Below are 288,358 nucleotides of genomic sequence, written 5' to 3' on the forward strand. Positions count from 1 at the left end.
GCCCTGAATTTAATTATTCCAACCAATGTGGTAACTTAATATAATAATAAAAAAGAGGTTAATTAGAAATAGAAGAGAATCTGACTATTTGTTCATCTGGCTCAGTGGGGGCATTTCATGAAGTGTCAGTTTATGGATGGCAATGTTTTATAGAGTATGAATTTTCAGTTAGTGAGAAAATGAAAATGAGAGGCAGTAGATCATCAATGAGTGATTGTATCAGGAAATCACTAAAAAGCTAATCTGTAAAGTTCAGGGCATATTTTAATGTGACTTCATGATAATATAGGCAGTATTTTTCTCCCTAGGTTGAACATAAATCATGTTCTTTAGACACATTATGAGTAATTCCTTGTTTAGAGTTTTTATTCAGAGGTAAGACAGTCAAATATTTCCTACTTTTAAACAGAAATGAGTGCTAAAATAAAAAGGTGACCTTTCTTGCTTAGCTGTTACTTTCAATACAAACGGTCTGCTTTCTTAATATTTCTTAATGCTCAAGTTCTGCAACCTTAATGCTGAGTGCTGTGCAGTAGAATCAGACTTGGATCAAATCCTAGCTGGAAACTTGCTTTTGGTGTCAAGTTATTATTCTTATTGAGCCTCAGTCTTGTCATCTGTGAAATGAGGATAATGTTGTCTACATCCCTCGGGTTGCTGAGGATAAAGTGAGAGAATGTAGAGGATACTATACAGCCTGCCTGTTACATAATAGATGCTCTGCAAATGGTGGCTCCCTGTCCTCTGAATAAGTCACAAGCCTTCTTATAAATGACTAACAGGTGCTAATGTATTGTAACACCAAAGGTAAGGCCAAGTGTTCTGGCTTATCAACCAGGGCAGTGCTCCTTAAACTTGAAAGTACCAGTGATTCATTCACCTGGGGCTCTGGTTAAATGCAGATTCTACATTTCTAAGAAGCTCCCAGATGATGCTGATACTGCTGGTTGCGGACCACCACACTTAATAGCATGGAACCAGAACAGTGACTTCTGAATATCGAGCTGACTTTCAGGGACTGGGCTAAAATATTGGGAACTCTGAAGATGGTACAGGAAAAAAGTGTAAATAAACACATTTAAAAATTTGGGAAGTCAAATCCATTCTACACACTTTCATTTATTGTCTGGACAGATAAAGTACAAATAATTCAAACACAACAAGATTATGAAAAAAAAAAACATTTACAATACTTTCCCTTGGAAATCATCTAAACTAGCAAGATTAACATGAAGTCATTCATTAATAACTAAAGTATACAACTGCCTGGTCCTAAGATTTTTTTTCCTTTTTTTTTTCCCCCAAGATTGAACACATTATAGAGAAGATTTTGGCATGCCTTTCCCACTAATGCTTAGCAAATGCATCAAAACTTTGCCAGCAAACTGCGTTCATTCATAGCAGGTGACGTAAAAAGGTTTCCCTGAATGTTGAACGAGTGTTCTCTGAACTGAAATCTGGTGTTATATCCAAAACCGAAAAGAGGAAAAAAAAACAGAAAAAAAATTTAAAGGAGGAGTCTATGATGCAGCCTTGGTATTCGTAATCTGTCTACCACTACGACGACTACTACAAAGTTTGCCTCTTCAGTGTGAAAACAACAGTCCTGTCTACATGCACTTAGTGGGTTCAGCATGGGAAAAAATGCACAAAATAAGCACAAGTTATAAATAACCATAACGTTTTATTACCATTAAGACTAAACTTGTATTGAAAAGATTTTATATAACAAGACAAGAAAAGCAATAGCAAATTTAACTATCAACTAGATTATGCATAGCGAGTAACTGTTTCTATTACCCAGGGAAGAGCATGAACCCTTGTATTTTTTTGTTTTGTTTTTGTTTTAAATATATAACCGTACAAAGCACAAACATACTAAAATGATCAGTGCACTGGACGTGGGAGAGTGCTCCCTCAGTCATTTTGTTCCCTTAGCTCTGTTTGTTTTCCCCAATCTGAGTTACATTAAAATAAAGACTCAGTTGTTTTTATTTTTCTACTGTGCAGTAAGAAAAAATATTCACAACAAACATGACAATATATCAAACAATAGTTCTACACAAGTTACCTTGATACCTCTTTAACTGTCACTTAAATATCATAAGAAAACATTTTAAGACATATACAAACAAAACTAGCCAAGTGTTACAACTTATAATAAATTAACCCAAAGAAAAAATAACTTTATATATATATATTTATATTGTATATACACATACACACACAACAGAATGACACAATAATATGCTTCTTCCCATAGTTTAAGTAAACAAATAAGTAGTCTAGCCAATCTAGCTATATTTGATCTCGGCCATAGGCATCATCACATCGGCGATTAAATAAATAAATGTTTCAAGCAACATAAACAGTGTTTCAAATGTACCAACACAGCCCAATTCTATCAGCATGGGCTACAAAGTGAATTTCAAAATTTCTTAATGAATTTAAAGCAAATGTATCTTTTGTTTTCCTCTCCTAAACACATTACATTTAACTATGATACTAAGATATGTAAATAATTTCGTAGCACCTACTGCTCAAACTAAGGAAGTTTTAGATCAAAAGGAAAATTAATCTTTTTAATTTTTGTTCTGCTGACATCCCATACTGATGACTTAAAGAAAAACTGTCTTTCAACTCATCTCCTTGCTTTTGGGTTTTGACTGTGGGGAACTGTGGTACCCTGGGTAGAACGAACACTCCTTTCCCCTAGTAATTAATAATTGTTTTTTAATTATTATTACATGCTATGAAAAGATATGAAGATCATCTGTTTATAGCCCATCCTTCAAAAAACAGTCTACGAATCCAGTTTAAAACACACATCTTGATCTCTAAAAAGTTACCAGTGCAGTATGAACGCGACAAAGTTGTCAATTTCCCCTAAATTAGCCAGTCAAAATATTTTTTTCTCAAATCCAGATTCTCTTGTAAAAATTCTTTATATTTTATAAAAATAGATTTTTCTTGAAACCCATTTTCAGCAAAGAGACCACCTCTTTGGCAACAATGTTAATGTTATTAAATTGTTAATGTCATCAGGTATCCCCCTTGCCCCCATCCCCTAACAGAAGACTGTTTTAGTTCACATGATATAAAAGAAAAAAGGAAAAATAAAAAAATTTGCAAAAGTTTTTTTTTTTTATTTTTGCAATTTTTATTATTCCTCTTTAATTTGTGTGGGGGTTTTTACCAATCTGATTGAATCGACATTTTGACAAAAAAGAAAAATCTTTTTTTCCTTTCTTTGAATCCCATTACTTTGTAAAAATTGTTTTATTTTTATTATTTTTTTTGTTTTTTGTTTTTCTTCTTCAAATGAGCGAATGGTCATCTTAAAAAGATCCACCTTCAAGGAAGGTAGTAAAGTTAGCTGGCTGGGTAAAAATCCCTGCACATCGCTATCTATGTATATTATATTCAACAACGACAGCTATGAAAGAACATTCAATGCATCAAAGGTATTTTTTTGTTTTTTTGTTTTTCTTTTTTTCTAAGCATTATAAAATCCTTTCCTGGTACACCTCAGGATAATCCAATGTTTTAATACTTAGGCAACACTGGCTTATAAAGTCCATGGTTGAATATAAGCCTTGAAAAGTTTGTTTCTCTCTCTTTTGTGTATGTGTGTGTGTGCGCGCGTGTGTTTTGTTCGTATATATTTCTATATATATTTTAGTAAATAAGAATGGGAAATTCAGGACTTGTGGGCTTTGTTGGTTTTAAAGGAAACTTGCAACACTCTGTCTCCCAGGCGGTACCCGTTGAGGCTGGCGATGGCCATGGCCGCCTCATCATAGTTGGTCATGGTGACAAAGCCAAATCCCTTGCACTTGTTGGTGTTGAAGTCACGGATCACCTTGACGTTGTTCACTGCTCCAAAGGGGCCAAAGAGCTGCCAGAGGACACTCTCATCGGAATCAGGGGACAGGTTGTAGACAAAGATGCACCACCCAGTTCCTGTGTGACCAGGGATGTTCATTCCCACAAGGCTTGTCATTCCATCAATGGTAATTGGGGAGAACCTGGGGGGACAAGCAGAAGGGGGGACTGGTCCAGACATCAGTCTGACCAAGGATAACACACAGATGCACAGACACAGACACGGGGCAGAGGGCTGAGTGAGTGTTTGCAGGAGAGTCTTCAGGGTTCAAAAACCAAAATGTAAAAACTAATGTCTATGTAATTTCCTCTGATGGGAATGGCTTGACTGGCTAGGGTATGTTCATGCTGAGAGAAAGATCTAGGTCCATTTCTAAAAACCATGAGGGACTCCCAGGGCTCCCAGAGCAAGGCTCTATAATAGTTCTATCACAGTAGATGCTCAGAGCACACCCCACCCTGACTCCACCCCACCCCAACAATAGACAATGTGCTCTTGGGGGAAAGGGTCTATTTCATTCATTCTGTGGCTCTATTTGTTTATTCAGTGGAGCACATATGGGAATCTCACAGATACAGTGACACATAGAAAATGCTCAATAAATATTTATTGGTTGAATAAGTGACTAACTTTGGCCAGTGCTTGGGAAATTTCATTTTTTTCTTTTTAAAGGCAGATTAGGAGATGGCCCTAAAGTGCTTAAGTCTACCATTTTTGCATTCCCTTGACCTATGGTTGTCAAAGGTTTCTTGGTGAGGATGGAGATACGTGACAATGAACAGGCATGTCTTGCTGTTAAACAGATGGGTGGTTCATGTTTCATTTAGCATTTATCCAAAAGGGTTTCCCCTACAAACTCAAGCAATAATAATAAAGATGTATTACTCCTTTATGCTATGTTATCTGGAATTTATTCCCAAGCATCATTGGAGCAAGACTTCAAGTGGTTTGTGCATTTATATATCTTGAATTGCTGTACATTAGAAAAGCATAAAATTGTTATTTGCCCTATTACAACTGCTTTTGTATTAGGCTTAGAAATCTTCTCAGTTTTTGTGTAATCCTGAAAAGAAAAAAATGACCCTTTAAATTTGATTCACTGTCTGATGAAATAAATCCTTGTGTGATTTGTGATGGATGCACCAGATGAAACAACTAGGTTACCAGTGCCTACAGCAGAACAATATTTGTTAATGTCTTGTTTCACATCAAAGTTTATATAGGGATTTTTTATTTTTTATTTTTGAGATGGAGTCTCACTCTGTCACCCAGGCTGGAGTGCAGTGGTGCTATCTCGGCTCACTGTAACCCCTGCCTCCCGGATTCAAGAGATTCTCGTGCCTCAGCCTCCTGAGTAGCTGGGACTACAGGCATGCACTGCCACGCCTGGCTGATAATTTTGTATTTTTAGTAGAACGGGGTTTTGCCATGTTGGCCAGGCTGGTCTTGAAGTTCTGACCTCAGGTGATCCACCCACCTTGGCCTCCCAAAGTGCTGGGATTACAGGCATGATCTTATATAGGGATTTTTGATGCTATACACTGAATAGTTTCTTGCTTTTCATTTGGCCGGGGTTTTACTGGGGGAGATAGGAAAAGGAGAGAAAGCAAAAACTAGGGACGAGCATGGTATAAAGTGTGAGCTACAACTGTTTTTAAAAATAAGCAAATATTCTTGGAGATTTGAAAGTCCTCTTAAATAATAGTTCTGTATCTAACTAGAATTTGGATAATCAAATGGCTACTGAATATATGCTAAATCTAACGACTCAATAGACAATATTTTTGCTATTATTCACTAAGTCAATCTTCTCTCTTGTTTAAAAACAATTAACAAGAAAAAGCCAAAAAATATTATGGTGTAGATTCTTAGAAGTGCAAATCCATGACAATTTGTAACTTGTATCATTTCTGAAGATTGTCTTTTTAATCTTCTCTCCTCCAACCAGGGGAGTTGACCCTGGTGAATTGACCTGTTTCTGTTTATAGGTGGAAAACAGCTAAGTATTTATTATAAGTCAAAGGTCAGGGCCAGCAAAGAGATTGCAAGTACAGCCTTTATCCTAGTTGGTGACAGTTAATTGCGGCATTTTGGTAGGAAGTATTCTAAATCCAAATCTGGGTTCAATAGGAAAAGAGAATGCTATTATCAGCCAGTGATGTTTACTCTGGGTGGGGCAGTGGAGGAGGTGGCGGCAGGCCTACCACAGCTGTGTCTTCCCCTATCTTATCTATGTTATAAGCATTTCTCTTTTCATAACATTTAGCACCACCTCACTAACATCAGAGAGGAGCAAAGGAATGAGATAGAGCTAGGAAAGATGTAAAATCCCTGGGAACAGGCATACAGTGTGCTGGAAATGTGGAGATAACTCATAGTTATCTTCATTGATGTTGGGATTGAGATTTGAGAGGCTGGTCCTCTGAAGTGAAGTCTGCAGTCAGGTTACTTCCTCTACTGTGCACCAGTTCTCAGAGTCAGGGTACTTACCATGCATGGCCAGTGAAAGAACTGGGAGTGTGATGTGGACTATTAAAGACTACATCTCTTTCCCTTGACTGTAGGAAGGGGAATTAAAGTGTGCAGCTCTACTGAGCAAGATGATGAAGACACTATGTCCCTAGCAGTGCAGTGGAGCTTATCAGAAGCACATACGGGAATCTCATGGACACAGTGACATCACACACCCAACTTTCCAAGATTCAGATTTCACACTGGGTCTGGAAAACCTTTGAATCTGCCTTCAGAGAGCCCCAAAAGCCTTGACTCTGGGCCCCCAACCCCACAAAAAGCCTTTCAGTGAAAGGAACAGCAAGTTTAAAACACACATAACATATAACCAAGGGAGGATTTATAATAACTGTTAAAACCTGTAACAAAAGAAACCCCTGGTTGAGGTGCACACAGATACACTTCATTCTCAGGATGTGCTCTGAAATGCACACTGAAGTGGGGGCAGGAGCAAGAAAGTCATCCTTGTGTTTGTTTATCCTTTGGCCAGAGCTGGTAGTCCAAAATCTAATTTTTCTACTGAAAAATCATAAGATTGTCAACCACAATTAGCAAAATGTTCTAATTCTGATTTGTTGGAATCTGCCCTCTTAACTGAATCTTGGCATTACTAATGCAAAATAGTTTGCTATGCAAGTTTGCAAAACCAGCCAGCAAAGAGTCGGAGCCTTTCCCCTTAGGGGAGCCATTCAAAGGACCAGATTATTAAGGGCTTGGTAGCTGTGGCACCTGAACCATAGGAGAAGCCCACCTGCAAATAAAAGAAAAAGTGAAACACACAAATACATTTTGTGTGCCCTAAAAGAAACAAAATCAACTGAGGTCCGAAATTAAAATTAAGAATTTGACATGCTGGTGGAAGAAAAAGGAGGAATTTTTTTTTAAAGTAAAGTTAGTGAATTAAAAAAAAAAAAAATTCTAGCCCCAGTCTGTGCCAACATGGACATCTGGCAATCTGTGGAGTTTTAATTACCTCTTTACGCCATAGGCCATATTAAGCAAATTGTCCAGCCTGCAAAGAGAAGGAGGGTCTCTGGGTTAATGCCTCACAGATGGCAAGATCGCTCAATGGAACTATTAATAAGAATGCTCCATTTTCAAAGAAGAAAAGCTCAACAACTTTCCCCACTGCTTGGGAGTCTCTCCACCGGTAGTTTCCCCCTTTTCTGTCTCTAACTGCAAGTAATTCATGTTCGGGTCAATGCTAGAGTTTAAAGCAAGTGTCTAACGAGTCTCCCTTTCTTTCAAGATCTGAATTAATACCATTCCCCCCACCTCTCAGAACGTTTGTGTGGATTTTGTTTTACATTGTATGTGAAATTTTTCAAAGTGGGGGCTTCTTAAATTGTTCACCTTTTTACTATAATTAAACTTGTAAATAAAGGTCTCTGTTCCAGATTAACAATACACAGGCACACAATATGTATCGGAACGGATATTTTCTGTTAGCCTTGCTATATTAACTAAATCATCTTACTACACACATTTTTGGGAGGCAGGGGGGAGTTTGCAGGTTAAGATTTTTAAAAAGTAGCTTACTGTTTACTGCCTGATAGCACCTCCCAGCAAACTGCCATTATGCTATAATCTTCCTCACATTCAGTACCTTACTTGCGGACAAGCTATTCACACCATAGGGCAGTAGTAACCATAGTTTCCACCATTAGAAGTCTGCTGGAGAGGCTTTTACATAAATACTGCATGTGCTCTCATGCAAAATAAAAATTAGATGACTTGGACTCTTCATGAAATCATTAACCATTTCAAATTCACAGGGCATAGGAGGACACGAAAGAGGATGATTTTTCTCCTCATGTAGCCAGATGGAGCATACTATCCTAGATAGAAGGACCTACTATTTCCCACGTGAAGTTTCTCAAAGAGAAAAACATTTTCATCAAAGGGAGGCTGGGATGTGGTGTGGAATAAAATAATTGTTTAGAATTTATCATGGGTAAGTCACAAATATTTTTATCTCTTGTATAATAGAGACCAGTCAAGGTCATACTGCCTTCATGGAGAGAAACCTGTCTTTAGGAAAGTCCCAGGAGAAGGGCAATGCCCCCCTGCCCCAGGAGCTTCCTGGGAGTTGGGTACTCAAAATAAACACTAATCAGGCTTGGACAGGATCTTCCTCCCTGTCTTCCCAGAATCTACTGACTTAACATAATAAGGTTAACACCTTAGACAGTCCCCCGTCCCCTGAACTCAACAGAGTTACCTGCCGAGGGAAAAGAAGACAGGAAAAACCACTCCCTCTGGCAAGGATCTGCCTTATGGTCTATTTTTTAAATTTATTAAAAGCCATTGTCCAGCCTTAAGTCTAATCTGCTGAATGTGGTCACTGATCTGTGATAAACTGTTGTTGAAACTGAACCTTCATGTTTGGTTAAATACAGAAATTTTGTTTCTACCAAAGAATCTGAAGTTTATACAGTCACAGTAGTAAATTGGAAAAGGGCTTAGAAGGGCATCTGTTCCAACCGTCTCATTTTACAGGAATGGAAACTGAGGCTTGGGGGGAGTTTTGCACACTGATTCCTGGTGGTGGAAGCTTTTACCCTTGCCCCATTTGTCAGGACCATGGGCTTCCCTGGCTCTTGCCCAGCTCTGAACCCCTATAGCAGGGCTTCTTCCTCTTGGGCATGCCTACCTGAACCTCTGAGCCTGGTGGTGAAGCGGACCTGGGTAGCGCCGGTTGGGGGACTGGTAGAGCTGGGAGAGCAGGGCCTGGCTGGACTTCTGGCTGGGGTTGTTGGCAAACTTCACAGTAATCGGTTCCGTAGCACCGCTGGGCTTCTGGCCATTCAGCCCTTTGATGGCTTCTTCTGCCTCGATCCTCTTATCAAAGCGGATGAATCCCACCCCTCTGGACACTCCTGGGGAAAGAGAAAGAGCCTTTGTAAAGAGTGAACACACCAAACTGGTAAACATCTTCGGGAAGAGATGGGTCCGATGGATATTGTGTGAGGAGTAAACCCACCTGTGGGGCCACGGCTGAGCCCAGCTCCCTGATCTCTCTCACCCATCAAAACACATTTACCTGCATTCCTGCCATCATGGCTCTGGACTGATGCCTCTCAGCCATAGGACATAGGGATCTCTTGCATCTGGCCCCTCTGGTCCTCTACCACTGCCCTGCTCCATCCTCACCTCCCAAAAGTTACTATAACTGATCACTCACAGTCCAGTTTCTAGTCTTCTCATGTGTCCTCCACATGTAGCGAGTGTGCAATCTATTTGAAAAGTGAACTCTGACCACATCACATACTTTAAAAACATCTTCTATAGCTCTTTTGTACTTTTTAAATTTTGTACCTTGTACATAGTACCTATTCTTCACTGACTCCCATTCTAAAATGAAAAACAAACAAAACCTACAAAATACCCTTCCATGGCTCCATTCTGCACCCAGATAAACTCTAGACTTATTGGTACAAGATTCAATGCCTCTGACAATCTGGCCCCAAATTCCCTATTGAGGCTCACACCAGCCACCATGAACTGCCTGATGCTCCTTGAATAGACTGTGTTCTTCCTCGATTCCATGCCTTGGGTTATGCTCTCCTCTCCACCTAGAATGCTCTGTCCCTCCTTTTTTGCTGGATACCTTTGAAACATCCTCCCAACCCCTAATCAAACATTGCCTCCTCAATGGGGCCTTCCCAGCAATTCCCACCAGGCATGGCACACCTTCTCCTGAGCTCTCAGGGGCACTTGACAGCTTCTAGCAAGTATTTGGACTCCACACTGGAGTCCTGTAAGGGTGGGGCAGTGCCTGTTCATTCTTGGTCTCCAGTGTCTCTCTGCAAAATGTCTGGGGCAGAGCCAGCTTCTGTGAAGGTTTGTCTCATGAATCATATGATAAACATGCTAAACTATTCTCAGGGGGTGAGTTCTAAATTGGAATCAAATTGGAGGTAGGCGAAAACACCTTGTCATTAAAAATGCAACCTAGAGTACCTGACATTTCTTACTGAGAGGTGGTGGCTGCCTTTCTTTATTGTAGACAAAGAACCCCAGTACCAGATCCTGAGTTCAGATCCCTGTACTGCTACTCACTAGCTTTGGGGAGTTAGATCCCCCACTTTCAATCTGTTTTCTCATGTGTGAAATGGGACAATTCCTAACTCTATAATGCCATGAGTTGGAGTTATAGCTACGCATACAGGTTATTTTCACATACAAAAGTAATGTTATTTGGTTGAGGGCTGAAAAAGACTTTGAAGGTCATACAGTTCGACTCTCAACCTGATGCCTGAATCCTTTTTACAACCCTGCCAAGTAGTTTAGCTGCTGCTAAAACAAGTCCCATGATGGAGAACTACCTCCCAAGATGGCCCATTTTAAATTTGGGCAGTTGACCGATAAGAATTCTTTCTTCCAAGTCAAAAATCTGTCTATTCATGATCCATATCATCTGCCTTAAGCAGCCATCAGCCTTCTGCTCTTATGAGTAACAGGGCTGATGACATTGATATACACAGAAAGAAATTACAAAGAAACACTTAACCTGTGACTTGATCAACCAGGATTCGTGAGGTGATGATACGGCCGTATTGCGAGAAAAGCTGCTCCAGTTCCTTCTGGGTCATGGTTTTGGGAAGGCCGCTAACATAGAGGTTAGCATCCCTGATTGAGGCAGAGCTCGGACGGGCATATGAGACCTAGGAAAAGGCAAGAGGAGCTAATTCCATTATAGGCAATCACCCTCAGAGTAGACGCCGAGTCCACAAACAAGATGACAGTCCCTCATCTACCGTTACAACTAATGGTGTCAGTTTAAATCACTCAGTAGTTCAGATTTTTAGCTACTCTTCTAATAGTAATGAGAACCAGGAGAACAGCAATAGAGGAACAAGAGGAGAGTTGATGATAACTTAAAACAAATGCACAGATAAGGGTCTCTAAGTGCAGAACAAAATAGCTACTGTATGGCAGCTGTTAAATGCAGAGCTACCCACGCATGGAGTTCTGAAGATTTACCTCCTGGATGTGGGTGTATAGATGATTTACTGTATCCAACACATAATAATCTTTGAATAAACCAAAAAAAAAAAAAAAAAACCTCATGAAATTCTGCTCTGCACATTTCTCTCCTTGCCACCCTCCCTACCCCCATCACCTTCTTCCTGAATACATAAAAGCAATCAGGTTTTCTGCAAGATTTTTTTTATGTTCCATCCTTTGTGTTGCTCCAGTCTGCTCCCATGAGGTCTGCTCTTTAACGAATGACAAAGTGCTGGTGAAATAGGGCTGAATGAACATCTGCTTGCGAAACTGGATATGTGACCTTGTTGTCACATCTGCAAGGACCAGTTGCCTCTAACTTTGAAGCAGGGCAGATAAAAACCACAACAAACAAAATGGGGGCACGATGGAAAGGAGGGAGGGAAAGGGCAGTAGAGAGAGAGAAGAGAGCCTCACCAATGGTTATAATAAGTTCGACTTTGTAAATTTGTCCTCCCAGATCTCTCAACTGCTTTTTTTCCCCCAAAAAGCTAACACAGAAGTGTAAACAGATCTGAAATTCCATCTGCAAGAAGCCAAATCTGTAGCAGTACACATAAGCAAAGCAAACCCCAGCAGTCATTAATTTTAGACTTTCATTTACTTATTTATTTATTTTTTAAGAAAACAACATCAGACATTTGAAATATAATTTACAGCTAGTCTAACAAAAGCACTTTCCTGCTAAAGCTATTTCTGGGGTGGTTATGGCTCAGAATAGATGATGAAAACAGTCATTTCAGAGCACATCTGACAACGTTGAACAGGAAGAGACCTGTATGCCTTAGCATTTTTCAGTTGGAAGTTTTATTTAATCCATATAACTGATTCATAAGACCTATTAAGACTGTAGGGGTGAGAGTGTGTGTGTGTGCGCACACACACACAAAAGCATGTGTGCAAAAGGAATTGAACACGTTAAACCAGACCTTTGACATTAAGACCTAAACCTCCAGCAGTAAAGTGGGCCTTGCTTCTGTGACCTTCAGGGAAGAGAATGGGTCTAGCAAAGAAGATGAAGGATGAGCAGAACCCTCATCCATGGCACTCTCCCCCTTTCCATGACAGACATGCCAGGTCCCTTTATGGGTTCCACACCTAAAAATAGATGTTGACTCAACAGATAAAATGATGTGAGTGACTAATCTGCCTCGCTGGCCTCCTCCTGCTGATGGAGTGAGGCAGCTGCCTTCAGTATCTCCATCTTCTAGAAACTCATGGGTGGGCTGGGAGGCCTCTGGAGGCTCCTTCCCAGCACATGGCTGAGAGGTAGAGGGGCCTTTATACACAGGGTCCCAGTGTGTGCATTTGGGTGTGGGCTGAAGGACTAAGAACCCCATGTGACTATCTGGACAGGGTTTCACTCCACGGAAGGTTCTCCCACCCCTGTTTTTTAAGGGACCAAGTCTGTCAATAGCAGAACCATTTTTTGAGTAGGAGGAAGAAGTGGTAGGAGAAGGAAATAAAAACATCATAGTGATATGCCCATGGCAATGAGGGTCACCCTTGTTTCACCCTGCCAATTACTGACAAATTAATTATCTGAATGACATTTGTGCTCCCTCAAAACACAACCTACCACTTTTATGCCATTGCTCATACAGACATTTTTTTTCTTCCTACTTCCCCAAGTCCAAATCCTACTCCTCTTCAGGGCTCAGCTCAAATGACATCTTCTCTAGGCAGCTTTCTCTAATCTCACCTTCTCCTAAATAATCTCCCCAGCAGTGCTCTAAATGAACCATGGTACTTAACCTGTTTCAACCTTAACTCATCACCTCTCCATTGAGGCTGATGATCTCTTTAGGTTGTAGGTCTTGTGTGTGTGTGTGTCTTATTCAACTCTGTGGCTCTAGCTCCCAGCACATAGCCTGATACCTATCGAGTGTTCAACACCTACTGGAAAAAAAAAAATAATAAACACCCACAGCTCATGGGAAATGATGCTAGTATTACTGGCTCTTTGGAGTTAACTGTAGCTCTAGTAAGGTGGACCGCTGAAGAGTCAGACACCCAGAATCCCAGCTGCGTTTCTCCACCAAGCTAAGAGCTAAGGGACAAATTTCCCATTTTCTAGTGCCTGGGGCTGGAAGGACTGAAAGAAGATTGTTTTAGGACTAGACATCACATAGAGGCCTTCTCTTAGCAAATATTTCCTCAGGATCTACTGTGAGCCAGGTACAGTGGTATGTGCTGGGAACACAGCAAGAACAAGGCATGGTCTCTTGCTGTAAAGGAACTCCAAGTCCAAAAAGGGCAACAGACAATACACAGGAGGCACTCACTAAAATGTGTTGAACAGAAGAATGGATGAGTAAACATACAGACTAATTATCACAGTGCCACAAGATGTGTATGTTACGCCAGGGATACGTATGAGTGTGACTGAAACACAGAGGAAGGAGAGATTAATCAAAGGTTAAAAGGGCCAGGAAGGAGACAGAGCTGAGCTGAGACTGGTGTTGAGAAAGGTGGTGGTGGAGTCAGGGAACGGTGGCCTGATAATAGCCTTCCTCTGTCGTTAGGACAAATGAGGTGATGAAGATCGAGGGCTTAGCACAGTACCTGGCACCCAATAAATGCATAATGGATAGTCATGACCTTAACTCCCATTAGTTCTGCACAGTCAGAGCTAGGGTACAGAGGGAACTGGGTGAACCCTGCCAGGGAAGAGGAGCTGGCACTTGAAAGTTGGTGACACAACAAAAACCATTTCCCCTACGTTGATTCCAACACAGGTAGAATCTCAGCCAGGGAGAATTACTGCAACACATCTCCAGAGACAGACCCTAAATCCGCAAAGGCAGCAACAAATCCCAAAGGTGAACAGCACATCAGTCATTCTATACCAAGTCTAATTCCTGTTTAGTATTTCTCACCTATATGGAACCTTAAGTCTATTGTTCTCTTAGTCCCCTGTCCACAAAACCTGTGGGGTTAGGATAGATAAAAATGACAGAAAAGAGATATTCCCACATTGAATATCCAAATGTTCATCCTAGTATCTAAAAGTTTCAACTTTCCATATAGAAGTATTAAATTCTAACTGAATGACTACAGTTGTCAGGTCCTTGGTTAGGCTGAAAGATTTCCAAAAAATTGCCAATTTTCGGCCCCTGTAGAGGGTCAGATTTGATGGCATATTAATCCTCCTGGGCCAGTGGCCTGGAGTCATAGGGCTTCCGATACTGGAGCCAGCACCCTGGAGAACCCCCCTTGCCTCAGTCAGGATCCTGTTTGCTTCATTCCTCCAGAATCTCTGAAGACAAGACTGGCATCTCTAGGCCAGCACTGACCTCCCTCTGGAACTCAGAAAGAGCTGGGAGTGAAGAAGCCACTCCTCTCTCTGGGTAGGGGTGGCTCATGGCCAGGTGACTGTGAGCAGCTGACTTTACAGATGATCTCCATGGAAGATCTGCAGTCCCTCCAAACTCCTCAGCTCTCCCCATCCCTGGTGCTCACAGTGTTCCCATCCTCCACCAGAAGGATGCTATAGCATCATGCTTATGATCCCTGACTGTGGGTCAGCTCCAGTACTCACTAGCTGCATGACTTTGGGCAAGTAATTTGATCTTGATAAGTCTCAACATCTTTGCTGGTAAAAAGGGGGTCAATTATCCTTTGATGGGTTATTGTAAGAACTGAGATAATGTATTTAATATGTCTAGCACATACCTAGAACTTAGTAGATACTTACACATATTATTATGTGATGAGTCATAAAGGCTTTTGTGGGCCAGCCTGGGAATCTAGCTCCCATTGGGACATAACCTCCAATTTCACCAAAAACAAAAACAAAACATGTGGAACACTACCAGGGAATGCCTGTAGAGGCACTGCCCTCCTCTGCCACCCTGGTGGGGTCTGGACCATCTTTTACCACTTAACTGACATGAATGTCCTCTAACACATTTCCACAGATCCCACTGCTTTATGCCGACAAAGTACTTTCCACTTTCCAAAGTGACTTCCCAATTCTGCTGTCAGCAAATCTCACCAAGGTGGGTAAGGCAGGCATTGTCATGCATCACAGATGGGGTATCAGGACCAGGGCTTGGGGCTGCCTCTTCCCATGCAGCACCCACAACTCCCTTTACCTGTTCATACACAGGGCTTGGCCTGGGAAGGGTGGGAAGAACAGCATGACCTGAGGAAAAATGTTCCCTGAATCATCCAGCAACACCTCACTCCTTCTCTGTCCTCCATAATACAGAAAAGGGTGAGGACATGGAAAACACGATGCAATGAGGGGGATAAAATGAGAGGGAAAAGGTATCCTTTTCAGCCCCAGAAAATTGCTCCTTTAGAAAAACACTGGCATTAGAAGATGGGAGTTCATTCATTCCTCCTCTTCCTAAACATCTACTGTGTGCCAGGCCCTGGGATGGGTGTTGGGAGTGTCTCTGCTTCAAGAATCCCAGTCTGGAAAGGAAAGAAATGAAGCACTCAATACAGAGGGCTGCTTCCAACAGGGAGATACTCATTTCCTACTCCCAGTGTTTCCTTCCATGCGGAGAGAACCCTCTGCAGTAACAGACCAGGCCTATTGCTATCCCTTCACCCACTCTTCTCCACAGGAAAGGAGTGACTCCGCTGAATGGAGGCTTCAAGAAAAGAAATAGGCATGTGAGGTTCACATGGTGCCTGCTTCTTTCCTTCTGGGAGCCAGACGCCAGCTGGAAGCAGACATTCTGTTCCAGGCTCTGTCTTATGAGGGCAGGCCCCGCTCCCTGCCTGTGGGATCTAGAGCACTTGTGACAGGGTGTGTCAGTCTGTAAAAGTGTAAAGTTCAGTGTTATGGAGCCCACTGTGTCCATGCAACCCACCCAGGCCTTAATTGACAATAAAGATGACCTTAGGATTCCATACACTTTTCTCTTTTGTCTTACTTCTCAATTGGTTTAGAACTTGGACGTGGGGCCAGGCGCGGTGGCTCAAGCCTGTAATCCCAGCACTTTGGGAGGCCGAGACGGGCAGATCACGAGGTCAGGAGATCGAGACCATTCTGGCTAACACGGTGAAACCCCGTCTCTACTAAAAATACAAAAAAAAAAAACCAAAAAAAAAACCTGGCCTGGTGAGGTGGCAGGCGCCTGTAGTCCCAGCTACTCGGGAGGCTGAGGCAGAAGAATGGCGTAAACCTGGGAGGCAGAGCTTGCAGTGAGCTGAGATTCAGACACTGCACTCCAGCCTGGGCAACAGAGCGAGACTCCGTCTCAGAAAAAAAAAAAAAAAAAGAACTTGGATGTGGAAAACAGCAATGCCATTTGTTGGGCCCCTCTGGATTACAGTAATGACATGGCCTCTATCACTGACTGGATTTTTTTCATGAGCTAGGCATTCTGTTCACAAAACTGCAAATTTCTATAACTGTGGTTCATAGTAAGTGGAGACATAGTGTCACATAAAGGTGACATACAGTGGCAATGGTGAACTCAGCAGAAAGTTACATTCCTGAAATCTGCTTCACAGAAATTTGGTGCTGGAAGTGGCCCCAAAAGTTTAGGGCAGGATCCAAGACAACCGACCACTCAATTTATACATTTCCAAGGACAGGAAGCTCACCACCTCATGCGGCATCCTACACTATTGCTGGCCATCGTTAATTTTTTTTGAGACTGAGTCTTACTCTGTCACCCAGGCTGGAGTGCAGTGGCACCATCTTGGCTCACTGCAACCTCTGCCTCCTGAGTTCAAGCAATTTTTGTGCCTCAGCCTCCCAAGTAGCTGGGATCACAGGCAGGCGCCACCATGCCCGGCTAATTTTGTATTTTTAGTAGAAGAGGAATTTCACCATGTTGGCCAGGCTGGTCTTGAACTCCTGACCTCAGATGATCTGCTTGCCTCGGCCTCCCAAAGTGCTGGGATTACAGGTGTGAGCCACTATGCCCAGCCTCATTAATTGTTGAAAAGTTTTTCCTTCTACTGAGTTCACATGTGTCTCCCCTCTAGCTTCCATTCTTCTCCTATTATTATTCTAGCTTCACACCCCAGGGCCATCTTTTCTGCCTTACCACCCCTTATCCTATGGGTCTTATTGATAGGTGCTAGTTAGAGTACTGGGTAACTATATTTTGAGACAAATCACTCCAAAGAAGTTCTTGTTTATGTTACTTTAACTGAAAGTAAGCACCTGCTCTAGAATGAAAAGACAGCAATTAAAAGCAAGTGCTTTGGGGTTGGAGAGATGTGGACTTGAAACCTGACCCTTATTAGCTAGCTGTGTGACTATGGGGTGAGTTACTTAACCTTTCTGAGCTGCATCACTTGAATACATAGTTTAGAAGCTCTGTAATAGAGCTGTTTGAGGGTTAAACAAGAAAATGCATTTAAGACTCCTAGGCACAATGCCTGGCACACAGTAAACGCTCAATAAACAATGGCTTTGATACACTTGCTATGTAATCAGGCCTTATGCTAGACACCAAGGGTACAGAGATGAATACAACAGTCCCTGACATGCAGGACTATTAGTCTAGCAGAGGAGACACACACACACACGCACAAACCAATCATTTCAGAAGATTAGGCTGCAGATTTTCCCCAATCTGTTGTAACACCCTTTTCTCTGAGCGCATACAAACTCCTCAGAGCAGACAAGTCCCTGCAGAGATGAGGAGAATGGAATCAGAGAACAGATTCTGATGCTGCCAGGGCCTTCTAGGAACAAACCCTCTCAGGGACCTACAATCCCACTTCTAGGAACAGGGACAGAAGAAAGAAGCCAACTGGTTCCTGGAAACGGCAGCTTTGATTGTGAGAATCAGTTTACCTCTGTGCCTGTGGCTATGGGCCTGTCCACAGGCAGGACAGGCATCCGCTTATGTAGCACCACTCTTTACACTTCCCCTACCTGCCACCTAATATGTGCTATTCTTTTATCAGAGGTAAAACTTGATGGTAATGGTTCTAATGAGTTCCAATTGTGCCATTTTGTGATGGGAGTCTAAGCCCCTTACCTGGGCATTCAAAGCCCTCTGGAATCTGGCCTAACCTCTCATCTCCTGCCAACCCCTTCATGCACCCTATGCTCCAGTTCAAACAAAAACATGGTCACAGTTTTCTGAATATGTCCAGAAAATTTCTACTCCCATGTCTTTGTTTTGCTGTTTGTTCATCATCATGTCAAAATAAACTCCTGCCCATCTTTCTAGGCCCATACTGAATGCCACCTCCTCCATGAGGCCCAGGCACAAATGACTCTCTTCTCCTTTGACTCCACAGAAGACACAAGGCAGTATATTTCAATGGCAATAGTTACACTTACCCTACCTCCCATTGCAGGCATCTGTGATAACACCTTACCTGCCCTATGAGTCTGAGCATTCTGGTGATCTCCATAGATCCCTGCGGCATCTAGTCTCAAAGCTTTATCAGGGCAAGAGCTCAAAAAAATGCTCTCTCACGTGAAATGAAATGTATCATATACTTTATGCTGTGGATTTTAGCTTATTTTTTAAGAGCTGACTCTGATGTGATGAAGAAGCCAGAAAGAATCATGCAGTTAAAGAGTATCTACGGATATCATAAGGGTGTCTGGCACCCAGTAGGCCAGGTAAGTATTTCTTTTAAAGAACAGAAAAGCTATGACGATAGATTCATGTGTCTTGCAACTTCTTTTAAAATATCTATCAAATTATCAAAGAGGCATACTTAGTACGTTCTAAGTTCTCTCTGTCTATCTAGTGGTCTCCAGAAGGGAGAGCTGTGCTAAAGGTCTCATGGCCTGGTTAGTGGAATATCTGGTTTTGGGCTCAGGACCCCAGATTCAGTCTCTTCACTAGACTGCAACTCCTGGCTCCTGCTTTATAAAAGACTGATATGATTACTGTGGCCACCTGGAAGTTTCATAATACTTTCCCTATACAAAGCTTTTTACATATGTTGCCCAAGTCTTAGTAAAATTCAGACTCATTCTTTATTGCCTTACTCATCTCTGAAACATGTAGATGGAAAAAAGTCCTCCCCTCTCCTCATGTAATGTTCACCTTAGGGATAGCACCATTCACCATCATCTTCATTCTGGGGAGCATTTCTTGAGCATCCACTGTAAGCTACGATTCCCTACAAGATATCATTAGTTCCATTTTCCAGATGACAAACTCTGGCTCAGTGAGATAAGTACTTATTCAAGGTCACACAGCTGAACTAAGAGACAAACTGGGATACAATTCCATGTTCTGGGATGTTTCCACTATGCCACACTAACCCAGACAGTGAAATAAAAGCCGTGTGCTTGGCACAAACTGTTACTTTCCCTGAAAGGTTACCAAGCCAGAAAGATCACACTATAGTTATACTGTTGGAACTGGAAGAAATCATTTTGTGGATGAGAAAACCAGTCCAGAGAGTAAAGTAAGTTGCCCAAGGTCATCCTTACCAGTTTTTGACAGAGCTGGAACTTGACTTTCCATCTGAACTCAGAGCTCTTTTGAATGGACAAAAGGGGAGAAGGAAGAGGAGTGTGGTGCTCTCTGATCACTGACAGATCAGCCATCCTGACCAGAGGCTGCATGAGCACCATGAGGAAGTGAGTCTTTAATCCTCAGGGCCACTGATGTTTTAGGCTCGCACTGTCCCACAGAATTTTCTGGGATCAGGAAAATGTTCTTTATCTGTGCCGTCTAATATAGGTAGCCATTAGCTACAAGTGGCTACTGAGCACTTCAAACATGCCTAGTATGACTAAGAAACTGAACTCTGAATTTTATTAAATTTTAATTAATTTAAATTCAAATATAAATAGCCATATATTGCTAGTGGCTACTATGCTGGACAGAGCAGTTCTATGACCAGAAATAACACAAAATTATAGCATCTCAGAGTTAGAAGGGACCTTTAGGATCATTTAGTCAGGCTCCACTGTGGGGCTGAAGTCCCTTCTGCATCATCCCTTATGAGTTCATTGGAATGCTTCTGATGATCGGAGCCTCACCACCACCCAAGGCAAACATTCTACTCTGATATCTACACAGGTTCTCTTCCCAGATTCTTGAAATATAGGATCAAACTAATGCCTCAGGATCACTGCAGAATTTTCTTTCCTAGAGAATAGAAAAGCAACTATTGTGAGGTGAATTTGTGGGTGCAGAGACTTCTTTCCCATCTTTGTCATTCACCTTTAGACAATCTTTTAAAATGTGAAGCTGAGAATGGGACATAAGACACTAGGATGGGCTGACCGGAGTGGACAGGAAAGGACCACTATTTTCTGTGATATGGAGTCCATAATTCTCCCAACACAGCCAAAGTTGTGCTGAGTTTTTTTTTTTTTTTTTTTTTTTTTTTTTTTTTTTAAGCAGCTCGCATCACACTGTTGGCTTCTTTTACACTTGTAGACACCTAAAGCCCCCAGATGCCATTCCATGTACTTCTGAAAACCTGTGTCTTCTCAACCCATACTGGTCTAATTTCCTTTTTAGATGTGGACACAGGACACTATGAATGACCTTCAAGATACTGGGATCATATCACCTTCACTGAGCAGAGAGAAGAGGGGAACTGTATTTCCATCTCTCCAACTCCTATCCTTGTATTTGAAATTATTCACTCAAAGGAAGTGAACAGGGCATTGGGAAGCTGAGCAGCCAAATAAAATCTCCCACAAGAAAGAGAGGGTTGCTAGTACAACTGGGGTAAACGTGTCTCTGGTTTCCGCTGGCATTGCCACATGCTCTCTCTTGGCTCCCTGGGGATTCAGTGATCCAGCCGCCCCTGCTGACCTTGGCAGAGAAGCATTCTCGTCCAGGCTGTGACTCTAGCGATAATGGAGGAGGAGAGAAAATGCCTTTTTATTATTAACAAGACTGAGGGAGGCAGTCCATCATTTCTGGGTGGGGTGATATCCGTCAGCAAAAAATGATCTGCTAACTCTCCGGAAAGCATTAAGAGCAGTGATAGGAGAAATAATTGCTTACGCTGAGTGCAAAGAAAAGATGCCTCAGCGGAATGGAGGCCCTTAGCAAGGCAGGTGGATGCAGGGAGGAGAGGGGAGGCGCAGCTCCCCCACGACCCCTGGCAAGAGAAAGAAGTGGGAGAGGCAAACTGGAACCTGCAAAGCTCAAGTGTGGAAAGACCCCCAGAGGCACCATTAGTGGTATTAGAAGAATAAAGTGAAAATGGAGAAGTGGTTAAGCAGCATCACAACAGGAAGAGGCGGAAATGAAGGAGCGCACTCTCCTTCCCAGAGAAGGAAGGTGTTTCCTTCTGAAAAGCTTTCCCTCACACACCTTCCCCTTCTCTATGCCTGCCGCCTCCAGAACTGGGCTGCTGCCTCATGGCTAAGCGTCTTTCTTATTCTCTCACCCGCTGCCTGCCTAAGTGCTAACTCTCATAGATTTGCTCAGAGTGGCAGGAGCAGCTCTTTTGCCCCTTCATCCCAGATCCAGTCCTGCAATCATTCATAATACCTGTCCTCTGGAAATATTTTATTTAAAGTCATATTTTAATCATTTGGCTAATAGCTTAATGTAATTATTAGAAAAAGGTAAGTCACTAAGTCATTTGTGCACATATAATACAATAAAAAAAGGATGGAAATTGGCCGGGCGCAGTGGCTCACACCTGTAATCCCAGCACTTTGGGAGGCCAAGGTGGGCAGATCACTTGAGGTCAGGAGTTTGAGACCAGCCTGGCCAACAAGGTGAAACCCTGTCTCTACTAAAAATACAAACATTAGCAGGGCTTGGTGGCAGGTGCCTGTAATCCCAGCAACTTGGGAGGCTGAAGCACGAGAATTGCTTGAACCCAAGAGGTGGAGGTTATGGTGAGCTGGAATTGCACCACTGCACTCCCGAGCGAGACCCTATCTCAATTAAAAAAAAAAAAAAAAAAGGATGGAAATATATAAAAATGTTAACTCTGTTGGCTTAGGAATGGCTGATATTGCCTTCATGATATTATTCTGTAAATACCAAATTATTTACAAAGAAGCATGTTTTGCTTTAAAAATTAGTGGATAAGGCTCCTAATAGAGCTGGTGGAAACCAATGTCTAAGGCTGACGAAAACCTTCCACAGCAGCCTGTAAGCTCTGGTTCATCTGCCAAACATTCTATGTGGCGCATCGTTGATAGATGAACTTTCTTGGAACTTTACTTTGATCAGATCTTTCGCTCACTCAAACCTTGCACAGCTCCCTATCTCCCCACCCCAGTATCAAATAGAAACCTCTGCAGCCCCATGACTGCCCCGTCCCACTGCTTTAGAGTTGGTCATTTGCATGTCTGTGTCCCCCATGAGGCAGGAGCTTCTGGAGGCAGAGCCAGCAGCAAACACTTGTCTAATCCTACTCCTCATATTTAGGTCAAAACCCAAACAGGTGTCCCAACACTCCAAACGGTTTAGGGGATGTGATACCAAACCCTCACATTCCATTTTGGATCACTTTTTACTGAAAGTTCTCAGTGTAACTTGAACATCAATTCAAAACTTTAGTAAACATATTTCTCTTTTGAAGGTACTCATTTTCTTTGTTCCTAATGAATGTGACAGAGCTGGACCAAATGCAACTTCACGGAAGCAGTTCTTAGTAAAAGTATAAAATTACCATGTAAATTCAGAAGCTGTTCTTTTGGAGCCCAAGAGAAGGTCAGGCCTGGGACAGGCATCAGGTGTGGGGTCAAGGAGTACCAGGAATAATTTTTCAGAATCCACAGCCATTTCCAGAGTCTAAAATGATCCCTATTGGAGATGACTTTAAAAAACAAAGCCAGTCGGGCACAGTGGCTCACGCCTGTAATCCCAGCACTTTGGGAGGCCAAGGCGGGCAGATCACTTGAGGTCGGGAGTTCACGACCAGCCTGACCAACATGGAGAAAACCTGTCTCTACTAAAAATACAAAATTAGCCGGGCGTGGTACTGCATGCCTGTAATCCCAGCTACTCGGGAGGCTGAGGCAGGAGAATTGCTGGAACCTGGGAAGCAGAGGTTGCGGTGAGCTGAGATTGCACCATTGCACTCCATCCTGGGCAACAAGAGCGAAACTCTGTCTAAAACACACACACACACGCACGCACGCACGCACGCACCAAAAACAAAGCTAAACAAATAGCATCCCAAACCCCTAAATGAGGCAAGTCATCTCTACTGGGCTCAGGGTTGAAACACTAAACAATGACCCAATTTCCCAAGTGGGGCTCCAGGCTGCTCTGGCAGGCTAGTGAATGTAAGCCCATGGTCCATACTCCATAGCTCTCTGACATACATGGATGGAAGAATCTCTAGGGCACTGCCATTTCTGGTTCACCCAAATCCAAGGACCTAGCACAGAGCCTGGAAAGCAGGGACTCAAGAAGAAATGAAGTCAGGTCTGTCCCTAGGTTGATGGCAGAAACCCTGAGCCATGTCTGTTTACTAAAGAACCTGGAGGAGACAAACAATTCATTTGTTTGCTTTTTTTCTCCTTCCCATGCCACAGAGTATAACCCATGTGTGCACAGAGCCAAATACACACCCACACATCCTCACAGAATGCACGTGTTGCTGAGCAAGCAGGCAGTATGACATTCCAACACTTACGACCTACTGCCAGAGAGTTATTTTTAAAACATTTTTTCTTACTCCAAGTCTCGCTTATCAATTGTGTGATCCTGGGTATGTCTCTAAATCTCCTTGGGCCTCAGTTTCCTCACCTGTATAAAGGAGGTAATAACAGTACCTCCTGACAGGGCTATTTTAAGAATTAGAGTTGATGTGTATAAAGCACCTAGCTCCAGGGATATTTCAGAGATGAAATGATATCAAGCATGTTAAAGGGTTATAATAGTATTGGATACAGAGTGAATACTCACTATAAGTTAGCATTACTATTAATCTTTACTATTATTATTTCAAGCTCATGCTAACACATTAAGCAGCTCCTCTTCTGACAGAATCCTCCAGAGGCCGTTTTGAAGCTAACTTGAACTCCACTGCTGGCCTGTTGTATGGCTTTGGACAAGTCACTTCACGTCTCTGAGCCTGATCTCCAAGATGTGTGGTGGGAACTTTCTCCCACTAAAGAAGTTATAACCCAAAGAACAATTCCCCTGGAGTCACCATCCACACTATGCATTGGGAGCTTAATTACACATCATGCTCTTTCTCTGCTTTGGTGCTGTGCTGATGCCTAGACTGCATGCTCCTGGAGGACAGAGGTCTAGATTGCTCTCTAAATGCTCTCAGTATTCACACACAGTCACGTAACACTGCCCCTAATAAAAGGGAAATGGATATTTGTTGACTGGGAACCATCAGTTTTGGGTACCTCCTAGTACAGGTTGAGTATCCCTTATCAGAAATGGGACGACAGATTTTAGATTTTGGAATATTTGCATTATACTGATTCAACATCCCTGATCCAAAAACTTGAAATTTGAAATGCACCAATGAGCATTTCCTTTGAGTGTCACGTAGGTGCTCAAAAAGTTTCAAATTTTGGAGCATTTTGGGTTTCAGATTTTCTGATTTGGGATGCTCAGCCAGTAGTGGACTTGTAATGAGCCATTCACTACCAATTGGCAAAACAATGTTTTCATATTTAAATGTGAGTTCATTTTTTTTTTTTTTTTGGTGGGGGTGGGTTGGGGGGTGGTTTGCAAACTGCCTGTCAGAAGGTCAACTATTAATTTCTGTTTGGCCCACCTACATAACTCTTAAAATTCTTTGAGTTATTTTCTAGCTTTTAAAAATTGGGAGATTGACATGAAAAAAATCTAGATTTTCATGTGTATTGAACAACCGGTAGATCTGGCAACAACCTGGGTTTAAACAGTTAGCAGCAGCAGCAGAATAGCTGTCCTCTTTACTGCTCACTACAGTCTCCACCACTCCCTTAGTGCTTTCCAGAACCTTCCCTGAATCCACCTGTTAATCATTAACCTTCACGGCTTTGGAATTAACTATTGATTTGCCTGAACCTATTTTGTGCATTACATTTAAAGTAGAGTGTTTTGCACTCCAGAAATTTGAAAAGGAGGGAGAAATTCGACCAAAGTTCACAAACATGTACTAGATGGTCTTGAGATCTCTGTAATGTACACTTCCAAACAAGATACTTGATTTTTTTTGCAGACAGGCAAGTTAACTATTCCTTCATGGGAGTCAGAGCAAAGAGATAAATCTCATGTCACTTATCAAAGCAAAGAGAAGCAGAGGTAAACAGTGGCCTGAAAGACAAAAGAGCAATTTAAAAAAATTAATAAATGATGAGACTATTAAACAGCACACAAAAGGGGTTTGCTTTTTCTTCCCTGTAATATGATTTTTACCTAAAACATTGTGTCCCTTTAGAAAATGGAAGAAAAGTTAATAAAGGAACCTATCACTCAAACTTAATTTTTAGTACAGCAAATAAACTGCTTTAATGAAAGGGCTGAAATCCCCAGGTTTGCACATTAAATTTTCATTCGTAGTGGAGAATGGAAATTATTGATTCAGCCGTGGCATCGTGCATTTTGAATCCTACAGTGCCTCAGAAGCCCACATTACCGCTGGGTGCAAATGTGTTGGCAGCGTTTTGATGCAGGTTGAGCACAGGGTGGGTGAGGGGGTGGGGAAAGGAATATAGATAATGGAAGGAGGCAGACTCACTCTTTACAGAAAGAAAATAATCAATGTTCCTTGTCTCTAAGATCCACTTAGATAAAGCCTCTGATGGCATGATGGGCTAGGGGGTATATCTGAGACCAGAAAAGCCAGGTCTACTCAGTCTTTGGGGAAACCACAATGGCCTTGTGGAATACTTAAAAAAAAAAAAAAAAAAAAAAAAAAAAGCAAAATGGAAGGTTGATTATTTGATCCTAAGCCCCTGGAGAAGAGTTGGGGTTTCAAGAAAACTGTAAAGAAATGTACCTTTTTCAGTTCAAGGTTAGTGTGTCTGTCAAGGGAAGAGTAAATGTCTGACATTCTAATGCTGAACTGGATAGCACAGAAAATCAATCAAAACTACAAATACAGCTCTCAGTCTAGTGTGGCCTCATCAAAGAGTCAGGTGACATGAGCATCCGGTCTTTACTTAAAGCATGAAAATAGGTATGTTTTTACTTTGAAAGAAATTAATCCTCCTGCCTCTCAGAGGACTACCCCACAATTAAACAACTCTTTGTTATTTCCTCATTAGAGAACTCATAGGAAATGATTCTAAGCCTAGACTGAGGCAGCCTGAATCAGGTCCATTTTGGGATCTTTGTGTACCAGGCTGTATGAGATCAGGGAAAGCAATCATCTTTAGAAATAAGCTAAACTCAATTGCAAAAGTAAAGCTGCTTAAAAAAGAAAGAAAGATAATCACATATTCTAAAAAGAGAAAGGTTTTGCTTTGTTTTTGTTTTGATTACCTTCCAGCTAAGATTATCTTATACCAGTAGTCTCCTCTATCAGGCTCGATGTTGGAAAAGTAGCTTTGTTGGACTAAAAAGTTCTGGTTTTGTGTTTTCAGATGCTGAGAGCTGGTGCCATCTATAGATTTCCATTCTGGGAGAGGTTTCTCTTTTGTCCTACTTTGCGTCAGACCTGCTGTCGTGAGGATAAGAGCGCCCAGGAGACACTTCCCTGCAGTTTAATAGGCTATGAAAGATGGGGACTTATTAATTGGCTGGCAGCTGCCCCTAAGCAGGATGCTGCCTGGAGGTGGGGGAAGAAAGGGAAGGAAGGCGGAAGAGGAGGCAGGCTCCATCCACTAGACCACCACTGGCTGCCCAAGGGAATCTCCAAGGCAAACAGCACTACTTCCTGAAGGATCCCACAAGTGAAGTCTGAACTGAGAGTATGACTATCCAGTGACAGAAACTTAAACCTCCTTCTGGAGGAGCAGGTTCTGGGTTATCGTTTTTCTTTTTTGACTTAAAACAACCCTTCCTGAGATATTATCTACCCATCTAATTGTTTTCGGATTGCTGAAATGTTACTTTTTCTGTCATTCCCATACTATGCTCTCATCGATTTTATTATAGTACCCATCCCTCCCTATTACACTGGTATGTTTATTTATAACTGATACTCCCTTTTCGAGTCTCGATTAGGAGGGTCCTAGCCACCCTTTGGTAAAGCCAAGCTGCATCCTGGCACACAAAGCTTCCTGACTTGGCCCTGCCACCTCCCATCCTCATCTTTTCACCTTCCCATCCAAACTTAGGCCACACTATTTATATGCTGTCCCTGCTCACAACGTCTTACATTTTCACAGCTTTGCATGCGCTGTTTCCTCTGCCTGGAACAGGTTCCTTGCCTCAGCCTTTTCCCTTGGCTCGGCTCTGGCCATCTTTGCAGACTCAGGCTCACAGGCCCTCTTTGTGGGGTCTTGAATCCCAAATATCCCATCTGCTCTCTTAATTGGAGGTCTCACAGCTTGTGATCCCTTCCCTCTACTCAACCCTCACCTCACTCTTCTGTAACACCCTGTGTCTCCCATTTAGTATAGTGGATGGTAAATGTTCTTTGAATAAATCAAGAACACTGCTTCCAGCCCCCACATAGCCTGGATTTATCAGATCAACAGAATGAAATTTAACCAGTGCCTCCTGAATCAGGAACCGGCACATCACCTCTTACCTTTATGGTTTTGGTCTGGAGTCTGAGTCCATTTAAAGTGTTGATGGCTTTCTCTGCATCCTTTGGATCAATATAGTTAACAAATCCATACCCTAAACTCTGTCCTGTGGAAATATTAAAAAGAGAGAGAGAAAGGGAGAGAGAGACAGAGAGAAAGAGAGAGAGAGAGCATGCTCAGTATCTTTATAGAGGCAACACTTCCCACTGCAGTGAGTCAAAACTCTCCTTTGATATACAGTTCCTCTTACACCAGGGTTTACCCCCAGATTGAGAGGTGTCTAATTCCTCCAACTCTTACTCTTGTTGGCTATTAAACTTTAGGAGCTGTGCAAGCTAAAACTGGGTAAGTGCCCCTGCACAGCCACACAAGAGATACACAAGTATCCACATTATCAGGGAGAGGCAGGACATGGTAGAGGAAAGAGAACAGGTGTGGTTTGTCAGAAGAGAAACTGGAGCCTTAGAGCTTTCCCTGTCAGCTGTGCGACTTTGTAAGGAAGTCATTTAATCTCTCTCCCCCTCCCACCTCCAATCTCTGTTCTGGAGATAACAGCACTTACCTCAGGTAGGTTTGAGAGAGTGAGAGATTGTGTACAAAATGCCTACCAAGTACATTACCTAGATTGGAGTAGGTGCTCAACAAAAGACAGCTATGCTCTGCTCAGGCCCGTAAAATTGAGGCAAGTGCTGGACACAGTAGCTGTGTCTATTGCCTTGGTCATGCCAGCCACACCCACACTCAGAGGGATGTAGCAAGATTTGAGTAGCAAAGACTGGAGAGGTGTATAGTGAAGGACGCAGGCATGGCTGGAATTACAGCAGTTGCTACAAATCGTTCTTTACCCTCATCATCCCCTGAGTCAAAGAACAATAAAGAAAAAGGAGAGGGGGTTTCTACTGAAAAGAGCTGAGAAGCTCCTAACACAAAGCTAAGAGTGCAAATACACTCTGAAAAGAGGATTTAGCTACTTTAGGTGGAGATGGCATCAACTTGTCTGCAAAGAGAGGTAGCAAGTGACAGGGCTCCCCCCAAGTGAAATAAAAATAATGTGCTTGCAATCGTGCCACTGATTATAAATAGTCCATCAGCTCTGCCATGTGTCATCAGCCAGAAATATCATTAGGAAACTTTACATTTTCTGACATACCCTTTAAGAAACACAGAGCTTGGGGTGGCTGCAAAACCAGCTTGAACTTCCCAGGCAATGTTATTGATTTGTGGGCGGCAGCAGAGCCGAAGGGGAGGAAAATGACAGGACATCACATGTCAGCAAAGACTGATTACATAAAGCTCTCTTTGGAGTACTGGGGCCAGGGCTGGGAGATAATACTGCAAAAGCCTGCCATGTCCTGGTGACAGGAGCCCATTTCAGCGGCCAAAAAATCTTTCCAACAGCTTCTGTTTTGCTGGTAAATGTCTGTGTTTGTGTTGGTTGTAGGAGGAAACCTGGGAAAACAAGTTGGGTTCTGGATGAGAAAATGGGCGACTTATTATAGGATGGAGCAAAGAGAATCACAAGAAAGCTCAATGGCATTTGACCCCAGATGGAAAACCCAAAATGACAACACCTTCCATTAGGATATTCCTTTGTTTTGGAAGAACAGGGTGAGAAGAAGAAAAGCAGGGGCAAACTTTACCAGACATGCCCTTCACCAGCCAGGATGAGTAACTGAAGAGGAAGGAGAGAATGCTGGGTGCACTCCAGCTGCTGGGACCCTTCTCTTCCATCTCACTGTGTAAGTATGGTGTGTGAGTGGTGTGTGTGTGTGTGTGTGTGTGGAGGGGGCAGGGTGAGGTGAATTACAAGATCCTGCCATATGTTCCAAGAAATTTCATCTTGCAAATACAAAAATACAGAGACCAATTTCATTGGTTTAAAAATATCATTTATCTGAAATTTGTCTCCATCTCATTAAACCCAGCTAAATAATTCACCTAATTAAATATATTTTCATCATGCAAATTTCTCAGTCATATTTACCTTGCATATATGAGAAGCTTTAAAAATTGCTGTACTAAAGTATTCTTATGATCACTTTATAAAAACAGTCATTCACCAAGTTGAGCTGCTTTTAAAGGGTATTTTTAAAACAATTATGTCAATATAAACCTTATGTATAAGTTCTAGGAAACTGGTCAGATGGTCTATCTATCCAGCCCAATTTAATTTGTGTAAAATTGAAATAAACTATGAAAAATATAAACAAAACACTCACCACTTAACAGGAAACATTAGACCTAACTCACATTGGAGTAGTACTTGATTTATTATACTCATGGAATATATGTGGAGGAATCATGCTTACTAGTGGTACATGCTCCTGACACACTGCCCATCTTTCTAAAATTACTCATATATTGATGAAAATCTAAAATAAATATAATGAGCATAAGTTTTACATTCTATATTTTATTTTGTTTTAGACCTTTGCTTCTGGAGGAAGGAAAACACATTCAAGTCCTAGGAAGACTCTGAAGGTCAAATGAGGGAAAGGAGCCCTCTTGCCCAGCAAGATGTATCATGTCAAGCCACTTGCTTGTATCAGTCCCAAATCCACCATCACCTTAGTTCCTGACTGCAATTAGCACAACTGTGTTATCACCTGCTCTAGCTTTAGAGAGAGACTGCATTTAACATCAAGAATGAGGGTGCTTTTGGGAAAATGAAAAAATAAAAATAAAACACAGATGAACATCATTTCAGAAAGGAAGAGGAAAAAAAGATGATGATTCTCCTTGATATAAAATAATGAACTGCAAGCTCTAAAACAGAACATTGCATTGAACAAGAGGAGGACAGAGGCAGAAAAACTTGCCTATGAATTGAAAGATATGAGATAGTCTGGCACCACAAAGAAACTACCTGTGGTTAGCCTAGTTCACGAACAGGTTTTCTTAACATGCTTCTCACCATCATAGGAGTCCAACTAAGTCTAATAAAAAATACTCTATGGATCTAAGCATTCTCTTTTAACATGCCCTATAGAGGACTAAATCTCTAAGTAGAAAACATAAAAACCCAAGATTTACTTCTTTTAGAAACTATTTCAGTAGTAAAGGAGAGTAAAATGAGGAAAAATTTTATGTTTTAATTTTGGTGATCGTATATTGGTGATGGGTTTTAGATTTGCAGTTCTGTATGTAAGTGTACCTACAAAAAAATAGATGAAACACATTCACAAAAAATAGCAACACTTTTTCTATGGGGACCAAGAGAAATGCTGTGTTGGGAGGGCCTGAGGGATCCAGTCTGGAACCTAGAGCTAGTACGTATCTGCATTCCAGAAATCATATCTTTTTATTATTCTGTTTTTTTTTTTTTCCAAATGGCTACATCTTCTCCTTTTATCGGCAGCAGCAAGATTTGAGAACATAGGGATGGCAACAGTATTTTCAGAACAGAAAATTAAAACAAACTGTATTTTTGTTCCCAATTTGTGAGTTTATTTTGATGGAAGGTGAACAAATAAAAAGGAAATCATTAAAGTTATGTTTATTGAATCCTCTTTATTAAAAAATAAGATATTATGAAATTAAGACTGTCTCCAAAATTTAGAAACTAGAGTGAGCATTTGGCCCCTTGGTGCCCAGGTGACCTACAATCCTTACTGTGACCAGTCCCTAATAATCTTGTCTAGCAGGCATGGGTGAATGGTCCCCAGTTATCGTGCATGGGCAGGAAATGCATTCTTGGCAGTTTGAGATGGAAACTTACAATTCAGAATGTACTTTCCAAGAGAAAACTGCTACACATAACGGCTACACTTTAAAGCACTTCAGAGTATTTTGAATTAAACAGGTTTTTGTTTTTAACAAGCTGTTCTTAAATCTGAACTTCAATATTTCTGTTTTTATAAAGCATAGGCACATAGGCACACACACAAATACACAATGTCTCCTCTTACTATGACATGGCAACATCTTTATTCTGTTATAATAATTTGTATATCTAACTTTTCCCCTTAGAAACCAAACACATCTTCCCAAAATAACTAGCTCATAAAAGTTTGTATCCTTGCACATAGTAAGTCATCAACAAATGCTTGATAAATGAAAGAAAGGATGTATGCATTTGTACTAGTCCTCTACTACTGAAAGCATATGACCAGAATGTTTGGTAAGTTTGGGGGAAGTGGGGGAAAAGAGTGGGTACCCAGGGAATTAATTTTGCATTTGTGAGAAAGAGAGAACACAACAACAGACTGACTCTGGGGACTGGAAAACAAAACACAAACAAGGAATATCCTGGGTAGGTTCTCCTCCGGTACAGATCAGATGAACAACAAAAATCACCCTTATCCACCTTTCCACAGAGATTCTGAGTTTACAAAATGCTTTCCCATCCTTCTATGCGTTTGATTCTCCCAACAACCCTGTGTGAGAGATAATCATCATTTTATAGATGTGGATATTGAAGCTCAGAGAAAATGGTGATTTGCCTAAGATTACAGAGCTAGATCATAGTCTGGATCAGGGGTCAGAAAACATGTTTATGTGTAGGGCAAGACAGTAAATAGTTTAGGCTTGGTAGGTCTTATGGTCCCTGACAACTCTGCCATTGTGTAGCAGCCATAGACAGTATGTAAACAAATGAGTGTGGCTGTGTTCCAATAAAACTTTATCTAGAAAAACAGGCAGTAGGCCCAATGTGGCCCATGAGCTGTACTTTGCTGATCTTCTGGTCTAGATCATTTGACTTCAAATCCTGTACTCTCTGCCACAGCTAGTTACTCCATTTGAACTAAAATGTTATTATAACAATGATTCTGAGATCTGAAATGTATCAGAGTCTTTCTGAATCTGCTATGAAAAAGTAAATTATCTCCAGTAGTTTGTATTAAGCATTTTTGTTATATTTAATCTCTAGAAAGTGTTGAGAGCATAGCTGGTTATAACCCCTTATTTTCCCAGCCATTCTGGATAGACATACTTCTTCCTTGCCTTTAGGGTCCTGGGGATTATTCTGATCCTGACATCCTCATGGTTGATGACTGCAGTAGAGAAGCTGGCCAGAAAGAACCTCAGCATTTCTGCACTGCCAATCTGCACACCTTGCTCTTTCGCTCTTTAAAAACTATCATTCTCCAGAAACTGAACAGTTACTCCCCTCATCTGCAAAGCCCCTGAGGAGGCAGCCAGATGGGTAGCTGCTGTTGAAAACTTCTGAGTTGAGTAAGGAATTTTTATGGAAGTTAGAACCCCTAGCTCAGGCTGAAATCCTGTTCTCAAAGCACATGATAAAATCCCCAGTCACCTCAAGATCACCTGCATGGCGATAATCCACGTACTAGGTTAATTGTAGCCAACTTCATATCCTGGGACTCCCATTCACTGCCCATTCTGAGAGGTCTTTCCTGCTTTCAGAAGCCTTAAATCTACCCAAACACACCCAAGAAAGGGTCAGATGAATGGCTGTTACTGCATGTATCAATGTGTGTGTGGTTCAAAACTACTTGCTGTATAACCTTGGTTAAGTCATTTAAGCTATATCAGCATGCTCTCTTATCTGGAAAAATAGAGATAATCCCTTAATTCTCACAATCAAAGGATCACTGTGAAGATTATATTAACATGGGGACTAATAGCAGCTACAATTTATTCAGTGCTTACTTTGTGCCAGGTACTGTACTAACTGGCTTATTAATGTTACCTCATTTAATTCTGTGTGAAATGGGTATCATCAGGCCCACTGTGCAGATAAGGAAAGTGAGGTTTGAGAAATGTTAAATAATCTGTCCAAAGTCAACCAGCAATTAGCTCCAAGGCTAGGATTTGAATGAACTCCAGTCTGTTGGATATCTCAGTTCATGCTTTCTCTCCACAGGGGCTGGCCCGAGTGTAAGTGTCCAGCAGAGTGTCTGGCATCAGGCAGTTACTCAAGGGGATGCATTCACCTGCACTGGGGGTCTCTTCTCCTTTTTAACACACTGACTGGGGGTCCATTGGGGTTCTGGAGTACCTATGACTGTTCCCTCCCACCCCACCTCTGAGAGGCTTACAATGAGTCTTGGCTTATTTCCTGCAAGCCCAGTGTTACTAGAGCCAACTAGTCAGAGGATTTATTTTCTTTTGGTCATTCACACCATTTCCTCAAACTAAGTATGTGGGTTTTTTTGTTTGTTTGTTTGTTTTGTCTCATTCTTTCGCCCAAGCTGGAGTACGGTTGCATGATCATAGCTTGCTGCAGCCTCAAACTCCTGGGCTCAAGCGATCCTCCCACCTCAGCATCCAGGGTAGCTGAGATTACAGGCGCATGCCACCACACCTGGCTAAATTTATTTATTTATTAAGAAATCACATCTTGTTTTGTTGCTCAGCCTGGTCTCCAACTTTTGGGCTCAAGCATTCCTCCTGCCTCGGCCTCTCAAAGTGTTGGGATTACAGGCCACCATGCCCAGCTTACGTATGGTTTAAAACCTTGCTACTCAAGGTGTGGTTCCTGTATCAGCATCACTGGTATCACCCAGGGACTTGTGAAAAATGCAGATCTTCAGGTCCTATCCCAGACCTACTGAATCAAAATCTGTACTTCCACAAAATCCTCAGGTAAGTCAAATGCACATGAAGGATTAAGAAGCATTGGTTTAAAGTATGACGAGAAACACTGGAAAGAAAGGGACTTGGAGTTGGTCAGACATGTGTCTGAATCCCAGTTCTTCAATTTACTGTTGTGTGACTCTGGCTAAGTTAAATTAAACTCCCTGTGCCTTGGTTTCTGGGGATACTACACACCCAACTCATGGTAACAGAGAAGGGAAGCTCTGATGGGAAAGCTCTCAGAATTTCTTGGTATATGCTATTTCTTTTTGTCTCCAAAATTTGCTTTCTTACTTTGCATCTTTCTGCTTCAATAATCTCATTTATAAGACGGGGCTAATATTACTTTTTTCAATGGGTTAATAAGAAGATTAAAAATGGTAATTCATGTAAAGTCACTGCCATATAACAGATGCTCAATGGATGTTTGGTTTCTTTTCCTTCTTCTCTCATTCCCCACGAGACACTGTCTGACACTGCTGTCTATGTGAATGTTATTCCTCAATGAAACCGAAACCTTCTTGAAGGTAGAGACTGCTTCTGATGCCTTTCTTTTACATTGGAGCATATAATATTCAACACATGCACAATTCCCACATATAACTGGCACCTACCACATGCTAGACACTATGGGTAGACCCCAAAATGACCAAAAAATTGTCCCTGCATTCAGGGAGCTTATAATGTAGAAGGAAAACACAGGTATAAAAACTAATTATAGCCCAGCAAAAATAATACATATAATAGGTATTTTTCTTTTAAAGCTATATATAAGAACAGAGAGAAAGTTGAAATTGAGTCTGACTGAGCAGAGTAGGGAAGGCTTCATGGAGGTGGAGACATTTGAGCTGGGCTTTGAAGATAAAGCAGAGTGTTGATAGAGTTTCCCTATCACATTGATGACATTCCAACTTGAGGGCTGAATCCAAGTACTACATTTATCCCACAGATAATTAGTGAGCATGCGTTACATGCCAGGCATATCACTAGGAATATAGAAGAGAACAAAACCTACTTGTTTTCTGCCATCACTGAATTTACATTCTGATTGGGATTGAGGGAGATGGACAATAACTACATAAATAAAATGTAATGTTTATCAGATGATAGTGAGTTGTAGGGAGAAAATAAAGCAGAGAAGAAGGAAAGGCAGTGTAGGGGGTGGAGTTGTGATTTTTAAATAGGTATGATGATTTTTAAATAGGTATGATAGTTAATACTGAGTGTCAACTTGATTGGATTGAAGGATACAAACTATTGATCCTGGGTGTGTCTGTGAAGGTGTTGCCAAAAGAGATTAACATTTGAGTCAGTGGGCTGGGGAAGGTAGATCCACCCTTAACCTGGTGGGCACCATCTAAACAGCTGCCAGCGATATAAAGCAGGCAGAAAAATGAGAAAAGGAGAGACAGGCCTAGCCTCCCAGAGATCCAGCATCTTTCTCCCACGCTGGATGCTTCCTGCCCTTGAACATTGGACTCCAGGTTCTTCAGTTCTGGGACTCGGACTGGCTCTCCTTGCTCCTCAGCTTTCAGACAACCTATTGTGAGACACTGTGATCATGTAAGTTAATACTTAATAAACTCCCCTTTATATATATACATATATGTGTGTGTGTGTGTGTGTGTGTATATATATATCTCCTATCAGTTCTATCCCTCTAGAGAACCCTGACTAATACAGATTTTGGTACCAGGAGTGTTTCTAGAGGAACAGAATATTAAGGATGAAGTTCTTTAATTAGTTTTGGCGTTTTTGGAGTTGGCTGCTTAATATGATTAGACCCCAAAGTGCTAAGGACTCTACTTCTAATAGTACGGAGAACACTGATAGTCTTTGGTGTGAACTGTTTAGAGCATTATGGAAAATAAACACATTGGATACTCCTGATTCACCACTTGTGAGTGGCAAGGAGTTTAGTGACTCTATACATAAGACCTTTGACTGTACGTGGCAAACCAAGGGGCATAATGAAGAGGGTTGGTTGCTCCTAAGTTCAGTGGACAAAGTGATGGAAGAAAATGATGAACTCAGGGATCCTGTCTCCCAGCTTCAGAAGTAGATACTGAGCTTCAAATCTGCTAAGACTGCCTTGAGTGAGAGTCTTATGTCTTGTAGAGAAAGAGCTGAAATTGTGGAAAAACAGACACGAGCTCTTCTCATGTGAGTGGCTGACCTGCAACTAAAGATGCATGCACAGCCTCACCAGGTGTCTACTGTTAAAGTGAGGGCATTGATTGGAAAAGAATGGGACCCTGAAACTTGGAATGGGGATGTGTGGGAGGATCCTAAAGAAGCTGGGGACACTCCTGGCACCCTGATGAAGCAGGGGACACTCTTGCCACCCTGCCTTCTCTTCCCCAGCTTGTGCCAATGGCCTCATGGGGAGTTCCCTATGATCAGTTGACAGGGGAAGAGAAAACAAGGGCCTGGTTTACAGATGGTTCTGCATGATATGCAGGCACCACCTGAAAGTGGACAGCTGTTGCACTACAGCCCCTTTCTAGGACACCCCTGAAGGACAGCAGTGAAGGGAAATCTTTCCAGTGGGCAGAACTTTGAGCAGTGCACCTGGGTGTGCACTTTGCATGGAAGGAGAAATGGCCACATGTGCAATTATATATGATTCATGGGCTGTAGCCAATGGTTTGGCTGGATGGTCAGGTACTTGGAAGAAGCATGATCGGAAAATTGGTGACAAAGAAATCTGGAGAGAGGTATGTGGATGGATTTCTCTGAGTGGTCAAAAACTGTGAAGATATTTGCATCCCATGTGAGTTCTCACCAATGGGTAACTTCAGCAGAGGAGGATTTCAATAATCAAGTGGATAGAATGGCCCGTTATGTGGACACCACTCAGCCTCTTTCCCCAGCCACCTCGGTCGTCGCCCAATGGGCCCATGAACAAAGTGGCCATGGTGGCAGGGATGGAGGTTATGCATGGGCTCAGCAACATGGACTTCCACTCACCAAGGGTGACCTGGCTATAGCCACTGCTGAGTGCCTAATTGGCCAGCAGCAGAGACCAACATCGAGCCCTTGATATGACACCATTCCTCGGGGTGCTTAGCCAGCCATCTGGTGGCAGGTTGGTTATATTAGACCTCTTCCATCATGGAAAGGGCAGAGGTTTGTCCTTACTGGAATAGACACTTACTTTAGATATGGGTTTGCCCATCCTGCACACAATGTTTCTGCTGAGGCTACCATCTGTGGACTCACGGAATGCCTTATCCACCATCATCGTATTCCACACAGCATTGCCTCTGACCAAAGCACTCACTTGATTGCTAAAGAAGTGCAGCAGTGGCTCATGCTCATGGAATTCCACTGATATTACCGTGTTCCCCATCATCCTGTAGTGGCTGGATTGATAGAACGATGGAATGGCCTTTTGAAGTCACAATTACAAAACCAACTAGGTGACAACATTTTGCAGGGCTGGGGCAGAGTTCTCCAGAAGGCTGTGTATGCTCTGAATCAGTGTCCAATATGTGGTACTATTTCTCCCATAGCCAGGATTCACGGGTCGGGGAATCAAGGGGTGGAAGCGGAAGTGGCACCACTCACCATCACCCCTAGTGATCCACTAGCAAAATTTTTATTTCCTGTTCCTGCAACATCACGTTCTGCTGGCCTAGATGTCTTAGTTCCAGAGGGAGAAACACTGCCACAGGAGACACAATAACGATTCCATTAAACTGGAAGTTAAGATTGCTGCCTGGATACTTTGGGCTCTTCCTACCTTTAAGTCAACAGGCTAAGAAGGGAGTTGCAGTGTTGGCTGGGGTGACTGACCCAGACTATCAAGATGAAATTAGTCTACTACTCCACAAAAGAGGTAAGGAAGAATATACATGGAATACAGGAGATTCATTAGGGTGTCTCTTAGTATTACCATGCACTGTGATTAAGGTCAATGGGAAACTACAACAGCCCAATCCAGGCAGGACTACAAATGGCCCAGACACCTCAGGAATGAAGGTTTGGGTCACTCCATCAGGAAAAAAAACCATGACCTGCTGAGGTGCTTGCTGAAGGCAAAGGGAATACAGAATGGGTACAGAAATAGGGACAGTAATTGTCTTGGATATTTCCTCCTTTTTTTGCTAAAAACATGTTTGTGTTGTATAAACTTGCACTAAGAAAAGATCTTTATTTCCTTTTCCTTTATCATGTGACATAAGATTTATTGCTTTCATATCAGCATTTAAGTATTGTTAACTTAATATAATGGTATTTGGGTTGGGGATTGGTGTGTTTCTGGTTGTTTGAAGGATAGTTGTATTATGCTTGGTGTAATCATGAGCTTATTACTGCCTTTATTTGAAGATTATGTATAACCTTAAGAGATGTGTATGGGTTCAAGTTGACAGGGGTGGACTTGTGATGGTTAATACTGAGTGTCAACTTGATTGGATTGAAGGGTACAAAGTATTGATCCTGGGTGTGTCTGAGAGGGTGTTGTCAAAAGAGATTAACATTTGAGTCAGTGGGCTAGGGAAGGCAGATCCACCCTTAATCTAGTGGGCACAGTCTAATCAGCTGCCTTAAAATATAAAGCAGGCAGAAAAACATGAAAAGGAGAGACTGGCCTAGCCTCCCACCCTACATCTTTCTCCCGTGCTGGATGCTTCCTGCCCTCGAACATTGGATTCCAAGTTCTTCCGTTTGGGGACTTGAACTGGCTCTCCTTGCTCCTCAGCTTGCAGGCAACCGATTGTGGGACCCTGCGATTGTGTACGTTAATACTTAATAAACTCCCCTTTACACACACACACACACACACACACACATATCTATATCTCCTGTTAGTTCTGTCCTTCTAGAGAACCCTCACTAATAACAGGCCTCACTGCTAACATGATGTGAGAGCAGAGATCTGAGGGAAAGGGCTGGGGTGATTGAAGGGTGGTAGCCCGTCACTTCTATCAGAGAAAAGGGCATTCCAGGCAGAGGGAATCTCATGTGCAAAGGTCCTGAAGCAGGAACATGCTTGGCATGTTGGAGCAGTGGCACAAGTTGAATGTGCGGGTAATCTACCATCACGCTTATCAAATGACTGAAAAGAGGAAAGCGGCACCCTTGGTTTCTTCAATCTGAATTACCATGCTGCTGAATAAGACATGTATGAAAAAACTGCAGTGGCCCCCTCCCCTCAGTCTTGCAGATCAGGTGAACATTCTCACTGACATATCCTTTGAAAACTGTCTTGTAATGTGTCTTTGTTACCCACTAGACTGGGAGCAACATGGGAACAAGGTGCTGCTTTATTCATTCCTGTTCCCCCAGGAACTAACAAAGGGCCCATAACATTATTGGATATCCAGTAAATGTTTGTTGGGTAAACTAATGAATATTATCTATTCACATGGATATTTACATTCTCTTAACCACCTTCAGTCTCCCAAATACCAAACATAAAAGGACCGGGAAAAGCAGCAAAATCTTTTTTTACCAGAGCCTTACCCGTGTCCATAGGAAGTTGGTAAGAGGAACTCGATCCCATAAGACACATGTGAAAGACCTGTGGGTATTTAGTTTGAAGGAGAGAAGACTCTAGAGATATCCAAAGCCCTTTCTTTTATTTTTTTATTTTTGTAGAGACAGAGTATTGCTGTGGTTTCCCAGGCTGGTCTTGAACTCCTGGCCTCAAGCAATCCTCCCACCTAGGCTTCCCAAAGCACTGGCATGCGCCACTGTGCCTGACCTCAAAGTCCCTTCTAATATTTTGACAGGTCATGATGGGAAAATAAGGGGAGACTTGCTATGTGGGGCTCCAAAAGAGAGAATGAGAGTCAGGCAGTGGAAGAAAATTAGGGAACAGATTTTTGCCTTTATAAAAGGATAACTTTCTAATAATGCTTTTTAAGGGGTAGGCTACCTTGTGAGGTGGTAAGAGCCCCATGCCTAGACATGTGCAAAAAGAAGCTGGACCTACTATTTGTCAGAGGATGCTACAGCAGTTGGTAAGACTGACCCATAAGATCCCTTCAAAGGTTCTAAATTATATTTATTTTAGACTCAATGCTCATAGTGGGTTTCAGTTTATCCTTATTTCTGAGAAAATAAAAATAACAGCGAATATTTTTTGAGCACCCATTATCGGTCAAGCACTTTACTTACATCACTACTTACATACTCTTTACAACCCTCTGAAGTAGGCATTTTGATATCTGTTTTACTGAAGGGGAAATTAAGACCCATTACGGCCCGGAGGGAGAAGTAGCTTTCTTGTCTAGAAAATAGTGGCTAGGCCCATCTGACTCCAGAGCCAGTGCACTTTCTGCTGTGCCCTGGTTTCTTGAATATGTGCTCATTTGTATGCTTAAATACCTGCCCTGACATTAGCATAGTATGCCTGAGACTTTAAGAGAGCATGCGGTTGGTTGGTTGCTTGCTTGCTTTTTGAGACTGAGTCTCACTCTGTCATCTAGGCTGGGGAGCAGTGGCATGATATTGGCTCACCGCAACCTCTGCTTCCTGGGTTCAAGCAATTCTCATGCCTTAGCCGCCCGAATAGCTGGGGTTACAGGCATGCACCACCACTCTCGACTAATTTTTGTATTTTTAGTAGAGACAAGATTTTGCCATGTTGGCCGGGCTGGTTTCGAACTTCTGGCCTCAAGTGATCTGCCCGCCTCGGCTTCCCAAAGTGCTGTTATTACAGGCATGAGCCACTGCACCCGGCAAGAGAGCATGGGTTTTCTAGTACCAACTCCAAGTCTTTGTTCTCCCATTTAATTCCAATATATATCCCAAAGTATCCCATTCCCATCTCCCAACTTGGCTGTGCCTTTCAAACTGGATCTGATGCATCATAGAATGACAGTTTTGGAAAGGACGTTAGTATCAACCGTCTTCAAATCCCTTCTACAGATGTGGAAACTGAGAACCAAGAAAGAAGAAAGGAGCTCATGATCTAGTAGAAAAGTCAGACTTATGAATTATTGGTGATAGTATAGTTAAGTGTTACAATAGTGAGAGAGGGCTTTCTGGAGGATGTGATTGAGGATGTGAATTGAGACTAATTTGAAAAAATTGACAGGAGACAGCCAGGCAATAGGCAGTCAAGGGCAACAGATATAGTAGGGCATTCCAGAAGGAGAGGACACAATGAGCACCCATTCCTTGAGAAGAAAGAACTGTCACGAAATTTATAGTCATCACTTCCACATGTTGTTGATATTAACCTGTACTGTCAATACCATTTCTAAGTTGAATCCATCCTCAGATTTTTATATGAGTTCTCCTTATACTGGCAGAGATTCAGGAATCATTTAAGCAGCTGTAATTTTGAGTGTATCTGCTTTCTGCCAACAATATCGTTTAAAAAAACAGGACTGGCTGGGCACGGTGGCTCACGCCAGTAATCCCAGCACTTTGGGAGGCCAAGGCAGGTGGATGACTTGAGGTCAAGGGTTTGAGACCAGCCTGACCAACAGAGCAAAACCCTGTCTCTACAAAAAGTACAAAAATTAGCTGGGGGTGGTGGCATGCGCCTGTGGTCCCAGCTACTTGGGTGGCTGAGGCAGGAGATTCACTTGAACTTGAGAGGCAGACGTTGCAGTGAGCCGAGATCACACCACTGCACTCCAGCCTGGGCGTCACGGCAAGACTCTGTCTCAAAATAATATCAACACAACGACAACAAACCCAGGACCTAGTCTCCCTTATTTTGAATTCCCAAAGTATTTAAAATTACCTTGGGCCAGTCCTTGGTTATTTCCAGAGGGTATATTCTGGCTTCCTAAGTAGATGTTTGTACTCATCATATGGTATCAAGATGGCAACAAGCAAAGTGCCTGGCCTACAGTAGGTATTTAATATAAGCTTGTTGAACTAAATGTATTTCTCAATAGACCCTAAGTTCCTTAAGGGCGGGAGGGCGTAAGTCTTATTATGACCCACATGGATCTTGTTATGACCAATGTCTGGTACATAGTAGATTTTCAAGAAATCTATGTTGAATGGATGGATGAATTAATTCAGTAAGTGAATGAATAGTAACAAAAACAGTTACCGTTTTTTGAGTGCCAGTCAGTATACTAAACATTTTATTTCTATCATTTCATCTATTCTCTAAAGCAATCCTACAAGGTAGGCATTATTATTGCAATTTATAATCAAGGAGGCCTCAGATTCCAAGATCTGAATAACCATCCAGCTCCAAAGCACACACAGGCCATTAATAGAGTTTCTGATTTTAGAGAAGATAGCCAAACTGTTCACATGGATGTAAAATGATGTCTCTGAACATGAAAATGCACAGACTATATACATTCATTTCTAGCTGTCCCAAAAGCAGAAAAAAACAATTACAAAGCTACACTATTCATTAAGAAAGGCTAACTGCTGGGTGTGGTGGCTTACACGTATAATCCCCGCACTCTGGGAGTCTGAGGCAGGAGGATTGCTTGGGCCTGGGAGGAGAAGTTGCAGGGAGCCAGGAACCTGCCCTTGCACTCCAGGCTGTGTGGCAGAGGGAGACACTGTCTCAAAAAACAAACAAAAGAAAGGCCAGCCAACTATTTCTCAAAGGAGGTATTTTCTTTTTCTTCCACCCCCCTACTCTTTTGGTTTGTTATATAAAATAAATTGCTCCAAATGACAGGTCTTTAAATATACATTTCAAAAATACACCTCAATAAACGAAAAACTGAATTAATCTGAACTTGATTTTTCTTCTGTTTGTTCAGAAAAGAAAGGAAATTTGTAAGATAAAAAGCTAGTATCAAGTACTTAGTTAAAAAAAAAACTGAAAAGGAAAAGATATTCTAAGTAGTGCACTAGGGCAATAGAAGCCTCAGTGACAACTATCTCACCTTCAGCATTTATCATACAAAAAGAAGGAGTATTCAGACTGATGACCCTGGGGCAAGGAAAGATTCTTAATCGAAGCAACATTAAATTAAATTATGTTCAGAATATTCTTACAAGACAGGAAAGAATAGTCACACGTTTAAAAATATTTTTAACAAGGGTTGAAAAAAAAGAGGAGAATTTTGGCAAACTCCCAGCTAGCCAGAAAAATGAACCAGAATTCTTAATTCTTGGTTGGCTTACTCTTACATGAAACAAAGGTCTGGGTGTCAGATAGACAAGACATTCCACCCAGAGTGGATGCAAACCAACAGGTGATTCCAGCAATGCAGCTGATGTTAACCACGAGGGTTTAGCAACAAAGGAGGAAGAGGTAGAAAAAATTATCAGGTTAATACTAATTACATACACTGTAATTAGCCTTTGGGCAAAATGAGACTTTCTGTGGGTGAAATGTCTGTGGGTGAAATGTCTGTGCATGAAAGGAACTGCTATATTTAACACTAAGACAATGGCTTCTAAAACTCCCACCAGACACCATTCTTACAAAGGGCACGTAGAAGCTCCTGATATCATGTTGGGATTTAGATCAAAAGAGATAAGTTACGTGAGAGGGCTTGGCACAGAGTAATACTTCATACACATTAACTGAATATAAATCCATTAAAACTGCCTTAATCAAAGTAAAAGACATTTATGACTCTCACTCAAGGAGATGAGATAAATAACCTGTCCATTCAGAGATAAGTCAGGATGCCAAATGTTGGCTGAAGGACTTTGTTTGAAAACCTCTGTCAGTGTGTCCCTTCTGAAATAACGCTAAGGGGTTCTCTGGCCTTGGATCTACCACTAATATCTGTGTGAAATGCAGAAATGGACACCTCTGTTCTTATCATCAAGGAGTTCGCTGACAGTAAAGTGCCAGGCATAAAGCTCTCCACCATGTTCTAACAGCTTAGCTTGATTTCAACAAATGTTTAAAAAGGAAGAAATTCCCAGATCCATGAAGAAGAGAAAAACAAGAAACAAAAGTATGTTTTCCCTTTTCATTGCTATTTAACTTGCAGGTAGGAAATAAGGCAAAACAAAGATAAAAACTCAAGAACAACTCATGCAGAAATAGGTCTTTGGGTAGAAATTGCGGGGGAAAGTCATCTTCTTTGATTTTCTAAATAGCTGGGGATTCTTGGGGAATGGCTACACCAAGCAAGAATGACCAGCTTCATTACATGGAGTCAAGTACCTGGCAGATGTGAAAATGAAGGAGTGCCCAGGAATATGAGTGAGATTGCAAAATGTGAACACCTTCTAATGCCTCAGCTCTCCCAGGCAATGGAAAATGAAATGTCACCCTGACAGTCAGGACACCAAATGAACCCACAGTTTGAATCATACCCAGAATGTGCTCAGTACTCAATAATTTAAAAAAAAAAAAAAATGCCTAGTGTGAGATGAGATCACCTTTGGGAAAGATTTTTAGATGGAATTCTCAGATGAATGTTACCCTTTGAAACAAGACTGAATACTGTCTCAAGATTTTTACCTAAGGTGTGGGATCTCGTCCCCAAAGCTGAACTATAATTCCTGAGATAACAACGGGACCAGTTGAAAATAAGACCAAGTCACAGGATACTTCTTTTTTTTTTTTTTTTTTTTTTTTTTTTTTTTTTTGAGAAGGAGTATTGCTCTGTTGTCCAGGCTGGAATGCAGTGGCACGATCTTGGCTCACTGCTGCAACCTCTGCCTCCCGGGTTCAAGCAATTCTCTGCTTCAGCCTCCCGAGTAGCTAGGATTACAGGCACCCACCACCATGCCTGGCTTTTTTTGTATTTTTAGTAGTGATGGGGTTTCACCATTTTGGCCAGGCTAGTCTTTAAACTCCTGACCTCGTGATCCACCTGCCTTGGCTTCCCAAAGTGCTGGGATTACAGGCGTGAGCCATCGGGCCCGGCTGCCATGGAGTACTTCTAATGTCTCTTTTCACTGTGACAGTCTATGATTCGGCTTCTCAGATGACATCACACAGTCTTGCTTCTGGGATAATCTAGACACAGGACAGCAGTGCATAGTGGGAGGAGAGTCAGACATCTGAAGACACATTTTCATTTTGGTACAAGTTGTACAAGTCTGGTTCTAGCTCACTGTGTGAGTAGAAAGCAGTGAGCTCCCTGTTTCACTAGGAGAACCATAGACCCAAGGAAAAAAATGCCAAACAATTGTGTGTGGCTGCATGAATAGTCAAGCAGGAGCACACTCTCACAGGTACACACATACACACATGCAGACACACACACACACAGTATCTACACTTAATGAACTAGGCATATGACCCTGGAAGCTAGTACAGTATAGTAAATAAAAACAGAGGCTTTGGAGTCAAATAAACATTGGTTCAACTTTGCCACTTAGAAGCTGTGTGATCTTAGATAAGTTAGTTTCTTATCCAAGATCACACAGCTGTTTCCTCATCTATAAAATAGGGCTAATAATACCTACATCTCACAGAACTGCTGTAAGAATTGTATTACTATATGCCAGGGGTTGTTCTGGGCAGTTTACATAAATTAATGTTCACAATCATCCTATCAATATCCCTATTTTATAAATGATAAACCTCAGGCCCAGAGAAGTTAAGAATTTGCCTGTTACACAGCTAGTAAATGGTAAGGCAGAGATGTAGACATAGGCGGTCTGGCTCTTAATCACTAGACTATCCTGTCTAGCACAGTGCTGGATTAGCTTAGGCCCAAAATATTCCCTTAGCAGACACAGATACACGTATCCATATATACAAACACCCTATACCTCCACTTCCTCTCTGGTTTTTAAAATTTGGTGTTTTGATTATTAGTTTATTACATGGTGCCATTCAAATGGGCAACATGTGGACACCAGCTTCCCCAACACAAGGATCCTATGTGGCTGCTCAAGGAACAGAAGAACAAATTCAAGCCTGAGAAATGTTAGTTCATTCTGAATGATGACTCACAGCCGCTATTTTCATAAACAGCCTGCTAATTAAACTTTCTTATGAACTCTGCTAACCAATTTTCCCAATGCATGGAGGAAAAATCATTCATTGTAGACCGGAATCCAAAATCTAATATTAACAGCACAAGTAGGATCTGTGGCATTGTAATTTGATCAGCTTGAGCATTAATAACAGTTAGACACTGATGTCTGAGAGAGTTAATCAGCTTTTGTTGAGATGTACGTAGATAACTGAACAAAACATCTGGAAGGCAGACTAGGAAGGAAAGATAGCTTATCACAGGGGGTTTAAGTGTTTGTTTTACCCTCATAAATCCCGTGCTTACAATGTCCTGTCTTATAGGTGACCACAGTAATACCCTGAATTTACCAGCACATTAGCAAATCATCTGATCTCACAACACACAGAAAGGTGCGAAAAGTCAGTATTATCTGCATTTTATGCACAACAACATGAGGCACAGAATGCCTTGATCCACCAAAAGTCCCATAGCTAGCCCGAGAACAAGAGCTTGGTGGATCCTTCCACTTTATCATGTTACCACTCATAGAAGTGGCCTAATTTAAAACAAAATCTCAGAAATTATCCTGACATATTCAACTACAGACTGTCCCTGACTTACGATGGTTGGATTTATGATTTCTTGACTTTACAATGGGTGTACCAGAGTATTACATGCATTTTCAAGTTATGATATTTTCAATTTATGATGGTGTATCGGGCTATAATCCCATTGTAAATGGAGGAGCATCTTATTGAACTAAAGGCTTTCATTTACAATCTTCCAGAACCACTGAAATTGGTGTTCATTATTTCTGCGGCTATTCCTGAGGCTTACTGGAATACAACCTACAGTCGCATTCGTGACTCAGGATGAAACAGCAAGAATGTGGGAAACCCTCTCTGTGAAGGTCTCTTGTCCCAACTGGCAGCCAGACATGGGTATGCAGCCGGCTTGGCCACTTGCTTGCTGTGTGATCTTAGGCTAGTCACGTTAAACTCCATGAGCCTTGGTTTCCTTGTCTAAATAATGGGGTCACTAATATATACCTACAGTAGATGTGGTTAGGATTAAATGAGATAAATATAAGGTGACACCTAACATCTGGCATCTAGTGCGTGCTTAGTAAATGTAAGTTCCCATTCTATTCTCCTGCCTTCTCAGATGCCATCTCCTACTTCCTACTTGGAATTACATAACCTAACATTGAACCAGGAACAGACATCCACCTTCCCTCTCCTCCCCCTTTATCCATCTGTTGGCCCAGGGCTAACACCCTTGGTGAGAAGTGGTTAGGAGTTACGAGGTAGGAGCAACCCATTTATAGACTGCTTTCGTTTACAAAGTGCCTTCACATGTATCACGTGGTTTGAAGTCACAAGTACCATCCAAAGAAGGTAGTAGGGTGAAGATTTATCTTCTCTACTGTATATTGAGGAAATGGAGATACATAAGGTTTCAAATATATCTATCAAGTACGGGGGTGGGGAAGGCAAGGCAGGACTTTCAGTGAAGTCTGTCTCAATTCTGGTTATTCTGATGCACTGTGTTTGGTATTTCTGACCAGAAAGTGTTTGGGGGATGTGTGTGTGTGCTGGGGTGTGTGGAGCTCTTGGGTAGTGCTCTCTCTCTTTCGTACTTAGAGGGCGATCTGTGTCCATTGACTGGTGAGGGGCACTGGGAAAAGCAAAGGTGGCTGAGGACTAGTTCCAGTTTCCACAGTTAGGACCAGGATATGAGAGTGACATTTGAGTTTCCTGTTTATTGTCCAGCTCAGGGCTCTGGGCAATGAGGAACTAAACAGAACTCACTGCAGAAACCCTCACCAGAAAGACGGAAGCTGAAAACTGAAGTTCCTGCATGTCCAGACTTGGGGTCTGAAGGGAAAGGAAAGACTGAAGTGACTCAGAAAGTAGTAATACCCCAGTAATACCTCAGTTCAGGGCAGCAGGCAAGGAAGGCCTGCTTCAGACCATCTCCTCCAGAGGGCACACTGTTTATACCTTACGTTAATAAAAACAAGAACTCCATTCAGGCAGCTTCTCTGAGTTACTGCCTGCCCTAGCCATAAAAAGCAAGTCAATCAATCCAAAATGGACTCATGCAAGAAAGATGAGGAAAATTCCATGTATGTGATTCCAGGTTTTCTATCCAATCCTGCATTATAGTGGGCAAGTGTCTCCGCAATCAGAGGCCTGTCGATCCAGAGAAAGGGCTACAGGGCCAGCGGTGAGAAAGCATGTGGGGTTGCGATTCTGGTAACCACTTGAGAAAGGAACCAAAGTTGTCACCATTCATGTTTCCTTGATGTAAAAAAACTCAAACTAGGTGGTCCATTTGAGACATTTAATCACATTTAATTTACTAATTTTCCTCTGGTCTCCTTTTACCATTCTATATTCATTTACTTCTATCCTGTTTTAAAAAATTTGATGGCTATTTCCATTTTAGTTTTTTCCATACTATCTAATAAGCCAATGCAAATCCTTTTTGATCAAAGTGACATGTCAAAAAACAAGGCAGAAAGAGGAAGCAGGACAAAACACACACACACACACACACACACAGACACACACACACACACAAAGTACAACAACAACAAACCAGGCAAAGAAAAGAACAGAGGAAGAAAGAGCAAGAAAAATAAGAAGTCAAGTGCTCTTGACTCGTCAAAGGAAGTACTGAGTATAAAAGCCTCTGAAAACAAACACAAAGGGCAAATATCAGGGATCGCTAAGTGTACATTTTATGCTTATACCACCAATAAAATTATTTAATCTGATTCTAGATGTTTGTGATGAGAAATTCCATTAGCGGCCATACGAATTAGAGTTATTAACCTAGCTAGCTGTGTCCACTTTGTGTTTATGAGGCCTTGCATCTCACCAGACATTCAACTACAAAATAAGGGACATGCAGAAAACTAAACTTAGAAATCCGCAAGAACTTGAAGTAGGTGGAAAGCAAGTCACTGAGCAAACGGGTACCTCACCTTAGAGAGATAAATAACGATTCTCAGATTACAGACGCCATGGGAAGTGTGAAAGCTGTCAGCTTCCTTCTGTGTTAAGTAGAGTTAGTTACCGGGAAAGTAGAAGGAACGCAGACCTCAGAATCAGACTTGGGTTCAAATCTCAGCTCCACCACTTATTAACTGTGACCTTGGATAAATTACTTAACATCTCTGAGCTTCAGATATTTTACTGACACAAAGGTGGTATCCTCAATTACCCGACAGAGTAGTCCTGCCTGTTCTATTCACTATCTCTTGAAAATGTCTGTATTAGGCAGCTTGTGCTACCATAAGAAAATACCACAGACTGGGTGGCTTAAACAACAGAAATTTATTTTCTCATAGTTCTGGAGTCTGGAAATCCAAGATCAGGGTGCTAGCATGGTTGGGTTCTAGTGAAGGCTCTTTTTCTGGCTTGCAGATAGCTGCCTTCTTGCTTGTTGCATGTGTATGGAGAAAACTCCAGTCTCTCTTCCTCTTCTTATAAGAGCACTAATCCTATCAGATCAGGGCTCTACCATTACGGCCTCGTTTAACCTTAATTACTTCCGCAGAGGCCCTATCTCCAAACACAATTACATTGGAGGTTAGAACTTCAACATAAGAATTTTGGGGGGACATAAACATTCATTCCATAACAACGTCTCTGAAGCTTGGCTCAGCTGCCTCCTCTGCATGGACGGGTCTCCTACAATCTAATCTCTGCCAAATTCAGGGCCAAGCTGAAGGCTCACTTTTCTTTGACACTTGCTTAGAGAATCTCAGTCCATTGTCATCTTTTTCTCCTTTGAACACGCATAACTGATGTTGTCTTCATTCAGCAGACAGTGGTAAGGTAACAGAAAGACCATAGACTTTGCAGTCAGATGCCCTAACCCCACTCACCAGCTGACTAATTCTAGGTCTTGGGTTGTGCATCTGCAAAATGGGAATAAAATCACTGATTAAGCAACACTGATATAAAGCTTCAACGAGATAACATCTATAATGTGCCTAGCACTGTAGCTGACACATAGTAGGCATTCCATCAAACCTCCAACTTCATTGTATCATTATGAATCCTTTTTCACTATTCTTCCAATGACATTAATAGCCAGGACCAAGGAAGGGTAAGATTGGGCCCTGGTGAAGAACAAAACAAAACAACCTCCACTCCCCTCTTGCCCCCAGCCACAAAACAGCAAAGGTAGATGTGTAGTTAATATGCATAATAAGCAGCCAGGTCCCAGTCTCTTCCAGACTTTCATGAAGGGCTGTCATTTGTTCTGGTTTCCCTGACTCATTGGTCCCATAGCAACACATGGGCACAAACTAGGTCTTATCCATTTTGACCTCCTCACAGACAGTGATACAGAATTTCAGAGAAGGGAAGGAAAGGGAATAACACCTATTTAGTCTGAGAGAGTAGACACTAAACAAATACTGTTGGCTGATTGAAAATGTTTTACAAATGTAAAAACTTTATACAAATATATGATCTCTATCTGAATTTTATCTTCTCTCCAAACTAGAAATATCTTCTCCTATCAAAGCTCAATTTGGGGACTGTAGAAAAAACGAAAAGGCAACTTAAAGATCTTTAGTTCTTACGAGGAATAAACACAGATACAGAGTTTATCAGTTAAGAGCAGTCAGGGAGATGTGGGATGGGGGCGAGGGGGCAGATTGAAAAAAGAAATCACCACTACTACACCTCACAGAAGACAAGAAGAAAATGAATTTCCCATTAACACATTTCAGAAAGCACTTTCCTCCTACCCTGAAGCTGATGAATTACATTTTTAGATAATGTGTGGAAATTTCAGTTTGACATTACCTTCCTCCTTAGTTCCTAGTCTCAATCAACCAGGCCATTCTACAGAGAAGGGAGGAGTGAGTGAGTGAATGTGTGGGTGTGTGTGTGTGTGTGTTGGGGGAAGAAGAGAAGGCTGCGTGAACAGGGAATTGGTCTTACGAACCAAACAGTCAGCTAAAGTACAGAAATAGAAAATTCTTAAAATACCCAGCCTGATTCACATCCTAGGTAAAAATCCTTTGAGACATCTCTCCTGGGATGTGAGAATACTTTCCTACGGTTATCTGAGTTCGGAAGCAGGGCAGAACTGTCTGATTTGGAAGGTAAGATGAAGGGGAACACAGCCAGGAGGCAAAAGGAAACCATACCTAGTCTGTAATCCTGACTACTGCCATTCTGGGAAAAAATTGTGTCAGAAGATGCATAATGTACCTGCACAAACCCTAAACCTCACAGCTCCACTCTACTGCCAACCTGCCCTAATTAGAAAGGATGGAAAGTCTCTGATTTCCCTTGATGAGTGTGTAAGAAGCACAATGATTATATGGTTTACTGTTTGCACTTCATGTTCTGACGTTCTTCAAGTTCCCCTTAATAAGGCAGACTCCAATTCTCCTGTTTTGTAACCCCATTAGGCTGCCAAATCTCCTCCATACCTAAAAATTTTCCACTCACCTCCAACAATAACCAACCCCCCTTCCCAAGTCAACAAATCAAAACTCTTTTATTCTTCTTTGTAGAATATGTATGACTGCAGGGAGGTGATAAATAAAATGACAGATGCAAATCTGCCTGATTTTCCTCTGAATTCAGGAGACACATCACATTGTACTAAGCACATTTTCCAAATCAGCAGCAAAATATGCTGATAAATGCTACTATTTGCTGTACTCTTCCCATCACTAATGACTCTCCTTCTGATGTGCATATAGAAAAGTTCATTTAGCTAATCAATATCTTGGGATTTTCTTGGATCTGCCTAAATGAGGCTGGGTTTTTATTATGCTTAAATTGTAGGCAGCATCCATGTCAATACAGTGCTTGCACAATAAAGAAAAGGTGAATATACTGAAGAGTATTTCATGAAAAGAGAATATCAGAAGTGAAAAAAACCACTCCAAGTCTAGTCTTCTTTGTTTAGCTAAGCAGTGACCTGTTTAATACAAAAAATTTATCTTTTTAATGCACAGTATGCTATTTTCCAAAACAAAAGATTCTGAGCTCTAATTATGTTTTCCCTGTACTAAAAAATTTCATTCCCTAGGTATACAAACTGAGTTGGTTTGTAAAGGGGAGGAGTCAGTTTAGTATTTTGGGATAAACTGCCAGAGGTAAAGTATAAATTTGACAATTCACAATTAGGCAGTGCTGGGTTCAAGTACCAGCTCCCTTAACCTGGAAGCTAAGTCACGTTGGCAAGTAATTAAATTACTCCTAAGTTCAAGTTTTTGCATCTGTAAAGTGGCCATCTTGAGGATTACATGAGACTCTGTCTACTGATCTCAGCACAATGCTTGGCACACAGTAAGTTCTCAAAAGCACTGGCCATTATGATTCTCCAAGATAACTTGATTTATTATTTAAATGAGCCACTATATTGAGGATTACATGAGACTCTGTCTACTGATCTCAGCACAATGCTTGGCACACAGTAAGTTCTCAAAAGCACTGGCCATTATGATTCTCCAAGATAACTTGATTTATTATTTAAATGAGCCACTATATTTAAAGCATTATTATAGTGCCCAGTATACACATTAAGGCATACACAAAAAATAAAAGCTGCTGCAGTTATTCTTATATGTCTGCTGGGTGTTGTAAGAAATTATGCCAATAAACTCACCTTGGGGCTGAATTCACATTTTGGGAGTGAGTTTAAGGAATTTTTATATCTTAGGATTTTTCAGAGCCTTTTATTGTTTATACAGCTATCTCAGAAGTAAAATTCAACCAAATTCCCATAGTGTTCCTATAAGTCCAGTACATGAAAGTATATAAGGTACATTAAAACAATCCAGAACCCTCACTCCCCTCTCCTCTTCAACCCAATAGACTGTACTCTGTCATGACTCAAGGCCTAGATGCTCTAATAGATACTGTCGCCACTGCTGTGATCCATGTCCCACATCTCTCCTACTGAGAGACACACACACAGGATTGTTAGCACTTTCAGAAATTTGAGAAAGAACACAAGTTACCCAATGTTACTGCATCAAAACTGAGTTGGTTCCTTTAATTAGGTTGTAAATTCAGATACAAAGGTAGCAGCAAAATATCCACCCTCTTGTCCACAGTAGCAAAGGTTATTTATTTGGCCTTATTCTTTTTCCACTAAATGATATTAATTAAACCAAAGAGATGTATTATAAAGGAAGAAATGAAGACACGGATTAGAAGTAGTGTTTAGGAAATGTTGTCTTTGTCCTTGGGGTACAACTCTAACTGACTTAATTTTTTGCTGTGCTTAACTTCATTTGGCCATGCTGCTTTATATTAGACCACTGCTTCCAAAGAGACACGTTCCAGCTCTACTTCTTTTGTCCAAAGCACAGAGGAACACAAAATGCTTTTGTTCTTTGACTAAAATTTTAGCTCTATTCCTTTGCCTTTCTTTCCTCTACCTAAATCCTTACCCTATCTTTTAAACTTTCCCCAACAGCTCCAGCTAACACCAACCTTACCTCTTCCAACCACCCATAGCACTTACGTATTAATAGCATGTTCCATATACTCGTCTCTTAATAGATTCAGTTTTGTTATTGATAATGTTCAGTTTGGTCTGTCCTGTCCTCAAAAAATTCCCTTCAGAGCTCACACTCACTTGAAATGAATAGAAAACTACTCTTAAAAAGTAGACTGTGGCTGGGTGCAGTGGCTCACGACTGTAATCTCAGCATGTTGGGAGGCCGAGGCAGGCGGATCACAAGGTCAGGAGTTCGAGACCAACCTGGCCAATACAGTGAAACCCCATCTCTACTAAAAATACAAAAATTAGCAGGGCGTGGTGGTGGGTGCCTGTAGTCACAGCTACTTGGGAAGCTAAGGCAGGAGAATTACTTGAACCCAGGAGGTGGAGGTTGCAGTGAGCCGAGATCGCATCACTGCACTCCAGCCTAGGAGACAGAGTGAGACTTCAACTCGAAAAAAAAAAAAAAAAACTGCATGGATACACAGAGAGTGACATGAGGTAAAAATATAATTCTTTTTTTATCACTGTGATGTAAATAATCACACAATGTAAATAGGCAGGTCAAAACTGTTTGCTGTCTTACACTGATTTCTTTTTTTCTTTTCTTTTCTTTTTTTTTGTGACAGAGTTTTGCGCTTATTGCCCAGGCTGGAGTGCAATCCAGCTCAATGCAACCTCCGCCTCCCAGGTTCAAGCAATTCTCCTGCCTCAGCCTCCCGAGTAGCTGGGATTACAGGCACCCACCACCATGCCCAGCTAATTTTTGTATTTTTAGTAGAGACAGGGTTTCACCATGTTGGCCAGGCTGGTCTTAAACTCCTAACTTCAGGTAATCCACCTGCCTTGGCCTCCCAAAGTGCTGGGATTCCAGGCGTGAGTCACTGCACCCCACCTAATTTCTTTCTAGAGATTTTTCTTTTTTTTCTTTCCTTATTTGTTTTGGGGTGGTAACAAGATAAACACTTATAAAAACGCAAAAAAAGGCAAAGAAATAATAATAATAATCCAGCTCTGCTGATTTCAAGACATACCCTGAGCCACCTAACCTTGCCTTGGTCAAGCCACATGTTTTCTCCCCTAAAATACTGATCACATAGCAACTTGCATTCAGTAAGGCAATCTCAATGTTTACAAAACAAAACCAAAATGGTAACAAAAAAAAATAAGAAACTGAATCAACTCCTTGGAGTCCACGGGAATAATATAATTTCTACCAGGTATTTGGTGTTCTTTGCCAGAGTTTCTAGGTTGCATGAACTCAGTGGGTCACATGCCACTTCCTTTTTTTTTCCCAGCAGCAGAGTCTGCAGGTAGATGAAGAAGAAAAACTAAAGACTTAGTTTCCAATGCCATCATGTGTCATGGATATACACAAGAGCAACTCAGGATATGCCTTTCTTCTCCCTGGTACCTGGATTATCCTGATAAGTGTCCTTTCCCAGTTGGAAAAAGAAAAATGTAATGTCTCTGAGAAGATAAGTAACAGAGATGTCCAAAAGTATCTTAAAACTGGAATTTTCAGTAAATTTGGTTCTACTCTAAAGGAAGACAAAGGCTGAGTTATATCCCCAGAGGATGATAAATGTTGTTATCTTTGCCTCCCTTTATACACATGAGTCTTGTTTAAAGTCATGGTGCATTAGATAGACTCTCCAGAGGGTGCCCAAGAACCTCTGCTCAGAAGAACACAATGTTGCATTGGGTTATGAAGTGGGGGTTAGGCAGGGTCTTTACCCTGTACATGCCTCCAAATAAAATCATGCTTTTGGAAACTAGGGGTGACTCCCAGCTCCACCACCTGCTAATAACTGTGTTGCCTGGGGAAATCACTAAGCTTCAGTTTCCTCATCTAAGAAAACGGAGGCTGTTCTCCGTGTTAAATGAAATAGGGTATGTCCAGCACTTAGCAAGTATCCAGCACAGAGGAAGTGCTTGATAAATGGTGATGTTTATGTCCTCAGCATAAACATCAATGAATTCTCAAATGGAGAATTCATTGACAATTCACAGCCAGGGACGAATCTAGCCTGCTGATAAGGCTATCAACAGAGTCACTTCCTCTCTCTCTCAAGAGATTTTAACGTTACAGAAGCCAGAACTTTCTAAGGGAATCCATTACATTCTCTTAGGGAGTGGTTGGGGCTGGAAAATCTTAATCTTGAATTCTTATCTCTTTGCCACCTCCCACCCCCCAATCCTCCCACTGGATATTTAGAACTCCTTGTAAACTTCACAGGATCGAGATGCATTGAGATCTGTAGGAGGTGTTGGAGGAAAAGGGGGGACTGGGATGTTAAAAATCAGGGCAACAAAAATACCCATGATGTCATTTACCCTGACTTCTGAACCACCAGCTGCAGCATCTCCATTTGCCTAGTGTGATATACCTCACCTCTTCCAGTCTGCATTGTGACCTAACCCCAAATGTTGGCCTCGGGGAGGTCCTCCGCTAGAGCGATTCCCACTCCTTCCCCATTTCCCCACAGCCCTATCTCTCCCTCCTTCTCTGACTTTTAGCATAGCCAATTAAACCTGAACAACGGGTGGATGGAGGAAATATGCTGCATCTATGGAATGGTACAGCAGGGACTAGTTTCACTGTTAATTTAAAATGCTAGAATTAATTAGGTAGTGTAAATGAAGAATTTAATAAGCACTCTTTACAACCACAAGTTTTACTTTTATTAAACACTGCTACCAAATGAGGGCAAATATCTCTGGTCTCTCTCTATATTTCTCTGCCTCATTCCCATAAGGTCTCTGCAAATAAAAATTTTTTGGGCCTGAATTTAAGAAGGATGCATAATTACAAATTATGCCTGAATTGTATTTCTGCTTTCAACCCCATAAGTTTCTTCTTTAAGCTCAGATGCTACTGTATGTCTCTGCTTGTGCTGGAGAGGGTGCTAAACAAACCAAAGTTGACAATTTTGGTTTTGTATACCAAATTAAAGGCTGTCTTCGAAGCTGTCACTCCTATTCAAATCCACTCGGTGAACTACCAAATTAGCATTCTTTCAGTAAAGGAATCTGCTTGTTTAAACATGTGTCTTTAGAAAACAAGGAACAACACCATGAATCAGTACTTTTCAAAAATCTCACTACAGTTCTGAAGGAATTCTAAAAAGGTGATTAATAATATTCACTAATATAGCTGGCAGACTCTGTATTTTGAAGGTAAGGCTACACTAAAAATACATTTCCTATATAGGAGTAGGAGGAAGAATCATATGGTTAACTGGTTTTAATTTGGTTTGAATTATCATCCTATTACATAAAGATTATTCAGGAATCTAAATATTGGCTTTCTGAACGTATGGGAAATTCTGTTTAAGGATAGATGTTCCAGTGCTCTGGTACAAGATCATCAAAGCCTGGCCCTATTTGGAGAACTTGATAGATATATTTTTTTCTGTTCTGGCCACTTTCCTTGAAGCATACTAGCGGTACTTATAATAATAGATGTATTTACTGAGGCACCACTAAGCAATAGACACTGTGCTAGATGCAATATATCTAGTCTCTCATTTAATCCTCACAATAAGCCCTTTAAGACAAGCATTATCTTACAATTTTTCAAATAAGAAAATTATTTCTGGAGTGTTATATGACTTATATTTTGGAAAGTGGCAGTGGTATTTAAGTTTTTTGATTTTGCAAACTACTTAATTTATAAGGGGAACAAATTTACATGTGAATTATGAGAACAGAAGAATATATATAATTACACGCACACATATAGAATGTAATCTCTGATTTAAAATAAAGATGATGTATACCCCTATTTTAATGACACAGCTTCCTTTTTTTAAAAAAAACTACAGGACAGTTGCTGATTAATTAAACTGTCTAGAGAAATAAAACAAAAGTCAATACTCAAAACTGACAAGTATTCAAAGTTGGATATGAATGATTTCAGGAGTGGAGTATCACACAGTAGCAGCTTCACTGCCATCGTTATGTAGCCTAATATATCTCTAAGAAAATATTCTCACTGCCAATAAGATTACAGGGAAACTTTCCCCCAAAGAATTATAGTGTCAGTGTCTGGCAAACATTTGGTTCTCAATGAACAGTTGTCAATTAGGAGAAAATCAGAACCTAAAAATCTCATGTATTGAAGTTGTATAGGGTGTTGATTCACTTTCAAGTAAAAATTCCCTCACTTCTTAAAGAGCATCTTCAAAACAGATAGATGACATAAAACAAAATACCTCAAATGCAGATCTTCATTAAGTATCTCCCTCCTACTGCAGAGTAGTTGCATTCCAGATTAATCTGCTATCCTTAGGGCCTGTTTCTCCCCAGGGACAAGGGCAGTTGTGTCAACCATCCACACATCCACAGTGGCCCCTTTTAAAACACTTGTTTCAGGCACTTGGAAGAACATTGGGCACACACGAAGCAAATATTGAGAGGAGAAGAATACATGAACAAAACTAGTGTAAAGTATAGGGAGAGCAGAGTGTGGGACTGGAAACTATAGAACAAAGGGAGGGAATGGATGATTAAGAATAAAAGGAGACAAAATCAAAAGATCATTTTACATGAAGATGAAGATGTGCCAAAATCTTCATCTGCTTCCCAGCAGTACCAATCTACAATAAGGTCTTATGTGGTGTATGTGGTGTAAGTTTATGACTGTGTATCCGTGCCACCCTGTAAGCAGGGTACATGATATAGACACTCAGGTGCATCATCACACATGTGCATTTCTGCTAAGATCTGCACATCTAATGGAACAACATAGCTTCAAATCCTGTGCATACCTGTAATTTTGTCTCTCACAAGTTTGCAGGATTCTATTTCACCGATGCTCCCGAAGAGACTCCTGAATTCTTCTTGGGTCATATTCTGGGGTAAATAGTTGACGATGAGGTTAGTTTTGCTGTCATCTGTGGTTGCCCCTGTTTGCATGGGAGAAGGACAGTTTCTGTTGTTGCTGGAGGGTCCATTGCTTGTATTGGATGTCGGACCATTTGACACCTGAGGCTCCATGGTGCTAATTATCTAAATAAAAATAAAAACAATTGAAAAAGCCTTTTGAAATCTCAGACACAACCAAAGTCTCTTTTAAAAGTTTATTTATTTTTTTGAAAAGAAAGAGAAGATAAAGCAAGATGGAGCAAGAGACTGGGTTGTGAACACAGCCAATTTAGAAGCATGTTTTTAACCAAAATGTTAAACTCCCCTTTCTATTTTTAGGCCAGCCCATAGATTTTGAACACAGACTAGAATGCAGTAGGAACTCTCCCATTATTTTGTTAATGAAAAGCTAATTCCTGTTTTCATTACACAATCACTCTCAGAAATGTATACTTAAGCCACACCAAATTATAATTAAAATGTAAAGTAACAATCATGATTAAAATTATAGTTCCATTAAAGCTGAAAAAGCTAAATATAGAGGGCTACACTCACAAGATCAAATACAGTACCTGTTTATTAACTATCTCATAAAATAAAATGACATTAAATTAAGTGAGGTTGTTCAATATGGGAAGGGTTTAAATTTTCACTGATGCTTAATCACTGATCAAACTTTAGATTTTTATAGGTACATGCTAGGGAGCTGCAAAGTCCTCTAATGTCTTTTTTTTTTTTAAATCTAGCCATTCTGTTATTGTTTCTCCCAGACCTCTAATAAAACAAAAAACATGGAGGCAAAGTTTTCTCTAGGTCTCCACCTTAGGTCCGGCACCGCCTGAGGCTGTCCACTCACATATTACTCAAAAAGGACTTTCTCTTGATTAAAATATTTAATTAAACAAAGATTTCTGGCTGGTGTGAATGTTCTAGGCAGCCTGCATGAGAATAAAGAAATGAATGAATCCCTATCTTCAAGGAGCTAATAGCCTATAGAGGACACAGACAGGTAAACAGCTGGTGTAGGGCAATGACCATGCAATACAGAAGCAATTACTTCTGCTTACAGGACAGGGAGATTCAGGGAAAGTTCTGAGAAGATGCTAGAATAGGGTTTTATAAGAAAAATGAGTTTAAGCTCATGAAGTCAGGTCATGAAGATGCCCTATATGGGATGACAAACATGGAGAATTGCAAAATTGCAGAGCCGGAAGGCGCTTAAGGGAACAAAATCTAGCTCAACACTCTCACATTGGACATGAAGCCCAGAGATGTCCAATTACTTCTCTGTTATCATAGAAAAATGAGGGCAAAGTCCAGGCCTGCACCCAGGTTTCCTGGCCCCAAACGCAGCCCATAATTTGCAACTTTCCATTTTGTCTTATCACCATCCTCTATTTGTCCATCATAAAATGGCTTCCATCTCCTCAGAAATTGATCATCAACTGTTTGGAAATGAAATCATGCTCTGCCACTTACTAGCTGTGTGACCTTGGGCAAGGAACTTAAACCCTAAGAGCCTTCATTTTTCTCATTTGAAAAATGGGAACAATGCCACCTATCTTGCAAAGTGGTAAGGATCGATCCAGTGATATGACTTATGTAAAGCATCAGAACAGAGGTGGGCACATAACCACAGTCACTGATGTTTATTAGTTACTCTGCCAATCATCCAATGTGACTTCTCTCATTGTCTCCTCACAAGAAGGCAATGAGGCATATTCTAATATCCTCTACATCTTACAGATGAGGAAAAGAAGGCATAGCAGACATCCGATAACTAGTAGCTTCCATTATTATTACCATTTGCCTGCTCAGAGGATTTGGGGGGGAAGCATTTTCATTTACTATAACATACATGTAATAAAGTGTATGAATCTTGAGAAGGGTACAACACAAAGAATGTTTACAAAGTGAACACAATTCACAACTGGGTAGCTACCTTTCAGATCACAATATAGAACATGACTGGCACCCCAAAAGCCTTTCTCAGGTTCTCACCCCTGTCATTTACCTCACCCCTCAAAGGTAACCATATTCTGAACTCTAGTCCACAGATTTGTTTTACCTATTTTTTTCACCTTTATATACATGGAATCATACAACACATACTCTTTTGTGCCTTTTCACACATGTATGGAGTGTCATCTGCTCTGTTACATGTAACAATACACTGTTCTTCCCACTGCCATAGCAATTTCCATTGTATGGAAATATTACATTTTATTTATCTGTTGATGAATATTTGGATTGTTTCTAATTTTGAACTACTATAGATAATGCTGCTATGAGCATTATGTACATGTCTTTTGGTACAAAAATGTCTTTGGTACAAAAACATATTCTATTGGGGATAGTCCCAGGATTCTATTTTTGGGGTCATAGGGTGTACGTATATTCAGCTTCAGTAGATACTGCCAACAGTATTTCAAAGTGGCTGTATCCATTTATATTCCCACCAGCACAGTATGAAAGTTCCAGTTGCTCCACATCCTCATCAATGTTCAGAAACCATTTTTTGTTTTTGTTTTTGTTTATTTTTTCATCTGAAGCAGAGTGGCATAATAAAAATGGAATGCGTGTTTGAGTCAAGAGAACAGGTGATTTAAATTCCGAGTTCTAGGCCAGGTGCAGTGGCTCATGCCTGTAATCCCAACACTTTGGGAGGCCGAGGTAGGCGGATCACCTGAGGTCAGGAGTTCAAGACCAGCCTGACCAACATGGAGAAACCGAGTCTCTAGTGAAAATACAAAATTAGCCAGGTGTGTGTGTGGTGGTGCATGCCTGTAATCCCAGCTACTCAGGAGGCTGAGGCAGGAGAATCACTTGAACCTGGGCGGTAGAGGGTGCAGTGAGCCAAGATTGCGTCACTGCACTCCAGCCTGGGCAACAGGAGTGAAACTCCATCTCAAAAAAGAAAAAAAAAAACTTAGTTTTACCACTTATTAGCCGTGTGATCTGAGGCAGGTTACTTCAATACTCTGAGCTGCAGTTTCCTCTTTGGCAAAACTGGAATAAAAAGCTTGCCATGCAGGGTTATCTTCAGGATGAGAGATAATGTACATTAAATGTCTAAAATACAAAGGGCCCAGAGGCATCATAATGATTATTCCTCATCATGCCCCACGTAGGTGAGTGTTACTCTAATTCTTTCATCATCTGATGGTCACAAATGATAAACGAAACAAAAAGGAAAACATGAAAGCCTCAAGAGAAGCCAAGGCAATAAAGCAGACTGAGAAAGATGGGGAGCATCTAAGATTCTTTACCATCATGTAAGTAATTTAAGTGGCTCCACTTCTCCCATCACCAGAATTTTCTTCTTGGCTTCAGGTCAACTTTAGGATTCTAGAAGGCTGGTCCAGACAGCAAGGAGAAAGTAAAAGCTTCTGAGAAGAATCTTAAATCAAGCTCCCCTCAGGACTGATAGAAGTTGTACCCAGCAAAGCCTACTCAGCCGCTTTGCCTTCGAGGCAAGGGTCCAGGAAAAGAATCAGGGAGATGGGCCCCAGGGAAGGAGGCATGCTAAAGGAGATGGCATTATAGAGCATCCTCACAACTCCTGGCTAGGAGGCAGGTTTCAGTTCTGCCAAGCTGTGGGGCCTTCTGAGTCTTTGCAGTGACTCCATTTGCTGTGTTGTCTCACTGCTTCACTGAGTCAGGTGTCCAGGCAACAAACATAAGAAGCACTGCCAACTTGATAATGAACATGAAAAATCAGAATTTATACATTCAGGAGGCCCGACCTCTATGTTTGATTTAATGGCAAACACCCCTGAGCCCTACAATCTTTAGAAACCCTTTTCTGTTCTCTACCTTTTTCAGGTTACCCTTCTTTCAGCTGCCTGACAAACACCTAGAAAACATCCCACACCAAGGCAGCTTATTTAGTGCTAGTGATGGAGTATGTGGAAGAATTTCATGCTGAGATTCTGTGGGACCAAAACTCTTAAAGGTCACCTGACAGTCAGGTTCATCTTTCATTTTCATTTTCAGACACGTGGTGAAAGCCAGCGCTTGTCCACGTGAACATCTCACAGGTCCACCTGTTCCAGGAAGGCCTATGAAGTAACAAGGCTGCAGCAAAATAATTTCAGTCCCCCCATCAGCTTTGTAGCTCTCCTTACATTCTATGCGGATTTCCTAATTTATGTTGACTCCTGGAGGTGAGTTCCATCTGTAGATTAGACAGCCCAACTGGTCCCCACTAGTTTCTAAAAGGAGTCATGAGATACAATGTTCACTACTGAGCTACTTCAGCTGACCACATCTAAAAATTAGGCCAAGTCATTCTCATCCAATGTAGATGGAGCTCTCTCTTTGCTCTGCATCTACACTACACAGTTATTCTTTTGTGTGTCCAGAAGGAACAGATGAAAACACACAAATGGACACATACAAAGACAGTTTTCTCAATAAAAATGTACAGTCTGAAAGCTGAGAAACATTTGTAAATGTGTTAATATACATCCTATAATAAGACCCCTCATGGGTCTTAATGATGCATCTTAGGATGCAACACAGGCTGAAAAAAAAAGCACAAATGTAACACTTCAGAATCAAATCTGATATGTGAATGAACCAAGAGGATTTTAAAACATTACCTGGAAAATAAGAGAAGTTGCCAAGATGTAAAGACATTAAATGCACGAATATGAAACTACAGCATTTTAAGGTTATGCGACAGATCTCAAAGAGAGGACACCTGTACTCTCTACTTGGGAAACAGAGGGACAGACTAGGGGTAAAAAAATGTGTGTTGTTGGAAAGCACATCCTCCAGTAAGTACAGAGGCTGGTTGGGAAAATCAGAACACTTGATTCCTCAGGCTAACGCCTTTGATATTCTAACAGCACAATTTTCATTGCAAATAAATATATCAGTTACTCAAGTGTGCATATGTACTTTAATGAAACATTCTGTGTGGGTCTCACAGCCAACTTTGCAGGTGACCAGGTTCCAAGCCCCTGACTTGCCCTCCTTTCCTCATTTGAATAGCAATTAAGAACAGAATTACAGTCAGCATCCAGGATAGAGCATTGAGGAGGTTCAGTTGACTTCAAACTCTAATGGTTGTACAAAGCACTACATTAAATCTTTTATGTTTCTGTGATATATTTTAAGAAACATTATACAGGCAGAAAATTTCAGGGATAAACTATTAGAGCGGTGCACAATAACGTAGGCACTCAAATCCTGTCATTGTAAATGTCGATGGTTTGAATGACTAATTACTCACACTCAACGCATTAACCTCACCCCTCCCACCACTCTTTTCTGCAAAATATACAACAAAAGCAAGAGGGAAGGCTTCAGATGTGCAGCTGCTGGATCATCACCAGGGTCGTTTATCTCTGCAGAGGGGAGGTAAGGAGTGGAGGCTCAGCCAGCCTCCTGCTCCTGGAAAATAAAAAACCACCCCTTTCTTCCACCTCTCTCAACACAATTCAGGCCCCTTTTGTCTACCCAAGTTAACCGTAACACTACTTCCTGGATATGTCAGGTCATATGCACATTTAAAAAGGGTTTATTTCCACTATGGCTATATCTGGGTATATTAGATACACAGAGATGGAGCCGAGATCTGTGCTGGACTCTGGGGATACAGAGATAACAAAGACAAAGAGTGGGCCCTTCTTGAGTTCACATTGTGGATGTGCAACAGATACCAGAGAACATTAGGGACCATGAAGCCCAACCCTGTCATTTTAAACTGGAGGAAACTGAGGACCAGAAGAGGGAAATGACTTGCCCAAGGTCACACTGCTAGTTAAGAGTCAGAGATGGGATTGGAGCCCAGGTCTACAGATTACCTCTCTTGTGTATTCTTGTGACAATACGGGCATGTTCATTTGGATGAGGGTTTACTTGTCCTCTTGGGCAAGGACTAATGGGTGGCCATATTATAGAAATGTACTTGAACAGGGAGGGCGTGGTGGCTCATGCCTATAATCCCAGCACTGTGGGAGGCTGTGGTGGGAGGATCACTTGAATTCAGGGGTTTGAGACCAGCCTGGACAACATAGTGAGACTTTGTCTCTACAAAATGCAAAAAATAAATGTAGCTGGGCATGGTGGTCAGCTTGCCTGTAGTCCCAGCTACTTGGGAGGCTGAGGTGGGAGGATGGCTTGAATCTGAGAGATCGAGGCTGCAATGAGCTGAGATTGTGCCACTGCACTCTAACCTGGCAGACAGAGTGACTCTGTCTCAAGAAAAAAAATGCACTTGAACAGACTGTGGACACATGTCTACCTCCATACTTTTCTGAGTATAGCACTTCACAGTTCATAAAAATTCATGACCTGAACTTTGAGGTCCACAGCACAGAGATCACATCTGTTTTGTTTATTACAGCATCTCCTGAATGTAGAACAAAGCCTAACAATTGGTAGGTCCTAGATAAAGGACTATAGAATGAATGAAAGTCCTTACATGTCCATTAGCTTACTGGATCCCTCAAACAACCCTGTGAAGTAAAAGCCAATAAAGTAGTAATATCATCCTCATTTTACAGATAACAAAAGAGAACAGGACAGATAAGCAACCAGTCACCTATTGAGCACCTATTATATGCCAGGCATATGCTTAAATATTATTTCAAATGCAGATATTTTTTCAATTTTTAAAATTGTGGTAAAACACACATAACAAAATTTGCCACCTAAATCATTTTAAAGTGTACAGTTCAGTGGTATTAAGTACATTCATATTGCTTTGTAGCCATCACCAGAATTCTTGTCACCTTGTAAATCTGAAAGTATATACCCATTAAAGAATACCTCCCCATTCCCCTAGTTTCCCCAGTTCCTGGCAACTACCATTCTACTTTCCATCTCTATGTCAAATGCAGATTTTAAGAAGCGCTCATTAGCCGGGAGTGGTGGCTCATGCCTGTACTCTCAGCACTTTGGGAGGCCGAGGTGGGCGGATCACCTGAGATCAGGAGTTTGAGACCAACCTGGCCAACATGGCGAAACCCCATCTCTACTAAAAATACAAAAATTAGCCAGGCATGGTGGCTGCCTGTGCCTGTAATCCCAGCTACTTGGGAGGCTGAAGGGGGAGAACCACTTGAACCTGGAAGGCGGTGGTTGCAGTGAGCCGAGACCATGCCACTGCACGCCAACCTGTGCAACAGAGTGAGACTCCACCTCAAAAAAAAAAAAAAAAAAAAAAAAAGCACTCATTCAAGCAGGAGGGTTAAACCTTTGGCTGGCATGGGTCTACTATTGAATACTTTGGCCCTATATCCTCAGAAAACCTATTGAATGCCTTGGCCCTACGTGCTCAGAAAAATGTACATGCATACAGCATTTTACGTTCACTAAAGCCAATCTATTATCTCCAGATTGAATGTTCCCAAATTGCTCCTTCCCATTCAAGCCTGCAACATTTTTGGAGCACCTCTGTGTAGACTAGCACTCCTTCACTTCTTGGTAGAAAAGTTTAGAATACAGCCTTACCCCAGCCCTTCCACTGACCTAAACTCTACCCATTACCTACCTCACACCAAGGTGGCTTAGAGCTGTTAATTAAGTATGTTGGCAGCATATAGTGTCTATCATCTTCACTCAGCCCCTCCACACCTTCGTCTCAGCCCTATTTAATGAGTCAAAAGGAAAAGAATAGAACCTGGTGGTTCAGGGCAGCCTTTGCTCTTACGGGTATAAAAAGGACTCAGTGAGATAATGTACATGGAACACTCAGCACTATTCCTGGCATGGTAATCCCTCCACAGATGCTAGTGGTGACTGATGCTAATATTATTAGAAGAGAACAAGGAGAAAGATAAAAACCAATACCTAAGAAACTAGGTTGGGAGTTAGACAAGAAAAGCTGATTAGCAATTAATCAAAAGTAAAACATTTCCTTCCTCCCCAAATCACTCTTTTCATATGATTTCTTGCTCTCAGAATTCATTAATTTACTAATCAAACAAATATTTATTGATGAAGGGTCCACATGTCAGAGGACAGACAGCAGCATGTCCTGTGACCAGGAAAATCTTTAACGTATATTAAGCAAGACTATTCTAAAATCGAAAAGTGTATGGATGTACTAAAAATGTATTTAAAGCTCCCTTAAAATTTTTTTCCTTCCCTTCCCTTCCCTTCCCTTCCCTTCTCCCTTCCCTTCTCCCTTCCCTTCCCCTTCCTTCCTTCCTTCCTTTTTTTTTGACTGGGTCTCTCTATGTTGCCCAGGCTGGACTTGAACTCCTGGGCTCAAGTGATCCTCCCACCTCAACCTCCTGGGTAGTTGATATTTATTCCATTAGCTCATGACTTTCTTACACCTCCTTCCATCTTCCACTCTTCACAAAGCTTTAATTTTCTCAAGTTTGGGGCAATCAGGCTAGAGTTACAGGATTGATCCTCCTCCTCACAATGGAGGAGAATCATTGTTGCTACCATAGTCTTCTCACCACCCTGACAACCAGACCATATTGTGTTCTTGTCCTAATATTTTCCCTAAAAGTGGTAGTATAAAAATAAAGATGGAAAGTCCCCCAACTGTTCCTCCCCATTTAAGCCTGTGACATGTTTGGAATGCTTCAGTGTAGACTAACACTTTTACTTCTTAATAGCAAGGTTTAGAACCCTGTCTTACCCCATCCTCTCCACTTTACCTACCCACAACCCCACTTTATTGTTTTGCATTTACATATTTTAATCTAGTTAACCTACACTTACTTTCAGGATTTATTTCATGAGGAAAATCAAAGGCTACAACTTTACGTTACAGGAACCTGCCCTGATACAGAACTCACTACTGACATTCATCATCTAAGAACCGAGTGCAGGGTCCTTGTACACCTGTCACCATACTTTTGGCAGTCCTTAACTCCTGGTTTTCTGGCGGAGATACAGCCTCACTGCTCAATTCATGCAAAAGGATCAAGAGAAAAGAACCAAAGAAGGTCACAGGAACATATGCTTCTTTTACAAATACCTTTTCCCTCTACTTTCAGCCACCTTTAAATGTCAGTATTCCCAGAAACGAGAAAGATGTTAAAGGAATGTACCGATTGCAAACATGTCTCAGGTGTGTACATCTGAGACTCACACATGTATTTTATTAAATATTTTAATGAGTATGTAAAGGTGTTTTCTTTAACCATGCTGGAAGGACTTTTGAAAATATACATATAAAGCTAACCCTTATGTAACAGAACAAGTTCTCCCAGGTGCATGAAGAATAATGTTTACCAAGGGCAGTCACTGAATTGAACCATTAAAGAAATAGATTTAAATTATTAATGAGAACAAAAATAAAAGTCCTAATTCTCTTTGTAGGCATTTCCCACTTAACCCTCGTAAAATTCTGACATGCAGTATGTTAGACTCTGGTGGGTGCAGGAGCCCAGACTATTGCATCTCACCCGCCTTTCCAAGCCTGAAAAACAAATTCCCAAAGTTAGAAAATTACACAGCAGGCTCTGTGTTCCTGAAGACAGACATTATTTTTTTTGTAAAATTCCTTACAACCCCCCAATTTCATATTTCTTTAAAATCAGCTCATAAAATCTATTCTCTCCCTTCCTTCTTTTCAAGAGGCTTTAATTTGCTCAAGTCCCTTCATGTTAATATTTTTTTTTTGAAATGCAACACTTTCCTGGTTATGATTCAACTGTGAAGGAGACATATGTTATTAATGGGACCCAAGAGGAGGGGCTGAGACTGACGATCTGATAACTCTAGGAAAAGGGAACTTGGAAATACCACCCTTCCAACCAAATTACAAGTGATGGCTCACAAAGACCACTGGACTAGGGGACTGTGGTTAAAGACTGCACTCATATTCCCCAAAACCATTCATACCATGCTTCTGTAGATTCTACCAGAAGGTAACTAGAAAACTCTGGAAAAAAATATTTAATTCCATCCAAGAAACACATGCTGACAGCTTAATAATACCTTTGGGCAGATGCACAAATAACGTGAAAGACCTATTTACTCTGGGAAGTTATGTGGTAATAAATTCTCAGCATATCCTTAAAACAAGTGTATTCAATTCAACACAAGTTTATTGAATGCTATTGTAAGCCAAGACATTCTTCTAGAAGGTGGGAAAACAAAAATAATTTGGTCCCTACCTGTAGAGAGTTCAAGCTGGGAGGAGGGCAGGCAAACAAATAATTCATTAAAATCACTTGTATATCCCTTTCTTTTAAGCAGTCCCCTTCAGAGTTTCTTCAAATGACATCCCCTCTTCAGCAAAAGCATATCAATCATATATACTCAGACTAATCCTACCTGTTTTGATACTGAACTGACAGTCCTATTCCTGGTATAAATGCCTACATCCTAAACAAATGACTTGTTTATTTGTCAACTCTTTGTTTTGTTTCTACAATGAGAATATAGTGCTTTATAATCTAAAAGGAAGTTATATATGTAACAATGAGGTAAGCGTGAGGCATCCCTTCTTTCAAACAGCATCTTCTGCTCTGGAGATGAACACCAGGCATGCCAAAAGTATTCTCAGTGGTGGTAGTCAGGGCTTTTAAAAAATCAGCAGCCACTGGAGAGAACAAGAGGCATTAATACTTAAAATAGCAGGGCCAGCATGGATATGAAAAGCATAATCAAAATTTAATTTCTCATAGGCATCATTCTCAAATTCATAGAAATCCAAGTTTTAATCTTCTTCCCCAGACACATCACACACATTTCCCCTCCTTAATGAATACTGGCCTCCTTTACATTTTACAGTGTTTCGTTAGAGCTTCATTTTGGGCCTAAGATGATTTCCTGGTGTGTCCATCCTGATGCAGTTCTGATAAGACCCCTGGGTATGTGGTTTTTTTTTTTTTTTTTTTTTTTTTTTTTTTTTTTTTTTTGAGACAGAGTCTTGCTCTGTCGCCCAGGCTGGAGTGCAGTGGCCGGATCTCAGCTCACTGCAAGCTCCGCCTCCCGGGTTTACGCCATTCTCCTGCCTCAGCCTCCCGAGTAGCTGGGACTACAGGCGCCCGCCATCTCACCCGGCTAGTTTTTTTTTGTATTTTTTAGTAGAGACGGGGTTTCACCGTGTTAGCCAGGATGGTCTCGATCTCCTGACCTCGTGATCCGCCCGTCTCGGCCTCCCAAAGTGCTGGGATTACAGGCTTGAGCCACCGCGCCCGGCCGGGTATGTGGTTTTAACCAACTTTTATAGCAAACTATCCAGAGCTGAGGGACAGCTTGATCATTCAGTACATTATAAAGATGAGGGAACCTTCCCTTCATGCCCCACAATTCAGTTCTCTTTTCCAAAATGGCCAGTAAATAAATAAATACAGTATCACACTTTCAATAAGCTTTCTTTGTTTAAGTCAGATTTGAAAAACAAAAATGTTTGCACTTTAATAAAAATACAATTTTGTGGGCAAGCTCAGCTTTCCTGCAAAAATATCAGCTCTAATAAAAAAAAATTGATTGGAAAACAATTCCTTCCCATTCTGCTCCCTAAGTCCCTCTGAACTCTGAAGGTTTAATGTGGACAAAATAACTAAAATGCCTAATAATAATCTCTGGATACCCGTTGGGATGGGAACCAGTTGTGATGGGAAATACGTTATCTTCATCTTCCACATAAAGAACAGTCTTTCTCATAATTAATGAATCATTTGAAAAACTGCCCACAAACTGATTAAGGCAGACTTATCTTCCCAATTAAATGCATAAACAATAGCCAATGGCACAATTCATGTAAACATTAGTATTGTATATTTATAAAATGCCTGGCTAGTGGCTCAGTTGTAGCAAACTCTTGAGGTTTAGCTGTAAACAGCAATGTGCTATTCTACATATGTATCATGATCTAAAGCATTAGGTCACATCTCTGAAATTAAGTTTTATGCACACTCAGATTAAATTCTTCAGAAATCTACAAAGAAATATATTTTATTTTGAAAATTAACACTTGTTTTCTTAACTTAGCCAGGGTGAGGAAGAGGGGAGGAGTAAAAGGGAGTACAGGGAGTTTGTCTCTAGAAAAATCTGTGTAGAAGTCTTGTTCTTTTTAAGAGAAATTGTATAATGCCAACGGCTCTTCTAATTGTGCAATTCAAAAGATTAAGTCATTCTGAAGATAAAGATAAAAAGTGAAATAAAAGGGTTCTTAGCACCTCAATGCATATATAAATACATAACTGGCCATGATAAATTATACTCAAGGACAATTCATACAGCCTCATATAGCTACATGTTCATTCATGAAAAGATCCTGAATGTCATTCTGATAGAGTAGTTTTAAATCTGAAAATTACTTTATCACACTTGAAAGTTTATTGTGAATTACTCCCTTCACTGCTTGCCTGCCTGACTGCCTTCCTTCCTTCCTTTCTTTCTCTTTCCTTCCTTCTTTCCTTCCTTCCCTTCCTTCCTTCCTTCCTTCCTTCCTTCCTTCCTTCCTTCCTTCCTTCCTTCCTTCCTTCCTTCCTTCCTCTCTCTCCCTCCCTCCCTCCCTCCCTCTCTCCCTCCCTCCCTCTCTCTCTCTCTCTCTTTTCTTTCTTTCTTTCTTTCTTTCTTTCTTTCTTTCTTTCTTTCTTTCTTTCTTTCTTTCTTTCTTTCTTTCTTTCTTTCTTTCTTAGATATACGTTAGAAAAAAAAAACTTTTTGACTTGACAGGAGAACTTTATCCCTCAAACTTCCTCTGAGGGCGAGTTGGATACCATTGCCCCCAGACATTCCCTTGGAAGGTAGCCGGGGCAGGAGTAAAACTGGACTCCACCAAATCAATGTTGGTGAGAATTCAGGCCTGGGTGAGGAAAAGTATGCCTTCGAATTATTTGTGGGCAACATATTTACATGGAAACTAGAAATTTAAGGTTTGCAACTATCAAGTTCTAAGATGCAGTGAAATAGTCTTTCTCATAATTAGGGGTGGAAGGAGAAATTGGCACATCTCTTCTTATGTTCATATTCTTGGACTCGCTGGTCCATTCTGAAACTCAGAAAAGAATCCCAAATTCTGCAGACCAAAAGTATACACAATGAGGTATATTAAGAGGAGTGAGAAAAACAGAAACAGCCCAAGGGTCTAATAAGGGGGATGGCTAAATAATTCACTGTGCAGTTTTTTGATATAGTATTCTGCAATTGTTACAGTTATGTTTATAATGGGTTTTTATAATGTGAGAAAATGTATATGATCAATGTAGAAAAAAGTAAAATAAAAGATTGATTATCTCAATTATATAAGCAAGTACAGAGTAGGAGGGAAAAATAAAAAACACTAACAGTAAGTGGCGGAATTACAGGTGATTGTTACACTTTTCTCCATCTTTGTCAACTCTGTTTTGTTTTTACAATGAGAATACAGTAGTTTTATAATCTGAAAGGAAGTAGTTTTTTAAAAAAGAAAGAAAATGTCAAGTGCTTCAAACCAGTTTGGAGCCACGGTATTAAAAATGATTTCATCTCCTCCCCAGAGCTATCCTGTAGGATCTTTCCTTGGACACACTCTGTTTGTTTCTACATTAGAGTACACATGGGAGCCCAAATGAATAAAAATCACATTTCTAGAAACCGTCTCTGGTTCAGTCTCCCCTTCACCTAAATCACTGTGAATTAGCAAGGTTACAATCTTAAGTCTGCCTATCACCTGGCAGCAACCTTCATGAGGACAGCAAGGAGAGAAGATGATTTATAAGAAAACCATTCCCTGGATCAGGGAGTGAAAAGTACTGATCCGTTCTAAAAGCTCCTGCTGACAAACTCTGATATTATGAACATTTTGCACTTGGACAAAAGCTCCCACTTTTCTTAATTACATGGTTTGAGCAGGAGTCTGCTTTCAGGATCTGCCCAATCACACAACAGCCATTTATTTTCCCAACTGCAGCTGCCAAAATTTCCCTGATCTCTGTTCTGTGCTCCATCTTCAAGGACATCTTGTGAATGTATGACACTGTCAAGCGGCATTCCATACCATGCTTTTTAAACTTCTCTCTTTCTCTCTTTCTTGCATTTGAACATTCTTCTAATACATATTGATTAAAAATATCATGAACAAGAAGCAAGCAAAGTAGAAATGGAAAAAACAAACAAAATCCAGAAATCACAAGTATCAGAATACTTATGTCTGCTCTGAGGCAAGCACTTTTTATGACATTGAACCACTAATATTCTCTGTTCTCTGTGTGATGGGTTTGCTTTTGTTTTCAATATTAGGAAAATGGGTGCCAAATCTATAGCTTTCTGTGTGTAAAGAGCATAGGACCTCACTGCAAACTTCTGGCTTTTTTTCAAACATGAATTTTACCTCTGAATTTATCTTTTTAAAATCCTCTTAGTTTCCCTTAACTTCACTTTCTTCATTGTTCTACTTTTTAAAAAAAAAAATTTAAATTATTATTATTATACTTTAAGTTCTAGGGTATATGTGCATAATGTGCAGGTTTGTTATTTTTTTGTTTGTTTGTTTTGAGACAGAGTCTCGCTCGGTCCCCAGGCTGGAGTGCAGTGGCGTGATCTCTGCTCACTGAAACCTCTGCCTCCCGGGTTCAAATGATTCTCCTGCATCAGCCTCCCAAGCAGCTGGGACTGTAGGCACGTGCCACCACGCCCAGCTCATTTTTTTGTATTTGCCATAGAGACAGGGTTTCGCCATGTTAGCTAGGATGGTCTCAGTCTCTTGACCTTGTGATCCCCCAGCTTCGGCCTCCCAAAGTGCTAGAATCACAGGCATGAGCCACCGTGCCCGGCCCATTGTTCTATTTTTTAAAAAACTCCTACTGTATGTATTTTTATGATTTGCCACATAAAAACAGAATTTTAGATTATAAGAGAATAAATAAGTTAGTATTTCTGTCTTCACAATCTTTTGCCTTTTCAAAATACGCTTTTGAAAGGTCATACTCACTAATGGGCAAAAGTCAAGTTGGCATTTTTAAAAATCAAAAATAAAACTTTTAAATTATAAAAAAGATATAATAAAATTTCAAAAATCACATTTGTATTATAATTCAAGCTGCATAATCTACAATTCTCAGATAAGGCTCTTTTAGAATTAATTTACTATGTCCCAAAGAATATTTAGTATATGATACAAGTATATTATCATGTATAATTATCAAATGGATATAATACCTGTATTTTGAAACTAAAATATTACTTCTTTGAGTAGGGTAAGGTTGTCCTTTGAATCACAGATACAAAGAAAATTTGTTTGGTAAACTTTTGCAACTCTTAATATATTCTTTTTATCCCAGAAATTTACCTTTTTAAAAAGTAAAATGTTAACACATATTCAGAATCATCCATTGTCAATTAGAGCAATCTAAAATTTCTTTACTTACAGGTATATATGTGAAGGCAAGTTATGAGCCACAATTTAAAGATGTTAATATAGTACTTCATTGGAACAGCCCCTCCCCCAAACTGAAGTTGGCTCTCAAAAGAAGGAACAAAAGCCAAGCTAAATTCCCTAACATTAATGAGTTCCTTCGATGGGCCAGAAACCATTATGCTGAATGTCAGGGATACGAAGGAGAAAGAATTCCTGCCTGCAAGGAAGTAAATAAATAAGTAAATAAGAAATTACTGTCTAATGTCATAAATGTAGTAACGGAAAAATACATACAAAGTGCCTGGAATATGACAAACACTCAGTAAAGGGAAATCCTGTTATAATGCTGATTAAAAAGTGCTTTGGGTTACACAGGAAAATATTTAGGCAAGTAATTATCATTAACTCCTTCCAACACTACTAAGAAGAAATGGTGAGAGGTGTCTTTACATACATCACTTCACTTAATTCTCACACAACTTTGAGAAGTGGGTGTTGTCATTCCTCTCATTTACAGATGTAGAAGTGCCGTCACTCTACACATGATGGAGAAACGAGGCTTCAGGCAGTGTCCACTGTCACTTAACTAGGATTGCAACTTGAACCCAAGGCTAAAACCAAATTCGTGCCCTCTCTTCAATCTCTAAGTCTGAGGACTTTTCCTATCACTATGAAATGCAACCCAGTAATCTTAGAGAATGTAAATTATCTAATCCTATTAAAATCAACTAGCCTGTGTATCTGCTATTTATTCGTCAGTAAATACTATCCAACAAATGGGTGTTACAGGAAAGATCATTATTCAAAATTCTACATGGTATAATGGAAAAAGCATGAGATCTGGAGGTGATCTGACTTGGGGTGGAAATCCACCACCAGCCTTGACCTTGGTTTAGCCAGTTGAGACTCTCTGCAGTGCAATTTAAATTTACTCATTTGAAAAATGCGAACAATTCTATCTGCCTTGCAGAGTTGCTGTGAGGATTAAAAACAACAAATCTGAAGAGACCTGGTTCAGAGCTCAGTACACAGTAAGCATTCAGTACATGTTCACTTTCCTTGTCCAAAAGGTAACATTCTGAAATATGTGCCCATTAAAATGTGCTGCAGGTGGCAAAGTTGATTAATCTAAGAGCTGGGTAAGATTTATCCTTGGAATTTAATTTCTGAAATAGAAAAGTATACTTAAAAACATTACCACTCATCATCTATGCCAATAGCTATTCCTTTCATCTTCACAATATTCCACAAACATTCACTAATAAGCTCTCACAATAATGCCAAACCAGAAAACACATAGCAAAGGGGAAGGGGCTACGTGGATTCTAAAAAAGAAATAATGAAAGTACCATTTTTGATACAGACACAATTTCTGGTATATTTTGCCCTTTCAAAAAGCCGTCCATTGTGAATGGCTCAAGTTAGGTACTCCAAATGTAAATAAGCAGTCATTAGGGTTTCTGATTTCCTACAAGGAAAACCATCACGTTTTCATGGGAAATTTCAGATCACTGCCACAGTGCACTCTGCATACTGACAGCTGAGGGCTTTTCCGGTTTTCCGTAAGGAAACTCAGGGTGGAAGAGCAGGGTTGTTTTTGGTCCATCCTCTACTTGGACTGCTCCTTTCTTCCTGTACACCTCAAGAAGCAGCTAAACTGACAGAATGTACTTCAAGAGCATTTTTCCAGGGCACAGTCAGAAAGGTGTGATGGAAAGTGTAGAGATAACAGAGCAAGTGTTATTACCCCTGAAGAAATGAGACTCTTACAAAGCCCTTACAAAACCCTCACTTACAAAATAATAATTTTTATCATAATTAATTTTATAATAATTAAATTACATGCTGGACTCAGAAGATTTTGTAAGTACATTCACATTCACCACCCCACTTAATTTTCACGAAGAATCTGAGAGATGGGTGGAGTCTTCCCTTGCCATCACTTGCAATTTACAGGTGAGCAAACTAAGGGTTAAGGAGCAAATGAAAGGTAAAGCTAACTAGCCTCTATTCACATGGTGCAGGGCCTGGATCTGAACTGACATCTTCCGGTCAGTGACTCCCATCTTCCTTCTTTACCCACTACAAGTTCCATAAGCCCTGGAATGCACATTCCAGGCCACAGCCTTCTGTAGCCTTCTACAGCCAGCAATGACAAACCAGAACACACTGTGTTCTCTCCTGTGCCACCCTCTGCACATGAACACTCCCTTGGCCTGGAAAGCCCTCCTCTCTCTGCCTTCAGACCTAACATGATCCTTCCCCTATCCCCCATCATGGCTCTTACCTCTGTCCCTCATACACATTTCCATTACAGACATGTGCCACACAGCATTGAAACTCTCCAGCCTCCTGTCTTTCTCTATCACTGGACTGTGAGCAACTTGAGGACTGGGACTGTGTTTGATTCATCTGTAATCCCAGGGACCAGTGCAGAGCTCCTGATTTTGCTGGTAGAATAAATGAATAAATGGATGACTCTCTAGGTCCTCACCTGCTTTCTATAGCCAAATTAGCTTTCCTTGCCTGTTCATCACCACTTTGCTCTCACCATAAACCTCTCTTACCTCTCCTCTTCAGAATCAATGCAAAAGTAGGAGGGAATTCATTCTTTTAAAGCTATATTGCCCTTATCATTATTGTTTTCCCCAACTTCCTTCAAACTATCCCAAGAGTCTATTTTCAAAACCTAGGGCCTTCCATTTTCCAAGTAAGGCCATCTTTACAGCCTTTGCTTCTTCATCTCCACAAAGGAAATTAGATCTCCTCTGTTTCAGGCCTAAACTCATATTTCATTTTCATGCTGAGTCTGAATTTGGCTAAAGTCTGCATACCATCTTGAGATTCACAGTCCTGCAGAACATTTCTACCCATAAGAGTTTCTCTAAGTTTCAAAGCCAAAGTCATCAGGGACTCAACATTTTCCTGCAACAACTATTAGACCTGGGCATGCCTGGCATATTATTTCTTTTAAATAAGTGAATAGATAAATTATCACGTAATCACTTCTACATACATTCAATTAACATCAATTCAAACATTTATTAAATTCCAGTTAGCATAGGAGTCCTTCCTTGAAATTTTTGACCTATGAAAATAATCAAATCACCCATCCCCTTCATCTCCCATTAAAAAGTAAATATTCTAACTTATTACTAGAAAGAATTGGACTCAGGATTTAAGACTCCAGAGCCCTTTTAACCAAGTGCGTTTCTTCACAGAGCCCCAGGCCTCTAAGAGCCTGTGACACCAAGAGGATGGGGCCAACACAGTTGTTTGACAGAGACTAGTCTCAATCATACTGATTTACAGCAAATCTAATCTTCTTCACAGTTCTTTCTGAGATGACCTATCTTTAGTTTTGAGATTATCTGCTCACTTTTTTGAAAGTTATACAATGGGAAGTAGCTCTCACTTTTCAGTCTAAATCTTCTCTCCCTATGAGCCCTGAAATAAATTACCAATACCTAAAATGCACACCCTAGAGGGACTGAACTTATTTTAAAAATCCTCCTTTATTAGATGCCTACTATATGCCAGGCACTGAATCAGGTTCTTTATACATGTTAATTAGTTCATCTTCTAAACAAACTTTGGAGGAAGGTATTATTAGTCCATTTTTACAGATAAGGAAACTGAGGCTCAGACAAGTTAATGACTTTACCAAGACCCCACTACAAGTAAGTGAAGGAAAAAACACCCCTTTTTGCAGACCCCTAAGATGCTCTTAACCAGCAGAATACTCATGGAAAGGTAGAATCCTATCATAATGCCAATGACTATATCACCTTCTAGGTTCAGGCTCCTGCAAGGAGCTATCAGGAGATCTTAATAGCCTTACTTGAGAAGACATTCTGGCTGACCCTGTCCTTAACTGAATGACTGGCCAAATCCTCCTCCTGACCCTCCTGGAACGTTTATCCCATTTCACAGTCTAATATAGGGAAATAGAATAGGACCTCTCTTCAAAGGCTGGGACCCCTGGCCTCTTTATGAGTTCTCTATGTTAAGTTTTCCTGAGGCTCAGACATCTCAGTCCAATTGTCCAGTCATTCCACGGATGACCACCTTACACCAAATGCAGGTCAGGCAAGCCTGTCTCCAAGAGTAGTAGTTGGACATATGAAGCTCAGCCTTTCAGAGTAGGGCATTGACTGTTCCAGCTCATCAAGCAGAAGCAAGGCACTGACTGAACTATTGTGGCCTCACTGTGTGCCCACAAACAGGGACTCACAGTGTCTAGCATCTCTTATTTTTCAAACAGCATTTCACTATGTGAAATTATAAAACACCTCATACGGTGAAACCCCATCTCTACTAAAATTACAAAAAATTAGCCAGGCGTGGTGGCGGGTGCCTGTAGTCCTAGCTACTTGGGAGGCTGAGGCAGGAGAATGGCGTGAACCCGGGAGGCAGAGCTTGCAGTGAGCCGAGATGGCGCCACTGCACTCCAGCCTGGACAACAGAGTGAGACTCTGTCTCAAAAACAAAAAACAAAAAACAAAAAAAAAACCCCACCACATAATATATAATATCTACTTTTAGGCTGGAGTGCAGTGCTATGTTCACAGCTTACTGCAGCTTCAAACTCCTGGGCTCAAGTGATCCTCCCACCTTAGCCTCCTGTGTAGCTAGGATTACAGGCACACATTAATTACTATGCCATGATCTACTTATTACTTACTTACTCTATTCTCTGTCTTCTCCCTCTAAAATGAAAGCTCCATAAAGGCAAGGACTTGTCTTAGTCACTGCAATCACCATTACCTAGAACAGTGTCCGGCAGGCACTCAACAAATATTTGAAGAATAGCACAAATTAATATTGTATGATAACAATAATGATGATGATCATTATCACTTTATATGCTAAGTAACTGTTTTAAATCCTTAATATTCATTGGTCCATCACATCCTCACAACAACCCTAGTTTACAGACGAAAAAGTTGAGGCATAGGGAATGGAAGTGATTTGCCCAAGGTCACAACTGATAAAGCCAGGATTTGAATCCAGGCAGTCTTGATCAAAAGTCCTTATTACCTTGGGAGGTTGAGGCTCCAGTGAGCTGTGATTGCACCACTGCACTCCAGTCTGGGTGACAGAGTGAGACCCTATCTCAAAAAATCCCTATTAATAATCACTAGGCTAAATGTTTCTCATTAACTCCTACCTTTTAAGGGATGAGTAATACAAAATAGGAGACAGACCATGGGCTTCGGAATGAAACAAACCAGGTTTTAAATTCTCAGTCTGATATTTTCCTAGCCACGTAACCTTGAAAAAGTTACTTAAACTACGTTGTCCTCTTTCTTCAAAATGGGAATAAAAATATCTGCTTCTTAAAGTCGTTGTGAGATTTAATGAGATAATCTAAGCAAAGTTCTTTCTGCAAAGCCTGACACACACATTACATAAAGGGTCACTATTATTGTGATGTGTCATTGTTAACTGCGTGGTACAGACAGCAAGTGACATAAAGGAGTCCAGAGGAAAGAAGAATTACTGAAGAATTACAGGTGAGTCATGGTGATCAGGGAAAGTTTCATGTAAATATATATACTCAAGACCTTCAGCTCAAAGTTCAAGAACTGGGGTTGGTGAGCAATAGCTGTGTCAAAACCAGTTGTCATGACAAGGGGGATTTGAGTCCAATATCCCATTCATAAGCTAGGAGGCACCTGATGGGAATACATTATGAAAAACCTAATTAATATCTGACTACATCAGTTAACAATTAATTACTGAGCACCTACTTGGTGCCAAGCATAAAGATAAACTCAGTGCTGATTGTTGAGGCAGTGGTGAAACCTAGAAAAACAAACATTTGATTACGGAGTGTGGAAGATCAATGATGAAATGATGCTGGCAGTGTTAACAGAGACAGCTACAATTCAGAGTAAGTTAAGGCAAGGCTTTCTGGGTGACACAGGCCTCCTATATGTCTCATGAAGCCAGGTGAAGAAAGCAGAAAGATGTTGGAGACCAAGGGATCTGTGTGAGCATTGGTAGGGAACACCGTGGTGCAGTTCTACAGTGGAGCACGAACAGAAGGCAAAGAGACCCAAGATGGGAGGCTGGAAAGGAAAGAAGGAGTCTGGCCACAGAGGGGCTCCTGGGTTTTGTGAAGCTACCTGGACTTGGTGCTGAGCCACAGAAGAATTAAGTAGCCACATCTGAGATCTCATCTTAATTGTGTGCTTATAGCAAATACACTGTTTCTTCATGAAATACAAACAAAACAGCACTGGGAGAGTGAAAAAATACATTATTTTTAATGCCTACTGCGGAATTTTCTTTAGGGCCCTATTTTCTTCCTGAGTAGATCACAGGTATTTTTAGCACTAGTGTAGTATATCACTGCTTCATGACACTGTTCCCCTTTCACGCTCTAAAGTTGTTTTAAATTCAACTCTGTTCAGCAAATGTTACCCTCCCTTTCCCAGCACTGTACCCTAAGCCACCTGATAAATATTTGCTGAATTAGGCTGGATTCATCTAGCAACTACTGTATAAGGTAACATTGTGTCAACAGGCAAGGATGAAACTTAGGGGTAGGTGGAGATAAACAGATGAATATCAGAGCTCACTCACTCTCAATAAACTTGAAATTCTGATGATGCAATTGAGACATGTATATGACAACATACACATACCCCAAGGAGGACTGTACAGTGCTGCATCCTATCAGTAGTGAGCTGTGCAGATGGTGGGAGTCTGAATCCCACTTCTCACAGCACATTCACCAGATATTCAGCTCTTCGAGGGCAGGGGGCCATGTCTCCTTTACTACTAAATATTTACAGACTACCAAATAGTAAGTCTTAGTAAGTTTTTATCAAATGGGTCTATTTAATTCTAATAATCCTGAGAGGTATTAATCCTTTAAAAATGTTGACAGAGCGAGACTCCGTCTCAAAAAAAAAAAAAAAATGTGGAAACTGAGGCTTAGAGAACTAATATTACTTGCTTGAAGTTATAAGGCTAGTAAATGGCATTGTAAAGACAACAGTAACAGTGATAATAACAATTTTCCATTCTAAGGAAGCCCACCTTCCATTTATCATTCCCCAAATGTCTCTGCCATGGGATTTTCTTTTCACAGTAAGATGGAAAATGTTCTCTCTGGCTGAATGAAACTGGAAGTTTACAATTTGAGTTCTTGAGCTCTTGTTGACTTTTCTGTGCTGCCAGTTTTAGGAGCTCCAAAAGGCACTGAATGGATTTGGGACAGATGGATCTGCCCACATTGCAGGTAAGAATACCCGTGCCACTAGGCATATACAGCTAAACATATAAAAATGTGCAGTGTTTCTTTAGTACAAAAGTTCCCTAATCCCTAGAGGAGAATTAATCCAACTTCAATTCCACAGAATAAATCTTTAGTGAATGCCTACTATGTGCCAGGCACTTTTCTTAACACTTCTAAAGTAAAATATACAGTACTCTATGTGACTTTCCTATCTCCTGTTGTGATAAAATAAATCCTTATTCACCTTCTCACATAGTGAGAGGGTAAATAAGGGCAGCTAGTAAACCCTCAAGGACACAGACTGACTTATCTTTGTAGAGGAGTACAGAGCTAACACATAGTAGGCACTGCAATACATTTTCATGGAACTGAATAAATTTTTGAAATTTTGTTCTGGAATCAGACAAATTTGGGTTCAAATCAAATCCTCGCCCAGCCAATTACTGGCTGTGTAACCTTAATTTACCCCTCAAAACCTCAGTTAGCTTGTCCATAAAACATAGAAATTAACATTTACCTTTTTAGTTTGCTCTAAGGATTAAAAGGTATGGTGTTTGTAAGGCACAGTGCCTGACTCATATCAAGAGCTCAAGAAATGAAAGCTAATCTTACTATTTCTAGTCCCACCTCTAGGTCACCTTCACTACTGATTATTGTCACTTTTATTATTATGTTACAGGTTCAGCTACGTAGCACAACCAAGGAATAAGGTTTTCTAGTTAATAAATACTTTGGTTAATAGAGAGCCCCAACATATACCATGCAGACATCATTAGTTATCAAAGATATAGGATACAATGCTTCATATTAAATCTAAAACAACTAGAAGTCATCCTTTCTTTAATAATTCAGAAGATACTAGAGATCTTGCATTGCATAGTTCTAAAAAAGTTGACTGTTATTTTTCCTTTGGATAATAGAGAGCTCACTATTATCTAGACCAGTATTTCTCAAACTTTTCTGACCATGACCCAACAAAGTAAAACAAAAAAGTAAGAAACATATTGAACACCATATTGAACACCACAGCTTCATATCACAACTCAGAACAGAGGTAACTGAAACAAAGATTCATGAAATAATACTTACCCTTAATAAGTACCAACCACTGATACTTTCTTTTCTATTTCATTCAATTCTATCATTCCATTGTTTTAATTTTTAACGCTGATCAACACCCAATAAACTATCCATAGGTAAAACTAGAACTTAGTAACTTACTAATATTGTTATCCTGTCCAATAAAGCGTATCAAGGATACAATTCAATGGATTCTCCCATTAAGCCATGAAGTTGTACTCATTTTGTTTTACATATTAAGAGACTTGAAAGTCAGAAAGGTTAGGTTAGTTGGGCTAAATAGGCTCCCAGAAGTTGATGACAGATTCAAGATCCACAAGTCTAACTCTGTAGTTCAGACTCTTTAAAAATCAAAAATAAAAACAAAAACCCCAACAAAAACCATATTATGACAACCCAATTCAAAAAACATTTTTTTGAGTACTTACTATGTACCAGAAATTGAAATAAGAGAGGATTTGACATGATCTCTGCCTTCCAGGGCTAACAGATGACCAGTCAAGACAAGCATGCCTTGGTACATGTACTTGCAAGTTTGAAGTGGGCACATTTTTATACTACAGAAAATAAGCGTATTCCCCACTCACCACCATCTTCTCTCTGGCCACACATTATTCCACAAAATGAGCACTGGGTACCTCTTGGTGAGAGAATGCAGCGTACTCCTCTAATGGCACATTTCTTTACAATCTGAAGTAAAGTCGATATTTTTCCTCCTACTGCTTTCTGCCACTGTAACCCTAAAAGCAGTCCTTAATGTGACTTCACCAATGAGCATCATCATCATAACATCACATTATGACCAGAAGAGTGCTCTAATGCCAATTCCCCTAACCAATATCTAATTTAGAAGTATCTTTAGGGTGACTTCAACTTCTGAGAAATAATGACTTAATAAAGACAGCTGTTGACCCTGAAAAAGAATAAAAAAAGGAAAGTCCTCTGACCTAAGACATTCCATAGCTACCACTTCAAAGTAAAAACCAAGTCAAAACACCTGAACCTTCCTAAATCATAGCTTTTGCCTGCCTCCTCCTAGCTTTATCTTTACACAATGTATGATGCATTCACACCAGATTACTTACAGTTTCTTAAGTAGGCCTTGTAAGTTTCCATCTCTATGCCTTTACTCATATGATTCCCTCCATGTGGAATTCCCCTTTCTTCTAGTTTTTCCATCTATCCAGCTTCCCTGGCTCTATTCAAATGGCATTTCCTCCATGAAGCTTATCTCCTTCCCCCCAAAAGAACTAACGTCTCCCTCTTCTGTACATTGTACCTCCTCTGCTGAGACACTGTCCACATCATTCTGCTTGTCATTGTCCTTGCTTACTATCTTTTAATATATTTTAAATACTATGATGTTCTGGGAGCCATCTAGAATATGCAACAGATATGCTATATATATATATATGTATTTGTTGATTCTCCAATGGAAAATTTGATATAGAAAAGAAATTACCTTATTTTTCCCCCAAGAAAAGTAAACTTTGGCTGAGCTGGACATATTCCCAAACACTTTGGAGCGAAGACTTCTGATATTACTAAACATGCAAGCTTAGTCAAGTGGCTAAGCTTTATTTTCTATAAAAAAGAGTACCTGCCCTAATTACATTACAGAGATCAAACTGACACCACAGGGCAAAAATTATACAAGGCTGGGTGAATATGAAAGATGATCTCTATGGTCACAGATCTGTTATGAGTAGAACTATGCTGAGAACAGCTGAAGTTCTAGAATGCGAACTTGTTCTTCTGTTCTTGCAAAATGGACATGGGATAGTTCAGGAAGAATACTGTTAAGATTATACCAACTGCAAGCCCATGCCTCCAAAATCCAATGACTGGAGACCTGTTTAAGAGTTCTTACTAAAGCAGTTCTAAGCTCCAGGTCTTTTTTCTTCCCATGAAAAACTTCAGCCAGAAATCTAAAAAAAAGAAGGAACTGAGATTCAAGTATTGACCCAAATATGGATGAATTTTTAACTTTTAAATAAACAAACACCTACCTAGCAAGAAGGTCCTAAGAATATCCAACCTTCTCATTTGCCTGCTCAGATCACTAAATCATCCCTTTTTTGTCCTTCATTAATAGGCATGAGATTTTCCAAGGCTAAAATATGGAGAAACGTCTTCTATACCATCCCTTCTCCAAAATCAAGTTCCTGCCTGCTTTTTACAGATACATTTCTGCCCATACAAACACAGTCTAAAAACCAACCAAATTCTTCCAGAGCTTGCACATAATATACAATATGTATAGACACACACCTGCAAAATCCTCCAAAGATTCTTAGTGAAGACTTAAAATAGATTCATGTGGAAAGAGAAAAGTTTTATTGTCTGCCTGTTTCACAGCAAAGGATCTTTTTCTTTCTTTTCCTTCCTTCCCTCCTTCCTTCCTTCCTTCCTTCCTTCCTTCCTTCCTTCCTTCCTTCCTTCCTTCCTTCCTTCCTTTCTCTCTCTCTCTCTTTCTTTCTTTCTTTCTTTCTTTCTAACATAGGACCTGCAAAATGGCATTTGGGATATCAGATCAACTTATAACCCCTTCCTCTAGTTGTAAGGATTAAATTGAAGGAAAAAAAAATGACTTCCCTTTACATCCTTCCTGTAAGCATATGAAGTAGAATTATAAATCGGTGTTTCAAGATTGTGTTTTCAATTTAAGTCTTGAATCCCTTCAGGAATATTTTGTATTATTTCTCCATAATGGCAACAGGTCACAGCAACAGGTCCCCATTTAGAACAATTTGTGAATTTATTTATGGTGCCTATTTATTTATTTCCCCCTTCAGATCCTTGGGAAAAAGGTACAAAATTAGGTTTAACCTAACACCAGTCCTGACACCACCCATTATCCCTTCCCAAGAGTGTATAATCAACAACTATGCCAAGGCCTTTGTGGTTGTTTTCCTCTTTTCTTTCTTTCTTTTTTTCTTTAAATGGGAGGGTAATGAATTGAGGGTCAGCATTCTGCTCACATCCTGCACATCTCTTCAGTCAATCTGATCACTTCTAGAGGTGTTCACACTGCCAAAGCCATCCATCATCCTGCCTTGCCAAGCAGAAGGAAAACTGATGGCAAGTTAGAAAAATCTCTTTAAGCCACTTTTTGCCTCAATCTCTTCACCATTCCGTGAGAAACAGAACTTCAAAGTTCAGCCTATTGGGAAAACAAGGGGAAAGGAGAAAAAAATCTGATATAGTGAAGAGGAAAAAAATAGATCTGAAGTAAGTTGGTTTCTGGGAAAAAGTCAAATAATTTGCAAGTTATAATATATAGACAGCAAAGATGGGACCATATCAATTAAGCTCAGCCTATTTTTATTTTCTTTCTGGCTGACTTCTAACTTTCCTAACAGGCTCTTTCATGAAATTAAAAAACAGCACTGGGTAAAAGTAATTTTATCTTCATCCTTTTTCTCTTTTGACAACTAAATCCCAAGTGAATTCTAATTCCAAAGGAGATCATGGATATAGCTTACGAAATCCTAGGAGGATGCAGAAAACGTAATAAAGTCATACAATTCTGAGGAAGAACTGAGGGCTTGTCTATATAGAAAAAAAAAACAACAACACTGTGTGCCACCCTCCTTGCATGCTGGGGACAGTATGGAGACTGTGAGGGTAACATGCAATGTCACTGCCCAGGACATCTGGCATGGGCAGATGGGCCTCTTTCTGGGGAAGGGCTTTTGCCAAGGGACAGAAAGACTGACAGACTGAAAGAGACTTAACATCCTCAAAACACCTTCGACTTTCAAGTCCTATGTATGACTGGTGCCTTCTAATACTGTTTCTCATCTGATTCTTGCAGAAACCCTGTGAGTTAGATATTATCATCACAATCATAAAGATGAGGAATTGTGGCTCATGTTGAAGTAGCTCATCTGTGATTGCCCAGTTAGTAACTGGAAGAGTTAGGATTCCAACTTAAGTTCACCTGACTCTGAAGTCCTTTGCACTTGCCAGTTTCTCAAGACAAAGAGCAATCTTTTTAGAGGCTTGCCTGTACGAGCACACCATGACATTCCTCAGAGGCCAGAGGCAGACTCACGGTTCTCTGGTCTCTGAGATAGTCTTGCCAACAAAGGCATGGTAATAGTGGTGTCTAGTAGAAACAAATCTGATTTTTCTACATGTGTACAGGTCAATATAATATGTTTTTAGCCCCATCTGAACACAGGCCCTCTGGCTCCTAATCACAATAACCAAGTTGCTTTTAAGATTAGAAACTTTTCCACTACAGAGGTCGTTAAAATATAATCAAGCTAGGAAGTTATCCTCCCCCAAAGCCACCTAAAACAGAGAAGCTCCAAAATAAAACCAATTTACATATTTTAGCCCAAATTAAAAAGTAAAAGCTAAGGATTCCCTTTTAATATCCTGAATAATAAGTGCACATTTATGTAAAGCTTCCTTTGGGGAATGGTTACTATGAGGACAACTTTCCCAATATTATTCATAAATATCACTTTTGTTTTGGTGTTACAGTAAGAATCTGGACTTGTGGGAATTGTACTATCTGTACCCAGTGCCTCAACAGAGATAATTAATGTTGAAGACATGTATAATACTAAGAATTTTGGATGTGTGGTTGACTGCATTACAAAAAGTAACTTAAGAAAAGATGAGTCAAATCTGGTCAAAATCACAAATTTCAGGGACTTGGTTGTTTACTCCATTTATTTTAAGTGAGCATTTTCCTAACGAAAGTTTCATTAGTAAAGATGGCAACTTCTCAGCCTTTCTACCACAGACTTTTAAGTAGCACTTAGAACTAAAGTTTATCATTAGAGCAGTATTTACTACTGCTGCATCTTCAAAGAGGGCACTTGAAAAAAAATTCAACTCAGTCTGTTATTTTTCATGTACAAATTAGAAAGCAAACCTTTAAAGGATTTAGACTGGAAGCTTAGGAAAACACAGAGTACTTGAGAAGCCATTATTGGTACATCCCACGGCACACCGGGGCTCACAGCTGTCTACAACACACACCACACACACATACCACAGTATTTAGATGTGTATGACAAAGTAACCGTGATTTCTGCTCCACTAGCAAACTTCCACTTTGGCATGCCAAAAGGGTCACTATCTGTTCAGATGCTCCTGGGAGGTAACAGAGGAAAAGGAATTCAAAAAGCCATTTATGTCAGAAGCAAGGAGGCAGACATTCGTGTTTCTGTAAAATTAACCGGTTCCAGCCAAGCTTCATGGGCAGCTGACTGAAAGACAAGTTCCTTTCAACTGTCCAAACTTCTATATTTCTTCCTGAGGCTGAAGATGTGGACACATGAAACCTTATAGACTAAAATGTCCAAAAGATCTCTTATTTCTATCTTTTGGAGTCACGCCTAGACACTTATAAATACAGAAGGAAAGACATTTATGTACTTGAATGTTCCAGCAGACCTTTTCTTATTATTTGACACAAACCTCATTGTGCAATGTGCCACCTTAAAAATCCCACACCCCAACTTTATCTCCAATCACAGGGACTTATCCTCTAATTAGTTATGTCTTTTGACCATTGTCAAAAGAAAAAGAAACGGTGACCTTGGATTCCACGTTCCAAAGAAATACACACAGTAAGTCCTCAACAAATACATCTTCATCCAACAAGGAGTGACAGCCAGCCTCTACTATGAACACTGTTGGCAAAACAACTTCAAGGTCTAGTTGTTATGAGAGAGCAGATAAGAATAAAGGATAACTCATAGAAGCAGAAGACTCAATGGCACGAAGTGCAGACAGAGGAAAACTCCATTCTGTGTTTTTTTCAGAATTCACCGTCTTCGCTGGGTCGTTTCTCTGCTTCCCCATATCCTGAACAAAGAACTACACTTCTTATAGAAAAAATATTTATGAACTATATTTTATAGTTCAAAATGAGTGATTCAAAAATTAAGCTAAAGTTTGCATGTTATTTTTCAAATGAAGAGTCCAAGGGAAGTTATTTTCAGGAGAGACCCATGACATATATATTTTTTTCATTAAAAAAATCACATATGCTAGTTTTGCATTTTACTTTTGGGGTTAAAAATAAGTCTTTCCAAAAACAACAAAAAACAAAAAAATGCAAGCACAAAAATTACACTGACCTTATTTCCTCAACACTTTTACTGCTTTTTCAACCAAAATTTATTTAAGGATTCCTTTAGGACTCTCAGCATTTCTTGATCCTTGCAGAGGGGTATCTTTATTGAGGGGAGAAATACCTTTGGTATTAGATACAACAAGGATCTGAATATGAGACCCCACTAAAGCAAAAATGGTTGGTCCTAAAATGGTCTGAGCAAAGACAGTCTCAGGGGTGGGTGGAGAGAAAGAGATAGCTGGAGCTAGAGAGAGAGAAAGACAGAGACAGAGAAAGAGAGAGGAAGTCACCAGCCTATTAGGAGCCCTGACACTGCGTAACTTATTTCTTAATGAATATACAAGGGAAAGCATAAATATTACCATTAAGCAGAGTGGATGTGAACATCCAAAGCAAGCTAGCTGGCTGATTGCTGTCTTATTTTTTTTGTTCTTTTTTAATAATTCCATTTCCAAACTGCTCGATTCCTAACACTGATGCTCCAAAGCTACTGTGAATACACTGCCTGAATACTTAATGAAGTAAACAACAAACAAAATGCCCCCAGCTAGTATCCCAAACTGGATATAATTAAAGGTGTGAACAAGCAAGCAAGGAAGTAATGGACCTGCAAAGTCAAGGTTCTGAGAAATTATCGGGCACCCTGCACTGCACCAGTTCAAATTTATCACTCATTATCTCCTATACCGGAAAGATGCATACCCACATGTTGGTACTCTTCTCCCCTCTTGTCTCTTGTCCTCCAGCCTTTTTTTCCTTTTCACTGCTAAATAGCTACTTTAAGACAATTACTGCTTGTGACTCCCACCCACCCGCAGATCACCTTTTCTTTTTTTTTTTTTTTTTACCCTTAGAAAGCCAGTGACCTATAAAAGCCCTCTACCCCTAAAAAACATGGAGATTTCAAAAATATAAGGATGTTCCTAACACACACACACTTGCACACCAACTTACAAAGCAAAGCACAGATGTTAACACTGCCATCTTACCTCCTCCTTATTTTTACCAATGGTAAAGACTAGGTTCAAATACCCTCAAAGAAAAACATCCTGCCCACCCCTCCATACACATATCCATATATACACACATACACACATTTTAATTCATACCCAGGCCCTTGACTGAAGGGATGGCTTTTAGCTCACAAACATTGTTATGGATTTGCACACTTACAATTTCTCAAGTGGCAGCTAAAGAAAGGTGTTTGGTTACCAACAGACTGCAGGGTCTGAATATATCTTTTTAAATAAATATTTGAAATTTCATATTTTTCTAATAAGAGAACTCCTGGAGTCATGAAGAGAAACCAGTTCTTATGGGAAGCAACCCAGTTTGGTTTTCTTTCCATTTATAGATGCACATATACTTGCAAGTAAGTGTGTGTACATGTTTAGTAATACCAAATAAGGAAAGCCTAAGACAGGTGCAGGAATCCGCAACACACTTATACTGATACACACAGAGTCTCTCTGCCTCTCTTTCTCGCACACACACTCTTTCCACATATACATTAAATGGATGGGGGAATGGATAGTGGTAAATGAAAGGTTGATTTTACTTTCAAAAGGAGAATTCACCAATTCTGTACAACATGGCCCATCGACTGGACAATAGTAAGATAAAAGCTTGAAAATGTTCATGTCCCTTCCTAGCCCCAAAATTCCCAATGACATTGGGGAAAAAATACTGCATTGCAGCATTTGCCAGCGCATACTCGTGTGTTTAGCATCCGCTGGCCAGCTCACCAACAAATGTACATATTAAATATCTAGGCATACAAATTAACTGCCTGGTGGCCACAGATCATTGGAGCTAATGAAGAAATTTGTCAAGCCCAAAGTACTTTTGTCTATGTATGATGACCTCTATGAAGACCACCATTTCTTACTTGAGGTACATACAATTTGTTTCTTTTTTTAAAAAAATTAATATAAGGTGTTAAGATGCTCAGGGCTAAATGAAGCAGCACATCTCCTCATGGAAGAAATAGCATTTGGCCTACACATAGGAAAAGAACCCACCTATAATAAGGAAATAAGTGTAAAGGGAAGAAATCAAACCAAAGAAAAGGACTTACTCTGAGGAAACCCTACTGTTATTCATAGTAACTCTAACTTGAGAAAAACACCTCAATTCATCCACAAGTCCTTTTAGAGATATTGAACACACACATACAAACCACCATTCATGCAATAATTTCTAGATATGAAATTTCAAATAGTTTATCCCTAATAGAAATCCTAAGTTTAAAATATCTGAAGTCTAACATGTCCCAAACCCAATTTCAAGACTAAGTTTAGAAGTAAAAGGCAAATGCGCAGTTCATTTTCCTTCTCTCTCTCTTTTTTAAATATTCTATTGTTATTATCTCACAACAATCTGGCCTTCCTCTCATAACAACACCCTAATTTTCAAAGGACCAAGGAAGGGGTATTGGGAAAGAAAAAGTTTTAAGGTTTTGTGCAAACCATCAAATGGAAGCAAGGCCATCTATATCTGGCCAGGAGAATGACTTGAATGAATGGCAGGTAGAAATGAATGGGACTGAGACCACAAATGAATGGTTAAGTTGTTTGTTAGCTTTCTAAAAAATGAGATATTAAATTGTCTTGTAAATAAACGATTCTCAAAGTAATTTTTCAGCTACTTCCCCATCTATGTTAATTTTACCCTTTCAAAAATTTAAATATTAAATGATTTAGCTGTTACGTTACTATGAGATATATGGACACTCTGATCATTAAAACTGCGACTTAGTCAGATGTTGTTTGCAGAAATATTTCCAATTGGATTTTCACTTCTTAATAAATGCACATTCAGCCTTGTGCTTCCATAAAGGCACACCTCCACATGAAGGTAGTAGGCATTAATATTTTTAAGACAAAGGAGCGAGAAAGGTCAGCATCAGAACCACGTGTCTTTTTTACAACCCAAGCCAAGATGATACTTCTTACAGAAATTATTTTCCCCTGACTAAAAATTGCCAGACAATTCTCAGAAAATTAAAAAAGAAACTATATTAGAGACTTAAAAAAATTCTATTTTTTTAAAGGTGACATAGGCTTAGGCACTCAACATATGGCCGCAAGGTTCAAGTGTATCACAAAAAATATAAGTTTATTTATTTTTACCTCAAGAGTGAAAACACAATTTTTAAATCCCCTAAAAGAAGAGAAAACAAAAAGATGTCTCTGCAAGGAAAAAAGAATTGGGGGGGATTTTCAATGAAGAGAGTAAAAATTAAGAGTACTTTCAATAAAGCCAATTATATTTCCTAATCTTTTAATGTATTTCAGCATTTTTTAATCTCTCATTTTGGGGCTTACAATTAGCTACCTGATCATGTATCTATTTTGTCCCTTAGTATAAAACCCTAACAGATCACCATTTCAGTTGTTTTTACGCTATCTCCTGTTCACCCAAGTACTACACCTTTCAATCCTTATGGTACCCACCATCATGAGAAAACGAGACTATTAGTAAAACACACTTAGAGAAAAAAAGAGAAATGCTTGTCACCCAGTGCACACATGGGTCCCAGACGTTCAAAGACACTAAAATAAAAATCAGCTTTTCACTCAGTTTGTGCCAAGACCAGAACCAGGACCAAATGCCAAATGGAAGGCAGTGGTTGTGAGAGTGCAAGCCTGATGCATCCTGTGACTGTGGGCATGGGGAAAGAAGAAAAGCAAAAGGATCTTCATTTATTATTTTGTAAAGTAATTTCTACTCAGGAAAAATAAATCAGAGGTAGAATGAACTCCCCTGAAACTAGAGTATCAACATTTGATTTAGTAAAAATACCAATATCACCTAACGCCAAATCATTGCTTAGGGTAGATCTATTCTACCTATATTTTTCCTATGAATATTTGCTGGAAATTTCTAAGAAATCATTTGCAGAACCTATCAGCTGTAGGAGTTCACTATTATGCTTCCGTCAACTTCATTCAATATAATTTACATTTTTTTCAAATGGTCTCACAGGATTCCTTGCGATTTTTCGCATGTACAATTTCACAGCAGGGAAAAGGGAGAAAAAGGAAAAAAAAAAAAGCAAGATTCCCTACCTTCCCTTCCCCCTCTCCTCCTCTTTGGGTTTTTTAAACAACAACAACAACAACAAAACACACACACACACATGCACACACACACACAAACGGGAGACAGAGCAGATGCTTAAAAATAGATTTCTAAAAATCACTGTAAACCAGAGTTAGAAATGTAATTAACACCTATTTATAACAAATAATTAAAGTTGGGCTGGCCACAAAGAACAGCAAAGATAATCGAGGTCCTGTCCCCCTCCCCTTTTTTTTACACTGTTTGCAGTGTGTTCTCATGATAGCCACCTGCTCCCTACTCGGCTTCTCCTCTGTTCGTTTCCCCGGCAACCTTTCATTGGGTTTTCCTCCCAGCTATCGCTTTCAGTTGGGCTGCTCGGTCTAATCTTATTTGTTTTACACCCATCAAAACAAGCAGCCAGACAAAGGCAATCCTCTAAGAATGGGAAAAAGACCACAGCTTTGTTATAACATCTATGCAGAGCAAAAAGTCCTCCCCAGGCTTTTCTAGGGAAAAATAAGTAAGATGATTATGAATTTACAGCCTGCCCCCATACCCAGCTCTGAAACCCCGTGAAACCTATTGCTGGAGAAAATTCAAAGTCAAAGTGGGCACTCGTGGCATCTGATCATGCCATTTTGTGCCTTATCTTCAGGGTCAACATCAGGCGACAGAAGCGGCACTCAAGGAGTTTCCCTGATTCTTTTTTCAGAAAAAGATGATGCTAAAAATAGATTTACTACTTCGGCAGAAAGGTTTTCCACTTCCCCTTCCACATCCGAAAGTCCTGTTTCACAATTGCATCTGCTGGTACTGAATCTCACCTCCTCCACCCCTCATTCCCATCCTTCCCCATCACTCCTAGCATGAGACTGAAAAAGAAATGTGCCTTTAACTTTATCAGTCGTGTAATTCCGTTGAAGGCTCACAGAGGCGGTGGACACGCCAGCCAACAGTGACGGTGACATTGATTGTCAAAAAAGACACCAACCTTCCTTGGCTAAAATGTGTGTTTGCTGGAAGAGGCAATGTGTGTGCCTGTGTGCATGCAGTGCCATTACACTTGGAGATGGATTCTGGTTTTCAGAAAAGAGAAATACTAATAAACACACACACACATACACACACAAACGATCAGCACAGTGATTTACAATGCACAGTCCAGCATCCTTACACATACACACATACAAGCACACACACACACACACACACACACACACACACACAGGGCTGGGACCTCCAGGCTGCCTTCCTCTTTTCACTTACCATCTTCAAGCCATTCCACTCCATCTGTGATCAGAAGAAGATGGACCCTCACACAGTGTGTCAAAAGCGGAAAGGAACGTTATGTAAAAGCTGACATTCCTTCTTACAGAGCTGCTGCCCAGAGAAGGAAGCAACAACTCAACACGCCAGGCACTGCTACACATACAAGCCGCCTCCTCTTTTTTATGAGGTCATGACAGGAAACTCTTTGAAATACAAGATGCAGCATTTACTGAAGCCCAAATAAATCACTCTCTTTGCCGTTTTGACTGCGCAGTCCCCCGAAACACAACTGCCCATCTCAATGTTCAGTATCCAGGAGCTGCCTCTCGAGGTTTAGATTTCCAGCACGGAAATGGAGAGATTCCTAACCCCGCTGCATCCACCCCCAGCCCCACAAAACCCAGGCACGTAGACAAACCCCCTCTCGCTTACAAAAAGAAAACCCTTCTTTTGCCATTATGGTCTCAAGTAATATAACCTCTTTCAATAAACCAGCAATTATTTCAGCCCTCCCCCTCCACCCCTTGCCTTTATGTTGAAGGGAAAACTGACAACGACTTGTTAAAAATGACAATCTTATATCCCCACTGCTTTTCAATAAAAGGACCTACCCGCACTCTCTACACAAAAGAGATAGTAAATGTAGGAACCAAACAGCAGCACAGAACTAAACTCTTGTGCAAGCATAAGACTGGTCAAGGTGTAGATGCTTTTCTTCCCTCCAGCAACACAAACAACAGATTATAAATCTAGTCATACCTACCATAACCATTCTTATTGGCAAATATTGGGTCTCGCAGAGCTTCGACTCTTCTGTTAAAATTTGCAAAGATTTCAGAATATATATTTAAAATGACTACTATTGTTATATATAATTAAAGATCCACAAAACACGGTGTGGATGATTGTAAAGCAAATCAATTATTTTTGGGGGGGTGGGCGGGGGAGAGAAAGAAAAAAAGAAAAGGAGCAGTGAGCTGAAACCCCCGATTCTAGGATGTAGATAAGAACAACTGAACAGAGCCTTGCTGAAATTGGCTCGAAGCTTCCCCTTTTTACATCCATTTATGGGACCATCTGTCAGCCGAAGCCTGGATCTGATTGGCTGGGGAAACGAAGGGAGGCGTTGCAACATCAGGTGCTATTTAAATTAGCTACTGCCAGATTGACGATGTTAATGATTTGGTGACCTCTACAACAACAGAGACCAGATTTCTGAACTGCTTCTTGTGTCTGGTAATTAAGGCCCGGCTGAAGCAACAACAGCCATACTTGTATTTTTACCTTTTCCCTCCTCCCAGCTCAAAAGTACTGTAACAACTGCAGGTCACTGGAGGCTTGCAAACCTTAACTAACAGTGGGAGGGTCCTTCTTTTCCCCTGTCCTGAGGGCCAAACCATCCCACCCCTCTGATGGAGTGCTTTTCCACTGTAGAATGTTTTCAACCACCTTATCTTTCTAGACAGTTGCTTTCTAGCGAAATGCATATTTAATGATCTGCCTGTAGGCTTAAAGATACAACAAAAGCACTTTAATGTGCTAATTCATCTACAATTTAACTTTATTATTTCCTGATATTGCTGATTTTTAGTAAGTAATGCTTCTTCTCCAGCTAACATGGCCAACATTTCAAAAGCAAGCAAGTTGGGGATTAAGCTTGCTCCGTGAACTAGGTTCACACAAGTTTGTCTCAGAAAACTATTTCCTAATAAACAAAAAGAAAAAAAATGGTGGGGATAAGGGAGGGGCAGCTGTCAGCCTCTACCTTTCTGCCTTCTGTCTCAGCTTTTCAAAACTGAGGATGATGAATGATTTATTTCAATGAATTTATTTTTCAACTTGGATAGGGGCATGATCTGAATTTTTAAAAATCCACGAAAACACTTTCTCCTACTGTTTTAGAGAAAGGTAAAACATGCTTTTGACAACAGCCTCATTTCAAAACCTGTGCAGAGTGCTCATTTTGCTTAGCTAAATAAGTGATTTTGCTTCTCTCCTTCAAAGGGATGTCTTTTTTTCTTTGGCCTCTTAAGAGATTTGCAAAGAGACATTTAGCAAGTGTGTGGTGATGTATACAGCTTGTCTGCCTATTTACATATTTTATAGCCTCTACACTACCAAGTCATCAGTAGTGTATTTTTTGTTCTGGTTTGGGTTTTTAAAGTGGCTTACCTGAGAAGTTCATGCTTCACACCTATGCAAAAACTAATGTATCACTGTTTATTTAACTCATAATTTAATCAATTTGTTCTTTGATAAATACACAGTGGTAACACATATTACCAAAGACAAAATTCAATGTAATCTTTAATCTTTGGCAGTGAGACAGAACTAGGCAGAGTAGAAATAAAGGCCGAAAAATATGCTATATCTCTGGGTTTCAAAGTCCAAGAATAAAATGGGTTTGTGAAAAATTATTAGAAAATAAAATAACCTTACATTTTTCAAGATTAAAACTGTTCTGTCCAAGATAGTGTTTCATGAACACACATATGTAAACATACATATATATTCATACTTTAGAAAATACAGATACATCATAAAACAATATATGTTGGGTACGCTGCATAATCCATTAGACTTCAGTATGAATATGTTCAGCTATTAGAAATGAAAATACATGAAATAGAATAGTAAAAATGTTAAAACTATAATTCCTTAAAGTGGAACAATACTCAGTTAAGTAAACTTTTGAAGTAATTTCTTTAGCAAATGTATAAAATGTCTTGTGAGTCACAATAGTACTACAGTATCTGTTGAACTGTGTACTGAGGATGAATTCACAGGTTAAAGTGTTCTAAATGGTTCAGTATATGTGCACAGAGTAGGTACGTGTGCCTCAAATCAACAACATAAACTCTGAGTGCAATTCCAACAATATTAAAATATTGTGAAAAGTAAACATTAAGACAATGCTGACAAACACACAAATAAAAACAGCTCGCTTGGAACAAAATATTTACTTAGATTTCTCTGGAGGTTATAAAAGATAAAATTTTACAAAACGCTTTTCTCCCATCCATACTAACCTCAGCACACTTATTGAACCATAAATTAACATTAGGTATATTAAAAGATATTCTGGCCACTTTTCCAAAATAGTAGCTGTATATACAGTATAAATAACTAGCTGGTTTTGCTAGGCTAAAACATTCATGCATTTCTTTTATTGATCACTTTTCCACAAACCTCCACTCTAAAGTCTTTCAACGGAATCCTCAAACAAATGCACAAATGTCCTCAGAGGCCTTTTCTCTAAAGACAAAGGCAGAATCCTATTGTTGGGAAAAGTCAACCTTATTATCGCATTTCCAATAGTACCATTCATCCTTCAGAGTGAGGGGCTGACCGCTACATCAGTGTGTGACATTTGTAAAGCAACAGATTCTCAATATATTATCTCAAGAATCAGGCAGGCGAGTCTCCCAGTCATGCATGATTTTTTTTTTTTTTTTTTTCTGCCACAATCCACCACCACAGAAAGAAACTTGTCTCACTCAAGCAGCTAAGGCAACCTAAAAATGATATCCCAGCACTGTGGGGCTGCCAACACCGCTGTATTCCTCTTACCATAAATGAGCAGTTTCTTGACTCATTAATAACAATTTCCCTTAAAAGAAGTAATCTCATATCAGTCAGCCCCTTGCCACCATGCACACATCCCAAAGGTTGCAGATATCTCAGCATCAGTCGCCGGCAGCCAGCTTTCCCACACAGAGTCCAGATGGACTGTACCAGAAGCCAATTCAGCGTTAATAACTACCTACTCCGCGCAGTGGAGAAGCCTTACGTGGCACAATGGGCTAGGAAACAGCAGCCGGTTGAAACTGCAAATAAAAAAAGACAACCAAATTCTCCAAAAGCACCAAAAGGAAGGAACAGAAATGGAAGCGTGAATTGTATTTCCTTGACTTCCATGAGGCAGAAAAAAAGGAATCCTTCATAAATATAGGGAAAAAAAAGAAGGTGGGGGGGGGAAAAACAGATGCTGCCCAGAAAAAAGTGACAAAATATTACCTCATTATTTAACAAAGCAGCATTAAGCGTCCTGCTGATTTCAAACATCTTGCCACAGATTTTGTTTTAAGAGAAACAGATAGAATCCTTTGCAAAGCACTCCGTCTGCAAAGGGTTCTTCAATTTTCTTGCGTGTCACGGAACAGTCAATATATTATTTCCCTAGAGTTCGTACATTAAAACCTCTAGTCAGTGAGCTGAATTTTCCCCTTATCTCACACACAGTAGACTCCTGTTATATGTACTGCTCTCTTTGCAAGAGCAGCCTGCCCCAAACATGGCTGGTGTTTAAACTACTCTTTAAAGTAACAGTTCACTATATAACCACCAGGTGGGTAGAGTGCACAGATTCAAATGAACCATCTTAAAATATTTATTTTCTTTTTTTTTTCCCCCCTTGGAATAGCTTTTGGGTGTAAAATGTGACATGAGAAACACCAGCATCCTAACAGGCAAGATTGTCTCTCACTATATCTTGTCAAAATAAATAAATAAAATTCCTTCTCTTGACTTTAAGGAAGGAAATGAAACAAAACAAAACACTGCCACCAATTCTAATAAGAACTGTGAAGAATGAAACACAAACAAGCTTTGTTTCATTCAGCAAAGGATGAACAAGGAAAATACAATCAACACAGAGCAAGGGGGAAGGCCAAAAACCTCACGGAAATATTTCTCTTTAGCAAAAACAGAAAAATATTCACACACAGTGATGAAAACTCAAAAGTGTGCATGTGGATGAAGCACATACAAGACGGAGGCAAGAGTTTAAGGGTGCAACTTTTCTTCTGAGTAGAAATTAGGTCTATTTAATACGGGTCTTTCCTAATAAGAAATAACTGAAAGCTTAGAAGTAAAGACACTGAAAAAAAAAAAAAAAAACATACACACACACACACACAAAATCTTAAGCCTCTCTTTTTAAAATACAATTAAATGAATAGTGATAAACAACCACAAGAGCAAGCCAATCACATATCTCTACCCATTGCTGTTCTTTTTCCCGAAGATCTGCCTCGAAGTGGAACATTTCTGTCGTATACTATTTTGGATGTATAGCTAACTTGGCATCTCCTTTGTACCACTCTATTCCAATTAATCTACTCCTCTGCCAAGAATAAATAGACTGTCCCAGGTCGAAAGCTCCAAGTGATTGGGGGTATGTTAAAAGGATATAGAATCACCTGAATAAAAATAAATTACATCACTTATATTGTTATATGGCCTGATTTTAAGGAGGATCTTATTACTTACAAAGCATGCAACACCATTCTATGTTCCACATGTGTCTAAAACAGAAACCAACACACACAGATACCTGGGATTTTCTTTTCTTGGCTGGACAAAATTAAAGGTCTGGAACCTCCACATTTTCTTGCAAACACAAGTGTTGACACTAATATTTTTCCAGCCCTTCCAGGCAGTATTTAGCCATACACAATAGTGACTATCTCCTTCATCTTTAAGTCAAGACGGCATCACTTAATACCATTTAACCTCCTTGCATATATTAAGTTTCAAGTGACAATTTTTAACTGGCGAGTGAGAAGGAGGAGTTGCTCTCATCAAATTCTGGTTGTATGAAATAAGCTAATTTGTACACTCACCATATGTCTTAAACACTAATTAAAAAATGTCACTTTCTTCAAACATTAAAATGTAATCAGCTTAGTAAATAAAATATTCTCAAGTTTTCTTGCCTTGGTGATAATTTAAAGAGTGTTTATCTCAAGGTAACCTCTCTATTTTGATTACCAAGGAAGACTTTTAATTTGAAAAGGGAAAAAGGGGATACTGGGAACTGGGGGGAGTGAGAAGAGAAAACCACTACTGTATGAAGCTGCACAAAGGAAAATAAGATGAAGCGGGTTTTTAAGGACCCAAAGTCTTGTTACCCTAAGGCAAATCCAGCCAATCAATACCACCCATTGACGGTCTACCATCTGCCAGGCTATCCAGCGATGTGGCTAAACAGACCTGTTCCATATGACTGTAGCCGGCTCATTTTCAGTCGATTAGGGCAGTTCCAGAGCATTCACGTGCAACAGCACAAAACTCCAAGTCAGACTGAGCCTCTCTCTTCACACTAGTCCCTCCGAGCACAGCTGCAGACCTTTTCCTCCTGTTCCGGCTGTCTGGATTACCTCTTCTTGCCCCTCAATTGAATTAGCAAAATGGGGTGGGAAGGTAGAGTGAACAGACACTCACATATCCACACACACACATATAGATAATTGCTGGCCCTTCTTCACTGTTAGGCAGAAATCAGGAATTCCATGTGCTCTGCCCTAATAGCACACCATTTAAATAGCGTCATCAGTGACTACGACCTGACATTTTCTTGTAGTTCAATTTCTTTTTATCCTTTACCTCTTCCCTTGAAAAATAAACCTAGACTGCTGGCATTTCTTTCTTTAGGAAAAATACAATCAGTCTGCCCAGAAAATGGTATCCTATATGTAAAAGCTTTTGAGAAAATTTAAAGCTTAATTTTCCTTTGTTGAATTGTAGTGTTGGTTTCTTTTTTTTATTTTTCGTTGTCATGTAGAAATATAAATTATATAATTATATATATCATATAAAAATCAATTTTTATAGGAAAATGCAAACATACTACAGAGGCAAGAAAGATGCACCAGATTGACGTGAAAGAGTCTACCAGAAATTCACTGTCGAATGTTCTCTGTGAGATATATGACCTGATAGTCAATAATGCCTTTCTCCTTCCTAAGGAGTTTTGTCTACTACAGATTGTGGGAAAGCTAGAAGAATGCTACTGTGGGGGGAAATGTGACAAATGAATGTCTAACCTGTCTAAACCACCAAGAGTTCACCTGTGCAGGTAAATGGACCTAAAAGTAGATTCATACTTCATCTTCCCGCTTTCTTTTCATATTCCTAAGCCTTATGCAAGAACAGTAGCTAAAAGTAAGATTCCTTTCCAGAGTCAGTGTATGCTTACTTTTTCAAATGTGCCTTTGACCATACTCTTAAAGCACTAGAATGTCTTTCTAGGAAAGAAAATTTGAAGTACAGGAAAACTATCTTACTTACAAAATTCTGGGGGAAAAAAAAAAAAAAAAAAGGTAAATACACATTTATCCGAGCATCTGATTTAGGTAGAATGGCTGTCTGGACTTTTCCCTGATATAGTCTTCATCACAACCCTTAAAAAACTCAGCAGGGTCAATGTGAAAACACACAGAGATTTCTGAAGATCTCTGCATTAAGGGATTTGGGGCCTTTTCATATCAGTTCAGATGAGCTTTACAAAAAATAAAAAAACAAAACGAAGAAACAAACAAAAAACCCTGCTATATATATAAATTTTTATAAATCTAAGTGCACTGAGCAGGTAAAGTATGGAGTAGCTATTCACACCATTAAAGGATATAGTGGTTGGTCAGTTAAATACATTTTTAAAAATGATTTGATATGGAATTAAAAAAAATTCTGGACTCATTTATAATTCTGTAACTAATAATAAAGGAATATATGTAAAAGGCTAAGAAGGTACATCCGTGGAAAATAAGGGAGGAGGAGGAGGAGAAAGAAGGAAGAAAAGGTCAAAGGGAGAGGAGGGGAAGGGAGAAAGGGAGGAGAAGAAGAAATAAGAAATTAACAGGAATCCTAAAGCACAAATGAAAACGCTATATTTTACCAGGAGTCTACTGTATACCAAACACTGTATTAGGCCCTTGACATACACAATTTTACTCAACCCCACAGTAGTGACCATTATAATATCTAAGCATTACTTCTAGAAAGGTGTTTTCCTTATCCAAAAGTAAGATGTCTCTTCCATTATGTCACAGAAGAATATGCTAAGTAAATATTTGTGTTTTTTAATTAAGATTTTTTTTTTTGGTAGAGATAGGGGTCTCGGTATTTTGCCCAGGCTTGTCTTGAACTCCTGGCCTCAAGGGATCCTCCTGCCTCAGCCTCTCAAAGTGCTAAGATTATAGGGATAAGCCTCTGTGCCCAGCCTTAGTAAATATTTGCTGAGTCAGTGAGAAAGATGGGCACAGACTAGAAGAGAAAGGAAAGGGAAGGTGAAAGTCATGCTCAATTTTTTCTCAACTAAAAAATAACAAGATTAAAAAAATTTAAAAAATTATTTTAAAAAATTTTCTTGAAAAGATTTCTTTGTGACATGCTTTTAGCTAGGTATGTCCTCAAGATATCTCATTTAACCTATTATTACGATCAGGCTGTAAATCTGGAGTGGGAGAAACACAAAAGATTAAAACTGGAAAGCAAAACATTTTAGAAAGCAGGATAAGTACTTGATTGAGTCCCCAACCCTACCCCTTTTTCCTCTTTTAAACCTGAAAAAACCCCTTACATACAGTAGTTGCTCAACAAACAGTAGTTGAATTAAGTTATATATCCTTATTTCCCAGCAGTGCTGAGTTATAGGGAATGAAGGAAGATCAATAGTCCCACTCATTAACACTTCAAGTACTATCCCAAGGCCCATTCCGTTTGATTCAACTAGGGGTTGCTGAACATCTCCTTCAGGAAAAATGATACGTTAGGCTCTATAAGCCTCAATTTCCTCATCTGTAAAATAGGCACAATAATACTTCACTTATGGTTTGTTGCCAGGAAAAAGAAAAAGAAAAAACAGCATACATAGGCTTGGTGGAGGCATCATTCTAAATGGCAGCAATTATTACTAATATGCAGAATGGGAGGAAATGCATAAATTAGTATTAGTTTCAGGATAATTCGATCTTGTTGAGGAAGATATTATACAAAGACTCTCAAAATAACTAGAGAATAACAAGACAATCATAACTAACAAAGGCTGAATGGTCTGTTCCAGTTCTAATAAAAAAGTGCCTGCTGCCGATAAACATTTACTTAGTCTTGTGGGCAAACTTCAGTACTAAATTATTGGTGTGAACAATAAAAAGAAATAGAAGTCATAGTCCCCACCTTCAAGGAGCTTAAAATCTGGTTGGGAAGGAGTTTTCCTTTTTACGCATGAATCCTAATAGCCTAAGGAAGGATGTAAAAAGAATACCAAAATTAAGTGTTAGAGATAGTTGATAAGCCTCCCCCTGTGGGGGAAGGGAAGGCTTCATGGGAGAAGCCTGAACTGAGGCGAGGTCCAAAGAATGATAAGAATTGGCTAGGAAAATGCAGAATATTTTTCATATAAGAATAGGGTAGGGGGAAAGGAAAGAGATACTGACAGCCATCGCATCCTAGCCAGAATCCCTGTGAGGGCTCCTCTGAATCTATTCCAACCTCCTCCATTTTTAAAAGCTATAAATAGAGGGATATTATGATATGACTACTGTGGGAGGGCAGACCTCTTATTCAGTAAGTTCTTTATAAAAGGAACTAGAATTAATACTGATGGAACATTCACTGTGTGTTGAACATTATGGTAGGTGCTGTGCCTATAAATCTCATTTAATCTCACAACTCTGAGATTTCCAATAAGAAAACTAGAGATTACAAAATTTAATTGATTTTCTCAAGATCATGTAACTAGTAAGAAGAGGCCAATTTAGGTTTCATGCTTACGTATGCCCAGCCTCAGTCCACAGTCTTTTCTCTATAACATACCAACTTATATAGAAAAGTGTGAATCTAAAGGTATTTAAGTCTTATTTTCTGTGTTACTCTATACTCAAAAACTAACATTCAAAATAATATCTTTGACTTCTATTGATATTTAAAACAGTAACAATCAAAATAATCTATGCCTGTAAATTCACTATTCTGCCACCAGGTGATAATAGAACTCTGGTCCTATGAGGATTACAAGGGAAACATTTTGTCTACATTATTTTGTGCATGTGCTATTCCATTCCCCATGCTTGGAAGTGATGTAGAGAGTGACTGATCTTTAGATGAAATTGTCTGCTCAAGTCCCAAAACATTTATCTTTACACATATTTCCAAATTTTATTTATTAAAAATCCAACTGTGAACATAATTCTAGACCTCAATAATTTTCAAACAATTCAATTACAGATTGCATTCAATGGATTATAGTTCATTGTTACTTTCTTTCTTTTTCTTTTTCTTTTCTTTTCTTTCTTTTTTTTTTTTTTTTTTTTGAAACGGAGTTTCACTCTGTCGCCCAAGCTGGAGTGCAGTGGCGTGATCTCGGCTCACTGCAACCTCTGCCTTCCTGGTTCAAGCAATTCTCTTGCCTCAGCCTCCCGAGTAGCTGAGATTACAGGCATGCGCCACCACGCCCGGCTAATTTTGCATTTTTATTTTTAATAGAGATGGGGCTTCTTCATGTTGGTCAGGCTGGTCTTGAACTCCCAACCTCAGGTAATCCGCTTGCCTCGGCCTCCCAAAGTGCTGGGATTACAGGTGTGAGCCACCGCACCCAGGCAATTCACTGTTACTTTCACACTGTACTGTGAGTTTGCATGGCAGAAATTGTACGTTATTTGCCTTATAACCCCAGCACACAGAATAACAGTACCTGGAATATGGTGGACACTCAAGAAAAGAACATAAATTATTGATTTCAAATAATTCGGAAAAAATTTGAACCAACTGCTTAGGGTATAATTATTTGGTGGTCAATGCTCTATTCACTAATACATAACTTTCTTTATCAAGTCATCCTTAACCCTGACTTATTACAAAAATCCCTTTCCTGAGGTTGGTCACCAGCAGAAGCCTTAGATCAACAGCCCATGGCTGCTTTTCTTTCAGTGGTCAGGCACTTCCCTTCTGCCTTGGCCAGGGACATTCTACATTTATTACAAGCCCTGCCCTACTTGGTAGTCTGGTTTCCGACTCTCTTATGCCCAGAAAGGTTGCTTCCTTTCTCTATGAGAGGTGAATAAAAATATGTGGAAAACAAGAGAGGCATGCTATATAACTGTCAGAAAGAGGCAACTCTCCACTTGACCCTTTTTAGTTCTTCCCCTCTCTGACTCTAAAGCTGGGGAAATGATTTAACTACTTTTAAGCAGAAGAGTAAAGTTACACATTAATGCTGAGTAGCTCGTTTCCCTTAGCAACCCCTTAGCAACAGCAGCTTCAAGTTCAAAATACCTCCGTGAAAAGGATCACATCTTTAACGAAGGTGAGTATTTTTTTAATGTAAGGTTTTTGAACAGAAGTTTTAACATTACAACATCCAAAGCCTTGTTTGCTACAAGTGCTTATTTCATGTTAACCTTCCTTTATTATATTATGAGGTAACCATAATGATGCTAGGCTTCTACAAAATTTGAGTGTCTAGAAAAGCCCTGGTCCTTCCCTAAAATTATTCACAAACACAACTTTTCCTTTTTTTTTAAAATCAAGTCATCGTTACTCCTAGGTCATTATAGAAATTACACTTAAGTTATTTTAAAAGGGTTATTGATATTGAACTCACTATTCAATCTAACCACTTGCTATTCCTCCCTTACTAAGAAGAGTGAATAAAGAGTATTTACTAATTTTGTTATTTGATACCTACTTTGCCCACTTCATTATCCATAAAATGAACCATGGGATAATTAAATAATCATCACGTTGAGTATTTTTCCATTGTTAGTGAAATAAGAATGCTTGCAAAAAAGTTCTCTAGCCTTCAAAAAATCCTATGAATGTAAATGTGTGTTATATATGTTATGCATATTATGAAAACTTACATCTTGTTCAAGGATTTTGAAATGCTTACATCATCTTCAAGGTTTCACAACTCAAATAATGTAAAAACTCCTGCTTGAAATTTTTTCTTTATTATTTGTTAGCACATGGATACCTTGGGGCAAAAGAAAACAAAACACACAAGGGCTTAGAACAGTAATCTTAATGGATATCTTCACTATTAAAAATTTATTATCAATTTATGTGTGCCAATTCCATGATATGGATAGCTAAAAGACAGATTTCCCCCATATCTTTGACATAGTATCAGTAGTTAGCCAAACTGAACCATCTACCTAACATGAATTTGTACACATTTGCATGTGTAAGAGAACTGAAGAACATACCTAGAACAATGGGCCTTATACACAGTAGGTGCTTGGTGCATGTTTGTGAAAGTAAGATCCATTTTAATTCACTTGGGAACATGAAAGGAAGAGCCAGGAGACATCAAGGCCAGTTTTATCTCTGCTACTAGTAATTCTATGACCTCAGGCAAACCACTTCTCCTCTCTGGACCTGAATCTTCTTGAGTAAATAAGAAATGAAACTAGATGATTCCTGAAGTCTCTGCCAGCTCTAATATGTCAGAGTTTATAAATAAGTAGTTTTTTAATTAGCAATTTTAATTCAGTAGGGTTTACTCAGATTTTCAACTGACTTTACACTGTAATAATGCTGGCTAAAGGGAAATTAAGCTTTTGAAGAAGATTTTTAAATCTGCCTCAAAGAAAGAGCCAGGATAGTAGCATGTTCCTCTAACACCCAGTCTGGTCACCAGAGGTTTTGTTTTTTCTTTCTTTTTGAAAGAGGGTCTTGCTCTGTCACCCAGGCTGGAGTGCAGTGGTGTGATCATGGCTCACTGCAGCCTTGACCTCTCAGGCTCAAGTCATCCTCCCACCTCAGTCTCCTGAGTAGCTGGGATCACAGGCCTTTTCTCCAACACCCAGCTAATTTTTTATTTTTATTTTTAGTAGAGACAAGATCTCACTATGTTGCCCAGGTTGGCCTCAAACTCCTGGGCTCGAGCGATCCTCCTGCCTTGACCTCTCAAAGTGCTGGGATTACAGGTATGTACCACTGTGCCTAATCAAGTTATTTTAATAAAATGCAGAACTGGAGATGGTTGGTTAAAAATCATTAAAACCATGGGCTTTTAAAAGTCAGGGACCAGGACCTTGATTAAGTCCAAAGATACTCTCTGAACTGTAGTGTCATATTTAAACTGGGACAACAATAATGCCTAAACTTGTGAGGATTAGATGAGATAATCCATGTAAGGCATGTATTATGGGGTGTGACATGCTGCTAATTACTCAAAAATGTTCACTATTTTTTATTAGGTTGAAACATGAAATTGTTTTTATAGGTTAAAAGCAGTCAAACATGGTCAATTTCTTACGGTTTCCCCTATGTTCTGTTACTCCCCTGCCTAAAAATCTTTCTAAGATCCTTATTGCTCTTTTCAAGTCCAATTATTCAGTACAGCATTCAAGGCTCTTTACAATTTTGTCTTTATTTAAGTTTCCTGATACCTGCAAGACATTTCTTTCCATATACACAGCTCTAGATATGACAATATATTCTCTCACAACGCTTGTCTTTGTTGCTGTCATTTCTTCCATCTAGAGTGCCTTTTCCCTCTGGAAAATCATACTCATCCTTCAAGGCCTCAGCCTCACTAAGCAAAATGAGCTTCTTTGTTATCTGAGCTTTCATACTAGCTTGTTCTTCCTGACACCACAGAACTCCCATCAGAGCATTACCACAGTTGTTTACGGGTCTGTCTCTCCCACCTGTTTTCAAGGTACTCAAGAGCAAAGACTGTTCTTATTCATCTTTGTTTCCCTCCAGCTGAGCACAGTGGCTGTCATAGTTGGTGCTCAATAAATATTTGCTAAAGTAAAACAAATATATTCGTATGGTGGGCTGAGATATGGCCTTTCTTAGAAATACATGAAAAATAGATGAATCCCAAGGATGACTCAAAAACTTTTGGAATCCACCTTTCCACAAAATCATTTTTTTCTGATGTGAGAAAGCTCTGCCAAAGGAAGGTATTATTCCTCTTAGAAATGTTCAAGTGACGAAAACCAAAAACTCGAAAGTGGAAGTTGCTCTTCAAACTCAACAAATCCATTGAGTTCATGCTATGAGCTTTCAACACAGGCACTGTTTTATTGATAGAGATGGGGATGCTCTGACTGCAACCTTATTTGGTGAATAATGTGAGGGTTTGCCCCTGAATTTGTGCTTCCATAGCTGGAAAGTCTTCAGTCACAGAGAACTCCAATAGGTCTGGATGGTGTGAAAGCTATGGAAAAGAGGAAGGCACTGCTGATATTGTAGCCCATATTCTCAGATCTATACAACCAGGTCTCTGGGAAAACCCTAGGAAGTACAAGTACTTAAGAGAGTATCTATATAGGCGCAGATATTAGTTAATATGTATGTATGTATGTGTGTGTGTAAAAAATATATATTATATAAATATAAAATTAGTTTAAAAGGAGAGTATATAGTTTTACAGTACAGTAGTTTCAGGCTATTTAGCCAATTTGTAGCTTCAGATGATTTATTTTCAACATTTTTTTTTTTTACAGCAAGTGCTTTTTTCTAAGCAAAATTTTATGAAAACCCTCAATATATAAACAAATAGAACATTGCTGTCTTCCTAGCAGTTCCTGAGGCATCCTGAGGAACTCAGCAATCAGTGAAGGGACTAATCTAGTCTAGTCTAAATAATACTATAATGAAAGAGAACTGAACTGGGAGTCAGAAGATGGGTTTGAGCACCAATGCTGCCATAAACTAGCTGTGTGACCTTAGGCAAGTCCCTTAGCACTTCCACTTAACTCAGGCCTCCTTGTCTATTACTTTCATTTTGAAGCAGACAGTCATTGCTCTCTGAAATCCCAAATGGAATGTCTCCATTGCTGAGGCCTCCCAAGCATACAGGAGAGCAGTGCTTACTCCTCTCATACTTGTCACCTACCTGAATGCTTCACAATTAATCTTCCTCCTAACCATTCTTTTTTTATTTTTATTTTTATTTTTGAGATGGAGTCTCACTATGGCGCCCAGGATGGAGTGCAATGGCGCAATCTAGGCTCACTGCAACCTCTGCCTCCCGGGTTCAAGAGATTCTCTCACCTCAGCCTCCCCAGTAGCTGGGATTACAGGCACCCGTCATCAAGCCCATCTAATTTATTTATTTATTTATTTATTTATTTACTTTTTGTAGATACAGGGTTTCACCAAGTTGGCCAGGCTGGTGTCGAACTCCTGACCTCAGGTGATCTGCCCACCTTGGCCTCCCAAAGTGCTGGGATTACAGGCATGAGCCACTGCATCAGCTAATTATTCTTTACTTACAGAAACATGAAGTGCAACAATTAACCATGGAAACACTCAAGGTTGACAACACAGGTTTCACAAGTACCGAGAAAGGGCTGGGAAAATAAAGCTGGTATATTGATCCTGTCTTGAATTATTATCATCAACATATCTTTGCCTTCAGTTTTAAATGAATACCATCTACCAGCCACAGTAACCTTTCTTAAATTCCAATCTAACCACATTGCTTCCTTGATTAATAGTAATCAACATCCACCCCTTCTGCTGAAACTGTCAATGAGTGGTCTGTAAAGTGGTACCCAGCAGACCTCTAACAGAACCCACAAATTTATAGGACATGGTTTTATGACATAAATGTATGTAGATTCATAGTCTTTTTTGCATGTCTGTCTCTCCCACTTGAGCTCCTTGAGGGTGGGGCTTATATCTGATTCACAATAAATGATAGTTAAATAAATTAACAAATGCAACCTTTCCTGGATAAAGTTTTCAAATAGCTGCTTTTCTCATTTTTAAGCTGCAGAAAACTATCAGTATCTCTGTTGTGTTTACAAAGTGCTTTCACACAATACTGCTATCTATTGAGTATTTACTGTGCCAGGTGCTACTCTTAGCTCTTTATATGTATTTACTCACTTAGTTTCACAACAATCCTATAAGGTAGATACTGTTATTATCTTTGCATTGACATATAAGAAAAACTAAGAAAGAGGTTAAATGGCATACATTATTTATTCATTATAATCATTCAACAAATATTCACAGAGTATTTACTGTGTTATTCTTATAACCATGAGAAAGAGAGGATATGTATAATCATCACTTTGAATTAAGGGCAAAGGAGAGACCACATTTTGTTCATACTTATGGGTCCCTGAAGTGTCCAGAATAGAATCACATTCAATAAACATCTGCTGAGTAAGCATTGAATTAGTGCTCCTGATATCTGGTAGTGGGGCTTTCTACATCAACCACTTTTCTTGACTGATGCTTGAGAGAAGGGATCCTTCCTTCTCTTGGTCAAACCCAGATATTTTTGAGAGTGCAAGGAGTCTCTATTAATAATTACAACAAGACAACAGGCATAAACCAGTACTGGCAAACCAGGTCACACGGTCACATTACCTATGACCAATTTCACCTGATAGCCACTATGGTTTCCAACAAAGGGATGAGGGTAGAGGATGCAACAATGCCCAACCTAATGCAGGTAGTTCAAAAGGACATCAGTTGACAAAGGCCCTGGTTAAAATGTGCTGGTATAGTCAATCTTCTCAAGACACTTAGCACAGTAATGTGTGGGGAGAATTCAATCAAAAGCTTAAATACAAACAAACAATAAAAAAAGAAAGAAAGGCCACTATCCAGAAATCTCAATGATACCCAAACTTCATAAGAACGTTCTCTGGCAGCACATTCAAGGAAACAACATTTGGGCAAATTAAAACTTACACCTATGTATGTTCCTTTGCTCAAGCTATTCTCTCTCTGTCTGGAATACATGTCCCCACTTCTTATGCTTGATGATCATAAATAAAGTTCAAGCATTAATTTCAATAAATTCACTCAGCAAATATTTATTGAACACCTACTGTGTGCCAGACACTGTGGATTCAACAATAAACAAGGCACACAAAATCCCCTACCCTGGGAATTTATATTGGAGTGAGAATAGGCAGAATTAATGATTCCCTATTTGAGCTCTCACAGAACTTGTTCCATAGGTTACTCTTGTCCTTATTGAATTGTGGTTACTACCTTCCCTGTCTACCTTCCACTCAAGACTGCAAGCTCTTTGACATCAACAACATCTGTGCCCTCCATGCCTGGCATGGTGCTGGTTTACCTAACTGAACTAAAGTCCATATATTTTCCCTCTCATGGTGCTACATCCTGCTAATATTCTCTTGAGCTCACTGCTTGATTTCTGAATATTTAAAAATCACCAAGCAGTCCCTTGGCACTTTACAGTCAGACTAGGGAGCCCAGGCCTAATGATGAAAACATGGGCAGAATAAGGCAAGAGTACATAATCAAAGACTGAATTGTGTGGGTCAGACCCAAATCACTCCCTAAAGTCAGAGAACTGAGATGCCACATGAGTCCAGGAACAAGGGTGCACATGAGTGTCACAGAATATCTTCCTTTACTTTTAGCTCAGCAATGCTGCCAGGGTGCCCCCATAGGGTTCATTACTGTCTAAAACCATCCCAAAACATGCCAGAACATCCCTGCATAGGGCACATTTTATGCCTTTGCACAAGTTGGTGCCTCGCCTGGCACGCCCCCTGACCCCTTGTGTGTCTGATGGTCATACACCTATAAAATTCAGCTCAAATGTCACCTTTGTGACATCATCCCTGACCTTCTAAGGAAGAACTTACCATGCTCTCTTTGTGTTTCCAATCCTGGCCCTTCCCCACACATATACCCATTATAACTTGTCCATATATATATTTGTATCTGTCATTTATTTATCTCTATTTCCATCTTTCCTACTAAGCTGTGAAGGCAAAGACCCTTATTTATCTCTGTATCTGAAGCACAATGCTTGGTACCGAGTTTGTGGATGGACAGATGGATTAATGGATCAACAGATTAATAGAGTCAGTTACAGTGAACTAGAATGACCAAAAAACCCATCAGCTGATATAACCTTGTGTGGTTTAGGCAAAAGAGTTTGGAAGTATAGAGATTTGGGTACTCATCTTGCATACATGTCTCACAGACCTTAAGCGAGTCACTTAATCTCTCTGTACCTCAAGAAGTCTTATCTATTAAATGGGGATAAAACACGACATCCCTACCTCACACAACAATGGCTGGGGATTTTAACATGAGATGATAGAAGTGAAAGTGCTTAGAAGAAAATGTTGTTTCAATATAACATGGTTTCAGGAAAAGAAAAGCATTAGCAACTTTAAATTACTTGGAGATATTTTTAATGGAGGTCAATGCTTCCTTTCCTTCCAAACTGACACATGGCTGTGCCTTTTCTAGGTCTGTTACAGAAAATAGGTGACAAATTTCTGTGTTGGGAGTCTTTGGGGGTGAGTTTCTTTTTTCTCTTGCTAGATGTGAGGAAGAGGATTTATCCTCTTTATGGGTCTGGGGTTTCAACTCTTGAGGTCTAAACACTTCTGATGGCCTTGAACTAATTTTGGCCACCATCGACAGAATGGGAGTGGAAAAACCCCACCACATCTGCCTTGTCAGGGGGTGGAGGAGAGAACTTTCTAAATAGCCTCATTATTGGTCCCAGCTGAATTCTGCTCCTGTTCCATGATGCCAGCAAAAGCATTTTAGTAAGACGCTGCCAGCATCAAAAGCAGATCCACTTACGGTTTCCTGTAAGCGTATCTGCAATGGCAGAAGGTGGCGAGCAGCCAGGTGTAAGCGTGCGTGCTAAAAATCTCCAATACGTCAAGCTGGAAGAACAATTCATGAAATGAAATTCAACATTCTATTTCTACTCCAAGAACTCAGTTTAAGTCACCGGAAATTCAGATGGGTAATTCAGCTCCAATTCCCTTCTGCTTTACTGAATCAGAGAACCTCAGAGACAGAAAGGTCCTCTGCATTCTTCTAGCTTAAATTTCCCCCACCTTACCCCAGTAGGACTGGGAAATAAGGGGTCATTGGACTCTGCTTACATACCTTCAGTGAAAGGGAGCTCATTTGCTACTTTTCCAATGATTTGCCTTGTTTTGGGCTACCTCTGACTGCAGTACAGGGACTGCCAAATGTCCACCCAGTCCTATTTCCTTTTGTGCCTAGCCATACAGCTAGACTACAGTGGGGCTGAGTGATTGAGCTCCGGCCAATGGAATGTGGGTGGAAGTGATGCACATCACTTTTAAGACCAGTCTCTAACAATTTCTGTATGATGTGCCATCTTCACTCTCTCTCTTCCTTTGCCTATCAAGTAGATGCAAAGGGTACAAGGGAGAACTCTGAAGTCCTAAAGGAGAACAGAGCCACCAGATGAGAGGCACCTGGGTCCCTGAATGACTGAGTGGAGCACAGCATCCTATGGACCTATGTTGAACTGTGAAATGAGCAAGAGCTAACCCTTACTGTATCAAACCATTGAGATTTCAGGGTTGTTTGTTACAGTAATTGGCCTGTTATGACTAATATACACTGTTCAATTTTTGTTTCAGTTGCAATACTAGACTAAGTGTCTTGAAAGTTACAACATCACCATCTCCCTTAGAAGCCTAGTGGCACACATTGTATAGAATATTTTAGAATAGCTCTTTCTCTACACTACTGGCTTCTGAAAAGTGAAAAAGAGTAGTGTGAGAATGCAGAGGAAGGGGGTATGAGAAAGGAGAGGTGGGGATTTTTTCAAGGACTAGTCTTTTTATATGTGAGAGTTTCATTTATAGCTTATGACAACCTTGAGATAGATAAAATCACTAACTTTTTAACAGGAGGAAAAAAGAGACTCAGTTGTTGTACATAACCTCTGCCTGAGCCTGTTTAGCCTCTGTCATTCCCCACTGATTTCAGCACCAGAACCTTCCAATTGTCCTCTGTGGCAGACCTTTTCACAACCTCCATCCAACTCTCTGATGCCCAAATACCAGCCTAACAATTCCTGTACTTTACATGTTGGGATCTCAAATGCTTTTGAGGCCTTTACATGACTCTTAAACATCTGAATGTCTTAGGCATTAAGTTTCCCCATCTGGCTATTCTTCTGTAGGTGTCCCTAGCAACCAGCTGTAGTCTCACTGCACTTGGCCTTATCCTTCCCACCCCTGATGGCATCACTGAGAAAATACACCCCATTCCCCAAGCCCATTCTAAAAACAGAAAGGGTTAGAAAAATGCTTTTTGTTTGTTTGTTTGTTTTAGAGATAGAGTCTCACTCTGTCGCCCAGGCTGGAGTGCTGTGGTGCAATCATGGTTCACTGCAGTCTCAACCTCCTGGACTCAGGTGATCCTCCCACCTCAGCCTCCTGAGTAGCCAGGACCACAGGCACATGCCACCATGCCTGGCTAATTTTTAAAACTTTTTTGTAGAGATGGTGTTTTGCCATGTTGCCTAGGCTGGTCTCAAACTCCTGAGCTCAATTGATCTGCTCACCTTGGCCTCCCAAAATGCTGGGATTACAGGAATGAGCCACCACACCCAGCCAGAAAGAGGCTTTTAAAAGCCAACATGAGAGAATGTTGAAATTAAACCAAAGTTTTTAAAAATCAAGTTTTTTTTTTTTTTTTTTTTTTTTTTAAACTGTATTAGAAGGTACAGAGATCACCCTGGAATCTAAAAAGGAAAACCTTTAAAGTTAATAATGCCTTATATCTTTAATTTAATTTAGCCAGTTTTTAAGAATCTGCATTAGGTTACCCTCTTCTCTGCTCCTATAGACTCCTTGCTTCCTTTCCAACATTACAGCACTTTTCACACTGTAATGACAAGTTCTAATGAGTCTTTCTTTTCTGCTACATTGAGAATTCTACAAAGCCAGAGACCATTTCTGGTTCTCTTTATCCTAGTGCCTGGTAGTGTGGCAGAATGGCAGATAATATTTGAGGAGCTCGTTCACTTTCAGGTGGCTTCTAGTCAGAGCTGCTTAATTCCTTTGCTGTGGAGACTTCAAGCTTTGCTATGGGTTAGTATCATCACCTGTGAAATGGGGCTATTGCTATACCCAGCCTTCTGCAAAGAACACTTGCCAAGCCTGAGTAAAACCAATACAGTCATATGAATGGATCTGAAACATCCTGGCACTCACTAAGGCTCAACAGATTATTCTGCTGTCTAGTATTTGGAGAACAGGGTCTGTGGGAGGATATGAGAGGTGCTGGCTGGCTGTGTGGGTGGGTGCCCTTTCTTGTTTCCTGGTTTCTAGTGCCCTGAGTGATCGAAGGAGCCTGTCTATCCTTGGAGATGAAAGGCTTTTGGTGGTTAATGTTATGGAAGTAGCATTACCATTCTGCCAAGACCTTCAGGCCAGTAGTTGGTTTTCTTTTATTTCAAGAAGTTTAAGAGGCTTGAGACCACACATTTTTAGATCTTTTACTTTGTCCAAGGTTGCATTAAATATTTGTTAATATTTGTTTCCAAGTTTGACATCAGCTGAATCCATCAGTTCAAGGTAACCAACTCTTCAGTGGCGAAGATGAGAGCCTCTGAGTTTTGTTAGGGATGCTTGAGGAAGAGTTGGTCTACAGATAGAAGAGATGAGCTTGAGGACCTCCCAAAAGGATTCTATGGTTCAGATGGTTTACACAAATGTTAATGAATAAGTCAGCATGGCAGGGAAGACAAAAACAGTTCAGTGATGCTGTTCAGGTATTACGTGCATTCGCCTATAATTAAGTGATTTCAGGAACTCAGAAGTGAGTTCCCAGTCCAGCAAAGGCCTCTGGCCACAGTGACATCACAATGCTAATACATCCTTCAGTCCTGGTTCAGTGACGGACAGGCCAGCTTTCATCAATTTCATTTGTGAGCCAGGATGTTTCCAGTCAACAATAAGCTATTCCTTACAATTAAAGCAAGTGCTCTGAAGCACTCACAACTCAATCACACAAAAGGCACACAGAGCCTCAAAGGAACTATCAGAATGATTTTTCTAAAACACAGATCAGCCTCAATGATCTTATAATTTGTATGTCTACTGGGTCTAGAAACCAGAATTTAGTGGGACAATAAAGCTTTTATATTAGTCAACTTGGGCTGCCATAGCAAAATGCCATAGACTGGGTGGTTTAAACAAAAGAAACGTATTTTCTTGTAGTTGTAGAGAGTGGAAGTCTGAGATAAGGGTGCCAGCATGGTTGGGTTCTAGAGGGGACTCTCTTCCTGGCTTGCAGGTGACTGTCTTCTCACTGTGTCCTTGCATGGTGGAGAGAAAGATCTCTCTCTTTCTCTTCTTATAAGGCCAAAAATCCTATCAGACTAGGATCCTACCCTTATAACCTTATTTAACCTTAATTACCCCCCAAAAGCCTTATGTCCAAATACAGTCACACAAGGAGCTAGAGCTTCAATATGTGAATTTTGAGGACACAATTTAGCCCACAGCAACTTTTCATGTAGAAAATTCAGTATCTACTTGAGGCCAGGTGCGGTGGCTCACACCTGTAATCCCAGCACTTTGGGAGGCCAAGGCAGGCGGATCACCAGGTCAGGAGTTTGAGACTAGCCTGGTCAACATGGTGAAACCCTGTCTGTATTGAAAATACAAAAATTAGCCTGGCATGGTGACAGGTGCCTGTAATCCCGACTACTTGGGAGGCTGAGACAGGAGAATCACTTGAACCCAGGAGGTGGAGGTTGCAGTGAGCCGAGACTGCGCCATTGCACTCCAGCCTGGGCAACAAGAGTGAAACTCCATCTCAAAAAAAAAAAAAAAAAAAAAAAAGGATCTACTGCGGTGGTTACATTTTAAGTCACATCGTTAAGGTGAAATTTATAAAAATTAAAATATATTTATCTTCAATGGGTTGTTTTAGCTAAGTTAAAAAAAATACAATCTAGAAGATGTAGTCTGTTGTTCATAGCCACAGTTGTAAACCATGCATCTCTGAAGATTGTGAGAAAAGAGACAGTGGAAAGTACTAGAGTGGAAGACATGAACAGTAAGCATCTTCGCTCTGTCACTAATTAGCTCTGTCACCTTGGCTAAGTCCCTAGCCCTTTCTGTGCCTCTCTGCTTCCTCATTGTACCAAGCTGGTTTAAAAAAGAAAATAAATTAATTTAAAATAAACCATGTTTTAGAATTCCATTTCTGGTTGGCTGTTTTGGGGATCCATTCAGTACAGTGATTAGAAAAAGATTATCCTGCTCCAGGGGGGTTTTCATAAGGAAAATAATAAATGATGAAGTAGATATCCTTGAATCGTGGGTTCATTTTCTTTAGTTTTAAGCCCAAAAGATAATTGATTGACTCTCTAAGCCCACCCTCTTCTTCAGTAATGGCAATCTCCCTTTGGAAAAAATAGATAGGAACAATGGGAATCTCTTCCTTTAGCTAAAGAACAGCAGAGGCCAAGGAGTGACTTGAGGGGTTCGGAAGGAAGAACTGGCCTTGGATCTGCAGAGTCCCCAAGAGAATGCACTCATACTACAGCAGTCCCTATTCCTTCCAGAATATAATACACAACCGCCCCTCTCTGAAAAACAGACAACAAAGAACACTAGCTCCAATCTAATTATCTGGGGGTGGAGGGTGCGGGGTGTGGAGGGTACACCACTCCCAGGGTGGCAGGAGGCAGGGGTTGGAGAGCTCAGAGCAAGAAGAGCTCTGAAAATATATTTCTTATATAGAATGCATGCTTCTGGCTTTAAAACATTAATTCCATTGCAGAGAGTCACTGAACAATTTCCCAAGGATTCCCAAGATCTCTTAAGCCATAAAAAGCATCCTTATTATATTAGTATGCTAAAGGGTTCCTCCGCATACTATTCCAGGAGACAGAGCAGAGAGAGTATAAAAAAAAAAGCTGAATGGTTCCAAGGAACTAAACAAAGAAATACCTTTAAATCTTATGTAGTTATACCTTATTTTGAAATCTATTTTTTTCAAAGTCAAACTAGACAAATTTCCCAATTTCAAGAAAAATGCTATGGAACCAGGTATTTACAATTCATACAATTTCAATGTTCTTTTATACAAGTAGAAAGGACCTTCTAAGCAAGATGTGCTTAAACCATAAAATAACCAGGAAAAAAAAGTAACCCATTAGCCAGTCTTGGTCTCTTATAAGCTTAAGAGCAATTAACAAGGAAAAATATTGACAGAATGGCCTACATGTACTTCAGGAAGTCTAAAACAGAAAAAGTTACAAGGAAGACAAGCTGGAAAAATATTTACCAAAGATACAAAAAAAAAAAAAAAAAAAAGCAAGATCACTGCTTTTACTACTTAAAGCACTCACATAAATGTATTACAAAAGACAAAAAAGACTCAGACAAAACACACAAACAGTTACCCCAAACAGGACTTACAACTGGTGAACAGACATGTGGGAAAACATCTACCCTCATAACTAGTTTTAAAACTCATACATGAAAATAATACTAAGGGGATATCTCTGCATCTATCTCCCCCTTCGCTGCCTCCCTAAGAAGGAGGCTTGCAGCTGTAAATATAGTCAGGTTCAAGAGCTTTATATTGGGTTAAACTCTCAGAGGTATTTACCATGCCATGCATTAAATATGATGAATTTTTAAAGCATTTGCTAATTAGATATCTGAATAAAAATGGTACCTCATCTATCAAGGAGATAATAATGAAATGGCATTTGGACAGGTCTATACCAGCAATGACAACGCAAATATGCTTTCTTTGCTCTGAATAGGTCCTTCCTTACTATTTGGATATAGATTTAGGGGAAAAGGAGCAAGGGGCAACTGTATTTTTAGGCAATGGCTACCTCTAGGCCTAGCAAAAGAAAGTCTTCAGAAGATCCTGCCCAGATTATGAAGGCTGAAAATAGAGCCAATCTGGGCACCTTTACTTGCCGCTCTTCTCTAGAACCCTTGGCCACAAGCCACCCTCCTACCTTGGCCTCCCAAAGTGCTGTCATTATAGGTGTATGCCGTGGCATTGGCTACTGCTGTTCTCTGTACTTATATTCTCTGTGTGACCTCAAAGGAAGGAGTCCAGGAAAGGATGTGGGTGTTCTTGGAACTCTGGCCAAATATCAACTTTATATATCATCCCTTTAGCAAATGAAATTTACTGAGCACCTACAGTGTGCAGGCATGGTTTGAGTCACCTATCAAAATAGCTAAGACTTTAAAAACTGATGATGCTGGCAAGGGTGCAGTGAAACTGGCACCCCCACACAGTGCTCACAGTTGTATACACTTTGGGATGCTGGGATGAATTTTTTGCAGTAATGTGGAGCAAGAGCCCTCAAAATGTTCCTACACTTTGATCTAGTTTGAACCTCTATGAAACTATCATAATGATAAAGTGTTTTATATAGAAAAATGTTCAATGCTGCATCATGTATAAGTCCATGTTAGACCCAGACCTATAAAGGTGAAGGTGATACAAGAACACAATAAAAAGGCGAATAAAATGAACTAATGGTAAGTTGTAACAAGTGCTACGAAGGAAATCCACCAAGTGCTAAGAAAGAAAACAGGACCTATGTAAGATAAGACTTTCAGGGAAAACTTATACATTTAAGCTGACACCTAAAGGATGAGAAAAAACTAACCATTGAGTCATTAAGATCTAAGAAAAGAGTGTTTGAGGCAGAGGAAATGGCCAGTGCAAGGGTCCCAAGGCAAGAACATTCTTGACTTGTTCCAGGAACAGAAAAAAGGCCAATGTGACTGGAGTGTGGCATGCAAGACAGAAGGGGGCAGGTATGAGATGAAGGCAGGGAGGGAGGCAGAGCCATACTGTATAAGGAAAATGCTTATACCATTATGTTAAGGGTAAATGGGAGGGTCAAAACTGTGTTCACAGTATGATCTCAGCCATGAAAAAACATACATAAAAAAAGACTTGGAGGAAACAATCTACAATGTTACCAGTGGTTATGTGGGAGAGTACAGGTTTTGGAACTAGGGAAAAACAGAATGTTGTAAACTAAGCAGGACAATTATTTAACTTTTCTAAGCTTAGTTACCAAATCTATAAAATTAGAATTATGTCACCTACCCTACAACAGAGGTGACACATGGTAAATACGCCTTATTTAAAGAACTTTAAAAAATTACTACTATAATTACTCTTGGGTAAGCAGATCATGGATGATTTATTATCTTTATGCTGTTTTATATTTTCCTAACTGTTAACATTGAACATGTGCTTCTTTCATAATCAGAAAAACACAAACTTGATTTTTAAAAATGTTCTGATGGTTAAAGAAAAATTAACGATGCTGTGTTAAGTCAAATGCCTTTCCACTGCAACAAATGTATTTCCACTGGCATACTAGGCATTCAAGGCAGCTCTCAACAATGAGGGGAATGCACCATTTGTAAGGGACCTTTTAATAATAAAGGTTCAGCTATGCAAAAATGCAGAAACTCACAATTAACTTGAAATATCAAACAAGTTGTTATTGACCTTTCAGGAGTGTCAACAATGCCGCAGGTTCTTTACAAAATGCAAAATTAAGATACATGGCTGCCTATTGTGGTCCTAAAACAACCTTCAGAAACTTCTAAAAATTCACAGTAACCATTATTTTCCTTTTGATTTCAATACTGATTTTCAGATTTCTCAGAAAGTGTGAAAATAGCAGCTGTGCCCTGGAGAAATGCTTGATTTGCTAACTTACTTTTTTGAATATGGAGTTTTCTCCCCAAATTTTATGTTTAGTCACAACAAAACTAACTAGTAGACCCAGAGAAGGCTGAAGAGCATTAGTGTCCATCTGCAGGTAGTTAGATATATGCTCATCCAGTGAGAGAGGAAGGAGCTTTGAAGTCAGACATACCTGATTCAAGTTATAGTTCAACCTTAAAGGCTCTAGATGACTTACATAGTACATAACCTCTTTAAGCTTCCAATTTCCTCACCTGTGAACTACTTTGATGAATTAGTAATAGTGTACCTAAAAAGTCTTATAGAATGCCTGGTATCTGGTAGGTGTTCAAGAAATGGCAGTTGTGGGAGGCTGAGGCGGGAGGATCGCTTGACATTGGGGGTTTGAGACCAGCCAGGACAACAAACCAATACCCAGTGTCTCAAAAAATAAAAAAATAAAAAATATTAGCCAGGTACAGTGGTGTGCGCTTGTATTCCCAGCTACTCAGGAGGATTAGGTGGGAAGATCACTTGAGCCCAGGAGTTTGAGGCTACAGGGCGTTATGATCATGCCAATGCACTACAGCCTGGGTGAGAGTGAGACTCCATCTCTTTTAAAAAAATGGCTGTTGGTATTATTCTATAGGAGAGCTAAACTTCCTGGCCAATGTTTTTTCATCCTTCCCTATCAAAAAGGCCAAAATCCCAGGGTAATCCCCATTCTGAAAGGTTAGCTTATCTGAAGTTCACATTGGTTCACCGGGTACAAGGCACAATGAAGGTTGATTTGTAAATACAGGTGGGTAGGTACACAGGTACATAGTTAGACAGGCAGACAGGTAGGTAGCTACAAAGAAAAGGAGGGAAGGAGGAAAAGAGACAGGAAAGAAAGTCTGTTCCATAGTTATAGATCAAATGCCTAATTCTTACTAGCAATCTCATGTATGGAAATGAAGACCATGTCTTTCAAACCAAAAATCAAGGCATAATGTCTAAAAAGAGTGCTCTAATGGAGACAATAGATGAGAACAGGTAAAATCATGACTTTTACCTATTCTCTTTACCTGACAAAGAGCTAATATCCAGAATCTACAAAGAACTTAAACAAATTTACAAGAAAAAACAAACAACCCCATTAAAAAGTGAGCAAAGGATATGAACAGACACTTCTCAAAAGAAGACATTTATGCAGCCAACAAACATGAAAAAAAGCATCACTGGTCATTAGAGAAATACAAATCAAAACCACAATGAGATGCCATCTCACACCAGTTAGAATAGCGATCATTAAAAAGTCAGGAAACAACAGATGCTAGAGAGGATGTAGAGAAATAGGAACGCTTTCACACTGTTGGTGGGAGTGCAAATCAGTTCAACCATTGTGGAAGACAGTGGGGCAATTCCTCAAGGATCTAGAACTAGAAATACCATTAGACCCAGCAATCCCATTACTGAGTATATATCCAAAGGATTATAAATCCTTCTACTATAAAGACACATGCACACGTATGTTTACTGTGGCACTGTTCAGAACAGCAAAGACTTGGAACCAACCCAAATGCCCATCAATGATAGAGTGGATAAAGAAAATGTGGCACATATACACCATGAAATACTATGCAGCCATAAAAATGGATGAGTTCATGTCCTTCACAGGGATGTGAATGAAGCTGGAAGCCATCATTTTCAGCAAACTAACACAGGAACAGAAAACCAAACACTGCAAGTTCTCGCTCATAACTGGGAGTTGAACAATGAGAACACATGGACACAGGGAGGGGAACATCACACACCAGGGCGTGTCGGGATGGGGGGACTAGGGGAGGGGTAGCTTTAGGAGAAATACCTAATGTAGATGACGGGTTGATGGATACAGCAAACCACCATGGCATGTGTATACCTGTGTAACAAACCTGCACATTCTGCACATGTATCCCAGAACTTAAAGTATAACAATAAAAATGTTTCAAAATAAAATAAAATAAGAAAGTTGCCCTAGTTGTAGAAAAGTATGTAAACGACTCCATAAAACCCATCCCCACTGCAAGATGCAAAAGGGCTACATCCATTAGCATCACCCTGGTGTGCTTATTAAAGGCAGATTCCTGGGTTCTAGCCCAGACACACTGAATCAGAATCTGGATGAACGGCTCAGAAATCAGCATTTTAACATAGCTCATCAGCAGACCACTCTTAGGCGTGGCATGAGCCAGTGGTCTAGGGGAAATGGAACTTAAAGTGCTAGTGAAAGTTAGTGTGCATCTAGCACTTCATCCATCAGAGACTGCTCTTAATCACATGTGGCCTGTCTCCATGTGCTCTTCATAACCTTCACTATGGGTATGCTATATTCTTGAAGAACCATCTGATTTACCAGAGACAAACTGAATTCAGTTTGGGGTATGCCTTGCCACATTCAAATTCTTTAAAAATATGTAATTATATGCATATGGCAACTTGACTAACCAGTACAATGGACAGTACAGAAAACTGCTCTCTCAATCAAGGTTTATGATGATTTTATAGACTTGCCATCTTTGGGCTATTTTAGCACCTCCACAAGAGGGCAGTCAGGGGAAAGTTTTCCTTTTGTCAGAAAGCCTACCTTTAGGAGCTCTTCTAATCTTGAATCAAAAGATTCTGGTTCTTCTTAAAGCCAAGAACAAAATCAAATATCAGATATATTAAGTCACACTTTTAGAGATACATATAACGAGTATTGACTCTGCAAGATGAAAATTTTTAAGTGCAAAGGCTTTGCATATAACTTCTCCCATTCTCTGTCTACCCTGATCTTCTCACACCTCCAACTAGTCCACAAACTCATTTCCTTCCATCCTATAGCTCCCTGTCTTGGAGGAAAGGCAGCACAGAGCAGCAAGTGTCATTGTGGGGAAGCCAGGGAAGGCTGTCCAGTGGAGGAAACATTTGAACTGAGACCTGAAGGATGCATAAGCAATGAGAAAGCTTTCTGCAGAAAGGAAATGACAAGCACAAAGACATAGCAGCATAAAAATTCTGGCATGTTTAGGGAACATAAGAGTTTTGCTAAGACTTTAGATTTTGTGATGGAGATGTTAGGGAGCTAGAGAAGATATTTCATCAGGGAAGTGACACAATGAGATTTGTGAGTTAGAAATATATACACATATATATTTGAGAGAAATCAAATGATGGAATGCAGAGAATAACTGGCTGACCACATTAGTATGTGTGTGAGTGTGAGTGTGTGTGTGTGTGAAATCAACAACATATTACACCTTTGAACTCCTGTACACAGTTCTTTTCTATAAGCAGCTAGTCTCTGGAATTGACTCAGAGTTGCTCAATATTCTTGATCTTTGGAACATTCATTTTTCCTGTTGTCAGCTTTTGCTAAGATATTCTGACGTCTGAGCCCTACAAGCCTATCCAGGATCAGTACAAAGTTGGGAATGCTAGTGCCAGTACTGATTTACATTTAATTAACTTCACTGATGGGAATCGTTAATGTTAGCAATGTTTAAAGACTGCACTTAGACTTTCCCTGAGCCTATATGGAATATAAAGTCTGAAGACAGATAGTCAAGAAAGTGCTTCCAGCTGCTCTGACCATCCCAGATGAAGGTCAGAGTTCAGAACAGTCATTTCAGTGGAAAGGAAATCAAATCAAACCAACCCTAGAGGTTTTAAAATAGGATGGCATAAGCACTTTTAAGATGAGCTTAATAACAAAAGAAAGAGGGAGAAGGGTGTCTTTGGGAAGTGAGAAGAAGGGTATATACAAGAGTATATACTAACTGCATGAGTTTTATTGAGAAGTTGCTCTAAAAACATAGAATCAACTCTATTTTGATTGAAGAATCAAATATTTTTCAAAAAGTTGAAGAAGTATTTACCCAGCCCCAGTAATATTACTCTTAAATTAACAACAACTAAAACCTTAAGTTTAACACCTTACAGAATGCTTTCACATGCATCAGCTTTCCTGTGAAGTTGTTACTTGAGTAACTGGGTTAACCAGCTTGGGATATTTGGGTTACTGGGAGGCTGTGACGCCTTCCAAATCCTCCTTTGAAACTGAATAACTTCAGTTTAGACAACCCTCAACTGTCAACTCTCTTTGAAACTGCCTTGACTGAGAGAATTGTCTTTCCCAAGGTCATGCCCCCTTCTTGAGTTGCCCACATCCAGTGATTGATCAACATAGGGTATAAAGACCTGACATTCTCACTCTGACTCAGGACTATTTTGAAAGGCTATCTTAGCTTCAGAGCTTCTCATGGAGGCAGCTGAGGCCTTCATTAAAAATGTGCTGTAGCCTCTCTTCTCCCTTTGCCTGATCCTGCTTCCTTCCCTTCTCTTCTGCTGTGATGATCCCAAAAACACTCCCTAATAAATCTCCTACATGCTAGTCTACATCAGAATCTACTTCCTGGGGAATACACCTTGTGACAGTTATTATCCCAATTTTAAAGATGGAGCGCTAGGTGTGGTGGCACACACCTGTAGTCCTGGCTACTTGGGAGGCTGAGGCAGGAGGACTGCTTAGGCCCAGGAGTTCGAGACCAGTCTGGGCAACAAAGCAAGACCCCATTTAAAAAAAATAATAAATAATTACAAATTAAAAGATGCAGAAACTGAACATCTTAGATGGCAAGTTAATCACCCAGACATCATCACTTGATGAGTGATGTATAATAACTAGAACTCAGACCCAGCGGATGGTATTTAATGAGTGGTACTCAGTGGAAATTCAAACAGGCAGGAGATGGAAAAACGAATATGGGTCTAACCCTTCTGAGCTCACAATGGAAGGAGCATCACAAGCACAAACAGCCATAACCTGCATGGCCACCAACAGATGCACATGTGATAGGCACAGGAATGGAGAAGAGAGGGTGGTATCAGCAGGATGTGGGATTTGCACAGGGAGAGCACAGAAGACATTCCAGGGAGACTGCAAGCACCACAGGCACCTTTCCTCTTTCACTTGTCCTACCTCTGTCATAGGTCAGTGAGAGATCGCGTCCTCAAAGGGGTCAGAGATGACAGACAGTAGGATGGACTGAATGTTCCAGCTCCACTCACCTAGGAAACTTGAGACCATCCAAAGAGCCCTACTGGCTTTGGAGTCAGGCCTCCGTTCCCTTTGTTCAGTCCCAGTTTCCCCTGGTACTGACTACCTTGTAAGTGAGCTTCGAATTTGACATCTATAAAATGGGCCACTCTGCTAGCACAATTGTTAAGGGAAGTACTTGTGAAACACTCATTACACAGCTTGGCAGATGGCAACCTGAGGGTAAAAAAAAAATGAGTTTTAGGTGGCCCAAGTAGTGTTTTGCAAATTCCTGGATTTTAATGCCTTCAAGTTAAAAGGACACTCCCTAGTTCTTCACTCACACCCCCCCACTCCATACTGACCTATTATTGATCACTTCACACAGTGATATTACCTGACTGGTGCCTGAAGGCATGAGAGTTTGCTCTCTGTGTAATCACTGTCCTCACCACCACTACTATTGCAACATATTCACATAGATACATAAACACACACAAATACTATATATATATACACACACACACACACACACACACACATACTTGGTATATATTTGTATACTAACTGCCAGGCTCTTTGGATCCTAATCCTAAGCACTTTGGATCTTTGGATCCAAAATGCTAAGCACTTTGCAATTATTATCCCACTTCACAAAAGAGGAAACAGGCACAGAGAAGTTAGTAACTTGCTCCCAAGGTCATGTAGCTAGTGACAGAACTGAGATTGAAACCATGGGAGGCTGGCTCCAGAAACTGTGCTCCTCTTCACCATGTCTTAATGCAGGGAATCTGTGTGCAGCAACAATTATAGACATGGACCTCTCTAAGGGGTAAACAGAGGGATAAAGTTATTGTGAGAATTAAATGAGATAATACTACTAAGACCGAATAATAACTGGGATATGGGAAGCACTGGATAAAATTAAGCTATTATCATTAAAGTAACCTTTTCTCTTTGAATCAATAGTGATACTTCCTTTCATGTGTACAGTATTTTAAAACTTAACAGCATTTCACAGCAAGCAGGGTAAGTGTGATAGTTAATTTATGTATCAACTTGACTGGGTCACAGGGTGCCCAGACATTTGATCAAACATTATTTGGATGTGTCTCTATGAGGTGTTTTAAATGAGATTAACATTTGGCTCTGTAGACTGAATAAAGTCATTTGCCTTCCCTAGGCTGAATAAAATCATTTGCCCTCCCTAATTTGGGTAGCCCTCATCCAATCAGTTGAAGGCCTGAATAGAACAAAATGGCCAACTGTCCCTCAAGTAAGAGGGAACTCCTCCTGCATGACTGCCTTAAGGTGAGACTTCAATTCCTTCCTGCTATTGAACCTAGACTGTAACATTGGCTCTTTCCAGGCTTTAGGCCTACCAGCATCTGTACTAAAACTATATCATCAATTGTCTTGGGTCTCCATCTTGCTGACTCAGATTTTGGGATTTGTCAGCCTCTGCAATCATGTAAGCCAATTCCCTATATGTCTCCCCTACACCTAATACATATATACATGTATCTAGTCATGTACATGTATCTAACATGGGATAGAACTGGGTCTGGGAGGTGAATCTGGAGCCTTTAGTCTTCTTTAGGAAAGAAGATAAGCTGTGCAGTATAGCGTCATGTATCTAACATATATGTATTACAGAGAGAGAGAAAAAAAACCCATTTACTTTGTTTCTCTGGAGATTTTTGACTAATATAATAGGGAGTACTCTTACCTTTCCCCTCTCATAGATGAAGAGCTGAGGCTTACAGAAGTTGAGTGACTTGCACAGGTTACAACTCATCTCCTTGTCCTTCATCACCAGGACTCTGAGTCCTGTTGATTGTACTTTAATTCACTCAATAAATGCTTATCAAGCAACTATTATGGGTCAGGCATTATACCCCTAAATAATTGTCAAATATTTCCCCTCCCCCCTCTCTTTCTTCCTATTCTCCCTGGCCTTACACACAACACAGCTTATCCTCTTTCTTGCATAGGACTAAAGGCTCCAGACTCACTTTCTAGGCCCAACTCTATCTCATGTCAGACATTTCCCCACACATTTTTGCCTCCAGGATCCTTGGAATTGCAAGCCTGCTGACACTACAGTAGTTCCCCCTTCTCCACTGGGGATACGTTCCAACACCTTCAGTGGATGCCTGCAACTGAGATACCACCTAACACAATATATACTATGGTGTTTTTGCATACATAAATACATACCTATGATAACATTTAATTTACAAAGTAGGCACAGTAAGAGATCAGCAATAATAACTAATAATAAAATAGAACAACCAGAACAGTATATTGTAATAAAAGTTACATAAGTGTGATCTCTTTCTCTCTCTCAAAATATCTTACTGTATGTAACAGATTTGGACCAAGGTTGAGATCAAGGTCAAGTACCAAGGGTCACTGAAACTGTGGAAAGTAAAACCACTGATAAGAGGGCTCTATCTTACTCTCAACTGAAATCCTTTACGACCTCCCCATGGCCTACATATACAGCTGCTCCTTGATTTACCATAGTGGTACGTCTCGATAAACTCAAAATAAATTGAAAACACCGTAAGACGGCCCGGTGCGGTGGCTTACGCCTGTAATCCCAGCACTTTGGGAGGCCAAGGTGGGGCGACTGCTTGAGGCCAGGAGTTCGAGGCCAGCCTGGCCAACATGGCAAAACCCCATCTCTACTAAAATACAAAAAAATAGCCAGGTGTAGAGGCACATACCTGTAATCCCAGATACTCAGGAGGCTGAGGCATGAGAATCACTTGAATCCGGGAGGCGGAGGTTACAGTGAGCTGAGATCATGCCACTGCACTCCAGCCTGGGGACAGAGCGAGACTCTCTCTCTCTATCTCTCTCTCTCTCTCTCTCTCTCTATATATATATATATATATATATAGCCAAAAAGCACTTTCAGCTGACAATATGTATTTTCAACTTACAATGGGTTCATCAAGATGTTGCCCCACTGTTAAGTCGAGGAGCTCCTGAATGTGTACTGCTGCTTTCACACCATCGTAAAGTCAAAAAACAGTAAGTTGAACCACTGTAAGTCTGGGACCATCTGTACTCTGGCACAATACAAAACACCCACTGTGGGGGCCTGGCCCCTGCCACCCACTGTGTAGTGCAGCCTTCCAGGCCTCCTTGCCGGAGCTCTTCTTTACCTACAATGACACTAAATGATGAGACTAGGGGTAGAGCTCCCAATTCCCCTTCTCCTTCCTCTTCAGTACTCTTCTACGTAGAGGACAGAACATTTAAAAATACATCACATCTTTGTATCCAATAAAATGAAAATGATATTATGTGATGGGTATACAGGAACTCACTTTAAAATTCCTTTAACTTTGATGTATGCATCAAAATTTTCATTTAAAAATGAAGGAAAAAAATCATGCTGCTCCCCTGCTTAAAAACCTTTCAATACCTTTTCCTTGCACCTAGGATACAATGCAAATTCCCTAAAATGTCTCCTAAAGTAATTTATGTGATCTCTTTCTAGCTGTTTCCCTGGTGGCCTTACACCCTCTTAAACATGGCTGCCCTAGGGCCTTTACACAAACATGAAATTCCCCATCTGACACACACTTCATCCTACTCACTTCCTCTTCATTCCATTATGTCTCTGCTTAAATGTACCTTTCTCACAAAGACCAAATCCAAGTTATGTTCTATTCTCTTAGCATCTAATTCATTTCCTTCACAGAACTTACTGTAATTTGTAGACAAATGTTTGTCTTTTTACTATTATTCATGCTATCCTCTAGATAACACAAATACTAGATTATAAGCTCTATGAGGATTTGCTCATAATTATATCCCCAGTGCCTAGCACACAGCCAGTGTTCCATATATTTGCTTAATTAATGTTCCATAAACCCATCACATAGCTGAGCATCTTCCTACCTCTGCTTTTACCGTTCTCTCTACCCAGACTGATCCACTGTCCTCTGCCTGCCTCTAGTGTCTTCAGCTGGCAAATTCCTATTTCATCTTTAAGATTTAGTTCCACCATGTCCCTCTTTTCCCAAGGTTATTAGGTCACTGTGCATAAACTACCATAGCTGTTGCAGCACTGAGCTCACCATACAGTAATTGCACTTCATCTTTTCTGTGAATTCCTCAAGGTAACAGACTGGGTCCCTTTCTTCCCTGAAAACTCCAGAGCCAATACAAAACCGGACATATAATCAGCCCCAGTGAATATTTGACAAAAGCTTACTGACCTGAAAGACAGGAATCAGTAATGCGAACAATGCACCTGGCATATAGAAGGTGCTCAGTAAATGGCAGCAATTATTGTCATTATTATTGTAGTACCATTTTTGTACCTGATCTTCCTGTGAATGCTCTTTAAGTCATCCTTTAATTCACTCAAGAAAGATTTCTAGAGTGCCTACTCTGAAGTAAATACAGCATGAACAGTTAAAATAATGAACTGGTCAGAGACTGGCTCCTCAAGGAACTCACAATGAGATAAGACAAAAACACAAGTAACTATAAAACAAATCCTAAGTGCTATAAGGGAATTTGTCTGGGCTTCAGCCACAAACTAGAGAAGTACAGCCCAGCCAGCCAGCCAGCCAGGCCAGCACATCTATGGCCCCAGGACCCTTGATCTTGAAGCTTTACCAGTAAAACCTTTCAAAATAATGCTTTCTGGACTGCTGGCCACCACTCACCTCTCCTTACCTTCCATGCTGATGACTCAGCATGCTTTGCAGCCATGCCTACCCAAATACCAGTTCACAGTCTCATTCACATGATCCAATGAAGATGTCCAGAAGGCAACTAAAGGTTCAAGAGTCTTACCTGAAAGTCTAGAGTTTCTGGGATTTCTAGGATCCTGTGTTAGACTTCTACTTTCTTATGCACCTAGAGTCTTTGTGCATCTAGTTTGTTTATCTAGTTTAGTTATGGCAATCCTTATATTCATGCAAGGCTCTTGGTGTTTTTCTCATCTACAAAGCCATTATTCCTCAAACTCCAGTGGATGACCAAAAGTTAACATTTCATGTTAATGTTTCATGTGTATGTGTGTGTCTGTGTGTGTTTGTGCATGTGTGTGTGTATCCACTAAAAGGTAAGGGGTTGTTTTGTTCTTAATTCATTTTTCATACATTTTTAATGCATATTATTGATTTTGCATTGAAATGGTTTTGCAAAACATTTTACTAGAATCCTTATTTAGCATCTTGCAGACCTCAACACCTAGTGATAATGTTTACTCAGAAAAGAAGGACATGGGTTTTTATTACTTCACTTTAAAAAAATCAATAGAGCATTTGTGCCTGTATTAGAGATTAAAATAACTTTTGCCTCACAGTTAGGATTTTTTAAAATAATAAGAAAGAATTTGTCAAATATCATCGTCCCCATCCACAAAATCTCCATTTTCTTTAAAGTTTAAAGATACAGAAGAGGGTAAATGGCTAGATATGAAGTCGAGGGCCCTGAGCTTATATCCCAACTACATTACCTACTATGAAGGACTGGCAGAATGTTTCTTCTTCTGTAGAGATGTAGCAATACCCTCCACTCCCTGCTGCCATGAGGCTAGAGGGAGACTGTGTGTCTGCACAAAGGCTGAGTAGAATGCACAGGTGAAGGTTGCAACTCAAGATACATTCATGATACATTAGGGTATCATCCACATGAAAAGATTTAAAAATTTCATCTTAGTAACTACTAACTGAGGTGAAACTGGGGATAGATGGGGACTAAAGGTGAATGAGAGGGTTGTCTCTCCTCCCAAAGAGTTTACAATCTGGCAGACAACAGATAAGCTCTGGTGTTAGATGACTTTGATTGACAGCCTAACTCCACTTTTTAACTGGGGTACCTTGGGAAAGTTATTTCATCTCTTGAAACCTCAGTTTCCTCATCTGTAAAAATGGGGACAATAATAGTACCTACAACTCCTAGTGCTGTAGAAGGATTCAGATAAAGGATTAAGCACAATGTCTGGCATTTAGCAAGAATTCAATCAATCTTTGTATCAGGATTATGATTTATGTCATTCCCAGCAGTTGCAAAGACCACAGATGTGAAGGACCTTCAAGGTACATCAGTTTCTAACTACTGAGACAAGGAGGATCAGTGTCCCCACTTGATGAGCTTGAGGGAGAGAGTGACTTGTCCATAGCTCTTTCTTTTCCTAACTTCTTGTCATTCATCAGTGATGACAGCAGTGAGAGGCTGCCACTCTGATGGGTCTTGGCATTTATCTCATAAAACAGTGAGAAGGCCCAGTGGGGCTATGTGGACAAAGCATGCTCATGTCTCTGCTGGAGAAGGAATACAGGGGGTTCACGTTCATAGAGAGGTACAAAAGGCATCCATGAATTACTCAGTCCACAGTTTATTTCTTTTGCTCCTGGTTTTTGGCCACAGTGCCTCCTTCAGATGATGGACAGGAATTTAATAGAGAAAGAAAATGAAAGCTTGCTTGGGGTAAGATTAGTTTCAACTTTAGTCAATTTGCTTATTTATTTATTCATTTTCTTCAGGACTTGAACTCATTTCTGTCTTGACTCTAGAGTCCAGATTCTTACTCACTGCACTCATGGGCCCTCCCACGCTTATAAATGCAAACAGGGAACAGAAGACAATTCGAAAGTTTGTTTAAATTTAAAGAAAATAATCATTAACACTAGTAAGAGATCCAAATCTTTACAAGTGTTTCAAATCATTTCCAAGTGATTTAATAATGTTAATATAACTAGTAATAGATACTATTTGTTGACTACTTACTGGATGCCAAGCACTTTATATGCATTTATGTCCATTTATGTGAGTGCTACTCAATATAAACTGCTATCGCATAAGTTCTCCCAACAGTTTTTCAACACCCTTATGTGGTAGGCAGCCTCTACTCCTCCCATTTCTCCATCTATGGGCCTCATTTTACGTAAACCCAAGGAAACTGAAATGCAGAGGAGGTAAAAGGACTTGATCAAAGTCACACCATAAGTATAAGGCTGCTGGTACCTCTTGCCCATCCAGTTTGGTTACAGTTTCCATCATGTTCAGATACAGTTCTTGGTGTTCTCTTGATCTACTCAAATTCAATTCTTTCCATCTTACCTTAGCTGCTTCTCTCAAAATCACCTGATAATAATAAGCCTGCCTCTAATGTTTCCTACACAAAAGGCAGCCATGTGGTCCAGTAGGAAGTTGTATTCACGATGAACCTCAATTTGACTCTGAGTCTAGTCAAATTGTCAAATTAAGTTTTATTGGCTACGTTCACAAAAATAAAAGATGTACAACTCAAGAAAAAAAGTTGTTACAAAGCTGAAATTAGGAAATCTATCCATTCCTTGTGGAATGAATAGTGCCAGGCACATTTACGTCCATGGCAAGGAATACTGTTTAAGTACTTACTGTGTGCTAGGCTTCAATGGAGGGGCTGAGGAGACAAGGAAACTAGATAGACAAAGTCCTCGCCCTCATAGAGTTTACATTCAAATGAAGGTAGCACAAACAAATAATAAAAATTAAAATAGTTTTAGATAGCAATAAGTAATATAAGGAAAATAAGGCAGGATAAGGCGGATAGACAGAACAACGGAGGGAGGGAGAGCTCTTCTGGACTGCAGATGACAGAAGGACTGTTCTGAGGAGGGGTCCTTGAGAGCAGAGGCCTGAGCCAAGTGAAGAAGGAAGCCGTGTGAGGGTCCGGAGGTGCAGGTATAGCAGGATGGCGCTAAGGAGCCAGTTGGACATCCTGGAACAAGAGCAAGAGGGCCAGTGAGGCTGAAGTGGGGGTGAGCAAGGGTCAACAAGATCTGAGTGTCTGAGAGGCAGGTTGGGATCAGATAATACCAGATGTTGCAAGCCAGTTAGGAATTTGGATCTTACTTATTCCACCAACAGTCCTATGGAGTATGTGGTATTTCCAAAGCAAAAAGTTGAATCCTAAAAATACTATGTAACTTTATCTGCCCTTCTGAAACCTCACCATTTAGTGGTGGAATTTTTTTTTTGTTTGTTTTTGAGATGGAGTCTCACACTGTCACCCAGGGTGGAGTGCAGTGGCACAATCTCTGCTCACTGCAACCTCTGCTTCCAGGGTTTAAGCGATTCTCCTGGCTCAGCCTCCAAGTAGCTGGGATTACAGGTGCCCATCACCACACCCAGATAATTTTTTGTATTTTTAGTAGAGATGGTGTTTCACCATGTTGGTCAGGCTGGTCTCGAACTCCTGACCTCGTGATCCGCCCGCCTCGGCCTCCCAAAGTGCTGGGATTAGAGGCATGAGCCACCACGCCCAGCCGCAGTGGCATTTTTATATTCTTTAGTCTTGCTATCAAATGAAAGCACAGGGTAGTTAAAAGGAAAATGAAAAAGATGAGGCAGGGAGTCCCATAGAGGACCCCATCCTCCCTATCCCCAATAAGTCACTCTCAAATAGTAATAAATGAATGGTAATACAAATGAGGATTCAGGAAAATAAATACAGTCTTCAGCCCTCTCTGGCCTTTGAAGTTTTATTCTATTTCCTAAAAACTAGAAACACTGTCCCAAGAACTTCTATCCACTTCATTCCAGTGACCATTACTTACATTCCACATTATCCTTCTATGTCCAACACCATTAACAGTGTCAAGAAAGCTCAGGAAAACAAGGAATCCTGTTGCCTGGAAAATCCAGGAGTGGCAAATATATCAATTCTAGGCTAGTCTAGCCATTCCCTGCAATACTTCTGTACTTAGCAAATCTACCTAAAGGAAAAGGAAACCACAGAATTTTATAGAAGATATTAAAAACAACCTTGACACTAAAACAGAAAGGACTTAGAAATGTATACAATACTTAGGTAATACCTTCAATCCACCTTCAGCACAAATTCATGAGGGCTGAACCCTTGTAAGTTGCTGAGCACAGGAAGGGTCTACGAAGGAAATATAGTACCCAGGTGAGGAGTGTGGGTTCTGGGGTCAGGCTGTTTAGGTTCAGAGGGTGATGATAAGGGCCTACTAAGAGAATTTGTATAAAGTACTTAGTATGATGCTCTACATGCAGTAATAATGCTAAAAAATAAGCTGCTATTATTATTACCATTATTACAGAGATAAACCCCAGACTTTGATTCAAGGATGGTGAGGTGAATAATATCACTAAGAGAAACACTGGAAAACAGTAATGCCGAGAATAAATTGCAAGATTGTAGGGGAACCAAGACTATGCATCCAAAAAATATTTATTGAACAACTTCTCTGGGCCAGAGTTCAACCTTCCTTTCAGCCATGAATGATTCTAAATCAAACAAAGAGAACACAAGCACCCATGTCTAGGGTTGGACAATGCAGCTCCTGGTTTAAAACACAGCCTTTGGCTTTTCTCCATCTAGGGAGATAAGACTCAACCAGAATTAACAAGAAAATGAGCTAAGTGTGAGGTGTGGAGCAGTATACAAATGCTATAGGTAATCAGAGACAGGAGATAATAATAGAGGCCAGAGAGGTCCAGAAGGGCTTCATTAACCAGAAGACCTCACAGAGAATGAGGTGTCCTTGTCACCACAGTAGTTAGGTAGGTCTCCATCCAAAGCAGTCAGTCCTCTTAACTTGTAAATGATGCTGCTGTTACAGAAATTAAAATATGACACAGAGATACATAAACAGAAATGTATAAAATGAAATAAAATCTGTTTCATGTAAGACTGCGCGATGTAGTAGAAAGAGCATGGACTTAGAGCCACAAGGCCTCAGTGATTACTACCTGTGAAATCCTGGGTAAAATACTTATTCTCTCTAAAATAAATAAATGTTTTGTGAATAAGTGGAATAAATAGAAATTAAGTTACCATACCCTGTTTAAATCAGGTGTGGCTCTATGGTCAATAAAACTGCTTTGTGATCCTAGAAAGAAAATGCCTATTAAGTAAAGCATTGTTGGCCGGGCGCGGTGGCTGAAGCCTATAATCCCAGCACTTTGGGAGGCCGAGATGGGCGGATCATGAGGTCAGGAGATCGAGACCATCCTGGCTAACACAGTGAAACCCCGTCTCTACTAAAAAAAAAAACAAAAAACTAGCCGGGCGAGGTGGCAGGCGCCTGTAGTCCCAGCTACTCAGGAGGCTGAGGCAGGAGAATGGCGTAAACCTGGGAGGCGGAGCTTGCAGTGAGCTGCGATCCGGCCACTGCACTCCAACCTGGGCGACAGAGCGAGACTCCGTCTAAAAAAAAATAAAAAAATAAAAAAATAAAAAAATAAATAAATAAAGCATTGTTATTAATTCATTTCATCCAGGGATGCTGAAACCAGAACAGATCATTCTTTTTGGAAAATATTATCCACAGACTTCCATTTAAATCCATAGCCATCTCAACTTATCCATATATTTCACTCAATCAGTCATGATGTTCAGAAATACAATTCAAAAATCAGCTCTTAATCACCTACTATGTCCTAGAATATGCATAGATTTCACACAACCAGACATGTGATGGTCAGAAGCGCAATTCAAAAATCAACCCTTGATCACCTACTACATGCCAGACACTGAGGCAGGTGACAAGGATGTGACAATGACAAAGGCACCACTCTTGTGCCCCTATGGAGTTCATAAACAGTTGACCAGGCTTTAATAACAGTGTGCCAGAAGCCCTTCTACACTCTATTATTAGACAGCATAGATTTTCACTCTTGAAACTTCCAGCCATTGATCTCAGCTTCATCCTGTCTTCTACCTCTTGAAAATCCTTCAAAATACTAGAATATGGAGGTTCACTAACATTTCTGAGTTTGGTACCCCTTATCACCCAGCACCATACCAAAGTGGACTGCTCTTGCACAAACATATCCTTATTCTCCCATGTCTAGTTATGCATGGTCTTGGATTTCAGGAAGATCTTCAATTTACCACCCCCATCTCTACATATCCCTGACCATCTACCTAAAACAAGTTCCCCTAATCTATCCCCTTTAACCTGCTTTATTTTCCTTGCAGCACTTAATGATGATCTGAAACTGCATTATTTTGTTCAATAGTTTATAAGTGATATGGTTTGGCTGTGTCCCCACCAAAATCCCATCTTGGATTATAGTTCCCAAAATCTCCATGTGCTGTGGGAGAGACCCAGTAGGAGGTAACTGAATTATGGGGGTGATTACCCCCATGCTGCTGTTCTTGTGATAGCGAGTGAGTTCTCAGAAGATCTGATGGTTTTATACGGGGCTTTTCCACCTTTTGCTTGGCACTTCTCCTTTCTGCCATCATGTGAAGAAAGACGTGTGTGCTTTGCCTTCTGCCACGATTGTAAGTTTCCCAAGGCTTCCGCAGCCATGTGGAACTGTGAGTCAATTAAACCTCTTTTCTTTACAAATTACCCAGTCTCAGGCACTCCTTTATAGCAGCATGAGAATGGACTGATACAATAAGCTTGTTATTTATATGCACTGCTAGAATGTAAGCTTTGTCCCCAGTACTTATCACAGTGCCTGGATATAATAGGTACTCAATCAGTTTTTGTCAGAACAAATAAATGACAGCACATACAAACTCTGTATCAGTTTATCTATATCTTTCTGACTACATCTGTCCCTTTCAACTTGGTAGTATTTATATGCATATTTATAGGCATACATATATCTTCCCTACATGGCTGGAAACTCCTTGAGGATCCATGTCTATTTCACCTTTGTATATCCTGGACACTTGAGGTAGAGTGTTTCCTGGTTAATGTCTGTTAAATGGAATAAATACATGATATGGTTCCCTACTTGTTCCTCTGCAGGCTTCTTAATCTTAACTTTGTCAAATCACTACCTCAATCCTCAAGAATACAAACATATTTGATTGGTAACAAGGAAAAGTAAAGGACCATTTTAACCACATTTCTGTTGCTTCCTTTTAAGAATTACTCGGCCACTAAGCTTAAAGGTTCTTTCCTTCCACCTCCTACAATCCATCAACCTCTTACTTGATAGGGCTTTTGCAAACACCTATCAGTTTCTTGGAGAGGGGAAAGTGAATAAAACCTTTAAAAAACATGCATTCTCCCAGAGTGCACCAATCTCTGCTTGCTATGGGTACAAGCTATTTTTACCAGGTGATACTGTGATATTCCTTTTCAACACATGATATTCACTCTTTCAAGCTGTTCGGCACTGTTCTATTTGGTTTCATGTTACATCAATGAGACAGTTTGAGGGAAAAGGAAAAATGGGACATGCTATATTTAGAAGCACCACTGAAACCCTAAATAAAAACTCTGAAAATTTCCTAAGCTCTTTGGCATCTACATTCAGGACCTACCTACTGACCTAAGATTAAGGCTGAGTAAAAAATGCTTTTGTGCAGAGAGTATTTTCCTAAGAATATTAATTATAGAAAGCCGTTTTCAGTGTATCCAAAACTTTAGAGGGTTAAAAATCATACAGACAGGCCACAGAAGAGTCGAACAATTACTACATGTATTTCGTATCTTCATAGTATTTTTTACTCTGCAAATTATGAGTCTAATTACATTTTAAAATAATAACATGTCTAGTTATGCATCTGGACATGCTGAGTTTGAGACAGCCATGTGACAAGTATGAAGAGTTGGCCAACAGCCGTTAGACATGGAAAAACAAAGTTCTGGGGGATTTAGGCTGGAGTATCAATTTCTCTGCATATGAGTAGAACACGAAACCATGAAAGAAAAAAACGTGAGCCTTGAAGAATCAGGAAAGCAGTAGGGTTAGGAGGAAAACTTACTAGTCAAATGTTAGCAATGGCCGGGCGCGGGGGCTCAAGCCTGTAATCCCAGCACTTTGGGAGGTCGAGATGGGCGGATCACGAGGTCAGGAGATCGAGACCATCCTGGCTAACACGGTGAAACCCCGTCTCTACTAAAAAATACGAAAAACTAGCCGGCCGAGGTGGCGGGCGCCTGTAGTCCCAGCTACTCCGGAGGCTGAGCCAGGAGAATGGCGTAAACCCGGGAGGCGGAGCTTGCAGCGAGCTGAGATCCGGCCACTGCACTCCAGCCTGGGTGACAGAGCGAGACTCCGTCTCAAAAAAAAAAAAAAAAAAAAAAGGTTAGCAATCAATGTGTGCTGTAAGGACAAGAAAAAGGTTTCAAAAGAAGTATGTGCCTAAGATAGTACCTAGCATGTTATGAAGGTTAAAACATACTTAACTCACAGTCCCATTGTAAGACCCAGTGGTTACAGGCAAAAGGTCTTTGTAATCTGTAAAACATGATACAACGATTTGTTTCTCTTATTTCTAGAAGGAACATAAGGGTGGTAGGGTAGATCAACTGCAAAACTAGCACAATCTTTACCTATATCTATGCCCTTTGCAATGTGACTTTGCAGATCTTCCTAGAAAGAGATGTAATCTCTTTCCCCACTCCTGTATCTGGGCTGCTCTTGTCATCTGCTTTGGTCAATAGGATGCATTAGAAATTCCACCGTGTCACTTCTTCCTTACTTTCGCTCTCTCTCGGTACGCTGCCCAGCTGTCATATGAACAAGCCCTGGTTCTCCTTCTAGAGGAAAAGAGATCACATGGAAGATAGACCAGTGAGCCCAGCCAAGACCATCCTTGGATAGCCTATAGCCCTCAACCCCTACACATGTGAAAAAACCCAGTCATGATCAGCAGAGCTACCTTCTTGCCCAAGAGCTTACTACAAACACAGGAATAAGACCAACTGAGATAAAAAGAACTGACTTGTAGACTCATGAGCAATAATAAACACTCACTGTTTCAAACCATTGCATTTGAGGTGGTTAATTATACAGCAATAGGTAACTGATGCAAGTAGCAATAAATAAACCAGTCCACCCTGAGCCATACTACGTGCCTGGCATTCTGCTAATGAGCACTTTACAGGGATTATTTGATTATTTCATTTGTTCCTCACAATAAATTTATGCAGTAAATATTATTATTCCCATTGTATAGATTATAATAAAATCAAGGTGCACATTGGTTAACTTAACTTGCTCCAGTGTTGCACAGCTAGCAAACAATGGGACTGAAATTCAAATCTGGCAGTCCAACCTCAGAGCAGCACTTAATCTAAGAAAGAGAATCTTTTCCTTAATCCAACAAATAGGAACTTTTCCCAGTCTTCTCCAGGATAATCTGTTCTAACCTTTTCCTTCACTGCTGATTGTTCTAACTCAAAAGGCCATTTCTATAAATTAACAGTAACAACTGACTTCATTTGTTGATATGTTATTTCATTTGATCCTTACAATAAGCATTTAAGTTTCCACCATCACCTTTGTTTTATAGAGGTGACAGGAAAAGGTGGGGGGCAAGCAGCCTGGTTGCACTGTAACTCCAGGTCTAGTAACTCCACAGCCAACACTCATGCTGCCTGGCTACTCTTCTGAACTGTCTCCAAGTTCTCCATGTCTTCCTTAGGCTTAATTGCAAGTCAAACTGTTCCAATTACTGAACATATACCAAATATCCCCTATGTCTCTAGGCATGGGACTGGCCCTTGAGGAGGCTTCGAAGCAGTTAAACCCATATTCCCTGCCCTCATGGAACTCAACACGACTTGGGGATGCAAGACAGAAATATACAAAAGGCTAAATGAATAGTAAGAGATGAAAAGTAAGAGGGTATTACTAATTGTCAAATGAATGGAATAAACAGATTCCAGAGTTCAAACGGGAGTGAGAGAAAAGTATGTTGGATCTACCTAGCAAGCCTTCACATGGGAGGCATAACAGGATGGGAAATTCCCTGTGGGAACACAGCCTGTCATTGCCATAGGTGTGTGATTCTTGTTTTGGATTATCATGGTGACTGTATCTTCAAGATATTCATGTGGTGACTATTTAAATCTGGTGACTTTGGACAAGGTCAATTCCTAGTATGCAGACAAAAAGATTCATCTGAGAGTTCCAACATATCCAGAAGTTGGCAGGACTGATAGCTGGATCCTGGAAACTTGAAATAACTACCAGGTCATGCCAGTCAATAGATCTAGAAAATGAATAGTGAGATTAGTCTAGTCCCAGGGAGTAGAAAAAAAGATTGAGAAAAGGACCAATAAGAAATGCAAGCCATGCATCATACATACAGAATGTCAGCAGGTGGTGTTCTAGCCCTTAAGGGCCAGGGAAAAAATAGGTAAAAATAAAACACCTGCACTTGAGAAAATTCAACCAGTTTCACTTCCAGATTATTTTCTTTCTGTTCTCAATACCCAGGAAAGATCCACCTTGATCTAACACAACCTAACTTCCCAGGGGTACCTCTTGCCACCTAAGCCCTTGCACTCTACGACACACCAGACACATTGTAATGACTGCAGTTTCTCAGCACACCTTCCTCTATTACACACTCATGCTGTTCCTGGCCTCTGGCACTTGGCACAAGCTTTTCCTTCTCTGGGATTTCTCATTTGTTCTATGTACCCTACTCAATCCTGCCCCCCCTCTTCCCCTAGATAATTCCTACTTTTCCTTTATTCCTTGGTTTAAATATCACTTCCAGTTGAAAATAAGGAAAACAGGAATCCCTGGGTGAGAAAAGACCATACCTGAGGAAAGAGGCTGGTACGGTAGGCCTGAAGCTAGAGGAGATCGATGGTTCCAGGTTCAGTGAGAGGTTCTAACTGAAAACCACATTTAACAGTCTAAGAAAAGGAAGGCAGTGTGATAAAGAATGAAATAAGTCTGTTACTAGGGTCCTATATCACAGTGCTGTGGGACTACCATGAAAACAGGCCAGACAAGAAGAAAATGCTTCACCAAGAACTGGGAAGAGAGGAGCCCCTGAGATCTGGAGACAGGAAAAATGGCAAAAGTCCCCAGTTGGTAGGAGGAGAAAGGGCAGACACTCAAAAAGGTCTTACAGAAAGAGGGTGGTTAACCAGAGAGATGAGTGTATCAAAATAGATAAGTGCAAATGCTGATATAGGAACAGAGATCTGGAGACAGTGGCCATAGAGGAAGCTAAAAAGCCATCAGGTAATATAACATGTAGGTATTTCCTACAGTGGCAGTAGCATAGGAGAAAGGTACAGGCAGCTTTAGAGCAACAAACAAAACAATAGTAGACAATGACCAGGAAATATGGTGAGAAGAGTCATCAGAGGAAAAGAAAGGCAAAACTGTAAGTAGCAGAACACATTAAATAAATAACATTAATAATAAAAATAATATTCACCATGTATGAGGAGTTTACTCAATTACCAAGAATCTATTAATAATATGCATTATTTCATTTGGAAAAAATGGCCTCGAGGATGTCCAGAAAGATACAAGAAAGGAGCAAGGCTGACAGTGTGCCATTTTGTAGGTGGAAGACTACACAACCACTGGGAATATTTAAAGTGACCTCTCCTAGGATCCAATTGGAGGAGTCTAGAGGACATTCAGGTTATATTTGTTTAGAATCCAATTATCCTACCAGAATGAAACCTTCTTGAGGACAGAGACTGTGCTTTTTGTTCACCACTGTGTGAACAGAACCTGGCACTGGGCCTGACACATGGAGGGTACTAGATAAATATGGGTTGGTAGACTTAACAAACAAGAATGGATGGGTGAATGGATGGATGAAAGAATGGATAAAAACTCAGCTTAACGTATTTGTATCATTGGGAAATAAGATAGAAAGCATGTGTCCATGTTTGAATCACAAATTTAAAGGGGAATGGAAACATCCCAAATCCACACCTGCTGATGACAGTGGGAAATAAGGTGAGATACTCTCAAGAGAACGGTAGAATTCATCTGTCCCCACCCTTTCCCTCCTGTGTATTCTCTTCCAAATCTCTTTTCTATTCACACCTTACAGGCCAAGCAAACAAATGATTCTCCTCATTCACTGATTCAACAAACACTTCCTAAGCTCCTCAAGGAGCCGGGGCCCCAAAGCAGGCATGAACTAGCACTGAGCACACAGACAAGCAGGACACAGGGTGGGAAATGTCAGCTAAGGTGGGTGTGGTATGGTAAGTGCAGAGGGTTCCTGTAAGAATACAGAAGAGTCATGCCCAACTCAATTTGGGGTGTTCTAAAGACATAACAGGCATCCCAGATAAATATAATGGCATGGCTATAGGGACAAGAGGAGGAAGAGTAGTCCATTCAGAGGTGGAAGAAGTGAGAAATGACACAAATTAGGTCCCTCCTCTGGGCTCTCAGGGCACCCTGCACATATCTCATTATTGCATTTAGAGCAAAGACTGACGCTATCTGCTTATTCTCCTTGCTTTCTCCACAAGATTGTGGACTCCTTGAGATCAAAGGCTATGTCATTCATCTATATACTCCTAGCATCCAGCCAAGTTTCTGGGATACAAAGGATACTTAACTGGATGAACATGAACTTCAGAAAGGGAAGGCAACATACCATAATGGTTAAAAACATGATAAAGAACACTGAAACTCACTTGGCTGCGACACCTTGAGCCCTTTCTCTGTGCCTCAGTTTCTTCATCTGTGAAATGAGGATAATAATAATATTCATCTGTATTAGTTGGGTCTGCCCAGAAACAGACAATGAGACAGACAGAAGTGCAAGAGATTTATTAGTTTCTTGTGAAAATATGGGGGCAGGGACGGTGAAGACAGTAGAATTGGAGACAGAGCCTCAGACTACGAGGCAGATCAGACAAAGGCTTGCCAACCTAATGGAGAGCTCTGAAATAAAGATTACCCATTAGGGGAGTTCCCACACTGGGCAGAAATGGCCAGGCCTTAGTACTACCAGAGTGTTTAGTCATTGGCTAGGACCACTCAGCAAAAGCATGGCCTACAGGCACTGCCACTGGAGACTGTCATCTAACTGCACTCCTTGCAAATGAACATAAGCTTCCTCTTAAAGGCAGATCTGAATGGTGCACCTCCATGAGGGCCACACTACCTGATGGGGTTGTGAGGTTTCCATTAGTTACTATGGATTACACACTTTAAACAGTGCCCAGAATTTAGTATGCATTATTTAAGGATTTGGTCTTACTGTGAGTTATCTGTATAACTATATATAATTTTAAAACTTGAATTTATGTTCATAATCATAAACTCGAATGACTACAGGGGATAGGTAGGAAACATAAATGTGTAAATTGACCTAAAAAGGAGGAAACGAAGCCCATGCTCTCTATAGCCTAACTGGAGAGTACATACCTTGCCACAAGAGATTCAGGTTAAAAACAATACCAAAGAAAATAGCCACTATTCAAGCCCAGCAAAGAGTCAAACTTTGAAAACTAAACTGGTATATAATTTTATGAACAAACCAAAGCTATTATGTAAATATCTTCTCCATCACTTTTAGTCATTGACTGTTAAGCGCAGAGCATCATAAGGATCTTACTTTTCATAAACCATGCTGGTGAACTTGATCTCTCTGATACTTTAGGATTGATATTACAATCTCAAGAGGTATCAAGGAATATTAAGGTTTGGTCTGCGTTTGGTATTCAAAGTTTTGATTTTTTAAATGTATAGGGATACTCTGTGCTGGATATTAAACATATGTCTATTTCTTTTTCCTCTCCAACAAGAGAAATAGGAGAAAAATTACCTTGAATGAGGGGTGTAAATCATGCTTGAGTGCTACAAGGCACTCAGGGTACCTGGCCAGAGGAAGTAGGCAGACAACTTTGTCCAGCCACAATGGATGAAGAAGAGATGGAGTGGTGTGGGGAAATCAGGTTCTGGGCCTGTAAAGTGTGGAAACATAGGCTCACTGTGCCACTGAGTTCTGAGACTTGTTTGAGACTTGGCAGGTGACAGTGGGAGAGTATCTTACAAGTAGGATCATACTGGTGACAGTGCAGTAGTTAGAACAGAGGACCCAGTGTAGCACCTTCTCACCTAGAGGCTGACCCAGGCCCTCCTCCATAGTAAGAGCAGGAGATTCTGCTTCACGAAGTCCTTAGTCACTGCTCTGGATCTTGATCCTGAGCCAAGTTGCGACTCTGTCACCAGTTCTCTATGACTTAGCTGCAAAGCATGACATCACTTATGATTTCTGATTGTGGCATATTGATGTAGTTTGAGCTGTTGAGGGGAAAAGGAATGTGGACACTCCTATTATACCTAATTATGTATCATGAAAAGTCATACATCTTCTTTTGGAAGTCGAGCTTTTGACAAATAGATGGCAGGTGCTTAAATGACATTCCTTGATGACACATGAAAAGGTCATAACAATCTCTCTGAACTCTGAAATTCTAGGTTTTATATAAAGAGATTTGACAATTTATTCTGTTTATTTACTTGTAATGAACAGTATATGACAGGCAAACTTTAGGGCATACAATAACTTTTCATTTCAATTTTGTAGCACAGTGTAGTATTTAAAAAATACCTTATTGAGATAAAATTTATATAACAAAATTAACCATTTTAAAGTGAACAATTCAGTGGCATTTAGTAGGTTCACATTTTTGTGCAACCATGACCTCTATCAAGTTCCAAAACATTTCCATTATTCCCCCTTATTCATTAAGCAGTTTTTCCCCATTCACCACCACTCCCTAACCTCTGGCAACACCAATTTGCCTTCTGACACTGTAGATTTATCTGTTCTGGATATCTCATAAATGAAATAATATAATACGTGACCTTTTGTGTCTGGTTTCTTTCACTTATGTTTTGGAGGTTCATCCATGTTGTAGCATGTATCAGAATTTCTGTACTTTTCATGGCTGAATAATATTCCACTGCATTATATAAAACAATTTGTTTATGCATTCATCCACTCATGGACATCTGGGTTGTTTCTACCTTTTGGCCATTTATGAATAATGCCTCTACGAACATGTGTGTACTTGTACTTGAATACTTGTTTTCTATTCTTTTGGGTATATATGCAAAGGAGTGAAAGCAAAACAGGGGGGTTCCATTTTCTTTTTTTTTTTTTGAGACAGAGTCTCGCGCTGTCGCCCAGGCTGGAGTGGAGTGCAGTGGCCGGATCTCAGCTCACTGCAATCTGCGCCTCCCGGGTTTGCGCCATTCTCCTGGCTCAGCCTCCCGAGTCGCAGGGACTACAGGCGCCCGCCACTTCGCCCAGCTATTTTTTGTATTTTTTAGTAGAGACGGGGTTTCACTGTGTTAGCCAGGATGGTCTCGATCTCCTGACCTCGTGATCCGCCCGTCTCGGCCTCCCAAAGTGCTGGGATTACAGGCTTGAGCCACCGCGCCCGGCCCCATTTTCTCCATATCCTCACCAATACTTTTTTTTTTTTAAATCATGGCCATGCTAGTAGGCATAAAGTAGTATCTCATTATGGTTTTTATGACACTGAACATCTTTTCATGTGTTTGCTGGCTATTTCTTAACATCTTAAATAACAATCAGGGATCCAAATTTCAGTTCAAATTTCATTTTACATGAGGCTTCTAAATGCAAATAAATGAACTGAAGTGACAGTTTAACAGTTACTTTCTGTGAGCTTCACTAAGTCCATGCATGTATGGGCAATGACAAGTGCATCACAATTTGCTAAGTTTTAGTGTAGTATTTTTTTAAACTTTATTGTAAAATGCATTTCCATCTCAGAAATCTTATCTTCGAATCACAGAAATATAACTGATATTTAAGAAAATGCAAGCTCTACAAGGGTAGCAATTTTAATTTATAACACTCTATTAGGCACTCAATAAATGTTGGCTAATTAAAGGTATCAGTTTGACTACCTGGACCCAGAGACTGAAAATTTTAATGCAGGCAGTAAGGAAGAAAAATGAATCTAGGATAATTTCTAGATTCAATATTTTTCTGCCCAGGGCCACTGGGTAAATGGTGGTGCCATTAACCAGAATAGTGAATATAGGAACAAGAACACTTATAATAAAAGGATTATCCTGGGCCAGGTGCAGTAGCTCATGCCTATAATCCCAGCACTTTGGGAAGCTGAGGGGGATGGATCGCTTGAGCCCAGGAATTTGAGACCAGCCTGGACAACATGGGGAAATCCCATCTCTACAAAAAATACAAACATGGTGGTGCATGCCTATAGTCCTAGCTACTAAGGGAGCTGAGGTGGAAGGATTACCTGAGTCTAGGGGGCAGAGGCTGCAGTATGTAGAGTACAGTGCCACTGTACTCTAGCCTGGGTGACAGAGTGAGACACTGTCAGGAAAAAAAAAAAAAGGAATTATCATAGAATTCTTACCATTAATGTAGAGGTCCATTTTTACTTTTTTTTTTCTTTAGACTAGTCAAGTGAAGCCATTTTTATTTTTTATCTTCAATTTTCATGCTCCCTTTATAACAACCTTTCTATGTGGATAAGTGTAAAAGAAAAGTGAAAGGGTGCTATAGAAACATAAGGTAAGAAGGCTGCCCCTTTCAAAATTTCCCATTTAATTTTTTGTGGTTTGGTTTTTCTTCCTATATATCCTATCCTGTCCTTACCCCTGCTGAATGTCAATCCATCTCACATCAATCTAGTGTTCCATGGTTATAATGACAGTGTTTACAGTACTGGTTATCCCAATTTGGTTTTGTAAATTTGTTAAGTCTGTTCTCTAGCTCGTGAATTAGAGAACATCTCCCACAGAACAGCATTTATCTATAAAAGCAGACCATGGTCCATTGTGACCCCTATATGACACCACTTTGTGATTAGAGGATAGAGCACTAAATTTTAGTTTACTCTGATCACTTCCCCCCATAGACTCTGATTCTTCCATTTCAAAAATCAGAAAAAAGTAACTCAAGCTTACTTTAATTTGGAAAAATGTTTTGGTGCTGTCTTTTAAAATTATTTTATTGTAAGAATACTCTAGCCTTGCTTGCATAATGTATACCCAAAAAGAATAAATCACACCCTTGAAGGTGAGAAAAATATTATTGGAACTCACAAAATTGTCCCATGTATACAAAAGTTTCTTGAGCTCTGTTCTTGTGTCATATGTCCCAAACAACATGGCAACTTGACATCATATTATAGTATAGTCACATATTGCTTAACAATGGGGATACATTCTGAGAAATACATCAGACAATTTTGTCATCATGCAAACATCACATAATGTACTTACACAAAGCCTACGTTGTATAGAGTACTGCAGACCTAGGTTATATGGGATATCCTACTGTTCACACGCTACAAACTTGGACAGCATGTGACTGTAGTTAATACTGCAGGCCTCTGTAACACAATGCTTGTATTTGTGCATCTAAACATAGAAAAGGTACAGTAAAATACAGAATAAAAGACTAAAAACAGTGCATCTTTATAGGCAGTTGCCATAAATGGAGCTTGCAGGATTGGAAGTTACTCTGAGTGAGTCAATGAATGAGTGCTGAGTGAATACGAAGGCCTAGGACATTACTGTATACTACAGTAGACTTTATAAACACTGTACAATTAGGCTACACTGAATTTATAAAAATGTTTTTTCTTTTAATAATAAATTAACTGTAGTTTCTGTAACTTTTTTACTTTATAAATTTTTAAATTTTTAGACTCTTATAATAACACTTAGCTGAAAACACAAACATATGTACAGCTGTACACATTTTCTTTCTTTATATCCTTTTCTATAAGCTTTTTTCTATTATTATTATTTTTTTACTTTTAAAACCTTTGCTGTTAAAAACTAAAAATGCACACAGTAGCCTAGGCCCATACAGGGTCAGAATCACCGATATCACTGTCTTGCACCTCCACATCTTGTCCCAATAGAAAGTCTTCAAGGGCAATAACCAACATGGACCTGTCACCTCCTGTGATAACAACACCTTATTTTGAAATAACTCCTGAAGGACCTGCCTGAGGCTGTTTTACAATAAACTATTTTTTAAAATAAGTAGGTGTACATTCTTTTTTTCTTTCTTTTGAGACAGAGTCTTGCTCTGTCGCCCAGGCTGGAGTGCAGTGGCGCAATCTTGGCTCACTGCAAGCTCTGCCTCCTGGGTTCACGCCATTCTCCTGCCTCAGCCTCCTGAGTAGCTGGGACTACAGATGCCCGCCACCATGCCCGGCTAATTTTTATATTTTTAGTAGAGACGGGGTTTCACCATGTTGGCCAGGATGGTCTCGATCTCCTGACCTCGTGATCTGCCTGACTCGGCCTCCCAAAGTACTGGGATTACAGGCATGCGCCACCTCACCTGGCGGGTGTACATTCTTAAATAATGATAAAAAATATAGTATAGTAAATGCATAAACCAGTTACCTAGTAATGTATTAACATTATCAAGTGTTATAAACTGTACCTAATTGTGTGTGCTATATTTTTATATGACTGGCAGCACAGTAGATTTGTGTGCACCACTATTACCACAAACATATGAGTAACGTATTATGCTACGATGTTACAATGGCTATGAAGTCACTAAGCAATGGGATTTTTTCAGTTCCATTATAATCTTACAGGACCACCGTCATATACGAACTTTGTTGTTGACCTAAACGTTCTTATGTGGTGCATGACCATATAGTATTACACTCAGTGTCATTTCCCCCTCAGCAAGAACAGACAGCGAAAGTTTGTAGTACAAAACTCTTATTGGTAATACAAACTTGGGGTGTGACTTCAATTATTACCATCATGCACCAGGCACTTCTATAACACTAGTTCCAGTGACCTGAGTAAGATCCTCAAAACTTTTGCTTCCCAGATGACCCTTTGTCCAGAAACTCATGCTGTGAGAATAAAAAGATCTTTACTATCAGAAATGTAGGGAAAAAGATGGGCAGCCCATCTTCAGGGAAAGAAAAGGAAATCCCTTTCATAATAACAGCAGAGCAAACTAACCCAGATCAATCACAAGTTGCATAAGAGAGCAAAGTTGTACAGAGTCCTACTCACACCTTCGGCAGCAAAAACACGACTTCCTGGTGTAGGCTTCCTATTTAGGCACTCTGCAGTTGATGACTACTCAGAACTTTTGCTTTTTATTTTCTCCTTACTCCCATCTCCACCCTACCTCTCTGAAATTTTAATTCAAGGCAGCACAACTTCAAAACTTTTCTTGTAAAGGTTTTGGTTGAAGGAGGCTCATACTAAGTCATTTGCTCAATAAATAACTTGTTGATTGTACCAAAGTGCTGGGATTACAGGTGTGAGCCACCGTGCCTGGCCTATATAGACTTTTGAAGGTCAAAGTAGAAAGATTTTTTTCAACACTATCCACCAGTTGGGATAAGTTCCTTTGTGGTATATTTAAAATTGATCATGTTTTCATGATCACAAAACCAGGATTTAAGTCACAAAACCAGGATTTAAGTCCCTACTCTTGTCATTTACTGGATATCTATTACTGGGCAAGTCATCCAACTTCTCCAAGGCTGTCGTTTTTAGAGTAGTGTCTTGGTCAGGGTCTCAACAGGAAACAGAAGGCATATTCAGAAAGGGAAATTTAGCAGGATTTAATGAAGATAAGTCATTGAAGATAGAAACAGTGGAGACCCAGCCCTAGATCTTGAGAGAACCCATAGAGAGAGAGAAAGCTGTAGCTGTAGATTGGATAGGTGCTGTGGCCTCCACGCAGCCACTGCTAGCCACTGCTAGCCAGTAACCTGGAAGGGAGAGAGCTGGAGAAGTAAATATTCCAAACTCACTTTTCATCTGTCTGAGATATCTTGTAAGCACCCCGTATTGGCTGAATCCTTCCAGAAGCAAGAGTGCAAGGGAGCTTGTTGATGAAGCTATGAAGGTCAGCCCCAAGGCCACAGAAAAGATTGGGAAAGGGGTAGGGAGTCAGATCTCAAGGGCAAATGGAAGATACTCAGCCCAAAACTTACTAATGGCTGCCCACCTCTCACATAGATTTGCTGTGAGGATCAAATTAATATTAATATATGTAAAAATATTTTGTAAACTATAAATAAAATACACAAATATAATAATTATAAGGTCTATCCTATAAGAAATAAACTAAAAAGAATAATACCAATCTATGGTGTGAGTCTTCTAAGGTTGACAGATCTCATACTTTCAAATCTAGTATATTCTTTACACTGGAATTTATTCTTTCTGGTTAAAATTTCCAATCATGAGGACTAAAATCAAACAGAAAAGGAAATTTTCAGTACCAAATTTTCAGTACTAGATAAGTGAAAAATTAATTCCCCTGGCAAGATGGGTGTGACAAGGGTTGGGCAGGACTCAGACACCTACACATTAGCATCTATCAGGTTGTTTTCCTGCCTTCCTCCCTTTTCCATCTCCTAATCTAACTTCTGCCAGCAGTAGAATTAGCAGAAGTCCATTTTCTATTGCATTTCAGAACCAGTTCTTATAAGCACAAATTCATTTGCCAAAGAAACATTCAACAAGCATTTGAAGAGAACCACTATGCTAAGCATCTACTTATTGGTAGACAATATTTATGTCAACACTTACTCAGCATACAAAACATATAACTCAGTTTACAATAGTTTTCCTCCTTGCTTACTCCTCTCAAGTCGCACTGACCTCCTTGCTGTAACTTGAACACCTGTAGGTACACTCCCGCCATATGGCCTTTGACCTGGCTGTTCCCTCTGCTTATATAATTCCCAGATAGCCACACAACTAAAAGTTCCTTACCTTCATCAAGTTTTGTTCAAATATCACTTCCCACTGAGGCCTACTGTATTCAAGATTGCAATCCTCCACTGGAATCCTTATCCCTCTTTATCTTACCCTATTTTTTTTTTCCACATAGCATTTATAACTGTCTAACATGCTCTATGATGCACTTCTTGATTATGGTTATTTTTAATGTCTACTTTCTCTTGTTCCTTTGCTGACAGGGATAGCTGAGTTTTGTTCACTGATACACCCTAAACACCTACAACTGGGCCAGGTCCATACTGGACACTAAATAAATATTCACTGAATCTATCAATCAATCACACCTATAATCCCAGCACTTTGGGAGGCTGAGGTGGGAGGATCACTTGAGGCCAGGAGTTTGAGAATAGCCTGGGCAACATAGAGAGACCCTGTCTCTACAAAAACATGCAAAAATTAGCTAGGCTCGGCGGCGTGAACCTGTTGTTCCAGTTAACTCAGGAGGCTGAGGTGGAAGGATTGCTTGAGCCCAGAAGGTCAGGGATACAGTGAGCTGTGACCATGCCACTACACTCCAGTTTGGGTGACAGCGTAAGACCGTCTCAAAACACAAAACATAAAAGACAAAACAAATCAATTATCCATCAGTCATCTGAAATGGTTTTAGGAGGCTCAGAGACATGAGAATTTTTTGTCAATGGAAGTATTAAAAGTACAAAAAGAAAGCTATTTTGATGTTATATTTTAAATCTAATAGACTCACCCCAACTATAGCTTGTTGCAAAATTGTTGCTCATAGGTGAAAATTCATAGTGATGATTAACCTCCATTATAATGAAATGTAAAAGCTGCAGTATTTCTATTAAAAGAAACATAAGATCAAGTATCAAGCTGGTACTATAGATAATAAGCATTTGCAATTAACATACTGTGAATAACTGTAAACTCTGTTATCATACTAATAAAATTTAAAAATTCCTACAGCAACTGGGAACTCTGTAGCAGTTACATTATCAACACTAGCCACTTTGCCAGTTGTTCAGAGGCTGTGCAAATTAGCACAAACTGGTAGTAACAGTAACATACATAATGCTTTTGGGAGTCATTTTTGTACAACACAAGTTTAGAGGTTTTTTTTTCTTTTCTTTGGATTAAAATATCATACTCTGATGCATGAACGTGTGGAACAGAGATGAACTTCAAACTAGTGAGGAGAATAAACCGTGTAGTAGGCAGTTTAGGTTCCTCTGAGTAAACTACTGCCAGACTCTGACTTGAGTGAACAAACGTGCTTGTGTGGCAAATTTTGGTCCATAAATTCATGGCTTGAATATGTGGAAAAGATGCATCAAGGGATTAGTATAATTATTTTGTTTCAGAGATACCTAGAAGGTCAAAGAGCTCAAATGACAAGGAGATATGAAAGTATCAAAGTGTTCAATGGTTTATTTTGAGAAAGTCAAACCTTCTGCTTCCATCACCTAAGACACTATAAAACCAGAAAGATTAGGAAGCTACTGCACAGCTGTCTTTTTTGGTCAATGAAAGACATTGCTAGTGGACCTTATCACAGATTAAACTCAGCTTGGACAATGACCCTAACTCAATTTCAGTTATAATCAACTTTACACACAAAAAGTGTGGTGTGTGTGTGCATGTATGTGTGTGTGTTGGTACATGATGAGTATTTTGGGGTTTCTCACATGTAAATCCAAATTGAACTGTTCCAAAACAAGAATTAAAATCTCACCTGTTTCATATTCTGCATGCTGAATTATTTTGAAAGAATCAATACAGCTTTTTACTAAATACCATGTGTTACTGGCTAAATTAAGTCCCTTCAAACTCATATGTTGAAGTGCTAACCCCCCCGTATCTCTGGATGTGACTGGATTTTCATACAGGGCCTTTAAAAAAGTAATTAAGGTAAAAAGAGGTCGTATGAGTGGGCCCTAACCCAATAGGACTGGTATTCTTAAAGAAGAGATTAGGCCGTAGAGCAAAGAACATATGAAGAGACAGACAAGACAGCCATCTTACAAGCCAAGGAGACAGATCTCAGAATAACAGCTCTGCTAACACCTTCACCTTGAACTTCTAGCCTCCAGAACTGTGAGGAAGTAAATTTGTGTTGTTTAAGCCTCCCAGTCTGTGATATTTGTCATGGCAGCCCCAGCAAACTAATACTCTATGTATGATTTACCTCATCATGTTGTTCTATCAAAAGATGAAATCAATTATAAAAATCTAGTTCCCGATAAAAAAAATCACAAGTTGATAGATGCCTCATTTATGCAGTACCATGAGTGAATAAGTCATTCCACATTAAGTAAGATATCCAGATAACTGAAGCTTGCCCTTAACAAACCAAAATTTGTAATCTAATCCTTTCAGATGGAAATGTTTCTAAAATACATCACTATACACTGCCCCACTTTTTAGAGAGAATATACAATTTAACTCTTTTAAAGAATAAAAATTAAAATTTCCAATAATTCAGCAATACTATTCAGTACCCTAATTCAAGTTTTACTTTGACCCAAGATTAAGACTGATTTCTCATGTCTTATCTTTACAATTTGTTCACCCCACACATTCAGCCAATATTTCTTGAAACTTGTATTTAGCAAGGTTTCTAAACTACTATAGGCTGAGAAACTAAGGAACTAAACATATTAGAACTATGTCTGAAGTAAAAATAAAAAGGCTTGAGGGAATGTGTGAGGAGCTTGCCTCTGAGTAAATGAGTTAGCATACTGTTTGTGGATATATGTTTGCTTTTGAGAAAAGTTTCTGCTTCCATCATAGTTTTTGCCTGCATTCTCAAGACATAATGTTGTAAAAAGTTCATGACCACTAAGTTTGGATAAGTGAGATTTTAGTTTTACAACATTTTATTAATAATTTTTGGTTTGTTTCTACCTCAAAAACTTTTCACAGCATATTTATGATAGATTGATATTATAATCTATATAGTATTGATTCTGCTCTATAAAAAAGATGAATTTGAATACATCAGTTTAAACACTAACAACTAGCATGTATTGGTATTTACCATGTGCCTGGTACTGTGCTAAACACACTTTACATATTTCACTTAACTAAAACAATGCATAGAATTTACTGAAAGCAGGAAAAGGGATGCAAAATCACTATGATTTTTCAGGAACTGTGAATACTGGATGGATATTATCATATCCATTATCATATTACGCAAATGAGCAGTACTGGATCAAATAAAACATTTCAATTTTTTTAAGCTACTAATGAAGACCAGTACCAAATTAAATATAATCTTGGCACAAGACAATCATTTTTTTCCATGGACCATCACTCCTGACATCAACCTGAAAACTTAAAGCACCTTCTCTGACTTTCCCACGGCTCAGGATAAACTTATGAAGAAGGTATACTATTATGCAGAATTAGGCCTCCCAAAGGCATATACTTAACACATTTGGAGGTTAATTTTAAACATGAACTTTATTGATATGTAATGCACATAAAATCAAATGCACAGATCTTAAAGGCTCAGTTTGATGAGTTTTGACAAATGGATACACCTTTGTAACCAATACCCCAATCAAGATAAAGCATATTTCAGTCACCCTAGTGAGCTCCCTCCTATCCCTCTGTAGCCAAATCTCCCTCCCCAACTACAGGGAGCCATTTTTAAGCAATGTAGTAGCAGCGGTGGTAATAGCTACTGTTTATGTTTGGTTGATAATAGCAGTACTTACTGAGTGCCCACATGGCAGGCACTGTACATATATAATATTCTGTTAATTCTCATATCAACTTTACCAGGTTGGTATTAACCCCTGTGTCTATGGCGAAAAAAGTGGGGGGAAGGACCAAAAATTTAATTACACAAAATCACATAACTACTGAGTGTTAAGGTCAGACTGGAACCAAGAATATCTAATGTAAAATCTCTCGTGCTAAACTATATTGCACTTACACAAATGCTAAGGAGTTTTCTGTCGACCCAAAACACACAGTAAGTAGAGGAATTAGCAAGGCCACCAGCTCTAACTCACAACTCCACCTCTATTACAATCCACACCCAAGTACCTTATCTTAACCAGCAAGCAAAGGTTTCAGAGGCTAATACTAATGATAACTAAAGAGGATTACTTACAAGTTCTTCAACTGAAAACCTGCATGTAAATCCCTCATATATTTCTAGAGTAGTTAGGAGAGGGGGAAAATCCTCTGTATAGGTGGGTGGGTCACAACCCCATCGGCCCCAAGGATTTTGTTAGTGCTTTAAAAAATGAATGAAAGGAATCCAACCATCCACTTGCTCATGGTCGACCCCATAAGCCACAGTGCCACAGTCTACCCTACCTAAGAACTGAAAGCAGAGGTGCCGCGCAGCATCGTACTGTCACTTTATTAAGGAAGCAAGTGGTGTCATGCAGCATTTTACTGTCACTTTATTGAGGAAACAAGGAGGCAAACATCTGGATTGAACCTTTTGATTCCTTGTTACGTTAATTTTATTCAGTGTTTTAAACTCAACCCACTCACATTTACAAAACACTTCACACAGACTACTTCCCTCATGAATGGAGTTCCATTCACATCTCACTTAAAACATCAAACTTACTCTGAAATGACGGAGGTTAAAGCTTGTTCAGTGTCAATTTGCAAGTATTATAAAATATTAAAAGCTAGGCGCACAAACGCAGGAGGATAATGTGAGGCAGCTTCTTCAAGGAGCTCGACTAAGTTAAAGCATTTAGGTAAGGGGCATGGAGAGGCTTAAAGGAACCACAGAGCTCTCAACAAACTGTTGTGGAGCCGGGTATTTAAGTCCCCAGTGGGAAGATTTTATGAGAATTATCACCCTTGAGTGGTATTGGCTAACAGCTTGGGAATCAATATGACTCATTTTCCCCAAACATGGAGTTGTTTTCTAGAAGTCCCTCCCCTCGGTTTCCCTGTGGTCTCTTTAAGTCCCTTAACATATGTTGGGGGAGGGGAGGTTCTCTCCTGGTAGAAACAAATGAGTCTCCCGCAAGTTCAAGACTTCAAGATCTGTGTTTACTAAATCCTCCATGTATGACAGCCCCAGCCCAAAGAGAGACAACAATTACAACACACACAGGTACACCCTACGAATACGTGAGCCTCCTTCTTCCTCAGCTAAACATGAGCACTGCTTAGTGTAACACAGGCGCCTTCCCAATCTCGTCTAGAAAAACCCAAGTCCCACGTCCATAGCGGGATGTAATAGAGAAAAGACAGGGGAGGGTGCTGCCCTCCCTGTGTGACAATTAGCGAAAGTCACACAGAGGGAACCTCTGAGGATCCAAGCCGGCGCGCCCAGCGCCTCGGGGCCCTGATCGCCCGAAGCTGCCTGGACTTTTTGGCGCCACCAGTACGTTCAACAAAGCCACCTCGAGGACAACTCCGAAAAGGCGCAGAGAGGAGTGGCGCGGGGCTGCTGTGGGGTCGACTGTCGCCGGGGAGGGGACGCGTGTCAACCCAAGTTTCGGTTGTCTCCCCTGGGGCCGGGAAGTCTCAGGACGCCGGCAGGGGTGTGACCCGGACCTGAGGGGCCAGAGCCGCCAGATGGGCGGCGGATAGTGTCGCCAGGAGCCCTCGGGTCTGGGCAGCGCGGGGGCAGGATCCTCTTGCAAGGGCCCTCTCCCCCTCCCTGGGATTCAGGGTGGCCAGGCTGGCCGCTGGGAGAAGCCAGTCGCGACCACGTGGCCCGGCGGGCGTCCGTAACAGAGGGCGGGCGGAGTCGGGGGTGCGGGGCCTGCGCCGAGGCGCTTCTACCTGGTTCTTGAGGCGCATCTTCCCCGCCGGGCGATCCGGCCCGAGGCGGCGGAGGCTGAGCTGGGTGGGGCACAGCTGGCGGGAAGACGTCCGCAGAGTCTCACTGCGATAGCTCTCTAGCTAGCTCTGCGGCTCCGCCACCGTCGCCGCCGCCACCCCCTGGCCACCTCGAGGGGGCGCTTCGCATAGAGACGGAGGATGACTCCTGCGAGTCAGGTTCCTGTGGTGGCCCTGGCGCCTACCTCGGGGGTTGGCATTCCAGTGTGCTCAAAATGTTGAAGGAGAAAGTCTCCTCTCTTTCCTCCAATGCTGCTATCTGTGGTCTGCTTAAATTTTAAATGAGGTAGCTTCTTTGAAACTAAAGTTCACTGACACCGTTTGAACCAATGTTAATTGCTGTGCCGGGCCCAGGGGGTTTATAAATGTGACCAATTCAGAACCCTTAGAATAAATATTACCCTTTGGGGAGGGGAGCATGAAGAAGGTGGCTTGTCTTTGGCAGGGAATGTAGACACCTTAAGTAGATCCTTCAAGTCATGTTTGGCTGTTTGGTGTCTAAGATATGTCCAAAGTGAAGTGAGAAATGGAAACAGTTGACCCAAACGAAATGCGAAAGTCCTTTGTGAGTTCTGATTTCTGGTAAAAATAGTTACTGGCCCTTCCATTGCTCTGTGGCCTTTTAAACCACGCTAGATGCTTGAATAACACAACATTAGTTCTGTGGTAGGTAATGGGATGATCATGAAAAATGGAAAAAGTAGCCTCTTTGGCCCTCCTTGACCTTCATAAAAGTCCACTCCTAGGGCTGAGAAACTCACAGTTGAATTGTTGAGAATGGCCGCTATTGACTAAAGCAAATCTAACTTGATTCAAAATACAGGAAGTACAGGTATCAGTAAAAATTATTGGGCTAAAGTAAGCTTCGTATCAAGAGTTAGAATGGAAATAGTAAAGAGATCATCTTATCCAGTGTCTCTTTATAGGTGAAGGCTCTGAGGTCCAGAAAAGACCTGCCCTGGATTACAAAAGAATCAGGAGGAAAAATTACAAAAGTTCTCCTGACCCCTAGCCTATTGCTTTACCTCACAATTCTCAGCATTCTCAAATTTTCCCTGTTTTTAAGACTTGAGCAAGATTCAGAACTTCAAATAGGCCCAAACAAACTAAAGAGGAATCCTAGGTAGTAAAACGATTTTGGATGACAAATGGAACAAATTTGATGATGGTTTCATTGTAATAATAGCTATGTTATTGACACTATGCCAAGCGCTATGCACTTTCCATGGACTATCTCATGCAATTCAAGTTTCTTAGAGCAGCCTTAAAATTGAACAATCACTGATGGCTATAAGAGCTTTTTTCCTACGATCTTCTTTGGTTATGTAATACAAAGGAATTTTGTTCCTGAGCAGTTGGGGATATACCAACTCAAAATTCTGCTAACTCAAATCCTTTGATCCAGTAGTTCCACTTTTATAAATTTATTTTAAGGAAATAATCATTAACATGTTCAAAGATTTGACTCTATGATTATTTGCTGTAGCGTTCTTTGAAATATGGAAACGTTATAAATATTATTTATAACTTTTCTATCAGTCAACATGATATTGTGAACATCTTTGTTGACTGATTTTTCACATCAGTCAATAAAGAGGACTGATCATACAATGGAATATTCTGGAGACATTAGGAATGATACAGTTGATGAATATCAACATGAAAAGATGTTCACAATATATTTCAAAGTGAGAAAAGCAGTTCACAAAATTGTATCTTCAGAATGATCCTGTTTTTTGAAAGGGTAACTGGTTATTTTGGAAGGTGAGATTATGCATGATCTATATTTCCCTTTTGCCTGTGTTTTTTTTTTTTTAAATCAGTAGTAAATGTTTATTATTTTAGAATTAAAATGAAACAGATTAGTTTTAATGTATCACTATCTCTAATTATTATCAAAACACCTACAATGAACAAAGCATTGTGGCAAAGGCCAGCAGGCAAAAATTCAGTGCAGTTTAGCATAGTAAAGAATACAGTCTTAACCACTGTAGTTAGGGTATTGATCAAATCTAAGTTCAAATCTTAGTTCTTTCCTCTTTAAGATATGTCATCTTGAACAAGCTGCTTGATCTTTCTAAAGCCTAAAAACAGTAATGGTATTAACAGCTGACATTTATTAAGACTTTACTTTGTGCTAGATACTGTGCTAATCACTCTAGAATATCTTCCCCATGTCAGCTGATGAGGAAACTGAGACTTAAATAGGAAAGTTAAATAAGTTGCCTAAATTTACATATCATAGTGTGGTTGTGAGGATTAAATGCGAGGGATCATTTAAAGCACGTAGCCTAACACTGGTAGGCATATGTACAAAAACTGGATGCATACTATTGTTTTTAATGATTTAAACACAACCCTGTAGCAAGTTTTGCTCTTTATAACCATCATATTACTTAAATCACCTCTACAGGGATTCTAATTTGGCTGTTTAGTGTGGTGGGTAACGGCATGGGCTCTAAAGCCTGCCTTGGTTTGATTTCACAACTCTACCACTTAGTAACTCTGTGATGCTGGGTGAGGTACTTAACCTCTTTGTGCCTCAGTTTTCTCATCTGTAAGATAGGCATAATATTAGAGCTGTCTTCATGGGGTTTGTTCTGAGGATTAAATAAGTTAACAAACAGAAAGCATTAAGAACAGTCCCTGGTAAAAATGATCACAAATTAAACAAAGTTTAAGTTCTTTGTCACATTCTAATATAAAGATTTTAGTATGTGTTCCTTATATTGATATATAAACATATTGTTATTTACACTAAAAGATTATGTAAATGTATGACCTGTCATAATTCATAGTGGGAAGCTGTCCCCATTTAAAAGAAACCCATGTAGCATTTACATATGCTCATAAAATGGAAGTTAAATCCAGACACAAGACATATAAAGATTAATTCTTTCATCTTTAACTTTTCCAAAATCAACTCAGCAACGAAGTCTTTGAAATAAAAAATCTGGCATACATAGGACTTTACTGTACATTTTATTTGTTATATTCAATGATTTAATCTATTCTCTGGATTTATTAGCTCTTTCAAAAACAAATGAAAAACTCCACATAGAGACTTTAAAAATATATCTCCAATCTTATGATTTCTGTTTATCTTATTGATATTTCAGAAGTAATCTAAGAAAGGTCTAGGAATCAAATATATTAAGGTAATACCACTTATGAAAAATTTTATCAAAAGGGTACATCATCATAGAATTAAGAACCATGTAATAGGAAAAAAAGTTTCTCATCAGTTGAAAAAATTTTTAGGCTAACTCATGTATGTATATGACTGTATACATATATGTACATAATTAAAATATTAATTTTATCAGCATAGTATTAACTATTTTAAAGTAAGTGTTTTGGAATTATGTTAAAAATCTCCAAAGCAAATTGTTAACTTATGTTCCTTCCCAATACAAACCATAAATAGTATCTGTGATCATTTTGCCCAAATTTGTAAAAGTGTAAAATCTACAATTTTACAATTACTAGTCATATTGTGGCTCTAGAATAGTCAACTTCATGTAACAAAGCAATCAGTAAGAGCATGGAAACTTACTTTCTTCCTTGGAAAGGCAATTCCTGTATTAAGGACAATGTTATTTTTCTTTAAAAGTCCCAAATCTTCACACAAAGGCATTACAAGCTCATTGTGCACCTTAATTATAAGGGCAGCTGTGCTTCTTTGTTAATCTGGTTGATCTGACCTGAGGATTTGATTTGTCACACTCCTCCCCTGTCCCGCCCTATTTCTCTCTTAATGAGAACAATTTAACAATGGCATCCATATAAAAATCCATGGCCCAAATAATGAATGGTGAGGAATAGAGGTATTAGTTATGGTGGGAAGCACTTGTTGCTGAACCAACATGTAAAGAGCTAAAATTCAGGGTTAGTAAGCATAGATGTAGGGGACAGGTCGATTTTAAAAGACAGGTTTCAGAGCATGAGAGTGAGTCTCCACCCACACCCCCCGCCCTGCTCCTCCCTGTGGAGTGCTGTGTAGTATTAGAGTCAGATGAATTCCACCTCTGTTATTCAGGAGCTGCATGATACCATGATACCTGGCAAGTTCCTTTTTCTCTCTGATCCTCAGTTTGTATTTGATAGAAATAATAGTACTTACCTTATAGGTTGTTATGAAGATGACAATTGTTAATGTTATTGGAAAAAATATGTAAAGTAGCTGCTTAATACTAGTTGCTTCTCTTTCCCCTTTCACCTCTGCATTGGGCACATTCAAAACAAACTCCAACTATGCACACCAACATAAGAATTGGCTTGTGTGAAATTATGGATATTTGAAGAATTTGGGAACTTGACATAAGATAGAACATGCCTTGTATTCATTTCAACATCTAAGGGGGAACAAAGGAACCGCAGTCATTTAACAAGAATTCATTGAGCACCTACTATGTCCACACTTCACTCTAAGCCCTGGCAGTAGAGTTGTCTTCTGTTCTTGAGATGATCACAGCTTGAGGAGACTGTAGATGAGGAAATGACAGACAGTGACAATACAGTGTAACAAGTACCAACACAGAAGGAAGCAAGAGGGACTTCTAGAGTGCAGAGCAGGAGCATCCAAAGCAGCTTGGCCTTGTGGATGTTTATATGTGCGGGTGGGTGGAGCGTGGTTATTGGGATAGTTCTGAGCGGGTTGGGGGTGGGGTGGGGACAAAAACGATTCCAATATTGAACTTTAAGGAAGCAGGAGTTAGAAAAACTGAACATCAAAGCATGATGAGGTACTTTTTAAAAAGATCTATGTTACATAGCTGTGAAGTAAATGTATTCCACTGTCAGAGTAAAGTTACATTGTATAATACTTTTATTGACTGTTATGGATATAACAAAATTTGTGCAATCTCTAATATTTCATCACAAGATTTTAATGCGAACAATGAATAAGTGCTATTCTCAAGTAAGCCCATGAGCATATGTTCAGAAACATTTGATTAGAGCCTTTGCTCTCACAGTTTTAACTATTCTTAGTTGCTCCTTAACAGTCGTCGTTTGCACTTAATAGACTAGATAATTAATTGCTTAGTAGTAGAAAATAACTGGGCCAATCATGATATGCAGGAAATGATAAGAGAAAGAGTACTCAGTCTTCATGTAGGTTTTAGTGCTGGAAAGGACCTTAGAAATTATTGATATTATCCTTCTCATTTTACTGAGGAAAGTCAGGTCTAAAGAAGCTCAGTGATCTGCTCAAATTCACACCGCTTGTGAGAAGCAGATCCACAAACAGAACCCAGCTGGCTATGGCTACCATTCACTGGGCATTTCCAACATGCTGACAACCAAAATCTCTGAGTACTATTTCATTTTACTGGCATTTCTAATCTAACACATATCCCTTAAATCCTTTTAGAATGGAAATACGTACTTTTAAGAAGTATTTTTTCTGTGGATACCGGTAAATGAAAAAACGGCATTCACAGAGAACTTGCTTTATTAGCTGGTTCATGTATAGCAGGTCCTCGAATAATGTCATTTCATTCGATGTCATTTTATTATAACATTGATGAGAAAAAAAAATTGATTCCCAGTTGGGTCCACTGTCCGTGTGGAGTTTGATATTCTCCCTGTGCCTGCATGGGATTTCTCCAGGTACCCTGGTTTCCTTCTACATCCCAAAGCTGTTCATGTTGGGTGAATTGGCATGTATAAATGGTCCCAGTGTGAGTGAGTGGGGGTGTGGGTGTGCATATCCCTGTGAGGGAATGGCATCCTATCCAGGACTACTTCCCGCCTTGCACCCTGAGCTGCCGGGAAAGGCTCCAGCCACCTGTGACCTTGAACTGGAAAAAATGGGTAAATAATTATCTTATTTGTTTTTATTAACCTTTCTTAAATGTATGTGTGGTTCACATTTGTTTCAATTTTTAATATTAGAAGTGTTTCAGTCTTTATTTAGAAGTTTAGTGATGTTTTTGTGACCAGAAATATGCTGTAGGAATGAAATCCTTGTTTGCATCAATTAGCCTATGGCCAAATTCATTTCCTTATATGTCATTTCACTTAAAGTTGCAATTTCCAAGAAACTATTGATGATGTTAAGTGAGGATTTACTCTATTTCTGTCATAGCTGACTTTAACATATATCTTTCAGATTTTGTTCCTAAGATTCCACTGTAGGAGTTTGATCTAATTTAGTTCAATTCAACAAATATTTATTGAGTCCTTGTCATAAGCAAGGCAAATATTTCTTTTCTGTTGCATTCTTTCTGGATGTCAAGCTTCATGAGAGGCTGTGTCATGCCAGCAAAGAATTCTAGCTTGAGAGTCAAACAGGTTGGGGTTCAAATCCCAGCTCCACAACTGCCTTGGGGATCTTGGGCAAGATACCTACTTCCTTTATCTATAAAATGGGAGTGTGATTAAACTGACCTTACAGGGTTATTCTATGGATTAAATGGAGTGAAATGAGTAAATGGAATCAATTTTATTCATGGCCATTTGGTCTGAAGATTATTCATATTCATTAAGCAGAGCTGCATTCTGTTAAAGGTCATTTATTGTCATGTGTGGCAGATTGTATTTTCTAAATATGGCTACAACAGTATCTTCCTATCCACCTGCTCTTCAGCATTGTGACCTTGTCACTCCCTTACCAGGAGGGGAATCTAATCTTCCTACCGTTGAATGTTGGTCACTCTTAGTGATTCTGGGCCATGCTATCTACTGCCCTATCATCTAACAGGAATGCAGATGTCATGGAGCTGTAATGGTGGGAGCTGAGATAGAAATTGGCAGGACAACAAAACAGAAAGCCTTTGAAACCTTGATGATTATGTGTGTTGTCATAGCAGCCATGGACCACATACCCAGACTTTTACATGACAGAGGAATAAGCTTCTATCTTATTTTAGTCACAGTTATTTTGGACCTTCCTTTCACAGCAACCTAACCAATATCCTAACCAACACAATTGGAGATACCATAATGAATCTAAAGTGCCTGGCATAAAACTGGTGCTCAGCAGTCAGTAGCTAGCACATTTCAAATACCAAAGCCATCTATTGCCCTTCAGGACACAATTCCTTCTTTTGGAGTGATTTTTAGACTTGGCTTATTGACTTTTTCTTTTCCACATAGGCTTCCTTGTATCTCTGCCTTCTGGGTCATCATCAGACAACAGTGATATTTCAAGTTGCTTACTGCCAGTAATCTTTGCGCTCTTAATCTCCAATGACTCCCTTCTCTCAATTTCAGCCATCTAGGTTCACAACTGATTTCAGGCTTCATTATAGTACTAAATGGCTCCACCTTTAAGCTCTAGAATTCAGCCATTTTTCTCTCTTATTCCTGCTTCTTCCCTGGTCACTGTTCTTATCCTTTCAGTGCTACCAACTCAGTTTTCGTTCTCATCCTGTTTTTCACCTCCTAGGTCCCATCCTGTGTGCCTAGCATGGTATTATGCCTGGCACTTCTACTAAGCATGGGCCATGTGCCCAACATTTTCTCTATCATCTTCTAGAATCTCAGCACACCTTCTTCATCTTCTGATATACCACCTGCTCAGCACTAGCCCAACTGATCCAAGTGGGCCTCCTCTGGATTCCCACAGCACCTTTGCTGTCCTGTATCACAACTGGTGTCACATTGCTTTGTCAATTTCAGTTGTGTGTCTGTCTCCCCACTAGACTATGAGCTTTTTGAGGTGGGACACTGACTTATAGTCTATGTAACTACAACTTAAGGAAAAAGCACATCTACTAGTTGGAGTGTCATAGATTTTCCTGCTGTCATGCCTTTGCTTATGCCATCTCTCCCTGGGAATCTTTTTCCCCAGCTACATTGCCTTCTTTTAAAATCGGACAACTCCTATAAGGTTCATCTCACATACCACCTCCCAAAAGTTTTTCCTAATATGACACCTTCCTCCATTGGAGTTCCAAAGCATTTCATTGGTATTTCTTGCATTTTTGCATTTATTTGATTTTGCAGTCAATTTAATTATTGAATACCTACGATTCACCCAGTGATACACTGCCCATTTCACTCATGGCTATCATTTATTCCTCATAAATATCCAATAATCCTGATTTTACAGATAAGGAAACTGAGGATTTGAAAGATTACACAACTTTGCAAAATCACACAGCTAGAAAGTAGGAGGACCATGATTTACTCCCAGGTCAGAGTTCTCTTGCTGAACCGCGTTGCTTCATAGATGCTTTGGAGAGTTGTTACTTGTGTAAATGTCTTGCCCCTCTGTGTGAGTTCTTGGGGGGAAAGTGGTATGTCTCACCTTTACGTCTCCTTTAACATCTGGCCCAGCCTTTTGCACGTAGTGATTCCAATAAAATAAATAAAATAAAATTGATTCAGAAACTCTCAGAAAACACCTACAGGACAGTCCAAGGAACCCCTCCCTCCACTCCCATTTCCTTCTTACTGACCCAAGGGACCTGATTGCCAACGGGCTCACAACAGATCCTTGCAGGAGCAGGTGCTAATTCAAACAGCCTCATTAACAATCTGTGGGGCTCCTGCACTAATTACAGTGGGGCTTTAACTACATCCAGTTCACCAATTCAACAGCTTCTATTTTTAACCCATAATGGCGGGATCTCCATGAGGAGTATACAGGGATCTAGTGTTCTCTCATGCCACCCTATGTCCCTTCCCAGTGTTTCCAAGGGAAAAAAACTGTAAGAAAGTGAGAAAATACATTCAATTAGTGAAATTATGATTTATATCTCGCAGCTTATCTGTTCCTTAGCTGTTTAAACGTTATAATTTTTAAAATCAAGGTAACTCTAAAAACAAAGAAAATTTATGAAACTACCATTCACCATGACAGAATAGACACTTCTTTTCCCAGCCGTGTAGTTCCCATGATATCTCAATAATTCTGAGACATTTTGTAGAATTTATTATTTTGATAATTTTACATTTATTTTTGCTATTCCTTGGTTAATCTCCATTTCTTCTATTAGATTATTAAGCAGGTGAAGATAGGGATAGCGTCTTCTCTTTCTCTAATTCAGAGCCTGCTATGTATCAGTTAGACTGTTTGCTATGTTTCTAACTACCTTATCTCTAATTGTAATAAGGACTCACAAGGTAGGCACTAATGTGTCTATTTCACAAATAAGGAAACTGAGATTCAGGGAGGTTAAATAACTCATCTAGGACCATATAGTGAGTAAGTGGAGAAGCTATAATTTAAACCCAAGTCTTTCTAGTTCCAAAAGTAATATTTTATCCTCTATGCTGTATTGCCTTTGTCTAAAGAAGCTGTTAATCTTGGTGGGTTTTTGTTTTTATTTTGTTTTGTTTTTGTTGTTAAAAAAGAAATTGTTTCAATGGTTTGTTAGCCAAGTGCTAAATTTCTCTCCCTGATATGTATATGTTTTTGCTAGAGAAGATACAAGAACTGTGTATTCACCTGACTATCGTTAGAAAAATGTTGCTTACCTCTACACGGCTTTCTTTTAAAACAAAATATTGATGACTTAGTTTAATTTTTCTAAATTTCTTGTGTCAGATTTCACTGTGTGTATTTGTATGTTTATTGTGTTTTTATTCTGCCTCAGAGACTAGTATTCTGAGAATTGAAGTTTGCTTAGGAAAGTTTGAGATACAAAGATTTAGTGATTTTGGCTGCTCAATATTGCTGAGGTTTGGGGAAATGCAACTGTTGTAAACAAAGAAACTTTTTTCATGACTTCCTCATGTTTTCCTTTTTCTGCTTATTACAGCATATTTATTATCAGTTTGAAACGGATTTTTCCTTTTGTATCTTATTAGTTTTATCCTCCCAGAATTTGTTGTAAGGAAGTAAATTGTAGATTTTGCTTTGATTCTGATGCCTCCCTGAACTTTAAAGGTAATATTCCCTCAGAGAGAAGTTTTGGATTCTAATTTTTTTAATCTCAGAAAATTATACAGACAACATATTTGAAGTAGTATTGTGGAAAGTTCTAAAAGAAGAAATGAATGTATGAGCTCTTCTTTTAAAGAAGATACTGGTAAGAGAGTAAAACGAAGGAAAATGCAGGAGTATATGAAGAAGACAGGCCCCCTCAAGCTTTCAATGGCAAACCTAACAAACTTTTTTTTTCCTTTAAGATAAAAATTATCTTAAAGGAAAAGCAGGAGCTTGTGATCTTCAAGGCAAGGAACAGGAAACAACTCTTACTATAGTTTTTCTTCTAACAAAAGAGTAAGTTTATGCCAACTCTTTAGAAATATTGTTTAGCCCCAATATTCTCTCTATTGCAAGTGGGCAAGTTCTGCCCCATGGAAATGCTACTTTTGTTTGATAAAAACAAAACCAGATACAGGGAGCATAACTTATCATTCCTTAATTGTGAGCTGCAAATGGTGACTTTCTCCAAAGAATATAATATGGAAAGAGGTAAATTTACACTGGAGAAACCTGAAAAATACTACCTCAACCAGGTAATCAAGGTCAACAACAACAGTCATAAATCATGTTGATAGTATGCGCCCTTCATTTGATGTGATGAAAATGACACTCTGCATCTGTAATCTTCCTTCCCCAAACCCATATCCTCAGTGTAATCTTGAGAGAAACATCAAAGTCCATTAGAGGGGCATCTTACAAAATACTTGAGCAGTACTCCCCAAATCTGTCAATGTCATCAAAACCAAGGGAAGTCAGAGAAAATGTCACAAGCTAAAGTAGCTTATGGAGACATGTCAGTTAAATGTAATGTGGGGTGAAATAGAATAATTCATACTTAAAACTGTTGAAACTTTAAATTATTCTGACCCTTGAGAGGGATGTGGCTCTGCAGCCTGAGTCACATGGCATGAAGTAGCAACTTCTGCTTTTTTTCCCCCGTAAATAGTTAAGACCAGGCCAGGCATGGTGACTCACGCCTGTAATCTCAGCACTTTGGGAGGCCAAGGTGGGTGGATCATGAGGTCAGGAGTTTGAGACCAGACTGGCCAACATGGTGAAACCCTGTCTCTACTAAAAATACAAAAATTAGCTGAGCATGTTGGCATGTGCCTGTAGTCCCAGCTACTCAGGAGGCTGAGGCAACAGAATCCGCTTGAACCCGGGAGACCGAGCTTGCAGTGAGCTGTGATCACACCATTGCGCTCCAGCCTGGGTGACAGAGTGGGACTCTGTCTCAAAAAAAAAAAAACCATTAAGACCAAACAGCACCGAAGATAAGACTCCCTCAGATCACTGCCCCTCCTTCTGAAGTAATAAGCTTCCTCAGAATGTAGCAATCTGTAACCAATCAAATTGCTGTAATATATGTACTGATCTATGCGGAAAATGTATTCCTGCTAAAATGTCTCTGCCTTTGCCTATTAAGCGAAACCTTAACTTCTCCACTTGAGAACCTGACCCCATTCATTTGGAGTCAATGTTTCCAAGTGGCCACCTTTAATACTTGTGTTCAAGTAAACTCTATCCTTAACTATATTTTCTGAATCTAGTTATTTAAGGTTGACTGTGGTATCTTGCATGAGATCTTTGAAAAGAAAAAGGATGTTAGATAAAACTAAGAAAAAAGTGATAAAATTGGTACTTAAATTATTAATCCATCAATATTAGATGGTTAATTGTAACAAATTGATACCATACTAATATAAGATGTTAATAGGTGAAACTGTGTGTGAGGTATATGGATGCTCTATACTATCTTCTTAATTTTTCTGTAAATCTAAAGCTATTCTAAAATGGAAATTCATATTTAAAAAAACTCAACAAATAAAAATGCTTGTAGGGTCATTTAAGAGCTTCCTCAGAAATTCAGAAGAACACAGAAACAATGGACGTTACACAATAACTTCTAACATTTGGATGATCCTATACCATCTTACTTAATTTTTAAAACAGTCTAGTGAAGGAGATACAACTATTTATTCCCATTTTATAGCAAAGAAAGGTGGAGCTTAGAAAGATGAGGTGGCCCATTAAGAATTTTACAGCTTATCTCCCTAGTTTCAGTGATCTTTTCACCATATCCCATTTACCTCTCTACTGCTCCTAAACATTAGAAACAAAATAGGCAATAACAGTACCAGGCTTTAATGGTTGGTCAATATAAGGCAAGAGAATAATTGCTACACCCTTTTCCATTATTTGCCCACCCAAAACATTGATCTAAAATATCTATTTAATATTGGTTTAACTGGTTAGTGGCATCTTATCACAAAAAGTCAATAAACTGTGCTTGCCTCTGACAACAAGGGTACAGAATGTGTTACCATTGAGGGTGGATGGTAATGTAAATGGGTAATAATTTACTTTATGTCAGAAAGCGTTCTATTTTAGGTCTGCTCACTTAGGAATATGACCTTTACTCAAAGCTACCTTAAACATCTCATTTGGCTTTTAGGAGTTTGTTGATAATAGATGGTGTTCTATACTTTGAACTGGGGAAGTGTTCAAAGATGAGCAATGGTTTGGGGATCATTTACAAAATATTCCAGCTGTGGTGGCCATATGCCACTCCATCTGCCTGTATTGTGTGGGTATTGTTCTGCTATGTTCTGAAGCTTGCCTACTCTTGCTTTTGGATTACAGACTACTTGGGCAGGGATATAGTTTTTTTGTTTGGACCATTTTACCTGCTACAAAGCAGCATATACTCTTCCCCCACCCCCTGCCGGCAAATTCAGAAAACATGTGGCTGTTAAGTTGGCAATTGTAGCAGCATTAAAAATATACACATGAGAAATTGTATCTCTAACAATCAATTTATTGTGTGGCACCTGAGAGAGGAGAGAGGTGGGAGGAGGTTACCACTTAAAACATCTGCCAAGACACAGGTAGTAACAGTAGCAATTACTGGATATTATTAAATACAGCTACTGTGAGATGAACTCACCATACAGAATCTGTCTCTAATCCCATCAGAGAAGCTGGCTTATAATTATGGATGTTGTTGGATGTCTTAAAGGGTGACTGGCCTGAGTTTCTGCCAGATCTTAGTTGGAGAGTGTGTATGGGAGGGAGGTGAACAGGGCACATGCGAAGGATTTTGAAGATGAGGAGTTCCCAAATAAATGTTATTTTAAACTTCCTGTATTGCTGTAAACTCAAAGTCCACATGATTTTGGTCATCTTTGAGGGCTTTAGAAATACAGTGTTTTTACCGCTTTTTTTTATAGAGCTTCTAGGACTATATTCAACTTCTCCACTCACAGAGAAGCCATTTTTTCCTGTTCAACTTATTGTCAAGTCATTTCAGATCACCTGCAGTTAGTATTTAAGCTGTGTTTTCTTCCCTCTGTCCTCACATCTCTGTTTCTTTGACCTAGGATCCTCTTTTTCTTCCAATTATCCTTTAAAACTCAGGTCACATTTTACCTTCCTCTGGGAAATCTCCTTTGGTTACACTCTGTTTCAACTGAAAGTTTAAATTAGGTGATCTTTTTTTTTTTTTTTTTTGTACTCTCCAATTATCTGTACATGGACCTATCATACTTTTTTTTTTGAGACAGAGCCTCCCTCTGTCACCCAGGCTGGAGTACAGTGGCACGATCTCAGCTCACTGCAACCTTCACCTCCTCAGTTCGAACGATTCTCCTGCCTCAGCCTCCTGAGTAGCTGACATTGCAGAAGCCCAACACCACGCCTGGCTAATTTTTGTATTTTCAGTAGAGATGGGGTTTCACCATGTTGGCCAGATTGTCTCAAACTCCTGACCTCAAATGTTCCACCCACCTCGGCCTCCCCAAGTGCTGGGATTACAGGCATGAGCCACCGTGCCCAACCCATATCATTTTTTGTTCATTCATTTATTCAAATATTCATTAAAATATTTATTAAATATTCACTCACTGTGTATCAGAAGTTATTTGAGCTATGGAATATGTAACAGGGCACAAAATAGGTAAGGTTCCTGTTCTCACAGAGCTTACTGTTGGAAAGAAAGCCAATGAATACATGGACAAATGATTAAATAGAATTTATGATTTTAGACAGTAAAGAAAAGCAGATTAGTGAGATTGTGAGTAACCAAAGGTGGGAGCTATTTTGATTGAATGGACAGAGAAGGGTTCTCTGAGGAGATGACATTTGAAAAGAGGCCTTAATGAAGTGAGAGAGCAAGTGATGTGAAGATATGAAGGGAGAGTAGTTCAAGCAGAGAGAACACTGAAGGTTGTGAAGGGGGAAGCTAGCTTGAGGTGCTTGAGGAACCCAAGGAGGCCTATGTAGCTGAAGCATCATGAGTGGGGAAGAACGTGGTAGGAGGTGAGACCACAAAGACACACCTCTCCATGTTATGTAGGTTCTTAAAGGTCAAGGAGAGAACTTTATGGGGTGATGGAGCCAGGATTTGTACCTGGACTTATTGCTCTCCAAACCTATATAATGCCTATAATAGAACATTATCTATATGTATCATGCTTTTAAATACAGTGATGGAAAGTAAAACCTTTTGGTTGTTCAAAAATGTGGAATTAAGATGTCATATGAAAGTTTTGTAAAAATTAATTACATTTATTGTTAGGAAAAAGACATACAGTTTTAGGCATAGTATTTGCCACTGATCTATTTTGTGAGCATATATGTTTTTAGCAGGCTAAACTATTTTTTAAAATTGTTGTGTGTATTAACTCAGAGAACATCTACATTCTAATTCCAGATTTATATCACTAATTGTGATATTCTGCTTTTTGAATGTTTTATAAAAAAATTATGGCCTAGTGTTTCATTACACAGTCATAAATTTCCATGTAGTTCTGGGATTTATATACTTGCCTACATGGTTTCAGGGATATTATGACTCTACTGGACATAGTTAACTTTTATATCAATCATCTCCTCTTAAAACTAATAGAGGAGGCTGGGCATGGTGGCTCATATCTGTAATCCTAGCATTTTGGGAGGCCAAGGCGGGTGGATCACCTGAGGTCAGGAGTTCGAGACCAGCCTGACCAACATGGTGAAACCTTGTCTCTACTAAAAATACAAAAAAATTAGCTGGGCGTGGTGGTGGATGCCTGTAATCCCAGCTACTTGGGAGACTGAGGCAGGAGAATTGCTTGAACCTGGGAGGCAGAGGTTGCAGTGAGCGGAGATGGTGCCACTTACTGCAGCCTGGGCAAAGAGTGAGACTCCATGTCAAACAAACAAACAAACAAATAAACAAAAAACAAAAAACAACAACAGAGGAGATACTTATATATATATTTGGTCACATCCTAAGGTTTGCATTCCAAGAGCAATTCTGAAAATTTAGGTTCACTGACATCATGATCTACAAATCTCTTCTGAAACAGTCATTCCATTTCCACGATAGAACTCTAATACACTACAATTTGGAATAATTTAGGTTCTATGGTCTCCTGTTCAGTCTAAATGTCTTCACTTCCTTGAACAAGCCAGCAACTGCCTTGTTTTATTCCCTAGAATTTCAATATCAGTGTGTTTAAATATTTTGTCACATCAGTAAGAAAGTAAGATTTGAATGATACTGGGGGATGTAGCAAAATCAGTGTTCAGAGCCCTTTAGCTCCAACTCTTTTAATCCTTCAATAAATTTAAAGAATCAAAACGTCTGATGCCATTAAAATAGACTAGGCTTACAAGCCCTACGTTGTCTTCTTCCAAATACCCTGTAAATAAGTACCAGTTAAGGGCATGAACATGAGGAAAAATGGAGATCTTTATCTGTTTCTCCAGTTAACCACAGAGAATCCAGCATACCTAATTCATACCACATACTCTTTTCCGGAAAGATAAATGAAGCCTGGGGTTTATAAACCTTCTCTCCTGATAGAAAGAAAACGTTGAAAACAATTTTTCTCTTTTTCTGCAGGTGCCATATCTGTGATAAGTACAATTAGCTTTTTCATGTTTCCATGTTTAAACCAAACTTCTCAAATTTCATTTGGGCAGATGTGTCCTGGCTAATTGGATAAAACATTTTCTCCTGTAATATCACAGGCAGAATGTTGACAAAGGCATCATGTGCCAGGTACTTGCATACTCTGACAGTGGGAACATAAAGGGATGAGGTCTTTGGGGAGGACAATTTGTCAATACGTTTCAAGAGCCTTGTACGCTTCATACCCCTTACCCAGTGACCTCATGTACAGAAATGCAAACCAAGAAAGTGACGAAATGATGACAAAAGGTATACATACAAAGATGTTCACTGCAGCATTATTTACAACAGAAGAAAAGTAGGACTCAAATATCCAAGAAGGGTATGCTTTAATTAGTTATGGTGCACCTTTATGATGATTTTATAGCAACAGGAGTAATGTTTTCAAAGAATATTTCATGACATGAAGAAATTCTTATGAATTAACATTAAGTTATGAAACTAAGGCATAAACAGTATGTGGTGTAATATACCAATTAAAAAAATTTATATATGGGCATAATGCCTTTGCGAGCCCCATGTTCACTAAGTCCCTAGATACTAGGAGGTCAATGAGGTCTAGCCCTTCTTGGACAACGTTGTCCTGCTAATCTCATCCAAATGAAGAATTATGTGAAGTTTACAAAGTTCTTTAAGGAGTTATCTCTAGCAAGGAGTGGGAGAAACAGAATGGAACCCATCTATTTTCAGTCTATTTGATGGAAAAGGGGAAGCTTTTCAGATTTGGGCCTTTAAAAAGAGAGTGGCCTCTGTGGGGATTTCCATCCTTGGGACCTCTTTCCCTTCTCAATTTACCTGACCTTTCTTCTTTAACTCCATCTCCTTCCAGATCCCTGAGGGCCATGTTCTCATTCCCTCCTTTAGGAACTGTGCTCCTCATCTCTAAAGGAGGACAGTCTGCCTCTCTGACCTTTTCAGTATACCTGGTTTGGGTCAATTTTCCATCAATTCCTACCCTTCTCAGCCATTATAAGATCAATGAATCGCTGTTGATTTCCTCACTTGCTTCCCAAGAAGTTATCACATTTCACCAAGGCAGTGGGCATTCATATTTCTTGGAGACAATAAAAAATTAGTAAGGACAGCATTTCCTTTCTATTAGTTGCATTTAGCTTTGCTCCTTTCAGAAGAGTAGCCCCTAGTATAATATTGTTGTGCTAAGAAGCTGTTGGTGCTCTCCTGAGCTCGGTTTATTATTTCAAACACACTAAACCAGCTGTCAGTGGCTCTTCCTCTTTGCTACCCAGAAAGACTGGCGTCAGTGTCAATTACATCCTCTTTGATGGCATGAGTTACCATGATTGAGAGATAGGAGCTAGTAAGGAGACAGGCTTCTCCATTTTTAAATTGCTACAATGTCTCTTTCCCTAGGCTGTGAGTTTCCTCAAGTCAATATCAAGTCTGACTCATTCAGATAGTACTCCACCCCAGCCATCATTGAGACAATACTCTGCCCATCAAATTAGGCTGCCTTTAAGTTATTGATTGAATCTGAGAGCTTGGTATGGGGGAAGCTGGGAGGTAATGGAATGTATTAATGAAGAACATGATCTTTCAAGCTTCCTTCTAACTTCAGAATATTTTCCTTTCTTTTGAATTCAGCCATGTTTTAAAATTTTAACATTTTATCCAGCACTTGTATGTGTTCATGTAATCAAGGAGACCCTCCTCATTAACTTAGCTATGTTCACTCATGCTCATCTTTAAATTTTTTCTTTTTAATATTTGGTATTAAATATCTTCTCTCTACATGAAGTGTTTTCGCTCAGGCTGCTATAAGAAATACTATAAACTGGTGGCTTATATACAACATAAATTTATTTCTCACAGTTCTGAATTCTGGCATTCCAAGATCAAGGTGCAGGTGTGGCTGGCTTCTGTTGAAGACCTCTTCCAGGCTACAGACTGCTAACTTCTCATTGTATCCTCACATGGTAGAAAGATAGCTAGCTAGCTCTCCTTGTAAGAGTACTATTCTTCTTGAGGGCTCCACCTTCATGACCTAATTACTTCCCAAAATCTCCAACTCCAAATGCTATCATATTGAAAGCTTCAACATATAAATTTTGGGGGAACACAAACATTCAGTCCATAACATGAAAATAATTTCCTATGCCTCTAAACATTGCTGGGAGACCCCTGCAGATAGTCATATGGTCTGGGAAAAAAGTTAATAAAACTACCTGCTCCTTAGTTCTTTATTGCTCCAACATACAGTCCCTCCGTCTGCTGCAAGTTTTCTTCCTTTCCTTGTTAGGCCAACAGCCTCACTTACATTTTTCTTGGTAGTTGGATTTACCACTTTTATTTAGCTCATGTTTATATCCGCAACTTGGTTTTAGTGTTTTGAGTACATAATTAGGAATAGAATTTTTAGGTCATAAGACTATGTTTAACTTTATAAGAAATTGCTGGCCGGGCACAGTGGCTCACGCCTGTAATCCCAGCACTTTGGGAGGCCGAGGAGGACAGATTACCTTAGGTCAGGAGTTCGAGACCAGCCTGGCCAACATGGTGAAACCTCCATCTCTACCAAAAATACAAAAATTAGCTGGGCATGTGAGTGGCACATGCCTGTAATCCCAGCTACTCAGGAGGCTGAGGCAGGAGAATTGCTTAAGCCTGGGAGGCGGAGGTTGCAGTGAGCCGAAATCGTGCCATTGCACTCCCGCCTGGCTGACAGAGTGAGACTGTCTCAAAAAAAAAAAAAAAAGAGAGAGAGAAATTGCCAAACTGTTTTCCAAAGTAACTGTGCAAGTTTGCATTTTCACCAGCAATATATGAGAGTTTTAGTTGTTCTGCATCCTTATTAATATTTGATATTTTTAGTCTTTGAAATTTTAACCATTATAGTGTTTGGTAGTGGTATCTTATGGTGATTTTAACTTGCATTTTCCTAATGACTAATGATATTGAACATCTTTTCACATGCTTATCATCCATTTGCATATCTTCTTGTTCAACCATTTTGTCCATAGTTGGGTTGTTGGTCTTTGTCTTCTTAATATTGGGTTGAAGAGCAGAAATTTTTAATTTTGATGAGGTCTGATTTATCAGTTTTTTCTATGGTTATGCTTTTTGTGTCCTATGAACTCTGCCTAATCAAGGTCACAAAAATGTTTGTTGATGCTTTCTTCTAAAAGTTTTATAGTTTTTATTCTAGTTTTAGGTCTATGAACCACTTCAAGTTACTATTTGTGTATGGTAAAGGTACTGGTCCAAGTTCATGTTACTTTTGCATATAGATAACCAATTGCTCTACTACCATTTGTTTAAAAAACTGTCTTTCCCCATTGATTACCCTAGCTCTTTTGTCAAAAAAATCAATGTACCATATATGTATGGACCTTTTTCTTGATGCTATTCTGTTCTATTGATCTATAAGTATGTCTATATGCTGTATGTTACATGATTATGCAAATCAGATGCTGTTTATATTATTGTAGTATTATAGTAAACCTTGAAACCAAGTAGTGTAAGTCCTCCAATTTAGTAATTTATTATTAAGCATGTTTTCCTTTCTTTTGAGACAGAGTCTTGCTCTGTTGCCCAGGCTAGAGTGCAGTGGTGTGATCTTGGCTCACTGCAACCTCTGCTTCCCGGGTTCAAGCAGTCCTGCTTCAGCCTCCCAAGTAACTGGGATTGTAGGCACTGGCCGCCATGCCTGGCTAATTTTTGCATTTTTAGTAGAGATGAGTTTCACCATGTTGGCCAGGCTGGTTTTGAACACCTGACCTTAAGTGATGCACCCACCTCGCCCTCCCAAAGTGCTGGGATTATAGGCATGAGCCACTGAGGCACCCGACCTAGTACGTTTTTCTTTTACAAAATGTTTTGGCTCTTCTAGTTCCTGTATTTATATATAAATTTTAAAATTAGCTTGTCATTTTTAATTATAAAAGTTATTTAATGACTGGAATTTTGATGGAGCTTGCATTGAATTTATAAATTGCTATTGTCCAATGAAACTTTTGGTGATTATGGAACTATTCTTCTTTAAAAATTAAATTAAATTAATTTATTTATTTTGAGATGGTCTCATTCTGTTGCCCAGGCTGAGGTGCAGTGGTGTGATCTTGGCTCACTGCAACCTCTGCTTCCTGGTCTCAAGTGATCCTCTCACCTCAGCCTCTGAGTAGCTAGGACCACAGGCATGCACTGCCATGTTTGGCTTATTTTTATATTTTTAGTAGAAATGGGGTTTTGCCATGTTGGCCAGGCTGTTCTTGAGCTCCTGAGCTCAAGCAGTCCACTTTCCTTGGCCTCCCAAAGTGCTGGGATTACAGGTGTGAGCCATTGTGCCCGGCTGAGAACTATTCTTTATCTGCTTTGTTTAATGTGGTAGCCACTAGCCATATATGGCTATTAAGAACTTGTAATTTGGCTAGTTTGACCAAATAACTTTAATTTTAATTTAATTTTAATTAATATAAAGTTAAATAGCTACATGTAGCTATTGGATATTTATTGGATAGTGAATCTTATAGATAAGTTTCAGGATAATTGACATCTTAACAATATTGTTTCCTGATCCATGAACACGGTGTATATCTTCATTTATTTAGGTCTTCTTCAATTTCTTTCAAAAATAGTTTATAGCTTTCACTGTATAAGTCTAGCACATATTTTGTTAAATTTATCCATGCTTTTATGTTGTAAATAGTATTATTTTCTTAACCTGAAGTTTTGTTTTTTGTTAGTATATAGAAATGCAACTGACATATGCATATAGAAAACTCACTTATTAGTTCTAATAGCTTTTTGTATATTCCTTTGGATTTTCTAAGTATATAGACATGTCTTTTGTAAATATAGACATTTTTATATTTTCCTTCTCAGTCTATCTGAATTTTATTTTTGTCTTATTCTACTGGCTAGGACTTCCAGTGCAATATTAAATAAAAGTGTTGACAGTGGACATCCTTCTCTTCTTCCTGATTTATAGAGGAAAGCATTAATTACTTCCCTTTAACCCCATTGGTGAGGGAAATTCCTGCCTTGGCCTTATGGGAATGGCTGAATACATGACACCTGACATGACAGATGAGATTGAGAGCAGTTTATTAGTCACATATACTCACAGCCCAGGAGAAGATGACATTGTACACCATTAAAGGGCCAAATGGAGGTTATACTCAGGAACACAGTGAACAATCAGTAGCTGTAAGAAGCAGGCTTTGTAGTTTCAAAAGGGTTGAGTGCCTCCCTGGTTCCTATGGGAAGATTTAATTGGCTTGTTTGAATACTTCTATGAATTGGTAGGGAACTGAAACCACTCAGGGATAATCAGAAACTATACCTGATCTGTTTGATAAGGAGGGTTTTTTGACTTGGGGACCTTATCTGTGTGATAAGAATGGGGAGGAGAACTTGTGGTTAGGTAATTCCTGGCCCTCCTGTTTTTACTAGATGTGAAGGCAGCATAAAATGTTATTTTTAGGTCTTATACCATAAGCATTCAGTAATTCATTATTAAGAATAATGTTATCTATCTTCTTGCTGAAAAGACCTCTATAATTATGTGATGTCCTCTTTAAACTTTTTAGCAATATATTCTGTTCTGAAGTCTACTTTGATATTAATCTAGCCTTCTTTGGATAAGTGTTTGTACAGTCTGTTTTTTCTTCTGTTTATTTTAACCCATATATATCTTTATATTTATAGTGAACTTCTTGTATACAGCATAGAATTAGGTCTCGCTTCTTTTTTTCCCCCAATTCACTCTGTCAATCTCTGCCTTTTAATTAGAGTGTTTAGACCTGTGCTTTCCAATATGGTAGCTGCCGGCCATATGTGTCTTCTGAGCACTTGAAATGTGGCTAATTCAGATTGAAACATGCTATGAGTGTAAAACACAAACCTGATTTTAAAGACACAGTATGAAAATGTATATAAAATATCTCATTATAATGTTTTGGCCAGGTGTGGTGGCTCACACATATCCCAGCACTTTGGAAGGCCGAATCACTTGACGTCAGAAGTTTGAGACCAGCTGGCCAACATGGTAAAATCCAGATTCTACTAAAAAAAAAAAAAATACAAAAATTAGCTGGGCATGGTGGTCCATGCTTGTAGTCCCAGCTACTCAGCAGGCTGAGGCAGGAGAATCACTTGAAGCAGTGAAGCAGAGGTTGCAGTGAGCCGAGATTGTGCCACTGCACTCCAGCCTCAGTGACAGAGATTATGTCTCAAAACAAACAAACAAACAAACAAACAAACAAAACTATTTGTTAAATATTTCTGAAGGACATAGAAGACTTAAACAGATTTTAAGACATATCATGTACCTGGATAAAAGAACTCAGTATCATAAAGATGTCATTTCTCCCTAAATTAATCTATAAATTTACCACAATTCTAATAAAATAACAGCAACATTATTACTTTTTCTTTCTTTCGTTTTTTGCAATTAGGCAAGCTGATTTAAAATTTTACATGGAAAGAGTAAACAACAATAGCCTGTTTATTGAAGGGCAGAATAACAAGTATGTCCTAAGAACATAAATATTGGATGTGGTATGATTAAGTGGGTGTGGCCACAGGAGTAAATGAGAACAAGGCTTGGAAAGAAGTTTATGCCATGAAGGGTCACGGGGGAAACACCAGGTTTTGGTTTGATGTCAGAACACAGGAGCAAGGGGAAATCCTAGGCCAAAGCCTTTATTGGGATTTCTGTGAGAAATGTAAGGTATAGCAGAGTAAACATTTAGGATTGGCTATTTTGAATATTTCTGGTGGGCTGTGCCTATAGATGCCCATCAGGGGGATCTCTCTTTGGTGCTCCTCCATTTTGCTGAGCATGCCTGCGTCATTGCTCTTACCACATTGTTTAGAAATTAATTGTAAACTGAATTTGTGCACGTTAATCCTTTCTTTCCAGTTAGTTTGTAAACTTCAAAGGCATGGTATTTTTGGTCTGAAAATTACATGAGATAACATAGATGAATTTCCTAGCATAGTTTCAGTCTTTCCTGAGTCTGCTACTTTCTGCCTGAAACTTTGTATAAGTCACTTAAACTCTGTGAGCCTCAATTTCGTCTTCTGTACAAGAGGCTGATATTAATACCAATATCATAATGCTGCTCTGAGAATGAAATGAGTTTGTGCATGTAAAAATATGATTAAAAATTAAATATGGGCCGGGCGCGGTGGCTCAAGCCTGTAATCCCAGCACTTTGGGAGGCTGAGACGGGCGGATCACGAGGTCAGGAGATCGAGACCATCCTGGCTAATACAGTGAAACCCCGTCTCTACTAAAAAAATACAAAAAACTAGCCGGGCGTGGTGGTGGGCGCCTATAGTCCCAGCTACTCGGGAGGCTGAGGCGGAAGAATGGCGTAAACCCGGGAGGAGGAGCTTGCAGCGAGCTGAGATCCAGCCACTGCACTCCAGCCTGGGCAACAGAGCGAGACTCTGTCTCAAAAAAAAAAAAAAAAAAAAAAAAAAAAAATTAAATATGTATCTCATTCCATTCTGCATCTAACTTACTGGCCAGGCACATGGAAGGTATCATTTTAATAAATGTTTATGGAGGGAGTGGGTGAATCCTACAGGCTATATTTTGCTTGAAAGAACCCACCCTTGTGGGTGGGTGTTTTCTGTGGAGACAGAAATCATAGGAGGTCTCTGGGGGAGACAGACCTCCCAGGGACATATGAATGGTAGCATGGGGAAACCAATTCCCAGGAGCCCATGTGGGGGATACTTTCCCCCCAATTCCCATGCTGTGTTATTTCACACAACAAAAGGGAAGTCTCTGAGGACTCCAGCAGTAGTGAAGAAGTCTATACTCCCACCTGCACTGCTTCCTGAGGAATAGCTGACATAGAGGAGAACTGAACTTGGTCCTGTCAGCAAGCTGGTTTTCCCGACTTTTCATTTCCTCTGCCCAGTAGGCATTTGCCTATCAATTTTGATGAACAAAACTTTCTGCAGTGATGGAAATGTTCTATACATATGTTGTCCAACATGGTAGCCAGTAGCTACATGTAGGTATTGAGTACTTGAAAAGTGCCTACTCTGATTAAATAACTGAGTTCTAAATTTTACTTAAAATTTAAATTGACCAATGTGGTTCAATTTAATAGTGTTATGTTTGTCTCTTTATCCTCGGCGTCTGCACAGAGCCTGGCTCAGAAGAGGCATGGGAGATGTTTGCTTAAGTGAATTATTCTAAACCATGCTAGATTCTTTTATTGGCTGGATTTATACTCATCAAATGCATTTTCATTCATCGCCCTATTTGTGTCTTAGTGCAACTCTTTGTGGTAGGCAGGGCCTTTGTCTGTTTGTTGGAAGAGGAAACTGAGGCTCAATGAGTTTAAATGATTTGCCCAAGATTATAAAGCTATAACGTCAGTCTGAGTAGAACCCACATCTTTCTCTTTATTTTCCATCTCCCTATACTTAATGTAGTTCTTTTGTTCTTCTTAGCCCTTATTGACTCCTCTGACACCGACATTCCCACAACCCTCACAGCCTTTATATAAGTGTCATTAGGACTGTGGAAACCACATATATATTCATCTTGAGAGTTGTGTGGACATGGCTTGTGAATTTTAAACTGTTCAAATGTGAGAGATAATTCTGATAGATATTTTCATGTAACTTTCCGTACAAGATTCTTATCCCTGATTTTAATGCAGATGAATGGATAGTTCCATGCATGTGACCAGTATGTTACTTAGAAGGCATTCTGGTCTGTCTCTGCATTTCTGCCTCAAGGTTTTCTCTCAAACTCTGGAAGTCTGCTCAGCCCTGGCAAGCATAACCAGGAAATGTGAGAGAGTTCAAGCTGGAAGGTGGAGAGTAACCCTCAACCAACGGAGACAGAAATTAGGACATAAATGCCCCAGCCTCCGTGTTCTTCAGTGGGACAATGGCAGGCACACATTCTGCCCTGTTTTTCAGTCTCCAGCAAGATTAAAAATAGTTGTCTACTAAAGCAATCAACTCAACAACACATTTTTCTTAGCGTTTTCCCCCTTCCGTCTTTCACTCTCTCCACCTCACTTCCTTTCAGATTACCACCATGTTCCATTCAGCAGACATTGACTGACATCCTATTTTGTGTCATACACCACGCTGCACTGTGGAGTATACAAAGATAAGAGATCAACCCTAGGTATCAGAGAGCTCATGGTCGAGAAGGAAACAATGCATAAAGCATTTGGAATACAGGGCATATACAGGGGATTGTGGGAGGCCAGAGCTGGTCAGGAGAGGTAATGTTCTAGCTTGGTCTTAGAAGATAATGGCGCGTCACTACTGAAAGGTGGGAAAGAGCATCCCATATTTACTGAAAAATACATCAGCAAAAGGATAAGTCTTTTCTGGGGTTGAGGGTTGCTGCTGTCGCGGAGGGGCAAGGAGCCAGAACCCTTTGGGCCTCTGTGTGTTTGGGCTGGGGTGGGCACACAGTTGGTTTTCAGTGCATTTCAGTTGAAGACAAGTAACCCAGGCAAGCCAAGGGGAGAAGCTTTGGGAAATCAAGAAACCTGTCCCAAGTCCCCAGAGTTGAGCACCAACCACAGAAAAGCCAGTTTAGCTAGTCTGGGCGGTCAGTACGAGGACCCCGGTAGCCGGAAGGAAAGTGCCATCCCTACAGACCTAGCCCCTGCGCTCTAGGGGTGGCGGAGCCTGCTCACTTGCCAGGATGCGGTGCCTGGGTTGCGGAGGAGCAGCGCCGCGGAGCCCTGGTCCCGGCTAAGGCCCGGGCTCGCGCCGCGGGGGCGGGGCCTTGGACGCACGCTCCTCCCAGGCGTCCCTCCCGCCCTCAGCCGCGCGCTGGCCGCCCGCGCGCCGGCCGCCCGTTGCCCTGGCAACCGTCGTGCCGCGTCTTCCTGAGGGAGCTCCTGTCAGCCCACTGATCCCACCACCCGCTCCCTACTGCCCCGCGGTCTTCGCGTGGGCTCGGAGACTGAGGGACAACAAAAATGGCGGAGGGGAGCCAGACGGCGCCTGAGGCAGGTCTGTGGGGGCGGTCGATCTGGGGAAGGCTGAGGCGGCCAGGCTGTCCTGGGTCTCAGGGAAGAGGGGACTGGGGCATGGTCCTACTCCTGAGGAGGCGCCGCTGTATATTTGCGCGGTGGGTTATGACCTCAGGGTCAGGGGTCAAGGGTGGCGTGTACCCCTCTGAATGGCGGTCAGGGACCTCGAAGTCAGGGTGGTGGAGGGGAGTGTGGGGGAGTGTGCACACTTCTGAGAGAGCATGGACCCGGAAGGGGCTGGGACCCGAGGGAAGACCCAGGACCCTAATCCTGGGATCACCTGTGGTGAAGGCTAATCCTAGGGCTAGGCTGTGTCATGGAAAGGGTGTACACAGCCCTGTGGGAGCATGGGAGAGATCCCTAAAGTGGCATGATTTGGGCTAGGGGTGGGAGTAGGAGGCTCTGACTCTAAAGAGGGAGGTATACGTGGAAGGTGTGTTACTTTAATATCAGACAGTGCCATGGAAAGGAGAGTTAGAGTGTTTGTGTTTGGGGATGTGCGGTGTCCTCAGGGTCACCCCTGGTCACAGAGAAATTTATGCAAATAATCCTTGTATAGGTCCTTAAAAAAACAAGAGGCCTTGAGGGGATACCCAGAGCCCCAGTCCTTTAGGAGCCTAGCAAAGGAGGCTGGAGCTGAGTGTGAGAGTATGTGGGTTCAGTGATCTTGAAGGTCATTCAGAATCAAAGGAGTGCATGTCCACACTTCTGTGGGTGGAACATAGCCTTTAAGGGACAGGGAGACTGACAAGAAGAGAGACCCAGGATCCTCTTCCTGAGGGGACCTCTTGTGCATATGGCTGGGCTTTGTGAGATACTGACTTTAAGTGTCTCACAGGGTCATAGAAGAAAGCAAAGGTTTTTACAGTTTTGAGTATATGGGAGGGAGTTTGACTCTAAATAAGGCTGACCACTGAAGAAGTGGATGTTATGGAATGACATGGGTGTGTGGGTAGAAAAGCAGTGGCTTTGGGGATGTGTGTGTGATGGGTATTGGCAGTGGTATACATAACCTTGTATATGTGTCCTGATCGGGTATTATCATTACAAGAGTGATCCACTTGAATTACTTCGGTCCTGGTGTGTGTGTGTGTGTGTGTGTGTGTGTGTGTGTGTGTGGTTATGGTACATACACACACCAGAAAATGGAACTGAAAACTATGGCACCCTCAGAAATGGTTCAAGGAACCATTATCTCTCAAGACCTTCATTATTTCCCTTTCTTTCATGGCATCTCTGTTTTATTGAGTAGCTCCTATACTCATTTTATAGTTTTAGCTCCCTCATAACTTGAACATGCTCATTCCTTTATTCATTCATCCACTCAACAAATATTATTGAGTGCTAACTATATGCCAGGCAATAAGTTAGGCACTGGGAATTTCCCTGCTTTGGATTAGCTTACCTTGTCCTTTTTTCCTTTTTTTCTCATAGCATTTATTGCCTTTGAACATACTATTTAATTTACTTGCTTGTATTATTATTTCCTGTCTCCTTCCACTACAGTGTAAGCTCTACAAGGGCGTTGTTTTATCAATACCACGTGTCTAGAACTAAGTGTTTAGTATGTTCTCTATAAATATTTCTTAAATGAATAACTGAATTACTAATATTGTCTGTAAGTGATATTTTAGCTGACATATGATGGGGATTGGATAATTTAAAAAAAGAGCAAACAGTAGTCCAGGCAGCAGGAAAACCATGTGCAAAGAACCCAAGACAGGGCCGGACGTGGTGGCTCACTACGCCTGTAATCCTAGCACTTTGGGAGGCCGAGGCGGGTGGATCACAAGGTCAGGAGATCAAGACCATCCTGGCTCACATGGTGAAACCCCGTCTCTACTAAAAATACAAAAAATTATCTGGGTGTAGTGGCACACACCTGTAGTTCCAGCTACTTGGGAGGCTGAGGCAGGAGAATCGCTTGAACCTGGGAGGCAGAGGTTGCAGTGAGCCAAGATCACGCCACTGCACTCCAGCCTGGGCGAGAGAGAGAGACTCCGTCTCAAAAAACAAAACAAAACAAAACAAAACAACAACAAAAAAACCCAAGACTGGTGGAAACATGTTATGCTGTGTTTAAGGAACTGAAAGGAGACAAGTGTGGGTATATGTGGGGCAATGGGAAGAGAGAAGAGGTATGCTGAAGCCAGATCTTCCAGTATTTTGTAGACTATGATATGAATTTGGGTCAGAAATCTTAAGAATAATGGGAAGCCATCGAAGGCTTTTAAATGGAAGCATGCCATGATTAGAATAATTAAAAAACAACTCTGGCTACAATGTGGAGAGTACAGAGGATACAAGAGTAGGTATAGGATATCCTCTTCACCAGCTACAGTGAGGAGAGTACAGAGGATACAAGAGTGCATACAAAGAGACCTTGGAAGGTAGCAGTGGAGATGAAGAGAAGGAATTGAGAAATACTTAGGAGCTACAATTAATAGGACTTAGTGAAATATGAGGATGATGGAGAAGGAAGTATCAAAGACTACTTCTCATTTTCTAATTTGTGCAACTGGATAGTTAGTGGTGCCATTACTGGGATAGGGAGCATTGGAAGGGGCTTTGGGTAGGTGTGAGAGGAAAGATCATGAATTTGGTTTTAGACTATGTGGAGATTGAGGTATCTTTAGGACATCCAAATAAGTGGAGAGATTGACAAGCTGGTTGTATTTACAAGAAAAGTAGAAACTGGCATAGAGATAATTATTTTGACATAGAAATAATTACTCAAGCCATGGGTGTGGATGAAATTGCCTAGAGGGAGAAGAGGCCTGGGATGAAGTGTTGAGTAGCTGCAATATTTCAATGCCTCCCAAAGAGACTGAGAAGGTTCAACTGGAGAGATTAGAGCACAACCAAAGGAATGTTTCAAGAGAAACGGAATACTCAGTAGACTGAATACTGCCAAGCGATACAAAATGAAGGCTAAAAAACTAGATTTAGCAACAGAGAGGTCATTGGTAACATTGACAGTAGAAAACTGATGATGGTAAAAAGACAGGTCATTTAGGCGAATAAATGCCTCAGTCTTTGTTTAATTCAAGTTTCTGAGAGAGAGAATTTTATTGACCCTCCTTGTCTTTTACCACTAAATCACTGTCCAGTTTCAGGATTGACTGGTTTTAGATTAGGTGTGCAGCTATTGCTGGCTGGAGTCCCCTGATACAAAATATGGCCATCTGGTAATTTCTTATCTCACTTGAAATAGCCAACATTTATGAAGTGTTTGTTTTGTACCATGCATTGTACTAAGTGTTTTATACATTTTACTTCAGTCTCATAACAACTCTCTAAGTTGTCTAAGGTTTCCTCTGTGTTTTATATGTGGAGAAGTTTTGGCACAGAGAAGTTGACAACATAATTAAGATCTGCAAATAATTAGTGGAAGATTAGTTTTTTTGACAATTTGAATATTATCCAGATTCATTATTTGGCTTTGTGTTTGTATTACAATATACCACTTTCTGAAGAAATCATAGCCATGATGAAAATTCCTGCCTTACAGGAAATATTCTACACTAAGCATATTCTAATAAGGTGAAATGGAAAGAAATGGGCTTAGATCCTTGTATAAACCCTACTTCTGTGACTTATTATATGTGGACCTTGGACTCGAGTTTTCTGATCTTCAGTTTCCTCATTTGTATAATGGGGATGATATTTGCAGGATAATTGTGAATATTAGATATCATGTACTTGAAGTGTCCAATAAATGTTATGTCCTTAGTTCACTTGTAGCTTGAATATAAAAAATTCAAATTTATTGCATATACTTTACATATAAAAGCAATTATATAAACATACAATGATGAATATAAGAAATTCTATTTTTTCTTCATTGGTTTTTCACTGCTTTGCTATCAGAAGAAAGACAGACATTAAGTTTTGGAGAATGTAGAATTGTTACCTGAACTATGTATCATAGGACCGATCTCTGTGTGAAGTAGATTTTGAGGAATTTCTTGGAGGAATGAAGGGACACTTAAGATATCTTAAGCATGGTTTTATATGTAAAGTATATGCAATACATTTGAAATTTTTTATATCCAAGCTTTTTACAGAGCATGTAGATAGCTCTGTAAGAGGGTCAGATTTACAAAAGGAAGTTTCTTCTTTTAAATGTTGTGCTTTAAAATGGGGACACAAATGTCAGGACTCTTCTTTTTCCCTATAAATTTGATTATCAATACTAATAAAAAAGAAAACCTTACAGTTAGTTACATGTTGGAGTATTAGTCTCATGCAAGATTGCACCTGCTTCTTTTTCTTAGCTTCTTCTCCCTCTGTTGCAGCTATTATAAAAAAAGCTTTTATTTTAATTACCTGGTAAAATAATTTGTTTTTCTATTTTGTCAAATTATTTTGTGGAGGCCCTGGTAGACAAACATTTTTTTAAATGATGCAGTCTGTTAAAATGGACCTTAATCACTCTCTGTGAAATAAATGGGTCTATTTCAAAAAGCAGTTCTATATGAATCTGAAACCAATTATAGGCAGAATGTTGAAATTGTAAAAAGCCTTAGAAATGAGAATATTGTTTAATAGCTTGTGTTAGTGGTTGGACAAAGTAGTAGTTAAGCCTTTTTTGTTTTAGTTTCTGTATTTGTTAACTGGGGATGATAACAGCTACTTTTAAGGTGAGAATTAGAGATAAGTTATGGAAAGTATACAATGTCTTACACCCCCAAAGAAATGATATTTTAATTGATGTGTGTGTGTGTGTATGTGTGTGTGTGTGTGTGTGAGAGAGAGAGAGAGAGAGAGAAAGAGAGAGAGAAAGATAATATTTTTTTTCCTAAAGGCACAGTAGAAAATCACCTTTAAAAGAAGAGGAAATTCAGGTCTGCAGTCCCTTATCTGGCAGGTTTGGATGCAAATATATTTCAGAACTCAAATTTCTTTTTATTATGGAAAGGCAATACTGCATATATACTGTCGATTGCATAATACCCCCAATGGGGTATGAGATAGTACGGTGTAATCAAACACATCAATATCACATTCACAGTAAGTGAATAAAAGTTATAAACAGAGTCACATAAATTGGGTTGGATTTTGCTATCAAATTAGTTTTGGTGCCAAAGTTAGATATTTGGTGATTTTGGAAAAGGGACTGTGGACTTACGTAATTTTATTCATTTTTGGAAATACTTTCAAAAGTTTAAAATATTTTTGTCACTTTTAGATTTTCTATATTATAAGTGAGCTTTAACTTAATATTAAGATCTCAATAGTATTGGAACAGAAAACGCTATTTTTTGACAAAGTTTATGTGCTTGTTTCTTCTAAGGCTCTTTGGATAATGTCTGTATTTCTGAGATCTATGAATGTTGTAATTTGCTTCAGTTTCAGCATCGTGGCTCAGTGTCACTTTCAATGAAAGATACTAAAGATCTATATATATTAAGAAAGTCAGAGGATGTGAATATTTTGCATACATATTCTAAACAAAATCACAGCTTTGTCTTTGAGTCATTTAAGAATAGCACAGTTTTATGTGAGTTTCAGAGTATTTTTATTACTTGTTAAATTTCAGCAATGGAGTATTAATTTTAATATAGATTTAGGAAAAATTTCATTCTTAGATGAATTTGATGTTTCTGATTATAAAAATTATTGGAAGTTTAAAAGCTTGCAGTAATTCATTGATAGTGTTCACCATATGGGAATATGCTAATCTTTACTTTTTATATTCCTCATTTATTTAATGGGATCCATAAAAGAAATTTCTGTTTTTTTAAACTCCAAAGGAAGATGTTTTTATTGGTCATATATATTTAAGAACTATTGGTTGTATACTTTTGAGTCTCTAAACAGACTTGGAAAAAAGTGTACTTTCATGTCACCTGAAGGAAAACAAAACAATGAAACGCAAAAGGACTTCCAAAATTTTATATAGGATTGAAAACTTTTATATAAGATTGTAAATTCCTAAATAAAGATTTTGAAAAATGTTATAGAAATAAATCTCTTGGGGAAGGGAACATCAAAAACAACCTGCCAATAATTATAGTTTGCTTGTCTTTCTTTCAGGAGTAATAGGTGAATCTCTGTGTCATGGCTTTGTGGAAGAAATTACTATGTATGGGCTGTGTTATTTTATTTCTGTGTTTATGTATTTTCATTTTTTTTCCATTTCAACTTTTATTTTAGGTTCGGGGGTACATACACAGGTTTGTTATATGGATAAATTGCATGTTGTGGGGTTTGGTGTACAGGTTATTTCATCACCCAGGTAATAAGCATAGTATCCAATAGGTGGTTTTTCAATCCTTACCCTCCTGCTGCTCTCCACCCTGAAGCAGGTCTTGGTGTCTATTGTTCCCTTCTTTGTCTCCATGTGTAATTAGTGTTTAGCTTCCACTTATGAATGAGAACATGTGGTACTTGGTTTTCTGTTCCTGCATTAATTCCGTTAGTATAATGGCCTCCAGCTCCACGTTGCTGCAAAGGACATGATCTTACTCCTTTGTATGGCTTTTTTGTGCATAGTATTCTGTGGTATATATGTATATAATAATTGAGGAGTAGGCTAGGATTTTCGCAGTTGTGTTTGATTGAGTCCTGCTCAACCACCCACTATAATGGATAGGATTGTGATAGGAGGATGTTCGTGTTTATTGATGGGAAAATTTGAAATATAATCGAGATAGGGGCTAGTTTTTGTCATGTAAGGAGAAGTATGCCAGATATTAGAGAGATTCCTTGGGTCCCCTCTGGGACTCAGAAGTGAAAGGAGGCTATTCCTAGTTTTATTACTAGGGCCGTTATTAAGGATGAAAATTGATTAATAGTATTTATTATTGTTCATTGTCCAGAAGATAGGTTATTGGAAAGGATAGCTATCATGAGAATTATAGATGCGGTTGCTTGTGTAAGGAAATATTTGGTGATGGCTTCTGTAGAGCAGGGAATATATATATCACATTTTATTTTTCCTGTCCACTGTTGATGGGCTTTGGGTTGATTACATGTCTTTGCTATTGTGAATAATGTGGTGATGAATGTATGCGTGCATGTGTCTTTATGGTAGAACAATTTATATTTCTTTGGGTATATACTCAGTAGTGGGATTCCTGGATCAAATGGTAGTTCTGTTGTAAGTTCTTTGAGAAATCCAAAGAGCTTTCTACAGCAGCTGAACTAATTTAGATTCCTATTAGCAATGTGTATGTGTTCCCCTTTCTCTGCAGCCTCTCCAGCATCTGTTGTTTTTTGACTTTTTAGTAATAGCCATACTGACTGGTGTGAAATGGTATTTCACTGTGGTTTTGATTTGCATTTCTCCAGTGATTAGTGATGTTGAGCATTTATTATATGCTTGTTGGCCTCATGTATGTGTGTGTTGAGCATTTTTTTATATGCTGATTGGCCACATGTATGTCTTTTGAGAAGTGCCTGTTCATCTCCTTTGCCCGCTTTTTGTTATTTTTATTTTTATTTATTATTATGTTTTGAGACAAAGTCACACTGTGTCGCCTAAGATGGAGTACAGTGGCACAATCTTGGCTCACTGCAACCTCTGCCTCCTGGGTTCAAGTGATTGTCCTGCCTCCGCCTCCTGAGTAGCTGGGATTACAAGCGCACACCACCATGCCTGGCTAATTTTTGTGTTTTTTAGTAGAGACAGGTTTTGCCATGTTGGCCAGGCTGGTCTGGAACTCCTGACCTTAGGTGATCTGCCCACCTTGGCCTCTCAAAGTGCTAGGACTACAGGCGTGAGCCACCGCACCCAGCCTGTTAATTTGTTTAAGTTCCATATAGATTCTGGATATTAGACCTTAGTTGAATGCATAGATTGCAAAAATTTTCTCCCATTCTGTAGGTTGTCTGATTACTCTGTTGATAGTTTCTTTTTCTGTGCAAAAGCTTTTTAGTTTAATTAGGTCACACTTGTCAATTTTTGTTTTTGTTGCAATTGCTTTTCATGTCTTCATCATCAAATCTTTGCCAGGGCCTATGTTCAGAATGGTATTTCCTAGGTTTTCTTTAGGGTTTTTATAGTTTTAGGTTTTACATTTAAGTCGTTAATCCGTCTTGAGTTGATTTTTGTATATGTTTCAATCTTCTGCATGTGACTAGCCAGTTATCCCAGCACTGTTTATTGAATATGGGGTCATTTCCCTATTGCTTGTTTTTGTCTACTTTGGCAAAGACCAGATAGTTGTAGGTGTGCAGCTTTATTTCTGCTTCCTCTATTCAGTTCTATGAGTCTATGTGTCTTGTTTTGTACCAGTACCATGCTGTTTTAGTTACTGTGGTGTTGTAGTATAGTTTGAAGTCAGGTAATATGATGCCTCTGGCTTTGTTTTTTGTTTTTTGTTTTTTGTTTTGCTTAGGATTGCTTTGGGTATATTTATGTTTTGAGATACACTGTCATCTAGGCTGCAATGCTGTGGAATGATCATGGCTCACTGCAGCCTTGATTTCCCAGCTCAAGTGATTGTCTCATCTCAGCCTCCCAACTGGCTGGAACTACAGGCACATGCCACCACACACAGCTAATTTTTTAGTATTCTGTAGAGGCAAGGTCTCACTCTGTTTCACAGGGTTTTTATTTGTTTTTAAAATTACTTCTTCATTCAAAACTATATTGAATACCTTCTATGCACCAAGAATTGTGCTAAACTCTGGAAATTCACAGATGTATTAGAAAAAGTCCTTGCCTTCAAGGAGCTCCTATCCTAGTGGAGGAGAAATAGAGCTAGAACATTATCATTCGGGCAACATAGAATTGTACACAGAATTCTGAGGCCAGAGAATGGTTCCCTGACAGCCTGGGGGTAGTGATAGTAGTTCAGGAAGGTGTCTTAGATTAGAATAAGGGACAAATTAATTGAGTCTTGAATGATGAGAAGGAATTAGCCCAGTGGAGGTGGTAGGCAGAAGTGTGGAGAGAAGTAATGAAGGGCAGAGAAAGCAACATGTGCGTCACAAAGTTGTGGAGGTGAGAGAATAATGCTCACCTATTAACAGAGCTAAAGACTATGTTTCTTCCTTTCTCCTCAGATTCTTAAACATTTCTGGAGTCATAGATTCCCTTGATTAACTGATAAAAACCAATGCATTCTTCCTCATGGAAATGCACACTATGTGCAAGTGCACAAAAATTTGAAATGATTTCAAGGTATGAAATCCTGAAGCTCAAATTAAGAAATCCTCTGGGCCGGGCATGGTAGCTGACACCTACCCCAGCACTTTGGGAGGCCAAGGTGGGTGGATCACTTGAGGTCAGGAGTTCAAGACCAGCCTGGCCAACATGGTGAATCTCCATCTCTACTAGAAGTACAAAAAAGTAGCTGGGCGTGTTGGCGTGCACCTGTAGTCCCGGCTACTCAGGAGGATGAGGCAGGAGAATTGCTTGAGCCTGGGAGGTGGAGGTTGCAGTGAGCCAAGACTACGCCATTGCACAGAGCAAGACTCCATCTAAAAAAAAAAACAAATCCTCTGTTCATTAGTTATGAGGTCTATTTAGGAAACTGATCTTGAATGTAGGAATACTTTGGTGAAAAGGGTTGATCTAATAACATTTGTATTAGAGCAGGTTCAAAGCAAATGCTGGCTCCTAAATTGTTTTGTTTATCTTTTTTTTTTTTTTTTTTTTTTTGAGACAGAGTCCCACTCGGCCAGTCTGGAGTGCAATGGTGTGATCTTGGCTCACTGCAACCTCCACCTCCTGGGTCCAAGCGATTCTCCTACCTCAGCCTCCCAAATAGCTGGGACTACGGGTGCGTGCCACCATGCCCAGCTAATTTTTGTATTTTCAGTAGAGACAGGGTTTCACCATGTTGGCCATAATGGTCTCAATCTCTTGACCTCGTGATCTGCCCTCCTCAGCCTCCCAAAGTGTTGGGATTACATGTGTGCACCACCACGCCCTGCCTTTAAAACCTCATGTGGATGTATCTGTCTCTGTTGACAGCATGACATAAATAAGGCATGGATGTTGAAATTACAAAGATAAGATTTAAAACATTCAATTCTACCAATTAATGTGTAATAGTGGTTTCTCTAACCCAGTTTTCATCTTTAAAATGGAGATACTAGTCCTTTATTCAATAGGGTTGTGAGGTATATGTAATGTATATAGTATAGGAGAAACTGTTTTCACTAAGTAATTGGATTAATTGGTACCTTTCATTCTATTAGATATACAGCTTTATACATGTTTAAAGATCTTCTCCTGTCATGTAACTACCCCAGGTGCTTTAAGAAAACAATTTTATAATTTTATTTGGATGGAACATCAGTCCCTGTGTCATAAACATATAGGAAGAACTTAATAATTTTAATAAAAATTGGAAATATATTCCTAAGCTGTAATACTGTAACTTCTCAATTTAGTAGTGTCATTACCAATGATGTACCACTACAAGAATAGCAGTGATTATGGGAAATGCTAGTAAACTTTTTGCAGCCTACTAACAATTGTAAATGTTTTAAACTTTCCTATAAAAGACTAAAAAGCTTTTATCTCAGTTTAGGTTTATCAAATTGTGGGGTCTTTAATTTGCATCACACATATTATACAGCTGGACGAAAACCAAATGATTTAATAAAAGTGGTGGGTAATTTTCTATTCTTTTCTCTGATGAGACTGATTCTTTTGCTTCAATATAACAGAAACTACGCATGGTCTAGGACTCAGCTTCACGAAAGAAACTTACCCCTATATTTTGAGGAGGGACTCATGATCTCATTTACTCTTTTTATTAATTCCTATAACCTGATTTAATAAAGCCCTAAAAAAGAGGAATGTTTCTTCCTTTAAATTCACATTTGCTAGTTTGGGACTAATTTCGGGTTGTGTTGTACTGATTAGAGCTTTTCTATTTCTGGGAGATTTTACATTTTGACTAGATCAGTGTATCTTTAATTCGATTGAATTTCTTCAATTAAGGGACTTAATAGACAACTGAAGTACTGTATATGTTTTTAATGGAAATTGGAAGTGGTTATATTCTGAGACAATGGGTGTTGTAACTAACTACTGAACCAAATTATGATTCCAGGGTCAAATTACTTTTTGGTGGAAACAAACGAGGACATCTTCTTTTCCTGTATTATTTGTACATTCTTACTATCCAGGTGGTTTCAAGTTGGCAAAAAAGTTGTTCTCAGAAAATTTTACATGTGATCCTGATAAAGTATAATTTTCTTCAGATATCTAATTTTAATGCAGTTTCACATTTAGGTTATCAAAAGTTGCCAACTCACCCTTGTAAACACACTATACACTTAAAAAGCTCTGGGAATGAGCTTCTTGTTTTTAGGGTGACAAAAGCATCCTTATCCTATTGTGGTCCTCTCTGAACGTATACATATTTTGAAAGCTTAAGAGTTTTGACTGGTTTTCAAAAACAGGATTAAGTATTATCAGGAGGATAGATAAATTACTTTTGTTGCTGTCCTAGCAAGCTGAATGTTCTTATATTGCTAATTTAAAATTTTTTCTTATTTATTTATTAAAAATTAAAAAAATTGAGTATGCAGTAGGTGTATATATTTATTAGGTTACATGTGATGTTTTGATATAGGCATGAGATATGAAACAAGCACATCAAGGAGAGTGGGGTATCCATCCTCTCAAGCATTTATCCTTTGAGTTACAAACAATCTAATTACACTCTAAATTATTTTAAAATGTATAATTAAGTTATTATTGACTATAGTCACCCTATTAGGCTATCACGATAGCAGGTCTTATGGTAGGTCTTATTCATTCTATTTTTTTTCAACCCCTTAACTATCCCCAGCCTCCCACTAACTTTCTCAGCCTTTGGTAAACATTCTTCTACTCTCTGTGTCCATGAGTTCAATTATTTTGATTTGTAGATCCCACGTATAAGTGAGAACATGTGATGACATATGTCTTTCTGTGCCTGGTTTGTTTCACTTAGCATAATGATCTCCAGTTCCATCCACGTTGTTGCAAATGACAGGATCTCATTCTTTTTTAGCTGAATAGTACTCCATTGTGTGTAAGTACCACATTTTCTTTATCCATTCATCTGTTGTTGGACACTTTGGTTGCTTCCAAATCTTAGCTATTGTAAACAATTCTGCAACAAACATTGGAGTGCAGATATTTCCTCAATATACTGATTTCCTTTCTTTTGGTTATATACCCAGTGGGATTGCTGGATCATAGGTAGCTCAAATTTTAGTTTCTTGAGGAACCTCCAAACAGTTCTCAATAGTGGTTGTATTAATTTACATTCCCACCAGCAGTATATGAGAGTTCCCTTTTCTCTATATCCTCTCTGGAATTTGTTATTGCCTGTCTTTTTGACATAAGACATTTTAACTGGGTGAGATGATATATCATTGTAGTTTTGGTTTTCACTTTTCTAATGATCAATGATGTCAAACACCTTTTCATATGCCTGTTTGCCATTTTGATGTCTTCTTTTGAAAAATATCTATTCAAATCTTTTGCCCATTTTTTGATCAGATTATTAGATTTTTTTTTTTTCCTATAGAGTTGTTTGAGCTCCTTATATATTCTGGTTACTAATCCCTTTAACAAATTAACAAATTTAACAAATCTTTTTGTTAAATTTATCTGATAGGATTCTGAATTTCTTCTCTGTGTTATGGGTAGTTTGCAAATATTTTCTCCCATTCTGTGAGTTGTCTCTTAAGTTTGTTTATTGTATCCTTTGCTTTGCAGATGCTTTTTAACTTGATGTGATCCCATTTGTCCATTTTTGCTTTGGTTGCTGAGCTTGTGAGATATTGCTCCAGAAATCTTTGCCCAGTCCAGTGTCTTGGAGAGTATCCCCAATGTTTTCTTGCAGTATTTTTGTAGTTTGACTTCTTAGATTTAGGTCTTGAATCTATTTTGATTTGATTGTTGTATATGGCAAGAGATAGAGGTCTAGTTTTATTTTTCTGCATATGGATATTCAGTTTTCCTAGCACCATTTACTGAAAAAACTGTCCTTTCCCCAGTTGTATGTTCTTGGCACCTTTGTTGAAAATGATTTCATTGTATGTGTGTGGATTTGTTTCTGGTTCTCTATTCTGTCCTATTGGTCAATGTGTCTGTTTTTATGCCAGTACCATGCTATTTTGGTTACTATAGCTGTATCATATAATTGGAATCAGGTAATGTGATTCCTCCAGGTTTTTTTTTTTTTTTTTTTTGCTTTAGGATAGCTTTGGCTCGTGTGTGTGTGTATGTGTGGTTCCATACAAATTTTGGGATTGTTTTTTCTATTTCTGTGAAGAATCTCATTGGTATTTTGATAGAGATTGCATGAATCTGTAGATTGCTATGGGTAGTGTGAAAATCTTAACAATATTGATTCTTCCAATCCATGAACATTGAGGTTTTTTTTTTTTTTTTGATATGGAGTCTTGCTCTATCACCCAGGCTGGAGTGCAGTGGCATGGTTTTGGTTCCCTGCAACCTCCGCCTCCCGGGTTCAAGCGATTCTCCTGCCTCAGGCTCCCAAGTAGCTGGGACAACAGGCATGTACCACCACGCCAGGCTAATTTTTTATATTTTTAATAGAGACAGGGTTTCATCTTGTTATCCAGGATGGTTTTGATCTTCTGACCTTGTGATCCACTCGCCTCGGCCTCCCAAAGTGCTGGGATTACAGGCATGAGCCACTGTGACTGGCCGAATATCTTTTTTATTTTTCAATGTCCTCTTTAATTTCTTTGATTAGTATTTTATAGTTTTCACTGTAGAGAGCTTTCACTTCTTTGGTTAATTTTTTTTGGTATTTAATTTCATTTGTGACTATTGTAAATGGAATTAATTTATTGATTTCTTTTTAGATTGTTCATTGTTGGCATATAGAAATGCTACTGGTATTTGTATGTGGATTTTGTACCCTGCAACTTTGTTTATCAGTTCTAATAGTTTTTTGGTGGAGTCTTCAGATTTTTTTCAAATACAAGATCATCTACAAACAAGAATAATTTGACTTCTTCCTTTACAATTTGGATGCCATTTATTTGTTTTTTTTTCTTGTCTGATTGCTCTGGATAGGACTTTCATTTCTATGTTGAATAATAGTGGTGAAAGTGAGCATCCTTGTTGTGTTCCAGATTTCAGAGGACAGGTTTTCAGTTTTCCCTATTCAGCATGATACTAGCTGTGGTATGTCTTTAGGTTTTTTATTGTGTTGAGATGTATTCCTTCTATATCCAGTTTTTTGAGTTTTTTTTTTTTTTTATCATGAAGGGATGTTGAATTTTATCAAATTCTTTTCAGCATCAATTGAAACAATTACATGGTTTTTGTCCTTTATTCTGTTGATATGATATATCATATTGATTGATTTACATATGTTGAACCATCCTTGCATTGCTGGGATAAATTCCACTTGGTCATGATGAATGAACTTTTTAATGTGTTATTAAAATTAGTTTGCCAGTATTTTGTCAAGGATTTTTGCATCAGTTTCTGTTCATCACAGACATTAGCCTGTAGTGTTGTTGTTTTTTTTTCTCCTAGATGTGTCTTTGTGTGGGTAATACTGGCCTCATAGAATAAGTTTAGAAGTATTCCGTTCTCTTCTGTTTTCCAAAATAGTTGGAGTAGGATTGGTGTTAGTTCTTTAAATGTTTGGTAAAATTCAGCAGTGAGGCCATCAGGTCTTGGGCTTTTCTTTGCTGGGGACTTTTTATTGTGGCTTCTACCTCATTACTTGTTATGGTCTGTTTAGGTTTTGGATTTTTTCATGGTTCAGTCTTGATAGGTTGTATGTGTCTAGGAATTTATGCATTTCTGCTAGGTTTTTCATGTGATTGGCATGTGGTTGTTCATGATAGCCTCTAATGATCCTTTGAATATCTGCCATATCAGTTTTAGTGTCTCCTTTTTTCATCTCTGATTTTATTTATTTGAGACTTGTCTTTTTTTCTTAGTCTGGCTAAAGTTTGTCAGTTTTGTTTATCTTTTCGAAAAGCAAGTTTTTTTGTTTTGTTAATCTTTTATATTACTTTCTTCAGTTCAATTTCATATATTTCTTTTTTAATCTTTATTTTTTTTTTTCTATAAATTTTGGGTTTGCCTTGCCCTTGATTTTCTAGTTATTTAAGATGCATTATTAGGTAGTTAATTTTAAGTTTTTCTACTTTTTTGATGTAGGTCCTTACGGCATTAAACTCTCCTCTTAGTACTGCTGGTGCCATATCCCATAGGTTTTGGTATGTTGTGTTTTTATTATCATTTGTTTTCAGAAAATGTTCAATTTCTTTCTTAATTTCTTTATTGACCCACTGGTCATTCAGGAGCATAGTGTTTAATTTCCATATGTTTCTATAGATTCCAAAATTCCTCTTGTTCTTGACTTCTAGTTTTATTCCCTGTGTTCAGAGAAGATACTTGATATAATTTTATTTTTAAAAATTTTAAAGACTTGTTTTGTGTCCTAATATATGGTCTGTCCTTGAGAATGAGGCAAATGCTAAGGAGGAAAATGTGGATTCTGCAGCCATTGGTTGAAATGTTCTGTAAGTATCTGTTAGGTTCATTTATTTTACAGTGCAGATTACATCTGATGTTTCTTTGTTGATGTTCTATGTGGATTGTCTGTCCAATGCTAAAAGCAGGGTGTTGATGTCTGTAGCTATTATTATCCCTCATCTTTTGTTTGTCTGGGAGTCTTTATTTGTTTCTCCTTCATGTTTTAAGGATATTTTAGCTGGATACTCTATTCTAGGGTAAAGGTTTTTTTTTTTTTTAACTTCTACACTTTAAATATGTCGTGCTTGTCTCTCCTAGTCTGTAAGGTTTCCATTGAAAAGTCTGCTGCCATTGTATGTTATTTGTTTCTTTTCTCTTGCTGCTTTCAGGATCCTTTCTTTATCCTTGACCTTTGGGAGTTTGATTATTAAATGCTTTGAGACAATTTTTTTTTTGATTAAATCTGCTTGGTTTTCTATGACCTTCTTGTACTTGAATATTGATATCTTTCTCTGGGTTTGGGAAATCTTCTTTTATTATCCCTTTGATAAACTGTCTACTCCTCTCTCTCTCTCGCTCTCTACCTCCTTTTATTTTTGAGACAGAGTCTCATTCTGTTGCCCAGGCTGGAGTGCAGTGGCGCGATCTCAGCTCACTGCAAGCTCAGCCTCCCGGGTTCACGCCATTCTCCTGCCTCAGCCTCCTGAGTAGCTGGGACTACAGGCACCCGCCTCCACGCCCAGCTAATTTTTTGTAGTTTTAGTAGAGACAAGGTTTCACCGTGTTAGCCAGGATGGTCTCGATCTTCTGACCTCGTGATCTGCCTGCCTTGGCCTCCCAAAGTGCTGGGATTACAGGTGTGAACCACTGCGACCGGCCTCTACCTCTTTTTTAAGGCTAATAAGTCTTAGATGTGCCCTTTGAGGCTATATTCTAGATCTTGTAGACATGTTTAATTCTTTTTTATTTTGTCTCCTCTGACTGTGTGTTTTCACATAGCCTGCCTTTAAGCTCATTAATTCTTTTTTTCTGTGTGATCGATTCTGTTATTAAGAGATTCTGATGCATTCTTCAGTATGCCAATTTTATTTTTCAACTCCAGATTTTCTGCTTGATACTTTTTAATTATTTTAATCTGTTTGTTAAATTTATCTGATAGGATTCTGAATTCCTTCTCTGTGTTGTTTTGAATTTTACTGACTTTCCTCAAAGCAGCTATTTTGAATTCTCTGTCTGAAAGGTCACATATCTCTGTGACTCCAGGATTGGTCACTGGTGACTTATTTAGTTCATTGTGTGAGATCATGTCTTCCTGAATTGTCTTGATGCTTGTAGATGTTCGTTGGTGTATGGGCATTGAAGAGTTAGGTATTTATTGTAGTCTTTGCAGTCTGAGCTTGTTTATTCTTGTCCTTCTTTGAAAGGTTTTCCAGGTATTTGAAGGGACTTAGGTATTGTGATCTAAGATTTTGGCTACTACAACTATATGTGCATTTAGGGGCTCCTGAAACCCAGTAATGCTGTGGCTCTTCCAGATTCCAATAGGTACCATCTTGGTTGTTTTGGATAAAATATGGAAGAATTTTCTGGATTTCCAGGCAGAATTCTTACTCTCTTCCTTGATTTTGTTACAAACAGAGTCTCTCTCTCTCTCTCTCTCTCTCTCTCTCTCTCTCTCTCTCTCTCTCTCTCTCTCTCTGTACTGGGATGCCTGGAGCTGAGGGAGGGTGGCACAAGAACCCCTGTGGCCACCACCACTGGGACTGTGCTGGATCAGACCTGAAGCCAGCATATCCCTGGGTCTCACCAAAGGCCTGCGATAACCACTACCTGGCTACTGCCTATGTTTGCTCAAGTCCGTAAGGCTCTACAATCAGCAGGTGGCTGAGTCAGTAAGGTTTGTGTTCTTCCCTTCAGGGCAGCGAGTTCCTCCCATTCCCGGGCAGGTCTGGAGATGCCATCAGCGAGCTAAGTCCTGGAAACCTCAGGAATCTGCTTGTGCTCTGTATGCCTGGATTTGCATATTCCAGGGGTCCATTTGGTATTGTACCCCATTGTGGCTGAGTTGGTATTTAGGTGTAAGACAAATCTCTGTTATTCTTCCATCTCCTTTTCTCAAGTAGAAGGAGTTCCTCCCTATAGCCATCACAGCTGGGAATGTGCTGGGTGACACCTGAAGCCAGCATGTTCTGATTCTCACCTAAGGCCCACTGCCTGGATACAGCTGCTGATTATTCAGGGCCCAAGGGCTCATTAATCAGCAAATGATGCATCCTGCTAGGACTCTGCCCTTCAAGGCTGCAGGTTCCCTTCTTGCCCAGGGTATGTCTAGAAATGTCATTTGGGAGCTGTGGTCTGGAATGAGGTCTCAGGACTCTGTCTGGTGCCCTATCCTACTGTGGCTGAGCTGGTATCCAAGTTGCAAGAGAAAGTTCCTCTTGAGTCTTCCCTCTCCTCTCCTCTGGAGGAAGGAAGGTGTTACTTTTGTTGCTGTAAGCTGCACTGCCTGAGGTTGGGGGAGGGATGCACAAGCATTCCTTTGGCTACCCTGGCTGGTTTCTCACACTGACTCTGAGCCCAACGTAGCACCAGGACTTGCCCAGGAATTACAGTCCTTGTGCCCTAGACTGCCTTTCAGGTTTATTTAGGATACCAGAGCCCTTTTGTCCATGGTGGTGAGGCTTGCTGGAACTCAGGTTCTAACCACTGCGATGGGTAATTACCCTCTGGCTAGGGCTGGTGTAAATGTTCCTTCTGGGAGTGCTGGTTGATTTCTGCTCAGTGTTGCTTTCTGCTGTGACAGGGTAGCACTGAGTTCCAATGCAAAGTCCCACAATCACTGCATTTCTCTCTCCCTCAAGTGCAAAGATTCTTTTTCTGTGCTATGTGGCTTCTGCCAGAGGATGGGGGAGCAGTGGCTTAGGCAATTTAAGACTATTTTTCCTCCCCCTCTTCAGTACCTCTTTCAGTGATAGATAGGAAGTTAAAACCAGATACAGTGACCACTCACCTGATTTTTGTTCTTATTAAGGTGCTTTTTTGTGTTCTTTTGTTCACAAAAGAACAAAATATAGTTGTTCACAAAAGGATAGTTGTTCTTTTGGTGTTTCTTTGGGGAGGATGATTGATGGAGGCTTCTATTTAGCTATCCGGCTCCACCCAAGAACTTCCTTTTTCAAAGAATGTAGAAATTAGGTAAAATCCTTAAACTTTTCAGCTGTAGTGTTCCTGAATTTTTCTGCTATGAGCTTTATGTACCCTTTCCTTGCTCCAGTTAAATAAAAGACACTGGCCTACTGAATAAACCCTAGATCTTTGGCCTCTTTCTTCCTTCCTTCTAACCTTTATTGTTCTCTCTTTCTCTTTTTATTACTTGGCTATTGTCTCTCTGGCAGGCCAATACAATTCTCTGGTCCCTAGAGATTTCAGTTCTAAAATTCATATGCTGTTTATCATTGCCAGCTACCTTGAGTACTATGAATATTTAGTGCTGAGAAGAAGAAATAGTCTAGGAAATATAATTTAAAAAATACTTCTGTATATGAAATTCCTAAAAATCAAGTTTGTCTTTTGAATATTGCAGTATTAAAAATAGTAAGTCAAGGCTTAAAATCCACTTTCTATTAATGTTTGTTTTCTGAATCTAAGGAAACTGCTTCTGATGAGAATAGTAAAGCAATCTTTGAATGCACTAGGGAATAACTACATTTCTTAATTCCAAAACTATCTATCTCTTTGCCTTGCAAGTTTTATTTACTCGTTTTCAAATAGCAAAAATTGTTATGGGGAATTTAAATAATGAAGCATACTTATTTCATGTTAACTTTTATATAGTTTTATTTGAATCATATTTATCACATTCTTGTATTCTAGTTATTTTTGTATATGATTCTTAATTTTGTGTATTTTTCCTCATAAGATTATAAGCAAATTTTTATCAGACATGAGTTAATATTGGGTGAGTGAATGTCTCATTGGACTTGGTGAGTAGAAGCTCTCATTTTCCTCCACATTAGCTTCCTTTGGCCTTGGATTTTACTTTTTTGTTGTTTTAACTTTGATTAACTTCTATTAATTTTTGTTTTGTTAATTTAACTTTTGTTATTTTTACTTTACTTTTTTGTGACTTTTGAATTATAAAACTTGGCATCCATACAGAAAGTAGGAGCATAAGAAACTTGAGGCTGTTAGCATCCTGTAATGCATATCCTAGTAATCAAAAAGATAGTAGCATTAAGGTGAAAGGCCTCTGGTAGTCTTTTCTGTCTCTTACACACCAGTCCTCCACAGTTAATTCCTCTGTTGAATGTTTTATGGCCATGTATAAGAACTAGGACAGATTGAAGGGCTCAAATAAGTCTGAGTAAACCAGTACAATTTCTCAGCTAACATTGGGGTATTGTATCTTTCCCCAAACTGGCTATATAAGTTAAAGATAAAGCCAATTACCTTTGGTACATTTGACTCACCTACTCAAACTGAAGCTCATGACTGTACTCTTTCAAATTAATTTAGCAGAGCCTTGTTTAGTGGAGCCGTGCCTTGGAATGAGAGAGAGTAGTAAATAAACTGTCCACAAATAACTTACTTTCAAGAATGTATTTACACAAAAAGTACACTGAAGTTAGCAGTGAATCTGGTGAAGTCCTTCATTTTTCATCTCAGTGGCTATTAACAAAATAAATTTTTGTTATCAGGAAAAAGCTAGAATATATCTCCTTTATTTTCCACCATGCCATGCCATATTAAGTTTCTCTTAGACCAGTGGTTGCAAACTGGCAGCACAGAGGATGGATCAAGCTATCAGATACATTTTGTTGGGCTCATGAAGATAATAAAGAGTTAGATTACATTGATTGTCAAGTATGTCAAAATAGAAACATTTCATGTAAAAATATGAATTTCTGACTTTGGAAAATCCATGTGATTTGGTAAAACTGGGCCAGTGTTGTAGCACATTCACTGTTGGCTGGAGCTGAGCAGCTGGTGCCGCCTATAGCAAGGGACAAAAGACTGTTTGGTATGACAGTCCCCATCATTCCCTATTTTCTCCTTAATTTCTTTTTTATTTTATTTTATTTTATTTATTTTTTTATTATTATTATACTTTAAGTTCTAGGGTACATGTGCATAACGTGCAGGTGTGTTACATATGTATACTTGTGCCATCTTGCTGTGCTGCACCCATCAACTCGTCAGCACCCATCAACTCATCATTTACATCAGGTATAACTCCCAATGCCATCCTTCCCCCCTCCCCCCTCCCCATGATAGGCCCCGGTGTGTGATGTTCCCCTTCCCGAGTCCAAGTGATCTCATTGTTCAGTTCCCACCTATGAGTGAGAACATGCAGTGTTTGGTTTTCTGTTCTTGTGATAGTTTGTTGATAATGATGGTTTCCAGCTGCATCCATGTCCCTACAAAGGACACAAACTCATCCTTTTTTATGGCTGCATAGTATTCCATGGTGTATATGTGCCACATTTTCTTAATCCAGTCTGTTACTGATGGACATTTGGGTTGATTCCAAGTCTTTGCTATTGTGAATAGTGCCGCAATAAACATACGTGTGCATGTGTCTTTATAGCAGCATGATTTATAATCCTTTGGGTATATACCCAGTAATGGGATGGCTGGATCATGTGGTACATCTAGTTCTAGATCCTTGAGGAATCACCATACTGTTTTCCATAATGGTTGAACTAGTTTACAATCCCACCAACAGTGTAAAAGTGTTCCTATTTCTCCACATCCTCTCCAGCACCTGTTGTTTCCTGACTTTTGAATGATCGCCATTCTAACTGGTGTGAGATGGTATCTCATTGTGGTTTTGATTTGCATTTCTCTGATGGCCAGTGATGATGAGCATTTTTTCATGTGTCTGTTGGCTGTATGAATGTCTTCTTTTGAGAAATCTCTGTTCATATCCTTTGCCCACTTTTTGATGGGGTTGTTTGTTTTTTTCTTGTAAATTTGTTTGAGTTCTTTGTAGGTTCTGGATATTAGCCCTTTGTCAGATGAGTAGATTGCAAAAATTTTCTCCCATTCTGTAGGTTGCCTGTTCACTATGATGGTAGTTTCTTTTGCTGTGCAGAAGCTCTTTAGTTTAATGAGATCCCATTTGTCAATTTTGGCTTTTTCTACCATTGCTTTTGGTGTTTTAGACATGAAGTCTTTGTCCATGCCTATGTCCTGGATGGTACTACCTAGGTTTTCCTCTAGGGTTTTTATGGTATTAGGTGTAACATTTAAGTCTCTAATCCATCTCGAATTAATTTTCGTATAAGGAGTAAGGAAAGGATCCAGTTTCAGCTTTCTACTTCTGGCTAGCCAATTTTCCCAGCACCATTTATTAAACAGGGAATCCTTTCCCCATTTCTTGTTTCTCTCAGGTTTGTGAAAGATCAGATGGCTGTAGATGTGTGGTATTATTTCTGAGGACTCTGTTCTGTTCCATCGGTCTATATCTGTGTTTTGGTACCAGTACCATGCTGTTTTGGTTACTGTAGCCTTGTAGTATAGTTTGAAGTCAGGTAGCGTGATGCCTCCAGCTTTGTTCTTTTGACTTAGTATTGTCTTGGAGATGCGGGCTCTTTTTTGGTTCCATATGAACTTTAAAGCAGTTTTTTCCAATTCTGTGAAGAAACTCATTGGTAGCTTGATGGGGATGGCATTGAATCTGTAAATAACCTTGGGCAGTATGGCCATTTTCACGATATTGATTCTTCCTATCCATGAGCATGGTATGTTCTTCCATTTGTTTGTTTCCTCTTTTATTTCACTGAGCAGTGGTTTGTAGTTCTCCTTGAAGAGGTCCTTTACATCTCTTGTAAGTTGGATTCCTAGGTATTTTATTCTCTTTGAAGCAATTGTGAATGGAAGTTCATTCCTGATTTGGCTCTCTGTTTGTCTGTTACTGGTGTATAAGAATGCTTGTGATGTTTGCACATTAATTTTGTATCCTGAGACTTTGCTGAAGTTGCTTATCAGCTTAAGGAGATTTTGGGCTGAGACAATGGGGTTTTCTAAATATACAATCATGTCATCTGCAAAGAGGGACAATTTGACTTCTTCTTTTCCTAACTGAATCCCCTTGATTTCTTTCTCTTGCCTGATTGCCCTAGCCAGAACTTCCAACACTATGTTGAATAGGAGTGGTGAGAGAGGGCATCCCTGTCTTGTGCCAGTTTCAAAAGGGAGTGCTTCCAGTTTTTGTCCATTCAGTATGATATTGGCTGTGGGTTTGTCATGAATAGCTCTTATTATTTTGAGGTACGTTCCATCAATACCGAATTTATTGAGCGATTTTTGCATGAAGGGCTGTTGAATTTTGTCAAAAGCCTTTTCTGCATCTATTGAGATAATCATGTGGTTCTTGTCTTTGGTTCTGTTTATATGCTGGATTATGTTTATTGATTTGCGAATGTTGAACCAGCCTTGCATCCCAGGGATGAAGCCCACTTGATCATGGTGGATAAGCTTTTTAATGTGCTGCTGAATCCGGTTTGCCAGTATTTTATTGAGGATTTTTGCATCGCTGTTCATCAGGGATATTGGTCTAAAATTCTCTTTTTTTGTTGTGTCTCTGCCAGGCTTTGGTATCAGGATGATGTTGGCCTCATAAAATGAGTTAGGGAGGCTTCCCTCTTTTTCTATTGATTGGAATAGTTTCAGAAGGAATGGTACCAGCTCCTCCTTGTACCTCTGGTAGAATTCAGCTGTGAATCCGTCTGGTCCTGGACTTTTTTTCATTGGTAGGCTATTAATTATTGCCTCAATTTCAGAGCCTGCTATTGGTCTATTCAGGGATTCAACTTCTTCCTGGTTTAGTCTTGGAAGAGTGTAAGTGTCCAGGAAATTATCCATTTCTTCTAGATTTTCTAGTTTATTTGCGTAGAGGTGTTTATAGTATTCTCTGATGGTAGTTTGTATTTCTGTGGGGTCGGTGGTGATATCCCCTTTATCATTTTTTATTGCGTCTATTTGATTCTTCTCTCTTTTCTTCTTTATTAGTCTTGCTAGTGGTCTGTCAATTTTGTTGATCTTTTCAAAAAACCAACTCCTGGATTCATTGATTTTTTGGAGGGTTTTTTGTGTCTCTATCTCCTTTAGTTCTGCTCTGATCTTAGTTATTTCTTGCCTTCTGCTAGCTTTTGAATGTGTTTGCTCTTGCTTCTCTAGTTCTTTTAATTGTGATGTTAGAGTGTCAATTTTAGATCTTTCCTGCTTTCTCTTGTGGGCATTTAGTGCTATAAATTTCCCTCTACACACTGCTTTAAATGTGTCCCAGAGATTCTGGTATGTTGTATCTTTGTTCTCGTTGGTTTGAAAGAACATCTTTATTTCTGCCTTCGTTTCGTTATGTACCCAGTAGTCATTCAGGAGCAGGTTGTTCAGTTTCCATGTAGTTGAGCAGTTTTGATTGAGTTTCTTAGTCCTGAGTTCTAGTTTGATTGTACTGTGGTCTGAGAGACAGTTTGTTATAATTTCTGTTCTTGTACATTTGCTGAGGAGTGCTTTACTTCCAATTATGTGGTCAATTTTGGAATAAGTACGATGTGGTGCTGAGAAGAATGTATATTCTGTTGATTTGGGGTGGAGAGTTCTATAGATGTCTATTAGGTCTGCTTGCTGCAGAGATGAGTTCAATTCCTGGATATCCTTGTTAACTTTCTGTCTCGTTGATCTGTCTAATGTTGACAGTGGAGTGTTGAAGTCTCGCATTGTTATTGTATGGGAGTCTAAGTCTCTTTGTAAGTCTCTAAGGACTTGCTTTATGAATCTGGGTCCTCCTGTATTGGGTGCATATATATTTAGAATAGTTAGCTCTTCCTGTTGAATTGATCCCTTTACCATTATGTAATGGCCTTCTTTGTCTCTTTTGATCTTTGATGGTTTAAAGTCTGTTTTATCAGAGACTAGTATTGCAACCCCTGCTTTTTTTTGTTCTCCATTTGCTTGGTAAATCTTCCTCCATCCCTTTATTTTCAGCCTATGTATGTCTCTGCGTTTGAGATGGGTATCCTGAATACAGCAGACTGATGGGTCTTGACTCTTTATCCAGTTTGCCAGTCTGTGTCTTAATTGGAGCATTTAGTCCATTTACATTTAAGGTTAATATTGTTATGTGTGAACTTGATCCTTCCATTATGATATTAACTGGTTATTTTGCTCGTTAGTTGATGCAGTTTCTTCCTAGCCTCGATGGTCTTTACATTTTGGCATGTTTTTGCAATGGCTGGTACCAGTTGTTCCTTTCCATGTTTAGTGCTTCCTTCAGGGTCTCTTGTAATGCAGGCCTAGTGGTGACAAAATCTCTAAGCATTTGCTTATCTGTAAAGGATTTTATTTCTCCTTCACTTATGAAACTTAGTTTGGTTGGATATGAAATTTTGGGTTTAAAATTCTTTTCTTTAAGAATGTTGAATATTGGCCCCCACTCTCTTCTGGCTTGTAGAGTTTCTGCCGAGAGGTCTGCTGTTAGTCTGATGGGCTTCCCTTTGTGGGTAACCCGACCTTTCTCTCTGGCTGCCCTTAAGATTTTTTCCTTCATTTCAACTTTGGTGAATCTGGCAATTATGTGTCTTGGAGTTGCTCTTCTCAAGGAGTATCTTTGTGGCGTTCTCTGTATTTCCTGGATTTGAATGTTGGCCTGCCCTACCAGGTTGGGGAAGTTCTCCTGGATGATATCCTGCAGAGTGTTTTCCAACTTGGTTCCATTTTCCCCCTCACTTTCAGGTACACCAATCAGACGTAGATTTGCTCTTTTTACATAATCCCATACTTCTTGCAGGCTTTGTTCATTTCTTTTTCTTCTTTTTTCTTTTGGTTTCTTTTCTGGCTTCATTTTGTTCATTTGATCCTCAATCGCTGATACTCTTTCTTCCAGTTGATCGAGTCGGTTACTGAAGCTTGTGCATTTGTCACGTATTTCTCGTGTCATGGTTTTCATGTCTTTCATTTCGTTTATGACCTTCTCTGCATTAATTACTCTAGCCATCAATTCTTCCACTTTTTTTTCAAGATTTTTAGTTTATTTGCGGTGGGTATGTAATTCCTCCTTTAACTCTGAGAAGTTTGATGGACTGAAGCCTTCTTCTCTCATCTCATCAAAGTCATTCTCCGTCAAGCTTTGATCCATTGCTGGCGATGAACTGCGCTCCTTTGCCGGGGCAGATGCACTCTTATTTTTTGAATTTCCAGCTTTTCTGCCCTGCTTTTTCCCCATCTTTGTGGTTTTATCTGCCTGATGGTCTTTGATGATGATAGTGATGTACTGATGGGGTTTTGGTGTAGGTGTCCTTCCTGTTTGATAGTTTTCCTTCTAACAGTCAGGACCCTCAGCTGTAGGTCTGTTGGAGATTGCTTGAGGTCCACTCCATACCCTGTTTGCCTGGGTGTCAGCAGCAGAGGCTGCAGAAGATAGAATATTGCTGAACAGCGAGTGTACCCGTCTGATTCTTGCTTTGGAGGCTTCCTGTCAGGGGTGTACTCCACCCTGTGAGGTGTAGGGTGTCAGACTGCCCCTAGTGGGGGATGTCTCCTTGTTAGGCTACTCAGGGGTCAGGGACCCACTTGAGCAGTCAGTCTGTCCCTTCTCAGATCTCAACCTCCATGTTGGGAGATCCACTGCTCTCTTCAAAGCTGTCAGACAGAGTCGTTTGCGTTTGCAGAGGTTTCTGCTGCTTTAGTTGTTGTTTAGTTGTGCCCTGTCCCCAGAGGTGGAGTCTACAGAGACAGGCAGGTTTCCTTGAGCTGCTGTGAGCTCCACCCAGTTAGAGCTTGGCTTTGTTTACCTACTTAAGCCTCAGCAATGGTGGGCGCCCCTCCCCCAGCCTCGCTGCTGCCTTGTGGTTAGATGGCAGACTGCTGTGCTAGCAATGAGGGAGGCTCTGTGGGCGTGGGACCCTCCTGGCCAGGTGTGGGATATAATCTCCTGGTGTGCCTGTTTGCTTAAAGCGCAGTATTGGGGTGGGAGTTACCCGATTTTCCAGGTGTTGTGTGTCTCAGTTCCCCTGGCTAGGAAAAGGGATTCCCTTCCCCCTTGCGCTTCCCAGGTGAGGTGATGCCTCGCCCTGCTTCAGCTGTTGCTGGTCGGGCTGCAGCAGCTGACCAGCACGGATTGTCCGGCACTCCCTAGTGAGATGAACCCAGTACCTCAGTTGAAAATGCAGAAATCACTGGTCTTCTGTGTTGCTCATGCTGTGAGTTGGAGACTGGAGCTGTTCCTATTCGGCCATCTTGCTCCGCCCCCCTCCTTAATTTCTTATTTTTAGTCTGCTTCACTGATTTTGTTTGGCCTGCATAGCTCCTAAAATTTGCAACCCCTGTTTTAGACCATCCCTGTGAATGTTTATATATAAAACATATATATACACACATATATATGTATAATGTATATATAAACATTCACAGGGATGGTCTCAAACATATATAAACACACACACACATATATATGTATATATACACACACATGCTGACACACACACACACACACACACACACATATAAATTGTTTTTTTCCTGGCAAAGTTGAAAAAATTCACCAGAAATGTAAGGTAAGGTTGTGTTCTTCTTTCTTCTACTTTCATAAAGTCACTCTTCTACTATCAGGCTTTATCTCTTAATTAGGGTTTACCTAGTCTGCTTACTCCTAAATATATCACCTATATTTGCATTTTTAGTTATACATAAAGTGTGTCTTTTAGAGGGATATATTGAAATATTTCATATACATAAATATTTTACATTTTTGTGTGTGTATATATATGTGGTCATACCACATACACAGACATATATATAAAATCACATCATGTATATAAAATCATAACCAATAATAATTCCTTAATATCAAATATCCAGTTTTTAAATGTTTTTAATTTTTAAATTTTTATTTATTTATTTTTTTAGTTGTGGTCTCTGAGACTTTGGTGCACCCATCACCCAAGCAGTGTACACTGTACCCAATATGTAGTTTTTTATCCGTCACCCTCCTCCCACCCTTCCCCCTGAGTCCCCAAAGTCCATTGTATTATTCTCATGCCTTTGCGTCCTCATATCTTAATTCCTACTTATGAATGAGAACACACGATGTCTGGTTTTTCCATTCCTGAGTTACTTCAGTTAGAATAATTTCATCCAGGTTGCTGTGAAGGCCATTATTTCGTTCCTTTTTATGGCTGAGTACTATTCCATGGTGTTTATATGCCATGTTTTCTTTATGTACTTGAGTGTTGGACATTTGGGCTGGTTCCATATTTTAACAATTGTGAATTGTGTTGCTATAAACGTGCCTGTACAAGTATCTCTTTTGTATAAGTCTTCTTTTCCTCTGGGTAGATACCCAGCAGTGGGACTGCTGGATCAAATGGTAGATTTACTTTTAGTTCTTTAAGGGCTCTTCACATTGTTTTCCATAGTAGTTGTGCTAGTTTACATTCCCACCAGCAATGCAAAAGTGTTCCCTTTTCACCACATCCACGCCAATATCTTATTAATTTTTGATTTTTAGATTATGGCCATTCTTGCAGGGGTAAGCTGGTATCACACCGCAGTTTTGATTTGCATTACCTTGCTCATTAGTGACGTTGAACATTTTTCCATATGTTTGTTGGTGATTTGTGTATCTTTTGATAATTGTCTATTCATGTCCTTAGCCCACTTTTTGATGGGGTTGTTTGTTTTCTTGCTGATTTGTTTGAGTTCCTTGTAGATTCTGGATATTAGTCCTTTGTTAGATATATAGATTACAAATATTTTCTCTCACTCTGTCGGTTGTCTGTTTAGTCTGCTGATTATTTCTTTTGCTGTGCTGAAGCTTTTTAGTTTCATTAAATCCTTCTATTTATCTTTGTTTTTGTTGCTTTTGCTTTTGGATCCTTGGTCATGAGATCTTTGTCTAAGCCTATGTCTAGAAAGGTTTTTCTGATTTTATCTTCTAGAATTTTTATGGTTTTAGGTCTTAGATTTAAGTATTTGATCCATCTTGAGTTGATTTTTGTATAGGGTGAGAGATGGTGATTCAGTTTCATTATTCTACATGTGGCTTGCCAATTATCTCAGCACTATTTGTTGAATAGGTGTCCTCTCCCTACTTTATGTTTTTGTTTGCTTTGTCAAAGTTCGGTTGGCTATATGTATATGGGTTTATTTCTGGGTTCCCTATTCTGTTCCATTGGTCTGTGTACCTATTTTTATATCAGTGCCATGCTGTTTTGGCCTTATGATATACTTTGAGGTTGGATACTAAGATACCTCCAGATTTTTGTTGTTGTTGTTTAGTCTTGCTTTGGCTATGTGGGCTCTTTTTTGGTTCCATGTGAATTTTAGGGTTGTTTTTTCTAGTTTTTTGAAGAATGATGGTGGTATTTTGATATGAATTGCATTGAATTTGTAAGATAATTTTTGGCACTATGGTCATTTTGCAATATTGATTCTATACATCCATGAGCATGGGATGTATTTCATTTGTGTTGTCTATGATTTCTTTCAGCAGTGTTTTGTAGTTTTCCTTATAGAGATTTTTACCTCCACCTCCTAGGTTAGGTATATTTCTAAGTTTTTTTTTTTTTTTTTTTTTTTTACAGTGATAGTAAAAGGGGTTGAATTCTTAATTGGATTTTCAGCCTGCTTGCTGTTGGTGTATAGCAGAGCTATTGTTTATGTACGTTAATTTTGTATCCTTAAGCTTTGCTGAATTCATTTATCAGTTCTAGGAACTTTTTGGATGAGTCTGTAGGGTTTTCTGGGTGTATGATCATATCATCAGCGAACAGTGACAGTTTGACTTCCTCTTTACTAACTTGGATGCCCTTTCTTTCTTTATCTTGTCTGATTGGCCTGGCTAGGACTTCCAGTACTGTGTTGAGTGGAAGTGGTGAAAGTGAGCATCCTTGTCTTCTTCCAGTTCTCAGGCAGAATGCTTTCAACTTTTTCCCGTTCACTATAATGTTGTCTGTGGGTTTGTTTAGATGGCTTTTATTACCTAAGGAATGTCCCTTCCATGGCAGTTTTGCTGAGGGTTTTAAACATAAAGCAATGCTGGATTTTGTCAACTGCTTTTTCTGCATCTATCGAGATAATCATGTGATTTTTGTTTTTAATTCTGTTTATGTGGTGTTTCACCTTTATTGAGTTACATATGTTAAACCATCCCTGCATCCCTGGTGTGAAACCCACTTGATCATGGTGGATTATCTTTTTGATATGCTGTTGGAATCAGTTAGCTAGTATTTCATTGAGGATTTTGGCATCTGTGTTCATCAGGGATGTTGTTCTGTAGTTTTCTTTGTTATGTCCTTTCTGGTTTTGGTATTAGGGTGATACTGCCTTTATAGAATTATTTAGGGAGAGTTACCTCTTTCTGTGTCTTTTGGAAAAGTGTCAATAGGATTGGTACCAATTCTTCTTTGAATGTCTGATACAATTCAGCTGTGAATCTGTTTTGTCCTGGACTTTATTTTTGTTTGTAATTTTATTTGTCTGTTTAGAGTTTCTGTATCTTTCTGGTTTAATCTAGGAGGGTTGTATGTTTCCAGGAATTTATCTGTCTCCTCCAGGTTTTCTAATTTGTGCACATAAAAGTGTTCATAGTAGTCTTGAATGATTTTTTGTATTTCTGTGGAATCAGTTGTAATATCTCCTGTTTCATTTCTAATTGAGCTTATTTGGATCTTCTCTCTTCTTTTCTTGGTTAATCTCACTAATAGTGAATCCATTTCTTTTATATTTTCAAAGAACCTGCTTTTTGTTTCACTTATCTTTTTTTGTTTCAATTTCATTTAGTTCTGTTCTGATCTTGGTTATTTCTTTTCTTCTGCTGGGTTTGGTTTGGATTGTTCTTGTTTCTCTGGTTCTATGAGATGTGACCTTAGATTATCTATTTGTGCTCTTTCAGACTTCATTTCCATCTTGATTTCATTGTTGACCCAATGATCATTCAGGAGCAGATTATTTAATTTCCATGTATTTTCATGGTTTTTGAGGGTTCCTTTTGGAGTTAATTTACAATTTTATTCTGCTGTGGTCTGAGAAAGTACTTGATGTAATTTTGATTTTCTTAAATTTACTGAGACTTGTTTTGTGCCCTATCATATGTTCTATCATGGATAATGTTCCGTATGCTGATTAATAAAATGTATATTCTGCAGTTGTTGGGTAGAATGTTCTGTAAATATCTGTTAAGTCCATTTGCTCTAGGGTATAGTTTATGTCCATTGTTTCTTTGTTGACTTTCTGTCTTGATGACCTATCTAGTGCTCTCAGTGGAGTACTGAAGTCTTCCACTATTATTGTGTTTATGTCTATCTCATTTCTTAGGTCTAGCAGTAATCGTTTTATAATCGGGAGCTCCAGTGTTAGTTGCATATATATTTCAGATTGTGATATTTTCCCATTACACTAGTCTTTTCATTGTTATATAATGTCCCTCTTTGTCTTTTTTAACTACTGTTGCTTTAAAGTCTGTTTTGTCTGATATAAGAATAGCTACTCCTGCTCACTTTTGGTGTCCATTTGCAAGGAATATGTTTTTCCATCCCTTTACCTTGAGTTTATGTGAGACCTTATGTGTTAGGCAAGTCTCTTGAAGACAGCAGGTACTTTCTTGGTGAAGTCTTACCCATTCTGCCATTCTATATCTTTTAAGTGGCGCATTTAGGCCTTTTATATTCAATGTTAGTGTTGAGATGTGAGGTGCTTTTCTATTCATTATGCTGTTTGTTGCCTGAATACCTTGTTTTTTTTTTTCTTTATATTATTGTATTATAGGTCCTGTGAGATTTATGCTTTAAGGAGGTTCTATGTTGATGTATTTTGAGGATTCATTTCAAGATTTAGAACTCCTTTTAGGAGTTTTTTGTAGTGCTGTTTTGGTTTTGGTGAATTCTCTCAGCATTTATTGTAAAAAGACTATCTCCTTCATTTACAAAGTTTAGTTTTGCTGGATACAAAATTTTTGGCTGATAATTGCTATTTTTCCAAGGAGGCTAAAGATAGGACCCCAGGACCTTCTAGCTTGTTATGTTTTTGCTGAAAAATTTGCTATTAATCTGATTGGTTTTCCGTTATAGGTTCCCTGATGCTTTTGCCTCACAGCTCTTAATATACTTTCCTTTGTCTTGACTTTAGATTACCTGATGAGTATGTGCCTAGGCAATGATCTTTTTGTGATGAATTTCCCAGGTGTTCTTTGTGCTTCCTGTATTTGGATGTCTAGATCTTTATTAAGTCTCAGGACGTTTTCTTCAATTATTTTCTGAAGTATATTTTCCAAACTTTTAGATTTCTCTTCTTCCTTGAGTACACCAATTACCATAATTTATCAATATTTATCATAATCCCAGATTCTTGGAGGCTTTGTTCATTTTTTAAATTCATTTTAGTTTGTCATTGTTGGATTTGATTAATTTGAAAGCATCTTTGAGCTCTGAAGTTCTTTCTTCTACTTGTTTGATTCTATTGCTGAGATTTTCCAAAGTATTTTGCATTTCTCTAAGTGTGTTTTTCATTTCCAAAAATTGTGATTGTTTCTTTACTTATGCTATCTATTTCTCTAGGGATTTTTTCATCCATATTTAACATTTAAAAAATTTCATTAAGTTGGTATTTACCTTTCTCTGGTGCCTCCTTGAGTAGCTTAATAATCGACCTGATTCTTTTTCTGGCAATTCAGATTTTTTTTTCTTGGTTTTGATCCATTGCTGGTGAGCTAGTGTGATTTTTTTGGGGGTGTTAAAGAACCTTGTTTTATCATATTACCAGAATTGTTTTTTCTGGTTCCTTCTCATTTGGGTGGACTATGTCAGGGGGAAGATATTTGGCTTAAGGGCTGCTGTTCACATTCTTTTGTCCCATGGGATGCTCCTTTGATGTGGTGCTCTCACTCTTCCCCTAGGGATAGGGCTTCCTGAGAGCTGGACTGCAGTGATTGTTAATGCTCTTCTGAGTCTAGCCACCCAGTGGAGATACTGGGCTCTGGGCTTGTACTGGGGAGTGTCTGCAAAGAGTCCTGTGATATGATCCATTTCCTGTGATGTGATCCATTTTCAGGACTCTCAGCCGTGGATACCAGCACCTGCTCTTGTGGAGGTAGCAGGGGAGTGAAGTGGACTCTGTGTGAGGGTCCTTGGTTGTATTTTTATTTAGTATGCTGGTTTTCTGTTGGTTGGCCTCCAGACAGGAGGTGGTGCTTTCAAAACAGCATTAGCTGCAGTAGTATAGGAAGGATACAAGCTTTTCCTAGGGTTGCTTGGATAAGTGTTTGGGTGTCTCAGGCAGTGGTTTGGGACATAGAGTTCCCAATGGATTATGTTCTTTGTATTTGGCTACCATGACAGGTAGAGAAAGATCTTCAGGTGAGGACAGGGTTAGGCATGTCTTAGCTCAGATTCTCCTTTGGCAGGGCCTGCTTCAGCCCCTGTGGGGTACGGGGTTGTGATTCTCAGCCCAGTGGAGTTGCATTCCCAGGGGGATTATGGCTGCCTCTTCTGCATCATACAGGTGGCCAGGGAAGTGGGAAAAGCCAGCAGTGACAGACCTCAGCCAGCTCCAACGGAGCCTGAAAGGCTGGTCTCATTTTCACCATGTACCCCCAATAGCACTGAGTTTTTTTCCAGGCAGCCGGTGAGCAGGGCTGAAAACTTGTCTCAGGCTCCAAGCCTCCCCACTGAGAAAGCAAGCAGCTTTCAGGATTTGTGCCTACCCCCTGCCTCAGTTTCTGTGCTGTATCTTCTCTCCTGGGTCACCCCTTTCCCAGATTCTGTCCAGGAAACTTTGAGTTCAGTTGACATTGTTACAAAGTTCAGCTCGAAGTTTCCTTCTCCCTGTAGTTTTCCCCCAGTTCTAGTGGCATCTCTCCCCATGGACCCCTCTGAGACAAAGTCAACAATGGCTTCCCTGGGGACCAAGAGTGTCCACGGGGCTCTTCCTGCTGCTTCCTCTATTCCTATATTTCTCTCAGCTCTTTATATTTGTCTGAGCTCCAGGAAAGGTCAAATCCTTCTCCCATGATCTGGACCTTCAGGTACCCCAGTGAAAATGTGTATTGGGGGGAGGACGTTTCCCCTTTTGCACTTTGGGCACTTAACAGCTTTTTGACTGTCTTATGGAGTCTGCAGCAGCAAACTGCTTCCTTCAAAGGGTCTGTAGATTCTCTGAGCTTTCCTGGTATGTTTCTGTGGTCATTCTTGGAGCAAAAGTTTACAAGTCTCTGTATGCTGCTCTGTCTGAGTGGAGCCACAAGCTAGTCCTGCCTCCCATTTGCCATTTTTTTTTTTTAAAAGCTCCCAGTTAGTTTTTAAATGAAAATTATTATATTCTGCAGAGGCAAGAGTCTGACTGTGTCATCCAGGCTGGAGTGCAGTGGCATGATTGTGGCTCACTTCAGCCTTCAACTCCTGGACTCAAGAAATCCTCCTGCCTCAGCCTCCCAAAGCCTCAGGATTATAGACATGTGTCACCACACCTGCCCTCAGTTTTTAATTTGATTATTTCGTATACTGCTTCCTCATTCCATCTGTTTTTTCCTCCTGCAATTTTTTTTTTGTTTGAAGAAAGCAGGTTTTTTTCTTTTTCTTTTTTCTTTTTTGCATTTTGCTAAATACTTTCCCATGGTGTAGTTCAACACATTGTATTGTCTTCTATATTTTCTGTAAATGATTGGATATATCTAGAAGCTTGATTAGATTTAGGCCCCCCTCGCCCTTCCCCCTGCAAGACTAATTCAAAAGTACTATTGTATATGCTGATAAGAGACATATAATGTCTGGCTTTCTCTGTTTTTGTGATGTTAGCAGGCATTAAGTAATATGCATGATTCATATTTGAATAATAATTCAAAACCAGAATGGACTAGAATTGCCAAAAAGATAGTACAGCTGAAATTTTGGAATTTAGAGGAGGAAAAGCTAATTTAGGGCAAAACTGATCAGGGAAAGTTTTATGGTGATAGTGGAGCTTAAAATAGGTCTTGAACAATGGGAATGATTCTGGTAAAAGGATTAGCCAGTTTTGGCTAAATTATACGGTGATAGTAAATACTTAAAAATCCCAGGAGTTTACAACAACAAAGGTTTATTACTTGCTTCCATTTATATGTTTATTGTGGGCCAGTTGTAGTGTTGATCTACATCTTCATGTCAGGATCCAGGCTGATGGAGTAGCTTCTATTTGGGTTACTGCTGGTCTCATGTAAGAAGAAAAGGGACCATATTGGAACTAAGCAATGGTTTTTAAAGCTTCTGCTTGGAAATGGCACATGTTACTTCTCATGATATTAGCAAGCCTAATACTGACAAGATGGGGTGTGTAATTCTGCCATAGGGCCAGGCAGCTAGTATTTTCAAGAATATTCTGTCACACGGATGTCTATTGTGGGTGAGAAGGGAAAGGAAAAGGGTATTCTGGGTAGGAAGAGACACAACTGCATGGAGGAGTTAGTGAGAAGCAGTTTTCAGGAGAATAGGTATACTGTCTGGGTTGAAGAGTAGAGACTATCAAAGCTAGAAAGGAAGAGTATAGTAGAGTTTAAATTAAAAACTCACATTCAGCTAATCTCCTAGTCAATTGAAGGCTAGATTTCTGGATCAAGGAACTTGGAATGGAAAGCTCAAGCTCAGCAATGTCCAGTAGAAATACAATGTCAACCTTAAATGTAATCTTCATATGTAATTTTAAATTTGCTAATAACCCCATTAAAATATTTTTTAAATGGTGAAATTAATCTTACTGTATTTTGGTTCGGTCACCATATCCCACTTAACATTCTTTTTTATTTGCTTTATTCATCAGTGTATTCATATCAACCAGTGAAGAAATGATAAGGAATTCTATAACATTTCACTGTAAGCAGGGAAAGGATGGTTTGGTCTTATGGCTTGGCCTTCCAAAGAGAAAGCGTTTTTGAGTAAGGATGGAATAGTAATGATCTGCAAGCTAACATGGGGGTGTTTCTCCTCTCATGTTTGTGAACCAATGGTAAAAAAGAAAAAGTGAGCCATCTCCTCTTAAGAGGATTGTAAGGGAAATAGTGCAGGTATAGTGTGTTCCCTTAGTGGGAACAGTCAATGAAGAGTATAGGGGTATTGGGGAGAGTTTATAGGAGTTAGAGTCCTCAAGATTACATTCGTTCTACAAGGTAGGATGACGTGAGGGAGCTTGTCTGCCTGGCAGAGCAATTGGATGGGCATAAAAAGGATAGACCAAAAGGAAATGGAGAATTTGTGTCAGGGTCACTCTCAGAGACTCCTAAAGGAATAATAAAGGATCATAGGGATGAGGGACAGTATTGAAAGGTAGGCAGAAGGAACTTGGATGGAGTGAATGTTCAGGAATTCTAAATAGATGCAAAGTAGCTTTTGTGTTATTAGGAGCTAGTATGCCAGGTAAGAAATGATCACTGGATAGGCTGGCTGTTTTGTGGCCATTATCCCAGATACATAGGGAACTAAATGAGACCCAAAACCTGAGTAAATGAGAAGGCCCCAGAACAAGGTAGTGACATGGGGGACATTTCAAAGTAAGGATTTATAGTTCTTGATGACTGGTTGTGATTAAGGAAGATAAGTGGCTTTATCAACACTTATAAAAGCTCACTATTTCCTAGGTACTTTATATGCCTTATATTTAAGTCTTCTATAATCCTGCAAGGTAAGTGAGATTAATTTCTATTTTATAGATATGGAACTTAAGTTTAGAACATATAATAACTTGTTTAAGCTCACATAGTAAGAAGTAGAAACAGGACTAACTCAGATCTAGTTGACTCCGAAGCTCTTTAATGTTGGTTGCATATGATGTTGTCTCTCCAGAGAGGAGAGAGAAAGGAATAAAAAAAAAAAAGCGGAGTTGTTAAACTTGGGGATTCATTGACAGAAATGGAAGAATCAACGGGGGATGCAGTTTTGTTGTAGAAAGGATAGATTGATTTTAGGCACCTTGAACTTACAGTAATAATGGTATATCCATGTGGATTTGATGAGGATGCAGTTAGAAATGTGAAGCTTGACTCTGGGAGAGAATCAGGAGAGGAGGTAAAATTGATGGAAGGGTGTGTGGTTGATTATCTAAATATAGATTTATATTGTCTAAAGTAAGTTGGATTGAAAATAAATCATTTATTTAAAGATTTAGAAAAACCGGGATTTATAAAATTTTTGGCAAAATCTAAGTATTATGAAGATTGCAATATATTTGTTTTTAGAAGTGATTGTCATGTATGCAGATGCATAAGAATTATATATACATATATTGAAATAAATATATGTATATAATTATATATGTGTTTTTTAATGTGTAGTAAAACTAATGTCCTACAAGGGGAATTCATTATATTGGCTCTAATAACATTTCATGAGAGTCTTTGGACTCCAAACGTTAATAATGGATGATTTTAATCTGTGACATAATATTCTATCTCATAAATGAAAGGTTATTATATGTAAACATTGCAGTCATGTCATAGTCTGGAACTACATAGTTTACTAAATCTCCCTGTTTGGCTTCATTGGAAATATTTCACTTGTGGATTTTTCAATAAACATTTACTGAGAGCTTGCTTTGTGTTAAACATTTTTCACATGTGCTATGCTGTTAGTTCTCAAATGACCCTATTAGGTTTCAGTTTTTCAATGAAGATTATGCATATAATCTTTGATATGTTACTGATGGTAATAGCACATCTTTACAACACTTCAGAACATACATAGAAATTTCATATGTGTAATTCACATTAGTAAAAGTCATTGTGCTAAACATATCCTACATGCTACAGATTTCTGAAATGTATTTAATCCTTACAGACCTACTCTTCAGAGGTATTATGCTATAGTATCATCAGTTTTACAGTGAGTAATGTGACTCTTGTTGTTAAATAGCTTGGCCAAGATTACATGGCTAATCAGTGACAGATCAGAGATGCCTTTAGGTATGCCATTACAATTAGTACTACTATCAGCCTAGGGCTTTATGAAGATTGTATACAGTAGCGAAAAGAAAATAAAATGTTGTGTTAGTCCGTTTTCACACTGCTATAAAAATACTACCTGAGACTGGGTAATTTATAAAGGAAAGAGGCTTGATTGACTCACAGTTACACCTGGCTGAGGAGGCCTCAGAAAACTTATGGCAAAAGGAGAAGCAGGCACCTTCTTCACAAGGCAGCAGGAGAGAGACAAGTGAATGAAAGAGGAACTTGCAGCCAAACACTTATAAAACCATCAGATCTCATGCGAACTCACTCACTACTATGAGAACAGCATGGGGGAAACCACCCACATGATCCAATCACCTCCCACCGGTTTCCTCACTCAACACCTGGGGATTACAGTTCAAGATGAGATTTGGGTGGGGACAGAAAGCCTAATCATATCAAATGTGAAAAACAAAAGCCATCCTCACATTGGTATTACAATTAATGTTAGTACTTAGTGTCATTATAAAAATTATACCAGTATATGGTAAGAGTTGAAAGGTTTGCTTTTTGTTTTTAATTTGTTTGGATTGTTTTACAAAATTGTGTTTAAAATGCACAATTTGTTTGTTATGCCTAGAGGCACGGGATTTAACAGATAATCTCTAGCTGCCTTCCACTCCTCACCCACTAAGTATTTTATGTGTCTACCCTTTCTGGAAAGAAATAAGAAATTATGTAAAATTATGTAATTGAAGGTATACCCACCAGGAAGTAATTGAAATGCCTAGGATACTGTCTTGATTTTTATACTGTACTTCAGATACTTCAGATACTGTCTTGCATTTTATACTGTACAACTGCTGTAAGATCTATGGTATCTGTAAGGAGATAATACTGTGAAGAGATAATATTTTAGAAATTTCTGGAGCATTTCAGCATGATAGAGTGGATTGGAATGCCATTTCATATTTAAACTTATTTTTATTTTTAAAGCAAATACACAGACATATAGCTGATTTAATCTTTTTAAATCAGTCAAACAACATCTTGATTTAAAACAAAGAAGAATTTCTGATATTCCTTTAAATGGTCTAAATAGAGGTCATTCATTGATGTCAATTTTGGGCATTTTTGAGCAAGCCCGAAAGCTGGAAGGGTATCTGCTTTTTCTTTATATATTCTGAAGAAAAAATTAAGTTTGTAAGCTGGTAGAAATAAAGATACTAACTATACCTATAGTATTGAATATATGACTACCACAACAGGCCTAGGTTAAGCTGTGAAAGCTGTTTATCTAGGTACCATGTCTCTGCTGGACTTGTCCCCTCATTGTTCCTGACTATCTAGACCCTACCTCTTTGGAGCTATCCCATTGGAGCCTTTCCTGCCTGATGAGGGCATTAGGCTGCAGATCTCCCAAAGTTCAGCCTTCTCTACATTTCAAACACACATGTCTTGTTTTCCCCTTTCCTCAAAGCTCTGTTGTATGCTGTTTTCTGTTAAATTAATCCATTATTTTATGTTGATGTGTAATCATCTGTTATTCCTTTCAGCCCACTTGGGAACTGGGGCAGCTGTAGTATATTTATACTAGACTTGGTTGAGGATTTGAATGGTAGCTCCGTCAAGCTGTGTGATCTTGGGACTGTTATGCTAACTTCACTGAGTCTCATTCTTCTCTTATGACAAATGCACAAATACAGGTTTGTTTCTAGGGTTAATTGTGTGTGCTATGCATAAAGTATTAGTGTTAAGGCAGTTTTATGGTGTTATCTGGATATTCAAATAGTTACACGAATGGGAATTTCAAGTGCTATGGTTTGCTGGAGACAGAAGCATTTTTGAATGCACATCAAAAATATAATCTGGTTCTAATATTAATTCTCTTACAGTTACTACTCCTAGTACTTTTTAAGAAACTGGGATGGAGTTTATAGAGAATTTACATTGGGATTGAAGTGATTTTTATAGCTGCAGAACTATAGTTTTTTCCAGGTATTCTTTGGGTTATTTTGGTAATGCATGAAGATTCTAGATGTATTTGATTTAGAATTACAGTACTTATGTTAAACAGTAAAACTAGTCAGAGGAAGCAGGGCCATTATGAGTTGAAATCTGTTAAGACCAGGAAAGCAAATACTTGAATGGTCCTTTCTTTGCTTCATGCAGGCATGCCTTTCTTTTTTTAAAAAAATTGACTCGAACATATTTTCATTTTGCTGGAAACATTCTATATCACTGAGGGGAAAATGTACACTCTAGCACTCTCTATTGTAGCTCTGCAAAGCCCTGGGAAATATAGGGAAAATAAAATGCTTGAGCAGGAAATTGACTAAATGACCTTAGAGTTCTCTTATATCCTTTTTCTTCCCTGACAAACAAAATGAAACTGCCTTTTGGTATTCACAAATACTATGCTTACGAAAGTCTAGATAAATGGTTGGATAAAAACTTGATTAGAATTGCATCCTTGATTAAAGCATAATTAGAGAAGTTAAAATTATTTTTATTTGCTCCAGATTTTATAGTTCTAAACTGTTTAAAAGAAGTTTTTATTGCTCAAGGATAAATATGTTTTCAGATTTTCTCTTAATATATTTATAAAATTGATGACATATTGTTTTAAGCAAACTAAGTATGCATATAGCAAAGGATTTTACTTTTTGTCTTTGAGTCTTCCTATGAACTTTTCTTCCCTTAATTCTCTAGGTTAGGTATAGCTAAGATTTATTATAAAAAAGAATAGTTTTTTTTTGTTGTTGTTGTTAAATTCATACATATTTTTTCAGTACTTTGTGTGGTTAGGGGCATGAACTTGAATTAGACAGTCTAAGTTCAAATTCTGGCTCTCCATTTACCTACAATTTTTTTTTAACAATTAAGTGAGTTAATAGTTGCAAAGTACTTAGTACAGTAAACACAATGTATATGTATTTGTTAAAAAGTTGCATCATGAGAAATTGGGTGGAAAAGTTTATAATAAAAAATTACACAAATAATACAACAACTTTTCTAAAAATTATAAAAGTTTATAATTTCTGTATGGTATTTGGATAAAGTATGAATTCAGCGGACACTCTTAGATTTGGAGTTTCTTAAATATAATATGTGCTTGGCAAGTTTCAGATGGATGACACCAAACACAAAAATGCTCATCAGTATTTTATTTGTTGTTACATTGCTATTTTACATAACTTCTCCTCACATTTTCTAGATACCTTGAAATATATTTCATTTGTTTTCTGAGTACTAATAAAATATCCCTGAATCCCATCTCCCTAAAGATATGTCAGTTTGGCCATTTAGTTGTTACAAGCTGTTGAATTGATTTGCCTTTAGGAAGAGCTATTTTAGATAGTTCAGCGCTTATTATCATAGGGCTAATGTAAAAATGTTAACACTATACCAAAGCTCTTTGGCTAAAAGGCTTGTTTCTTAGAAAATGAAATAAATAATTTCAAAACTCTTATGATTGAGACTGTTTTTCTGCCTCTTCTTGACATTTGTTGATAAAATTAGAATTACTCTAATGATTTGGCATTAAGTATAAACAATGCCTTGCAAAGCGTTAAATATAGTTGGCAGTCATGCTAGTATATGCTGATGTTTTTTATAGATTTGTTTTTTCCCTTGAGTGGCTGTATTATACATAGATCATTTCCTTTACCAGCAGGGAAGTGGTTTCCTAGAGGAATAAGTGACTAACCCATCAAAATCTTCTGTAGATTTTTGGGAGATAGATGATGTTAGATAGGCACTCCAGGTATCACACAAATATTTTCTTACTAAGAATTGTGAGGAAAGAAAGATTATAATGTGGAATAACAGATAACTCGTAGTATAAAGTACATTTAAAGTACATAGATGAATATAGGTATCATTTTGTTGTTTTCATGGGCAATGGTAGCATGTAAGAAAGTTAACTATCCAAGTTTAGTAAGGCTTAGGACCTTGGTATTCAATAAAGAAGAAATATTAACAAAATATGTGGCTTTTAAAGAGTACGATATGAAATAGCAATGTGTGAGAGATTGGTGTAAACTATTTTCAAAATGAATCTGCCACACAGGATGTGGAGCTCTTGAAACTCTCATATGCTGCTGGTGGGAGTATAAACTGGTACAACCACTTAGAAGACAGTTTGGTAGGATCTATTTAAGTTGGGCATATACATGTCCTGTGTCCTACTGCTAGGTGTATGTACTTCCTACAAATATGTACATATGTGCACCAAATACATGCACAAAAATGTTGAGACATTATTTTTTAAATAATAGGTGGAAGTCGGAGTAACCCAGGTAACAGTCAACAGAATGGCATATTACAATGTAATACTTTACAGCAATGAGAGTGAATGAAATGTTGAGTTAAAGAAATGGGTAGTAAATAGTATGTATCACATTATTTCATTAATATTAACCCTAAGAACAGTAGAAAACTACTCCATGTTGTTGGAAGTCAGAACAGGGTTTACTTTTGGGGAGGCATAAGATCTTTTGATTGGGATGGGGCAAGATGAGGACTTTGTGCTGCTGGAAATGTTCTATTTCTTGATGTGAGTGATTGTTATATAAATGTGTTCACTGTGATATTTTATTGGTCTACATACTTATGATTGGTGTGCTTTTCTGTATGTATGTTACATCTACATAAAAAGAGTTAAAAATCAATCTGTTTCAATAACTCAAGAGATTTCTTATGTTATCTGGAATGTCCTTAACAGAAGAGTAGTAGGATATACTTAAAGTGTTGAAGCAGGAGGAATTGGGCTTTTTAATTTTCCCTTTTTTTCTTAAGAAACTTGCTACCTACTAGTTTGGGAAAAATTATTTACCCTCTTTAAACCTCAGGTATTTATCTGTAAATAGGGAAAATAATATTTGTGAGGATCAACTGCATAGTTGATTTTCAGGTATTGTAAAATATGACATAATTGCACCTGTTCTTATTAAATGAATCAAAGAAGTATCAAAGATCAAGGGTCATTACATTCAAAGAACTGAACATCTATAGGTAAAATAGATACTGCATTCAAACAAGTAATTTTTTATGAAAAACTGAACAGCAAACAAATATGTTGTTAAAGAGTGTGCTGAAAGGCCCCTGTATACTGACTTTTTCCTCATTATATGTAAGCATCTTAACCATCTCTCATCTATAGAACAACAAATCAATTTCTCAAGTAAGCATCCCCTCTGGCTACTGCCTTGTAACTGAACTTTTTGAAAGTCTGTACTTGTGATTTTTTTCTTTTCACTTACCTCCCTCAACTTTCTGTCCATCGTCTACACCCATCACTATAGAGAAAATACACTCTTTAAAGTTAATAATCACCTTCTAAATATGTTTCTCAGGCCTTTATTTCTTCAGCTCTCTGTAGCGTTTGCCACTATTGTTTATTGTGTCTTTGAGTTGCCTTCCTCTTGGATTTGTTTCTAATAAAATGATTTGTTTATTTTAAAAAATAATTTCAACTTTTATTTTAGATTCAGGGGGTACGTTGTGTAGGTTTTTTACAAGAGGGAATGTGGCGCAGGCAGGGAAGGGTTGAAAAACTAAGTGTTGGGTACTATGCTTATTACCTGGGTGACAAGATTATTTGTATTATAAACCTCGGTATCATGCAATATACCCCTTGGCTTCTATAACATGTTTCCCCCAAGCATGTAGTACTGTAGTTGGGCAAGAAGTGCTGGTTGAAAGATGGAATAAGTGATTTTTCTCACAACTGTCTGTGTTTCCTGTCTTTTCTGATGACTTCTCTTTCTCTCTCTTGGTGTTTCCAGGGTTCTATTGTTAACTCTTTTCTCTCAGTCTATGTGCTCTTTTTGAATGATGCCATTTAATCTTCTGTTTCTATCTCTGCAGTGATTGCTCCATGTCAGACTCCTCTGCTGAGTCTCAGACTCGTTTATAAATGTCTTTTGTTGTTTTTTACCCTTTCATAAGCTGCTTTTGTTTCAGTTATGTAATATCTTATATTTCTGTTGGTTTTAATTGTTAACTGAAAAAAATCACAAAGTCTTTATAAATTTGGAGAGGAGACTTTATTTCTTCTAAAGAGTTACAGCCTGCAAGGTGGCCATACTGCAGCCTGGGAAGTGTGCCTCTGGCAAAGACCAAAGATAGACACCTGGAAGGAGGAGGGGTGTTGAGGTGGGAGTTTGTGCTGAACAATTTGGCTAAATATACATGTTCAACAGGTTACAGGAGGAGCTATTAATATTCATGAAGGTAGTCCTGATCCATGTGTATTGAACAAACATGTATGTTACATAAGACCTATGTTTACCCTGGGTAGAGACTTAACATTTAAATGTGTTACAGTTAAGCTCTCTATGTCAAAAGGTCTTTTCAGGACATGAAGGCTCTCAAATGTGCGGTCTCTGTAAACTGCCCAGAACCAGTCCATGGCTGATGGTCTTCTGAATGAGGAAGTTACTGAAATCAGTCCATTTTCCAGTGAAAACTGTAGTTACCATTAGTCAGTTAGTCAGAATCTGTGAGCTGGATGAGCTGTAATTGTTTTAATATTGCTTATCTCAAGGGCAGTGCTTGTTTAGCTGCTAGAGAACAAGAAAAACCTTGTGGCAGCTAGAACATAGTTTATTCATTGAGTATAGGAGTGCCTGACCTTACCCTTGCCTAGCATGGACTTAGGTCCTGTTTATAATTTGGTATCTTACTGCCATAAAAGAGTCTGCTCTATCAGTTTCATGATCTCTATTTTAACAATGCTGGTCAGTTGTGTCCAAACCCCAAAAGAGGGAGAGTATAACAGGCCACATCTGACCTGTCCTGTCATGACTGGGAAATCAGTTTTAAGGTTTTAAAGTTTTTCTGGGGTCTCCTGGGCCACAGGGAGGCCATTCAGTCAGTTATTGGGACTGGGAGTCACAGTGAAATGGATACTGCAAAACCAGGTATGTATAACTGATCTATGGTTATAGCACAATATTTTAAAATCTTTTCTTTATGAACTCCAGTAAGTGTGAAAAAAATCGAAAAAATGTTCATCATCAAAATAGGTGTATTCAAAGTACTGATTAACCGAACTTCTAATCTTACTAATGTTACGGGATGCTTGGGGTGTTGCTTTGCTGACTGGAAACCTCTATGGCCAGTGGCACCTTTGCCCGAGTTTTTTTGCCAAGCAAAACTCGGGCAAAGATGCCACTGGTCACTTGACCTGGCAGGCTGCTTGTGGCTTGTGCTACTGGCCTGGATCCCATGCCTGCCAAAGGTGAGTAGAGCAGCGAGGGGTGTGTGAGCAAGTGAGCATGGGGTCCCACCACTGTGCACAGCCAGGCACGCTGGCTGTGGTGGGGCAGGCAGCACAAGGTGCTGGCTCCCTGTGAGGCTGTGGGCTGGATCATGTGTACCACACGCAACTTCCATGTCTGGCACTGGAGAATGCATTGGTGCTCAGAAGCTTGGAGATGTCAGGAACTGCAGAGCCCTAAAGAGAGTGTCACAGCTCTGGTTTGGAGTGCTCCTAGGTCTGGACTCCTCAAAGTGCTGCAGCTCTTCTCTCCTTATTGCCTGCAACATGGCAAGTAAGGAGCATTTTTCAGCACTGTTTGTATTATAGCTCTTTCAGCCCTGCCATTTGGTGGGTCCCAAGTACTTGTCCTATGTCCAGGAAGTATGAGGTATGCAGACAAGTGGAGGGTAAACAAGGCAAAGAGGAGCTTTATTGAAAGATAGAACAGCTCAGAGGAGACTTGCAGTGGATAGCTCTTATTCATAGCCAGGCTGTCTTGCTGAGTGCTCAGCTCTTATCAGAGAGGAGATCCAGGAGTGGGTAACTCTTCTCTGCAGCTGTTTGCCCCAATGTCTCTCAGTTCTCAGAAGAGAAGAGACCCTGGAGTGGGTAGCTCCTCTCCACAGCTGGTCGTCTGGTTGCCTCTTAGCTCTCAGCAGGGAGTGGGTAGCCCCTCTCTGCAGCTGATTGTCCTGACGTCTGAGTCTGGGGTTTTAATGAGCTTCAGAAGGGAGGAAGTGAGTGTTGATCGATTCATGGGTGGACACCGGGTAGCCCCAGAAAAAGCACCATAAGTCCCCACTCTGGTTCATGGAACTGGCAGCCTGGCTCCTAGGCCTCAGGCCTTCCCTAACTTGAAGGTGGGACTTCATTGGGGACCCACCCCTTTCTGCCCCAAGCCTTTCTTCCTCCTGCTGCTGTTCATGGTGCCCAGGCTGTTCGTGCTGAGGGGACGCCTGTAGGCCAGTGCTGAGCTGCCCTCAGCACCCCCTTGGCCTCCCTTCTGTGCTTGTTGGCACCCAAAGTCTCCAGGGGGCCAAGGTGGCATGGAGCTGGTGTGTCAGCACTGCCCTGAGCATGGACATATCCAGCTGTGCCCAGGGAGCACAAAGCTCCCATTCTGTCAACTCAGAAGGATGGGGGACTTCTGCCTGTCCTTGGCTCCTGCCAGCTCTGTGGAGTGCAGCCCTGGCCACGTCTCCCCCATTGCAGCTGGTATCATGGCAGCTGGGCCACCACTGCCATCACTAAGTTTTACTTAGTGTTGGGATACTACTTAATTTTGAACACATCTTAATGATCACCATTCAACTGTATTCACTGTTTTTAGAGACCTTTCTCTTTAAAAAAATTCTCACATTAAGAAATACCCTCAGTAGACAGAAAACAGTACTTTAGCTGCAACAGTGATGTTCACTAAACATTTAATTAGTATCTTTGACATCAAGAGTTACACTCTGGATCCCTGGTCAAATCCAATGAGTTTCATGTTTGAAACAATTGAACAAATGATTTTAAATTATAAAAGGGGAAATTTAAGGAAGACGCAGAGGAAGAAAATCCTTCTGGTAAAGATTACAAAATAGATAAAAGAGGCAAAGAATATAATTCATTTACCAGATTTATTTACCAAATTGTCCCTAGGCTGGATTAGGAAATTGGTTTCATGGTTTACTTAATTATAATAGCACGTATTTATTATGTGCCCAGCACAACTCTATAAAGTTAATGCGATTATTATCTTGATCAGGAAACAAAGGCATAGAGATGTTAAATACATTACCATCTAGCTAGTGATTGGTGGAGCTATGATTTGAATGCAGGCAGCCTGTATCCATTGTTTTCATATTTATATGTAAATGTATATGTATGTATTTATATACATATATAGTGTGTATACATTAAATATTTTTAGTTTAAAATAGAAATAGTAAAATGCCTCTTATCTGGAGCAATCTGAATCCATAGTTGTTTAGTTAATTGGAAAGGTCAGTTAAAGCAATGAATCATAAAAATGGTACATACACACTTTAAGACATATAAATATATACTCATTCTCTAATCTTTGGATGTAGGACTAAGGCATTCCTTTTGGTATCATTCTGATGATTGGAATTCCATATTGTCTTTTTTGCATAAACTACAAAAATAATGCATTGCCTACATTTTCCAGGTTTGCTTTCTTCAAAGTTGAGCTAGAATATAAAGACACCTATAAAGCAAGTATGTACAGAATCCTTCTAGCTTGTTATAATTTTATAAGTGTTTTGCAGTTCTCTGTTCTGCATTTAACCTAACAATTTTTAAGCTACTTGCCTTCACCTTCTTAAAATTTCCAGAAGGATTCAACTTTGTTTCTTCATAAGTGGCCTTCTTTCACATTAGTAATTAAATAGTTTATGTAATACTCAATTAAAGTAATTACAATACCAAGTGCAAATAACATAAATAAACCTGGTATCAGATAAAAGTGAATTCTTAGAAAACAATATAAATTGGTAGTAGCAGAAGTACAGGGCATACTTGAGAAAAACTTTTATCTTTGAGCAGTTAATATGCCATACAATTAGCCTGAGTGTTTTACGGAGGATATGGAGAATATCAGTTTATCTTGAAGTTAAGAGTTGATTACCTTTAAAAGTGTTTATTTATATATCCAAAACAATTGAAAGCGGGATCTTGAAGAGGTATTTGCACACTCATGTTCACAGTAGTCGTATTCACAGTAGCCAAGAGGTGGAAGCTATCCAAATGTCCATTGGGAGATGAATGGATACACAAAATGTGGTATATACATACAATAGAATATTACTCAGTCTTATAAAGGAAGGAAATCCTGTCACGTGGTACAACATGGTGAACCTGGAGGACATTATGATAAGTGAAATAAGCCAGTCACAGAATGACAATACTATATGATTCCACTTATATGTGGTATCTAAAGTAGTCAAATTTATTATGAAAGTAAAATGGTGGTAACCAGGGGCCAAGGGAAGGTGGAAATGGGAAGTTGTTTGATGGGTAGAGAGTTTCAGTTTTACAAAATTTTGTTTCAGTTTTACAAAATGAAAACGTTCTGGAGATCTGTTGCATGCTAATATGAATATACCTATCACAACTGAACTGTACATAGACTTAAAAATGATTAAGATGTTAAATTTTATGCTAAGTGTTTTTACTAAAATTAAAGATAAAAAATTTCTGCTATATGATTGACTCTTGAACAATGGGTTAGAGGTGCCGACAGCCCCACACAGTCAAAAATCCACATGTAACTTTAGATCCCTACCAAAACTTTACTAATAGCCTACTGTTGACCAGAAGCCTTACCAATAACAGTCAATTAACACATATTTTGTGTATATATTATATACTGTATTCCTACCATAAGTTAGAGAAAAGAAAATATTATTAAGAAAATCATAAGGAAGAGAAAATACATTTGTAATACTATACTGTATTTGTCAATACCCCAGATTTATGTTGTCTGTTTACAAGATGAATCATCTTTCTGAAATGGACAACCACAGCTGTAGACTTCAATGTATGGTACATACCAAGCAATTAATTATGTTTTTGTAGTGTCATGACTTTCCTCTGCTTCTTGGGAGCACTTCCAGCATCACTAGTGGCATTCTACATGGGTCCTGTGTTGTTATTCAAAGGTTATGATATTGCACTAAACCAAGAAAGACTATTTTTTAATGCAATATGCCTTACTGGAGAGATGAACTGCTCACGTAGAGATGATTAGTGTGACACAGTGTTTTAAACAGATATTTGCAACCCTTGAGCTCACCACAAAAACAACAGGAAGTTGCTGTTATTACAGTAGTACAGTATGTACTGCTATTAATTTTATGCAGTTATGATTTAACAATGCATTTTTATAATTGCTTACATTTTTTCCTGTGACTATACCATGTAAGGTCTATAACAATTTATAAGTTTTGATAAATTTTAACTTTTTATAACAAATTTGTATATATTTTATGGTAGTAAATTATAAAAGATACTTGTATGTACTTAAATTTTATGCATTAATGGCATACCTTTTTCTTAATTTAAAAAATAGTCTAGGCCACGTTGTTCATCTATAGGTTTTTAAAAAACTGTCACAAATCTTTAAAAAAATTTTCAATATACTTACTGAAAAATATCTGTGTGTATTGTACCCACACAGTACAAACCCATGTTGTTCAAGGGCCAACTGTATGTTATTTTTTGAGCTTTCTAATGGCTCACATGTGTTTTATTAAAAATTTAGATAATACAGAAAATATGAATAAAATAAAATCACCCAAAATACATTTTCTTTAGTATAACCACTGTTAATATTTTGGTATATATTCTTCTATTCCTTTACTCATGCATATAAGTGTCTGTATGTGTATACACAGTATATCTTAAAATGTACATTTTAACTAAAATGATATATGTGTACTCATTTGTAACTAGTTTCTGGAAAACATTTACTTGTTTATTTTGAGTATCTTTCCATATTCTTACATTGTAATCATGTTTATGACTGAAAGTTTGCTGTAGTTTGGATATACTACAACTACTGTAACTACTATTTTAAATTGTCCCTATTGATGGGCATTTAGGGCTTCACAGTTGTACCTTTTATAAACAACCCTGAAATAATTATTTTTCTTGTTTATTTTAGTGATAGGGTCTCTCTGTTGCCTAGGCTAGAGGGCAGTGGCACAATCATAGCTTACTGCAGTCTTCAACTTCTGGGCCCAAGTGATTCTCTGGCCTCAGTCTCCCAAGTAGCTGGGACTACAAGTACATACTACTATACCTGGCTATTTTTTTTTTTTTTTGTAAAGGCAGGGTCTTGCTATGTTGCCCAGACTGGTCTCAAATTCCTGGCTTCAAGCAATCCTCCTGCCTTGGCCTCCTAAAGTTCTAGGATTACAGGTATGAGCCACTGCATCTGACCAATTATTTGTGTGTGTGTTTGTGTGTGTATAAACAAAAAGCAGTGGCCATCAAAGTTCCAAAAGAAATTATTTTCAACCTAGAATTCTATGTCAAGCCAAATTTTCAGTCAAATTTGACAATAAAGTCATTTTCAGGCACGTTGGAAATCAGAATGTGTATCTTTGAGACCTCTTATCTCAAAAGTTGCTTAAGGATATATACCAGCAGAATTAAAGAGAATATGCAGAAAGAGAAAAGTAGATTTACTCTCAGATGATAGTGAAAGAAAAATGGAAGATAATGGCTAGGCAGCAGGCCTAATCATGATCAGTCCTGATTAGAGCAGAAAGATAGGAGGTTATTGGAAAAATACCTTTGAAGAAAAAAGGAATATCCCTAACCATCTATGCAGTGGATGGATAGGCTGAAGTTTTGTGTGTGTGTGTGTGTGTGTGTGTGTTTTTGTGAGAAAAATTAGAAAGCCAACTGAAAACAGCAGAAATAAAATAAAGGTAGCACAAGTAATATTTTAAAATGAAGTGAAATAAAATGTGGTATTATTTAAAGCAATTGTTGGAGGGTGAGAAAAGAGAACACATTTTACTGTTAACACAAAAAATATTCTCCTTTAGATGGTCTATGGGCTGTGGCATTGGAGCCATAAAAAAGGAAATGCTATTCTAACATACTGTCTGGTCCTGCAGTGGACTATTTTTCTGTTTTAAATGGTGTCAATTGATTTATAATCAACTTTTAGACATAGCATGAATTTGTATTATGTCTACAGAAGATGATATAAAAGTAGAATAGTGTAAAATGAGAGTTGAAGGCTCGTGGAAAATGGGAGGTGAAACCCATGGAAGACGGGAGGTGAAGCCCACGGAAGACGGGAGGTGAAGCCCACGGAAGAAGGGACGTGAAGCCCATGGAAGATGGGAGGTGAAGCCCATGGAAGACGGGAGGTGAAACTCACGGAAGACGGGAGGTGAAGCTCACGGAAGACGGGAGGTGAAGCCTGTGGAAGATGCGAGGTGAAGCCCGTGGAAGACGGGAGGTGAAGCCCGTGGAAGACGGGAGGTGAAGCCCGTGGAAGAAGGGAGGTGAAGCTCATGGAAGATGGGAGGTGAAGTGAATGAAAGATAGAGGGAAGAATAAGGACAATATTATCTTCATCTGACAGTGAAGAGAGTTGAAAAAGCTATTAGTGTTAAGAAACAAGAATTAGAAATATGAGTTAATATTTAAGTTTATAAAGGCAACTTATAAAAATATTGGCAGAGGGAGGTATATGTGTATATTGAGTAAATTGGCTAAAGCCTGATCTTTGACGGAAGGATATCATCACAATGTATCATCTAAATTGATAAGTTAAGAAATTGAGATGGATACATACTATTTAGAGATATGGAGGAGATCGTTTTAGGAGAACTGAAGTCAGAAATGGTTGAAAGAGGACTGGGTCAGGGATGAAGAAGAGTGGAGCTGCCTATCACTATTTTAAAACTATATATATATATATATATATATATGTTTTGCTTGTTAAAATTACAAAGTGGCGTAGGAATTTTATATTCTTTAAAGGATTGTTTGACATCATTACAAAGCTCTGTGATGCTGATGAAATTTTGTAGCACGAGTTTAAGTAAATCTGGAGGTACTTTATTTTGAGCTTTTCAAGCAGTAATACTACAGGAGAAAGTATTCTCTATACTTAATCAGAAAATGGCTCAGCGTTTCCGAAACTGAGGACAGTTTTACCTGAATTACAAAGATGAGAAAAATTGGCCACCCAGTGATTTTCTTTGTTAGAGATAGTTTCCCTTTTTCGAACTATCATGGTATTTTATTTATAATCTCTACTAGGATACTTATCAATATCTATCTAGTGTAGTTATTTATATCAATATTCATTTTAACCCCCAAAAGGCATGGGTACAGGGAAGCCATTAATATGGGCCAATGATGCGGCCAATCTACTAGAATACCAAATACATTGAGAAAAGTGCTATGCATATGCTTCAACATAGAAAAGATGATCTGGGAAGACTTGTCTGAGGAAAGAATAAATGAACAAAAATTCTACAATTCAAATTAAAAAGACAAATAATGAGAAATTCTAGTTGTTAGTTGGCTCCATTTTCAGAAGCCCTTCCAAAATGAAGCCTGTTTGTCTCCTCTGATGTGTCACATAGAAGGATCTGGTGAAATTAGCAGGTGGCTGGGGTGAGCCCAGGTAGGTCAGCTTCACAGCCAGATTCAAGCCAGTTCTCTTAAACAGACACAACTGACACCCCTTACCCTGCCTTTCAATGCATGCATTAGGAAGACTGAAGACCTGTTAAATATAAGAAACAAGTCAATAAAAGTTACCATGGCTTTACTTTTTGTTTTAGTACTTGCAGCAGCAGTAGTAGGAACAATAATGGTCTTAGTAGTAGTAATGATAATAACAGAAGCTATCAGGCAGTGAGCACCAAATGTGCAGAAACCATGCTAGGCATTATAGACAAAATATTGTTAATCTTTCATTGATCCTATGAGGTAGGTATTATCTTTGTTTTGTAGGTTTAGAGGGGTTGAGTATCTTGCTTAAAATATTATAGAGTGTAAATATTAGAGCTAGGATTTCAAATGTGGTCTCTTTGATTACAAATTCTGTGATATTTCCAATATGGCAAGTGGTAAGACAGGAGTGTGCAAACCTCAAGTGTCTGGATCTTAGCTCTGTAGGCTGGGAGGAAGTGTTATAATTTTAGATAGGTAGAACCTTTCCTGACTATTATGTCAAGTCACTTGCTGTGGAATTCCATTGGTTACTTGCTGGCCGTTTTCTGAACATTAATCTGATGTACTCAAGCCTTTGGGGAATTTTTTATACTTGCCCTGAATTTACACCATTTATGCAAAGTGGTAAATTTGCAGAACTGTTTTCACTGCATGCAAATTAGTGCTTTTCCAAGCAGTCGAACGGTACAGAGTTTGTATGAGATTTTATTATGAAATAGAATTTCATTATACCCAACACTACTGTATTTAAGGGCAGAGTTGGAATTAAGTTTATAACTGCCACTGATTTTGCAATGTAGAAGGTATTCTTAATATTTTATCTTATTTTCTGTAACCATTATAAAATCAAATATGTAAATATGCTTTAGAATAGTAATTGCATTTCAAATTTGAATTTGTTTTATGCAGTTATTTAATCTTAGTTTCATTAAAAGAGAATAGTTTCTATAGCAACTACCACATCATTTGATATCTTTGGAATCTCTGAAATATGGAATACTTTTATTAAAAATGTATATAGTGTATGATGTAGACTTCTATACAGGTTTAGATGTTTACAAAAATATTTCCTGCGTATTTATTTTTTCCAGGTTTTGTGAACTTCATTCTTTCTTTCCAGTGTTTTTTCCCTTAAAAATTTAAAGCATATGTATTTAAAAATAAAATGTCAAAAGAATTCAATGAGGAGGTGGATATTGGAGAGGATAGTAGGAGTAAGTGCGAACTTCTTTCTGAATGAACTCCATCAGCACACATGTTACTTCCTTCTAGGAGAAAACCTGTTAGTTTATCTCTTTGGAGATATCCTATTAGGGTCATGAAAATCATTTCTAGAAAAAGATGATGACATGTTATAGCATCATGAGAACTACAGTTAAAAGAAAATAGAATGCTACATCATCAGTACCAGATTTCTGTTCCTAGGGTTTGTTAATACTTTGATTTTTAAAAATGCAGTGCTAAGAAATACACACTGCTCTTGCCACTTACCAGCTGAAGAAAGACTATTTCCCCGCTTGAGAATAAATATTGCTTTCTGAAATCTATTCCTTGAAGTTCTCTTATATTTGGCCTCATTTATTTCAGTGGCTTTGTCTAAGTTATAACCTCTCATCATTGCTAAACATTTCCTTAAAGTTAATGTCCTCCATTTATTTGTATTTAGTTATTATGGTCTTTTATAAATCACCTGGTTTTACCATACATATTTTATTGATTAATATTTTCTCATAAATCACTCTCATTTTTTCTCACAATCAATTCTGTTTCCCCTCATTGAGCTTCCTCTAACTTGTCTACGTGTTTCTGGTAGTATGAAGCACTAAGTTGAAAGCAATGAAACTTTCTTATGTATCATAGCTCTCCTATCTAATATTCTTTTTAAGAGTCTAATCAAATCTCAAAAATGTGTTTTAAAGAGTCCACTTAAGATGCCTTCATAAGACATATTCTTGCAAGTAATATATAGGAGTTAAAAGTAGTAATAAAGTTATCTTTCTTTCATGAATAATTTTGTTCTACTCATTTGTTTTAGTGTTCCAATAAATAATTATTTCTCCACTCTGTAGTACTTTTAAATATCTCTTATTCCCTTCCTCCACTCTGTTAAAATCCTCAGTACACTGAAAATTCAATAAAATCATGTTAAAGTATCATTAAAAAATCCTTGTCCTATGCAGGGCACTTTCTGTAATGCTCTTAGGAATACAAGATAGAAATGTAAATGATTGTATAGGTCATATATATAATGAAATACAATATATAATATAATGATATATAACAATATCATTTCTATATAATATACAATATCATTGATATACCATATATTTATATATAATATATATTTATAATAGATAATCCATATATAACAATATATAGGATAATATATAACAATATATAATTACATATATGTAAAATAGAGAAATCAGGTATAATATTTTAAAACATTCTCATACTCTTACATGTATACTCTAAATTAGTATTTCCCAAAGAATTTTTCTGCAATTATGGAAATGATCTACTGTATCTGAACTATCTAACACAGTAGCTGCTAGCCATGTGTAGCTATTGACCATTTGAAGGGTGGCCATTGTGACTGAGGAACTGAATTTTAAATTTAAATAGTCACAGGTATGTAGTAGCTACCATATTAAACAGCACAGCTCTAAATGATTGGAATTATGATCAGTTTATTAGCCAACCTGTTACACCAGGGCTGCTGTTTATGGTTGTGCAGGTGGTTTACTTTACAAGGGGTTGCAGACAAGGGGTGAGTAAGGGCTAAAACCTAGCTTGTGTTTGGCTTGCCAACCTGTGAACCCTGGCAAAGATCTGTATCCATTCAAAGGGCACCTGTCTCTAATTCATACAAAGGCACCTATGGGCTGGCAGTGGCCCTGTGCACCACTATCAGGTGGTGGTTTTCACTTCAGATCTTGGTTCTGTCACTTAATGGCCATGTGATCTTGGGCAGGTTAGTAACCTCTCTGGGCCTAATTTCCTCCTCTATAAAATGGAGATAACGTTACTTACTTTATAGAGTTATTGTGAAGATTAAGCAATGTACTAAATGTGAAGTATTTAGAACATATATACAGTAGTCCCCCTTTATCTGTGGGGGATATGTTCTAAGACCCCCAGTGGATGTCCGAAGCATGGATAGTATTGAACCCTATATATACTATGTTTTTTTCTTCTACATACATACCTACAATAAAGTTTAGTTTATAAATTAGGCACAGTAAAGGATTAACAACAACAATAATAAGATAGAACACTTATAACAATAAACTGTAATAAAAGTTATATGAGTGTTGTCTCTTTCTCAAAATGTCTAATTGTACTATACTCACCCTTCTTGTGATGGCGTGAGATTATAAAATGTCTGTGATCTTGAACTCCTAGGCCTAAGCAATCCTCCCATCTTGGTTTCTTGAAGAGCGTGGATTACTACTCAGCCATAAAAAGAATGAAATCATGTCTTTTGCAGCAACATTGATGGAACTGTAGGCCATTATCCTCAGTGAAACAACTCAGAAAACAAAATATCAAATACAGTGGGTTCTAACTTATTAGTGGGGACTAAACAATGTGTACGCATGGACGTACAGAGTGGAATAATAGACATTGGAGACTATGAAAAGTGGAAAAGGTTGGCGGGGGGTTGTGAGGGTTGAAAACTGCCAGTTGGGTACAATGTTCACTGTTAGGGTGATGAGTACACTAAAAGCCCAACTTCACCAGTAGGCAATATATGCATGTAAAAAACCTGCACTTGTACTCCTTAAATATATAAAAATAAATAAAATTTTCAAAAATGCTTATAAGATGATGAGATGAAGTGAATGGCTCTGTGTCATTCATTTCAGGGAATCGCTTGGTGAAGTCTTCATATAGGCTTAGTACTTTCTGGTGAAACGTTGCCATCAATTGGAACATGTTTTTTTTTTTTTCTTTTCATTTCTTCCACTCACAAACTTAATGCCTTTTCCATCTTAACTAAGCATTTATCACACATTGTGGCTGTATCCTTTGTAGTTTAAGGTATGACAGCAAAATTAGCTCAAATTTCTTTATCTCTTCATAGTTTCACCTGGAAGATTCCTTCTTCCCGCAATTCTTAGTGACCTCACCATGTGATTTCTTTTTTCTTTCCTTATTAAGTTGAGAATTTTCACCTTTTTACTTAAAGGAAGCTCTTTATGACTTCTTTTTGGCATTTTATGGCTTCTTTTTATCTGAATTACCAGCATCACTATTCTTGTGCTTTGGAACCATTATTAAGTAAAATAAAGATTGCTTGAACACAAGTACTGTGATACTGCAACAATGGATCTGATAACTGAGATAACTACTAAGTGACTAATGGGCGGGTAGCATATAATAGTATGGGTATGCTGGACAAAGGGATGATTCATGTTCCACGTAGGACAGCGCGGGACTGCGCAAGATATCGTTATGCTACTCAAAGAGCATGTAATTAAACACTTATAAATTGTTTCTGGAATTTTCCATTTAATATTTTTGGACTAAGGTTGACAGGGTAACTGAAACACCAAAAAGTGAAATTACAGATAAAGGGGAACTACTGTAATGTGTTCAAAAATTTTATCAATTATGTTTAAATAATCCAATACTTTAATGTAGTAAATTTCTGTAGCATCCTCACACTCATTCTACTTTGCCTACTTTGTATCAAGACAAGGAGATAAAAGGCAAATAATACTCAGTCCCTGCGTTAAAGAGGCCTACACTTGATTAGAGATGAATAGTTTCAAGGAGTTGTATAACTTTTAAAATTAGCTTGCTGTCACATTATAGCTTAGGAAATGATTTGGAGAGTTGAGGTGATAGCTCATCGTCGTTTTGACTTGCATTTCCCTGATGATTTATGATGTTGAGCACCGTTTTGGTTTTTTTTTTTTGTTTGTTTGTTTGTTTTTGTGTGTGTTTTTTTGAGTCAGAGTCTTGCTCTGTCACCCAGGCTGGAGTGCCATGGTGCGATCTCCACTCACTGCAACCTCCACCTCCTTGGTTCAAGTGATTCTCCTGCCTCAGCCTCCTGAGTAGCTGGGATTATAGGTGTGCACCACCATACCTGGCTAATTTTTGTAGTTTTAGTAGAGATGGTGCTTCACCATGTTGGACAGGCACCTTTTCTTATAACTGTTACCCATTTGGATGTCTTTGGTGAAATGGCTATTCATTTCTTTTGCACACTTTTAAATGGGATTATTTGTTTTTTTGCTATTGAGTTGTAGCCATTATTTATATATTTTGATATTAATCCTTTATTAGATATTTGGTTTGCAAATATTTTTTCCTATGCCATAGGTTGCCTTTTCATTCTGTTGAATATTTCCTTTGCTGTTCAGGAGCTTTTTGGTTTTATGTAGTCCTATTTGTCTATTTTTCCTTTTGTTGCTCATGTTTTTGGTGTCAGATCCTAGAAATCATTGTCAAGACAAATGGCAAGAAGCTTTTCCCTTATGTTTTCTTGTTGGTATTTTATGGTTTCAGGACTTACGTTTAAGTCTTTACTCCACTTTTGGGTTAATTTTTGCGTATGGTGTAAGATAAGCGTCCAATTTCATTCTTTTGCATGTGGATATCCAATTTTCTCAACACTATCTATTGAGGAAACTACTCTTTCCCCATTGTGTATTCTTGGTACCCTTGTCAAAGATGAATTACCATGTATGTGTGTGTTTATTTCTGGGTTCTCTGTTCTGTTCTGTTGGTCTGTGTGTCTGTGTTTTTATGCCAGTAACCATACTGTTTTGACTATGACAGCTTCAAATCAGAATCTTGAAGAGATATCTGCACTCCCATGTTCATTGAATCATTATTCACGACAGTCAAGGTGAGCAGCTTGAATGTCTATCAGTGGATGAATAGATAAAGAAAATGTAGTATATTCATGCAATGGAGTATTATTCAGCTTTTTAAAAGAGAAGGAAATCTATTTGCAACAACATGGATGAACCTCAATGAAGGACATTATGCTAAATAAAATAAGCCAAACACAGAAAAACTCATACTTCATAATACCACTTAAATGAAGTAAAATAGTAGAAGCCATAGAAGCAGATAGTAGGTGGTGGTTGCCAGGGGATGTGGGGAGGGGCAAATGAGGAGATATTAGTTAAGGGTAAAAAGTTTTAGTTATGCCAGATGAATAAGTCCTAGAGATATACTGTATAGCATAATGTCTATAGTTAATAATACTGTGTTATGTACTTAGAAATATGCCAAGAAAATAGATCTTATGTTAAGTGTCTGTATCATACACACACACACACACACACACCCACACACACCCACACCCACACACATACCACACATACACACACACAAAGAGGGCAGGAGCAAACTTTTGGAGGTGATGGATATGTTTGTGGCATAGATTGTGATGATGGTTTCATGAATATGTACTTAGCTCCAACTCATCGAGTTGTATACATTAAATATGTATAGCTTTTTGTATGTCAGTAATACCTCAATAAAGTGATTTAAAAGAAATATTATTCTTATTTTAACCAAGAAACTCGTCAACCTCTTTCCTATTGATAGTTTAATGTATGTGTGCTCTGTGAATTCAAATACTGTTGCTTGTCAGTCCACATTTCTGAGTACTTATATGTTACTAGAAAGACAAGTCATGCTATTCAAAAGCAAATACAGATGCATTTTGGTCATGCGTGTCAGCTTGGGTTATGTTTTGGCTGTATATGACAGAAAACCTTAAAATAACAATGATTAAAACCACAGACGTTTATTTCTCTCTAATGTAAAAGAAGTCTAGAGTTAGGTAACTCAGAGCTAGTTATACAGTGTCACTTTGTCATGAGAGACTAAGGCTCCTTTGTTCTTACTATGCTATGCTGGCCTTCATGCCATCGAAGATGGCTGTTGGAGCTCTAGTCATCCCTTTCATGTTCCAAACTGGAAGCCGAATGAGGCAGGAAAGAATGGACAATAGAATACTTGCTCTTTATCTTTTAAAGAATTCTAGGAATTCAGAATCAAAACTTCTATTTGCATTTAATTGGCTAGAACTTAATTACCTGGAGAAACTTAGCTGCAGTAGAGGCTGGGAAATAAATATTTTAGTAGGCATGCTATCCAAGATTTTGACATTAAGAAAGAAGGTAAAAATGCATAATGAAAGGCAATTTTTAGTTCTGCCAAAACATTAGAATGGGTAAGCGAGTTGATAGTTTTTGGAAAAATCACAAGTGCACTGTAAATAAAGTCACATAGAATTGGCTTTCACTCTGTGTATGTAAATATTTGAAAACATGTCACTGCCCCAAATCATTTTTCTGTGTGAAAAATGCAGAAAATCATTGCATTTGTGTATGTATGTGAATGTGCAAGACTACTTTTATGTCCAATGCTTTAAAAATACTATTTTGTTGAGCCATGATAGATTTTTTTCAAGGAAATGGTGATTTTTTGTTTTTTTTTTTTGAGACACAGTCTCCCTCTTTGTGCCCAGGCTGGAGTGCAATGGCACGATCTTGGCTCACTGGAACCTCCGCCTCCTGGGTTCAAGTGATTCTCCTGTCTCAGCCTCCCGAGTAGCTGAGATTACAGGCACCTGCCATTATGCCCGGCTAATTTTTGTATTTTAGTTGAGATGGGGTTTCACCATGTTGGTCAGGCTGGTCTTGAACTCTTGACTTCAGATGATCCACCTGCCTCGGCCTCCCAAAGTGTTGGAATTACAGGCATGAGCCAACACCTCCCAAAGTGTTGGAATTACAGGCATGAGCCACCTGATGAAAAAATAAAGTATATCCCACGTTCTTGAAAAAACCATGAAAAGTCTATACCCAGCAATTACAAAAGAATAAATATAAGTAGTCAGCAGTATGGCATAGTTCTCTGCCTTATTAGTAATAAAAGAAATGTAATTTAAACCAAAACCAAGATGTTTACTCTTTGGAGTTAGCAAAAATGAAATGCGTATTAAGGCTTTAAGCTTGTTAGGATGGTCTCATATATTTCTGGCTGTAGTATAAATTAACAGTATAATCTTTATTTTTTATTTTTTAATTAATTTTCTGATTATACTTTAAGTTCTGGGATATATGTGCAGAATGTGCAGTTTTGTTACATAGGTATACACATGGCATGGTGTTTTGCTGCACCCATCCATCTGTCACCTACGTTAGGTATTTCTCCTAATGTTATCCTTCTCCTAGACCTCCACCTCCTGACAGGCCCTGGTGTGTGATGTTCCCCTCCCTATGTCCGTGTGTTCTCATTCTTCAGCTCCCACTTATGAGTGAGAACATGCAGTGTTTGGTTTTCTGTTCTTGTGATAGTTTGCTGAGAATGATGGTTTCCAGCTTCATCCATGTCCCTGCAAAGGAAATTAACCCATCCTTTTTTATGGCTGCATAGTATTCTGTGGTGTATATGTGCCACATTTTCTTTATCCAGTCTATTATTGATGGACATTTGGGTTCACTGGTTATTAGAGAAATGCAAATCAAAACCACAATGAGATATCATCTCACTCCAGTTAGAATGGCGATCATTAGAAGTCAGGAAACAACAGATGCTGGAGAGGATGTGGAGAAATAGGAATGCTTTTACACTGTTGGTGGGAGCGTAAATTAGTTCAACCATTGTGGAAGTCGGTGTGGCGATTCCTTAAGGATCTAGAACAAGAAATACCATGTGACCCAGCAATCCCATTACTGGGTATATATCCAAAGGATTGTAAATCATTCTACTGTAAAGATACATGTACATGTATGTTTATTGCGGCACTATTCACAATAGCAAAGACTTGGAACCAACCCAAATGTCCAACAGTATAATCTTTTTAGATAGCAGTTTGGCAATTCTATCAAGAATCATAAAGTTGTTTACACTCATTGGCTCAGTAATTCCATTTCTGAAAATCTACTTTAAGAAAATAATCATGAATAAGTAAAAGGCTTTATGATAATAGTTAATACTTACTGAGTGGTTGCTTTGTACTAGTGTTGTTCATAACCCTTTACATAATATTTACAAGACACTTAATGATATAGATATACTGTATTATCCTTCTCCTCACTCCCTTTTTATACTAGATTAAACTGACAAGCAGAAAAGTTAAGAAATTTTCACACTGTTTCACTGCTAAGTGGAGATGGTGGGGTTTGATGTCTGAAATTTGGTACTAGTGTCTGCATGTTTAATCACCACTCTGTGCTGTCTCTCTGTGTATTGTTTTGAGTTTTCAGCAGCAGCATTTACAGAAAGGAATAATAGCAGGATAGTTAAGAACACTATAGAACTTGCTAGAATTTTATGCATTTATTAAAATGTTCATTTTTGAAAAGCTAGTGTTAATATGTGATGTACTTAAGTTAGATGCAGAAGTAGGATACAATTTTTTGTCAAGTAATTACAATTATGTAAAAATATAACTCTCTGCTTAGAAACTTAAAAAAGGAAAGAAATACACCAAATTATTAAAAATCATTGTAGGCCGGGTACAGTGGCTCCTGCCTGTAATCCCAGCACTTTGGGAGGCTGAGGCAGGTGGATCACGAGGTCAGGAGATTGAGACCATCCTGGCTAACATGGCAAAACCCCGTCTCCACTAAAAATACAAAAAAATTAGCCAGATATGGTGGCGGATGCCTGCAGTTCCAGCTACTTGGGAGGCTGAGGCAGCAGAATGGCGTGAACTCGGGAGGCAGAGCTTGCAGTGAGCCGAGATTGCACCACTGTACTCCAGGCTGGGTGACAGAGCGGAGACTCTGTCTCCAAAACAAACAAACAAACAAACAAAAAAACAAAAATCATTGTAATAGACTAATGGGGCTCTGATTGAATTATTGTTATTATTATTTTGCTTTCCAAATTGCCTTGAATGAACACAGATGGCTTCAATAATGAAAAAAATTTAATAAAATTATTTATTGTAGAATTGTCCAGTCGCTAAACAAAGTTGTCAAAGAAGCAGCCCAACTTCCCTGTTATATTGGCCCTTTTTGTGATCTCATAACTGCTTTGCAATGTGCAATCTTTCCTATAGAAAGGTTGGATAGTGACATCATAGTTATCTGAGAATATGTATAACTTTTGCTATTTATATTAATCTTTATACAGTAGATGACTTAGTAACCAACTGGTTTATTGGGACCTAGAAAAGGAGGTTAAGTGATACTCAATGTCTTTATTTTGGTTATATGGGTTTTGTTTACTTGCTTGGAGGTTTCAGAACTCATAGTTCAGTTAAATGTATTTGGGGAAAAGGGACCATCACTATGAAGAGGTTACATGAAAAGGATTGAGTGCCAGTTTGCCTGATAGTCTTGTGTGATAAGATGGATGTTATGCTTTCTACTCATGCCTCTTCTCAGCTCTCTGCTTTCCTGTAGCTGAAAATCAGGGCTTGAGTGGCCATTTTTTTTTTTTTTTTATTATACTTTAACTTCTAGGGTACATGTGCACAACGTGCAGGTTTGTTACATATGTATACATGTGTATATGTATACATATGTGCCATGTTGATGTGCTGCACCTATCAACTCATCATTTACATTAGGTATATCTCCTAATGCTACCCTCCCCCACCCTCCCCACAATAGGCCCCAGTGTGTGATGTTCCCCTTCCTGTGTCCAAGTGATCTCATTGTTCAATTCCCACCTATGAGTGAGAACATGTGGTGTTTGGTTTTCTGCTCTTGCGATAGTTTGCTGAGAATGATGGTTTCCAGCTGCATCCATGTCCCTACAAAGACATGAACTCATTCTTTTTTATGGCTGCATAGTATTCCATGGTGTATATGTGCCACTATTTCTTAATCCAGTCTGTCACTGATGGACATTTGGGTTGATTCCAAGTCTTTGCTATTGTGAATTGTGCCGCAATAAACATACGTATGCATGTGTCTTTATAGCAGCATGATTTATAATCCTCTGGGTATATACCCAGTAATGGGATGGATGGGTCAAATGGTATTTCTAGTTCTAGATCCTTGAGGAATTGCCACACTATTTTCTTAACGAAGAAAACCAGAGTGAGGATAAGCAAGGTAAAGCATCATAGTCTTGGGTCACACTGAAGGTAATTACATAAGTACATGGGCATGGTCTGTGTCATGTATGTATGCATACGTAGGTGCTCACCTAGAGAGCATGGGTTTGTGAACAATTGATAGGAGACAATCATTGATTTCCATGGAGTTGGATCTTCTTATTGTTAGCCTGATAATAATGTAATAATTTCAATAATAATAGCATAAAGAGGTTAAGTAACTTGCCCAATTATGGATACAATATGTACTCATGTGGGTTTTGAAATTCAGGTTTGTCTAGCTCCAAAGCTTTTGCTCTTTCTAATAACTAATCAACAGTTACATACTTGTTTAATTTGTTCTTTATAGTAAAATATGTTTTATGTTGATATTCAACTGTTCAGGCTTTTCACTTTAAATTATAAATAAAAATGATCTAATGTCCTAAATGAATGTGTGGGAGAGATCAGTTAAAGTCATCTTCACCATAGTCAATAATAATCATTTTGAATGTTTGGACTTTTTTCTAGAACATTTTTTTTTCCTGGACTTGAATATCAATTTTGAAACTTACTCATTTTGTAATGACATAATACATTGTTTTAAAATCTAATAGATAATTATCTACTGTTAAGTCATCTTAAAATGGATGATTTCTGTAATAACTGTTTAATCAATGAATATTATGATATCTAATAAAGCACAGAGAAAAGAATGGTTGGACTCATATATTCTGTACACTCCTGACATCAATGATTATAATATTAGCCATCTAGAAAATAGATTCTTAGAGATAAAAATCTTAGCAAAAATCACTACTATTGCTACTTCTAGTACTCTTAGTTTTAGCTAAATATCTTGATCATTTACAATGTCTTCAGGTACTATGTTAAGGCTTTTATATACATTATACTGTTTAATACAGCAACTGTATGAAGTTGGTATTATTACTTCCATTTTATAGATGAGTATCTGAAGCCTAATAAGATTAAGTAACTTGCCTAAGATTATTCAGTAAATGGCAGATGAAGGACTTAAATCCAGGTCTGTCTTAATTCAAAACTTATGTTTCCATTCTTTACCATTACATTGTATGTAGATGATATCTAATCTGTAGGATAGATTCTCAATGGTAGGATCACAGGCTGGAAGGAAGAATCCTGAATCTGCACAAGGTCCTACTTGGTTCTGTCAACCAAGATGAGAGAAATTAAATTTTAATATAGAGAACAATATGAATGATATTTGGACCCTTGAAGTTAGCCTTTTCTTTAATTCAAAATTTCTTTTGTAATTATTTTTGCATGAGAAACAAAAAACATTTTTCCAGTAGATATATGAGTTTTTTTTTTTTCTTATGACACTCAGCTTTCCATTCCACTCTTAGTTATTATTCCATTGCATTTTTGAAGAACAGTTTTTGAGGGGAGAAGGGAGAATTCAGCTTAAAAAAATCATGGTTCTTTTTACTTAGGTGACAAAGTCTGCATTATAATTTCTGCTCTTTCCTGGAATATATAGTCAAATTGCCAAGTTTAGTTATGTACCACATATTCATTGGCAGTTGGAGCATTTCCTTTGTAACCTTTTGTTCTTTTTCTTTGTAGTTGATAGAAAAATAAATTCTAACATTCAGAACCCTGAATTCAGTGTTATTTTCAGAAATCTCAGGCAGCAAGGTATATATCCAACATGAAAAGAAACCTTTGCCCTGACTTTGGTCCTGAAGTGGGCCTATGTTGGAATATTTTATTACTCTGAAACTAAAGCTGAATGAATATCTTAAGTTGTTTTGTTGGGAGCTAGCTAACTGATGAATACTGCAGCAGTTCAAATAATTGCCTTAACATCATGTTAATATTGAGATACAGAAAAAGAGTTAGGTTTTGCTTCTTTGGTGTTCCCAGTTCAGGCACTAGCCTTTGGAGTAGGGGAGTGAACAGACATGATGACAACTAGCAAACACTCACTGCTTCTGTGCCTCTTGACTTTATTACATGATTGCATACTTAACAAGACGAAGGAAGAAACTATACTGAAGACACATGGGAATCTGGGGCAAAAGGAAACTACTGTGGATTCTCCTCCTCTGTATTTTACATTTTCTTTGTAAGTGTTGCAGTTTTCCAATACAATTATTTTTGTTACTTGTTATAGTCTGACCCATACTTACATTTCTGTGAAAACCCAACAGACAACTATGTTTGGGAAGTATATGTATATTTAGTTTTATGTTCTTTATCCAGAGAAGCCTGTGATGGGAACATGGAACCAGAAGATAACCAGTCTCTTTGATTGATGCACAGGGGAAGGTGTCATGGTTTGATGCAAATTATCAACTGGACAATCGGGAAGTCTGGATTTGATTCTTGTCTCAACCAGTAACTACTTTTATGACCTTGACTTAATCAATTTATCTCTCTGAGCCCTACTTTTCTTCCCTTGTCAGATTAGGGAGTTAGACTAGAAGATCTTATAGGTCCTCTTTAGCTCTAAAATTCAATGATTTTAAGTGGCTCACAAATATTCATAATATTTGTCGTAATAATTGTCAAGTAAATTACTATATTATCCATTTTAATCCATTGTTTCTAAAAATGTGTGTGACCCCCTAGGCTATGAATTTCATGAGGCAAAAACTGTTTGTCTTCACTTACCATTGTATTCTAAACATCCAGCACAGTGCCATAGTAAGATCTCACTAAATATTTATTAAATGAAAACATAATTAATTAGTTTTATTACCTGAGATTTCATGTAGTGGAAGGTTAGGTACAATACAAGATTCCCTAAGATAACTTCATGCAGATGACATGGGCTTTCTCAGAGGTAATTTATCATGAAGCAGTTGATGAAATGATGCCATTAGAATCAATTTTTCAAATGTGCCCCACACTTAGAAAAAGTATTTAATTTATCCTGATGTAAGCTGCTGTTACTAGAATTGGGAGCTTTTAAAACTACCACAGTAAATGGAAAAACTTTACAAGACATCATGAAAATTAACCTATCAGGAAGTCAGAGCAAAAAGAGTTTTAGATTAGTTTTATTAGACAACTTAATGAAGGGATTGATGATCTTGGAATTCATGCACTCTATACTACACAGCATGATTCCCTCTTAGGGAACTCTGTGGGGACAGGTCTAGTCTTTTCTGCATTATGTAAAATTACTAGACCATTAAGATGTTTAATGCAGGTTAAAATTAGTAGTCTTCTTTTCCCCTGTATTTCATGAAGCAGCATCTGAGCTTCTTGTTTTCAAATATCTAGTCTAAAGTCACTAAACAAGAGGTTTAGAAGCTTTCACACGAAATATAATTAGTACTTGATCTCCAAAAGAATTCCAGAGAATGAGAAGAAAGTTATTTCCATATTTTCTGGATGTGTTGATTTTCAACATTTCAAATGGGCTGTACACGAAATTATTTATAATATCTTCCATTCATTTGTGGAACTAATTTCATTTTGTTTGTGCCAAAGTTGTTCTTTCCAACTAGTTACTAGTTGTAACTAGTATATTCTGTTCCTGTTCCTCCTGAGACTGCATATATTCTAATTACTGACTGAACCATTATTTAGTTGATTGTTGAAGCAACTGTGATTGCTCTGGAATCTAATCAAAATGCATATTGGCGTACTTTTCAAGAAAATTATCTTTACTGAACTATTCAAAGCATCTTTTATTACAATTATTTTTAATAATGGTAGAAAGAACAGTCATAGTAGACGCAGTAATGGTATTAAAAGTAATAGAAAAGTCCTAAAGAACAAGTTTGATTGATTGAATGATTTTATTTTATGTTTTAGAGAGTGTCTTGCTCTGTTGCCCAGGCTGGAGTACAGTGGCATGATCATAGCTTATTGCAGCCTCTAAATCCTGGGCTCAAAGTGATTGTCTCCCCTGAGTCTCCCAGGTAACTAGCACTACAGGTGTGCACCACTAAACTTAGATAATTTATTTTTTGTAGAGATGTTGCCCAGGCTGGTCTCAAACTCCTGGCTTCAAGTGATCCTCTTGCCTCAGCCTCCCAAAGCGCTGGGAATACAGGCATGAGCCACCATGTCTGACCAAGAGCAAGTTTTAAAATAAGTGTACAAAGAAGGCTAAAACTTTATAAAATCTACCTATTTTCTATTTTTATCCCATTCTACTACATGGATCGTTCCAATATGCGTATCTAATTATATCTTTCTATGGCCTCTAAAACTCTTTGGTGACGCTTCATCAAATTCAATGTAACCCATCTTCCTCAGCATGGTACAGAAGGTGCTTTGTTATTCCAAGTACACATTTTCAATTTCAGCACCTACCTTTTCATTTTGAACTTAACACTCTATTAAATACTGAGTGTGGCTCACAAATATTCATATGGCTCACAAATATTCATGTAATAGTTGTCAAGTTCTCCACTCATACTGTGGCCTTTTAGATTTCTGTACTACAACACAGTGCATAAGAGACAAACGTACTTACTCGCAAACCTACTTATGAGCTACATGACCTGAAAATTACTTTCCTTTTCTGAGCTTCACATTTGTCACCTATAAAATGGAGACAATACCAACTTAAAAGTTTAAAAATTAAATAAAAAATTTTTAATTGGCACATGATTGTACTTATCCATGAGATACACAGTGATCTTTTGATACATGTAATGTATGGTGATTAGATCAGGGTAATTAGTATATCCATAATCTCAAATATTGATTGTTTCTTTGGGAACATATGATAGCCTCCTTCTTGCTATTTTATACTGTATAATATATTGTTTTTAAGAATAGTCATCCTACAGTGGTATAGAACACTAGAATTTAATCTAGCTGTAATTTTTTATTACTTTATGAAATCGCTCTCATCTCTCCCCTTCTCCCTACCCTTACCAGCACCTAGTAACTTCTGTTCTACTTTTCTTCTATGAGATTAAAATTTTTTTTAGCTTTCACATATGAGTGAGAACATGTGGTGTTTAATTTTCAGTTCCTGGCATATTTCATTTAACATAATGTCCTCCAGTTCTATCCATGTTACCAAAAATGACATGATTTTATTCTTTTTTATGGGTAAATAGTACTTCATTGTGTGTATGTATATACACTGCCTTTTAAAAATTTTTACTTTAAAACATGTATTTTAGGTTCAGGGGTACATATGCAGGTTTGTTATTTAGGTAAACTGCAGGTCACGGGAGTTTGATGTACAGATAATTTCAGCATAGTACCTCTAGGGTAATAAGCATAGTACCCTCTAGGTATTTTTTTCTGATCCCCTCTCCTCTCCCACCCTTCACCCTCAAATAGGCCGCAGCGTCTGTTGTTCCCCTCCTAGTATTCATGTATTCTTTGTTTAGCTCCCACTTAAAAGTTTGAACATGCGGTGTTTGGTTTCCTGTTTCTATGTTAGTTTGCTTAGGATAATGGCCTCCAGCTCCACCCATGTTGCTGCAAAGGACATGATCTCGTTCTTTTTATAGCTACATAGTATTTCATGGTTTATATGAACTACATTTTCTTTATCCAGTCTACCGTTGATGAGCAGTTAGGTTGATTCCATGTCTTTGCTGTTGTGAACAGTGTTGCAATGAACATATGTATGCATGTATCTTTATGGTAGAACAATTTATATCCCTTTGGGTATATACCCAATAATGGGACTGCGGGGTCAAATGCTAGTTGTTTTAAGTTCTTTGAGGAATTGCCACACTGCTTTCCACATGTTGGCTGCATGAATGTCTTATTTCACTTGCTCATTTGTTTATTAATTCATCCAAGAAATATTTATTAAACGACCACTGTGTTCCAGGCATTGTGCTAGTTGTACATTTTCAATTTCTTGGCTTCTTGCCTCTCCCCTCACACTTCATACCTCTGATATCTTGAACTGTCCCTCAACTCAACTTTTCCGTTTCTATGAATGCTGCTATTTTCCAGGATCTGAATTGTGAAACATCTTTGATTTTTCTTTTCTCCTTGTCTCTATTTCTTTTTACCTATGAAATCCTTGCCAGGTGCTGATCAAAACCTTTCAAAAGACTCATAATGCCTGCGGGCACTTCTGAGGCAGCCATTTAAAAAGAGCCTAATAAAACTATATGCCATGCCCTGGAATCAAATTAGACTATACTGCAACTCCTCTTTGAATTTCCACAAATACTATCTGATTTGTCTCTGCTAGTTCCTGACCTTGGTTTCTATTCATAGCTCCTACTCCTTTATTTGCTTTACTTGCCTCTCTCTTGATAACCAGTAACTAGTCAGGCCTAGTCAAAGGTAGAATTTTGATTCTATTTTTTTCTTTTTTATCATGGGTTGCTTTTGATGTTTGACTATTAGAATTTGTTAAGTAACTTTCGCATTTGGTCTTTAGTGCCTCTCTTTCCTCTAAGATGGGATATGAATTTTTTTTTACCACTTTGTCAGAACTGATCCATGATCTGCTTTAATTTTCTTTGACATATTCTTTGTATTTCCACTGTGCCCATTCTAGTTAAAACTCTTATTTAATTACACTCTTATTTAATTACAGCTCTTATTTCCACTGTGCCCATTCTATTAAAGCTCTTATTTAATTACACTTGGATCATTGTAATACCTTTCTGTTGATTTTTTTGCTTTTACCTGCTATCTTTAGTTGATTCTGTACATTCATGCCAAATTCATCTTTCTAAAAGTTTTGCTTTGATCAGATTGTTCTCCTACTTCTTATAACTGACACTGTATAGACAAATTCTTTAGCCAGGCATCCAAAGCTCTCCACAATCTAGGGTTAATCTACTGTTTCTCCTATAAGAAAAATGTTTTGCTTTTGACAAACTGATCAGTTCTCGTTCAGAGATATCTTGCTTATACAGGTGATTTTCAAACTCTTATTAATTCGTCCAAAAGTCATTAATTGATCCAAGGAATATTTGTCTCCTGATTCTATGAGGCACCTCATGGGATTCCAAACTCTGGGGCTCCATGAAACACAATTTTGGAGACTATTGGTGTTATCTCTTTGACATCTTATCTCATTTGAACCTTATGTTTTAAATGAGGATCAAGCTTGATAAAGATTAAGTGGTTTACCAATAATTTATAATTTGCAAAACAAAGTTCTCTAACATCAATGTTTGCTTCCTAGCATACTAAGTTGCCTTTGCATTGTAAATTTCTTAAGAGTAAGTAATTATAATATACTTTTTAAATATATTATGAAATACATAATACCTAGTAAATGGTTATTTAATAAATAGTTATTAATTTTGTTTATGCCTCTTTTTATTTTCTGTACTTCCTGGTATAATGTTGGATATCCAGTGTTATTATTATTGATCTAAAATTAGAGCTGGAGAGAATAGGTAGAAATATATGTCACAAATTATTTTGGGCCCAGAAAATTGAAAGCTGTGTTCTTCAGCATATTTTTAAAATTGTTTACCTAAACTTGCCCTGAGTTTTGATATGTTCTCTTAGGTTGTAAATTCTTTGAAGTCAGATTCTATGGTATATTTTATCTCTCCATCCTAAATGCTCATCACACAATTTTTAACATATAAAATAAACGTATTTGTGTTCTGACATATTTCTGATGAGTGACAGTGCTTTGAGGAAGAGGAAAAAAGGAAACTACAGCCAATAATAACATTTACCTTGAAAATTGTAAGAGAATATATGACAAACTACACAATAAATTATATAAAAATATACATTTGCTGAATCCATTTTCCGAAAATCCTGTTAATGAACGAGATATGGCCCTCATGAGAATTAAAATAGATGGTATTTGTCTAATGGGAATAAATAGTGCCTGGGGTATTATGGAATATTGTTCTATCAAGCCAGAAGGTAATAAAATCTTCCTGAAATTGGCACAGAGTGATTGCATTGTACTTTTTTTTCCAGGGCACACTTCTCTGGGGGCAGTTCATTGGGGACAGTGGTATAACTTTTGGCCACTAACGTTATAGTGTTGTCTCATTCTTCAATACCACTTTCACTATCCAGAATTGCCCTTAGGCTCTTACCAAACTAGGAAGAACTTTATTGAGTAATAGAGCTCTACCCTACTTATTTCTAATTGAGTTGCAGTTTAAGGTTACAGATATAGGGGAGATGGGACAAACTAAAGGAGGGAACATCAGTGAAATGATTCTTTAACTATTTATAAACCAATTAGATCTCATTAGAATGTATAGTATTGGGACCCTTACTGCTTCTGCATCACTTAGTTATCCAGGCATATTTGTATGCTTTAAGGGAAAAGAGAAGGCAGAAGCCTCTGGGAATAAATAAGTGTTGAGTATTGGCTCTGACACAGTAGTTGAACTACGCAATGTAATTCTGTTGTCTGTAAGTGTTCTTATTACAATCACAGATGGAATTGTTTTATAGTGAAACTTTGTTTTTATAAATGAATTATTAGTTTGATTGTACTCATTGAAACTTCTGTGGTGAATCTAGATGGCCAAGAATATTTCTCAACCTTGAAACAAGTTGAAATCTTCAAGAATGTATTGGCCTCAATATGTGAATTTTTTAAATGATTCAATAATTCAGAAGTTGATCCATTAAAAATCCTTTGTCTGTAAGTGAGTCACAACTGCAGTTGAGTCTTATATACTTTTTATTTAATAATAAAATTTTGAAGGGGTAAGCATATTTCAGGAAAGTGAATCTAATAATCAAATATAAGAGGGACCTCTTTGAGATGAAAATTGGGTCTCATTTTATGTAACAGAAAGCCCAAAATAATACTAGTTTGAATATGGTAGAATTTACTTCTTATCAATCTGAAAGAGATGCAGAGGTATAGCCTCATGGTGTTAAAACACGAAGACTCCCTCTGTATTTGTTTATCTACCATTTGTAACCTCCATTGAAAATAAAATGCCTCATAGTTTGAGATGGCTAGTACCAGGCAGCAGAAAGAATAAAGGGGAAATTGAGTGGATTACATCTTCTAGCCAAGTCAGCTTCCCTTAAGAGTCTTCTAGAAAGTCTCATATTTATGCCTAACTGGCCAGAACTTAGTTATAGTGTCATATGAAATGTCTTGGTTCATTTTTGCTACTACAACAGAATACATGAGGCTAGTAATTTATGATGAAGAGAAATTTGTTGGTTCATGGTTCTAGATGCTGGAAAGTACAAGATGGAGGGAACAGCATCTGGCAAAGGCCCTCTTGCTGTGTCATCTCATGGCAGAAGGTGGAAGGGCAAGAATATGGTGGGAGAGAGAAAGGGAGGAGCAGGTACCCACAATTTATCCTTTCATAAGGAGCCGGCTCCCATGATAATGACATTAATTCCTTCATGAGGGCAGAGCCCTCATGAAAAAATCACTTCTTCAACGTTCCACCTCTTAATACTGGCAATTGAGTTTCTAACACATGCTTTTTGGTGAACACTTGAAGCCATAGCACTCGGCATAAATGGTATTGCCCTTCTCACCAGGGAAATGAAGATTAAAAAATAAAACTAGGGGGGCGGAGCAAGATGGCTGAATAGGAACAGCTCCAGTCTCCAACTCCCAGCGCGAGCAACGCAGAAGACCAGTGATTTCTGCATTTTCAAATGAGGTACTGGGTTCATCTCACTAGGGAGTGCCGGACAATCCGTGCTGGTCAGCTACTGCAGCCCGACCAGCAAGAGCTGAAGCAGGGCGAGGCATCACCTCACCTGGGAAGCGCAAGGGGAAAGGGAATCCCTTTTCCTAGCCAGGGGAACTGAGAGACACAACACCTGGAAAATCGGGTAACTCCCACCCCAATACTGCGCTTTAAGGAAACAGGCACACCAGGAGGTTATATCCCACACCAGGCCGGGAGGGTCCCACGCCCACAAAGCCTCCCTCATTGCTAGCATAGCAGTCTGTTATCTACCAGCAAGGCAGCAGCCAGGCTGGGGGAGGGGCCCCCACCATTGCTGAGGCTGAAGTAGGTAAACAAAGCCGCTGGGAAGCTCGAACTGGGTGGAGCTCACAGCAGCTCAAGGAAACCTGCCTGTCGCTGTAGACTCCACCTCTGGGGACAGGGCACAGTAAACAATAACAAACGCAGCAGAAACCTCTGCAGACTTAAACGACTCTGTCTGACAGCTTTGAAGAGAGCAGTGTATCTCCCAACACGGAGGTTGAGATCTGAGAAGGGACAGACTGACTGCTCAAGTGGGTCCCTGACCCCTGAGTAGCCTAACTGGGAGACATCGCCCACTAGGGGCAGTCTGACACCCCACACTTCACACGGTGGAGTACACCCCTGAGACGAAGCTTCCAAAGCAAGAATCAGACAGGTACACTCGCTGTTCAGCAATATTCTATCTTCTGCAGCCTCTGCTGCTGATACCCAGGCAAACAGGGTCTGGAGTGGACCTCAAGCAATCTCCAACAGATGTACAGCTGAGGGTCCTGACTGTTAGAAGGAAAATTATCAAACAGGAAGGACACCTACACCAAAACCCCATCAGTACGTCACCATCATGAAAGACCAGAGGCAGATAAAACCACAAAGATGGGGAAAAAGCAGGGCAGAAAAGCTGGAAATTCAAAAAATAAGAGCGCATCTCCCCCCGCAAAGGAGCGCAGCTCATCGCCAGCAACGGATCAAAGCTGGATGGAAAATGACTTTGACGAGACGAGAGAAGAAGGCTTCAGTCCATCAAACTTCTCAGAGCTAAAGGAGGAATTACGTACCCAGTGCAAAGAAACTAAAAATCTTGAAAAAAAAGTGGAAGAATTGATGGCTAGAGTAATTAATGCAGAGAAGGTCATAAACGAAAGAGATGAAAACCATGACACGAGAAATACGTGACAAATGCACAAGCTTCAGTAACCGACTCGATCAACTGGAAGAAAGAGTATCAGTGATTGAGGATCAAATGAACGAAATGAAGCCAGAAGAGAAACCAAAAGAAAAAAGAAGAAAAAGAAATGAACAAAGCCTGCAAGAAGTATGGGATTATGTAAAAAGACCAAATCTACGTCTGATTGGGGTGCCTGAAAGTGAGGGGGAAAATGGAACCAAGTTGGAAAACACTCTGCCGGATATCATCCAGGAGAACTTCCCCAACCTAGTAGGGCAGGCCAACATTCAAATCCAGGAAATACAGAGAATGCCACAAAGATACTCCTCGAGAAGAGCAACTCCAAGACACATAATTGCCAGATTCACCAAAGTTGAAATGAAGGAAAAAATCTTAAGGGCAGCCAGAGAGAAAGGTCGGGTTACCCACAAAGGGAAGCCCATCAGACTAAGAGCAGACATCTCGGCAGAAACTCTACAAGCCAGAAGAGAGTGGGGGCCAATATTCAACATTCTTAACAGAAAGAATTTTAAACCCAGAATTTCATATCCAGCCAAACTAAGTTTCATAAGTGAAGGAGAAATAAAATCCTTTACAGATAAGCAAATGCTTAGAGATTTTGTCACCACTAGGCCTGCATTACAAGAGACCCTGAAGGAAGCACTAAACATGGAAAGGAACAACCGGTACCAGCCATTGCAAAAACATGCCAAAATGTAAAGACCATCAAAGCTAGGAAGAAACTGCATCAACTAACGAGCAAAATAACCAGTTAATATCATAATGGAAGGATCAAGTTCACACATAACAATATTAACCTTAAATGTAAATGGACTAAATGCTCCAATTAAAAGACACAGACTGGCAAACTGGATAAAGAGTCAAGACCCATCAGTCTGCTGTATTCAGGAGACCCATCTCACACGCAGAGACATACATAGGCTGAAAATAAAGGGATGGAGGAAGATCTACCAAGCAAATGGAGAACAAAAAAAAGCAGGGGTTGCAATACTAGTCTCTGATAAAACAGACTTTAAACCATCAAAGATCAAAAGAGACAAAGAAGGCCATTACATAATGGTAAAAGGATCAATTCAACAGGAAGAGCTAACTATCCTAAATATATATGCACCCAATACAGGAGCACCCAGATTCATAAAGCAAGTCCTTAGAGACTTACAAAGAGATTTAGACTCCCATACAATAATAATGCGAGACTTCAACACTCCACTGTCAACATTAGACAGATCAACGAGACAGAAAGTTAACAAGGATATCCAGGAATTGAACTCATCTCTGCAGTAAGCAGACCTAATAGACATCTATAGAACTCTCCACCCCAAATCAACAGAATATACATTCTTCTCAGCACCACATTGCACTTACTCCAAAATTGACCACATAATTGGAAGTAAAGCACTCCTCAGCAAATGTACAAGAACAGAAATTATAACAAACTGTCTCTCAGACCACAGTGCAATCAAACTAGAACTCAGGACTAAGAAACTCAAGCAAAACCGCTCAACTACATGGAAACTGAACAACCTGCTCCTGAATGACTACTGGGTACATAACGAAATGAAGGCAGAAATAAAGATGTTCTTTGAAATCAATGAGAACAAAGATATAACATACCAGAATCTCTGGGACACATTTAAAGCAGTGTGTAGAGGGAAATTTATAGCACTAAATGCCCACAAGAGAAAGCAGGAAAGATCTAAAATTGACACTCTAACATCGCAATTAAAAGAACTAGAGAAGCAAGAGCAAACACATTCGAAATCTAGCAGAAGGCAAGAAATAACTAAGATCAGAGCAGAACTGAAGGAGATAGAGACACAAAAAACCCTCCAAAAAATCAATGAATCCAGGAGTTGGTTTTTTGAAAAGATCAACAAAATTGACAGACCGCTAAGAAGACTAATAAAGAAGAAAAGAGAGAAGAATCAAATAGACGCAATAAAAAATGATAAAGGGGATATCACCACCGACCCCACAGAAATACAGACTACCATCAGAGAATACTATAAACACCTCTATGCAAATAAACTGGAAAATCTAGAAGAAATGAATAATTTCCTGGACACTTACACTCTTCCAAGACTAAACCAGGAAGAAGTTGAATCCCTGAATCGACCAATAGCAGGCTCTGAAATTGAGGCAATAATTAATAGCCTACCAATGAAAAAAAGTCCAGGATCAGATGGATTCATAGCCGAATTCTACCAGAGGTACAAGGAGGATCTGGTACCATTCCTTCTGAAACTATTCCAATCAATAGAAAAAGAGAGAAGCCTCCCTAACTCATTTTATGAGGCCAACATCATCCTGATACCAAAGCCTGGCAGAGACACAACAAAAAAAGAGAATTTTAGACCAATATCCCTGATGAACAGCGATGCAAAAATCCTCAATAAAATCCTGGCAAACCGGATTCAGCAACACATCAAAAAGCTTATCCACCATGATCAAGTGGGCTTCATCCCTGGGATGCAAGGCTGGTTCAACATTCGCAAATCAATAAACATAATCCAGCATATAAACAGAACCAAAGACAAGAACCACATGATTATCTCAATAGATGCAGAAAAGGCTTTTGACAAAATTCAACAGCCCTTCATGCTAAAAACACTCAATAAATTGGGTATTGATGGAACGTATCTCAAAATAATAAGAGCTATTTATGACAAACCCACAGCTAATATCATACTGAATGGGCAAAAACTGGAAAAATTCCCTTTGAAAACTGGCACAAGACAGGGATGCCCTCTCTCACCACTCCTATTCAACATAGTGTTGGAAGTTTTGGCTAGGGCAATCAGGCAAGAGAAAGAAATCAAGGGGATTCAGTTAGGAAAAGAAGAAGTCAAATTGTCCCTCTTTGCAGATGACATGATTGTATATTTAGAAAACCCCATTGTCTCAGCCCAAAATCTCCTTAAGCTGAGAAGCAACTTCAGCAAACTCTCAGGATACAAAATTAATGTGCAAAAATCACAAGCATTCTTATACACCAACAGACAAACAGAGAGCCAAATCATGAATGAACTTCCATTCACAATCGCTTCAAAGAGAATAAAATACCTAGGAATCCAACTTACAAGGGATGTAAAGGACCTCTTCAAGGAGAACTACAAACCACTGCTCAGTGAAATAAAAGAGGACACAAACAAATGGAAGAACATACCATGCTCATGGATAGGAAGAATCAATATCGTGAAAATGGCCATACTGCCCAAGATTATTTATAGATTCAATGCCATCCCCATGAAGCTACCAATGAGTTTCTTCACAGAATTGGAAAAAACTACTTTAAGTTCATATGGAACCAAAAAAGAGCCCGCATCTCCAAGACAATCCTAAGTCAAAAGAACAAAGCTGGAGGCATCACACTACCTGACTTCAAACTATACTGCAGCCTACAGTAACCAAAACAGCATGGTACTGGTACCAAAACAGAGATATAGACCAATGGAACAGAACAGAGTCCTCAGAAATAATACCACCCATATACAGCCATCTGATCTTTGACAAGCCTGAGAGAAACAAGAAATGGGGAAAGGATTCCCTATTTAATAAATGGTGCTGGGAAAATTGGCTAGCCATAAGTAGAAAGCTGAAACTGGATCCTTTCCTTACTCCTTATACGAAAATTAATTCAAGATGGATTAGAGTCTTAAATGTGAGACCTAATACCATAAAAATCCTAGAGGAAAACCTAGGTAGTACCATCCAGGACATAGGCATGGGCAAAGACTTCATGTCTAAAACACCAAAAGCAATGGCAGCAAAACCCAAAATTGACAAATGGGATCTAATTAAACTACAGAGCTTCTGCCCAGCAAAAGAAACTACCATCAGAGTGAACAGGCAACCTACAGAATGGGAGAAAATTTTTGCAATCTACTCATCTGACAAAGGGCTAATATCCAGAACCTACAAAGAACTCAAACAAATTTACAAGAAAAAAACAAACAACCCCATCAAAAAGTGGGCAAAGGATATGAACAGAGATTTCTCAAAAGAAGACATTCATACAGCCAACAGACACATGAAAAAATGCTCATCATCACTGGCCATCAGAGAAATGCAAATCAAAACCACAATGAGATACCATCTCACACCAGTTAGAATGGCGATCATTAAAAAGTCAGGAAACAACAGGTGCTGGAGAGGATGTGGAGAAATAGGAACACTTTTACACTGTTGGTGGGATTGTAAACTAGTTCAACCATTATGGAAAACAGTATGGTGATTCCTCAAGGATCTAGAACTAGATGTACCATATGACCCAGCCATCCCATTACTGGGTATATACCCAAAGGATTATAAATCATGCTGCTATAAAGACACATGCATACGTATGTTTATTGCAGCACTATTCACAATAGCAAAGACTTGGAATCAACCCAAATGTCCATCAGTGACAGACTGGATTAAGAAAATGTGGCACATATACACCATGGAATACTGTGCAGCCATGAAAAAGGATGAGTTTGTGTCCTTTGTAGGGACATGGATGCAGCTGGAAACCATCATTCTTAGCAAACTATCACAAGAACAGAAAACCAAACACTGCATGTTTTCACTCATAGGTGGGAACTGAACAATGAGATCACTTGGACTCGGGAAGGGGAACATCACACACTGGGGCCTATCATGGGGAGGGGGAGGGGGGAGGGATTGCATTGGGAGTTATACCTGATGTAATTGACGAGTTGTTGGGTGCTGACGAGTTGATGGCTGCAGCACACCAACATGGCACAAGTATACATATGTAACACACCTGCACGTTATGTACATGTACCCTAGAACTCAAAGTATAATAAAAAAAGAATAAATTAATAATATTATATGTTATAATTCAATGAGAAAACATTCATAGAATCCAAATTCTAGATTATGCCAACTTAGGTTTTTCTTGACCCTTTACTTTGATGCTAGATACCATTGCATTGTATGGTTATTATAATCTTCAAGATAGCCTGCATATATATTCTATGTAATTCTTTATCAGTGAAATCTGCTTTTGATGCTTTTGTAGAGTGTTGTTTTCTGTTGGTTTCTTATTAAAGTCCTCACTCTTGGGACCATTTCTTGTAAGTTTTAAGATGTTGCTAATCCTTGAGTAATTATTCGTTTTATCTACCACACTTATCAATGATAATTAAAAGATTTAAAATGAAAATAAAAAGAAATAATAAAAAAAAATAAAGCTAGAGCCTGGCACAGTGGATAACACCTATAATCCCAGCACTTTGGGATGTTAAGACAGAGAGATTGGTTGAGGCCAGGAGTTGGAGATCAATATGTGTAACATAGTGAGATCCTGTCTCTACAAAAAAAAAAAATTAGCTGGGTGGAGTGGCATACACTTCTAGTCCTACCTACTCAGGAGGCTGAGACAGGAGGGTTGTTTGAGTCCAGGAGTTTGAGGCTGCAGTGAGCTATTACCACATGACTGCAACTCCAGCCTGGGTGACAGAGCAAGACCCTGTATCTAAATAAATAAATAAATAAATATTGTCACCCAGATAAATGGGGTTTTATTATTAGATATAAGAAAGAATATTGAGTTTGTAATTTAGAATTTTAACACTCTGTTGGTTTAATTATGGTGTTTAGATACAGATTGATTTTCTCTTATCCAAAATGCTTGGGACCAGAAGTGTTCAGATTTCAGATTTTTTTTTTTTGAGTTTGGAATTATGCCAGTTGGGCATCCCTAATCCAAAAATCTGAAATCTGAAATGCTCCTTTGATTATTTCCTTTCAGTATCATAGCAGTGCTCATAGAGTTTCAGTTTTGGAGGATTTCAGATTTTTGGATTAAGTGTGCTCAACCTGTACTTCTCCTCTCTGGGAATAGACATTAAAAATATGCCAACCTTCTGCTCAATTTTAAAAAAATTCTTCTTAAATTATTTAGAGATATATTTATTAGTAAATTTGCAGTAAAATAGCATAAAAATAGTAAGTATGTTGGATTAATTATATCTTTTGTTTTTTGTATGAAGAAAATAAGGTCCCATTTAATCAAAGAAGTGCACCTAACGCGATAGTGAAACAGCCAGTGATCTCTTGAACTGTATAATTTTCCATTTATGTCATAATCTTGAAAATATTAGGAAATGAAATGATCAATGAAGTGTAAACAGATTTTAAAAGATTCACATATGGGGATGTGTACTTTAGATATTTCATTTCATTACTGGTCCATAAAACCTAGATGATGATAGATAAAAGTTTGAAGCATAATTTTTCAAGTATTGTTGCAAACTTCTTGCTTCTGTTCATGGCTACCATTGTTCTTTTATTTTTTTATTAGCTACTTCAGTGTGACCTGCTTTATGTGTCCCGATTCAGAAGGAGACTGGCTAGCCATAATTCTGTACCACTCATGGAGGTTGGTTTTCAGAAATATCTCAGAGACATGCATTCTTTCCATTTATTGGGGATTACTAAATCATGAAAAATAATGTAGTAAAAGTAGCGGTGGGAGAAATATTTTCAGGTTTTGTTTTGGTTGCTATAGCTTTCTTAGCTCCCAGCATATTCTTTTCCTATTGTTGCTTCTCAATTTACATATATCTTTACCATCCCATCTGTATCTGCAAGCCTTTTTCCATGTACCAAGAAAAATCTCTACCATCATTTAGAATCTATTACTGAGACTGTCTTCTGTAGGCAGTCTTTTTGACCGAGACAAAGAATGTTGGGTTTTGCCTATCCTGTTTTCATTTATATTTGAGGAGGCAGTGAATAGAGGTCAAAAGAACATGAGCTTTGGAGTCAGAGGCACTGAATTTGGATATTGGCTATTCTTACCTTTTGTTCAATTTCTTAGTTTTTAAAGTGGGGGTGAGATCTCAGAGATAATATAAAAGTAGGGAATGCCATATGTAAAAAGGCATTTTTAACACATAGCCAAGCCTTAGTAAAGTATACTGAATGTATAAGTGCTTGAAATTTCAACATTTTTTTTCCTGTCCATGAGAAATGCTTCTGCTTAACTCTTGTGATTTTATATACCACTTTTATTGACTTTATCATATACTTTGTATATTGTGTCATTCCCCACTACATGTTATTATTGCAGGGTATGGTTGTAATAGACTGTGGGAGGCAGTGTGCGTGGTGTTTAACAGCATGGTCTCTGGAATGAGGCTTCCTGTGTTCTTAGTACTATCTACTCCCTACTCTTTTTACAAATTAGGTTATACGTTTATTTTTAACCATTTTTAGGTGTGAAATTCAGTGGCATTAAATATATTCACAATGTTGTACAACTATCATCACTATCCATTTCCAAAACATTTTCATCATCCCAAACAGAAACTGTTTACCTGTTAAACAATAACTCCCCGTTCATCACTTCTCTCAGACCCTGGTAGCCTCTGTTTTTCTTTCTTTCCCTCCTTCCCTTGCTTCTTCCCTCCCTCTGAAATTCAGCTTATTTCCATATACATTATACTCAATGTAAGGTAGTAATATAACCATAAATGAACTGCTAAATACCCCTTTCCACAACTTTAAGGTATGATTGATAAATAAATATTGTATGTAGTTATAGTGTACGATATGATGTTTTGATTTATGTATATATTGTGAAATGATTAAGTAAAACTAATTGGTACATTGCCAAACCTAAATGACAAAGGAAAAGTCTCTCTCTGTCTTAAAGAAATTGATATTTATTTGGGAGTAACACTGCAATGGGAATACGTATGCCATAGTAAACTATGTGAATATTCAGGGAGGTTGAGGCAATTGGAAGTTTTAAAAGGCAAAATGAGGATTATGTAAGTTGTTTTTAATCAATTATCCTTGGCTACAAGGATCAAAACAAGGGTGGTGTCAGTCCAAGGTTGGACAGGCAGTTGCTGGACAGATGTCCTTGCCAAGTATTTTCTGTGTAAGGTTATGGTGGCTTTTGTGCAAAGTTGTGTTTTTTTGCAGAGTCTTTTGTGATAGTTCTTGTTAATAGTTAATAGTTCTTGTTATCAGGCACACATGTGTGAGAACTCTCACTTCATGGCTTTCCTGTTTCCATTTTTCAGGGATTTGACACAAGTGACTCCATGTTGATTCTGACAAATTTCACAGTATCCATTATATCACATGCTTACCTTTTTCTGCGGTGAGAACATTGAAGATCTACTGGCTTAGCAATTTTCAAATGTGCAATACATTATTATTAACTATGGTCATCGTGCTGTACAATAGGTATTTTTCATCCTAACTGAAACTTTGTATTCCCTTTGATCACGATCTCTTGATTCCCCTCCATCCCCCCATCCTCTGACAACCACGTTTCTGTTCTCTGCTTTTATGCATTCAAGTTTTTCAGATTCTACATATAAGTGTGATCCTGCAGTATTTGTCTTTCTATGTCTGGCTTATTCCACTTATCATAGTGTCCTCTAGGTTCATCCAGGTTGTCACAAATGACAGATTCCCTTCTTTTTAAAGGGTAAACGGTATTCAATTTTATGACATTTTTGCATTTTCTTTTTCCATTTATTTATCAATTGATGCTTGGGTTGATTCCATATTTTGACTATTGTAAATAATGCTGCAATGAACTTGAGAGTGCACATATCTCTTTGACATGCTGATTTCCTATCTTTTGGATACCTTGCCAGCATGGGATTGCTGGGTCATATGATAGTTTTAGTTTCAATGTTTTGAGGAAATTCCATACTGTTATTTTTTTTTCTTCATTGAACTTTCATTATGTGTTTATTTAGAAAAATTACTTTGTTTTTCTTTTTTTAAAATTTATTTATTTTAAAATTTTATTTACCTTTTATTTCCATAGGTTATTGGGGAACAGGTGGCATTTGGTTACATGAGTAAGTTCTTTAGTGGTGATTTGTGAGATTTTGGTGCACCCACCATCTGAGCAGTATATGCTGCACCCAATTTGTAGTCTTTTATCCCTCCCTTTCTCCCTGAGTCCCCAATTCCATTGTGTCATTCTTATTTATGCTTTTGCATCCTCATAGCTTAGCTCCCACTTATGAGTGAGATCATGTGATGTTTGGTTTTTCATTGCTGGGTTACTTCACTTAGAGTAATACTCTCCAGTCTTATCCAGGTTGCCATGAATGCCATTAGTTCATTCCTTTTTATGGCTGAGTAGTATATATATATTCATATATATATATGATTAGTAGGCATTTAGGTTGTTTCCACATTTTTGCAATTGTGAATTGTGCTGCTATAAACATGTGTATGCAAGTATCTTTTTTGTGTAATGACTTCTTTTCCTCTGGGTAGATATCCAGTAGTGGGATTGCTGGATCAAATGGTAGTTCTACTTTTAGTTCTTTAAGGAATATCCAGAGTGTTTTCCATAGTGGTTGTGCTAGTTTACATCCCCACCAGCAGTGTAGAAGTGTTTCCTGTTCACTGCATCCACACCAACATCTATTTTTAAATTTTTTGATTATGGCCATTCATGCAGGAGTAAGGTGGTATCACATTGTAAGGTGATTTGCATTTTCCTGATCATTAGTGATGTTAAGCATTTTTCCATATGTTTGTTGTTTGTTTGCTGGTTGTATATCTTCTTTTGATAATTGTCTATTCATGTCCTTAGTCCACCTTTTAATGGGATTGTTTGTTTTTTTCTTGCTCACTTGTTTGCGTTTGTTGTAGATTCTGGATATTAGTCCTTTCTCAGACGTGTAGATTGTGAAGATTTTCTCCCACAGCATTGTCTGTTTACTGGGCTGACTGTTCCTTTTTGCCATGGAAAAGCTCTTTAATTAAGTCCCAGCTATTTAGCTTTGTTTTTATTGCATTTGCTTTTGGGTTCTTGGTCATGAAATCCTTGCCTAAGCCAATGTCTAGAAGGGTGTTTCCGATGTTATCTTTTAGAATTTTTATAGTTTCAAGTCTTAGATTTAAGTCCTTGATCCTTCTTGAGTTGATTTTTGTATAAGATGAGAGATGATTTTTTTTTTTTTTTTTTGTATGAGAGATGAGGATTCAGTTTCATTCTCCTACATGTGGCTAGCCAATTATCCCAGCACCATTTGTTGAATAGGGTGTCCTTTCCCCACTTTATGTTTTTGTCTGCTTTGAAAAAGATCAGTTGCCTGTAAGTATTTGGGTTTATTTCTGGGTTCTCTATTCTGTTCTACTGGTCTGTGTGCCTGTTTTATACCAGTACCATGCTGTTTTGGTGACTATGGCTTTATAGAATAATTTGAAATTATTCTAATGTGTAACATGATGCCTCTAGATTTGTTCTTTTTGCTTAGTCTTGCTTTGGCTTGGTGGGCTCGTTTTTGGTTCCATATGAATTTTAGAATTGTTTTTTCTAGTTCTGTGAAAAATGATGGTGATATTTTGATGGGAATTGCATTGAATTTGTAGATTGCTTTTGGCAGTGTGGTCATTTTCACAATATTGATTCTACCCATCCATGAACATAGGATGTGTTCCCATTTGTTTGTGTCATCTATGATTTCTTTCAGCAATGTTTTGTAGTTTTCCTTGTAGAGGTCTTTCACCTTCTTGGTTAGGTATATTCCTAAATTTGCAGCTATTACAAAAGGGGTTGGGTTCTTGATTTGATTCTCAGCTTGGTCGCTGTTGGTGTATAGAAGACCTACTAATTTGTATACATTGGTGTTGTATCCAGAAACTTTTAAGAAGTCTTTTATCAGTTCTAGGAGCTTTCTGAATGAGTCTTTAGGGTTTTCTAAATATACAGTCATATAATCAGTAAACAGTGACGGTTTGACTTCCTCTTTACCAATTTGTATGCCCTTTATTTCTTTCTTTTGTATGGTTGCTCTGGATAGGACTTCCAGTACTATGTTAAAGAGAAGTGGTGAGAGTGGGCATCCTTGTCTTGTTCCAGTTCTCAGAGGGAATGCTTTCAACTTTTCCCATTTCAGTATAATGTTGGCTGTGGATTTGTCATAGATGGCTTTTATTACAATGAGATATGTCCTTTGTATGTCGATTTTGCTCCAAGTTTTAATCATAAAGCAATGCTGGATTTTGTCAGATGCTTTTGCTGTGTCTATTAAGATGATCATGTGATTTTTGTTTTAAATTCTGTTTATGTGGTGTATCACATTTATTGACTTGTGTATGTTAAACTATCCCTGCATCTCTGGTGTGAAAACCACTTGATCATGGTGGATTAACTTTTCAATATGTTGTTAGATTTGGTTAGCTAGTATTTTGTTTAGGATTTTTGCATCTATGTTCATTAGGGATATCAGTCTGTAGTTTTCTGCTTTTGTTATGTACTTCTGTGGTTTTGGTATTTGGGTGATATTGGCTTCATAGAATGATTTAGGAAGGAGTCCCTCTTTCTCTGTCTTGTGGAATAGTGTCAGTAGGATTGGTACCAATTCTTCCTTAAATGTCTGATAGAATTCAACTGTGAATCCGTCTGGTCCTGAACTTTTTTTTTTTTAATTACCATTTCAATCTCTCTACTTGTTATTGGTCTGTTCAGGGTGTCCAGTTCTTCCTGATTTAAGCTAAGAGGGTTGTGTTTTTCCGGGAATTTATCCATCTCCACTAGGTTTTGTAGTTTCTGTGTGTACAGGTGTTCATAGTAGCCTTGAATGATCTTTTGTATTTCTGTGATGTCAGTTGTAATATCTCTTGTTTTGTTTCTAGTTGAGTGTATTTGGATCTTCTCTCTTGTTTTCTTGTTTATTCTTGGTAATGGTCTATCAATTTTATTTATCTTTTCAAACAACCAGCTTTTTGTTTCATTTATCTTTTGTATATTTTTGTTTGTTTTAATTTTATTTAGTTCTGCTCTGATCTTGGTTATTTCTTTTCTTCTGCTGAGTTTGGGTTTGGTTTGTTCTCGTTTCTCTAGTTCCTTGAGGTATGATCTTTGTCTATTTGTGCTCTTTCAGACTTTTTGATGTAGGTGTTTAGGGCCATGAACTTTCCTCTTAGCACTGCCTTTGCTGTATCCTAGAGGTTTTGATAGGATGTGTCACTATCGTCATTCAGTTCAAATAATTTTTAAATTTCCATCTTGATTTCATTGTTGACTCGATGATCATTCAGGAGCAGGTTATTTCATTTTCATGTATTTGCATGGTTTCGAATGTTCCTTTTGGAGTTGATATCCAGTTTTATTCCACTATGGTCTGAGAGATTGCTTGATGTAATTTCAAATTTTATAAATTTATTGAGGCTTGTTTTATAGCCTATCATATGGTCTATCTTGGAGAAAGTTCCATGCAATGATGAATATAATCTATATTCTGCAGTTGTTTAGTAGAATGTTCTGTAAATACCTGTTAAGTTCATTTGTTCCAGAAGTATAGTTTCAATTCTTTTTTTTTGGTTGACTTTCTGTCTTGATGACCTGTCTAGTGCTGTCAGTGGAGTGTTGAAGTCTCCTACTGTTATTATATTGCTGTCTATCTCATTTCTTAGATCTAGTACTAATTGTTTTATAAATTTGGGACCTCCAATGTTAGGTGAATATATATTTAGGATTGTGATATTTTCCTGTGGGACAAGGCCTTTTGTCATTATATAATGTCTCTCTTTGTCTTTTTCAACTTTTGCTCTAAAGTCTGTTTTGTTTGATATAAGAATTGCTCACTTGCTCACTTTTGTTGTCCATTTGCATGGAATGTCTTTTTCCACCTCTTTACTTTCAGTTTATGTGAGTCCTTACATAAGTCTCTTGAAGGCAGCAGGTTGTAGGTTGCTGAATTCTTACCCGTTTTGCAATTCTGTATCTTTTAAGTGAAGCATTTAGGCCATTTACATGCAACATTAGTATTGAGATATGAGGTAGTATTCCATTCGTCATACTATTTGTTGCCTGTTTACTTTTTTATATTATATTTTTGTTTTATAAGTTCTGTGTGATTTATACTTTAAAAAGGTTCTGTTTTGATGTGTTTCCAGGATTTGTTTGAAGATTTAGAACTCCTTTTAGCAGTTCTTGTAGTGCTGGCTTGGTAATGGTGAATTCTCTTATCATTTGTTTTTCTGAAAAAGACGTCTTTCCTTCATTTATGAAGCTTAGTTTTTCTAGATACAAAATTCTTGGCTGTTAATTGTTTTGTTTAATGAGGCTGAAGATAGGGCTCCAATTTCCTCTAACTTTTTGGGTTTCTGCTGAGAAACCTGCTGTTAATTTGGTAGGTTTTTCTTTATAGGTTACTTGGTGCTTTTGCCTCACATCTCTTAAGATTCTTTCCTTTGCCTTAACTTTAGATAACCTGAATGACAATGTTCCTAGGTGATGATCTTTTTGTGATGAATTTCCCAGGTGTTCTTTGAGCTTCTTTTATTTGGATGTTTAGGATTCTAGAAAGGCTGGGGGAAGTTTTCCTCAATTATTCCCCCAAATATGTTTTCCAAACTTTTTGATTCTTTTCTTTCTCAGAAACACCAATTATTCTTAGGTTTGGTCATTTAACGTAATCCCAGACTTCTTGGAGGCTTTGTTCTGTTCATATTTTCTTATTCTTGTTTCTTTTTCTTTGTTGGATTGGGTTAATTCAAAAACATTGCCTTTGAGCTCTGAAGTTCTTTCTTCTGCTTGTTCGATTTTATTGCTGAGACTTTCTAGAGCATTTCATATTTCTATAAGTGCATCAATTGTTGCCTGAAGTTTTGATTGTTTTTTATTTATGCTTTCTATTTCACTGAAGATTTCTCCCTTCATTTCTTGTATGATTTGGTTTTTTTTATTTCCTTAAATTGGGCTTTACCTTTTTCTGGTACCTCCTTTATTAGCTTATTAACTGACCTTCTGAATTCTTATTCAGGTAAATCAGGGATTTCTTTTTGGTTTTGATCCATTGCTGGTGAGCTAGTATGATTTTTTGGGGGTGTTAAAGAACCTTATTTGTCATATTACCAGAATCAAATTCTGGTTCCTTCTTATTTGGGTAGGCTGCGTCTGAGGGAAGGTCAAAGGTTTAAGGCTGTTGTTCAGATTCTTTTGTCCCACAGGGTATTCCCTTGATGTGGTATTCTCCCCATTTTTCTAGGGATGTGGCTTCCTGGGGGCTGAGCTGTAGTGATTGTTATTTCTCTGCTTGATCTAGGCATCCAGCCGGTCTACCAGACTTTGGGCTGGTACTGGGGATTGTCTGCACAGAGTCCTGTGATGTGAAACATCTGTGGTTCTCTCAGCCGTGAATACCAGCATCTGCTCTGGTGGAGATGGCAGCAGGGTGAAATGGACTCTGTGGGGGTCCTTAATTTTGGTTGTTTAATGTACTATTTCTGTGCTGGTTGGCCTCCTGTCAGGAGGCAGTGCTTTCAAAAGCGCATCAACTGTGGTAGTATGGGGAGGATTAGGTGGTGGATGAGGCCTTATAACTCTTAAGGGTATATGACCTTTATCTTCAGCTACCAGGCTGTGTAGGAAAGAACCATCAGGTGGGGGCAGTGCTAACTGTGTCTGAGCTCAGACTGTCCTTGGGCAGGTCTTGCTGTGGCTGCTGTGGGGGATGGGAATGTGGTTCCCAGGTCTATGGAGTTATGTTCCTATGAAACTCCGAAGGCTGTTCTTACTCCCACAATGCCCCCTCCCACAACAGCACTGAATCTGTTTCCAGGTAGTGGGTGAGCATGGCGGAGAACTTGCCCTAGGCTACCAGCCTTCCAGCTGTGAAAGCAAGTAGAGCTTTCATGCGTCCCTGCCTGTGGAGCCTGCACACTGGATTCATGCCCTCCCCTTAGTTCTGGCTGGGAGACTTATTTAATAGGAATTGTTACAAAGTTCTGTTGCAGGTTGTTTTTTTTCCCTGTGACCTTTTCCCAGTACCTCTGGCAGCCCTCTCAAAGGACCTTTGTGAGGCAAGGCGGAAATGGCTTTTTTGGATACCCAGCGAGCTCACAGGACTTTTCCTACTGTTTTCTCCACCCCTGTATTTCACTCGGTTCTCTAAATTGACTCAGCTCCAGGTAAGGTTAGAATCTTCTCTTTGATATAGACCTTCAGGTTCCCCAGTCAGGGTGTGTGTTCAGGGGCAGATGATCCCCCTTTTCCACTTATACAGTTTGGGCACTCACAATATTTGGGATGTTTCCCGGGTCCTGCAGGAGCAATCCACTTCCTTCAGAGGGTTTGTGGGTTCTCTTGGCTTTCCTGATTTATTCCTGCAGTAGTTCTAGAGCAAAAGTTCGTGATGCAATATTTCACATGCTGCTCTGTCCATCCGAGTGGGAACTGCAATCTAGTCCTGCCTCCCATCTGCCATGATTCTCCCCATACTGTTTTTCATGATGACCATATTAACTTACATTCCCACCAACAGTGTACACAAGGATTTCCTTTTCTTCACATTTTTGGCAACATTTGTTATCCTTTGTCTCTTTGCTCATAACCATTCTACATAAAAATTGATTATTTCTATTTATTGATTGATATTGAATTATTTGAGTTGCCTATGTATTTTGTATATTAACCTCTTATCATATATAGTTTGTAAATATTTGCTTGTATTCTATAGGTTGTCTCATCACTCAGTTGATTTTTTTAATTTGATGCAATCCCATTTGTCTATTTTTTGCTTTTGTTGTCTGTGCTTTTGATACCATATACAAAAATTCATTGCATAGACTACTGTCAAGAAACTTTCCCTCTGTGTTTTATTGTTTTACAGTTTCATGTTTTATGTTTAAGTCATTAATTCATTTTGAGTTGATTTTTGTATATGTATGGTACAAGGGATCCAATATCATCCTTTTGCATGTGGATAGACAATCTTTCCAATACTATTTATTGAAGAAACTGTTATTTTATTATGGTAGGTTCTTGACACCTTTGTTGAACATCAGTTGATAGTAAATATGTGGATTTATTTCTGGGATGTTTTCTGTGTTGTTGGTCTGTATGTCTATTTTTATGCTAGTGCCATGTTGCTTGATTACTACAGGTTTATCATCTGTTTTGAGATCAGGTAGTGTAATGCCTCCCTTTTGTTTTTTTGCTCAAGATTGCTTTGGCTATTTGATGTCTTATGTGGTTCCATAAGAATTTTAGGATTGCTTTTTCTATTCTTGTAAAAAATGTCATTGTAATTTTCATAGGGGTTGCTTTGAATTCATAGATTGCTTTGTGTAGTAGGGACATTTTGGCAATATTAATTTTCCCAGTCTATCGACATGAGATTTCTATTTATTTGTGTCTTCTTCAGTTTCACTTGTTCACTTTGTAGTTTTCAGTGTACAAATATATTATTTACTTGGATACATTTATTTCTAAGTATTTTTGATGCTATTATAAATGGGATTGTTTTTTGTGTAATCATTTTCAGTGTATGAAGATACTACTGATTTTCGTATGTTGATTATTTATTTTAACATTTTACCTACTTTATTAGTTGTTCTAAGTTTTGGTGGAGTTTTTAGGGTTTTCTATGTAAAAGATCATATAATTTTACTTATATTCCATTTTGGATTCCTTTTATTTCTTTTTCTTGCCTAATTACTCTGGCTTATACTTTTAGTACTGTATTGAATGCAAGTGATGAGAATGGGTATCCTTGTCTTGTTCCTGACCTTGGAGAAAAAGCTTTCAACTTTTCTCTGTTGAGTATGGTATTAGCTGTGGGCTTGCCATATATGGCCTTTAATATATTGAGGCTTATTTCTTCTATATTTAATTTTTGAGAGTTTTTAAAAATCATGAACAGATTTTTAATTTTGTCAAGTTTTCTTTCTACATCCATTGAGATGATCATATTTTTTTTTTATCTTTTATTCTGTTAATGGTGTATATCACATTTATTAATTTTCTTAAGTTGAATTCTTCTTGTATCCTAGTTATAAAGCCAACTTGATAATAGTGTATGATACTTTTAATGTGTTGTTGAATCTGGTTTGTTAGTGTTTGGTTGAGGATTTTTGCATCATGTTCATCCTGGATATTGACCTATATTTTTATTTTCTTGTAATATCTTGCTTTGGCTCTGGTGTCAGGGTAATGATGATACAAAAATGAGTTTGGTAGTATTCTCTCCTGTACATTTTTGATAAAATAGGTCTGTAAAATGAGTTTGGAAGTGCTCTCCTCTGTGAAGTTTTTAGAAAGACTGAGAAGGATTGGCATTACTTCTTCAAATGTTTGGTAGGATTCACCAGTGAAGTAATCTGGTTCTCTACTTTTCTTTGATGGGAGACTTTTAAAAAACTACTGATTAAATTTACTTGTTATTGGTCTGTTCAGATTTTCTATTTTTTTTTCATAATTCAGTCTGTAAGTTGTCTTCAGTTATTAGGTAGGTTGTATATGTTTAGGGATTTACAGTTTCTCCTAGGTTATCCAATTGGTTGGCTCATAATTGTTCATAGTACTCTTTTATGATCCTTTGTATTTCTGTGGTGTCAGTGGTAATATCTACTCTTTCATTTATATTTTTATTTATTTGAATCTTCTCTCTTTTGCCTTCTTAGTTAAGCTAAAAGTTTAATAATTTTTTTTTCTAAAAAATTCAACACTTAATTTTGTCAATCTTTTCTATTTTTTTTGTATCACTGATTTCTGCTCAGATCTTTATTATTGACTTTCTTCTACCAGCTTTGGGTTTTGTTTGTTCTTCTTTTTCTAGTCTCTTGAGGTGTAAAGTTAGGTTACTCATTCAAGATCTTTCTTATTCTTACTACAGGTATTTATTGGTCTGCACTGTCCTAGAACCGCTTTTGTTTCATCTCAGGTTTTGGTATATTTTGTTGACATTTTAATTTTTTTCAAGATAATTTTTAATTTCCCTTTTAATTTCTTTTTTGACCCATTGATTTTTCAGAAGCATGTAGCTGATTTTTTCCATATTTGTGAATCTTCCAACTTTTTTCCTGTTTGATTCCTAGTTTTATACCAGTTGTGGTATATAGTTGTGGTTGTAAAAGACACCTGATATGACTTCAGTTTTGTTAAGTTTATCAAGATTTTTTTTGCAACCTCACATATGACTACTTATAGAGAGTGTTCCATGTGTGCTTTGGTAGAATTTATATTCTGCTGCTGTTGGGTAAAATGTTTGAATATGTCTGTTAGGTCCATTTTATCTAAAGTTTTATCTTTTATTGATTTTCTGTCTGGATATCCTGTTTTTGACACTGCTGCATTTAAGTCTCTTACTATTACTGTGTTGCTGTTGATTTCTCCTTTCAGTTCTGTTTATATTTGCTTTCTATATTTGATAGTTCTGATATGTGCACATTACTATCTACTTATAGTGATTTTATCCTTTTATAGTTGTAGATGTTTCTTTGTCCCTTTCTTTTTCATGCCTTCATTTTCAGTCCACGTGTGTGCTTAAAGCTAAAATAAAATAAGTCTCTTGTAGACAACGTATACTTGGGTCTTGTTTTATTATGTATTCAGCCATTGTATGTGTTTTGACTGGGGAGTTTATGTTAAAGTAATTGTTAACAGAGATGGACTATTGCTATTTGTTAATTGTGTCCTGTCTGATTGTGTTTCTTTTTTCCTCACTTGCTGTCTCCCTTTGTGTTTTTTGCTGATGTTCTTATAATGTTTTTTACTCCTTTCTCTTTTTCTTTTATATGTCTTTTGTATGTATTTGTGGCGGTCATTAGGCTTCTATAATATATTCTATAGTTACAATCGTTTATTTTTAGCTGATAACAACTTAACTTCAACTGCATACAAAAACTGCACTTTTATTTCCCCCCTCACACTTTATGTTGTTGTCATAATTTGCATCTTTTTTATTGTGAATCCATTAACAAGTTTTTGTATTTATAGTTCTTAATATTTTTGTTTTTTAAATTTTTACACTGAAATGACTAGTTATTTATACTCTATAATTACAGTATTACAGTATTCTAATTTGTCTATATATTATAGTGAGTTTTTTACTTTCGTATGTTTTTGTGTTGCTGTTTAGCACCTTTTCATTCTTTTGTTGATTTCCCTTAGCATTTTTTGTAAGACAGGAATAATGGTAACATATTTTCTCAGCTTTTGTTTGTCTGGGAAACTCTATTTCTTCATTTTTGAAGGACAGTTATGCTGGGAATAGTATTCTTGGTTGACAGTTTTTTTTTTTTTATTACTTTGAATTATATGCCCTCTCCCTCTGACGTGCAATATTTCTCCTGGGAAATTGTTGATAGCCTTGGGAACTCACTTGTACTTTACTATTTGTTTTTATCTTGCTGCTTTCAAATTTCTCTGTGTCTTTAAATTTTGAAAATTTGATTGCTATTTATCTCAGTGTAGAATTCCTGGGGTTCATCCTATTTGGGATCTTTTGGGCTTCATAAATCTGGATGTCCATTTCCTTCAGAAGATTTGGGAAGTATTTGAACTCTATTCTTCCTTTAAATATGCTTTCTGATGTTTTTGGTCTCTCTTCTTCTTTGGCATTCCCATAATGTGTATACAGGTTTTCCTGACTGTGTTTCATAAGGTTTGTAGACTTTCTTCACTCTTTTTAAACTCTTTTCTATTTTCTACTCTGATTGAATAATTTTAGTTTTTGCGTTTGCTGATTCTTTAGTGTGCTTCATCAAGACGACTTTAGAAGCTCTCTAGGGAATTTTTCAGTTTGGTTTGATAATGGTATTTTGATCCAAATACTGTTTTTTTCATCAATGTTTCTGTCTAGGAGGGTTTGTGGGGAGGAAAGTGATTTGGTATTTTTTATTTTTCCATTTTGCTGATGTCATTCTTTCTTATTTTTGAGTTTCAAGGGGTCGTTATATATTCTTGATATGTCTTTTATCAGATATGTGATTTACAAACACTTTTTATCCAGTTAGTGTCTTGAATTACCATTCTCTTGTCTTTCAAAGAGTAGATGTTGCTAATTTTGATTAAGTCCAGTTTATCAATTTCTTTTATTGATCTTACTTTTGGTAATATGTGCAAGGAAAACTTGCCTGTCTGAAGGTTATAAAGATTTTTATTATGTTTTTCTTCTAGAAATTTTGTAGTTTTGATATTAATTTAAGGCCAATGATACATTTTCAATAACATTTTTATATGGTGCAACATAGGGATTGAAGTTTCTTTTTCTTTTTGCATGTGAATATCCAGTTGTTCTCAATCTAATTTTTTTAATGATTATTATATTTTCTTCACTAAATTGCCTTTGCATCATTGCTGAAAATCAACTGACCATGTATGTTTAGTTTTATTTCTGAACTCCCTATTTTGTTCCATTGACATATTTTCCTATCTTGTTGCCAGTACAGGTTCAATATCCCTTATTTGAAATGTGTGGGAAAAGAAGTGTTTTCGATTTTGAATTTTTTTTTATTTTGGAATATTTGCATTATAGTTACCAGTTGATCATTATTAATCTGCCAAACCAAAGTCTGAAATGCTCCTCTAAACTTTTTTCTTCAGTTTCATGTCAGTGTTCAAAACATTTTGGATTATGCAGCGTTTGGATTTTGGATTTTTGGATTAGGGATACACAACCTGTGCCACATTGCCTTAATTACTGTGAATTCATAATATATCTGGAAGTTAGGTAGCATTAGTCTTCCAAATTTGGCCTTATTTGTCAAAGTTGTTTTTGGCTCTTCTAGGTCCTCACTACTTTCATATAAATTTTAGAGTCAGCTTGTGAATTTCTAAAATGATGCTCACTGGAATTTTAATTTTAATTTTATTAAATCTGTAGGTTTATTTTTGGAAAATTGCCATCTGATACTGTTTAGCCCTGTTTCCTCACCCAAATCTCATTTCAAATTGCATTCCCCATGTGTTGATGGAAGGACCTGATGAGAGGTGATTGGATTATGGAGGCAAATTTCCCGCTTGCTGTTCTCATGATAGTAAGTTCTCATGAGATGTGGTTGTTTGATAAGTGTCTGGCACTTCCCCCTTCTTGCTCTCTCTCTTCTGCCACCATGTAAGGCGTGCCTTGTTTCCCCTTCACTTTCCATCATCATTGTAACTTTCCTGAGGTCTCCCCAGCCATTCAGAACTGTGAGTCAATTAAACCTTCTTTGTTTATATATTACCCAGTCTCAGGTAGTATCTTTATAGCAGTGTGAAAATGGACTAATGCAACTATCTTAACAATATTCTTTCAACCCATGAATATAGTATATCTTAATTTATTTAAGTCTTTATTTTTTTCTCAGTAATATTTTGTAGTTGATAATATAGAGATAGTGTAATCTTTGCTCAAATTTATTTTTAAGGATTTTATATTTATACACTATTGTGAGTAGTACTTTAATATTTCAGTTTATGATTGTTCATTGTTGATAGGTAGAAATAAACTTGATTTTTGTTCATTGGCATTGTATCCTGCAATCTTGTTATACTCATTAATTATTTCTAGTGGTACTTTTATATTGTCTATTCTATAGGATTTTTCTACATAGGCAATCATGTCATCTGTGAATAAAGACAGTTTTAAGTTCTATTTTCGAATCAGGATGTTTTTAAATTTTTTCTTGTCTCATTTACCTGGCTCAGATTTCAAATACAATGTTGAATAGAAGTGGTTGGTGTAGATATCCTTGATTTGCTCCTGATCTTTGTGGAAAAACATTGAGTCTTTTACCATTAAGTATGATATTACTGTATTTTTTTTGTTCATTTTTCTTATCAGGCTGAGGCCTCCATTCCTATTTTGCTGAGAATTTTATTGAGTGGATATTTGACTTCATCATATGCTTTTAATGGATATATTGAGATTGTTACATGTTTTTGGCATGTTAATTTGATGATTGGTTGATTTTTGAATGTTAAATCAATCTTGTGTTCTTCGTGTAAGTCCCAGTTAATTATGATACATCATGTGTTTTTTTGTATGGTTGGATTTGATTTGTAAAAAGTTTGTTTAGAATTTTTGCGTATATGTTTGTGAATATATTGGTCTGTAGTTTTATTTTCTTTTAATGTCTTCATTTAGTTTTTGTTCCAGAATAATCCTGGCATTCTTTTCAAGTTTCTGAAAGAGTTTGTGTAGAGTTGGAGTTATTTTATCCTTGTGTCTGGTAGAATTCAACAGCTAAAAGGGAATGGAATTTTCTATATGGGTAGGTTTTTATCTTCAAGCTCAATTTCTTTATTTTATATGAAGCTTTTCACATTATTTAATTTTTCTGTCATGATCCTTAGTAATTTGTGTCTCTCAAGGAATTTATCAATTTTACCCAATTTGTCAAATTTGTTGGCATAAAGTTGTTCCTAATGTTTCCTTATTAACCTTTAATATCTGTAGAGTCTATAGTGATTTCAGTATCTCATTCTCAAAAATGGTTAATTTCTGTTTTTTCCCTTTTTTATTATTGATCACCATGTGAAGTGTATCAATTTTATTGGCTTTCTCAAAGAACTAGTATTCTTTATTATTTCATTTTATTCTCTTTGTTTATTGACTATAACTTTTCGTTATGCTATTTTAGTGGTGATTTCTTAAAAAAATACATCTGTAACTTATCACAGTCTATCTTCAAATTATGTGATGCCACTTCATATATAGCATATGGAACTGAGAGTGTTATGATTCAATTTTTATCCTTCTGACCTTTGTGCTATTGTTATGAAACATTTTGTTTTTATATGTTTTATAGACTACACAATACATTGTTGTTATTTTAAAATAAATTTAGATAATATAAAAAGTATTTATTTATGTAGTTACATTTTCTGCCTCTTTTAATTCCTTTATGTAGACTCCAATTTCCATCTGGAATCTTTTTTTTCTGCTTGAAACTTTCTCATTTATTTGTAATGAAGGACTGCTGGTGATCAATTCTGTTAGCTTGTGTATATCAGAGAAAGTCTTCATTTCATCTTAATTTTGTTTTTAAACAGTTTATTGAAATGTACTTTAAATTCCATAAAATTTACTTATTTACTTCAGTTTTTGGCACATATTTTTACTTGGTAAATAATTCTAGTTTTTATTTTTTTTCTTTCACTACTTTAAAAATGTTGTTCCACTTTGTTCTAGATTGTTTCTGACAAGAAATAAGCTATTCTTATATTTGTTTTTCTGTGAATAATGTGTCCTTTTTGGGGCTGCTTTAGAATTTTCTTTTTTTTTCAATTTCCGCTTTTATTATATATTCTTGGGGTACATGTGTAGGTTTGTTACAAAGGTATATTGTGTGATGCTGAGGTTTGGAGTACAATTGAACCTGTCACCCAGGAAATGAGCCTATTACCCAGTAGGTAGTTTTTCAATCTTTGCCCCCCCTCCACTTCTTGTATTCCCCAGTGTCTGTCGTTCCTATCTTTATGTCCATGTGTACCCAATGCATAGCTGCCACTTATAAGTGGGGATATTTATAATTTGCTCAGGATAATTGTTGCCAGCTGCATCCATGTTACTGCAAAGGATATGGTTTCATTCTTTTTTATGGCTGTCTAGCATTTTATGCCATATATGTACCATATTTTCTTTTTCTTATCCATAATTGATGGTCAGCTGAGTTGATTCCATGGCTTTGTTATTGTGAATAGTGCTGTGATGAACATACGGGTGCCTGTGTCTTTTTGGTAGAATGATTTATTTTTCTTTGAGGATATACCTAGTAATGGAATATTCGGTCAAATGGTGGGTCAACTGTTGGTTCTTTGAGAAAGAATTTTCTTTTTATCACTGGTTTTAAGCAACTTGATTATATGTGCCTTACTGTAATTCTATTCTGATTTCTTGAGCTTATAATTTGTTGATTTTCTTGGATATACGGGTTTATAGTTTTCATCAAGTATGCTAAATTTTGACCATTATTTCCTCAAGGAATTTTTCTCTATTCTCCCTGTTCCATTCTTTTCTTTCTGTAAAGTACTTCAGGCCGGGCGCAGTGGCTCACGCCTGTAATCCCAGCACTTTGGGAGGCTGAGGTGGGCGGATCACGAAGTCAAGAGATGGAGACCATCCTGGTCAACATGGAGAAACCTGCCTCTACTAAAAATACAAAAATTAGCTGGGCGCAGTGGCACTCACCTGTAGTCCCAGCTACTCGGGAGGCTGAGGCAGGAGAATTGCTTGAACCCAGGAGGCCGAGGTTGCAGTGAGCTGAGATCGCGCCACTGCCCTCCAGCCTGGTGGCAGAGTGAGACGTCGTCTCAAAAAATTTAAAAAAAAAATTAAAAAAATTAAAAAAGGTACTCCAATAGCACATATATTAGTCTGCTTGAAGTTGTCCCACAGCTCAATGATACTTATGTTTTTAGTCTTTTTTCTTTTAGATAATTTCTATTTCTGTGTCTTAACTTCATCATCATTCTTTTCTTCTACAATGTTCATTGTGAATCTTCATTCCATTCAGTATAATTTCTTGTCTCGTTAATTATCATATTTTTGTTTCTAAAAGTAGAATTTGAACTTTTGTACTTTCCAGTATGTCTATCTAATATATACAATATTTTCTCTATCTTCTTGAACATATGGAATACAGTTAAAATAACAGTTTTTATGTCCTTGTCTAGTTTATCATTTCTTTTAATTCTGGGTCAGTTTTAACTGCTTGATTATTCTCTTAATTATTGGCAGTATTTTCTGACTATTGCATGCTACATAATGTTTGATCAGATGCTAGATATTTTGACTTTTAATGTATCTCTTTCTCCCTCCTCTTTAAGGTCAATAACTCTTAGATTTGTCCTGTTGACACTGTTTTCTAGATCTCGTAGATTTGCTTCATTCTTTCTCATTCTTTTTTTTTTTTTTTTTTTTGTTTGTCTCCTCTGACTGTGTACTTTCATATAAACTGTGATACGGTTTGGCTGTTTCCCCACCCAAAATCTCATCTTGAATTGTAATCTCCATAATCCCCACAGGTCAAGGGTGGGTCCAGGTGGAAATAATTGGATCATTTGGGTGGTTTCTCCCATGCCGTTCTTGTGATAATGCGTGAGTCTCATGAGATCTGATGGTTTTATAAGCATCTAGCATTTCCCCTGCTTGCACTCACTCCATCCTGCTATCCTGTGAAGAAGGTGCCTGCTGCTTCTTTGCCTTCCAGCATGATTGTAAGTTTCCTGAGGTCTCCATGGCCATGAGGAACTTTATAAATTACTAATCTCAGGTATTTCTTCATAGCAGTGTGAAAATGGACTAATACAGTCTGTGATGGTTAATACTCAGTGTCAACTTGGTTTGATTGTAGATGCAAAGTATTGATCCTGGGTGTGTCTGTGAGGGTGTTGGCAAAGGAGATTAACATTTGAGCCAGTGGGCTGGGAAAGACCGACCCACCCTTAATCAGGTAGGCACCATCTAATCAGCTGCCAGTGTGGCCAGAATGTAAAGCAGGCAGAAAAAACATGAAAAGACTAGACTGGCTTAGCTTTCAAGCCTACACCTTTCTCCCGTGCTGGATGCTTCCTGCCCTTGAACATCAGACTCCAAGTTCTTCAGCTTTGGTACTCGGATTGATTCTCCTTGCTCCTCAGCTTGCAGACGGCCTATTGTGGGATCTTGTGATTGTGTGAATTAATACTCCTTAATAAATTCCCTTTTTATATGTGTATCTATCCTTTTAGTTCTGTTCCTCTAGTGAATCCTCAGCCTTTGAGCTTACTAATTTTTTCCTTTGCTTGATCAATTCTGCTATTAAGAGACCTGGATGCATTCTTCAGTATATCAATTTAATTTTTTTACTCCATAATTTCTGCTTGATTCTTTTTAATTGTTTCAATCTCTTTGTTAAACTTATCTGATATAATTCAGAATTTATTCTCTGTGTTATCTCAGATTTCTCTGAGTTACCTCAAAATAGCTATTTTTAATTCTCTGTCTGAAAGGTCTCATATCTTTGTCCCTCCGGGATTGGTCCCTAGTGCCTTATTTAGTTCATTTTCATTTGATGAGGTCCTGTTTTCCTGGATGGTTTTGATGTTGTGGATGTTTGATGGTGTCTGGGCATTGAACAGTTACATATTTTTTGTTGTCTTCATGATCTTGGCTTGTTTGTACTGATCCTTTTTGGGAAGGCTTTTCAGGTATTCAAAGGGACTTGGGTATTGTGATCTCAGTTTTTGGTCACTGCAGCTGTTTCTGCATTAAGGGTACCCCAAGCCCAGTAATGATCTGGTTCTTGCAGACTCATAGGGGCACCACTTTGGTGGCCTTGAATAAGATCTGGAAGAATTCTCTGGATTACCAGGCAGAGACTCTTGTTCTTTTCTCTTACTTTCCCTAAAACAAACAAAATGCCTTTCTCTCTTTTGAGCTGTCTGGAGATGGAGGAGGGATGACACAAGTACCTCTGTGGCCAGCACCATTGGGACTACACTGGGTTAGACCTGAAGCCAGCATAGCCCTGAGTCTTGCTCAAGGTCTACTGTAACCACCACTTGGCTACCACCTATGTTTGCTCAGGGCCTTGGGCCTGTACATTCAGCAGGTGGCAAAGCCAGACAGGCTTGTGTAGCTTCCTTCAGGGTGGCAAGTTCTTCTGTGCCCCAGGTGGATCCAAAGACGCTATCTGGGAACCAGTACCTGGAGTCAGAAACCTTAGGAATCTACCTGGCACTTTATTCTACTGTGCCTGAGCTGGCATCCAAGACATAAGACAAAGTTCTTCCCACTCTTCCCTCACCAACTCCCCAGGCAGAGGAATCTCCTCGTGTCCACCACTACCACCTGCCCATGGGGAGCACTGCCAGGGCACTGTGGATTTCACTTCAGATCCAAGGGCTCTTCAGCCAGCTTGTGGTATATTTTGCCAGGTGTGGGGCTCACGTTTCATGGCAGCAGGCTCCCCTTTGACGCAGGGCATTTCCAGAGATGCTGTACGAGAGCAATGGCCCGAATCAGGGACCTCACAAGTCCACCTGGTGCCCTGTCCCTCTTTGGCCAAGCTGACACCCAAGCTCAAGACAAAGTCCCCTTCATTTCTCCCCCTGCTCTTCTCAAGGAGAAAGGGTCTCTCCCTGTAGCCATGATGGCTGTGAATGAAGCCAGCATGTCTCATACTATCACTCATGACCCACAGCCTGTACCACCTGGTTGTTGCTGATGATAATTCAGGACTCAACGGCTCTTCAGTCAGCAGGTGGCGAATCCTGTCAGGACCAGGTCCTTTCCTTTAAGAAATCAGGCTCTTCTCCAGCCCAGAGCATGTCCAGAAATGTCATTCAGGAGCTAGTGCCTGGAATGAGGGCCCTGTGACTCTGCCAGGTGCCCCATCCCACTGTAGCTAAGTTGACATCCAAGTTGCAAGACAAAGTCCTCTCCACTCCTATTTTTCCTTTTCCCAAGTGAAAGGATGCAGTCACTACATGAGCTACAAGCCACACTGCTTTGGATTAGAGAAGAGGTGATGTAAGCACTCCCTTAGCCACCTTCCTGGTGTTTCACTAGGCAGTAGGTTACCTGGCTTCTCTTCTTCCCATCCACTGGCTCTTAGCCCAGCACAGCAGTAGGAGTTACCATCCTTGTGGCCTAGACAGCCCTTTGAGTTTATTTAGGACCCCAGAGTACTTTATTCAGTGGTGGCAGCACTGCATTCCAATGCAGTATCCCCCAGTTGCTGTGCTCCCCCTCCCCTAAGCTTACAGAATCTCTCGCTATGCCACACCACCACTTTAGGGGAATGAGGCAGGGGTGATGTTGACAGTTCAAAACTATCTTTCCTATTCTTTTCAGTGCCTCTTTTAGTGATAAGAAGTTAAAACGAAGTCCTATGATCATTCACCTGATTTTTGTATCTTATGGAGTTGCTTTTTTTGTGTGTAGATAGGTGTCAATTTTGGTGTTCCCATGAGGAGGACGATTGGTGGAAGCTCTTCAGCCATCTTGCTCCTCCTCCGCTACTATTTTGAGGGCATTGTTTCCAGTTTCTCTATTTTTTCTGTTACAGTGTAAATAATAATAGTGATTACCTTATTGTTGTGGGAGATATGAGGATTAAATTGGATAGTTTATCATCTTAATTGAATTACTAGCATGATGCCTGGTATATAGCAAGCACTATTAAACTTAGATAAGTACCTGTACACCTATGTAGTGACCAACAATATGCCTTCCAGATAGTAAATGCTAAATAAATATTTGTGAACCTAATCAATCATATTTTTTATTTTATATTTGGATTAGGTAACACCCATTCTTTTGTTAAACTTTTAAGTTCAGGGGTACGTGTGCAGGTTTGTTACATATGTAAACGTGTCATAGGGGTTTGTTGTACAGATTATTTCATCACCCACGTATTAAGCCTAGCACCCGTTAGTTATTTTTCCTGATCCTCTCCCTCCTCCCACCCTCCATTCTCCAGAAGGCCTCAGTGTGTGTTGTTCCCCTGTATGTGTTGATGTGTTCTCATCATTTAACTCCCAATTATAAGTGAGAACATGCAGTATTTGGTTTTCCGTTCCTGTGTTAGTTTGCTAAGGACAATGGCCCTCAGCTCCAAACATGTGCCTGCAGAGGACATGATCTCTCTTTTTTAAATGACTGCATAGTATTCCATTGTATATATGTACCACATTTTCTTTTTTTTTAATTATTATTATTATACTTTAAGTTCTAGGGTACATGTGTATAACGTGCAGGTTTGTTACATATGTATACTTGTGCCATGTTGGTGTGCTGCACCCATCAACTGGTCAGCACCCATCAACTTGTCATTTACATCAGGTATAACTCCCAGTGCAATTCCTCCTCCCTTCCCCCTCCCCATGATAGGCCCCGGTGTATGATGTTCCCCTTCCCGAGTCCAAGTGATCTCATTGTTCAGTTCCCACCTATGAGTGAGAACATGCGGCGTTTGGTTTTCTGTTCTTGCGATAGTTTACTGAGAATGACATTGATGGACATTTGGGCAGATTCCATGTCTTTGCTATTGTGAATAGTGCTGCAGTGAACATACACATGCATGTATCTATATAATAGAACAATTTATATTCCTTTGGGCATATACCTAGTAATGGGATTGCTGGGTTGAATGGTAGTACTGTCCTTGGGTCTCTGAGGAATCACCACACTGTCTTCTACAATGGTTGAACTAAGTTACACTTCCCCTAACATTGTAGAATCGTTTTTTCCCTCCACAACCTTGCCAGCATCTGTTATTTTTATGACTTTTTAATAATAGCTATTCTGACTGGTGTGAAATGGTGTCTCATTGTGGTTTTGATTTGCATTTCTCCAGTGAACAGTGATATTGAGCTTTTTTTCCACATGATTGTTGTCCACATGTATGTGTTCTTTTGAGAAGTGTCTGTTCATGTCCCTTGCCCACTTTTTAATGGGGTTATTTTGTTTTTTCTTATACATTTATTTAAGTTCCTTATAGATTCTTGATATTAGACCTTAGTGAAATGCATAGTTTGCAAAAGTTTTCTCCCATTCTGTAGGTTGTCTGATTACTCTGTTGATAGTTTCTTTTGCTGTGCAGAAGCTCTTTAGTTTACTTAGGTTACACTTGTCTTTTTTTTTTTTTTTTTTGGCATCATCATTGCATCTTCATCATCAAATCTTTGCCAGGGCGTTTGTTTAAAATGATATTTCCTAGGTTTTCTACGGCTTTTATAGTTTTAGGTTTTACATTTAAGTCTTTAATTCATCTTGAGTTGGTTTTTGTATTTGGTAAAAGGAAGGGGTCCAGTTTCAGCCTTCTGCATATGGCTATCCAGTTATCCTGGCACCATTTATTGAACAGGGAGTCCTTTCCCCATTGCTTGTTTTTGTCAGGTTTTTCAAAGATCAGATAGTTGTTTGTGTGCAGTCTTATATCTGGGTTTCTATTTTGTTCCGTTGGTCTATGTGTCTGTTTTTGTACCAATACCATGCTGTTTTGGTAACTGTAGCTCTGTAGGATTGTTTGAAGTCGAGTAGCATGATGCCTCCAGCTATGTTGTTTGTGCTTAGGATTGTATTGGCTATTCGAGCTCTTTTTTTGGTTCCCTATGAATTTGAAAATTTTCTTTTCTAGTTCACCTGTGAAAAATCTCAATGCTAATTTGAGTAGCATCAAATCTATAAATTGCTTTGGGCAGTATGACTGTTTTAACAATATTAATTCTTCCTACCCATGAACATGGAATGTTTTTCCATTTGTTTGTGTCATCTCTAATTTCTTTGAGCAGTGATTTGTAGTTCTCCTTGTAGAGATTTTTTACCTCCCTAGCTAGTTGTATTCCCAGGTATTTTATTCTGTTTGTGGCAATTGTTAATGTGAGTTTGTTCCCAATTTGGCTCTTGGCTTGACTGTTGTTGGTTTGTAGGAATGCTAGCAATTTCTGCACACTGATTTTGTATATAAAATCTTGTAATACTTTGCCAAAGTTGTTTATCAGCTTAAGAAGCTTTTGGGCTAAGATGATGGCGTTTTCCAGATACAGGATTATGTTGTCTGCAAGCAGGGACAGTTTGACTTCCTCTCTTCCAATTTGGATGCCCTTTATTTCTTTCTCTCTCCTGATTGCCCTGGTGAGGACTTCAAATACAATGTTGAATTGGAGTGGCGAGAGAGGGCAACCTTGTCTTGTGCTTGTTTTTAAGGGGAGTATTTCCAGCTTTTTCCCATTCAGTATGATGTTAGCTGTGGGTTTGTTATATATGGCTCTTATTATTTTGAGCTATGTTCCTTCGATACCTAGTTTATTGAGAGTAAAAATCCTCAACAACATATTGGCAAACTGAATCCAGCAGAACATCAAAAAGCTTATCCACAATGATCAAGTAGGCTTTATCCTTGGGATGCTTGGTTCACTATAGGCAAATCAATAAATGTGACTCATCACATAAACAAAAACAAAACCACAAAAGACAAAAACAGGATTATTTCAATAGATGCAGAAAGCACAAATTACTTTATGTGTTTATTTCTCCCTTTAACTTGGTAGAAGATTTTCATTTCTTAGAAAACAAGATGATGATGGTTAATATTAGGTGTCAACATGATTGGATTGAAGGATGCCTTGATAGCTGGTAAAGTATTTTTTTGGATGTGTTGGTGAGGGTGTTACCAGAGGATATTGACATTTGAGTCAGTGGACTGGGAGAGTACGACCCACCCTTAGTGTGGGTGGGCACCATCCAATCGGCTGCCAGCGCTGCTAGAGCAAAGTTGGCAGAATAAGGTGGGATATGCTGGCTTGTTTAGTCTTCTGGCTTTCATCTTTTTCCCATGATGGATGCTTCCTTCTCTTTCTCCTGCCCTTGGACATCAGATTCCAGCTTCTTCGACCTTTGGACTCTTGTACTTAACATCAGTGGTTTTCTGGAGGCTCTCTGGCCTTCAGCCACAGACTGAAGGGTGCTCTGTTGGCTTCTTTACTTTTGAGGCTTTTAGACTCGGACTGAGCCACTACCAGCCTTTTTCTTCTTCAGCTTGCAGACGGCCTATTGTGGGACTTTGCCTTGTGATCGTATGAGCCCTTTGTCCCTAATAAACTACCTTTCAAATATACGTATATCCTATTAGTTGTGTCCCTCTGGAGAACCCTGACTAATACTTAGATATATTTGCATTGATGGTTAAAACTTATGAATATAAATTTTAATTTGATCTATTGAATTGCATTGCTCTTAGTGAGTTTTAGGATATTCAAAACAATTTTTACTTAAACAAAATTGTCCTAAGTAGCCTCTTTTAATTATCTTTATTCAGTGTTATGGTTTGATTGCCTTCTTTAAAATTCATGTTTAAGTTTAATTGCTATTGTAATACTGTTGAGAGGTGAGACTTTTAAGAGGTGACTAGGTCATGAAGGGATTAATGCCATTATTGTGGGAGTGGGTTAGTCACATGAGAGTTCAGCCCCTCTTTTCTATCTCTTATGGGCCCTTTTGCTCTTCTGTCTTCCACTATGGTATCACCCTCCTCAGATATGACACTTTGCTCTTAGATTTCCCAGCCTTCAGAACTGTGAACCAAATAACCTTTTTCTTTATAAATTATCCAGTCTGTGGTATTTTATTATAGCAGCAGAAAATGAATTAAGACAGAAAATTGGTACAGGAAACTCGGGCTGTTGTCATCACAAATATATGAATATGTGGGAGTGACTTTGGATTTGGGTAATGGATAGAGGCTCAAAGAACTTGGAGGAATAGGCTAGAAGAATCTTGTATTGCTATAAAAGAAGCAGTAAGGGTGATTCTGGTGAGGGCTCAGGAGATCTGTATGGAAATTCTGAATCTTCCAAGAGATTACTTAAGTGATTGTGAGCAGAATTTTGGTAGAAATATGGACAACAAAGGCTATTCTGATGAAGTTCAGACAGAAATAAGGAAAAGGTATTGGAAACTGGAGTAAAGACCTTCCTCATTATAAAGTTGCAAAGATCTTGGTTGAATTGTTTCAGTTCCTCGAGGCTTTGTGGAATGCAGAACTGAGGAGTGATGAACAAGGATATCTGGTGGAAGAAATATCTGAGCAACAAAGCATTTACACTTTTAAAATGGCTGCTTTTAACCACATACGGAGAGATGTGAGAGGAAATAAATGAGTGAAAGACAAAATTTATAATCAAAAAGGAAGCAGATTGGAAAGATTTGGAAAATTCACAGCCTGGCAAAGTAGAATGATAAGGAGTCTTTAGAAGAGTGAAACAAGGGTGTGGCCAGGAAATACTTTGCTAAAGACGTTACCATGGCTAGAAGAGAGCCAGGTGCTATTCATATAGACAATGGGAGAAAGACCTTGAAGGCATTTCCAAGACCCTTAAGGATGCTCCTTCCATTACAGGTCCAGAGCTCTAGGAGGGAAGAATTGTTTTTA

The 288,358-nt window shown here is 38.8% G+C and overlaps 2 protein-coding genes across 17 annotated transcripts in view; one reads left to right on the plus strand and one right to left on the minus strand.

The window, feature by feature from the left end:
* Window positions 1–1,664: 1,664 nt before the first annotated feature.
* Window positions 1,665–156,322, minus strand: ELAVL4 (ELAV like RNA binding protein 4). Of its 11 annotated transcripts, none has more exons than XM_073007308.1 (7): window positions 156,195–156,322; window positions 58,558–58,798; window positions 27,938–28,041; window positions 10,911–11,064; window positions 9,051–9,276; window positions 7,371–7,409; window positions 1,665–4,028 (listed from the first exon to the last, which is right to left on the minus strand). In XM_073007308.1, exons 1-7 carry the CDS (start codon window positions 156,210–156,212, stop codon window positions 3,701–3,703), a joined length of 1,110 nt encoding a protein of 369 aa, XP_072863409.1. In that variant the 5' UTR covers window positions 156,213–156,322; the 3' UTR covers window positions 1,665–3,700. The 11 variants fall into 11 exon arrangements, with proteins under 11 accessions (XP_072863409.1, XP_072863408.1, XP_007977007.1 ...); XM_073007307.1 differs by having other exon boundaries at window positions 1,665–4,070; XM_007978816.3 differs by lacking the exon at window positions 156,195–156,322 and adding an exon at window positions 97,259–97,379.
* A 25,545-nt stretch (window positions 156,323–181,867) lies between these two features.
* LOC103224854 (AGBL carboxypeptidase 4) overlaps window positions 181,868–288,358 on the plus strand; it is a 1,478,618-nt gene continuing 1,372,127 nt past the window's right edge. For 4 of the 6 annotated variants that reach the window (XM_073007314.1, XM_073007316.1, XM_073007315.1 and 1 more), the window contains exon 1: window positions 181,868–182,059. In XM_073007314.1, the coding sequence (XP_072863415.1) occupies window positions 182,026–182,059 (34 nt within the window). In that variant the 5' untranslated portion in view covers window positions 181,868–182,025. The remainder of the gene's footprint in view (window positions 182,060–288,358) is intronic. The other 2 variants (XM_073007312.1, XM_073007313.1) reach the window with 2 other exon arrangements.

Source organism: Chlorocebus sabaeus, chromosome 20, assembly GCF_047675955.1.
Source record: "Chlorocebus sabaeus isolate Y175 chromosome 20, mChlSab1.0.hap1, whole genome shotgun sequence".
NCBI lineage: Eukaryota > Metazoa > Chordata > Mammalia > Primates > Cercopithecidae > Chlorocebus > Chlorocebus sabaeus.

Coding starts and splice junctions, on each gene's coding strand:
- ELAVL4 (XM_007978816.3), bottom strand. CDS start 97,375: ATGCTGAGATATCTGCAACCTTTGGGATGTGTGCATGGTGGCAAGGGG. Junction 58,799..97,258: donor CAAGAAACTGCTCATTTATG/GTAAGAGGAATA, acceptor ATTTTTATTTAG/ATAATTAGCACCATGGAGCC. Junction 11,065..27,937: donor TCCAGACCAAAACCATAAAG/GTAAGAGGTGAT, acceptor GCCTTTTCCTAG/GTCTCATATGCCCGTCCGAG.